The sequence below is a fragment of the Physella acuta genome, unplaced genomic scaffold, assembly GCF_028476545.2.
Source record: "Physella acuta isolate Inbredline_101_S28 unplaced genomic scaffold, ASM2847654v3 ptg001440l, whole genome shotgun sequence".
Classification (NCBI taxonomy): domain Eukaryota; kingdom Metazoa; phylum Mollusca; class Gastropoda; family Physidae; genus Physella; species Physella acuta.
Window position 1 is genome coordinate 1 of NW_026732955.1, and position 257500 is coordinate 257500.

The 257500-nt window shown below is 35.6% G+C and overlaps 20 protein-coding genes across 30 annotated transcripts in view; 10 read left to right on the plus strand and 10 right to left on the minus strand.

Moving 5' to 3' along the window:
* Window positions 1-6106: 6106 nt before the first annotated feature.
* Window positions 6107-30413, plus strand: LOC131927766 (guanine nucleotide-binding protein G(s) subunit alpha; the record flags this gene model as incomplete). Its single annotated transcript, XM_059283566.1, is given in 10 exon segments — window positions 6107-6616; window positions 6755-6827; window positions 7051-7105; window positions 8882-9001; window positions 10801-10898; window positions 21585-21713; window positions 23363-23542; window positions 23646-23776; window positions 24065-24132; window positions 24223-30413. Coding segments are annotated over 10 exon segments (1131 nt in total). The 3' UTR covers window positions 24370-30413.
* Window positions 30414-31303: 890 nt separating this feature from the next.
* On the minus strand, window positions 31304-39470 carry LOC131927765 (nucleoporin SEH1-A). Its single transcript, XM_059283565.1, has 11 exons — window positions 39363-39470; window positions 36951-37084; window positions 36086-36133; window positions 35173-35403; window positions 34538-34668; window positions 34218-34310; window positions 33841-33981; window positions 33662-33743; window positions 33471-33549; window positions 33063-33186; window positions 31304-31878 (listed from the first exon to the last, which is right to left on the minus strand). Exons 2-11 carry the CDS (start codon window positions 37059-37061, stop codon window positions 31785-31787), a joined length of 1134 nt encoding a protein of 377 aa, XP_059139548.1. The 5' UTR covers window positions 37062-37084; window positions 39363-39470; the 3' UTR covers window positions 31304-31784.
* Window positions 39471-41922: 2452 nt separating this feature from the next.
* Window positions 41923-48481, plus strand: LOC131927768 (GEL complex subunit OPTI). The gene is made up of 4 exons (XM_059283570.1): window positions 41923-42170; window positions 46488-46591; window positions 46792-46921; window positions 47188-48481. Exons 1-4 carry the CDS (start codon window positions 42063-42065, stop codon window positions 47236-47238), a joined length of 393 nt encoding a protein of 130 aa, XP_059139553.1. The 5' UTR covers window positions 41923-42062; the 3' UTR covers window positions 47239-48481.
* An 81-nt stretch (window positions 48482-48562) lies between these two features.
* Window positions 48563-54498, minus strand: LOC131927767 (uncharacterized protein C20orf96). 3 transcript variants are annotated; one of them, XM_059283567.1, is made up of 12 exons: window positions 54412-54498; window positions 52531-52684; window positions 52172-52323; window positions 51711-51769; window positions 51461-51560; window positions 51122-51221; window positions 50907-50986; window positions 50196-50273; window positions 49959-50060; window positions 49695-49760; window positions 48961-49103; window positions 48563-48843 (listed from the first exon to the last, which is right to left on the minus strand). In XM_059283567.1, the coding sequence occupies exons 1-12, from the start codon at window positions 54442-54444 to the stop codon at window positions 48783-48785; spliced, it is 1128 nt and encodes a 375-aa protein (XP_059139550.1). In that variant the 5' UTR covers window positions 54445-54498; the 3' UTR covers window positions 48563-48782. The 3 variants fall into 3 exon arrangements, with proteins under 3 accessions (XP_059139550.1, XP_059139551.1, XP_059139552.1); XM_059283568.1 differs by having other exon boundaries at window positions 54425-54492; XM_059283569.1 differs by having other exon boundaries at window positions 54393-54469.
* A 242-nt stretch (window positions 54499-54740) lies between these two features.
* On the plus strand, window positions 54741-69927 carry LOC131927769 (uncharacterized). The gene is made up of 22 exons (XM_059283571.1): window positions 54741-54824; window positions 58259-58368; window positions 58575-58660; window positions 58791-58867; window positions 59044-59110; window positions 59320-59521; window positions 59773-59889; window positions 60188-60315; window positions 60496-60553; window positions 61486-61612; window positions 61738-61982; window positions 65494-65560; window positions 65694-65849; window positions 66257-66400; window positions 66509-66597; window positions 67114-67202; window positions 67555-67761; window positions 67921-68360; window positions 68571-68737; window positions 69217-69330; window positions 69475-69540; window positions 69716-69927. Exons 1-22 carry the CDS (start codon window positions 54788-54790, stop codon window positions 69755-69757), a joined length of 2835 nt encoding a protein of 944 aa, XP_059139554.1. The 5' UTR covers window positions 54741-54787; the 3' UTR covers window positions 69758-69927.
* A 48-nt stretch (window positions 69928-69975) lies between these two features.
* Window positions 69976-73564, minus strand: LOC131927770 (mediator of RNA polymerase II transcription subunit 10). Its single transcript, XM_059283572.1, has 4 exons — window positions 73392-73564; window positions 70574-70657; window positions 70384-70486; window positions 69976-70244 (listed from the first exon to the last, which is right to left on the minus strand). The coding sequence occupies exons 1-4, from the start codon at window positions 73511-73513 to the stop codon at window positions 70149-70151; spliced, it is 405 nt and encodes a 134-aa protein (XP_059139555.1). The 5' UTR covers window positions 73514-73564; the 3' UTR covers window positions 69976-70148.
* A 281-nt stretch (window positions 73565-73845) lies between these two features.
* On the plus strand, window positions 73846-94281 carry LOC131927772 (sodium/hydrogen exchanger 8). 2 transcript variants are annotated; one of them, XM_059283573.1, is made up of 17 exons: window positions 73846-74022; window positions 76872-77391; window positions 84805-84962; window positions 85898-85978; window positions 86091-86140; window positions 86406-86489; window positions 86644-86745; window positions 87064-87242; window positions 87731-87869; window positions 88093-88198; window positions 88729-88845; window positions 90066-90148; window positions 90353-90464; window positions 90696-90838; window positions 91256-91336; window positions 91523-91663; window positions 91916-94281. In XM_059283573.1, the coding sequence occupies exons 2-17, from the start codon at window positions 76967-76969 to the stop codon at window positions 92099-92101; spliced, it is 2187 nt and encodes a 728-aa protein (XP_059139556.1). In that variant the 5' UTR covers window positions 73846-74022; window positions 76872-76966; the 3' UTR covers window positions 92102-94281. The 2 variants fall into 2 exon arrangements, with proteins under 2 accessions (XP_059139556.1, XP_059139557.1); XM_059283574.1 differs by having other exon boundaries at window positions 73859-73945.
* Window positions 94282-95607: 1326 nt separating this feature from the next.
* Window positions 95608-101860, minus strand: LOC131927787 (neutral cholesterol ester hydrolase 1). The gene is made up of 6 exons (XM_059283607.1): window positions 101536-101860; window positions 100094-100249; window positions 98778-98903; window positions 97643-97775; window positions 97227-97290; window positions 95608-96601 (listed from the first exon to the last, which is right to left on the minus strand). The coding sequence occupies exons 1-6, from the start codon at window positions 101539-101541 to the stop codon at window positions 95809-95811; spliced, it is 1278 nt and encodes a 425-aa protein (XP_059139590.1). The 5' UTR covers window positions 101542-101860; the 3' UTR covers window positions 95608-95808.
* Window positions 101861-118656: 16796 nt separating this feature from the next.
* LOC131927786 (enhancer of mRNA-decapping protein 4) lies at window positions 118657-134341 on the minus strand. The gene is made up of 29 exons (XM_059283606.1): window positions 134075-134341; window positions 133808-133847; window positions 133531-133614; window positions 133169-133271; window positions 132963-133068; window positions 132501-132684; window positions 132236-132395; window positions 131658-131768; window positions 131368-131480; window positions 131091-131174; window positions 130832-130927; window positions 130614-130713; window positions 130269-130440; window positions 129240-129354; window positions 129054-129148; window positions 128820-128946; window positions 127502-127667; window positions 126586-126840; window positions 126153-126355; window positions 125609-125752; window positions 124344-124383; window positions 123970-124216; window positions 123462-123617; window positions 123262-123377; window positions 122848-123013; window positions 122499-122682; window positions 121287-121503; window positions 120827-120990; window positions 118657-119183 (listed from the first exon to the last, which is right to left on the minus strand). Exons 1-29 carry the CDS (start codon window positions 134175-134177, stop codon window positions 119003-119005), a joined length of 4032 nt encoding a protein of 1343 aa, XP_059139589.1. The 5' UTR covers window positions 134178-134341; the 3' UTR covers window positions 118657-119002.
* Window positions 134342-134640: 299 nt separating this feature from the next.
* Window positions 134641-142177, plus strand: LOC131927763 (uncharacterized). The gene is made up of 6 exons (XM_059283562.1): window positions 134641-134743; window positions 136969-137143; window positions 137251-137416; window positions 139603-139726; window positions 140061-140189; window positions 141104-142177. Exons 1-6 carry the CDS (start codon window positions 134715-134717, stop codon window positions 141444-141446), a joined length of 966 nt encoding a protein of 321 aa, XP_059139545.1. The 5' UTR covers window positions 134641-134714; the 3' UTR covers window positions 141447-142177.
* A 382-nt stretch (window positions 142178-142559) lies between these two features.
* Window positions 142560-153879, minus strand: LOC131927773 (uncharacterized). Its single transcript, XM_059283575.1, has 18 exons — window positions 152072-153879; window positions 151788-151982; window positions 151194-151400; window positions 150844-151104; window positions 150090-150185; window positions 149761-149885; window positions 148885-149488; window positions 148624-148739; window positions 148280-148444; window positions 148060-148152; window positions 147362-147590; window positions 146065-146214; window positions 145645-145815; window positions 145154-145270; window positions 144817-145047; window positions 144431-144675; window positions 144191-144315; window positions 142560-144092 (listed from the first exon to the last, which is right to left on the minus strand). Exons 1-18 carry the CDS (start codon window positions 153755-153757, stop codon window positions 143056-143058), a joined length of 5853 nt encoding a protein of 1950 aa, XP_059139558.1. The 5' UTR covers window positions 153758-153879; the 3' UTR covers window positions 142560-143055.
* A 3276-nt stretch (window positions 153880-157155) lies between these two features.
* On the plus strand, window positions 157156-164779 carry LOC131927783 (uncharacterized). 7 transcript variants are annotated; one of them, XM_059283598.1, is made up of 11 exons: window positions 157156-157205; window positions 158078-158216; window positions 158860-158936; window positions 159805-159862; window positions 160001-160089; window positions 160209-160262; window positions 160467-160609; window positions 160752-160829; window positions 161712-161789; window positions 162434-162613; window positions 163112-164779. In XM_059283598.1, exons 2-11 carry the CDS (start codon window positions 158079-158081, stop codon window positions 164230-164232), a joined length of 2016 nt encoding a protein of 671 aa, XP_059139581.1. In that variant the 5' UTR covers window positions 157156-157205; window position 158078; the 3' UTR covers window positions 164233-164779. The 7 variants fall into 7 exon arrangements, with proteins under 7 accessions (XP_059139581.1, XP_059139584.1, XP_059139580.1 ...); XM_059283601.1 differs by having other exon boundaries at window positions 158078-158211; XM_059283597.1 differs by lacking the exon at window positions 157156-157205 and adding an exon at window positions 157282-157420.
* A 4435-nt stretch (window positions 164780-169214) lies between these two features.
* On the minus strand, window positions 169215-169980 carry LOC131927764 (lysophosphatidic acid receptor 2-like). Its single transcript, XM_059283563.1, has 2 exons — window positions 169736-169980; window positions 169215-169422 (listed from the first exon to the last, which is right to left on the minus strand). The coding sequence occupies exons 1-2, from the start codon at window positions 169937-169939 to the stop codon at window positions 169285-169287; spliced, it is 342 nt and encodes a 113-aa protein (XP_059139546.1). The 5' UTR covers window positions 169940-169980; the 3' UTR covers window positions 169215-169284.
* LOC131927776 (cannabinoid receptor type 1B-like) lies at window positions 169953-171958 on the minus strand. Its single transcript, XM_059283579.1, has 4 exons — window positions 171737-171958; window positions 171103-171318; window positions 170023-170719; window positions 169953-169957 (listed from the first exon to the last, which is right to left on the minus strand). The coding sequence occupies exons 1-4, from the start codon at window positions 171956-171958 to the stop codon at window positions 169953-169955; spliced, it is 1140 nt and encodes a 379-aa protein (XP_059139562.1).
* A 3363-nt stretch (window positions 171959-175321) lies between these two features.
* LOC131927785 (trypsin-1) lies at window positions 175322-192123 on the minus strand. 2 transcript variants are annotated; one of them, XM_059283604.1, is made up of 9 exons: window positions 191981-192123; window positions 186214-186308; window positions 185432-185542; window positions 184249-184389; window positions 183161-183326; window positions 182488-182615; window positions 177551-177688; window positions 176471-176622; window positions 175322-175737 (listed from the first exon to the last, which is right to left on the minus strand). In XM_059283604.1, the coding sequence occupies exons 1-9, from the start codon at window positions 191986-191988 to the stop codon at window positions 175573-175575; spliced, it is 1104 nt and encodes a 367-aa protein (XP_059139587.1). In that variant the 5' UTR covers window positions 191989-192123; the 3' UTR covers window positions 175322-175572. The 2 variants fall into 2 exon arrangements, with proteins under 2 accessions (XP_059139587.1, XP_059139588.1); XM_059283605.1 differs by lacking the exon at window positions 191981-192123 and adding an exon at window positions 187947-188141.
* Window positions 192124-195605: 3482 nt separating this feature from the next.
* Window positions 195606-196340, plus strand: LOC131927777 (uncharacterized; the record flags this gene model as incomplete). Its single annotated transcript, XM_059283580.1, has 2 exons — window positions 195606-195679; window positions 196256-196340. Coding segments are annotated over 2 exons (159 nt in total), but the record flags the coding sequence as incomplete, so codon positions are not given.
* Window positions 196341-201374: 5034 nt separating this feature from the next.
* LOC131927774 (chymotrypsinogen A) lies at window positions 201375-210104 on the minus strand. Its single transcript, XM_059283577.1, has 9 exons — window positions 209969-210104; window positions 208787-208891; window positions 207853-207969; window positions 207365-207433; window positions 206215-206386; window positions 205533-205660; window positions 204322-204459; window positions 202390-202538; window positions 201375-201705 (listed from the first exon to the last, which is right to left on the minus strand). The coding sequence occupies exons 2-9, from the start codon at window positions 208881-208883 to the stop codon at window positions 201541-201543; spliced, it is 1035 nt and encodes a 344-aa protein (XP_059139560.1). The 5' UTR covers window positions 208884-208891; window positions 209969-210104; the 3' UTR covers window positions 201375-201540.
* A 3763-nt stretch (window positions 210105-213867) lies between these two features.
* On the plus strand, window positions 213868-225412 carry LOC131927775 (endosome-associated-trafficking regulator 1). The gene is made up of 7 exons (XM_059283578.1): window positions 213868-214094; window positions 222059-222552; window positions 222668-222741; window positions 222976-223087; window positions 223306-223368; window positions 224825-224961; window positions 225076-225412. The coding sequence occupies exons 1-7, from the start codon at window positions 213872-213874 to the stop codon at window positions 225188-225190; spliced, it is 1218 nt and encodes a 405-aa protein (XP_059139561.1). The 5' UTR covers window positions 213868-213871; the 3' UTR covers window positions 225191-225412.
* Window positions 225413-233903: 8491 nt separating this feature from the next.
* On the plus strand, window positions 233904-243471 carry LOC131927778 (uncharacterized). The gene is made up of 8 exons (XM_059283581.1): window positions 233904-233998; window positions 235710-235924; window positions 236508-236622; window positions 237859-237943; window positions 238267-238459; window positions 239645-239795; window positions 239969-240196; window positions 240668-243471. The coding sequence occupies exons 2-8, from the start codon at window positions 235894-235896 to the stop codon at window positions 243327-243329; spliced, it is 3465 nt and encodes a 1154-aa protein (XP_059139564.1). The 5' UTR covers window positions 233904-233998; window positions 235710-235893; the 3' UTR covers window positions 243330-243471.
* A 2574-nt stretch (window positions 243472-246045) lies between these two features.
* LOC131927782 (glioma pathogenesis-related protein 1) overlaps window positions 246046-257500 on the plus strand; it is a 14974-nt gene continuing 3519 nt past the window's right edge. The window contains exons 1-4 of the mRNA XM_059283595.1: window positions 246046-246398; window positions 250553-250774; window positions 254549-254672; window positions 255766-255878. Coding sequence (XP_059139578.1) covers window positions 250583-250774; window positions 254549-254672; window positions 255766-255878 — 429 coding nt within the window. The 5' untranslated portion in view covers window positions 246046-246398; window positions 250553-250582. The remainder of the gene's footprint in view (window positions 246399-250552; window positions 250775-254548; window positions 254673-255765; window positions 255879-257500) is intronic.

Sequence of the window (257500 nt, forward strand, 5' to 3'; positions counted from 1 at the left end):
TTATATACTTTTTCCAGTGTCCGCCCCCTCCCAGAAAATTCTACCCCCGCCCCCGAAAAATTTCAATTACCCCCACCCCTCTCCGGGGAGGAAAAACTCTGAAAGAAACACTGAAACCAACCCACCCCCACCCCCCACCCCCCACACCCCCCACCCCCCACACACACACCACCCCCCCCACCCCTCCACACCCCCCCCAAAAAAAAACATGTCTACCGTCCCATTCAACGAAATATAATTATATACTTTTTCCAGTGTCCGCCCCCTCCCAGAAAATTCTACCCCCGCCCCCGAAAATTTCAAGTACCCCCACCCCTCTCCGGGGAGGAAAAAGTCTGAAAGAAACACTGAAACCAACCCCCCCCCACCCCCCCCCACACACACCACCCCCCCCCCCGCCCCTCCACCCCCCCCCCCCACACACACACCACCCCCCCCCCCCCCCCCCACCCCTCCACCCCCCCCCCCCCCAAAAAAAAACAACATGTCTACCGTCCCATTGCAAGAAAACCACTTTTAAGATTAGACACATTAATTAGGCGGTAATTTTATTATAGAGTATCGATGAGGAAATTTCTTTTGAGTTGGGGAGGGGGGGGGGGGGGGCTCAGACGTTCTTACGCGGGGGTGGGGCTTCGCCCCTACCCGAAGAATTGTATGAAAGAAACTCTTCACGCAAACCACTTAGATTAGACCAAATTGCCTTTGTATTGAATATCGATAATCAATGACGTCATATCAATGTGTGCACTATCCGGCTTGAGATTATTTTCTACTCTGTGCGCTAAATGTGTCGACGTCATACTTCGTTTTTCGAATTACTATGCATGTTTTTATTTTCCTTGTGTTTTCTCTAGAGCGTTCTTGTCAGACAGATAGATAGATAGATAGATAGATAGATAGAGAGACAGCGAAACTATTATTATAGACGAGAAAAATGGCCCGTTGAGGAAGGGTACAACGGGCGCTAGGCTGATAGTGCTGTCTCTTTTCTCTAAACTAAAACCAACCCACCACCCCACACACCACCCCCACCCCCACACACCACCCCCACCCCCACCCCCCACCACCCCTCACCCCCACACACCACCCCCTCCACACACCGCCCCCCAACCCCCCACCCCCCCCAAAAAAAAAACATGTCTACCGTCCCATTCAACGAAATATAATTATATACTTTTTCCAGTGTCCGCCCCCTCCCAGAAAATTCTATCCCCGCCCCCAAAAATTTCAAGTACCCCCACCCCTCTCCGGGGAGGAAAAAGTCTGAAAGAAACACTGAAACCAACCCACCCCCACCCCCCACCCCCCCACCCCACCCCCCACACACCACCCCCACCCCCACCCCTCCACCACCCCCCCACCCCCAAAAAAAACATGTCTACCGTCCCATTCAACGAAATATAATTATATACTTTTTCCAGTGTCCGCCCCCTCCCAGAAAATTCTACCCCCCGCCCCCGAAAATTTCAAGTACCCCCACCCCTCTCCGGGGAGGAAAAAGTCTGAAAGAAACACTGAAACCAACCCACCCCCCCACACCCCCCCCCCACCCACACACACCACCCCCCCACACACCCCCCCCCCAACCCCCTCCACCCCCCCCCCCCCCCCAAAAAAAAAAATCATGTCTACCGTCCCATTGCAAGAAAACCACTTTTTAGATTAGACACATTAATTAGGCGGTAATTTTATTATAGAGTATCGATGAGGAAATTTCTTTTGAGTTGGGGAGGGGGAGGGGCTCAGACGTTCTTACGCGGGGGGTGGGGCTTCGCCCCTACCCGAAGAATTGTATGCAAGAAACTCTTCACGCAAACCACTTAGATTAGACAACATTTCCTCTTTATTCAATATTTACGCCAGAATCAATGACGTCATTATATTACTGTGAGATTATTTTCTACTCTGTGCGCTAAATGTGTCGACGTCATACTTCGTTTTTCGAATTACTATGCATGTTTTTAAATTGCTTGTCTTTTCTCTAGAGCGTTCTTGTCAGACAGAGCGTTCTTGACAGACAGCGAAACTATTATTATAGACGAGAAAAATGGCCCGTTGAGGAAGGATACACCGGGCGCTAGGTTGATAGTGCTGTCTCTTTTCTCTAAACTAAAACCAACCCACCCCCCCACACACCACCCCCACTACACCCCCACACCCCACCCCCACCCCCACCCCCCACCACACACCACCCCCCACCCCCACCCCTCACCCCCACACACCACCCCCCTCCACACACCGGCCCCCACCCCCCACCCCCCCCCCCCCCAAAAAAAACATGTCTACCGTCCCATTCAACGAAATATAATTATATACTTTTTCCAGTGTCCGCCCCCTCCCAGAAAATTCTACCCCCGCCCCCGAAAATTTCAAGTACCCCCACCCATCTCCGGGGAGGAAAAAGTCTGAAAGAAACACTGAAACCAACCCACCCCCCCCACACACCACCCCCCACCCCCCCCCCACACCCCCCCCACCCCAACCCCCCCACCCCACACCACCACCCCCCACCCACCCCTCCACCACCCCCACCCCCCAAAAAAACATGTCTACCGTCCCATTCAACGAAATATAATTATATACTTTTTCCAGTGTCCGCCCCCTCCCAGAAAATTCTACCCCCGCCCCCGAAAATTTCAAGTACCCCCACCCCTCTCCGGGGAGGAAAAAGTCCCCCCCCCCACCCCCACACACCACCCCTCCACCCCCCCCCCCCCCCCCAAAAAAAAAAACATGTCTACCGTCCCATTGCAAGAAAACCACTTTTTAGATTAGACACATTAATTAAGCGGTAATTTTATTATAGAGTATCGATGAGGAAATTTCTTTTGAGTTGGGGAGGGGGGGGGGGGGGCTCAGACGTTCTTACGCGGGGGGTGGGGCTTCGCCCCTACCCGAAGAATTGTATGCAAGAAACTCTTCACGCAAACCATTTAGATTAGACAACATTTCCTTTTTTTCAATGTTTACGCGATAATCAATGACGTCATTACATTACTGTGTGCACTCTCTGGTTTGAGATTATGTTCTACTCTACGCTAAATGTGTCGACGTCATATTTCGTTTTTCGAATTACTGTGCATGTTTTTAAATTGCTTGTGTTTTCTCTAGAGCGTTCTTGTCAGACAGAGCGTTCTTGTCAGATAGACAGACAGCGAAACTATTAGTATTAACTAGATAAATGGCCCGTTGAGGAAGGGTACAACGGGCGCTAGGCTGATAGTGCTGTCTCTTTTCTCTAAACTAAAACCAACCCACCCCCCCACACACCACCCCCACCCCACCCCCACACACCACCCCCACCCCCCACCACACACCACCCCCACCCCAACCCCTCACCCCCACACACCACCCCCTCCACACACCGCCCCCCCACCCCCCACCCCCCCCCCCAAAAAAAAACATGTCTACCGTCCCATTCAACGAAATATAATTATATACTTTTTCCAGTGTCCGCCCCCTCCCAGAATATTCTACCCCCGCCCCCGAAAATTTCAAGTACCCCCCACCCCTCTCCGGGGAGGAAAAAGTCTGAAAGAAACACTGAAACCAACCCACCCCCCCCACACACCACCCCCCACCCCTACACACCACCCCCCCCCCCACCCCTCCCCCCCCCAACCCCCCCAAAAAAAAAAACATGTCTACCTTCCCATTGCAAGAAAACCACTTTTTAGATTAGACACATTAATTAGGCTGTAATTTTATTATAGAGTATCGATGAGGAAATTTCTTTTGAGTTGGGGAGGGGGGGGGGGGGGCTCAGACGTTCTTACGCGGGGGGTGGGGCTTCGCCCCTACCCGAAGAATTGTATGCAAGAAACTCTTCACGCAAACCATTTAGATTAGACAACATTTCCTTTTTTTCAATGTTTACGCGATAATCAATGACGTCATATTACTGTGTGCACTCTCTGGTTTGAGATTATGTTCTACTCTACGCTGAATGTGTCGACGTCATATTTCGTTTTTCGAATTACTGTGCATGTTTTTATTTTGCTTGTGTTTTCTCTAGAGCGTTCTTGTCAGACAGAGCGTTCTTGACAGACAGCGAAACTATTATTATAGATTAGATTTCTAGTAGTTGTGTGTCAATGTTATTTGCTACTCGTTTTTCTTTTATATTCATTCAACTTTTAAGACGTCATTCGAAAAGTGGTTTTTTTTTTCATCTACGCGCGATTCCTCTGGACATAGATCTTGTGCTGAACACACCAACCTTTCGTATGCCGAGGTCAAGAAATATGAACTCTACTTCATCTGCTCTTTGGGTAGTTTGGTCTGAAATAGGAATTTTACTTTTACACAATTCGACACAATTAGATAAACAAGCGACTCGAGCGACTTACTGAATCTCTAACTTTAACGCATCATATAGGCATAACAGTCATCGCAATCACGTGTACACACACAGACGCACACACACACAAGGCTAGATGGTGTGGGTAGTGTGTGCTTTAAATTTGTAAGGCTCTAAGGTGTAAATGGTTTCAGAAAACAACGTACACTCGAGAATGACAGAAACAAACAATGATTGCTTTGAATTAGCATAAAAGTCACGACAGAGAAAATCTGTGATTGGCGGCAAATCCTGGCCAGCATCTATTTATAGATCTAAAGTGCTTGTGCTCACCAAACTGACAATGCAATCTATAAAGTACCACACAATATTATTGAATCAACGAATACAATAAAACTAAATAATATTTTTCCGTACGGTACAATGGCCAAACTTCACTCGTCGTTTGTCATTTTATAATCAGATTCAGGAACAAATGGTGGGCGGGACTCTCCGTCGTCTCCGATATGAGCTATTCTACATCTTTTTAAAGCATAAAAACATCTTGTCTTATACAAAGTTGCTAAAATTATAAACAAAATCACAAACCCCGCCCTCTGGACTAATAACCCAGAACTTGCGCATTAAAATATAGACCCTACAAAGATATTAATTTGAAAAAAAAAAGTTCAAGCTAGTCTATCTATTTTTAAAGTGTCCAAATTGCACACCAATATACCAGTACAAATATATACATTTCTGCACCGTCTTATACTGTTTAGGCTGGCGCACAAGTTTACTAGCGATAAACCTACGATGCACACCACAATTTAAAATATTATTAGGTCGTTTTATAATGTAATTCAAAACACAAGAGGCTTATGTTAGATTTATCCATATTTTATAACACTCCTGTCAGGCTTTACTTTAGTAACAGGGAGTAGACCAATGAATCCAGAAAAGTGCCCATTCGATTGATATTATAGAAATCTACTAAAGTTATAATTTAAAATCTAAATGATTAGAAAAAGATTATCACAATTACCAGGATAGCAATTCAAAGTTTTGGCGGTAAAACACGAATATTATTATTTAATTATTTACGCATGTGTTAACAAAAAAAAAAAAAAAAAAAAAAAGAAATAAATCAAGATTTTAGATCTAGATCTAGATCTCCAGATCATTAACGTAATTAAATTCTATGTCCGATATTTAAAAACGAAAAACTGACAGGCCGCTTTTTGTTTGTTTGTAGAAGTTTGCATAGGTCCAGTATTTATTACAAATTTGTAAAAGAAAATCAACTAACATTTTAAAGATTTAAGTACTCTAGTAATAATAGATCTGTATATAGCATCTGGTAGCTGATTGACACTAAGAATTAGTAGAGTCTATATCTATTTAGCGCAAAATAGAGTCTATATTCTAATAATAATTAGCCGCTAGCTAGATCAAGGCATTTCAAAATGTAGTTATTTAACTTACTTTTAAAAATAGGCTCATCAAGAATGTTATTGATCAAAAACAATTGGAAAGTAATTATATAGATCTAGATCTATGTAGATCTAGATATTGATAAAGACAATTAATTTAGACCTAGAATCTAGGTCTAGATCTAGATCTAGATATATTAGAAAAAATACACAATAAGTATAGGTCTAGTATAAGTCCGCTTTTTGTCTAGATTTCTAAATCTTTTATAAGAAGGCCCACTTAATGTTTTCATTTTTAGAAAAATCTAGTCTATACTATTTTATTGTGTATCAACATATTGTCTAGTATTTATTCGATTAGGTAAAGGTTTTAGATCTAGATCTAGATCTATCCGAAGATGTATTCTAATATCAGGATAAAAATGTATTGAACAATTTAGATTTCATTCGTCACCATTTTTAGTGTGTGACGTCACAGTTTCTTGCCCTGGAATATTATTGTGCGAATTTCCCGGCATGCCCCGATAACCCCACCCAGCGTCAGATTTGTGTGTGCTAGCACTGTGTCTAATGTCGGCACCAACACCGAATCCGACTTCATGTTTTGTCGTGTGAATTTATCGAAAGGGCAGCCTTTCTGCGCCCTATAGCCCTTACTAGGGGCTGGAGTCGGCAGAAAGATTTGCTTATTATTCGTTTTGATGTTGGATATATCGTTTGTGGTTGAATTTTTGCTTCAAACTGGCAAAATTAGCGACGGTTGTTGACAGCATGGGGTGCTTTCGACAGACCAGAGACGATGAAGATGACAAACTAAGAAAAGAAGCCAACAAGAAAATTGAAAAACAACTAGCTAAAGATAAATTGACATACAGGGGAACTCATAGGTTGTTATTGTTAGGTAAGTATCAACATTTCCCTTTAAAATATGTATGTCATAGCCAAGTCTTAACCAGCCGTGCCATGTATCAGTATGAGTATGAGACTCGTTTCTGTTTCCATTTCCTAATGAGCTTCCGTTCTGATATCTTTTCTGAAGGTGCCGGAGAATCAGGGAAATCTACAATTGTAAAACAGATGCGAATTTTGCATGTCGATGGATTTGGTCCCGAGTAAGTTGTTGAATTTATTTATTGATTTCACTCGGGACGTTTTGTTGCTAATATCACCAAACACTGCAAAGTATTGACAGTATTATGTATGCGTGAATGATTCCAACTGGAGACCGAAAGGGGGAGTGGCTTCGGTTGTGCTCGGTTTGAAATTGCTACGCCTCTTAAATATTTCGATTAAGCATAGATTGTTTTAGTATTATCTCTTATATTTCTTTTACAGAGAAAGAAAACAAAAAATAGAAGACATTAAACGAAATGTGAGAGATGCCATTTTGGTAAGTGTAAATTTTTAGTGACCTTTTCCCCCTCGGGAGCAGTCCATTATTTCAAAATGGCGGTTGGCATAGTTTTGCGATACAAGAATTTAGATCTAAGTAATGAATCGTATTAGATCTACTTAGTCTATGTAGTTTTATTTAATCAGAACACTTGTTATATCTTTCTTCAGTCATGTACATTTAAAATATCGAAATTGATATAAAAGTATTAGCATTTGTTAATATAATCAGCCTCATATAAATACTCACCCAAGCTAGGCTACTCACTTCAAATGATTGACTTGATCACTTTTATTTCCCTCCCACCCCACTAGATATTACTAGTCCAAATAGTCTAGATCTAGAATCTAGATAAGATCAAGAAATCTAGGTTTTTAGACTAGATCTTAAGATCTTCTATGACTTTTGTTTATCCCCGTGCTTATTAAGTATAAATTATTAAAAATAGGCCTAAATATTACTAAATAAATAATGATAATTTTCAAACTACTATCTAGACTCTACTATAGTCTATAGCTAGAAAGATCAAGATATCTTCTAGATCCAGGTTTTCTGATATATTTACATCAAGGCTTAATTTTTTTTTTCTTGGAAAAAAAATGCATTTTAACCACTTTTTACAAAATGAATTGCAATGAAGATTGACTACAACACAATTAGCTTTTTTTTTTACATATCAAGTAATTATAAAATTAAAAATGTAGACTCTATTTTTCCTGATTTTAAAGATTTTTACACTGAAGTCTCATTAACTTTGCAATTTATTTATTTTTAAGTAAAAAAAAAACAGTTTTATTGGTCATGGGTTAAAATTACACTACCAGTGAAAATACTGGAGGGATTATATCAATAATGTTTTTAAAAAGTTATATAAATTTTCCATCAGTTGCATGTTGCAACTAGTTAATAGTTGCAACTAGTTAATAGTTATTAAAAACCTAACACGCCTTTGTCTGAAACTGATATGTAGAATATTAGTCTCCAGTCTTTATTGTAAGTAGACTTTTCTACATTACATTTACTGCAACGAAAACTTGGGGATTAGTAAAATACACATTCATATTGCTAGAATTGTCAATATTACTTCAGTTAAAACACACTAATTTCAAGTCTGTATCAGCAATAATCTGTTTAAAGCTTAAAAACAGCCTCAACATAATGAAATACTTGTACATATTTGTTCAAATTTTAGGGGGATAAAAATTTTATTTAAAATAATACAGAAGATGGGTGTATTTTAAAGCTTAACCTTCATGCTAAAAAATCTTCCCCCTCAATTATCTTTCTATCATTCTAATGGTCATTCCACATACAATGTTCTTTAACAATTAACTGTGTATTATGACTTAAGAATAAATATTAATAAATATACATTAAAATAAATAAAACTTTATGGAGGCCCATAAATAAAAGGTAAAGAAATTTTTTAAAAATTACAATTAGATCAATGTTATGTACAACCAAGAAGGGCATTACTGTAGCTCTGCTAGAGGTTCTCTTAACCAGATTTATTCTAAAACCAGAAGTTGCCAGAAAATGTGATTTAAGATTTATTTAGGTTTATATCTATTTTTTTATTATCTTGTTTTGTTAAAGTTAGATAATACTTTTTTATTGCTAAAATATATTTTTTTATATGCATAGTATATAGTTTGTGAAATATGAAGCTTCAGTGACCAGGGAGTTGTAATTATTATTTAAAATCCAATTTAATAATAGTCTTTTTTTTGTGTTAAATGTAGATTTAACTGTGATTTATAATTATATCATCAGACAATAACAGGTGCAATGCCCTCATTGAACCCTCCTGTACAATTGGAGCATCCTCAGAATAAAGCAAAAGTGGATTACATTCAGGATAAAGCCAGTGGTCCTGAATATGATTACCCAACGGTAAATTTCCTAATCTCCTTTAGCATCATAAGCATATATTTTTGTGTCATTATAGATTTAATACTAGTAAAAATACATGCATCTAGCTTTTTAAATCTCCAGTGCTCAAGATATTTTTAGAAGGATCTGATAAAAATGACAAATTAGTCAACCGTTGAGTTTGGTCTGACTAGATAACCATTTAGAGATGACCATAATTTTACATCACTTTAAATGAGAAAAATAAATATCAAAACAACTCTTTCATTTTGAACATTTATTTTTCTGATTCAAAAATTAGTTTGTATAATAGGGGTAGTAAATAGAAATGAAACATAAACATTGAAAACATTTAGCACTGAATTATCTGTATCGGCGATAGCATTCTTTAGTAAAAACTAAAATGTTTAGCTAAAAGCTATATTTAGATTTTTTTTTGTTTGTTTAGCAAGTTCATATTTTCAGTAATAATTTGATTTGATATCTTCTACTCTGTATCTCATTTTGCTCTGTTTTGTTGCGGTTGTTTGGTTTGTCTGAAATTTGATTTTTCCACCAAAAATATTCTTTAAATATAAGTATTCCTTTTCATACAATGCATATTTATATTGGACCAAGTTTTAAATTTCTTGATAAGTAATTGTTTTAATTATAATTTAAAGATGTGAAAATTGAATTAAGTTTTTACTAACTAGCTAATTTAACAAGTGATAAGTGAAGTGCTATTGAAGATATTTGTACACCAATTGCTCTTTATAAACATTAAAGTTTGCATAAAATGCTGAAAATGTTGTAAACATTGAAATAAGAAATAATTATATAATTGTAATATTAGTAGATAAGAGCAACTTGTAACAAAAAATTATTGTTGTCCTTGTGGGGTATTGCTGTTCATTTGTACACTGAATGATTTACTGCAGTTCAGATCTTTTATGTTATTTTACAAACGCTATGAATATTATTTTTATCTCTTCTCATTGTCCTTTTTTTTTAAATTTTTTTTTAATGCACACATTGTCATATGTGGTGCAGGGGGATGATTGGTTGGTTATATTTTTATGACTATTTACAAATAAAATGACACAGTTCAAAGTAGATTTGGGGGGGGGGGGGGTCTCTTAGATTACTAGTTAGCCTACATTAAAAAAATGTAAGCTGACATAATCATTTTTCAGATGCAGCCCAGATACTAGCTATATAAAACTATAGGCTTACTATACAAATACTGTGTTTAATGTCATAAGACTAGCTTTAAGTATTTATTTATGTCTTAGCAAAGTAGCATAAGTGTGTATGTTCTTCCTTTTGGCTTCAAATTCCTCTTTTTTTGGTATGACTGTTCCTATTTTTGGTCACTAGGGGTAGGCATGTCTGCTACACTTTACTTCCACTATCTCTTAGTTCTAAGGATATCTATGTTCAAATGCTTTCTAACACTCAACTAACCACCTCGTAAAACGCAAGACCTATCAGCACAGCTATCTTTGACCAAATGCACTCACTCTCACTCTTGCTAACACCTGACACGGTCGGCTGACTGTCAAATGTTACAGTTCAGTTTGCATCTCACTTCTCATCGGATCCTACCTATTCTAGCTAATTTACTTAACTCGTTTGCTTGACCTCTGGCTGTTGAACATTTTCTTCTTTCTGCTTGACCTATGGCTAGTGTACATTTTCTCCTTTCTGCTTGACCTATTTCTGTAACTATCCTAACTTGTGTCATCACATAATGAAGAAAATACCTTATTTTGGGTTTAACACAAGTATTATAAATAATTTCAAATGTCTACATCGAGGCATTGTTTTTATATATGCAGATATTCTATGAATATACTGAAATATTATGGAAGGATAAAGGAGTACAACAAGCTTTTGAAAGATCCAATGAATACCAACTGATTGATTGTGCACAGTAGTAAGTATTATATTATTACATTCTTTTGCTATACTTTTCTTTCACTTGTCAGTCACTACTGTGTAAACATATGTAGTTACAATTACTCTACACTAAAAATGTTTGCTTTACACCTCTATCCAGCAGTCCTTTGCCTCTTGTTCCTGAAACAATTTTAGAGACAATTACGCTACCAATATTATCTGCTAGTGACAGTACTGTTTTTTACTATGGTTAAAATATAACGAGATTCTGTAACAACCAGGTTGATGTGAATTTCTGAGTTTAGAAATTCATATCTTACAATTGAGGTTAAATATTTTGCTTTTTAATTGTTTCTAATTCTAGACACCCCTGTTAAACATAAACATAAAAGAACTATCATACAAGATTTTAATTTCTATCTTGCTTATATACACATAATTTACATCGCCTTCACAGAACCCGATTGTTTTAACTCCACTTTTTTTTTCCTAAATTTATACACCCTTCTGTTTTAAGTGTACTAAGGTATCATATAAAATTTGTTGCTTACTGTTTTTTCACAATAACTCAATTTCTCTAAATGCTTAGTTTAGAAATGTTAAGGAAAACAATTTTAAAATACAGCTAGTACAATATTTACTAGCATTGAATCAACTGTTAATAATCTATTATAATAAACCTCCAGGTGACGTACTTTGTTGGGGAACCTGAACATAAAATTTTTAAATTCTGTTTAGGGAGGCTTAAATAATAATAGTTAACATCCTAAATTTTGTATTTGATTGCACTAAATGTTTATCAATTTTGACTTAACTGCTAATGTTACAATAAATTTACTTTAATACTCCTGTCCTGCATCTCTCTGTGGCACCAACCAATTATTACTTGGCCTTTCTTGTCACCTTGCAGTGGTAGTTTGCTATGTAGCTATGTTCTAAATCCACTAAAGTACCATGGTAAAAATAAGTGTATAGTCATAGCTCTTATTACATAATTCCTTTCCTCCAATTACTTATATTTATATATATTTATATATATATATATATATATATATATATATATATATATAGTTACCCTTTCTCACCTGGTGGGGCAGACATTATAGAGTTTTTTCCTGTATCTGTTACCTCTGCATAAGGAGGGGTAGTGTGGCCAGCTCTATTCACAGATGCCAATACTTACCCTAAAGCCTAAAGTGGGTCAGGTACCCATCTGAAGTCATGCAGTCCCATACATGTATGGACAAATATACATAAATGTATATGGTTGCTCTCTGCATTAAATCAAAGTTGTAATAAATAACTATAAATAAGTGTGCATTCAAATCATGTTTGTTGGCCATACTTGAAACCTATATATATGTTATAAATGTATTGTGTGTTAACAGTGGTAAACCTGTTTATTTTCGTCTGGTATGCAGAACCATGCAATTAATATATTTCTCAGCTCTAACCATGTTAGGCAATTTCTTTTTCCAGAAGTTATGACAGGATTGAACTGACAATTTCATATTATTTTTGTAATTTGTGTGAATCAAATATTATAAAAATAGTCCTTCACATAGCTAGTATTCAGACTGGATTAGTACTTGAAGGATCTTGACATTGGTTCAAGGCAGTGGTTATGATAAGATGACAGATTTCAGAACACACTGCCGGGCTCTCATCCTAGGCTAGTTACTTTATGGTAATCATGATGACCTGGTTTTACTAACTGGGTGTGTTAATGATGCTTGTACAATCTAGTCATAGTGTAGTTGTTCTTTTTTAATCTTGTCAATTTTTAAAGAAACCTGTATGGCTGACTTATTTAGGCTTTTCAGTAATTGGTAAAGTTTTAAGAATGGACATGCTTTTTTTCGTTAATCACAACATTACAGTGCTGTTGTAATGTCTGTATTCTTAGCTAAATTTAATTCTATTTTTAAATTACCTATAGTGGTATGAGAAACTTATTTAATGTGAGCAATTATTATCACTATTACAACCAAAATCAATAGCATTGCACTGACATGTGTTCCTTGTAGTTGAATAACATGCTCTCAGATTGTTAATTATACACAGTGCTTTTTATCATGTAATTCAGTTCTTGTAGCACTTATTCTTAGATTTGTTTATCCAGAAGTTAACCAGTAGACACAATTTTTCATTGACTTTGACTGAACATTGTTGCAATTTTTAAATCATATAGGTTTTCCTCAAGTTTATTCTCTCTTGCACTGTGCATGACATGACATTGTTAGACCTGCTTGTTTACTGTTGCATTAGGAAGAAACCATGAGCGGTATATTAAAATACACATACTGCTTCACTTGGCACTTTGTGGAGTCATCAGGGGTCGTCCATAAATTATGTCAAGGTCTGGGTGTGGGGTGCAGACTTAATGACTTTGCTATGGGGAGGGGGTAAATTTATTTTTCAATTGCTCTTTTGCAAGGTGGGGTGCTGTCATTTTTTTAGGAAAGAAGTAAAAAGGTTAAGTGCTTAAATTCAGTATGGACAGTCTGTAACATTAGGTTACTACATCCCAAGTCGGATATACAAATTTGGGCTTAAAGAACCCTGGTTCTTATAAACTATTTTAATTAAGATTGTAATTTACATAAACTTCTGCTAAATATAAACCGTGTTTACAGAGCACAGTTGAATTTCGTGTTTGTTAATTTTTTCTCACTTCTTGTTTTCAGTTAATCAATTAGGCTTATAGAAATCAAGGAGCTAAATAGTATTATAAATCAATCACATTCTAAAATGTTTCTAAATATACCATAACCTATTGTCGACCTTAGTTAATCTGACGCCAGCTTGTAGGGTGTTTGATATATGCATCACTATATCGTTAGTTGTTAGTTCATAATCTTACAAAGTATAAAAGTTCGCACCGTCTACAAAATTATCCTTTGTTGTTTAAAAAAAATACAAATCGCAAGTAGCCCAGCTCATTATTTATTAACTATTTCTCTGTCCCAAAAATGTCAAGAACATGAAGTATGACTTCTCACTTTAAACCATTGGCTTTAAGGAAACAATGCAACTGACCAGCACAAGGCTATGTTCGCTATGGTAAAAACAACCAACAATTTGTGCCAACGCGTGTGTGCCGCAAAGCTATAGTGCCAAGGCTAAACTAGGCACTGGTTGGATTCATTACTTTTTGTCTCTTGGCTTTCTAAAAATAGACTGCATAGCAAACCGAAGGCGTATTTTTAGCCCAGCTTGTCAAATGGAGCTGTAAAGCAGGCCAAAAATAAAAAGAACAGACTAGAGCCTAAGGGGGTTCTAGTTGTGTCTGGTATTAATCTTCTGTACCGCCTATCTGTCCGACCACTTGTATGGGGTTTTTTCAAAACTTCACAAGTGTTAGTGGGGGCGGGAGAAATTTACTGTTGTAACAGATTTTTTTTACCTGTATGTGTATAACACAGTCTTTTAACACACGTTGTCTCTTGTAGTAAATGTTAAGCTTCTTATTTTAGTTTAAGGGGCTTTCTTTTCATTGTTATTATAGACAAAAATATGATTTGTTGTTAGTTTGCCTGCCATGTAATTCTGTTTTATTTATTTCTAATGTTTAATAAAGACTAGTAATAGGCTACACATGCACCACGTCACTGTTTACTTTGTTGAATTTCTGTGTAGCTCCATAGGTATATAATCATAAATTACGGCGTTTTACAAGTAATTAATTTACTTAGCGGAAGCTTTGTTCAGTTATACATAGATCTATTATCTTAGAAAATAAAAGCACGTAGCTCGCAGTTTTTTTTTAACACACGCCATGTGATCAAACTTTATTTTAGAAATCGGGCCTCATTACCTCTCCCCGTCCAACGGCTGTAGATGTGCTAAAAATTCGATTTAAATTAAAAATACATTTAATGGTAGCTTATAGTTTAGAAATAGTTTAGAAACAGCTTGGACCCCGTGCTACAGAAAAGCTATAGCTCAGTGACCGAGATATTTTTAAATGAGTCAGATTTTTTTTTTTTTTGTATAATAACGCTTTGAAGTAATGCTGCACACTCTACAGCTGTATACTCTATCCAAATAATAAATGTCATGCGTATTCGTTAGCCCTTCCAGAGATTATAACTTACACGATCTGGTGTTAAAATATACTATAGGGGGTAAGGAATGCTTACTTTTTATACCCAATTTTACCTAAGTTGAATGTTGCAAAACACAGCCCCCTATTTAAGAAACAGTGAAAACAATATTTTTAAATAAAAGGAAAGAATAGACAGTAATGAAAAAAAGGGCCAAGATCAATAGTTAACTTTTTATTGATTGCCACTATTGTAGAACAGACACAATAGTAAATATGCTCTAACTAATGAGTGTTTGATTGCCTATTTTTTAATTTAAGTTTTGTTTTAGTGAATAGCAAATCTATTATAGGACATAAATGCATAGTTTATAGTATCGACAGTAAAAAAATGCAACTGTTAAACTATGTAGTTTAAGATATAATGGGGTTCTGTTTAAAGCCAACGTTTGCTCTCAGCACAGCCTGTTAATCTAGTCTTGACTCAGCAGGGACTCGATGTTCGTGCTCTTATTTATTTGACAACAGTAAATAAAAATAATAGTTAAGGCTCAGCGTACTATACTGAATGGTTATGATACACTTCTTTTCATATCACTTTACCACCGGTTATGATCAGTAAGATTTGCAGAGGAGTCTTAACATGTCCCTAAACTGGGCCTAAACGTAATGGAATTAAGTCAAGGCTCAAGATGTGCATTTCTCGGGTGATATGTCAAATGTCTTTTGTAGAATTTTCAGGCATATTTTATTTTAAAAATAAACACTCGGTCTATCTAATTTAGTGGCAATTGTCTGGACTCATCACTGGATATTTTGAATAGTTTCCTTTGATATCATTCGTCATAACGTGTTTATTCTTTTTTATTCGCTTCTTTGATTCGCATCGCTACTAACCTGCTTCCCGCCTGCTGTGATAGGGTTTTCTCTAGTCCCATCACAAGCACAACATACCGTAACAGCCACTCTACAAACAAAAGCTCGTATCAAACCCAGTGTGCGGCTTGGTTCCGCTAGGCCTTGGGAACGCTCTCCGGCTATATTTAACTCAGCTGTGAGTCATTGTTTCCCGATATATAATAACCCTACTCCCTTCTCACTAAGAGGTCTTGTGAACTCAGCTGACCTTTGCCAGTTTTATCTCTGTGTTGGCTTTCCGTGTTTCTGTAACATACCCAGTGTGGTTGACTAATGGGTCGAGCAAGTAGTTTACTGTACTGTTGGTCATTCTTTGAGCATAGCGCCCGCAACATAACATCGCCTTGCCCCACTTAAATTGACGTGTATATTTTACGCTTTTTTTTTTCCTTACCGGCGGTGTCTTATTTTCAAGAGACTGAATTACCTCGGAGCTACAAGTCGCCATCATATCTTGACTCCCAAGTAAATTATATAGCGGGGACTTATTGTTTACATTTAAATGGAAATAATGATGTAAAAGTGTTATGAGAGAAAAAGAAACAGCATCGATTAGCTGAGACTAAGGTTGAAGGGTCTGTATTGCTCGTTTGAGATTATTTTTTTCTCTCGCAAGAACACGACGAGAACATGCCAGGGTGATTTATTAATATAACGCATTGATACGTAAATCTTCCAACACCGTGTGGTGGCACTACACACTAATTATCCACAGCCAGCAGGTTTCTGGGAAAGGGAAGAGGGGATGTAATCGATGTCTATAGACTGAATGCCAGCCACTGGATGTTCATTTACCCCGTTTTCAAGTACGTGTAGTGATGCAAATTTTTGCTCAGCAACATTTTACTCCTATTTAAAGCTTTTAGTCTCTCGCTAAAGCCTTTCGCTAAGAATATGCCGCCGTAACTACAGTTTTCCAAATAATTCCCCCCCCCCCCACTAAATGCTGATAGATGTCGTTTTCTTTCGTCTTTCACTTAGATCCCCCCTCCCCCCCACACACACACACACTTCCATGCGCGCTTGTAATTCAGTTCTTAGTGTGTGCAAGGGTAACATTTGATGTTTGTTAGTAATGTTGGGGGGGGGGGGGGGAAAGAGAGAGACAGCCAATGCTTATGACATTAATTTTAATTACTTCTAGCCAACCGCGTCTAGTTTACACTGGTCATTGGTTCAAGGTCATCTGACTAGTGTATGGGCGTTTATTCTAGAAATGTTCCGAGTGATTAGTGGCTTACCGTGTCTATTTTTAGGTTTTATCTCTTAGTCATTTGCTAGCTCAATCGGCCGAAAAATATTACATTTGATCATCGTTTTGTTTGCAAGACCAAATAGCTTTTATAATTGATTGAAATTTTGAAGCCTTTAGTTTCCATATTTTAGTTTTTGTTAACATTTAGTTTCCATATCGTTTAACTACTTTTATGTAGCGGCTAGTAATTGAACGTTTGTGCTTATTTTTCTAAAATTCTTCTACATTGTTACATGAATACAGAAATACATTGACAAATTCCTTATCTAGCGTATTCTTAGCACATTACCGAGTGTCTCTCTTGCCTCCCACACCATTTTAAGCCTCGAATGCTACAATAAGGCCCTGCTGTATAAGAAGAAAAATTTTAAAAGCTACATCGCCCATTCATCAAAAAGTTTGGATAAAATAAATATATGATATTAATGTTGAGCGTTAGATATCAACACATTTGCTCGGTTGTCTTTATCTTTTACCATTCCAGAATTTAAACCGAAATTTTAAACTCATTTGGGGGGGGGGGGGGTTGGACAATGGGATATGGTTGTATGTTTTTAATGTACATAGACTGTTAAAAATAGTCATACCGTCTCTCAATAACACTTAATTGTATGCATAATTGTCCTGAAATTAAAATATTGAAAATTTTTTCAGTGTATATATTAGGTTAGTCATGCAGGTTCACGTTTTCTGTTGGTTAAAAATTAGAAACAGATTGACACAGATTTCAAGTGTTTGTATAATTCTAGCAACGCTTAACTGGCAAATATACTTTATGAGTAAAACTTGTGATTGAATCTGGATCTCTTCCACTCGTGTATTGCTTCTAGCACGCCTTTTCTTCGTGGCTGGCCGGTTTTACCGTTAGTCTGCTATTATACACAAAAACAACCCTGTTACTTTAGTGCTAGAGGTGGGGTGGGGAGATTCAGCTTGAACGTACAGTACCAAAGAATTCAAGCTATTTTCAAGGTAATAGTAGTCACTGATTCTCAAACGGTTCACCAACAGGGAATGCAATTGTACTTTAGTTTCGAATAATCAATGAATGTCTTGTGACATTAAACTGTGGCCGTATAGGAAGGTTTGAGAATAGGTGATTTCTATCGCCAACCAATGTTTGTTATGCGTATAATGGTAACATTACACTTCTTTTATGTTACACTGGAGTTGAAGCTTCAATGAAGGCATTCAATAGACAGATCGGGATCTATACAAGAGATATTGGCAAAAACCAGTTCCTTCTTTCATTCTCAGACTGGCGGAGTTTGGTATTTATTAGCGAATTCAAATGTGATTTCATGTCTTTAAGCTTAGGTACATGTACGGACATGTTTCTTCAGAAACTTAAAATTGTTTTGGTTTTAGGGGTTCTCGTGTTGTCTTGCTATAGAAAGGTTCAAAGGTCGATTGAAAATTTCAAAATTACGTAGAGCTGCTTTTGTCCGTAATTTTACGATCGATTTCAGCACCCAGGTAACGGAATTAGGATTATGCCATTTATGTGTTTTAGATGTGCGAGAAAAGTTTTAAACTGAACAACTAGTCCACCTTGATCACTAACGGGTGTTTTTTTTTTTTAAATCTTTCTTTCTAGATTTAAACAAAAAAAATATTAACAAATAAGCAAATTCTAAAAATCGCTGTGAGAGGGGGGGGGGGGGGAAACACGTTAAAGGGGTCACCGTGAGTTCACGTTGGTTTAGATTTCAGTAGAGCAGGGGTCTCCAAACTTTTCAGCCCGAGGGCCGCATTAACTATCAAATTTCAGTTCGGGGGCCAGTTTCTTCCAGGCATGTCTTTGATTTTTCTGGGCAAAGTTCCTCAGCTATCACCAACAAATGATTTTCCCTTGGACAAAAAGATCGCCGCGGGCCGGATGAGAGGACTTCGAGGGCCGCATCCGGCCCGCGGGCCGTAGTTTGGAGACCCCTGCAGTAGAGTATGCCTAATAGCACACGACCACGTCACAGCATGAAATATTCCGATTTGAGATAGTCGCCTTACGTTCTGAATTTCGCTGTTGTTTTTACATTCTACAAGGATCTAGATTCAAATCGCAATTAGTCGATTTCTTTAATTAAAAATAAACAACGTAGTATGAGTAATCATTGTGCTGAAAAGTTTTGTGATTATTAAAATTGGTCTTATTTACCATGTATTTTCTAAAAATGCTCTTGATACTGAAAAAGAAAGTTGGGGTACGCAGACTTGCAATAGAGTGCAACTTATTTATAAGAGATAGGCGGTATACGAAGGTTTTCAGAGCAGCGAATGTTCATTAGACTTATTAAACCATTGTATAACAGTATGTCTTTTTTAAAAAAAAATTGCTAATGGTTACTCCTAGTACGAAGTTTAATCGCAAGACAGATACCTAACCTAACATACTGGGTCACTTTATTTCTCTTTTTCTTTTTTTGCTGAGAAATACGCGTGCCTAACGCAATGTGTCTAATGTCTTCTTACTAAATCAAAATATTTTAATATACGTTTGTACTGACTTAGTTGATTTTCTACTAAAATATGTAGTCGAATAAGGGATTGCCTATTAAGCGAACACGTTGTTCTAAATATAGTATCTTGTTAACTGGTATTTATTAGACACCCTGCTTAATATATCGCTTATCCTTTCACAACTTTCAGTAAGTTGAACGTGTCTCTGTTGTTGATCTACTACTGTCACGTTTACAGGACACCAGCTCATTTGCTTGTTTGTTCTTTTTAATAGCATTACCCAATCGTGTCTATGAGTTGGTCAATTGGGGGATTGAATGCACTTAGTAGTAAACAGTGCCTAATCTATTTGACTGGCATCTGCTGTGTAGCATACCGGGTCTTCTCGTTTACCTTACCGCAGCTCTTGTATTCCTACCCTTACCTCTAGTACTTTTTTCTCTCCTAGCTTCTCGGTGCTATTTTTAGTTAAGGTAATTCATAGATATTGATTGTCGGGAATGATACGGTGTAATGGGAAGGGACAGTAGGGTGGGTTTTTTTTTCTCTTTGGTTACTAACCAAGCTGCCTCTGAATATGCGTTAAACGTACTTATAATTAAAAATGTCTGCTAAAGTTGAGTGTTCAAATGAAGAGGAAAAACAAGAGAGAATAAATTACCAATGATTAAGTTGAAGATGATAGTAGACCTGAAACAACATAAGCGTATTGCATGGTTTAGAGCTTTAACACGCCTAGAATTGGCGTCGATATGCCCTCCTTCTTCTGGCCACACACGTGGACTTGTAGGCTTTATAGTAAACAGCCTCGCTGACATGGATTCATGGACCGGTAGGGTAATAACTGTATTAGTAAGGCATTGATTGAAAACGAAGCAGTGTGCTTCCACACAAAAAGTAGGGTCGTACTGACCCACAATTATGTACGGTTGGACCATTTCATATTGATTATCTGGTGCCCTAGTGTCCTAGTTAGTGGGGTTGTGTAAGCCAGTTACAGCTGCTGATTCCACTTAAATGCCAAGAATATCTACGTTCTTCAAAGTTAAACAAATTAAGGAATTTATAGATAAAAATTTTTTTGAGTGAAAACAGCAGTATGTTGCCAAATACTGGCTTAATGTATTCCATTAATACTTGTTGGTTCCATTAAGCAGAAAACATTGTTGTGTTTCTATATTTCAAATGAAATACCACATCAATAAATGGCATAATAGATTTTCAGAGCTGAAGAATTAAAAGCAATTTCAAGTGAATTTAATTCTGTGCAGCTAGCTGCTTACATAGTTTTTTTTCTTCAAATATTTTGTAAACATTTGAAACATTTTAAGTAATGAAAAAAGTTTCCACCTCTTAGAGAATGTATAAAACAAGAACAAAAGTAGCCTCACTCAGGGGTTAAAGAGTGGTGATATTGAATAGATGGGGCACTATAAATTGGTTTCAAAACTAAAAGCTTTTATAGAACTAATGCTTTGGCTTTGGAGATTTTTCTTTTTATGTCTTTATCAAATGTCTTGAAGCTGAAGATGTATTACAACACCTTTAGCTTTAGTAAATGATGCACTCAAAGTTAATCTTGTTAATGTTAGTTTTGTATGAAATCTTACTAAGGTTAATTACACTTGTTTTTTAAATTGACTAAGATATAGTGAAAGGCGGAAATTTAGAATGGCTGTTTGTTAATTTTTTGGTTTCCTTTCCAGCTGATATAAATGTTCTCTATTTGCTAGCCAAGTAGCCTATATAGGTCAAGAAATAAATAATGATAAAAATAAATTTTCATTTTACTAGCTTTGCTTATGTCATAGTTTTTAACTATTATTAACTGCTAGTTGATGCTTTCATCAATGGTTGTTTTTTTAGTCTAATTAAAAACCAATCAAATAATTAGCTTAAAAGTCAAAGATTTCACATGAAGGTGGGGATTAACTATGATGTGTTAGATCTCTTTTAGCTTATCTTGAGTGAATGTGGTTTTATTACTATCATGTATTTTATAATGACATGTATTTATTTTAAAATATTTGGCTTTGTGGTATCCTCAGTTTTTTAGACAGAGTTCACATCATCAGACAACCAGAGTATACACCATCAGAGCAAGATATACTCAGGTGTCGTGTGTTAACATCAGGGATATTTGAAACTAAATTCAGTGTTGATAAAGTCAATTTTCAGTGAGTAGTTTTCTAATTCTTGTATAGATCTATTTAATATACATTCTTTAGTTAGAAATTTTTTTTTTTAGAAAATGTATTTTCCTTTTTTGTACCTGAAGGAATGTGAGCAAAAGTTAATCTATTAAATTGTTATTTGTTGAGGATTTATGTGTTTATTCTCATTTAGAAAGACTAAAATAATTCAGAGCAATGCATTAAATTTTTAAAACCTAATAATTGATTTGTATAATGTGATATCATACTAACAAACATATAGTGCTAGTTTTAAAACTTAATTTTAAGTTTTCAGCTTATTTGAAGGTCATATAACAAAGAATTGTAAAAACATTTTCTCTTCAACTGGGGAGTAGTAAAGGCTCTGAAAAGAAAGCATTAGTTTCAAAATTAGAAATAATTAATGGAGTTTTTCATTTCTGTTGATAGCTGCATAGTAGCAAGCTTGTACATTTTTTAAACTCCCTAATGTGTCCTTTAAGGTGTGGTTTTCTGAAGGTTGTAACAATCTTTTTAATTAATTTCAACTTTAAAAGAAAAGTTCAACTGTGCTATCAAAACTATAGTTTAAAAATTCTTGTTTCTGTGTTAATTCACCAAATTTATTTTTTTAATAAAACACCTAGTAATATGATTTTTTTTTTATGCAGACATTAGATATAGGTAGTTAAAATAAATTTTAAATTTAGTTATTCAAATAATCTGTAGGAACAAATGATACAAAAAAAATTGTACTATTAACCAGTTTTAATATTTTATCTTTGATTCCACCATTTAACTTAGAGGAAGAATAAAAATTACTTTCTTTTTTTACAGTGTTTAGCGGAAGTATTGTAATCATGCACAAAATTTAAATGAGTTTTAGCAGATTACACCTTAATACTTTCTCCTATTTATCCTATACAGAATATAAAAAGATGTATTGTAATCATGCAAAATTCTAGATTGAGATTTTAACAAATTTTGTAGTTTAACAACATTCTGGAGCCAGAAAAACTGAGTTTTATAATTCTATCTGTCAGGTTGACAAAATTTTATATAAAGTGGTACTTTGTGATACAAGTTTAATTCCATTCTGTAAAATTGCTCGTAAGTCTAAGTTGCTCATATCTCAAAGCAATTTTCTTCACTGAAGTAAATTGAAATGATAAATTAATCCTGTCCAAGGAGATTTTCTTCCTCCCTTTCAGAAATGAGTTAGATAAGGGTCATTAAGTAGCATGGATGAACAATCAGTTGTAAAGATTTCGAGAAGTTTCTTTGTAAAATAATATAAAAGTTAAGGGGAGATCACTCCCACTTGTTTTAAATGTTCCAGGTTGGAATATCAATTTCTCTAATTTTTACAGAGTTTTGATAAATACTTTGCAAACTTTTCTTTTAAACCTTACTTATACTCTTTTGTAATGAAGTCCTCTTGCTGTTTTTTTTTTTTTTCGACCTGTTGCATTTTAATACTTCTAATTCTGAAAGGCAATTTAAATTTAGTTTAAAAAACGCTTATAGTATAAGCAATTTCTCTTTTCAAGTGAAAGTCTTTTCGTAAAATGAATATCCTGTTTTACTGTTTGTTTTAATTAGTATTTGAATATGCTATTAGTAAGAATTTTAAAAATCGAATTTTAGTGGTTTATGTTTTCTTTATTTCTTAGCATGTTTGATGTAGGAGGACAGAGAGATGAAAGACGCAAATGGATCCAATGTTTCAATGATGTGACTGCTATCATTTTTGTCACAGCCTGCAGTGGCTACAACATGGTTTTACGAGAAGACGCTACTCAAAATCGGCTGCGAGAATCCTTAGATCTTTTTAAAAGTATTTGGAACAATAGGTAATTTTAATTAGGTTTAAGGAAGGATAATAGACTCAAGTAAGTTTAATATTCTAACTATAGTTTATAATGTTTATTTTTTTGTTAAAAATTTAATTCTTAGGTGGCTGAGAACAATATCAGTGATTTTGTTCTTAAACAAACAAGATCTTTTAGCAGAAAAAGTTAAAGCTGGCAAATCAAAGATAGAAGATTATTTTCCTGAATATACCAGATATCAGGTGCCACCTGATGGTAAGAATTGAAAATAATTCATTTTAAAGTAAAATTACTTCAAAAGAAGTGTTATGAATATTAGGATAATATAAACAAATAATTAAACTTACAAATCTGCAGTTACCCATTCAACTAACACAATTCATTTATTGAAATATTGCCAACATTGTTTCAATTTAATTTTTTTTTCTTTGTGGTTATTATTTTTACTATAAGAAAAATTAAGGGCTTAGAGCTTTATTTTTTTTTTTGCAAGCTTTACTTTTTGTAGTTGATGTTTTATTCAGTGTATATTTCGACTTTCAGCTGCTACAGAACCTGGGGATGATCCAGAGGTAGTAAGAGCAAAGTACTTTATTAGGGATGAGTTTTTGGTGAGTATGTAAGAGATTTAAGGCATTTAGAAATTACTTTTTGAATGCACTTTCAAGTTTAAATAAGTGAAAATTTGTTTTATCTAACAGAGAATTAGCACAGCAAGTGGTGATGGGCGGCATTATTGCTACCCTCATTTTACATGTGCGGTTGACACAGAAAATATCCGTCGAGTGTTTGACGACTGTAGAGATATCATCCAGCGAATGCACCTACGACAATATGAGCTTCTGTGATTTTTTGCCAGCTCAATGGCTGAACTACTATTTTGTGATGCATCTCTGCTTTTTGTTGGCCGTATGTGTGGTCCTGTATGTGTGATTTCTTGGATTGTACGCCGCCGTCTTGGAGGATGGAAGCAGAAGGGCTGGCTGTGAAAGAAGCTCGGCGCTTCCTGTGACTCTCTTCCGTCCCTCTCCTTTGCCTTGCCAAACAGCTGGAAACCTCATGTAGTATATTAAGATTAAGAAGCAGCTCTGGGGTCTTTCATGGCTACCAGTGTTAATGGCAAGGCTGAGGGCTAATTCTATTAACTGACAATATTGCCACTGCAATAGCGGTGAGGCATTGCGAAACATGATGTGATATATGTGATAGTATGGCAGTAATGAGCTGTCAAGAACTGTGCTATCAAAGAAGGCACAAAAATCAACATACAACAATCCCTATCAGAGCTAGTGCTCTCTTCACATTGAGACAGGAGGTGCGAGAGTACAAGGCAACGTTTTGTGCAGCTTTCAGTTAATGTTATCTTGTTCATTGTGGGGATCTGAAAAAGTGTCTGGTTTATGGATGGTTAGGTCAATGCTCAATCTACTTAGAACTAAAGATTTGAAAGACAGCCAGCCAATAGGACCTTTTTGTTTAAGTTTTCATTGTCTGTGAATTTGTGGACAGTATAGCCTAACACAAAAGTTAATTCTTTAAATGCATCCACATTTTAAAAAATCTTTGAAAATTATGTACATAATAATGTATTTGGTCATCAAAATAATTATCTATTTAGAGAATTTTTTTAATGCATGCTAAAACACCAGCCAGCACAATCAAATGACAGTTACTCCTCACTCATCTCATTTCTAATACCCTTTTGTATTATCCTTGGGCTTGATTCAGCATGAGCAATAATAAAGACTACAAGTTGAGTATCTATAAGCCAGCTTATAACTTACATATTACTCAGTAGTCCCTACCACAAATATATATTCATAAATAATTTTCCTGAAATTTTAACAATCTAAAAAAAAAAGTTATCTTTAAACTTTTCAGATATTGATCTACTTACCACATCCACATTGCATACCTTTTAAAAAACCTATTATAATATATTAAAACTAATTTTGCAAGGAAAACTTTCAAAAAGAGCTTCCATTAAGCTTGGCTTGTGTATTTATTCTTATTAGAGTATTTTCCCCCACTTAATATCTTAAAATAATTGCCTATTACCAAGTTGAGACTTTCAGAATCTGACCTAAATAAAATAGTTGCAAAGACCTCAGTAGTAAATAAATAATTGAGAGGGTTTCATGCAGAAAGTAAAATTATGGTGGGATTTGTTTTCTATTTCTTCATGCCTACATTTCCACAAGGAATTTTTGGGCTAAATTACCAAATGACCAGTGTAGGTATTCTTGTAGTTTCTGTAAAATATTTGCTCTTGTTGTTTCCAGTTTATTGTTTGTTTTCTCTTGGTTTTGTTTTTGGTTTAAATTAGTATTGATTCTTTTGGAATCTTAAAAAAGACAAATGTAATATATATATTAAAAATATATATATATACAGTTGATGCATGTTAGGTGATTGTCTGGGCTTTACAGAATTAATGATAATTTGTCAATGTGGTGTGACTGCTGTTCAAATATTTAGCCAGTGGAGAGTTCACAGCACTTGTGATTTTGTTTTAAACTGTCTGTTCCAAGAATAGGATCTTTTTTAAAATTCTGTTTGATGGTTTCATTGTTTGCATCATATAAATAATGACGAATGCCTGCCAAATAGCTGGTATGTGTGTATCATTTTAAACTGTCATTTTTCAAATTATCATAATTTTTTTGTAAACTGGAAAAAAAATGATTTAAAAAAAATTAAAATAACCAACCTTCCTCTGGACATTCAGTTTGTCCACATGAAACTGCTCAGCTGGATTTTATCATATTATATGTTTGCTGTTTGTTTGATTGTTATCGTTACATTGGTTTACGATTGTTAAAATTTGGATTAACTTTAAATATTTTAAATAAATGCATTTTTAGAATTGGAAAAAAAAATTGCTGGTTTTTAAACATTGAAGTTAAGATTTTATTTAAAGAATACATAGAGCATGATATATTTATAAAAGTTTAGGTTTGCCCTATTGTCTCTCAGCAAACAAAGGACATATGGTGCAATCACATTTTGTTTGCTTTAGTAAATCGAAAAAGAATGATAAAATGTGATGTACATATTTCTAGATCTTAAATTAGTGAACAACATGGCACCAATCAATTTCTTATAAGATTTAGAATGTTTCTTTAGTGCCTGCCTTTGTATAAGGAACATTTTGTTTTTGTTTCCTAAATATACCAGGAATATAATCAATTGTAATGTGTAGCCAGCTATTTAATGTGGCCCATTCTGCAAATTGTTGATATGACTACCATGTATACAAAATTCAAATAAAGTTTTATTTTAGGATTAACAATACCTATGTAAGGACCAATGCAATGCTATCTTTCGCACAAGTAAAACTATGATCCTTAGATTTAACAAGAAGTCATTTAATTTTCATTTTGGGGGAAATACTACCATTTCAGTTAAACTGAACTTTCCCCAAGTGAAATTTGTAAACTATAGAACAAAACTATTTTTTAAGTTTTAGTCTAAATATTCCAGAAATAGGCCAAATCTAATACTTTTCTTTGAAATTTGTATTATAATTATTTTTAGCATATCATGTACAGCAGTGACCACAACAGCCAATAGTAGTGATAATGATGGACTGTCATGTTTTAATGTCAGCTAGTTCATAAAATAAGGTGTCTACTTTTGACCCTTAGTTGAATGACCATGTTACTTTTGTATTACAGACTGCATGTACACTACTTGATACTGTCAGTGCATATAGCTATGCTGATGTTGTGGAAGTAGATTATATTTTTCTTAAAATATTTGTATGATTGAATTATCTAAGATTTTTGGAAGAAATGGTCTAGCAATTTTTTAATAGAATGACTGCAAAGTGTAAATACTACACTTTAATGAATGTTAACATTTGTATAGCTAGATCATTTTAACAGTGGTTACTTTGATGAAAATAAAATACAATAGTGGCCTGTTAATAGTGGAGTATGTCACCAATGGTAGTGCTGTTACCTCACATTCACTGTGAAAAATGTATGTAATAAAACTGTATTTTTTTTAAATGAGTGCTTTGCAGATTTAAATATGTTATAGAAATTTCCACTAACCGCTGATTTGTCGTAATGTTTCAGCAGAGAGATAGATGCCTTTGACCATGTTTAATTTAAGAACATTTGTGTTATGTAATATTAAGTTAAGTGTGTACATTGCTACCACTGGTTTAGTTTGTTTTGTGTAGTTTGAAATTATTAGTATTTTTTATTACAATATAATCAACAATTGTACTGAGTTATTTTCTTTTTAGATATGTGACAAGTCTTTGACTGTTAGTGTTAACTTTTAAAACCATTCTTTAAATGTTCACTTTTATAAGAAAAGAAAAATAATTGGTGAAAAAGCCAGTTACTTTTTGGTTTTGTTTTATTTGATACTTTCTTGATTTTTCTTTGGTTTTTAAATTAGGACTTGATTACAAGTCAGTAGTTAATTTATTTATTTTTTTTTGTTACCTAATGTCCATGTTTTATTTGAATTTCTAACAAAATGAAATTTTTTTTTAATTTGAACATTTAACAAAACGTTTCTTTAAATCAAATTTTCTGTGATACTGCCTAGAGGTGTCACATGTTAAACACCATGCTGATAATCCTGTTCAAAACAGAAAATCAATTGTAGCCACTTCAGCTTTCTTACCTTCATAAGTTTTACAAGTTAGTGGACATATGATTTTAATTGTTTAAAATAAGATACTGCCACTATCTAATCAGGCAGTGTGCATGAATTTTCAGTTTACGGAACCTCCTAATTTATAGAAAATTCTCTGTTAGCTGAAAACCCAATAAAACAAAATACAAATAGCTAACTAATTCCAAAATGTGTACATTTAAAGGGGAAAGGGGCACTTGGCTATTTTTTTTTACAGAATAATTTATTGAGAAATTTTTATTGATTAGTAGTTTAAAAAGAGATTACCATAACAATAACATACTGCTATTCTTGTATTTAAAAAAAAAATTAGTTTCCCGGTGTGTATGAAAAAACTGGCGCACAATCATTACTGTAACATTTCTGTTTGAGGTTTTCATTTGGTTGAGTTTTTTTTATGGTTTTCTTAGCTGCTGTTCAAAGTTCATTTGTGATGCCTGTTGTGGCTTGTTGATTAAACTTATTGGGTTGTTCTTTACCATTCTATTATATTTCATCAGTGTTTCTCAACAGGTTCCATTAAATATAGAAGTTGTTTTTATACTGAGTACTGTAATATGAAATAATTATATAGAAATGCTGCCAATGCTCATCAGGTCTAAGTTGAGAAATACTGTCTTCCTTTCTCTGTTTTAATAGGGGTTACATTTTTTAAGACTAGACTTTACTAACTTTAAAAGTGCCACACTAGTTTTTAGTATTAAAAAAAAAATTGCCAGATATTTTAGAGCTTTAAGTTATTATCCAGTTTCGGTAATAGCTTTTTTTTTCTTTTTTTTTTTTGTTAACTTAGTAATATGATAAAATCAATAGTATTTTCAGTATTGCTATTTTGCGTTGTGATTTAGTGAAAAATTTTAGTACATGAGATGAGGTTGTTCTACAATTGATTTATCTTCACTACAAAGCAGTGATTATTTTCTATATTTTCTTTAGTCTAAAGGTTGTAATTTTAAAAAATTTGTTTGTTGTTGTTTTTTTATTCTTACCATTGACTTCCATAGTCTTTTATATGTTATGAGATGCATGAAGTTGGCACTTGTATCAGCTCTATACATGAACATCACCATTGAATATGGGTTGTAAAGATATTCTGATCAAAGTTTTAGTTTTGTTCAATCAGCATTCAATAACTTAATAAACACAGTATATATTTCTCTTTGTTTGAAAATTTCAGGATAAGAAATGCTAGTTTTAAAAAATTTATTACTTGTCTGACAATGTTATTTTACACAAACCTTTTTGGAAATATCCTTACAATATTATATGGTTAAATTATCTCAACAAAAATTGTCTTGAAGAAAAATTAGATTAAAATTACAACTTTGTAGAATTTGCAGGTGAAGAAAACCCATAGGTAAAATTCTCTAATGATGTAGTAGAAGTAAATCAAAGCAGAGAATTAAAAAAAAATTTTTTTTTTAAATCTTATTCTTACAGTGCAAATTATTTCCTATTACTCTTTTGTATACATGGTCAAAAGGATATTTCCTTAAGTTTAATATCAATATTGTCTCAAGTGTAACACTCAACTAACCTACAAATTACTGACATTTCTAGAAATAATTTATACAATATGTACCCACAACTGTGAATGTAACTTACATAGAAGTGCTCATGTAAAATTGCTTCTTTCCATGGCCCCTTTCCTCTCCTTTAATTCCACCCAGATTTTTTAAAAATGATATAGATGTTTCACACTTATACATTTTAATAGAAGGTTCTTTAAAAAAAGAAGTAAAATGTTTTCCCCTTCTGTTTACTAAATAATCTTGATATGGTTTTTAGAGACTGAAGCCTCACTTAAAATCAGTTAATTCAGTAATTTGCTTTGTTTCAAGCAAGATGTTTTTCTCATGCAGTTTCATTTTTGGTGTCAGAGTGAGAGAAGTGTTTGATTATAACATTATATAAGACATTTGCTTTTATAATCATACAAAAATAGTGGGTTTTTTTAATATTAGCTAGAGTGATCTAGGCCTAGAATGCTTGTCAAGTATTTGGAAAAAAAATCTTATAATTTTGATAAAAGGTGATTTTCATGGCTGTCAAGTTGTCCTGTTTTATCTCCCTTTTAATTTAATATATATACATAATAATATATTAATCTGCATTATTAGAATGTTTTAAAACAACTACCGTTCATGCTCATGCATAATTCAACCTACAGTATGTATTGTATGTAATTAACCTTTGTTTGACCTGTGAATTACGAATGAAAGAACTATGTACTGCAGAGCAAGGTGTTATATTTTACTATTACATGGCTGTGCTGTTTGTGGTGAGAGTAGTGCAAAGAAAATATTGGGAAATATCTAACATAAATACATTAAAAAAGTAGAGCATGTGTAGGGGGAACAAAAGACACAATAAGAATGTAGGACAACATTTGGAGGATGGAAGTGTATTAATCAACCCAAGGTATGCGGATCATGTCAATCTAATTAGCTGTTACTTAACCCTGTCAACAGGTTACAATTTTTAAAAATGGACTTACAGTTAAAATGAAATATCATTTAAACATCACAAAGGGCTTTAGTGAAAAAGTTTGACTAAAAAGTTAGCTTTGTTTTCTTCAAATAATTTAATTATTTTTTTAAATATTTATAAATATTGTTAATGACAATTTCCATGTAGGGGCATTGGTAAAAGAAATGGTATATTTATAGTCATTTAACATTTAGATCACATTATAGTGAGGTTTTCTTTTGTCGCTATTGCTGGAAATGATCAATTGGTGCTGTCTTACAACAAAATAATTTTGTTAAGGTTAGTGGTAAGTAACTAAGAAACCATTCAGAATGGTTCAGGTCAAGTTTAAGATATTTGCTCCACCAAAACCAATTTCTTCCTTCTTAAAAACTGACAAGAAACTTTGGTCATAAAATCTGAAGCCAACATCTACTGAGTATAGTATAGCATACCACAATATCTATACTACAATCCTTAAACTAAGGATAGCATTTTGAAATTTGATCTAGAAACCGAAATGAGGGCAATCAAAACTGATCATAAAAGGAGCTCCATAAAGAAGACCAAATGTTTCAACATTTCTAGTTGTAAAACTAAAATAAAAATTCCATCCATGAAATATTAACTAAATTGAGCAGTACAATAAATCAGCTGGTAGGTTTTAGTGAGGTGTTTTAATAGTTTTTTAAAACTGCCCAACAAGTGAATTAAATTATTCATCACAAAATATTTTTAAAACCTCAATATTGTTAATCATTGGATTCCATTATGCACAACTTTACAGTAAATAAAACTATACATTTGTCTATAAAAATTAGAGGAATTAATTTCTAGTTGTACACATCTAAATAGTCTAATTCTAGTAAGGTCATGAATAAGTTGATTTTAATGACGTGAATAGTTTGTTTTAGAAGGTGCGCTCTACCTTGGCCTAAAGTTAAAGATGCAGTTACCACTCTTGACAAAGATGAAAATATTTAATTGTGTAAAACAAAAATTACTCCCAGTAACATCTAATAAATATTGTTCAGATAATATAAACAGTGATTGGTATTATAATTCCCACCATGCATGAGAAACAAAAACAATAAAACATACATTTAAATCAAAGTCAAAGAATTATCATTGTCCGGTATTAGTAAAACACCTTTCCATGGTCAACGTTAATGTTCATGTAAGGCCATCCTGAGGATCTTTTGATATTCATGGTCCCAGGTGGAGGAGGTGGTCTACAAACAGAACAAAGTGTTGTTAATTTTTTTTCTTTCCCATCACTAATTTTAAAACGCTTATTTTTAGTTTAAAACCCTGCATTTTTTAAACTGTTTAGGTGGGAGTAGTATCCTTTTCCCTATCGTTTGATAATTAAAGTAATGTGTAGGTTTTTTAAGCAATGATAAACATCTAAAACTAGCAGAGGCCTGCCATTACAATAACTTAGTACAAACATTGCTAGTAATGTAATTGAAATGTCCTGGTTATTTTACACATTTTTTTTTAAATCAAAGACAACAGAGGTTTACATTTAATTTTTTTTAGCAACACATGCTTTTTATTTTCAATTTTTCTGTTCACAAGATAAACTAATATTTAGCAACAGCAACACATATTTTTTTATATTTAAAAAAAATTGAAGACCATCTTACTCAAGTAACCATCTTTGGCCTTTGTATGAAAAATATACAGATGACATACATGTCCAAACTCTAATATAAAAAGGGAATGAAAAACAACTTGTAGCTCCTATTAGTTTTACGTCTGTGTACATACATTTCCACTGAATTACAAAACTTCCTTAATAAGTTAACATTGTTCAAAAGAAAACTCAAGTGATTTTTACAAGAACACACTAAATTTTGTAAACAATTAACAATGAATTATATCATTCCTTTAAAACTTCAGATATATCATCTTACAGTATGTACTTAGTACTTTTTTTTTATCAAGTTGAAAAAAATCGTTTTAAGTTACAACAAAAAAAATTCTATAAGCATTAAATTACAAATGGCTACTCAACATATCCAAAAACAGGAATAATATTTTTAAACCTGATGAGGGATACTGATAATGGCAGATACCTATGTTTGACATAGCTCAGAAAGTCATTCAAGTGTATGTATATGAATAAACAGAAATCAATGCTCTCAGATATCTTTTGAAAATAATATTGCATTTATCTGTTAAAGAATGCAGAAAAGTGACACGTAATTTATTAAATGACTTGAAAAAGCAAGTACAAATTAGTTTGCATACTTAAATTCTAACTAATTTGGAACAACTTCATTTTTTAACAATGCTGCATGAAATTTTATGAATAAATGAATTAAATGGTATTTGCTGAAGCACCAACAAAGATTTCTTATCCTTGCTTTACAACCAGAAAATCTCCAGTGATTCTAAATGGTTGTTTTACCTGAACATGTTAGCACTATGTGTGGTTGATACACTGGGGATGTGTGAAAATGACTTCTCAATTTCTGTAGAATTGCTGTCTGCTTTCAGAACAGAGATACACTGCCAGTTGTCTAGGTAGTTAGCTGAAATAAATGAACCAATTTCTTTATAACTTCATTTCTATCAAATCTTTAAAATTTATTATTCTACATCAAATTTTTATGTTAACCTTATTATGTATCAAAATTCTACATTTTAGGCTGTATCAAATCTGATTTTTGTAACTTTCTATAACAGATTTTTACTTTTAAACATTATAAAATGTGTTAGACATGAACATCACAATATATTCTATAATATTAAAATTTAATGTAAAAACAAAAAAAATATCTAAAATAAATGATGCAAACAGTTTCCCAACTCTAACCTTTCCATAATCTCACACAGCCATCATCGCCTGAAGATGCTAAAATTGTACCCGTGATATTCCACGACACTCGCCATACCTTAAAAGATAGATAGACTAGATATAAAGATTTAACAATTATCATTACAAATTACAACAAACAAAAATTAACATAGGCGTAACAAAAGTAACCTTAAAATTTGTAAACTTACAACTGATCCATGGTCTTCAAAACTTCCGGACTGTCGAATTTCAAATTTACTCACACCTCCAGCATTAGATCCACCATCTTTTCTACAAAAATTAAAAATAGAAAAATTTATATTCATTAAACCATTACTTATATATAAAAATTTGTAACAATATTTTAACATTTGAAATGCTGCTGTACCTGACATTTTTTAAAGATAAAATTGTGAGGTCCCTTGATGCAATAGCTAGAAGGTGATAGGATCTGCCTAAATTTGGAGCAAATCTAACATCATGGACAGGCTCTGTCACCATGTAGATAGTTTCTACTTTCTGCCATTTCCTGAGATATATAGAGGGGGAAAAAATTGCTTGAACTGGTAAAAATATCAGTTGTTTATGAAGTAGACTTGATAAACATTTGATGTAATCACACTAAACACATTTTAACATTTTAAAGAAATTACCAGAAAAAATGTTAATTTTTGAAGTTTAAATTGTCTTAAATTGTTTTAACAGCCAAAATAAAATAAAAAAAACTTAGAGGATTAATGTAATATAAAAAATCTACATGAATACCTAACTATATCTGAGTATTCGTATATTTGCACTTTACCGCCAGCTGATTGGTTAGCATCATCACTGCCTACAGCAATCATTGGTGGGTGTAATCTGGGAAAAAAAAAACTTCATTTGATTTTTCATGTGAATGTGCTATACTGATAGCAACAAAATCTCTGTTTATTTTTACTTTTGGTAAGAAAATAGCAACACAAAAAACATTTAAAATAATGCTTTACTTCATAACGTATCCTTAAAAGAAATTGTAACATTATTTAGAAATGATACACAAATTAAGACAACAACTAATAATTTTTTTACAAAGACAAATGACTCACCTGGATGTGTTCCATGAAAGACAACTGAGGCTAAGATTACAATTAAATTCAAACTGAAGCTGCCAATTGCTCAAGTTCATCACATCTACAGCTTCATAGATTCGTACTATACCATCTGCTGAGCATGTGGCCTGGTCAAATAAAACAATTGTAAAAATAACATCTGGGCCTGATCAAATTTTATTATTATCACTGAAGGAAAATGAAAATATATATCAATAAAATAAAAGTAGAAAATGTTACTTTAACCCCACAACTTTTCATTGCAGGTAGACCAAACCAAGGGGTAGAACTCTTGTGCTTAGAATTAATTAATTAGTTAACAAAAGTCAGTGTGCATTTAAAAAAAAAAGATTTTTAAATAACAGTTATTTTACAGAGGAATATGTATGCAATTTATTATGAATTACTTTTAATTACAATGCAATTAACATTATATTTAAAAATGCAATGTCATTATCAAACTTAATAATAGTAATAGTGTCCAAAATATGGCATTTGCAAAAAAGTACTTCGACTACTTAGGTCTGTACCATATATAAAAAATCTCGGCTGCTTAGGGTAGTAGAAGATTAATATAAAATTAGCTAAAAAATAAATAAGCATATTTTTTTATTTACAAAGCTTCTACTCACAAGCTGTAATCCTAGATGTTTAGGTGCAAAGCCTACATCAGTAACAGAAGTTCTGCTGTCCACCAAAGATGTTCTCTTCAGCCAGGTGTTTGTAACTAATCCCCCTTTGCTGCCAATATCACTACTAAGCTCTTCCCATACAGCCGCAGTGCGATCAAAAGAACAGGTGGCAAGTACCTGACCAAACTCTGGGTGTGCCCATGTAACACGCCAAACAGAGCCACTGTGAGTCTGAAACACAATTTATTAGCACAGTATATTTGGTAACTTACAATGAATTGACATATATTTCATTAAGGGCTCAACTGTTTACTAGTAGTAGGCTAAAGTAATAAATGCAAATGATCAGCATGTATACTGTAATACAAATTTATATTAATTGTGAAATAGCTATGAACCAAATATTTGTATTCTCTTAAAATAATAATCCTAAGAAGTTTCTACTCACAGCAGTTGTGTGAAGAGACAACAGATCATGCCCCACACAAAACAGATAAATAAATTGTACTTTATGCACTGCTAGAAAATTGAACCACAAGAGCCTTACAGACTGAATGCATATATAAACAAGCAATGTTTTGAGGTAAATGACCACACAGACAAACATTGTCTATCATTGGAGTATGGCATGACACACTGGCAGATATCAATTCAACCTTGAATGCTGATTATGATGATACTCCATTAATGTGAAGTCATATTAGCTCTAAAACATATCTATGTAAAATTAGAATTAGACCATAGCCTATAAAACAGTAAAAATATCTTGAAAATATGGTGATTTTTTAATTATGCTGATCAAGGTAGCAACCAGGAATCGTTTTGTGAAAATTCACTAGAGCCATTTATTTTATTAAGAATATTAAGAAGCACAGATTACATATATGTGAAAAGTTTTCTAGTATAAACTAACCTTCCAGCTTGCAGTGCAGCGCCAATTTCCATCTTCTAAATCCCAAACCTGATAAAAACAATATTTTTAGAATAACTTATTGTATTTAGTAAAGTAAAGCTCCCCTTTCAAACCTAAAGTTCCATAGTGCAGATAAAGTAGAGTTCATGTTTCTTGACCTTGGCATTTGAAAGGATGGTGTGGTCAGCACCATGCTCAGCTCCTCTACTTTCCTCTACATACGGTACCCATCAGAGCTGGGTGCCTTCAGGGTCATCCTAAGGTCCTGAGTCCAAACTGAGATCTAGACTCAAGACCTTTGGGATAGTAGCTGAATGCTACCATTTGACTGACTAGTTTGTACACAGCTATTGTACTTGAAAAAAAAATACATTGTTCTTTTCTGCTTTAGTTAAAAAAAGATACGTTGTTCTTTTCTATGATTCTGTGATTAGGGTATGAGAGTATGTTTGCTTTGAAAGAGTTTTGTGTAAATAAAGATGGTGAGTTTGTGATGCCATAAGCAAGGACGTTTGCTATAGTATCTTTACTGTTAGGGAAGAAGGTTGCTAGCAGTCTGCGTCTTGTGTGAGGAAGGATGTGGTCATTGTCTATGAAGTGGATGTCATGTGCAATAAACAATGGAATGAAACTATGCGATTATGTCCTTTGTTTATGTTGATGTCGTACCATAGGTCAAAACACTGAAAAATTTAGAAATGGTTAGGAAAGAAAATGGTAGTAGAATCCCTCTCACTGCATAACTGAGGGATATACATGGTCCCCAGCTACAACAGTTCTATATAATAAAACAGTGATTTCTATTGTTAAGTTAAAGCAGTTGCAGCATAACCCTGACCTACTCAAACATCACATTTTAAAGTACCTTGACAGTATGATCACTAGAGCATGTGGCCATTCTTCTACCATGGTAGTCAAAGGAAACATCATGAATTAGGTCCTTATGCTCTGATGCTATGGACCTTGCTACGAACATGTTGATTTAATATTAAAACAAAACTGAAATAAAAAGAACATATATATTAAAATCTGATAATAAGTTTCAGTTGTAAGAAATTATTCTGAAACCAAATAAACCGGGAGTGATCTCCCCTAAACTTTCTCGAATATTCTTATATAACACTACGGGGATGGCAACTCGGGATATATACATGATTTTTAATCCATTTTAATTACTTAAACTTTTTAAAATAGAATAGAATCTCGTAGAAAAAAGAATTGCACACCAAGTGAACGCCAAAGAAAATGTGTATAATAGTGCGAAATATTATTAGTACTTTATAAATTCACATGTTTTTTGAGAAATCGGAAATAGCCTAAATTACTACTAACTTTCGGTCAACGGAAGTTACTCAAAATTTGAACGAAGGTAGAGAATTGTATCTTTTACTTATATGTGAAACTTCATGTATCTACCTGAAATAGTACTCAAGTTATAGGCTTTTGCAAAATTGAAAGTAGAAAAAGTTCCACTTCCGGTTATCAGAAATTGCTGAAAAGTTTATACCAATCTACAAATTTGATATAATACTTAAATTTTAAATTTCATCAACCTAGCTGTAACGGTACTCAAATTACAGTGTTTACAGACACACATACACACGAACAAGATTGCAAAATTATGTTTTTCCGACTCAGGGAGGTGTAAAACGTTGAGATTTGCAAAAATCTCAAAAAAAAAAATTCTGCACGATTACAACACTTTCTCTATACTCTGTATACGAGAAAGTAAAAAGGCATGAAGAAAACTGACCCAAGAAGCATGATGACGTATGGATTTTTTTCTTCTAAAGTATACATTATGCCCTATTTACAATACAGAAAAAAATCTCACAAACTAGATAATGGTTATTTTAGAAATAGAAGTATAGGCCTCAGTTAACTCTCTTTTTGCTGTGTTTGATGAGTAAGTCTTCAAATAACTCATTTCCCCATGGGTGCATGCTAAGTATCGTAATGCTGTAATGAGGTATAATGCTTATTGGAATAATTGGAATAAAACATTATCACTACAAAAACCATCTGTCAGATAAAAATGTACTATCAGAAAGATAAATTTTGTTTTTCTTGATGTCATACATCAAAGTAAACTGATTAGTTCAACGTTGAATAATCTGAAAATTAGAGAGGTTGAGTTTGCTGTAAAAATTGCTTGTCACTAAAAAATTTAAGAAATCGAATTTTTTTGCCTTAGAAAAGCTATTCCAACTTAATTCCAAGGAAAATGTTGGGGCATAAAATATTGCAAAAACCAAATTTTGCAAAAATTTTCACAATTAAGCTTTCAAAAACAGTTTGAGTTTGATCTATTAATAAAATAACGAATTCATCAATGACGTCTGGTTGAGAAGATTAAAACGGCAATGATAGACGTTAGCATTTGTGGTAAAAAATCTGATTCCCTAATTAAGTTGCTTTTAAACATGGGTGATACCCTTTTACACCTTTGTATATCTAGCAGAAGGAACAATCTGCATGGCCTCAACCAACCAGTGGGCTTGTTGAATTTGCAAACAGAGTTAATTTCTGGCCTATATAAAAATTGGGTAATCTATCGTTTTAGGTACGTAAAATCGACCGCGACAAGTAATATGAAAAACAGGTGACTCCTTAAATTTTAATAATAATTTCACATTTTGAGGAGGATTTGTGTTTTGAAAAATACAAAAATGTTTCCTTGTTTCATTTATGTATATGTTTTTAAACAACTGAATATTAACTTTTCAGTAATAAATGAAGACTAGCGATGTTTCCAACAGATGCAACCATGCTCATTTACTATAGAATCTAGCAGCCATCTTGTTTATTTTTTTTTTTGTAAACTTATAGCACAAGATTCAGAGGAAGCCACTCTAACATACAGATGGTCGCGTTTTATATATATATTATAATTATATATATAGATATAGGCTAGCAAATTCTGCTCGCAAACACTGCTGTTTAAAGATAATTTCTTGCCTATAAAATTGATAGGCCTATATTAAAATTGATTTAGGTTTATTATTCATTTAGGCCCCCTAATTTATTTATCTCTATATTATCTATAATATTTGACTCAAATATATCACAATATTATATAGATCTAGTATATACTTTTATTTAAATCACATGTATTAATTAAAGTAGTAGTAGTAGGAGTAGGGTTTGTACTTTGTAGGTATCGGCCGAGATCGCGGTAAAAACATGACCCGAAATCTCCCATATAAATAAACAGTAACGATATATTTTCTAGATATAGTCTAGAGTCTACATTTAATACATAACCAATCATGTTAACCTATTTAGTATTTTAATATAGAAAGTATAGATCTAGACAAGAAATCATAGATTCTAGATCGAGATCTTGATAGACCATTTGAAATAGTGTAAAAAAGAAAAGTAACAAGTCGTACCATTTGCCGAAATGAACTGAATATGACTGTAATGTAGAGACAAATTCTCGTTTTTATTCGATTGAAAACAAAGATATACAATTTTAAAAAGAGAACTTTTTAATTAGGTCCTAATGATAATTTATATTACTAAAGACAAGAGACATTCATGTTTCTACAGTTGCACTAACGGCCATTACTAAACAATTTGAAATAAGTAGCCTAGTTTTAATTAGTTAATTAATATTTTATTAATTTTAGCGTTAATTAAATTAGGCCTATAAAAAATTATTTAATATTTGTAATAGGCATACGCTGACACATGTTAACATGCATTAATTAGAGTTTTGAAATTGTAGAATTAATAATGTGAGGGGAATGTACATATTCTTTTAAAAGTAAAAAAAAAAACTGCATATTTTAATTTGATTTGTTTTTACTTGTCGGTGTTTGGTACTATCTATATTTTAAACAGCAAAGTGCCTTCTCTAGTTACCAAAACTAACTCAACAAATTCTGTTTAGTAAAACCGGTCACTAAAAACAGATAACGCTTCTAAGTTATGTTCCCAAAGAAATATTCTGCAAACATAAAAAATGCAAAACGAAAATTACAACGCCGAAACTGCGCAAACGGAGCGTGAGTAAACACTAATCAGAGCACAGCCAGAGACATAGTGGGCAACTAAAATCGATGACAAATTCTAACAAAGGGCGTCATTCAGCATTCTGGCAGTACGTACCGTTGGGCACCCGTGTTCCCAAGCGTCTACCTATGTACAAGGGATCAGTTGGTTGTGTTTCCTGACCAGGGTCAGGCGAAATACTCGATTCAACTGTCAAATGCCTCTTGCGCTCCGTCTATCGGGTGACCAAGAGCACCCCTGACTACACAGTAAGCATTATGGCTCCTGCTTCGTTTTAAAGAACGACCTACATAGAAACACTTCATTAGATGATTGAACTGAACAATGGGTCACACCCGGCTGTAACATGTCGCCGACAACAGGGCAGTCGCAGATAGGTGATTTACTTTATTATTACGAAGGGCGATTAACGCACATTCATGATTTTTACATAACACGTAATGAGTTTTCTGGACGGTAGAGTGGACAAATACACACACTAAAATCTAAGATATAGAAATATAGAGCTAACATTGTTTACATTTAAATAGTAGAAAACTGTTTGATGAAATCCTCAAAAAATGTTGCGCCACTTTGGTATTTACGACTAGATCTCAGCAACGCGCACCGGTACGCTAGTGTGTTAAAAAAATTATCATACTATTACAACCTACTTACAAATATCTAAAACGTCTCAGTTAATTTTAATTAAACGTACGCTGGTGTGTACTTTCATAGTAGGCCTACCTATATACATACATTTTTTTTAAGAAATTCAAATTTGTTATACTTTTTTCCTCTTACTTTATTTCTGTGACTTTGTATTGTAACTTTACTTACTACTGTGGCTTTTGTCCTATTCAGTTTTTTTCCTACAATCATATTTTATGTTGAAAGCGTAAATTGGCAACGTCAATGGTAAAAATTCGTTGAATATTTAATAATTCGGCATATACTACAAAAAATAACGCAGATACACTTTAATATCTACGCTGTTTATTGGATGTGGCAAAAGCAGTGTTCCTTTCAGAATTTTTTCTCCAAGGGGGAGGGCACTTGATACACACCTCCCAACACACTATACCTTGCGGTACATCAGTACGAAGTGGACCAAACCATACACCCCCCGCCCCAAATCACACCTATCCCGCACCACACATACACAAAACTGTATATATATATATATATATATATATATATATATATATATATATATATATATATATATATATATATATATATATATATACGAGCCGGCCCGCGGCATAACATACGCCGCTATTTAGTTGTTTCTAATTTTCAATAATTCATAATTTGTGAATTCGACAGTACCAACGCTGACACTGAAAATATTTCTTTAAAACACTATAAGTAGCTCGTTAAGGACCATAACCCCCCCCCCTTCCTTCCCCCCCCCCTACGTTTAAAATCGTTGGCTCTGCTTGTAAACATTTAGAGTGAACACAGCTCACTAAAACCATGTAGGGGTGGGGAGGTAGGGAGAGCGTTTGCAGCTTGTTTTCTAACGGCTCGAAGAGGAGAATTATATATATATATATATATATATATATATATATATATATATATATATATATATATATATATATATATATATATATATATATATATATATATTGTGAATGAATTAGATAAATATTAAACACGAGTTTAATTGAAAAAAATAATTAAGGGAATTAAGAATTTAATATTTTAAGTGTAACGAGTTTAGACAAATATGTGGATCATTCTAGACCTACTCTACATGCATTTCGGTTAATTTCTGTTTGAACATACTTCTGTTGATAGTTGGAGCAAAAGACTACCCTGCAACTAAAGGTCTTAAAATTGACTATACAAACAACATGGTGGACACGTTTAGGAAATAGTTTCATTTAAATAATTTGTATTTTTCAATATTTCTTGATTTTAAAGTGTAAATAATATACATAATACAAAATTAATAGTTTTAGACGAACAAACAATGACAATTTCAAGCAAAAAGTCCTCTAAATCAAACATTGACGATGCGCATGCAAATCAATCTTTGTTGTCAAAGGCTCTGACCCCGGAGTTTCATTGGGGCGATAAGGTAGGCGGCTATACAAGTCCATATGCGTCCACAAAAGTCAGTTTTTTTCGGACCCCCCCCCCCCGTGTGGACGTCATAAATGGATGACACCTTACCGCGATCTCGGCCGATACCGACAACCCTAATTTTACGTACCTAATTAATAACTAATTATCCTAATACGATAGATTACCGAAAAATCTTCTTCCGAGTAGTCACTTCGTATATTTTTATATTATCTTGATTTGTAAAAGTGTAAATTCTAGAACTACGTCTCAAACTCAAGTCTAACTGATAACCGTAACTGTACACTAAACTAGGCCTAAACTAATAACTCAACTTAAAATTAGGCTTACTACTAATAATGTATAAGGATAAAAAGTGGATTTTTGTGGGGGGGGGGGGGGGGGGGGGGGTCCCAAAATCCAAAAAAATTGTGGACGTCATAAATGGATGACCCCTAAAAATATGACCCGAAATCTCCCATTACTTTCTGATACCTGGCGCACGAGATTTGGTTTTGCATACTAGAATCTAATAAGTTTTTAATTTATGGTAATTAATTAAGTTTAAAAGGTCATTTCCTAATGTTAAATGAAAAGTAGAATGGTTTTCCCATTGTTTTGATGGCTTAGCTATCTGATTGCACGCTGTCTCTGCTTTGGTCTTCCCCCTGTATGAAGGCTAGTTTCAAATAAGTTGGAATCACGATTTTTTAAAAGGTTATTCTAGATGAGAGAAGATTACTGAGCAGACATATCTTATGTATGTGGAAATGATATTTGTTTTTGGATATTTTGACTCCGACATTAGATATACTCATCTAGAGGTGGTCACTGTATGTAGGTCGCATTGCCACCATTGTTATATTTTTTCATCCCGATCTTCCGGCCTTTAAGTTTGATCAACTAACAACAGCATTCTTATGGAATGTGCAAACAAATCTCCTAATTTTTGTTTTCAAAATATATTTACATACCCATCTTTATTTTTTTCAGCTCTAGTTCTAGTTTTGCAGAATATGTTTTTCCTAAAATCCAATTTTGTCAGACTAGACTGACAAGAGTCAGACCTAGGTTACCTGTGTGTAGTCTGTTGCTATACACTAGCTGCTAGCATTGTGCTAACTGTAATTTTAAGTATTCAAGTTCTACTTACCCTTAGATATAGTTATATGTTGAAAATCAGAATCCATACACAATTCACACATAAAAACATTGATCTGATAACTTTATTTCACTTATTACAAAATGGCTAATATGGACTCTACTTCACCTGCCCAAAATAACAAGGCAGTTATATACACATTACAGTGTTCAAGTCATTTAGATTTCTGACTATGTAGTTCTTTCATTCACTGTATTTATATAAAATATTGCTTTAGAAACATTTTCATATTTGCGCAGCAGTTTTATAACAAAATGGCTTAAAGATGGACTCTACTTCACCTGCCCAAAATAATGAGGCAATTATAATATTATATGCACATAACAGTGTTCAAGTAATTTACTTATATATACTTTTATATGATGATTAGTGTTTTTTTACCAAAATCCCTAATTTAAAATCACCCGCGGCTAGTAATGTACGAAAAAGTTACCTCATTGTCAAGGCTTTAATAGAAGTATATTGTGATATATTTGTGTCAAATATTATAGATAAATGAATAATAAACCTAAATCAATGGCTAAATATATCAATATTTATTATCGAAGTGACTACTCGGAAGAAAATTTTTCTCCACGTCTCCACTTAGTCGGCAAAAGATAGCTCTGCGCATGCGCAGTGACCTATGGCTAGGGTTAGGGCTAGAATTAGGGTTAGGGATAGGATTAGGGTTCTGCGGTTTTAAACACACGCATGCGCAGTACCATCGAAAACATCACCGGGATGGCAAGTCGTAGTTTCTCTCCATTGCGCATGCGCATCTTTTTCCGGCTAGCATCGGCCATTTATTATAGTATAGACAAGAAATAAACTTTAAACAGCAGTGTTTGCGAGCAGAATTTGTTATATAAAAAGTCGCCATCTGTAAGTTAGAGTGGCTTCCCCTGAATCTTGCGCTATTTAGTTGTTTAAAACCAGGTATATAAATGAAACAAAGAAACATTTTTGTATTTTTCAAAACATAAATCCTCCTCAAAATGTGAAATAATTATTAAAATTTAAGGAGTCACCTGTTTTTCACATTACTAGTCACGGGCGATTTTACGCACCTAAAACGATAGATTACCGATTTTTCTCCCCAACGTCTCCACTTTGGCACTTAGTCGGCAAAAGATAGCTCTGTGCATGCGCAGGGTTAGGGATAGGTTTGGGGCTAAGGATAGGATTAGGGTTGGTGTTAGGGGTTCTGCGGTTGTAAATACACGCATGCGCAGTACCATTGGCAAGTCGTAGTTTCTCTCCATTGCACATGCGCATCTTATTCCGGCTAGCATCGGCCAAAAATTTAATTGATGTAAAGTAAGTGTGAGTGGGAGTAAAACTTAAGTAGTAGATCTAGTAAGTTGGTAATGTATCATTTTAGGTACGTATAATCACCCGCGGCTTTAAGAGAAGTATATTGTGATATATTTGTGTCAAATATAATAGATAAATGAATAATAGACCTAAATCAATGGGTAAATATATCAATATAAATAATATAATATACCTCAATATATAGGCCTATAGGCAAGAAATTAACTTTAAACAGCAGTGTTTGCGAGCAGGATTTGCTATATAATATATTACTATATAAAAAGCGGCCGTCTGTAAGTTAGGGTGGCTCCCCATGAATCTCGCGCTATAAGTTTACAATTGAAAAAATTAAACAAAACAGCTACTATAGTAAATGAGCATGGTTACATCTGTTGGAAACATCGCTAGTCTTCATTTATTACTAAAAAGTTTTAATTCAATTGTTTAAAAACAGGTACATAAATCAAACAACGAAACATTTTTGTATTTTTCAAACCATAAATCCTCCTCAAAATATGAAATAATTATTAAAATTTATTAATTTAAGGAGTCACCTGTTTTTCACATTACTAGTCTCAAGCGATTTTACAGACCTAAACGATAGATTGCCGTTAAGTTCCCCTTCCAAACTCCCGGTCTATGGCTATGGGGCAAATGAAGTACTAAAGTAGAGTTTAGTAGAGTTCACTTGTTTCTGGGACCTTGGCATATGAAAGGATAGTAATAGTTTGCGGTCAGCACTTTGCCCAACCGCCTTTACTTTCCCTAATGCCCTAAGCCAAACTAATGTCACCAATTGAGTTAGGTACCCATCACAGCTGGGTGGACTAAAGTGTGGTCTACTAAGTGACTTGAACCCGGATTTGAACTCAATACTTATTACTTAAGGGTAGGAGTCCAGCTCTCTACCGCCAGGCCACTCTGTCCCCATGAAAGGCTTAGGGAGTACTGCATGCATACACTCTGCTTGTTTTCAGCCTTTAGTTACTGCCTTTTACTACTTGTTATTTAATTTGGCCTATTTGGCTGGTTTTTATGCAAAACGACAGCATTTGGCACATCGTGGTTATGAACACTTCTGTAAGGCCTTTCACTTTTGGGATGATTTAGGATACAGATGTTCAATAATAGACTGAAAATAGGTCACAAAGGTGTGTCAGATTGTTAGTAGTATTGTAATCTCAATTAGTTTTATGGTTTAAAATTAGTGTTAAGCAGTATGGTAGAGATAGGATTAGTATTGACATTATCAGGTCATATGTGTGTATTTAGTTAACTACCAGTAACACAACACCCCTTTTTAAAGATTTTATTATTGGACACTGGTATAAAAAGTCCACCCAATTTTGTTTTCAGGAAATGTAAATTTTCTCTTTTTACACGACCCCAAAAAAGTGACCTAGTATTGGATTAGTGACAAAACTTGAAGCAATCAATGGTTAGCTTTAACTTTAAGGTTGGGCTAAACATATCTTTTATATATATATATTTTTTTTCCTAATAGTCTTACATTTTTCTGGCACAAATAGTAACATCAACAATAACTTGTTCTATTATTAATATAAAGACAAGCCATTTTTAGGCTCATCTTAGAAATGTTTAAATAGTAAAACAATTTGAGTTAGTGAATCCATTTGGTTGTCAAGATGGCACACAACAAATAAAAGTTTCTAAAAGTCATAAGTATCTAAATCAAAGGGATCCATTATATTGGAAAAGAGTGCTTTGGCAGTATTCAGAACCGTGAGAACCAGTTTGTGTAGGGCACTGGCATCTCTTCACATCCACCCACCCCAAATTCAAATGTTATACATTTCTAATAATATTAGTATATTAGTAATATACTTGAGCTAGGTTTTAAATGTTTGGTTTCAGGATGAATTTTTGGATGTGATTTATTGGATGAGACAAATACTGGGTGTTCTGCTAGGTCTTGTATGGGGCGTTATTCCCCTTAAAGGATTTATTGGTCTTGCTTTGTAAGTTCTTAATTTTGTGTAAAGATTTAAGTTGTTTTTTTTTAATGGTATGGATTGAAGCTAGATCTACTTGTTGGCTATCATTTTGTCTTTGAATATTTTATGGTAGTTAAACTATTTCCTCAGAAGGAAATTTATTGTTACAATTAAAATGTATGAAAATCCATCTTGCTTGAATTATGAATAATTTTTTTTTGCAGGTTTATATTAGTGAATGTGGCAATTGTGTACATTTATTACAATAGTTTTCAAAAGATTGATGAAGAAGAATATGGTGGTGCCTCAGAAATTCTTAAAGAAGGTCTTATGACATCATTTTCATCATTTTTAGTAAGTTTACCTTAATTGATTATATTGTCTTGATTCACCCATAGCTTTCTCTAATTTTCTTTAAAAGTTGGCTGATGTTATACAGTTGAAATGAGTTGTATTGATTTAGAATGTTTTTTTATATCTATATTTCACATGTAAGTAAACTTTCAGAATTGATTATGCATTGTTATAGCCTATTTTATTTATAACTTAGGTATAACAAAAATGATATGCTCCTTTAAGACAGGTTTCACAAAACATAAAAAATTCATTTTTCCTTTCAGGTTGCATGGATCATTTTGTACTCTGCACTGCATTCTGAATCAGGTTCTTAGCCATTGTTCCCTACTGTAGAAGAATTACAGTGATATTTTAACTGCTATGTTATTATATTTCCTTAAATTTAATGAACATTTGGCTCTTAATTAATCAGTTAATATTTATCTTAAGATTGATATTTGTGATAGTAATTATTTAAAAGGCAATATTCAAGATACCTTATGATGATCGGTAATAAACATTTTCTTTTGTTATTTGTAATTTATAAAATCAATAGCAAAAGTATTGCCATGTTGGTAATCATTTCAGCTCTATAATGGTGAGAGTAATCATGGCATTTTTTGTCAATTATTTAAAAATTCATTTGTTAATCATCTTTCATCTCAAGTTTTCACAGAAAAAAATTGTTTAAGTTGAAACATTTGTACTTTGATTTTTTTTCCAAGTATGATTAAATGCCTTGTATTGCTTGATATTTGTTGTAAACATTGAATGTATGCATTAAATAGTCATGTTTTAGCTATAGCACTAGAGTGAAAGCTGCATTGTTTAAATGAATTTCTTCTTTCTTTTAAACATGCAGTTTTTTTCTGAAAGCTGAATACACCTGGATAACACAATATTCTGTTATTTCAATAAGAACTTTAACCACATAACAGTACAGTAATGATAACAGCTTCTTCAAGTACTTTAGCGGTTACTGTGTAGTTTAGCTTTTCAATCAATGAGTCAGTTAATAGAGGTTAACAGGATAATTTTTTAAAAAGGCCATGTATAGCGACAAGTAGTAAATAATGCATTCCATTTTGATACTCATAAATTAGTTTTATTAATAGACAATGTCTGTGCGACTTCATGTGGTATAGTATTAAAATTTTTTTTATCTTAATTGAAATAGAAATTACATTAGCTTATTTAGTTATACTAGTCATGATTTATTTCCTCTAAATATAAACAGTACATTCACTAGCTGCATACAAAACAATGCATGTTGATATATTAGTTGGATAAATGAATTTGTGGTTTTATAAGTAAGTTTTAACTAATGTTGTTTTAAGATATTTAGAAAACATTTTTTTTAAATAGTGACATGCAATTTAAGTTTTTAACAGGGACTTTTAACTTTCCATGAGTCTTGAAAAGAAACTTATTTTCAATAAAGGTGCTGAAACTATGTACCACCTTATAGTATTTTGATAAATCAATTATTGTGATTTCATGTTATGATAAATGTTTCTTTTGCAATAAAAATCTAGTGAGAGCTACCTTTTATGTCAACACTGTCACTTTAAAAAAATCAATAAAAATTTGATGGAAGATAAGTTTTTCTTTTTTTTTAATAATCTTTTTTTTTTTATTAACCATCACTTTTTAAAACTAATTTCAAAATGCTCATTCAGTTGTCAAGAAAAATTTGAGATGTTGGAATAACAAGTAAAACTAATATTCATAAGTAGTCTCGTAATCAATAGATGAGGTTAATCTGACAGAAAAATTGTTTCTGCATTTAGTTCTGATGAAATTTCAAAATTTTATGGAGCAAGTTACACAAAACCAGCAATAAAGTGTACATCAACAAACCTCACAAGTAACATGCACATTAAATCGGCAACCATTCTTGTTTTGGGATATCCAAAACCACATCCATATCTGGGGTACACCTGATTAAAAAAAATATGCTATTATAATAAAATTATCATTGTGAAGCAGGACAGTAAAAATATATGGCATTTTTTTATGTATGTAAAATATGTGATTCATTAAATATGTTTACTTACTTTGAAGTTTTTGGGAAGAATTCAGGAAACAACTGAAGCCTGAGATTTGATAAAGGATTTTTGAGCAGCCTCTCAACTTCTTCTTGTAGTTGTTGATTGGTAGCCCTCAGTTCTTCTTGTTCTTTTTTATGAAACTCTATTTCCTGTAATTCCAGCACTATTTAATTGATTGTATGCTTCTAAACAAGACTGAACTTGCTTATGAAAATGTATTCTCTTCAAGTCAAATGCAGAAAAACACACTAAATCACACTTAATATACTTTGCTAAGCATATCCTGACTCCCATTCTCCACAGCCACTTCATACCCCCTCCCTAGACCATGTCACCCATCCCCACCCCAGCTGCATGAATCCCACCCCTTCATATGCACACCAAACAGCTTTCTTTCTCAAGTAGAAGTGTCACTGCTCATACCCTAATACAAACTAGCCAAGGAAAGTTTAGCATTGGAACTTCTAGTTCTATCTTATGTCATATAAACTGTGTGTCTCTTCAAAAACAATTTTTTGTGAGTCTGATCATTCTTAGATTTAAGTCCCTTATTGTTCCAAGCACTGATTCTCCTCGGGCATTTTATTTTTTTAATTGTATGAATCTGAATACAGACCTGAGATTATATAATATAAATACAGACAGTATATTTTTTATCATCTTCAGTGTAATACAAATAAAATGCATCACTACATCACAATTTAATTTTTAAATACATTAAAAATATAAGCACAACTTACCTTTTTCATTACCAAATTTTGCAAAGCCATATCTTTAAGGCTGGGATGCATCAAAGCTATAGATTCCTTAACATAAATAATTAAAACACTTTAACTGTAAGAATTGGTCTATTTTTAGGATTTGAATGACATACTATGTTAATACTGGTGATACCTAATTCTATCAATTATATTATAACATCTTTAATTCAAAATTTTCTCTATTTGCAGTTATTGGTAAATCCTGTCCTTTGTAAGTAATGGAGACTGAGATTAAACTTTTACATTTGTGACTCTCCGTGTAATTTCATTGCAACGGCGTACACTATCTTTTTCATACTTTCCTAGCTCAGTGTTGATAATGTGCTCTAACTCTTGTAGATCTTCCTTAAAATAGATTACAAAAACTCATTAATGGAGAGGGAAATGTTAACAGCTCTATAAATGCTAAAATCTTGTATTTTAGACAATATAGAAACATATAAAATAACATTTTGAATCATTGATGGAAACTTGTGGCACCTGATTAGAATTTTTCAATGCTTCCAACTCTGCCTGAAGATTAACAATTATCATGGCCTTCACTGGATATTCTTTGTCCTAGGATAGAAAAGTTATAATTTCTTACAAAACAAAATTAATATTTATATTCTACAGATACCCAAACACAGCGTGGTTTGTGGAAATAAGTCTAAATTAAAATCATTTCAAGTTATTTTCAAATGTTAAAACATTTGTAACTCTATAAAATGTATTATATTTAACTTAAATGTTTCATGTTTTCTTATTTGAAGAAAACCTTTTACGAATTCACAAAATTGAGCTTTGAATTAAAAAATATAGTACAACTTCTAATTCACAAACACATGACTGTACACTGTTGGAAATTACAAAACTCATGTCAAAGTAATTAATGTAGTTCAGATTTGCCTACATATACGAGCAGTTACTATTCAAAATTAAATTCATTAGATATTTGCTGGGCAGATGAGGCTCTTTAGCTGGAGACGGCTACTCATCTAAGAAAGAGAACTCCAAAATCAAAAGTTGTGACCTAACAGATTGTTCTAGGGTGGACTAGATAATGGAATCAAATCCAGAAAGAAAAGTAGGCTGAAATTGTAGTCAAGAGGCTATGTGGCATATAAAATTAAGAACAAAGAGGAAGAAATTAGATATTTGTCATGTCTTCTGATCTATAGACTGTAATATCTATTTTTTTAAACAACTTACTTTATAACTTTGTAGCACACTGAGATGGTTTTGTTTACTTTTAAGTCTCTTGTCCATTTCATCCACCTGATGTTCTAGTGCTAAGGGATTTTTTAAAAATAGTTGAGAGGTGGGTACCAAGACATAAATCAAAAATACCTGTTTCAATCTACATGGTTTCATTGGATCTGTGTTAAAAAGGAACTAGTGGATGTTATGTAATACATTTTATATACCTTCCAATTTAAGTTTAATATTCATTTTTGAAGCATCCAGCTCCATTTGCCCCTCTGTAAGTTCTTTTGCAAAATTTGTATTCAAAAAGTTAATACCTCCCTGAAAGTGATGATACTTAGGTTAGGGTTCAAGCTAAAGAATTTTTTAACGTTAAGCAGTGATTTTGCTTTTATTCAAAGCAATTTTTTCAGTAGCCTACAGGTACAAATTAAATTTCTAGAAGTAGGATTGTAGTTTCAGATTAATTATCCCAAAACCAATTCAACAGGCTATAAATAAGGCTAAAAAGGGAACTAAAAACTACACAAATTAAAATTCAAACAAGATCCATGTCTTACCCTAAATTTTTCATATTTCCGCAATAATCTCTTCACCTCAGCATGTGTTTCAGCTTCCTTACTTTCAATTTCCTTGGCTATTTGAATATTTATTTCTATTCTGTTATTTAATTTTCAAGAAAAATAACGAAAATCATAAAACATCACAGTGAGCCTAACATTTAATAAAAGTATGTCACATCAAGATCATAAATAGCCACTGAATTTTAATTTCACGAATCAGATGTTTGCATTTAACCATAAAGGATACAATTCTTTTTCTCTTTTTATGTACATATCTGTTGTTTGCTGTGCATGCCTAATTTTACTCTGTAATATTGGAGTAAAACAAAATATAAATATGTCTAAACACTAAGTATTAAGCATTCTTTAAAAACCTAATACCTAATACAGTTTTTATTTACAAAAAATCCTATCAATACGAGTGTTAGTACTCTAGATCTATAGATCTGTGCCCGCGCTTCTACCCATTGAGATAAAGTTAACATTAGCCATAAAGCATGACCCACACTAAGGATTTTTAAGTTGTACTAGTTGCAGGCTTAATATTTAAAACCAACATCATGATTTTCATATTTTTTAACACATATTCTAGCATTTAAAAATACAGGGTCCAATGCAGGGCATAATGGAGCAAAGTGTAATGTACAAATTTCAGATTTCATTCCTTAATAAATTATACTAAACATTTTTTTTAATAACTATACAAACCATTAAAACATCACATCTAGCTTCTTGTTGCTGCCTTTCTTCTTCAAGACTAGCTTGGACTCTTCGAGTTCGAGGAAATTGTTTTGAAGGTCCTTCGTGGTTAACATTTGTATTTTTTACTGTACCAACAGTGAATACTTTTTGGCTGTTTGCTATTAAAAAACACCATTCAAATTTAAGATATTTAATAATTGAATTACAAAAACTATATGATTCAAATAATTGTGAGGCTTTATTTGTCTTAATAGAATACTATTTAGATTTAGACAGATTTATAAATAAAGAGAAAACTTCATAAAAATCAACAGATAGATTTTAAAGTGTATTATTAATTCTACTTCTACATTAAAAAAAAATACCTTGAGGGATTTTCTTTTCTTTTCTTTGCCATTGATTATAATTTAAAAAATCTATGTCATGTTCAATAGTTCTTAAAAGCTCATCATTTGCTAAATGTTTTTGAGTGTGACTTGCACATTGATTCCCTTTTGCAGAAGCCATTTTAAGGGTACACTGGTTAAAATATAAAATAAAAACATTTGCTTGACACTTCTTTGATAAGAAACTAAAATTCACAACTGTATATAATTTTATTGTAGATATGTTTAATATAAAAATGTTAAAACAATACTATGTTGCATTTGGAATTTTCATGCATTTACATTTATCATCACTATTACTATTTGCTGTATCTTAAAGCCAAGTAAGAATAAATTTCAGACATTTTGACACAAATGCAGATAAATTTCCCAGCTCTATTTTTATTCTGGTACCATGAATCATGATATTAAAAGCACAAAAGTAAAAAAACACAGATGGCATATCTTTGTCTTGCTTGTCACATTTGTATCTCCCTTTTCAACTTACATTACATCACTTTAAAAAGTTAGTACTTGGACTGAAAGGTGTGGGCTTGGACTCAAGTGGACTAATTTTTTTGTTTGTTGTTTTTAACACTGATTTAAGTGATCATTCAAATTTCATTTGCATTTTTTTTGCACCAGGTGCAACCCTAGTTTGGTTTAATCGTCAGATGTAGCAGCCCACCATGTTCATAGTGCTTGCTGCAGTTTGACTGTTGAATTAAGTAGTACATTGACCTCATGTGCTCAGGTAACTTGACACACCCAATAGTACTCTAATTCCCTGGTTTGATTTCATCATCAATATTAGTAGCCAACCATATCTATGGTGAATGGCTCTCTTTGGTGGAGCATGGGTTGCACTGGGGTGCCAGAGGCCATCCCTGTTGCAGTTGGACAGTTGAATCAAGTAGTAACCCAGACCCCCTATGCAGGCCTTTAACCAACAGACTTCATGTGCTCAGGCAGCAGATGAGAAATTCAGGGTGCCAAACTGCACCATAAGACACAGGGATTTAAAAAATCTGAATTATTTCATGCCCTAAATAAATTTGGCTTCAACTTGATTTTTTATTAGCTAATATAGGATATATTTTGCAATGACTAATAAATAAATAATTTAATTTGAAACTCATGATAATGAGACAGTCTAAACTTAGAAAAAAATGACTTTTTTTTAAACACCATTTTGCTGTCTTGGCCAGATCCACACTATTTTATGCAGCCAATGAAATTCATCATTTTGTGGGACCTTCATTAACAAATGTCTCTGACCAGTTCTGAGATTGAGGTTCCAGGACTAAGTGCTTTTAATCCTTATTCTCCACAAGGAGTAAGAGGACTAAATTAATATGGTTTTTAATCTGATCTCATTATGTAAATTAGTAAATCATTCAAAAAAGGTTGGTACTTGAGCATAGTTATAAGAAGTCAATATAAGTAGATACGAATTCATGGCAACCGATAGCCCATGAATTGTCAGTAATTTAGTGTTGCTGAGATGCTGTCAGCACACTTTTCAATATTTGAATATGTAAAAATTATTAATTATTAAGATTTAGATTTTTAGATCTATGGGTAGATACAATTCTAATGTAATACTGATAAAAATAAAGTAAATTACGATTATTACTTAACTACTTATTTTAGATTTACTTTTATTTTGTAATTTTTATCCTAAAAACTAGTAAAAACTACTACTTACTACTAGATACTAGACTAGAATCTACTACTAAACTACTTCACTAAATTAGTTAGAACTAATATGTTGCCCTAAACAAAACAAAAATAAACAAGATAGCATGGACCTTTTTAAATTTATAATTTTACTGTAATTCTAATTATTTAGATTAACTAACTCAGAGTTTATGCGATTACATATTTAAAATACTTAATAATAAAGTTTCTCATGCGTCGCCATTTTCAAGCCATATTGTTTCCTCGGTGATATAAAATGGTTAAATGGATTAGATCTAAATTGTAAATCTAGACTTAATATTTTAGAGATATTTATAAGAAAATAATTATTAAAAAATGTTTATCCAGCGTATAAAGTTAAAATATGATTTTTTACTTATAGGTTTAGTAAAAGAATTTAAGCTTTAAAATATAACTTTAAATAGAATCTACATTCCAGTCCATCTTAGTGCTTGGCGCTTTGTTTTTGTCACTTTCGTTTTTACAAAGTGAAAAGAAAGCAATCGAGATCTAGATTCTAGATCTAGATTCTAGATCTACTTAATAGATATAAATAATGAAAAGATTGTTAATGGTTATTGAAAAATATAAAGGTAGCCTAATCTATCGTCATTTTAAGTATTTCTAGATCTTAAGAATCTAGTTGTTTAGAAATAGCAGATTTAGAATTTAGTATTTAGATAAATACAGATATCTTCTTCTTGCGGCTCGTCTGATCGGTAATCTTAGAGTAAAATCTATTCTATCGTTTTAGTTAGGTTCTACGTAAAATCGCCCGCGACTAGTAATGTGAAAAACAGGTGACTCCTTACATTTTAATAATTATTTCACATTTTGAGGAGGATTTATTTATGTTTTGAAAAATACAAAAATGTTTCCTTGTTTCATTTATGTACCTGTAATTTTAAGCAATTGAATTAAAACTTTTCAGTAATAAGTCAAGTGAACACCAGCGATGTTTCCAACAGATGCAACCATGCTCACTTACTATAGCAGCCATCTTGTTAAAGTTTTATTTTTATAGACTTATAGTGCGAGATTCAGTCGGAAGTCACTCTATTTTACAAATGGCTGCGGGTGTGGGGAAATTGCGAGACGCGAAATGGCGAGGCGGGAAAATGCGAGAAGGGCGCGAAAACGGTCGGTCACGTGACTTTTTTGTCTCGCATTTTACCACAAGCCGACACTTACGCTGCGAAAAATTTACCGCATCTGATTTTCAGTGGTATTTGGTCCAGACTTCACAGACGTTTCGTTTACATTGTTAAAACTTCCGATTTTTCCGTCGCTAGACATACTGATGATTTGTCAACTCCCCCCATCTTTCGTGTTGACTTAGAATACCACCTTTTTCGAAACCAACGGAAATACCGCAGACGATAGATCAACTTCTGTCTTTTGTGTGGAACGCCGAGGCCGCCTGATTTACTGTCCTTGAAGATCGCCGTGCCCGGATCCGCTGCCGCCGCAAACATATTTTCTATTGTTGCATAGAAATTTTGTATTATAGCCGCCGCCTACGATTTTTTTCTAGCTTTTTTTTACCATATAAATCTAAGCACAAGGAAATGCCTACATCATTTGGATACAACTATTCTGGAGGTAAGAACTATGACATCGTGGCGGCCAGACAGGCAGTTGGATTATCAACAGTTAGCAAAAAGAAATCAATAAATCTAACACAACTAAGAAAAGCTGCAAGGAAGAGACAGGATAAAACTTCAGGGCGTAAACGTCCACGCCCCGCTGACGTTGATCCGGCTGGTGACAACAATGAGCAAGACATTGCCAAAATTACAGAAATGATAAAAAATACAAATTATAAAAAACGGAAAACAGATGTTGAGCGTGCGGATGATGATGATGAGAACATGGGTGCCAGTGTTGTTTGTGGGATGAACGAGGAGGTCAACTGTGATGAGAATGTGAAATGTTGTGAATGTGGATTGGAAGAAGTAGCAAAAGAAAAATGTATAAATGGGAGTCTAATAAACTGGGTTGGGTGTACTATGTGTGAAAGATGGTGTCACGAGGTGTGTTTGAGGACTGTTTCAGAAGATTTTGTTTGTAAATTTTGTTTGTAATTAAAATTACTTAATAAAAAAATAAATTGTACTTTTTAGAATTGTTTATACTTTTACACTTTTTGCAAGTACAAAAATCCATAAATAGATGTTGCAAAATATCTCTCTTGCTGACAAGATTATACCAATTCACAATGACACAGCTCACGTTTGTATAAACATGAGCGGGCTAGATTTTTAAATCAATGCCGACTGAGACAGGATTTTCCTCTCGCTAACAATAGCGGGCGATGACAGTAGCACAGCAACAATGTTAGGATTTTTAAATAGATAGATCTAGATATAGATCTATCTATCTTCTTAGTATCTAGATAAAAAATATCAACATACAACACTCGTGTTAAAGGGTATGGCTAAATGCTTGTTTATTTTAAAACAAAAAAAAATAATTTAAATAAATAAAGATGGAAAAAAAAGAAAAAGAACTTTTTTCGCAAAAAGTGTCTTGCTATTTACTCTTAATTCCACAGGTATGTCTCGCATTACCTTCTCGCATTTTCCCGCCTCGCCATTTCGCTTTTCGCGTCTCGCAATTTCCCCACACCCAATGGCTGCTGTTTATATAGCAAATCTTGCTTGCAGACACTGCTGTTTAAAGTTAATTTCTGGCCTACATTGATATATTTAGCCATTGATTTAGGTTTATTATTCATTTATCTATAATATTTGACACAAACATATCACAATATACTTCTATTACAGCCTTGACAATGAGGTAACGTTTTTGTACATTAATAGCCGCGGGCGATTTTACGTACCCAAAACGATAGATTACCGTCTGATCTAAACTAAAAAATAAAAATCTAAACTAAAACTTTAAAAAAATCTAAAGATTCGTAAAGAAATCAGGATTCTAGTATTTAGTATGTAGTAGTAAGTAATATAATTCTATTATCATCATCTAGACTAGCTGAATGCTAGATTATCTTGCATTCGACCTCTAGCCTAAGTTCTAGCTCTAGTGTTTTGGTGAGTCAGTGTCAAAGTTTTGGTAGGTCAAGAATCACATCGGACTCACGTGATTTCATTTGCGATTGGATTTTTGTCGTTGCTGATGATACTGTTCAATCTAGTATCTAGATCTTAGAACTATGGGCCGCGGTTGATGACATTTCAGATGTGACAGCACACATTTGTAATAAAGTGGGCCAGAGTGAGATAACAAATATTGGTATTGTGATATTTCTATTTTTGGACGATATTTCTATTCGACCCTTTACTTTGTACCACTATCAGAACGAATCCCCGGTGTGGTCTCAACCAACCAGCTAGCAGCCTAGCTTGTTGCATTGAGTTAAATATAAACTGAAAACAACAATATAAACTATCTCATTTTGTGCACATATGCCTATACCTATGTTTTGAATTTAAAAGAAATCATATTTATTTTCCTTATTAAGAAATGTTTGGAAAATGTGCATATGAAGCTGGTAGGGTTCTTTACCTTTCTAAAAGATAAAAAAAAACCCACTGATCTAGATATAGTAAGGGTAGGCCCAACTACGGCCACAGAACAGATCTTAACTTACTAGTTTTGAGCGGTTTATTGAACAAAATGTTTTGCTTTGAAACATGAGCAATATTTGAAATGGAAGCAACCAGATCAGCGGGTTTTACACTCCTGACAAGTGGTGGAAAACAATCTGAAAAAGATGCAAGTAGTTGTGCATCATTAATATCACTTAACTTATCTCTGCAACATTCTAAATAGGAGGAAGAAACAAACCTCCTTTGTCGGGTTTTTTAAAAACAGTAAGCTGGTGAAAGCGAGGAAAATGCAGCAAAAAAGGCAAACACTTGTAAAGCAGTAAGAAAATTAAGTGAAAGTACCAAAAATTGTACAGTAGCATTTATGTTCAATTATGTTCAGCGCACTTGATAGTTATTTCTACCAATATTTTTTAAAACATTTATGATTGATCAAAATGAAACGTCTTTTACAGACAATGAAACAAAGGATGCAGCAGCTAAGTGTGCTAAAAAAATTATTTCCAAGATATCAGCTGAAGATGCACAAATCAGAATAATATCAACTGGACCACTTTTGGAGCAGGTTAAAATAAATTACTTATCAAGATTAGTCACAATTAATATATATTTTTGTGTCATTGTCAGTGAGAAAATTTAAACTTAATTGGGACAGAACTAGTTAAAACTGAAAATAAAAAGAATAAAACTTTGTTACTCTGAAGATCTAATGAATTCTAATAGATACATTTTATTTTGTTAATATTATTAACATTGAAATTTTTTTTTTAGCCTATTACAGTTATACACCAAAGTGAATGGATATCTTTGGATGAAGCACACAGATTGTTGGACTTGAATTTAGGAAATGAAGAAAGGTGAACTTTTGTTTGTAACAATTGTATTAGTAAATTTAGTAACTGGTGAATATAGACAACACTTATAATTAGCTCTAGGTTATCCTTTTAAAAAAAATAACAAGTTAACCTTTTTTTTTTTTGCTGAAAGAATTTCCTCTCCAATGGGCAAATCATCTGACTTGGCCATTATGCTTCATGAAGCTGCCGACACATTGCCATATCTAGGTTTGTATGTTATTTCCACTTTCATTGTTGTGACATGAAGACATGACTGTCGACTTGTATCATTTCCCTTATTTTATCAATTCCCCCACCCATTTAAAATGCATTTTGGTGAGAATTATATTTAGCCAAGTATCAGTTTTCTTTTAGTATTTACACTGAGGATTTGTTTGTTTCAGGATACAGCCTGGACCTGATTTTTATCATGGGCTGTTTAGACAACTGCAACTTAACCACATCTACAAGGTAATCATGCTCAAAGTTTGTTTAGTCTAGCACTTTTTGTTAGATGCATATAAAAGATTTAGGCATTCATCACTATAACTTATTATCAGTATAATACTGAGGCTTTAGCTCTAATAAAATCTGCTTTAAAATTTTCTTGCATGTATGGTAACTGTAATTCACTTTTTTAAAAATGTCTTCCTAAAATTGTCTCATTTTTGTTGCTCTAGTTTTATACCCATAGCAGGAGCATTAAAACGTCTTATTGAATGGCATAATGGACATGCAGTTTTTGTCAAGTTGAAGCCAGAGCTTTCTGCTATAGGGAAACAGTTAGCTGAGTTTGGCCATTGTCAAATAGTCGACAGTTGTGAAGAGTTGGTCCTTAAAGACATTAGGTGGACTGGGAAAATTTCTATGAATGAACCTGTGGTAGGTTTTTAATTATTATTTTTTTCAAAATTTAGTTTAATTTTTTTACTTTAGTGTTGTAGTTATAACTAGTTTTTAATGTATGAGTTGTGGGTGAAATTAATTAGATCAAACTAAAATGTTATAAATGTGTAATAACTGTTACCTGAACAAGTATTTAATATAGTAGTAGAAAACTTTTTTTAAATTTGAAAAGGTTAGTTAAACAATGGACAAATCAACAAATATCAATAACAATTTTTTTTAAACAGGAAAACACAACTCATGTTTTTTCTGGTTACTTCCTGCACTGTGATGATTGGGACACATTTTTCCTGCATAAGCTCCCACCCATCAAGATGGAAAATAACAAAAGAAGCAGAAATACAGTCAGTGATATACTTATTTCTTTATTGGACATACTTAGTTTTATTTTAAACTTTTGTTCTATACATGCATACACAAATCTACTATTTATCAGCAAATTTTAATTCTAACCTTAACAAATACATTTGTGTTAATAGTAAAACTACTAGATCTTCTAGTGTTAGTGGATGTAATTTTTTTCTTCTTTGATCTCTTATAAAAGCTAGATTGTTTTTACATCTTTGTTTACATATTGTATGTTAACTAGTTGGTTTATTTTTTCTTTAGTGCTGCATTGAGAACCCATATTTGTCCTTTCAGAAAAAACATGGAGAGTTATCTCAGCCTGAACTCAAACAGCCCTTGCTGGGCAGAACTATTGAAGTTTTGCAAGAGGTTGATCTTAGAACATTTCCACTTTTCTTGGTGGATTCCTGGACTTTGCAATTGTAATTTTTTTGTGCATTTCTTTTTTCTAATAAGATTCCATAATCATAATTATTTTCAGTTTAAACAGCAGATTTCTTAATTAAAAAAAAAATTAGAATATGTCAGTTTTTTGCTTGTGATCTTACTTAATCTAATTATAAGTATATAACTAATCATAGCTGTACATTTATGCGATCTAGGGGTGTAAGGGATGATTCTTCAAAAGATCTTTTTGATTATATACAAAATATGGAACAGGTAATCTTTATAATTTCATTAATAAAAATGTATATTTTAAAAATATTTTAACACGTTTTTATTAACTCAGCTTCGCGTGTGTTTGTTGTTAAAATTGACATCGAAAATTAGCCCACTTCTGATTGCTCTATAAATCTGAAATTTGGCATGCAGGCTACTTTCGCCTAACAATTTCAGATGCAATCATAAAAACTAGCAATTAGAGACCGTAATTAGCTTAATTTAATTACGCCCTAAGGACCATAAAATTGAGGACATGATTTCTAAAGATACCGACAAGACTGAAGGCCTATTGACACAGTTACTTCGGCCCCAATCGATGTGAGCGCGCTGGCCGTGATCGTATAGTGGTTAGTACTTCGCGTTGTGGCCGCGACAACCCAGGTTCGAATCCTGGTCGCTCAAGATTTTTAGTCCGTGTATTTATAAACACTTAGTCAAGTCATACTTAATCAAGTCATTGGATAAAGTAGAAAATAAACTATATAAAAAACTTTTTTTAAAAACCACGTTTTTCATGTGTAGCAACGGACTAAAAAGGAGAAAATAAAATACTTAAAAAAAACTTTTTAAAAAAACACGTTTTTCTTGTGGACTAAAAAGTAGAAAATAACTATTTACATACATTTGATGACAAAAAACGTGGGTCGGGCAGATGGGTCGGGAAATTTGATGGTGAACGCACCCACGTTTTTTGTCATCAAATGTATGTAAATAGTTATTTTCTACTTTTTAGTCCACAAGAAAAACGTGTTTTTTTAAAAAGTTTTTTTTAAGTATTTTATTTGTTGTTGTTTTTAAATACACTTGACAAACAATGATAACTTATTTATGATTATTATTTTGTTTTTATTTTAAATCAAAATGAAATCCCTATTACAGTATTCTAATATAGAAATGCAATAACAATATAATTTTTTGTCTGATTTTAGACTGGTCTCTTGGTACGCCTCAGGGTATATCCTGATGGTAACAATATTTTAACTTGCGGAGAGTTGTTTAACATGAACACTAGAGCATGGAAAGAGAGGATTATTGCAAATTACCAGGATGTGTCAGGTGAGCCCAATAATAGACTTAGGACAATCTTAAATAGAAGCTTGTGATGTGTCTACAAGAATCAGTCAATATTTCATAAACAGTGCTAAGTCTGGTTCTGACTGATATAAACTTTCATATTCCAGAACCTGAAGAAATTCCATTGGCACATGGAGTCAAGTTTATATATTTTTTGTTGCTCCCAAACCATGAACCATCCACTAGTATACCAACCTATGTGCTTGCTAAGTCTGTGTTGTCCCCACATGAAGTAAACAGAAATCTACACACTATCCTAGAGGATCATATGAAAATAGGGACATCAAACAGTACTTTGTCACAGCTAAACCCAAACAGCAGCTTTTTGTCTGATACCCCAGTCATGGAACAGGTACTAAAATACTCAGTGGTTTTACTATATTCATTTTTACAATAAAAATTATATGGTATTACTGTTATAATTTATATCAGTCACACTTTACACCAATTCTTTGAATTTGTTGATGTAACACATATGGTTACCAGCCAAAAGGGGGATAAAACTATGAAGTTTTTATTCATTGGGTTGCGGCCCCTGTGGGACTGCAACTGAACTGTTGACGTTTTTTTATGCTTTTGTGAGCGAAATTACCTGTGTTCCATGTCATGTGACATGTGCCTAGTCGTGTCGCACACGCAAGGCTGCTGTCTGTGGACCAAGATGTAGACCTAATGAAGGTAGTGTAGATATTTAAATTATGTTTGTTAAAGTACTTACTTATGTATTCCTGCTAGTGCTGCATGTGCACACTAGTTAGGGTGATGTATTAAATTAAGTATTTATTTTGTAGTACTACTTATTGGTACTTGTTGGCAGTACTGTGTACTGGCCGAAAACATAATTTATTGTACCCGTGTATATTGTAGCTTTCACGTGGTGTTGTCCTGAATGTAACTTTTTTATTTTACATTTGTTTTAGGGCTACAGTTTCTGTTTCTGTTTCTATTTTGATCTTTTGATCTTTTGATCTTTTGGTCTTTTGGATTGTTTGGATCTTTTGGTCTATCTTGGCTAGTTCGTTTTGTGTTGCATCGCCGTCATGGCTCGATGCTATAAATAAACGAGTACTTGACAACAACTGTCGGCGTCGGTGTGTACTTAATCTCAGGGTCAGCCCGTCTTAACCACAACACCTCAGTGGGTAAAAGCATCCCCACTGAGTGAGGGTTACATTTGGCGCCCAACGTGGGGCTTGACCTTGGGAGGTAGGATGGAACACAGCGACCCGACGTTGGAGAAGTTGACGGAGGAGCTGGCCAAGTTGACGGCTAAGATGGCGGCGATGCAGGCAGATGCGCAGCGGCCCGTGAAGGTGGAGGTGTGTGCTCCAGCACACAACAGCAAGCTGAGTGTGTTCACCGGCCTTCCACCCACTGGAGGAGGGGAGGTGAATTTCCCGGAATGGGAAACCCAAGTTCAATGCTTGCTGCGGAACACCAGCGTTCCGAACCCGTTGCCACCCGTTTTAGGCAGCCTGAGAGGGATTGCCTATGAGCGGGTGAAGCAAGCTGCGAGTCCAGAGGAAGTGCTATGCCTCCTACAAAGCACTTTTGGCGACACCAGATGTGCCGAAGACAGGTATCTGCAGTTCAGCCGACTCACTCCACATCCAAGGGAGTCAGCGTCGGAATTTCTCTGCCGACTGTGGTCAGAGATGACGAAGCTAAACCAGCAGCGTATCTTTACTGAGGCCGATGCCCAGAAGAAGGTGTATCACACTTTCTGCAAGGGGGTTTCACCTCTTCTGGCGCTCGAACTTCGCGGCACATTTGGTTTCGCAGGGGAAGCCAGTCCGAAGGTGGAGGACGTTCTGAAAGCTGTTAAAAGGCTGGACGGGACAGCTGAGTCCCCAGTCGTAGCCACGGCAGCAGCTAACAGGACTATCCAGGTCGACGCAGTAACGGCAGCTGTTCACCAAGAGACGACGCCGCCGCTGATGCTCACGGAGGAGCAACTCGACCGTCTGGCGCAGAAGGTCGACGCAGTAACGGTAGCTGGTCGCCAGGAGACTACGCCGCTGATGCTCACGGAGGAACAACTCGACCGTCTGGCGGAGAAGGTGGCAGATATCCTAGCCCGGAAACAACAGCCCTCCAGAGGAGCTTGTTACGGGTGCGGGTCCACGAAGCACTTCGTCCGCGACTGTCCGAGAAAAGCAGCTAGGCAACGGGGTCAGCAGCAGGGAAACGCCAGTCCATCAGCGTCGGGGAGCGGATGCTGATGCGTGTTCTGCCAAGCTCCCAGCCCAAGTTTACGCCACCGAGATCATCACAGTGTCGAGCAACCACAGCTCAGGTTACCTCGCCTAGCAGCTGGAGGTACGGCTGTCGGGTGTTCCGCCGTGGAGGAGGGTTGCAGCCGGAGGGTGCGCGTGAGAAGGGTAGACAGCCACACTATGCATGTCAGTCTCAGCGCGAGCAAGATCGTCGCTTGGGAGACAGACATGACACAAGCAGAGGTCGGAGACGCCGCCGGAGGAGAGGCCGACGACGTGGTGGACGCCGCCGTGGTTGGCAGCGACCCGACTATACAATGTCGAGTGCTGAACCCACTGTGGCGGAGGGGGAGCGACGGAGAGAGATCGTCCCAACCAGTGAGGCAGATGAAGGTGAGGAACTGACAATCAAGGTAGTGGTCCCAACCAGACTTCGGCCGGAGGCAACGCCTTTCGTGCCCGAGGTGGTCGCCCGGGACGGACAAGAAAAGGAGATGGTCAGGCCAGCCCCACATCTGAATGAGGTGAATGCGAGGGACGAGGCATCGGACGAGGATGACTCTTGGATCAACCCAGAACCACCAGCGGAGCTGCGGAGGTCAACCCGTCAACGACGACCCGTCGAGCGACTCAACCTGGCGCATCAAGTGGTGACCAGTACCTGCACTGGAGCCTCTACCGGTTTGCCGGGAATAATCTATTTAAGTTGAAAGGACTTAATGTCTGTGTACTAGTGTACTGAACTTTTTTTTTTAAGTACTATTATGTATGAGTGTAAATGTAAATGTAAATGTAACATTGTACATTTATTTGTGAGGGGGGCTGTGTAACACATATGGTTACCAGCCAAAAGGGGGATAAAACTATGAAGTTTTTATTCATTGGGTTGCGGCCCCTGTGGGACTGCAACTGAACTGTTGACGTTTTTTTATGCTTTTGTGAGCGAAATTACCTGTGTTCCATGTCATGTGACATGTGCCTAGTCGTGTCGCACACGCAAGGCTGCTGTCTGTGGACCAAGATGTAGACCTAATGAAGGTAGTGTAGATATTTAAATTATGTTTGTTAAAGTACTTACTTATGTATTCCTGCTAGTGCTGCATGTGCACACTAGTTAGGGTGATGTATTAAATTAAGTATTTATTTTGTAGTACTACTTATTGGTACTTGTTGGCAGTACTGTGTACTGGCCGAAAACATAATTTATTGTACCCGTGTATATTGTAGCTTTCACGTGGTGTTGTCCTGAATGTAACTTTTTTATTTTACATTTGTTTTAGGGCTACAGTTTCTGTTTCTGTTTCTATTTTGATCTTTTGATCTTTTGATCTTTTGGTCTTTTGGATTGTTTGGATCTTTTGGTCTATCTTGGCTAGTTCGTTTTGTGTTGCATCGCCGTCATGGCTCGATGCTATAAATAAACGAGTACTTGACAACAACTGTCGGCGTCGGTGTGTACTTAATCTCAGGGTCAGCCCGTCTTAACCACAACACCTCAGTGGGTAAAAGCATCCCCACTGAGTGAGGGTTACATTGAATTGTTCTCTAAGAATGAAGCAAAGAAAGGAAGTTCAATTATTTGTTGTAGGAATTTAAAAAGTAAAGTTAGTGTTTCTGGCATAATGTTATAATTTTATACTGTTTTAGAGAGAAAAATTAACAACCATGTTGAACTTGCTGCAGAGAAGTCAGGAGTTGCTTAAAGATACTGAAGGTAGGTTTAATTTTATTCACTTGTCAAGTTTAAGTTTGTAGGGTGGCCTTTTACTTGGGTAATTTAATTGAGAAACCTTAGGATGATCAACTTCACATTGAAATGAATGTATTTCTATTTTCTTGTACACAAGAGCTAGCCATTGCTGAAAGAACACAAGTGCTGGAGACTGTGGCAAAAGTACAAGATAATATATTGACTGCTGCTTTCAGTAACTGTCGCACACTTAAAGACTACATGACAGATAACACCCGCCCAAAATCAACACAGTACATTCACTGGATCCCAGGTATAAGAAATGATTATTTATTAACCTTTTTCCAAAATCTGAACCTTAACAAATGTAACTGTTAAAATTCATGCTATATGTGTAGAAGAAATTTTTTTATTAAACCTAAGCTCTGTCATGTAAATCATTTTTATAATTTTACTTTAAAATATTGATACATATTTTTTTTTAAATAATAGGTATGGATATTAATTAACAAAATTTGGTTGAAATGTTGAAAATATGTTAATAGATATACTTTCAACTCATACTTTATATTACTTAATTGTACTTTTATGTGATTAATACATAAATTATACGGTGTCATGTAAGTCCTTGTTTTTTTTAACAGAATGAATATTAGAAATGGAGAAATTATAGGACAAGCCATAGATACTAATTACAGTCTTTTTAAAATTATTATTTAGAATCACACCTAGATAGTTCAAAATTTCCTGAAAAGTTAACTTTACAAGCAAAAGATTCAACAAGGAAGTCACTGCACAGTTATCCCTCCATGGACAGTGTGGTCTCCTCTCCCTTGTCTTTGGCTGATTTGGAAAAGAAAAAAAGTAGGCCATTTTATTTGTTGTCTAACTTTTTGGTGTGACTTGCTGAAACAAAGTATTTAAAACTTGGTAACAATGTATTTTTGGTTTTTTTTTTTTTTTTTTTGTAAGATTCAACAGACTTTGATATTAATGATGTGCTGCAGATTTTTAAACCTGATGGAAGTCACATAACTCTACCAAAAACTCCTGTTAAACTTGTGAGTCCAAGAAAAGCTTTTTGGAAAACTTTTTATTTTTATTTACATGTATATGAAATTGTTTAAATTAATGTGCTACTTTTTAATTTATCCAAAAGCTAGTGTTGGCATTATTTTATAAGTGGAAAATTTTGATGAGTGAAGAAAAAATGACGTTTCTACATTTTTAAAACTGAAATGGAAGACAAAGATTGCCTTCTTTTAGACATAGGAAATTGTCCCAAATCAACCCATGACAAAATGAGGTCTTGTCAAACTGCTTAGAAAGTTGCCAGAGACCAGCAAAAATTGAAACAACTTTCTGTGATAACCTGACTACTGCATGTGTTCTGGGAACTAATGAGAATCATATATATATATATATGTATTTGTGCGTATATATGTATATGTGTGTGTATATCTGTGTATACATATGTTATTTATCATTACACTTTTTAAATTACCAGTTCATTTGATGAATATTCATAGAATAGAGTTTTTTTGTTAAGTTAATAACTTGCGCATTTTATTCTTTAGAAAGGACGAGGCCTGTGTCGTGTAGAAAGTCAGCAAGATATAAATGTTAATTGGCCAGACAGTCAACAGATTAGATATCATGATATTTAGTAAGTAATGATTCAGTAAATAATGATTCAATTTCCAGTCTTTCAATTTTTGTATATAAGTGATTTTTTTTTTCAATTATCAACCAATGATTTATGATGGCTGAGTCACAAATTGTGCTTGGTTCTATCGTAATACAGTGAGTCAATTTGTTTTTCTGACCCAGCATAATAATTGATTGAGTGGTCAGCCAATGCCCAGCTGTCTTTACTTTCTCAGACTCAGATGAGGAACTCATCAGAGCTGGATGTACTCAAAGATGTCCTACAGACTCTTGAGTCAGAAATAGAGCTCAAAATTTTTTGTTTAGTACGTAACAAGGATTAAAAATATTTCTTTAATACACATTTACAGCTACTATACAGATGAAAATGATCTACACCTTGAAAAAATACACACAAAGATTCGTGACCAAGGAAACTTCCAAGACACCTGTTGTTCTTTTTTGTCTCCAATAAAAAAGAGGCAGAAACCCCGGCTATCACCTGTTAGGTCATCACCCAGAAGAGCAACAGTAATGCAGCGGTTGATGTCCAGGGAAAAGTTTAACAACTTAAATGGGTAAGATATTAATACATGAGCTGAAATATTCAATATGGTGATGTCTCAAAAATCAAATACACTATTTAAAAAACATTAATTTTTAACTTTTCTCAACATTTTCAAATGCATTTATAGCTAACAAATTAATGTAAATCTTTATTTTTTTCTTTGTTCCAGTAAATCCCACCAATCAAGTTCATCTGATAACTCATTCAAAAAACCATCTTCAGGGCGACTAAGTAGTCCTTTAAAAACATCAACCCAGATCATTCCAACCTCGTGCTCCTCATGTGAAACTACAAGTCGCAAAAGAAAGAGATCTTCAAACCCCATCCAAATACCACCAGAGCCCACAAGAAAAAGTCCAAGAAAGCGTCTATCTTGCCTCTTTACACATGAGGTTATATCTAAGGCTGAGCCTACCAGTCTGAAGAGAGAAAATTTAAATCAAAATACGCCAGGATCATCTAAGTTGGATTCTTCTAAAAGTCTAAAGAAAAATGTATTTGCCACCTCTTGTGAATTAGGCAAATCAGATGCATCAGTTCCTGTACCCTGGGCTCTTACCTCGCTAGACCCTCCAGTCAGGAGATCACCTAGAAAATCTACACAATCAGGTCAGACAATAGCCAATTTACAGTTTAACTATTTTAAAATTAGTTTTATGTGTTTAAAAGTCATAAAAAAATCAAGTCTTACATTGGTCTTAAAATGAACTGTATCTATGGCAAGGTAATAGTTTTTTGATTCATGTTGCATTATCTATAAGTAAGGTAAAAAAAATATGATTCTTCTTCTATTGATTATTTGAAATGTATTTTTTTTAGCTGCTGGAACATTTCCACTTAATTTTAGCAAATTAAACAATAGTTCTTCAAGTGAAATAGACTTGATGAAAAATTTCCCAACTAAAGAAACTCCAAAATGTAATCAGGAAAGTTCTTCTGAGAAACAAAAGTCTGAAAAGTTAAAAAGATCAGAAAGGCATAAAATGGTAAGACCAAATACTTCTTTAAATAAATAAGTAATTTAATTCTTTGTCAATAAACAAATACTTGGAGTATCGCTTAGAATTACATATAAATCTGACCATATTTAAATGTCTTTTCTATGATCCAAAACAAGTTACCAATATGAAAAGTAAGTTTTTTGCATAAGCAAGAAACGCTCCATAAAATCTATTAAAGAATCTGTATTCTATGTGGAAAGTGTAACAAATAAATTAGAAACATGGAAAAATCAACACCCCTTAAATTGCTCATAAACGTTTTTATAAGAAATTAAATTTACCTAAAGTTATAGTTTATCCATAATCTAAAACAATTCATGGTGGGCCCCTGCCTTGCTTTAAAGCTTTGTACATATATCAAAACATTTTTGCAAATGGCTCTTCAGTGTGCTTATAGAAAGTCCTTTTGTTGTTTTAGAGTATACTGACAGAAATTAAAAAGATTTTTTTTTTAATCCAACCAGAAACTTAAAAAGATTATAGAGAATGTATTGGCAGAAAAGAATGTGAAGCCATGTGATACAATTTATGCAGCCTGCTGTAGAAACTTATTCAATGTCAGTATGGTACTGCTAAAGGTATGTAGCTACGCCAATTGGGGGGTGGGGGATGTTGAGACAAGATTTTTTCACCACCAACAATTATGCTTTGTCACAGTTCAATTATAAAGATTGCTCTAAATTTTTGAACATAAATACTGTTATACTTTTATATTTTTATAGACACTGACCACATCTCACAACCTCACAGAAGAAATGAAGACAGTTGTTCATACCCAAGTCACACAGGTAATTTTTTTAAACTGCCTAGTGTATATTTTAAAGAATTCCTACATGCACTGAATAGGGTGTTAAATACAAAGTATGAGCACTAAAAATGTATGTATTCTAGATATTTAGAGTACTAAATATGTTAATCAAATAATCTAGTTGAATTTTGATATAATTTTGCTTGAATCTTCAGATAATCAACCTTGAGAAACGAAGGTGCGGAATAACAGTTTAATACCAATTAATAACTCAAGGACAAGAGATATTCATAACATTTTATATTTATTTTCAATTGTACAGTCATTCAACCAAATATGAAATGTATATGACAATTCACTAAAACAATTTTTATTTGGTCTTTACAAACATTCATTAAATATCAAATTACAGGACTGACTGAGTCTTGAGTCACACATTGGTGTGAACAAGCAATGTAAATATTTGACAATAAGAAAAGAATGCATGGGACATGAGTAGAAATAACCATACCAGAGTCCATATTGTGTTTATTAGGGAGTGAATGTTCACTCAAACCTTCTGGTCAAGTAACTTCACTGAATTCTCCAAAGGTTGTCAGGAAATATCAAGTTTTATAAACATGAGTATAATTTCTGAATGCTTGAAAGTTATGTTGGGCCCCTGCCTTGCTTTAAAGCTCTGTACATATCCATTTCAGATGGAAACACTTTAGACAATTCAAGCAGCAGCATAGCTTTAAACCTCTGGTAGAAAAATATATTTCAGTTTTAATTTTGGCAGAAAAGTAAACAAAATAAATTGTTTGAAGATGATTTTGTAATTTGATAATGTTCTAAAATGCCTAGTTGTCTCAAAGATAATTTTTAAAAATCCTGCTAATACCTTCAAATTATCAGTTTTTCCCTTTACTTGCTCATTTTTGGCCAAAGCTTTTTCTAAGCAGTCTTTGGTGTAAAGGTTAGGATTTCTACCCTGATCAATATAGCTGAAACAGAAATGAAAATAAAGTATCATCATGCTTTAATGTGCAGTAATTTTTTTAAAACATTTTAAGATGTAGTTGTAAACATACTCAAATACTTCAAGGGGTACTTGTACATCCAGAATTTGAGTACGAAGTTTGTCAATCTCATTCATTTCTGTTACCATGGTTTGTCTATATAAAGGTTAAAAAAAAACAAGAAAAAAAACAAGCAATGATAGCAAATTATTATATATATATATATATTGAAAACTACCCAATAAATACTAAAATAATGTGGAAGAGAATAACTTGAAACAACTATCATAAGAACATGCACATACAATCATTTCTAGTTTTATACAAATTTAATCAATCATTGTGAACAGATTTTTATTAATAGTTAATAATGACAGTATCCGTTTAGTTTCAGCGCAATTTCCATTCTGGAGAATTGCGTTTATTAACTCGTCTTTTCTGGGAATGGATGGATGTGTGTCCGCAGCTTTAAGTCGTATCTCCTCCTCAACGAAGTAATATCGAGGACTAGTTCCAAAAGCAAATATGTTAAGCAAGTTACCAGGATGAACATAGGCTAAAAAATTCCGGGTTTCTTTCATGGATTTCCCGGAAAAGCCAAAAAAACTCGACAAAATGCAGTTTTTGGCCCATATCTCGGCAACCAGACCACTTAGCGACTTGAAACATGTACCAATCGATTCCTGCCATAATTTAGAACAATATTGCCGAAGAAAGTTTTCAAAAATATCCTTTCGTTCGGTCACAAAAACTTTTTTAATTAATTAAAATTTGGACCGAATTAGTAGGCATTTTATCCAACCACCCCACACGCGTCATCATGTTCAATAACTGCGCCATCACGTTCAATGGCTGCAACATCACGTTCGGTAGCTAGGCACGCAATGGTTTTTAGTCATGTTACTCTATCTATATATATAATTCTCTTCTGGGAGCCGTTAGAAAACAAGCTGCAAGCGAGCGCCTTGCAGTCCCCTCTCTTCCTCTCTATCGCTACCATCCCCCCCGACCCCCACCCCCCTCACATGGTTAGGTGAGCTGTGGTTCACGCTGTTTACATTTTACAATCGGAGACCGGGTTTGGTGACGGCTATTAGGGGCAGAGTCGGGTTTCTATTAGGGGCAGATAATTTAGTTCGATTTTAAACTTACAGGAGGTAACTAAGAAATAACTAAGAGGAGGCTGCTTTCACGGGGGGGGGGGGGGGGGGGGGGTAGGGTTAGGGGAAAGGGGGGTTAGTGTTTTAAAGCAAATATTTTCAGTGGCAGCATTGGTACTGTTGAATTCACAAATTATGAATTACTGAAAAGTAGAAAATAAAACAACTAAATAGCGACGTATGATACGCTGCGGGTCGGCTCGTTGTAAATAAAACATGTAAAATACTGAAATTTTTTAAAATAAAAAACGTTTTAATAACTAACCAATGGTTTTACTAACCCTGCTCTTGATTTACGCTACGACAGAGCTATTTTTAGATAACATAAGGAAATTGCGCTTAAATGTCACTAGACTTTTTAATTAACTTGTTTTGTTAATTTTTTCAAAGGCCTTTAGTGTTTTTATAAATTGTGATGTTGGCTATTAACTACTATTAAGCTAATTAACTATAATTGGTCAATAGACTCAGCCATGAATAGACTTGAATCGTTCATTAAACATATTAAAATTTAAAATAAATGTGGTTAGGCCAAAAAACTTGGGTCTGACTTAAACTAAAGACTGGATGCAGTCTATTTGATATTTTTAGTAGCCTATTTTCCATAGTAGGCCTTACTTTAATTTTAATAAAGCCAAAATAATTTTTTTCTCTTCATTTTATCACTGAAATTGAAAATGTAAATATTAAATAATCAAGAGAACTAGATTCTAGGTTATGTAGTTTTAAATTTTAAAATTTTAATCAGCTAAGTTTTGAGCACAGATTATAAGTTCAAGAACAAAGTGGGGTTTAAAGAACATTGATCATGAAGTTCCTATACAGCAAATCAATGTTTAACTTTTAGTAAAAGTTAGTCTTGATGAAAATAAATAGAAATGTAGCCTTGAACTCAAAAAAAAATTTTTTTTAAGTACTCTGGATTTGCAACTTTTATAACATTGATTCTAACAACAAAATTTCTGAATTATTTTTAGGCTTAAGTTTTTATTATTTTTATGGTCGCTTTGATTGCAAAATCTAAAAAAAAAAAAACGTTTTTAATCCAAATCCAAGTCAACAATATCATGCGGGACAAAGTGGTCTAGCGGTAGAGAGCTGGACTACTAACAGGTAAGTCTCGAGTTCGAATTCAGGTTCAAGTCAGTACATCGTCCCTGAGTCCACCCAACTCTGATGGGTCAAAACTTGAGAAAAATCCAAATTTGGAATATTGAATGAATGCTATAAATAAACTTTTATGAACTCACCTATGAACTGTCCTAGTTTTTTATGTTGTTTTTTTGTTTAGGCCCTACTTTTTCTAATTAAAACTCACATTCATATAATTATAATAATATAATATTTAATAATATTTATTATTTAACATCTAGAAAATAAATAGATTCTAGTTCTAAGTCTAATCTTAGTGTTTTCCTAACGTTTTTGTGTGTTTCGGTTATGTTTATAATAAAATACGCTTGACTGGAAGTGAACGTGAATCGACGAATAAAATATAAATAATATTAAATAATATATAGGCCTATACATATAGATCTAGCCCCCCAATATAGGTCTATAGTCTATAGGCTACGCTGGCTAAAATAAAATGGAGTTTTACCAGATCTAACATTCTAAATTAATCTAAATCGTACTACTTTAGACTTTAGATCCAGATCTAGATTCTAGACTACTCTAACTCTAGTACTTTTTACTTTTTAGTATTATTTATTATTAAAATTCCAGCTTACATTTTTTGATTTAAAACAGTCTGCCCTTGTGGTTGAAAGTCACCAACCATTATACCCATTTGCCGTGTATTTTCAATAAACAATTCAAGTTGCTGTTCTAAAGCTTCGAACTTTTCAGCCATTTTATTTTGTCTTGCATCTGTTTTTGTTAAAATCCAGCTTTTAGATTTAGATTCTAGGTCCTAGGTTATACTAAATTACAAATAAATCGAGAATCACCAAAATAGCACCTGTTCAGTCGATTGTATTTTTTAACACGTAAGCACACTTTTACGCTTAAAAATAGCATGCAATACATGTTTTAAAACGATGTTTCTTATGTTCTTTAATATAATATTCATTAAAAATTAGACTAGATCTAGAAAAAAGAATCCTTGAAGTTTATTAGTTTATTATTAAAATTACGAAATGTTTTTCTTTTGTACTTCCGGGTCAAAAGTAGTTATGTATGTTTACGTGCAATATTATTTTAGTATTTTTAGGCTAAATCATAATCAGGATCATTCAGCATTCATTATTAAATCAGTTGGATGCACCACAATACTCTACAGACAGTGCGTAGGCGAGATCAAATTAATCGGGAGTATTGGTACTGTTACTAAGTACTAGATCTAGATCTAGATTCTAAGGAGTGAGTATTTAAATTTATTTACTATTTACTATTTACTTAGTTAGGCCTACTACTAGTAGTAGTACTACTACTACTGAGTAAGTAGTAAGTTACTAAGTATACTTAAGTAAATAATAAATAAGTATACTAAGTAGGCCTACTAAGTAACTAATAAAAATAAAAGTAAAGTAAGGCCAGTCAGGGTAATCTATCTATGTTTTTGGTACGTAAAATCGTCCGAGACTACTCTAATTAGTAATTACTAATGTGAAAAAAAAGTGGCTCATTAAATTTTAGTAATGTGAAAAAAAGGTGGCTCATTAAATTTTAGTAATTATTTGACATTTTAAGGAGGATTTATGTTTTAAAATTTACAAAACTTATCAAAGTTTCACTTAATCATTTAGGTATCATTAAAATTTAAAATTAAACATAATGTAGTAAATGTAGGCCTACCTGTTTTTAAACAATTGTATTAAAACTTAAAACTTTTCAGTAAAAAATAATGACTAGCAATTTTTTCATCAGATGCAGCCAAGATCATTTACTTTTAGCCTTTAGCAGCCATCCTGTTTTTTTGTGTGGTAAAACTACAGTTTGAGATTCAGGGGAAACTACTTACTTACAGATGGCAGATGTTTATATAGCAAATCTTGCTCGCACACACTGCGAGTTTAAAGTTAATTTCTGGCCTATATTGATATATTTAGCCATTGATTTTAGTTTATTATTCAGTTATCTGTATCTCTAATATTTGACACAAATATATCACAATATACTTCTATTTGAAGCATTAACAATGAGGCAACTGTTTCGCACATTACTAGCCTTGGCCGATTTTACGCACCTTAAACGATAGATTACCAATTTTAGTAATTATTTCACATTTTTATGACTATGAGGATTTATGATTTGAAAGTTACAAAAATATTTGGATGATATTTCGAGTTGTCCCTTTGAATCCCGGTCAGAAGTCCCCCTGTCATGGCCATCTTGTTTGTATTTTGTATTTTTTTGTTAATTATAGTTTGAGATTCAGGGGAAACCACTCTAACTTACAGATGGCTGCATTTTATATAGGAAATCTTGCTCGCAAACACTGCTGTTTAAAGTTAATTTCTGGCCTATCTATATATATTTCTCTTCTTGGAGACGTTAGAAAACACCAAGCTGTAAGCGCACCTAGCAGCCCCCTCTATCCTCTCTAGGAAGTCTGGTGAGCTGTGGTTCACGCTAAATGTTTACAATCGTAGAGTCGGGTTTAGTGACGGCTATTAGGGGCAGATAATTTAGTTCGAAACGATTTTAAACTTAGGGGAGGTAGCTAAGAGGAGGCTGCTTTCACGGGGGGGGGGAAGGAGGGTTTTAGTGTTTTAAAGCAAATATTTTCAGTGACAGCATTGGTACTGTCGAATTCACAAATTATGAATTACTTAAAAGTAGAAAATAAAATTAAATAGCGGCGTGTGATACGCCGCGGGTCGGCTAGTATTGATATATTTAACCATTGATTTTGGTTTATTATTCCGTTATCTATAATATTTGACACAAATATATCACAATACTATACTTAATTAAAGCCTTAACAATGAGGCAACTTTTTCGCACATTACTAGCCTCGGCAGATTTAATGCATAGATTACCATATTATCACTATCATTTCAATGTGCTACAATACAAATACTATAACTGTAATAAATAATACTAATAATAAAATATTATTTTACCTAGCTAAGTAGCTAGGCCTACACATTACTAGAGTCTGGTACTTTGCAGTGGCTGTAGCACTGTAAGGTCAATGAGTTTATTATTTTTTTTTATCTATTTCATTAGGGGACTAGGTTAGTCGGGACTAGGTTAGTCCCCTGTGTCCACAGACAGCATGTTGCTGATAGAAATATTAAATTAAATCTTTAGGGCCTAAATATTTTAAAAACATTTGTTTCATTGTTTATATTTGTACTAAGGGCTATATTAATATTATTACAAGATGTACATTTTAATTAAAAGTACTAATTTTAATTTACAAACCAAATTAATTAGCCTAGATTTTACTAAACTTTTCTGCCTAAATATGGCACTCTGTACTCTTTGTCCATATGATTATAAATTCTTGGACATATTAGATCTGTTTTATAAGCTCTAACATTGTCTTATAACAAAACTAATTTAACTCTAATTTGAAAACAGAAAAGCTAAATCCATTGGCAAACATTAAACTTCTTATGTTTACAAACAACATATTGCTACTACCAAACATGATGAACATCAGGGAAACATAATATCTCTATCAAACTTCCAGTGATCTGTATGAAAGTATTATGTCAGTATTTATTTTGTATAACTTAAACATGAAAGAACATAAGCTTAAAATTACAACATTCACTTTGCTTTTTATGGGGTCGGCGTGGAGTTGGTAAAGCTCATGGCTGCTAAACCGAAAAGTCTCGAGTTCGAACCCCCGGGCAGATGAGGCTCGTTAACTGGGGACAGCCACTCTTCTAGGAGAGACAACTCAAAAATTAAACAACTGCTGCCTTGTAGTTTGTTCTTGGTTGGACAAAGGCTATGGAAGCAAATCCAAAAAGAAAAGCAGGCTGAAATCGAAGTCAATGGCCTCAATGGCGCATAACTAGTTGACACGTAACGCTTAATTGTGTTGGAGGCGTGGTCGAGTCGGCAAAAAGCTCATGGTTGATAAATCCGAACAAAGTCTCGAGTTCAAACGCACTGGCAGATAAATCTCGATCCCCTTCAACACTAATAATTAAGAACGAAGAAGAAGAAGACTTTGCTTTTTAAAGATTTTTTTAAATATATACATCTTATTGTTTTGACCTAATGTAAACTTTTTTCAATTTTTTTTGCAGTGCAAAATTAGAGATTTCAACATAGACAAGAGAATATAATTTACAGTAAAATTGAATGTGTTTAAAAAATAACACTTTAATGGTTCAGTGGGACAATGCAAATTCTATTTATAATATTTGTCTCAATTTATTACATACAACTTGTCGTGTCATCTCATCCGAGACAAGATGGGTTAGATGATTATAGTGTTTCTTATTTAAGAAACCAGCCATTTTATGTGGAGATACATAAACAAAACACACAGAAACCCTATAAATCTCATCTAAAAAACAATCACAATCTGCAAGTCTTTTCTTTTCAAAATGGATTAAAGCAATTTAAAGAAAACAACTTGAATGACTTTGGTGTTAAAGAGGAAAGGAATTCAATTGAACATCTCAAGAATTGGGTACATGAAGGTGTGTTGACACATCATCAAGTCAAGAGGAGGTCTAATGAGGATTCAAAGGACAACAACAATAAACCTGAGCAAGAGAAACCTGTTGATCCTGTTGTGACAGCTGCTGTCAATGATACAAGGTATGTGTTGTTCTAGTGAGTGATACAAGGTATGTGTTGGTCTAGTGAGTGATACAAGGTATGTGTTGGTCTCGTGAATGATACTGTCTATGATACAAGGTATGTGTTGGTCTAGTGAGTGATACAAGGTATGTGTTGGTCTAGTGAATGATACAAGGTATGTGTTGGTCTTGTGAATGATACAAGGTATGTGTTGTCCTAGTGAATGATACAAAGTATGTGTTGGTCTAGTGAATGATACAGTCTAAGGTACAAGGTATGTGTTGGTCTAGTGAATGATACAAGGTATGTGTTGGTCTAGTGAATGATACAAGGTATGTGTTGGTCTAGTGAATGATACAGTCTAAGGTACAAGGTATGTGTTGGTCTAGTGAATGATACAAGGTATGTGTTGGTCTAGTGAATGATACAAGGTATGTGTTGGTCTAGTGAATGATACTGTCTATGGTACAAGGTATGTGTTGGTCTAGTGAGTGATACAGGTTTGTGTTGGTCTAGTGAATGATACAGTCTATGGTACAAGGTATGTGTTGGTCTAGTGAATGATACTGTCTATGATACAAGGTATGTGTTGGTCTAGTGAATGATACAGTCTATGGTACAAGGTATGTGTTGGTCTAGTGAATGATACTGTCTATGGTACAAGGTATGTGTTGGTCTAGTGAGTGATACAGGTTTGTGTTGGTCTAGTGAATGATACAGTCTATGGTACAAGGTATGTGTTGGTCTAGTGAGTGATACTGTCTATGATACAAGGTATGTGTTGGTGTAGTGAATGATACTGTCTATGATACAAGGTATGTGCTGGTCTAGTGAATGATACAAGGTATGTATTGGTCTAGTGAGTGCTACAAGGTATGTGTTGGTCTAGTGAATGACACTGTCTATGATACAAGGTATGTGTTGGTCTAGTGAATGATACAAGGTATGTATTGGTCTAGTGAGTGCTACAAGGTATGTGTTGGTCTAGTGAATGACACTGTCTATGATACTCTGTACGATGCCACTGTGGTTCACGTTGTGGTAGTGCCACTCTGTATGTTGCTACAGTGTATAGACTTAAAGATACAGAATTTAGAAATCCTTTACGGGGACGTGTAAAAAAAACAACACATGTCTGCATGTGGATCAAACAAAATACCAATTGTTGATTTTTTCAATCAATAAATGTTTCTTAAGCCATATATGTAAGCTGCCCATTGTTGCACACCCTGCCGTATTGAATGTTTGTTGATGTAACAGATTCTCAAATGTGTTTTAGCTCATACATACATACAGCTGGTAGATTGTCAATGGAACACATTCTCAAATGTGTTTTAGTTCATACATACGTACAGCTGGTAGATTGTTGATGGAACACATTCTCAAATGTGTTTTAGCTCATACATACATACAGCTGGTAGATTGTCGATGGAACACATTCTCAAATGTGTTTAACTTACACATAAGTACAGCTAGAAAATGTTGATGAAACAGATCACATGTACATAATATTATATACCTAAGTTGATTTCTGGCCTCTAGACAAACAGTGTAAAATTCTATCTAAAAACTACTTTGTTTTACTATAATGTCATTTACTAATTCCAAGAAAGACTGTAAGAAAAGATACACCATATTATTTGCGAGTATATTTTATTAATTATAAATATAAAGCTTGTTTCAATCTTTGAAATTCTTGTATTACTTTAATGATGTTTTATGCTTACTGTGTAGATGTCCAAAAATAGATTGACTTTCTGTATCGTGTGCACATCATCTAGTTCTTCTGTGTGCTAGACAGTTTCCTGTGTGCTAGACAGTCTCCTGTGTGCTAGACAGTCTCCTGTGTGCTAGACAGTCTCCTGTGTGCTAGACAGTCTACTGTGTGCTAGACAGTCTCCTGCTAGACAGTCTACTGTGTGCTAGACAGTCTCCTGCTAGACAGTCTACTGTGTGCTAGACAGTCTACTGTGTGCTAGACAGTCTCCTGTGTGCTAGACAGTCTCCTGTGTGCTAGACAGTCTCCTGCTAGACAGTCTACTGTGTGCTAGACAGTTTCCTGTGTGCTAGACAGTCTCCTGTGTGCTAGACAGTCTCCTGCTAGACAGTCTACTGTGTGCTAGACAGTCTACTGTGTGCTAGACAGTCTCCTGTGTGCTAGACAGTCTACTGTGTGCTAGACAGTCTCCTGTGTGCTAGACAGTCTCCTGTGTGCTAGACAGTCTCCTGTGTGCTAGACAGTCTACTGTGTGCTAGACAGTCTCCTGTGTGCTAGACAGTCTCCTGCTAGACAGTCTACTGTGTGCTAGACAGTCTACTGTGTGCTAGACAGTCTACTGTGTGCTAGACAGTCTCCTGTGTGCTAGACAGTCTCCTGTGTGCTAGACAGTCTCCTGCTAGACAGTCTACTGTGTGCTAGACAGTCTACTGTGTGCTAGACAGTCTACTGTGTGCTAGACAGTCTCCTGTGTGCTAGACAGTCTCCTGCTAGACAGTCTACTGTGTGCTAGACAGTCTACTGTGTGCTAGACAATCTCCTGTGTGCTAGACAGTCTCCTGTGTGCTAGACAGTCTACTGTGTGCTAGACAGTCTACTGTGTGCTAGACAATCTCCTGTGTGCTAGACAGTCTCCTGTGTGCTAGACAGTCTACTGTGTGCTAGACAGTCTCCTGTGTGCTAGACAGTCTACTGTGTGCTAGACAGTCTCCTGCTAGACAGTCTACTGTGTGCTAGACAGTCTACTGTGTGCTAGACAGTCTCCTGTGTGCTAGACAGTCTCCTGTGTGCTAGACAGTCTACTGTGTGCTAGACAGTCTCCTGTGTGCTAGACAGTCTTCTGTGTGCTAGACAGTCTCCTGTGTGCTAGACAGTCTCCTGTGTGCTAGACAGTCTACTGTGTGCTAGACAGTCTCCTGTGTGCTAGACAGTCTCCTGTGTGCTAGACAGTCTCCTGCTAGACAGTCTACTGTGTGCTAGACAGTCTACTGTGTGCTAGACAATCTCCTGTGTGCTAGACAGTCTCCTGTGTGCTAGACAGTCTACTGTGTGCTAGACAGTCTACTGTGTGCTAGACAATCTCCTGTGTGCTAGACAGTCTCCTGTGTGCTAGACAGTCTACTGTGTGCTAGACAGTCTCCTGTGTGCTAGACAGTCTACTGTGTGCTAGACAGTCTCCTGTGTGCTAGACAGTCTACTGTGTGCTAGACAGTCTACTGTGTGCTAGACAGTCTCCTGTGTGCTAGACAGTCTCCTGTGTGCTAGACAGTCTACTGTGTGCTAGACAGTTTCCTGTGTGCTAGACAGTCTCCTGTATGCTAGACAGTCTCCTGTATGCTAGACAGTCTCCTGTGTGCTAGACAGTCTCCTGCACATCATCTAGTTCTTCTGTGTGCTAGACAGTTTCCTGTGTGCTAGACAGTCTCTTGAGTGCTAGAAAGTCGTTTTGAACTTTCCAGTGCTGTGAAATGTAACCATGATATTTTTGTGTAGTTTAGTGCCGCATTGTATCATACATACCACCGTATGTGCTTCATAGTTTATCACTTCCACCCCAACTCCTCATGTCGCATGTTGGACAACTTAACCTAAAGCCAACCATGTCATGACGTTGTGTAACTTATTCTTTCAAAGACATGTTTTTTTCATTTATTGTTCTGCCTTTTTAAGAGCCATGCATGGTAAATAATGGTGCGTTAGAGCAGAGCTTATCATTCACCCTAGTGCGGAAGTCAATTTTATAGAGCCTTTATTTTATGTTTGTATGTGCACTGCTCAGACCCGACTCACTAAAACACAATAATATCTAGTCTAGCCTAAGTAAAGCATTTTAAAATATCTATGTGCGGTAACACATTTTAAGGGGCGGTCACTCTGACTGATCGATACACACACGATTATGGTGTCAGTGTTTCAGTGTGTTACAGTCGATGTGTGGACCATATTGGCCGCCTGCTCGGCTAGCCGGCTGAAGTTAGTGACGTCATTCGTTTTCTGATCGCATCAGTGTCAACATCACCACTTTACATACTTTACAACGCTTCACGTTTTATCCGCCTCTACAGGCCGTGCTTACACACCCACCCCCTTCCGGCTAAAATTGTGAAAAAGTATACTTTTGCAAAAGTGTAACGTCACACTCTCTGACCCCCCCCCCCCCCACTTGTCACACACCGCCATCAGTCCGAAGACCCCTCCCCTCCCCTCAGTGGCGTAGGCAGGGGGGGCTAGGGTCATAACCCCCCCCCCCCCCCATAGACCCCTCGGTATATATATATAAAGTATGAGGGGGGTGCAAATCGAAAGTTTGAGGGGGGGGGGTGCAAATCGAAAGTTTGGTCCCGGGTAAAAATTGGAACCCCCCCCCTTTGAGACGATCCTGGCTACGCCACTGCCTCCCCTACCCCTACGAGTGTGGCGTCGTTTATGGACGACTCGTTGTTTTTACCCCTCCCTTATTCTACCCCAGTCGGTTTGTGGCCATCTTAATGATGATGTTAACTCTAATCCGTTTTAAGTACCGGGTGCAGTTAAGTTGCTTTAGCGGTTCAACGGTGTGGTCACAGAAGGACACGATCCAACTGTATGACAGCTGTACACCACAATTAACGCACCATTGTAGTCAGATTTATGTTTGATGTAGCGTTGATATCTGGGCTATCTTGTGTACTGATCAACGCGTGCAACAGTTGGCCGTCTAGGTTGTTGCGTTGTAAGCAGAAAATAAAAATATTCGGTAATCGAACTTGTCATTAGAGGTTCTCATTCTTGTCAATAGAGGTTCTCACTCTTGTAATTAGAGGTTCTCACCCTTGTCATTAGAGGTTCTCACTCTTGTCATTAGAGGTTCTCACCCTTGTCATTAGGTTCTCACCCTTGTCATTAGAGGTTCTCACTCTTGTCATTAGAGGTTCTCACTCTTGTCATTAGAGGTTCTCACTCTTGTAATTAGAGGTTCTCACCCTTGTCATTAGGTTCTCACCCTTGTCATTAGAGGTTCTCACTCTTGTCATTAGAGGTTCTCATTCATGTCATTAGGTTCTCACCCTTGTCATTAGAGGTTCTCACTCTTGTCATTAGAGTTAGAGGTTCTCACTCTTGTCATTAGAGGTTCTCATTCTTGTCATTAGAGGTTCTCACCATTGTCATTAGAGGTTCTCATTCTTGTCATTAGAGGTTCTCACTCTTGTCATTAGAGGTTCTCACTCTTGTCATTAGAGGTTCTCATTCTAGTAATTAAAGATTCTCATTCTTGTCATTAGAGGCTCTTACTTTTGTAATTAGGGGTTCTCACAGTTGTATTTAAAGGTTCTCATTCTTGTCATTAGGTTCTCATTCTTGTCATTAGAGGTTCTCACTCTAGTCATTAGAGGTTCTCACACTTGTCATTAGAGGTTCTCATTCTTGTCAGTAGAGGTTCTCATTCTTGTCATTAAAGTTAGAGGTTCTCACTCTTGTCATTAGAGGTTCTCACTCTTGTCATTAGAGGTTCTTAATCTTGTCATTAGAGGTTCTCACACTTGTCATTAGAGGTTCTCACACTTGTCATTAGAGGTTCTCACACTTGTCATTAGAGGTTCTCATTCTAGTAATTAAAGATTCTCATTCTTGTCATTAGAGGTTCTCATTCTAGTAATTAAAGATTCTCATTCTTGTCATTAGAGGTTCTCATTCTTGTCATTAGAGGTTCTCATTCTTGTATTTAAAGGTTCTCACTCTTGTCATTAGAGTTTCTCATTCTTGTAATTAGATTTTCCCAATCTTGTTAGGGTTCTCACCTTGTTGGTTGGGGTTCTTTATTCCCTAGGCAACAGCTGTAGCAAATTGTATATGCCAAAACCCAGAGCTGTGTTGTAGATAGATTAGTTGTTATATAGTTCGACTATTTTATATATCAGCTTTGTTATAGTGTAGTTGTGTTATAGATTAGTTGTAGTATATATTAGCTGTGGTATAGATTAGCTGTGGTATAGATTAGATTAGCTGTGGTATAGATTAGCTGTGGTATAGATTAGCTGTGGTATAGATTAGATTAGCTGTGGTATAGATTAGCTGTGGTGTAGATTAGATTAGCTGTGGTATAGATTAGCTGTGGTATAGATTAGCTGTGGTGTAGATTAGATTAGCTGTGGTATAGATTAGCTGTGGTATAGATTAGATTAGCTGTGGTATAGATTAGCTGTGGTATAGATTAGATTAGCTGTGGTATAGATTAGCTGTGGTATAGATTAGATTAGCTGTGGTATAGATTAGCTGTGGTATAGATTAGATTAGCTGTGGTATAGATTAGATTAGCTGTGGTATAGATTAGATTAGCTGTGGTATAGATTAGATTAGCTGTGGTATAGATTAGCTGTGGTATAGATTAGATTAGCTGTGGTATAGATTAGATTAGCTGTGGTATAGATTAGCTGTGGTATAGATTAGATTAGCTGTGGTATAGATTAGATTAGCTGTGGTATAGATTAGCTGTGGTATAGATTAGATTAGCTGTGGTATAGATTAGATTAGCTGTGGTATAGATTAGATTAGCTGTGGTATAGATTAGATTAGCTGTGGTATAGATTAGCTGTGGTATAGATTAGCTGTGGTATAGATTAGATTAGCTGTGGTATAGATTAGATTAGCTGTGGTATAGATTAGATTAGCTGTGGTATAGATTAGATTAGCTGTGGTATAGATTAGATTAGCTGTGGTATAGATTAGATTAGCTGTGGTATAGATTAGCTGTGGTATAGATTAGATTAGCTGTGGTATAGATTAGATTAGCTGTGGTATAGATTAGATTAGCTGTGGTATAGATTAGCTGTGGTATAGATTAGATTAGCTGTGGTATAGATTAGCTTTGGTATAGATTAGCTGTGGTATAGATTAGCTGTGGTATAGATTAGCTATAGTATAGATTAGCTGTGGTATAGATTAGCTATAGATTTTGCGCCGAAACATAAGCTGTGTACTCAAGCAATCTTAAAGCATTATATATAGGTGTGCGTTGTCCTTTTTAAAAACATCGATTGAATTGTTAAAAGTTTTAAGTAGGCCTAACCTACATCTACATCGCACTAAATACATTCGTTTTTTTTTATTGAACAGGGCAACCTTTCTTTTGAAATACTTCTCTAACCGTGTGTTTGTTATAATCATGAATAATAAATGTTCAACGCTGTCGCAGTTGACGCGTTCTATCTGTGTTATCACCGTTACAAGATGTTACGTTAACCGTCTCAACGAACTCTGTTGCCATATTTCCTCCCTGCTTTCTGTAAACCGGAAATGCTTGTAAGCTTTGTTGACATTCTAGTGGAGGTTTTGCTGAGCGCATTCAACTCCCGCCAGTGCAGGATTTATGTTCGTTATCTTTATATCAGACGGAAGAAACTCAAGTTTGTCTCGTTTGTCTCCATTGCGATACTCCTTGTTTTCTATTTAAACAGCCACGCCAATCAAACAACTGCCAATGTTACAGAAACGGAAGTAGTTCTGCTGACGACACCCGCGCCCCATGTTGAGAAACCGGAACTGCCCCCTAAAGGCGCAGCTGAGGAGGAGCACCATAGTAGTTTGACAATCTTTTTTATATTGCTTGTTGTGGGTAAGTACAAGTACTAATTTAGCTGTAGTCATTAGCAGAGCTTTTTCCAGGCATCTCTTCCCCCCCCCCTCCGCCGGCTGCCCCTGGAGAAAAAAGTCTGAAAGAAACACTGGTCATCAGTGAAGGGGCAGGCAATACTGCTATACTTATAAAGAATGGGTCCTGAGTCATCCGTAAATGTAATTACAATATATATATTAATTAGTTAATAATTAAAGTTCTTTTGTGGGGGAGGTAGGAGAGAGAGGGTTGAAACTAAGACATTTATTTTATTTCTACCAAGTTGGAAGACCCAGAAAGTATGAAGTTGGCTTTTTTTAACTTGTATTACCTCCCAAGTTGGAAGAAATAAAATAAATGTCTTAGTGGCCCAAACATACTTCTACTTGGGATAAATGTTTTGTTTGTTTTAATTAAAGTACACTTAAAGTATACAAAATGAAACAGCCAATCTTTAATTCATTTATTTGTCTTTCGTTCACCCCCCCCCCCCTCCCACACACACACACACACACACATGCACAATTATCTCACATTGTAACAGATTTCAGATGTTACTCTTTAGCCTCCTACCCATACCCCTACATCTGCATTTTTTCTTTTTCAAAAAAAATAGCAATTTTGTTCTTTCCTTTAATAAAATAATATAACTCAATAAAAATAAATTTAAATGTTTTGTAGATAGGCTGATTTTGTCTCAAAGGTTGCAAATCACAAAATCAAATTATAATTTAATAATTTAGGCCTAACAAAAAACATTTAAATTTATCTTTTTAATTCTAAAAGCTTGTTTACACTCTCCTTATGTGTCCCACTCTACCCCCTCCCCCCCTCCCAAAAAAAAGGAGCGGGAAGTAATTTAAGAAGACCCCTATTTTTAATTAATAATTTCTCTAAAAAGATGGATTAGAAATTCTTTTTTGTTTTACTTACAGCTATATCCATTTTGGTGGTTCATCTTTTAATTCAGACCAAGTTTCATTATTTACCTGATAGCATAGCTATTGTTCTAATTGGTGAGTTTAAAAAAAAAACATTATGTAGAAAGTTTACTTAATTTCACAATTTTTTTGATAGTATTTTTTTAAAAACTCCCAACATGCCAAACTTATCTCCCTTCTTTTCTAGGTGCATGTATTGGTCTCCTCCTGAAGCTGTTTAAATTTGGCAACTGGAAGGTGAGAATTTTTAAACTCTTGTCAATTTAATCTATACTATCCTCAGATCTAATCTTTACTTAAAGTAATGTTAAAGAAAAAACTTCTGTTGATGGAACTTTGAACTTTAAATCTTACAAAAAATTAACATTTGGATAACCCACTGATAGAGTGATAAATTACAATTATTTACTTTTATTATAGAAACTAGATAATAAAAAGCCTACATAAAATGATCTGTAAAATGTTATTGTTATGATTAATGTGTGTAAAAAAATGTTTCCAGAATGAGGAGGCTTTCCCACCCACAGTGTTCTTCATTGTCTTGCTGCCACCCATTATATTTGAGGGAGGTTATAACTTGCATAAGGTACCCGAGACTAAACATTTTGGATTCACTATAGCATTTTTTATATTCTAACTCCCAATTTAACGAGCCATCATTTTTTTTTAAAACTAGACACAAAACAATAATAAATATATTGCTTTTATTTTTTGTCACCATCATCCGCTTTCTTTTTCAGGGAAATTTTTTCCATAACATTGGTTCCATTCTTGTGTTTGCTGTGTTTGGTACTGTCATATCTGCTGTGGTTGTGGGGGGAGGGGTCTATCTTCTGGGTCAGGTATGTAACTATATTTAGTATCTTCAGGGTCAGGTATGTGACTATATTAAGTATATTCTTGGTCAGGTATGTGAATATATTTAGTATATTCTGGGTCAGGTATGTGAATATATTTAGTATATTCTGGGTCAGGTATGTGACTTTATTTAGTATATTCTGGGTCAGGTATGTGACTATATTTAGTATATTCTGGGTCAGGTATGTGACTATATTTAGTATATTCTGGGTCAGGTATGTGACTATATTAAGTATATTCTGGGTCAGGTATGTGAGTATATTTAGTATATGAATGTAAATGGCTTAACCTTTTGTTCTCAGGCTGAGGTAGCCTACAAGCTTGATGTGGTTGAAAGTTTTGCTTTTGGGTCCCTGGTGTCTGCTGTGGACCCAGTTGCCACGTTGGCAATCTTCCAGGCCCTGGATGTTGATCCAATCTTGTACATGTTGGTGTTTGGAGAGTCCATGCTGAATGATGCTGTCTCCATTGTACTCACCACGTAGGTACATTTTTTTTCTTGTTAAAGCTGTTATTTTTCTCCACATTTAAAGAAAAATCAGATTCCATCAAGTTTTTGTTGAACTGGTCTGCAACATCTCGTGTATCTTGATATATATTTCTTATATCCTAAATGAAAATAGAACCATCTGTCAAGACTAATCATTGTACCATAATTTGTGAACGACATGCCCTAAACTTTTTCTAAAATTTGTCCAGGACTCTCCTTGAGTTTTCCCTAAATGTTTTCTAAAATTTGTCCAGGACTCTCCTTGAGTTTTCCCTAAATGTTTTCTAAAATTTGTCCAGGACACTCCTTGAGTTTTCCCTAAATGTTTTCTAAAATTTGTCCACGACTCTCCTTGAGTTTGCCCTAAATGTTTTCTAAAATTTGTCCAGGACGCTACTTGAGTTTGCCCTAAATGTTTTCTAAAATTTGTCCAGGACACTCCTTGAGTTTGCCCTAAATGTTTTCTAAAATTTGTCCAGGACACTCCTTGAGTTTGCCTCTCCATCAACTGTGATAACCAGTGGCACGGCTGCCTTCTTCCAAGCTGTTGGACGCTTCTGTCTCATGTTCTTTGCCTCAGCTGCCATTGGTGTAGCTTTTGGCCTTGTCAGTGCTATGGTAAGTCCTGACTAACTTTTAATTATGTGTTGAGTTTTAATCATTCATAAAGCCTGTTTAATATTTATATAGATCTGGTCAAAATGAAGACAATATGTCAGACTTAACTGTTAGCTAGTTTTTTTAACCTTAAATTATTTTATATTTTGTGTTATGTATTCAATTGGTTTATTTAAAAATGTATTATCAGCAACATTTAAACAATATTTCTATTTGCCCACAGATAACCAAGTTCCTGAACTTACACAAAACACCATCTCTAGAGGTGGGAATGGTGTTCTGTTTCTCATACTTGCCATATGCTCTAGCTGAAGGGATTCACTTATCTGGTACTTGCATTTTCTATCAACTTCATTGTTTTAAAGGTTGTTTGTTTGGTACTTGATTCTACATCCTAGGGGTAAATTCAGCATTTTTAATTTTTCTTTCTGTGTTAGTCTTTAGAAACATGTAGAATTGCTTTCTGCTCTTTAACTAGGGTACACAAAGTTGGTTAAGTTTCTAGTATAATTACAATAAAAAAAAAATGATTGATATTTGCTTAGTCATCATAATTTTTAGATTTTTATTAATAAATGTCATCCTCTGAGATGGTGTGGTAGAGCGTTTGTCTTCTAACCTGAAGTCTCTAGTTCAGAACTCAGACCAGACTCAAGTCTGCAAGTAGTCCCTGAGTCCACCCAGCTCTGATGGGTACCTGATTCACATTAGGGAAAGTAAAGACAGTTGGGCATAGTGCTGCCACATATATATATATGCTAAATACAAATGTCTCAAAACACGACAGTCATTTCTGGTTGTTTGAAAGTATGAAGTTGGCTTTTTAAACTTATATTAACTTGAAATTTTACCCTTGAAGGTATTATGGCCATCCTGTTCTGTGGGATTGTGATGTCACACTACACCCATTTCAACCTGTCTCCTGTCTCTCAAATAACAGTGCAGCAAACCTTCAGATCTATAGCCTTCATAGCAGGTTGGTATAGCCTTCATAACAGGTTGGTATAGCCTTCATAGCAGGTTGGTACAGCCTTCATAGCAGGTTGGTATAGCCTTCATAGCAGGTTGGTATAGCCTTCATAGCAGGTTGGTATAGCCTTCATAGCAGGTTGGTACAGCCTTCATAGCAGGTTGGTACAGCCTTCATAGCAGGTTGGTATAGCCTTCATAGCAGGTTGGTATAGCCTTCATAGCAGGTTTGTATAGCCTTCATAGCAGGTTGGTATAGCCTTCATAGCAGGTTGGTATAGCCTTCATAGCAGGTTGTTATAGCCTTCATAGCAGGTTGGTATAGCCTTCATAGCAGGTTGGTATAGCCTTCATAGCAGGTTGGTATAGCCTTCATAGCAGGTTGGTATAGCCTTCATAGCAGGTTGGTATAGCCTTCATAGCAGGTTTGTATAGCCTTCATAGCAGGTTGGTATAGCCTTCATAGCAGGTTGGTATAGCCTTCATAGCAGGTTGTTATAGCCTTCATAGCAGGTTGGTATAGCCTTCATAGCAGGTTGGTATAGCCTTCATAGCAGGTTGGTATAGCCTTCATAGCAGGTTGGTACAGCCTTCATAGCAGGTTGGTATAGCCTTCATAGCAGGTTGGTATAGCCTTCATAGCAGGTTGGTATAGCCTTCATAGCAGGTTGGTATAGCCTTCATAGCAGGTTGGTATAGCCTTCATAGCAGGTTGGTATAGCCTTCATAGCAGGTTGTTATAGCCTTCATAGCAGGTTGGTATAGCCTTCATAGCAGGTTGGTACAGCCTTCATAGCAGGTTGCTATATCCTTCATAGCAGGTTGGTATAGCCTTCATAACAGGTTGGTATAGCCTTCATAGCAGGTTGGTATAGCCTTCATAGCAGGTTGGTATAGCCTTCATGGCAGGTTGGTATAGCCTTCATAGCAGGTTGGTGTGTGGGACTTGACACCAAAGACTATATGCTCTAAGCTCATCACCATTACCTTCTAGTTCCTTTAGGAATGCAGGCCCTCCATCAAAACTCTCCATTCACCATGGCCTCCTGTCATCCTATTATTCCTCCCCAGCTCTCTCCTGTTTTTCTAGCATCATGTTCTCTAGGTTATCCTCTATGTTGTTTGACCTGAGGGTTCCACTCTAAACTACAACCCAGTCATAAATTGTGTTAATTTAATAGATTTCAACCATAATGCTATTTTAAATAGTTCTTTTTTATTTTGCAGAAACATGTGTTTTTGCTTATCTTGGTTTGGCTATTTTTAGCTTTAAAGTCAATGTCAAACCAGCCTTTACTATATGGAGCATAGTAAGTAGCCATTCATTGTCAACACTTGTTTTATAATTTTTAAAAATATTTTTAGGCTGATTTTAAGATAGTCTAATTTACATTTGGTTTTATTTTAAAGAATTTTTAAAAATCTTTGTAAACTTAAGGCTATTTTATTACTATTTAAAAAATGAATGCAATCCAGCCTGTTACACTTCAAAATCTAAATGTTTGTATTTACAGGTGCTCATTTTAATAGGTCGGGCTTTCAACATTTTCCCTCTGTCTTTCTTAATGAACTTCTTCAGAGAACACAAAATCACAAAGAAGAATCAGTTTATCATGTGGTTCAGTGGTCAGTTTCTACTTTATATATTTCTTTAACTTTTATAAATAGAAAAAAAAATGTTCTAAGCAAAAATAATTTGCATTTTAATTCTTTTTATAAAGTAGGCTACAAACCAATACACTTAATACTGAAAATTCTATTAACATTTTCTTACTTTTGGACAGTTGAAGACGTCATCAATATTAACAACAAAAAAAACTTTAAACATTTGAATGTTTATTTTTATCATTTCCCTAGGTCTGAGAGGTGCGGTAGCTTTTGCCCTAAGTCTTCACATGGAGCTGGAAGAAGAGAAGCACTACGTACTGGTTACAACTACACTTATTATGGTGTTGTTTACTGTTGTCTTTCTAGGGGGATCAACCATGCCTTTGTTGAAGGTAAACCTTATATTTAGTAGAAGCTTAATGCAGGGTGGGTTGGTACAGCTTAACTTAAGATATTCTATTAGCTTTTTGCTGTGTCATTTCTACAAAATTGGTTTGTGTACTAACTTGTTTTTAGCCAATAAGTTTAATTTAGCCCTCATTTGATTTTCTCCAAAACGTTTAGTGCCAGAAATTTGTTTTGGTATAATTTAAAGCTGGTTTAAATTATTTTTTACATTTGTGTTATTTTCTGTTTTAAATCTTTGAACAAAAAAACTACTAAAGATTAGTTGTCAGGCAAAATATTTCTTGGCCTTGTTGTATACAGCAGCTCATAGTAATAGTTACATATAAAAATTAAACTCTGAAAGTTTTACATCTTTAAAAAACACTATGTTAATTGAAAAATATTATTTGTGTATTTTTTAGTTTCTGCAGAAAACGGACAAAAAATTTAAAAAGAAGAAAAAGTTTGAGGGTGAAGTATCAATGAGCAAAACCAAAGAAATGGTGAGTGAATGGATGTTTCATCTCAGTTTTGGTGACACAAGTTGCTTGTTTCAAGTAGGCTTTATCTGTTGATGTGCAGGCACTATCACACAATAAAAATCCATTGTGTTTTTTATTTAAATTGATTGTCTCTGCTATTGAGTAAAGCCTTACAGTTCTAGTTAAGCCAATATAATTCTCTCTTAGGGTGATGCCATTGATTCTGAGCACTTATCTGAGCTAACAGAGGAAGATGAAACTCATGTTGTGCGGCCACATCTGAAAGGTTTTCTTAAGCTAGACGTTCGATATCTTATTCCATTCTTTACTAAAAGATTTACCCAACAGGTAAGTGGAGTGTCTAAAAAAATATTTGTTGATCATTGCACTCATCTTCCTGACTTCTAATTACTGAAAAAACTTTCAGCTTTAGTTGAAAATACAAGTAAAAGAAAATTATAGTAATTGTAATTATTATTTGGACAAATTAAAAAAAGAATTTATATAAGTAAATTTTCTTGTAAATCACAGATAATCGTCATACAAAAAATAATAGATGCCATGATATTTTTCACCTGCAATATTTAAATTCCCCCACAGGAAATGAGAGAGGGGCGTAGCCAGGTGGATGTGCTGACCAATCAGTGGGAGATGGAAGTGCGTGCTGCACCATCAGAGTCAGAAGATGAGGAGGAAACACACTTTGATACTTCACTGGTGCCGTTAACTAGCAATAATGGAAGCATTTTGAAGAATGGAAACTCAAGCCCTAAAAACAGAGTTTAATTCATTGAAAATATTGTTTTATAATTCATAACATTTGTGCATAAGTTATTTATGAATATAAACAGTAAACCAAAAGAAAACATCTGAACAAGCTAGTTTTAAATTTAGATAATTGAGGTTCTTTGACTGGTATGACGCTCCTAGTGGTGATGACATTTTTTCCTTTACTATGCAGAATCCAAGCTTTTAATCATATATCTAGGTCATTTTTTCAGGTGTGTTTAGTTCAGTTCTTCCTTGTAGTGGTTGATTTTTATTTTTTATCAATTATTTTTGTAACAGCACTCACAAAAACATTTTTAACACTGTGGAACCTCATTCAGTGGCTGCCTCTAAACAGTTACGGTGATGCAGAAAAAAATTTATCAAAATTTGTAATTCTAATACTCTTCTTATTCATGATTAAATTTTTAAAAATAAATGCATTTTAATTTTTTATGATTAACAAACCTACAAAAAATCTACATTAAATTGATCATTCTTTAAAAAAATAATAATAGTGTATAGAGTAACCCACATACATGGGTTTAAATTAATGAGGACAAAGATTTTACTCTTTTTTTCCCGCTGAGTTACAACAAAAATCTCTGGCAAAATAATTCTGTTTGAATTTCATTAAAAAAGGCATGTTTTTAAAATTTATTTTAGCAAACAGGTTGTGTTCACCAGCTCACTTGTCATATTTATGTATCTGTTGCAGAAGCTTCAGGTTACTAAAAATAGCTGTTAACATTTTTTTTAGTAAATGTAATCTTTTATATAGGTATTATTAATTCAGAAAGTGGATACAAAATTTTGTTGGTATTGTGAGTAATAACTTGAATGTATTAAGTAACACATTTTTTTTTCTTTAAGATGTGAAAATGTTACTTGTATTCTCTGAAATAAAAAAAAACCTAATAAATCCAGGGTAGGCCTAATGCATTTTTCTTAATGTGAACCCTATTAAGGACTAAACGAGAAATACTTCACAAAGATAATTGTGCTATTTTATTTCATAAAAAGTGCCTCAGATTTCTGCTGATATATTTGCTAATGTAGAGACTGTATAAAGCCAAACTACGTGGTGTCCCAAACATTATGTTAAAATAGAAGGGTTGGTACTTTGCTATTTCATTTTGTGACCATATCAAATAACTGCTAGAATAATAGTATTTTTCTGGAAAGTGTACATTACTGTGTACAAGTTATATTGGTTGTTTTTAAAATATCTCTTTACATTTTATTATTATGTAGTGCGATTCATTTAGTTTTTGTATATTATTATTTTTAAAGATGGGTTTTGTTTTAAAGGTTTATTTTGTCCCTTAATGGGCTTCAGATATGTTATTTAAAATATCAGCAAATTGAATCAATTCTAGTTTCATTACAACTGTGTAGTCACTTAGCTTTAGATAGTTATGGACTGGGTTTTTCAGCTTAATTGAGAATTGACCTGTCATGCATTAGACAAGAAGTAAGAGGATCTCTCAAATATTCATGTTAAAGTATGAGAATTTTTATTTCTGGCATTCAGTGGATGTGGCACTGTTGAAATATTTCAACCTATCACATCTCCATTGTAAGTTTGTGATGGGGACATGTCACTGTATAAAATGCGTTCAACAGACAGAAAGACTAACCAGAACTTGAACATTGTTGTAATAAATTGTGTTTTGTCCCATGCTTCAGTGGAACATTCCTCTATTTCTTCTATGAAGAATAAGTATTTATATTGCATATTTCTTTACATTTTATGTTCTCTGAAAATATTTTTATTTATCAAATTATTTATTTTGAAAAAACTTGGAAGTTTATTTTTGTGTTGATAAATTTAGGTTGTAGGATGAACCAATTTTGATTTCTTCATTGTTTATGTTTTGTTGATTATTTCAGTGTGCTGTAGATAGAAACAAGCATAATCAGCTAGAGTTATCCTTAAACCACAAGTTGTCTAGAGTTATCCCTAGACCACACATGAACTAGAGTTAACCCTAGACCACACATGGACTAGTGTTATTTCCGGTGATAAAGCATGTGTTCATATTATTTGATAAACAAATTTATATTCTGTTTCTTATTAGGTATAAATTAAATTTAACTTACATTCGTATTTTTTTTTTACCAAATTGAATTCCAATAATATATTTCTGCTCAACATTTCATATACCCCCCTCTCTATATTATATATATATATATATATATATCAGTAGCGTACGCAGGGGGGGGAGCGGCCGCTCCCCCTCTGGCCATTTTCAGCCAAGTGGCGCCTTTTTGGAAACTTTATATGTATATATATATATATATATATATATATATATATATATATATATATATATATATATATATAATACATGTATATAGAACATGCTAAAAATTCGGCGCCTTTTTTTGCTCATTTCGCTCCCCCTACAACAAAAACCTGGATACGCCTCTGATATGTATATATATATCTTTAATTAGAAATATTTGTTCACTTTTCAATTAATGTTCACACCAAAGTATTAGACTTGCTGAAGATAAATTAACATGGACAGAGCACTATGAACCATGTCAACCATATGAACATAGTTAGTAGCATCAAACCTTGTACAGATCTCATCTTTATTTTATTGCTCATGTTTCTGTATCCTGATGGGTTCATGTTGGGAGAGTACATTCTGTGGGTTTTATCCTTGTGATAACAATAAACTATTTACAGTTTTTTACGTTCATTTGTTACGGTGCTTAATTTGACGTATGTGTTTGTATGTATATAAAGTGCAGACAATTATTTTTTTTACATGCCAGGATACCCTTATATTTGAACAGAAATGAGACAAAGCACACGAAATTGTGGTGTAACTATGCAGGTTATGTGTACATTGCTAGCATAGACATTAGGTTAACGTTGGAGTCTGTTATCAAATTATTTATTAAATTTGATTCAGAGTTCAGAAATGGTTTGGAAAAAAAGTCTGAGTTAATAGAGAAGTATTAAGTAAGTATGCTTACATAATTTAAGTCTTAATACATGTTTAAATCATTAGGAACTTAGTGGGTTTCTTTTAAATTAATTTCAATTGGGACATCTGAAATTACTTTTTGTGCAATGTTTTAATTTTTTCCTTAGGCATGATACCCCCAACCCACCAGTATTGCTTCTTACAACAGTCATAGAATGACTATACATTTTAAAAAAATGGGGGATCTTGTCCAGATAAGCCACGCCAAAACGTAACCCCAGCCACTCAAAAAAAAGTATTAAAAAAGATGACTTTGTTCTCTTAGTATTAACCTAACCCTGACCTTAATCATAACTCTAAAGGCGGATAAGGAGTTGTTTTTATGGCGTGCGTTTAAATATTCATATGTCTAGACATCAGACATAGATCAAGGTTGTGAGCGTAATGGCTTAAACTTTTCTCCCGTGCACTTTTTGCATTTGTGGCGGGGCTTATCTGAACAAGCTCCAAAATTGCTCTCTACTAGTTGACGTTTGTTACGGTTGGTTATTTTAAAAAAACAGAACAACAAAACCCAGTGAATTGATTAAATCTTTTGTTTCTTATACAATAAATGTGTCTACCGTCTCAAAGCGACAGATCTGAGAAAGTTTACCGCGTATGTTGGAGATTGACCTATTTCAAATTTCTGGAGGATTGTATCATAGGCCTTCACGCGGAAATAATTATTAATAATTAATATCAGTAAATAATACCCGCATACACGACTTTAAATTAGGCTATTCAATTAGTTTTTAACCTTAGAATTTCTTTGTTTAAATAATTAACTAATTGTTCCATTGCTTTTTGACTTTCTTTCAGTTCGATCCAACCACCGCCAGCGAATAAGAAAAATCCGTGAAAGCCATGGTAGTAGTGGTGTAATTCAACTTTGACTCCATTTTCTAGCAGTCTGTGTCCAAACATGAGTGCTTCGTCACGCAGCACATCAAACTGTGACGTAATGATGTATGTGTCTGCTACAAAACTTACATCTTGTGTAAACATTGGATTGAAACGAGAGTCTAATATTAGATTATCGATAAAAGGCGATACCGTATCGTTGCTCTCAGAGTTGTGGATCGTGGATTTATTTGATACTTTTAAAGGGCTGGGGAGTCTTTTGGAACTGTTCAAAAAGTCTGAAAACGCGGCATAACTTTCTAAAGAAACATGTCGATTCCCCTGGAGTAAATGTTTAAAGCTAAGATTGATGTTCCCGTATCGCATCCAATTGGTAATCTCTTTTTCTGGCGATGTAATGCCGGGCAGCATTTCCATGTCGGAGAAATCCTGGTACGACGGTGTGGCAAAGTTGAGCATTTGTAGGGCGGGGTTAATCAAGATTTGCAGACGAACAAAGCTGGAGAGCTCAATGGCCACCGCGGCAGCAAGATTTCCACCCGCGCCGTCTCCCGCCACTACGATCAGATCTTTGCAGACGTTGAGCTCTTTCGAATGCTGCACAATGTACTTGGTGACAGCCAGACAATCGTCGTAGGCCGCGGGGAATGGATCTTGGGGCGCTGTCCTGTACCTGTACAACAATTTAGTATAGGATGTTGTGAGGTTTGTATGAGCTAATGATATAAGAAGTATATTGAAACACCCGAATATATAAATTGTATTGCCCCATCAACACAACAAACTCTGCTTTTTTTACTGCTAGGTCAACTGTAAAAAAAATGTCACTTACTCTATTTTAGCTAATTTTTAACAACCGTCTCAAAAAAGCCAGAAAAACCCAACTCCCCTCCCCACCTTATAACGTAATAAAGATGTAATTCCCTGTACAACATGACCACAATTATAACGAAAAGTAATGTTTTTATTCTCATTTTATAGAGAAAAATTGCGTGTATGCTTCTTATATTTCTTTCATCCCCATTCCCCCTATCGCATCTTATCGTCAATCGTCATTGATTCTAAACCAATCCCTCCTACACCCCCCCTCCATAAAAAATAGGTGAGTGACATCAGTTGTGGGTGACGTACAGAAAAAATTCAGTTAAAAGCAACTGAAACAATAAACCACCACAACCCCCTCAGACTCTATTGTAATGACCTGAGTTTAGCTGGTCGGATTGTTATTCAATACTCTTGTTAAGCTAAAGATAATCAATAATTTTAAAAAATCAATTCAGTATTTCAAAGCAACATACTCAACGGCCACAACCTTGAACTTGGTTTTGTTTGCCAGATTTTTTAGTGGACCGTCATATACACCTGTCAATAATAAGAGTTAACAAATTAAACAAATCGAAATGTAGAACAGGCAATACGAAAAGAGGTAAAACAGGCAAGATAAGACAATTTAAAACAAGCAAAATTAGAAGATTTAAAACAAGCAATATGATATCTAAAACAGCGGGTAGTACGAAAAAAAACACACACATAAAGAACGCACCTACATACAAGAACATAAAGACCACACCTACATGCAATAACATAAAGAAATAAAAGAACACACCTACAGACAAGAACACGAAGAACGCAGACAAGAACACGAAGAACGCACCTACAGACAAGTAGGCCTACATAAAGAACACACCTACAGACAAGAACATAAAGAACGCACCTACAGAGAGCCACGTCCATCCCCCACCATGGAAGTAAACAATAGTAGGGTAGCCCTGACAGTTGGGTGGAGAGCTGTTCTTCACAGGCGTGTATGTGCTCACAGTCACGCCATCATACACGTCTTGGTTGACCTGAGAAACAAATGGTTGTTGAGGATTGAAAACGTTATTTACCATCTAGTTTTGGTATTTCAGTTCGTGATTGTGCTTGTATACAATTAACAAAACTGTTGGAGGTTTAGTGATAATCAAATTGGAGCAGAATAAAATGAGTCCCCATAATTGGTTCGATGTCTATAACCTGCTATAAGGTCTTTTATAGGGCGTTTTTTTAAAATGAAAGTGGTTGTATCTACAACAGCAAGAATTAGTTTGCATGCACAAAATATAAACATCATAGCTATGATACTATTGAGAAAGAGGAGGTTCGAATATGAAAATACTATAAGCTTAATCAAGAAATAAATTATAGACTACTATTTAAATAACTATAAAGAAAAGCGTGGGTCACTTTAGTATCTATTGGATACCTTTACTAATGTTAAGGAAGACACCCACGCTTTTCTTTATAGCTATTTAAATAGTAGTCTATAATTTATTTTCTACTTTTTAGTGCATCATTACATAAAAGCTTGTTATTAAAACGTTTTTTATGAATTTTTTTTCAGTACTTTACATGTTTTATTTACAATAGAGTTACATGACTAAAAACCATTGCGCGCCTTCTGAACATCACGTTCAGTAGGCGCGCAATGGTTTTTGAACGCAGCCATTACGTGATGGCGCAGCTAGTGAAGGTGATGACGCGTGTGGTGTGGTTGGCTAGACATGCCTACTAATTCGGTCCAAATTTTAATTAATTCATAAAAAATTAATTAGGCATCCAATTAAGTCAAATTTAGTTTCAGATTGCATTGTCTTCATGTCTTGACCCACGTGCCAAGTGTGAATCGTATCGGTCAAGTAGAAGTTTCCGAATTTTCACTCCTGCGTTTCCGTCTAGACAGACTGTCGACAGACTGTCGACAGAGGAAGTGAGTTAAATAAAAGCTTGTAATAAAAAAAGGAAAGAAATAGCAATTTTTTACGTCATTTTCTTAGGAAAAACGAATGTTTAATAAATAAATCTCATACCCTTATATTTCTGTAAACAACGCGTTGCCATGGTAGCGGATTGAACAAAATGGAGAAGGCCGTGTTAATAAAGATTTTCATTGGCTGAATGCCTATGTTGATACCAACGTCATGCATGAGACCACTCTATGGAACAAATCAAATACGTTATTCAATCAATTATTTATAACAGACATCTGTGTAGCAAATCAAATACGTTGTTAAATAAATTATTTGTAACAGACATCTGTGTAACGGAACAAATATATTAAATCAATTAATTATACAAACATGTATGAAACAGAACAAATACGTTATTAAATAAATTATTTGTAACAGACTTAGCTAATTCCTAAATTGTTATCGATAACCGGGCGTGGGGGGGGGGGGGGGGGGGGGAGTCTGCCCAACATGCCTGTTATATATAATCTTGTGTGGATGTTGTATAAAATCTCGATTGGATGTTGTATAAAATCCTGTGTGGGTGTTGCATAAAATCCTGTGTGAGTGTTGTATAAATCTCGTTTGGATGGTGTATAAAATATCGTGTGGATGTTGTATAAAATCTTGTGTGGATGTTGCATAAAATCCTGTGTGGGTGTTGTAAAAAATCTTGTGGGGATGTATAAAATCTTGTGTGGATGTTGTATAAAATCTTGTGTGGATGGTGTATAAAATATCGTGTGGATGTTGTATAAAATCTTGTGTGGATGTTGCATAAAATCCTGTGTGGGTGTTGTAAAAAATCTTGTGGGGATGTATAAAATCGTGTGTGGATGTTGTATAAAATCTTGTGTGGATGGTGTATAAAATATCGTGTGGATGTTGTATAAAATCTTGTGTGGATGTTGTATAAAATCTTGTGTGGATGTTGCATAAAATCCTGTGTGGGTGTTGTATATAATCTTGTGGGCATGTTGAATATAATCTCGGGTGGATGTATATAATCTTGTGGATATGAAGTATATAATTATCAGTGTTTCTTCCAGACTTTTTTCTCCGGGGGGGGGGGCACTTGAAATCTTCGGGGGGGGGGGGGCGGTAAACTTTCTTCGGGGGGGGGGGGCGGACACTGTTAAAAGTATATATTTTCTATATAAATTATATAAATTTCATTTCGTTCGGGGGGGGGGGGGTAAAAAATTTTCGGGGGGGGGGGGGGCTTAGCCCCCCCCCCCCCCGAAGAGATGCCTGGAAGAAACTCTGATAATTATAATCATAGGGTAATGTTTTGTATAATCTGGTGTGGATATTGTATAAGTTAATGTTGTATATAATCCTTTATGGATGTTGTTCCATTGGAATTCACCCCTCTACGGGCTAACAGACCAACTCACCCCTCTACGGGCTAGCCTTCCTAGCTCATCGAACCAACGTATTTTCTCAGCCTCCGCTAGACCAGGGGGCATTGCGCGGTGTAGCACTGTGTACACGTGAAACGAGAGGCAGACGATCAAACCAACAAACACACAGATCACCGCGCCAAGAGTGCGCTGCAACAGTAAAAAAAATAATTCTTCACAAATTTCAATTTGAATACAATTTATTTACAACCGTCAAATTAGACGCTTTATGAGAGGAGAGAAGGAAATTTATGAGAGGAGAGAAGGAAAGGGCGGTAAGCATTGGGAGGGGACGTAACACAGTAATAGTTTTTGTTCTCTTTAAAAAATAAAGTGAGTGTCAATATTAATTTTTCTCTCTAAATTATTACTCAAACACTACATGCATGTGTGTTCCGATTAAAGAAAATTTTAAATAATAACACATTTTTTAAATGTTAGATAAAAAGTATAATTTTAAAGCAAACTTATTATTAAAACGAATCATTTTCTTAAAACTATTAAAGCGATTCAATGACAACAAATCTGGAACAAAATTACAAATTAAACTTGTTATATTAGCAAATTGGTTCCTGTGCCTCATGTATGCTATCGTATCAGAAACTGCTCCCATCTAGGTGATATTTCTAGCGCTACAAGCGATCTTTCTAGAATTCTAATATACCTATGTCCACCAAGTTACTACATAAGTAAATGAGTCCAACAAGTGACGCCCCTGATACAAAAGCTTTGCACTGAGAAATTACATGAACACACCGGCCAACTGAATCAACTCGGCAAACAAATAAAAGTTACCAAATACAAAACACTAGATACCGTCTAGTTCAAACCTACAGGAATACACATCAGTATATTAGTACAATCATGATTGTATTTTTTAATCTCTAAAAAAATTGATTGACAACTGATAGTGTGTGCCTACTTTATTATACTGCTATATTACATCCAATCTGCGCTCTGCTTACATTTGTCTAGTAAACAGATATTTTGTTCTCTGTTTACACAGGCTGTAGATAAGTTGTTGTAGTAAGATGATGAGCTCCGTGTTGGAGGCGAGGAAAAGGGGGAGGGGTGTAAATATTTACAACAAACGCGCGTGATGATCGTTGTTCTATTTTTGTTTGTAATTTTCTGGATTTTAGTTTCGTACACATAGTCTGTAACGATTGAATTTAATCTTGTAGCCTTTTATCACATATGGATACATTAATTAAGTGGAAAGTAAAAATATGGAAATATGGAAATATAAAAGCTCTATATATCACGCATATATGCATAGGCATAAACATATCTAGGTCTATATACACACATATATATAAAAATAGGATATATATATATATATATATATATATATATATATATATATATATATATATATATATATATATATATATATATGTATGTATGTATGTATGTATATATAAGTAAATACCCACCCCCATCACTGACTCCTTCCAGCTAGTATCCAGCTACTTTTGACCACTGCCATTGAAAATTCTCAACTGCTCTCAGCTGATTGAATTTTGGTATGACGTCTGCATGTACCAGGCAGGCTAATTCAAATTAGGTGAAAGTGATAAACTGGCTTTTAATCAACGGTTGATAAACTTTTAGTTCAACTGATAACGCTATTGTCCTTACAATGTATCTAGATAACCAATGTAAAAAAAACGACTCAATAGATGAGATTGAAAGTGAAATGAACATCTCAAGTTGTCCGAAAACAAAGAACGTTGCACAAGTCAGCTGGATTTGTAGAGAAACTTTTATTAACGAGCTCGTAAAACAAGAGTTAAAGTGTAAACAATTGAAAGTAAACCAGTTCATTGTTGTACTGTCTAAAGGTCGAGTGGTGTTTTGTTTTTGTCTATATCCTCAGCAACATATCTCTTGGTCTTTGTTACACGCGTTATACTTTTTAAAATCATAACCTAACAATCCATACAACTATCTCGTCGGTCTATATTATAACTTTCAAACACACACATATATATATATATAGTCTCTCTCTCTCTCTCTCTCTCTCTCTCTCTCTCTCTCTTTATATATATATATATATATATATATATATATATATATATATATATATATATATATATATATATATATATATATATAAAGACTATATAGTGACTCGAGAGATATCAGACAAGGTCTCTGACCTAAGCTGAACCTACCTAATTCATTTGGGTCACTGATTACATAAGATTACATTTCTCAGGCCATGTTATCAATGCATCTAAAGTTTCCATATAATGGAATTCCCCAAGTTTCCGTGTTACTACCATACGCGGTGCTGGTGTTACTGTAGACAACTTGAGACAACATGTTGAGTTACCGAGCGTTCTGTGCAATCCAGTGTATTTTAAATTTATTAAAATAATGCCTGATGTGCGTTCATAACCCCCCCCCCCCCCCGAAACACGGAGGGTGATTTAACAGTGACTGTCACCATCTAGTGATTGTGTTGCTATGGTGTTCATGTGTTGGCGTTGAATGTGCTTGTGACTATCTCGTGCGTGTGGTAACATATATCTCATTCGTCACCTGGTTTAGTGACCTGAGTTACATCACACAAAAAATTGTTTCTATGCTGTCAATGCATAGGTCTATATGCCTAAACAACCAGTTGCATTTTCAATAACATATAATTATAATACCATGATGTTCTGATGGGTGTGCTTATAATACCATGATGTTATGATGGGTGTGCTTATTATGATCTAAAAAAAATCAGCTCCTGATCAGTTATTGGCCTCTGTCAACAACCAATTAAAAAAATAATTTTCCCATTTTCATAACGATTTTTACATTTCCTGCAAATAAAATGAAGTTATAATAATTATTTTAAAAAACACACACAATCAGATCAAAGCTGTACGGACGTCAAAAATAACCGTTGTACTAGTTAATATTTGACAAATCGTTTTAATTTTTAAAAAGTACCCGAGTCCTTGGCCATTTCCTATAGTCCTATAGGCTGTTATTTTTAAAAAAGTAACTAGTTATAACGTACTACAGCTCTAATGGTCTATATTGTTAGCTCCACACTTTTACCTCAGATTTTGTACCAGGTAAAAGTTTCCTGTAGTATTCTTTTTCAAATTTTACCCGATTACAAAACTGTAAAGTAGACAAAAATATTTTGTAGGACATTTCCCCGGTGTTTGTTTTTTCTCAATAAGAAGCTGTTGACCCCCCCCCCCCCCCCCTTAAATGTATTAATCTGACCCAAGGGCTGAGCTTATGCACTATCGGGTGCTAATCACGCAGTAAGCCAGTGCTAGTAGCTCAAGTAGTGGAGCAAGTATCAAGTAGAATCAGCTGATTTACAAGTGAAACTAAATTGACCTCTTGTCGTTACTTGAACTTGTTGTCAGTGACAAGTGGCTGAGAAACTCTTATCACATCAGCAATCTGGTTTTTAAATTGGTGCACTAGAGGACTTCATCACAATCTGGTTTTTAAACTGGTGCACTAGAGGACTTTAGGCTAATCTGGTTTTTAAATTGGTTCACTAGAGGACTTTAGGCTAATCTGGTTTTTAAATTGGTGCACTAGAGGACTTTAGGCCAATCTAGTTTTTAAACTGGTGCACTAGAGGACTTTAGGCTAATCTGGTTTTTAAATTGGTGCACTAGAGGACTTTAGGCTAATCTGGTTTTAAAATTGGTGCACTAGAGGACTTTATCACAATCTGGTTTTTAAATTGGTGCACTAGAGGACTTTATCACAATCTGGTTTTTAAACTGGTGCACTAGAGGACTTCATCACAATCTAGTTTTTAAACTGGTGCACTAGAGGACTTTAGGCTAATCTGGTTTTTAAATTGGTGCACTAGAGGACTTTAGGCTAATCTGGTTTTAAAATTGGTGCACTAGAGGACTTTATCACAATCTGGTTTTTAAATTGGTGCACTAGAGGACTTCATCACAATCTGGTTTTTAAATTGGTGCACTAGAGGACTTTAGGCCAATCTAGTTTTTAAACTGGTGCACTAGAGGACTTTAGGCCAATCTGGTTTTTAAATTGGTGCACAAGAGGACTTTATCACAATCTGGTTTTTAAATTGGTGCACTAGAGGACTTTAGGCCAATCTGGTTTTTAAATTGGTGCACTACAGGACTTTAGGCCAATCTGGTTTTTTAATTGGTGCACTAGAGGAATTTGGGCCATTATGGCCATGGAACTAGGTTACAACTAACAAGTAGGACATTAATATTACAACTAACATGAAGCTGTTACAGCTAACCAGTAAGACATGAGTGTTACAACTAACCAGTAGGACATGAATGTTACAACTAACCAGTAGGACATGAATGTTACAACTAACCAGTAGGACATGAAACTGTTACAACCAGTAGGACACGAATGTTACAACTAACCAGTAGGACATGAATGTTACAACTAACCAGTAGGACATGAAACTGTTACAGCCAGTAGGACACGAATGTTACAACTAACCAGTAGGACATGAATGTTACAACTAACCAGTAGGACATGAGTGTTACAACTAACCAGTAGGACATGAATGTTACAACTAACCAGTAGGACATGAATGTTACAACTAACCAGTAGGACTTGAAACTGTTACAACCAGTAGGACACGAATGTTACAACTAACCAGTAGGACATGAATGTTACAACTAACCAGTAGGACATGAAGCTGTTACAGCTAACCAGTAGGACATGTTACAACTAACCAGTAGGACATGAGTGTTACAACTAACCAGTAGGACATGAATGTTACAACTAACCAGTAGGACATGAATGTTACAACTAACCAGTAGGACATGAAGCTGTTACAGCTAACCAGTAGGACATGAATGTTACAACTAACCAGTAGGACATAAATGTTACAACTAACCAGTAGGACATGAATGTTACAACTACCCAGTAGGACATGAATGTTACAACTAACCAGTAGGACATGAATGTTACAACTAACCAGTAGGACATGAATGTTACAACTAACCAGTAGGACATGAAACTGTTACAGCCAGTAGGACATGAAACTGTTACAGCCAGTAGGACATGAACATTACAATTAACCAGTAGGACATGAATGTTACAACTAACCAGTAGGACATGAATGTTACAACTAACCAGTAGGACATGAATGTTACAACTACCCAGTAGGACATGAATGTTACAACTACCCAGTAGGACATGAATGTTACAACTAACCAGTAGGACATGAAGCTGTTACAGCTAACAAGTAGGACATAAATGTTACAACTAACCAGTAGGACATGAATGTTACAACTACCCAGTAGGACATGAATGTTACAACTAACCAGTAGGACATGAATGTTACAACTAACCAGTAGGACATGAATGTTACAACTAACCAGTAGGACATGAATGTTACAACTAACCAGTAGGACATGAATGTTACAACTAACCAGTAGGACATGAAGCTGTTACAACTACCCAGTAGGACATGAATGTTACAACTAACCAGTAGGAAATGAATGTTACAACTAACCAGTAGGACATGAATGTTAAAACTACCCAGTAGGACATGAATGTTACAACTAACCAGTAGGACATGAAACTGTTACAACTAACCAGTAGGACATGAAACTGTTACAACTACCCAGTATGACATGAATGTTACAACTAACCAGTAGGACATGAATGTTACAACCAACCAGTAGGACATGAATGTTACAACTAACCAGTAGGACATGAAGCTGTTACAACTACCCAGTAGGACATGAATGTTACAACTAACCAGTAGGAAATGAATGTTACAACTAACCAGTAGGACATGAATGTTAAAACTACCCAGTAGGACATGAATGTTACAACTAACCAGTAGGACATGAAACTGTTACAACTAACCAGTAGGACATGAAACTGTTACAACTACCCAGTATGACATGAATGTTACAACTAACCAGTAGGACATGAATGTTACAACTAACCAGTAGGACATGAGTGTTACAACTAACCAGTAGGACATGAATGTTACAACTAACCAGTAGGACATGAACATTACAACTAACCAGTAGGACATGAATGTTACAACTAACCAGTAGGACATGAATGTTACAACTAACCAGTAGGACATGAATGTTACAACTAACCAGTAGGACATGAATGTTACAACTAACCAGTAGGACATGAAACTGTTACAGCCAGTAGGACATGAAACTGTTACAGCCAGTAGGACATGAACATTACAACTAACCAGTAGGACATGAATGTTACAACTAACCAGTAGGACATGAATGTTACAACTAACCAGTAGGACATGAAACTGTTACAGCCAGTAGGACATGAAACTGTTACAGCCAGTAGGACATGAACATTACAACTAACCAGTAGGACATGAAACTGTTACAGCCAGTAGGACATGAAACTGTTACAGCCAGTAGGACATGAACATTACAACTAACCAGTAGGACATGAATGTTACAACTAACCAGTAGGACATGAAACTGTTACAACTAACCAGTAGGACATGAATGTTACAACTAACCAGTAGGACATGAACATAACTAACCAGTAGGACATGAAACTGTTACAACTACCCAGTATGACATGAATGTTACAACTAACCAGTAGGACATGAATGTTACAACTAACCAGTAGGACATGAGTGTTACAACTAACCAGTAGGACATGAATGTTACAACTAACCAGTAGGACATGAACATTACAACTAACCAGTAGGACATGAATGTTACAACTAACCAGTAGGACATGAATGTTACAACTAACCAGTAGGACATGAATGTTACAACTAACCAGTAGGACATGAATGTTACAACTAACCAGTAGGACATGAAACTGTTACAGCCAGTAGGACATGAAACTGTTACAGCCAGTAGGACATGAACATTACAACTAACCAGTAGGACATGAATGTTACAACTAACCAGTAGGACATGAATGTTACAACTAACCAGTAGGACATGAAACTGTTACAGCCAGTAGGACATGAAACTGTTACAGCCAGTAGGACATGAACATTACAACTAACCAGTAGGACATGAATGTTACAACTAACCAGTAGGACATGAAACTGTTACAGCCAGTAGGACATGAAACTGTTACAGCCAGTAGGACATGAACATTACAACTAACCAGTAGGACATGAATGTTACAACTAACCAGTAGGACATGAATGTTACAACTAACCAGTAGGACATGAATGTTACAACTAACCAGTAGGACATGAATGTTACAACTAACCAGTAGGACATGAATGTTACAACTAACCAGTAGGACATGAATGTTACAACTAACCAGTAGGACATGAATGTTACAACTAACCAGTAGGACATGAAACTGTTACAGCCAGTAGGACATGAAACTGTTACAGCCAGTAGGACATGAACATTACAACTAACCAGTAGGACATGAATGTTACAACTAACCAGTAGGACATGAAACTGTTACAACTAACCAGTAGGACATGAATGTTACAACTAACCAGTAGGACATGAACATAACTAACCAGTAGGACATGAAACTGTTACAACTACCCAGTATGACATGAATGTTACAACTAACCAGTAGGACATGAGTGTTACAACTAACCAGTAGGACATGAATGTTATAACTAACCAGTAGGACATGAATGTTACAACTACCCAGTAGGACATGAATGTTACAACTACCCAGTAGGACATGAATGTTACAACTAACCAGTAGGACATGAAGCTGTTACAGCTAACCAGTAGGACATAAATGTTACAACTAACCAGTAGGACATGAATGTTACAACTACCCAGTAGGACATGAATGTTACAACTAACCAGTAGGACATGAATGTTACAACTAACCAGTAGGACATGAATGTTACAACTAACCAGTAGGACATGAATGTTACAACTAACCAGTAGGACATGAATGTTACAACTAACCAGTAGGACATGAAGCTGTTACAACTACCCAGTAGGACATGAATGTTACAACTAACCAGTAGGAAATGAATGTTACAACTAACCAGTAGGACATGAATGTTAAAACTACCCAGTAGGACATGAATGTTACAACTAACCAGTAGGACATGAAACTGTTACAACTAACCAGTAGGACATGAAACTGTTACAACTACCCAGTATGACATGAATGTTACAACTAACCAGTAGGACATGAATGTTACAACCAACCAGTAGGACATGAATGTTACAACTAACCAGTAGGACATGAAGCTGTTACAACTACCCAGTAGGACATGAATGTTACAACTAACCAGTAGGAAATGAATGTTACAACTAACCAGTAGGACATGAATGTTAAAACTACCCAGTAGGACATGAATGTTACAACTAACCAGTAGGACATGAAACTGTTACAACTAACCAGTAGGACATGAAACTGTTACAACTACCCAGTATGACATGAATGTTACAACTAACCAGTAGGACATGAATGTTACAACTAACCAGTAGGACATGAGTGTTACAACTAACCAGTAGGACATGAATGTTACAACTAACCAGTAGGACATGAAACTGTTACAGCCAGTAGGACATGAAACTGTTACAGCCAGTAGGACATGAACATTACAACTAACCAGTAGGACATGAATGTTACAACTAACCAGTAGGACATGAATGTTACATTTAACCAGTAGGACATGAAACTGTTACAGCCAGTAGGACATGAAACTGTTACAGCCAGTAGGACATGAACATTACAACTAACCAGTAGGACATGAATGTTACAACTAACCAGTAGGACATGAAACTGTTACAACTAACCAGTAGGACATGAATGTTACAACTAACCAGTAGGACATGAACATAACTAACCAGTAGGACATGAAACTGTTACAACTACCCAGTATGACATGAATGTTACAACTAACCAGTAGGACATGAGTGTTACAACTAACCAGTAGGACATGAATGTTACAACTAACCAGTAGGACATGAACATTACAACTAACCAGTAGGACATGAATGTTACAACTAACCAGTAGGACATGAATGTTACAACTAACCAGTAGGACATGAATGTTACAACTAACCAGTAGGACATGAATGTTACAACTAACCAGTAGGACATGAAACTGTTACAGCCAGTAGGACATGAAACTGTTACAGCCAGTAGGACATGAACATTACAACTAACCAGTAGGACATGAATGTTACAACTTACCAGTAGGACATGAATGTTACAACTAACCAGTAGGACATGAAACTGTTACAGCCAGTAGGACATGAAACTGTTACAGCCAGTAGGACATGAACATTACAACTAACCAGTAGGACATGAATGTTACAACTAACCAGTAGGACATGAATGTTACAACTAACCAGTAGGACATGAAACTGTTACAGCCAGTAGGACATGAAACTGTTACAGCCAGTAGGACATGAACATTACAACTAACCAGTAGGACATGAATGTTACAACTAACCAGTAGGACATGAAACTGTTACAACTAACCAGTAGGACATGAATGTTACAACTAACCAGTAGGACATGAACATAACTAACCAGTAGGACATGAAACTGTTACAACTACCCAGTATGACATGAATGTTACAACTAACCAGTAGGACATGAATGTTACAACTAACCAGTAGGACATGAGTGTTACAGCTAACCAGTAGGACATGAATGTTACAACTAACCAGTAGGACATGAACATTACAACTAACCAGTAGGACATGAATGTTACAACTAACCAGTAGGACATGAATGTTACAACTAACCAGTAGGACATGAAACTGTTACAGCCAGTAGGACATGAAACTGTTACAGCCAGTAGGACATGAACATTACAACTAACCAGTAGGACATGAATGTTACAACTAACCAGTAGGACATGAATGTTACAACTAACCAGTAGGACATGAAACTGTTACAGCCAGTAGGACATGAAACTGTTACAGCCAGTAGGACATGAACATTACAACTAACCAGTAGGACATGAATGTTACAACTAACCAGTAGGACATGAAACTGTTACAACTAACCAGTAGGACATGAATGTTACAACTAACCAGTAGGACATGAACATAACTAACCAGTAGGACATGAAACTGTTACAACTACCCAGTATGACATGAATGTTACAACTAACCAGTAGGACATGAATGTTACAACTAACCAGTAGGACATGAGTGTTACAACTAACCAGTAGGACATGAATGTTACAACTAACCAGTAGGACATGAACATTACAACTAACCAGTAGGACATGAATGTTACAACTAACCAGTAGGACATGAATGTTACAACTAACCAGTAGGACATGAATGTTACAACTAACCAGTAGGACATGAATGTTACAACTAACCAGTAGGACATGAAACTGTTACAGCCAGTAGGACATGAAACTGTTACAGCCAGTAGGACATGAACATTACAACTAACCAGTAGGACATGAATGTTACAACTAACCAGTAGGACATGAATGTTACAACTAACCAGTAGGACATGAAACTGTTACAGCCAGTAGGACATGAAACTGTTACAGCCAGTAGGACATGAACATTACAACTAACCAGTAGGACATGAATGTTACAACTAACCAGTAGGACATGAAACTGTTACAACTAACCAGTAGGACATGAATGTTACAACTAACCAGTAGGACATGAACATAACTAACCAGTAGGACATGAAACTGTTACAACTACCCAGTATGACATGAATGTTACAACTAACCAGTAGGACATGAATGTTACAACTAACCAGTAGGACATGAGTGTTACAACTAACCAGTAGGACATGAATGTTACAACTAACCAGTAGGACATGAACATTACAACTAACCAGTAGGACATGAATGTTACAACTAACCAGTAGGACATGAATGTTACAACTAACCAGTAGGACATGAATGTTACAACTAACCAGTAGGACATGAATGTTACAACTAACCAGTAGGACATGAAACTGTTACAGCCAGTAGGACATGAAACTGTTACAGCCAGTAGGACATGAACATTACAACTAACCAGTAGGACATGAATGTTACAACTAACCAGTAGGACATGAATGTTACAACTAACCAGTAGGACATGAAACTGTTACAGCCAGTAGGACATGAAACTGTTACAGCCAGTAGGACATGAACATTACAACTAACCAGTAGGACATGAATGTTACAACTAACCAGTAGGACATGAATGTTACAACTAACCAGTAGGACATGAAACTGTTACAGCCAGTAGGACATGAACATTACAACTAACCAGTAGGACATGAATGTTACAACTAACCAGTAGGACATGAAACTGTTACAACTAACCAGTAGGACATGAATGTTACAACTAACCAGTAGGACATGAACATAACTAACCAGTAGGACATGAAACTGTTACAACTACCCAGTATGACATGAATGTTACAACTAACCAGTAGGACATGAATGTTACAACTAACCAGTAGGACATGAGTGTTACAACTAACCAGTAGGACATGAATGTTACAACTAACCAGTAGGACATGAACATTACAACTAACCAGTAGGACATGAATGTTACAACTAACCAGTAGGACATGAATGTTACAACTAACCAGTAGGACATGAATGTTACAACTAACCAGTAGGACATGAATGTTACAACTAACCAGTAGGACATGAAACTGTTACAGCCAGTAGGACATGAAACTGTTACAGCCAGTAGGACATGAACATTACAACTAACCAGTAGGACATGAATGTTACAACTAACCAGTAGGACATGAATGTTACAACTAACCAGTAGGACATGAATGTTACAACTAACCAGTAGGACATGAATGTTACAACTAACCAGTAGGACATGAAACTGTTACAGCCAGTAGGACATGAAACTGTTACAGCCAGTAGGACATGAACATTACAACTAACCAGTAGGACATGAATGTTACAACTAACCAGTAGGACATTAATGTTACAACTAACCAGTAGGACATGAAACTGTTACAGCCAGTAGGACATGAAACTGTTACAGCCAGTAGGACATGAACATTACAACTAACCAGTAGGACATGAATGTTACAACTAACCAGTAGGACATGAATGTTACAACTAACCAGTAGGACATGAATGTTACAACTAACCAGTAGGACATGAATGTTACAACTAACCAGTAGGACATGAATGTTACAACTAACCAGTAGGACATGAATGTTACAACTAACCAGTAGGACATGAATGTTACAACTAACCAGTAGGACATGATACTGTTACAGCCAGTAGGACATGAAACTGTTACAGCCAGTAGGACATGAACATTACAACTAACCAGTAGGACATGAATGTTACAACTAACCAGTAGGACATGAAACTGTTACAACTAACCAGTAGGACATGAATGTTACAACTAACCAGTAGGACATGAACATAACTAACCAGTAGGACATGAAACTGTTACAACTACCCAGTATGACATGAATGTTACAACTAACCAGTAGGACATGAGTGTTACAACTAACCAGTAGGACATGAATGTTACAACTAACCAGTAGGACATGAACATTACAACTAACCAGTAGGACATGAATGTTACAACTAACCAGTAGGACATGAATGTTACAACTAACCAGTAGGACATGAATGTTACAACTAACCAGTAGGACATGAAACTGTTACAGCCAGTAGGACATGAAACTGTTACAGCCAGTAGGACATGAACATTACAACTAACCAGTAGGACATGAATGTTACAACTAACCAGTAGGACATGAAACTGTTACAGCCAGTAGGACATGAAACTGTTACAGCCAGTAGGACATGAACATTACAACTAACCAGTAGGACATGAATGTTACAACTAACCAGTAGGACATGAATGTTACAACTAACCAGTAGGACATGAATGTTACAACTAACCAGTAGGACATGAATGTTACAACTAACCAGTAGGACATGAATGTTACAACTAACCAGTAGGACATGAATGTTACAACTAACCAGTAGGACATGAATGTTACAACTAACCAGTAGGACATGATACTGTTACACCCAGTAGGACATGAAACTGTTACAGCCAGTAGGACATGAACATTACAACTAACCAGTAGGACATGAATGTTACAACTAACCAGTAGGACATGAAACTGTTACAACTAACCAGTAGGACATGAATGTTACAACTAACCAGTAGGACATGAACATAACTAACCAGTAGGACATGAAACTGTTACAACTACCCAGTATGACATGAATGTTACAACTAACCAGTAGGACATGAGTGTTACAACTAACCAGTAGGACATGAATGTTACAACTAACCAGTAGGACATGAACATTACAACTAACCAGTAGGACATGAATGTTACAACTAACCAGTAGGACATGAATGTTACAACTAACCAGTAGGACATGAATGTTACAACTAACCAGTAGGACATGAATGTTACAACTAACCAGTAGGACATGAAACTGTTACAGCCAGTAGGACATGAAACTGTTACAGCCAGTAGGACATGAACATTACAACTAACCAGTAGGACATGAATGTTACAACTAACCAGTAGGACATGAAACTGTTACAACTAACCAGTAGGACATGAATGTTACAACTAACCAGTAGGACATGAACATAACTAACCAGTAGGACATGAAACTGTTACAACTACCCAGTATGACATGAATGTTACAACTAACCAGTAGGACATGAATGTTACAACTAATCAGTAGGACATGAGTGTTACAACTAACCAGTAGGACATGAATGTTACAACTAACCAGTAAGACATGAACATTACAACTAACCAGTAGGACATGAATGTTACAACTAACCAGTAGGACATGAATGTTACAACTAACCAGTAGGACATGAATGTTACAACTAACCAGTAGGACATGAATGTTACAACTAACCAGTAGGACATGAAACTGTTACAGCCAGTAGGACATGAAACTGTTACAGCCAGTAGGACATGAACATTACAACTAACCAGTAGGACATGAATGTTACAACTAACCAGTAGGACATGAATGTTACAACTAACCAGTAGGACATGAAACTGTTACAGCCAGTAGGACATGAAACTGTTACAGCCAGTAGGACATGAACATTACAACTAACCAGTAGGACATGAATGTTACAACTAACCAGTAGGACATGAATGTTACAACTAACCAGTAGGACATGAAACTGTTACAGCCAGTAGGACATGAACATTACAACTAACCAGTAGGACATGAATGTTACAACTAACCAGTAGGACATGAAACTGTTACAACTAACCAGTAGGACATGAATGTTACAACTAACCAGTAGGACATGAATGTTACAACTAACCAGTAGGACATGAATGTTACAACTAACCAGTAGGACATGAATGTTACAACTAACCAGTAGGACATGAAACTGTTACAGCCAGTAGGACATGAAACTGTTACAGCCAGTAGGACATGAACATTACAACTAACCAGTAGGACATGAATGTTACAACTAACCAGTAGGACATGAATGTTACAACTAACCAGTAGGACATGAAACTGTTACAGCCAGTAGGACATGAAACTGTTACAGCCAGTAGGACATGAACATTACAACTAACCAGTAGGACATGAATGTTACAACTAACCAGTAGGACATGAATGTTACAACTAACCAGTAGGACATGAAACTGTTACAGCCAGTAGGACATGAAACTGTTACAGCCAGTAGGACATGAACATTACAACTAACCAGTAGGACATGAATGTTACAACTAACCAGTAGGACATGAATGTTACAACTAACCAGTAGGACATGAAACTGTTACAGCCAGTAGGACATGAAACTGTTACAGCCAGTAGGACATGAACATTACAACTAACCAGTAGGACATGAATGTTACAACTAACCAGTAGGACATGAAACTGTTACAACTAACCAGTAGGACATGAATGTTACAACTAACCAGTAGGACATGAACATAACTAACCAGTAGGACATGAAACTGTTACAACTACCCAGTATGACATGAATGTTACAACTAACCAGTAGGACATGAATGTTACAACTAACCAGTAGGACATGAGTGTTACAACTAACCAGTAGGACATGAATGTTACAACTAACCAGTAGGACATGAACATTACAACTAACCAGTAGGACATGAATGTTACAACTAACCAGTAGGACATGAATGTTACAACTAACCAGTAGGACATGAATGTTACAACTAACCAGTAGGACATGAATGTTACAACTAACCAGTAGGACATGAAACTGTTACAGCCAGTAGGACATGAAACTGTTACAGCCAGTAGGACATGAACATTACAACTAACCAGTAGGACATGAATGTTACAACTAACCAGTAGGACATGAATGTTACAACTAACCAGTAGGACATGAAACTGTTACAGCCAGTAGGACATGAAACTGTTACAGCCAGTAGGACATGAACATTACAACTAACCAGTAGGACATGAATGTTACAACTAACCAGTAGGACATGAATGTTACAACTAACCAGTAGGACATGAAACTGTTACAGCCAGTAGGACATGAAACTGTTACAGCCAGTAGGACATGAACATTACAACTAACCAGTAGGACATGAATGTTACAACTAACCAGTAGGACATGAAACTGTTACAACTAACCAGTAGGACATGAATGTTACAACTAACCAGTAGGACATGAACATAACTAACCAGTAGGACATGAAACTGTTACAACTACCCAGTATGACATGAATGTTACAACTAACCAGTAGGACATGAATGTTACAACTAACCAGTAGGACATGAGTGTTACAACTAACCAGTAGGACATGAATGTTACAACTAACCAGTAGGACATGAACATTACAACTAACCAGTAGGACATGAATGTTACAACTAACCAGTAGGACATGAATGTTACAACTAACCAGTAGGACATGAATGTTACAACTAACCAGTAGGACATGAAACTGTTACAGCCAGTAGGACATGAAACTGTTACAGCCAGTAGGACATGAACATTACAACTAACCAGTAGGACATGAATGTTACAACTAACCAGTAGGACATGAATGTTACAACTAACCAGTAGGACATGAAACTGTTACAGCCAGTAGGACATGAAACTGTTACAGCCAGTAGGACATGAACATTACAACTAACCAGTAGGACATGAATGTTACAACTAACCAGTAGGACATGAAACTGTTACAGCCAGTAGGACATGAAACTGTTACAGCCAGTAGGACATGAACATTACAACTAACCAGTAGGACATGAATGTTACAACTAACCAGTAGGACATGAATGTTACAACTAACCAGTAGGACATGAATGTTACAACTAACCAGTAGGACATGAATGTTACAACTAACCAGTAGGACATGAATGTTACAACTAACCAGTAGGACATGAATGTTACAACTAACCAGTAAGACATGAAACTATTAGAGACAGCAAATATGCTAAATAAAAAAATTAAATGTCTTTAATTTTATGATTCCAAATCATTTTCCTGATTGTAATGTTTTCTTATGTAGTGATGTTGGTTATGTTTCTTCTACATTCACTTACCTACACTGCTGTTGGTTATAACTTGCTGGGAAATTAATAATTACATACAGGTACAATTTTTAACACCAATTTTTTAGTCACTGAAGGTTAAAACTCTGATTAGGTGTAATAATAAAAATAAAATTAATAAACAGAGCATAAAAAAACAACATGTATTTTGTTTTATTTTTTATGACATCCTTGTGGTAACAGGTAAAAAAATAGATGAAATGTATATACAAGATAACAACAAGTGGCATGTTCTGATACACCAAACTACATACAAAACACTTGTAAAACTTCTGTAAACACTGTCATTCTATGTTTGGGTCAACTAACTTATTTACTCAAGTACAAAGTTTGAACATGGTTTTCTTTGGTGACCTTTGAACCCCAAAGTACAAAGTTAAACTCTATACACTGGGGCTTTACATGATACAGACAAGGGAAGTAATTGAAGTGGACAGAGGGAGCACAATCCCAGACACAATAACTGGGATATTTTCAGTCAGATAAACCACTTGTAATTAAAACTAAGACCTCAGCACACAAGCTCCCCAAACATAGATTTATTTATACGCCAGTTCTAGCAGTTTAGCTTCATTTTACAAAGGCACAGAAGAAAAATGTCTTGTTTTTAAAGGCAATTTGTTATTGTCAAAGCCAAAATTTTACTTTATAAACTCATCAACCTTTTAGATGATTTACAGAACCATCTTGAGTTAGAAGGTTGAGAGGAAGTTTATTTAGTGACTGCTATTACAAAGACACACAAAACTAGTTAGGGATTCTAATGTTGCTACAAATACAAGGTCAATATAGTAGTGATTGTACAAAGAATGTTTTATCATATGAGATACATTATTATATAGCCAGCAGGTACATTTACAATCTATCATACAGCAACACAAACATAACAAATGAACTATCATACAGCAACACAAACATAATAAATGAACTATCATACAGCAACACAAACATAATAAATGAACTATCATACAGCAACAAACATAATAAATGAACTATCATACAGCAACACAAACATAATAAATGAACTATCATACAGCAACACAAACATATTGGATGAACTATCATTAAGCAACAAACTTACAATAATAACATAAAGAATTCTAAGGAAAGTTTCAGACTATTTTCCAGCCTAGTAGTAGTTATATTAATTTTTAAAGGCATAACAAAGAGGGTTAGGTTTACCCAACAGAAACAAAGTGTACATTCAATAAAGCTGTGAATTGTAAAAATTGGCTGGACTGTTTTGAAAGCAAAAGAACTCTAAAATATCTTGAGCACTATGAAAATAAAACTTAAAACAAAAACAGTGCGTAGTAGAACAAATATTCAGCCTTCTTAAAATAAAATAAGGTTCTATGCATTTTTCCTACCATCATTTGCTTTTGGACCAATTATTCAAGAACAAAATGAAGTTTTAAACTACCTAAAATTCAGTAATATAATCTATATCATGATAAGAATGGACGAATTTCTGTATAAAAATGTACAACTAAATTGTATCGGTTTTTAGAGTCTTAAAGAGTGAAAAATAACACAACTTATTAACACCCTGAAATACTGGGACAAAAGGGCTAAAAGCTCTTGACAGATCAAAGTTCCTTGAAATCTTTTAAAACTTTAATGTTATTTTGTCATACCACAAATGTAACAATAGAATGTAACAATTTCATGTTTAGGAAAAAAATTAATAATAAAATTTTGACTCTCATTATTTTTGTTTAAAAAAATACAAATCTAAACCAAATATACATGCTAAGATACAATTATTTCAAATTATTCTAAATTGTTTTTTTTTTGTGTGATTTGGTTTGATAAGTCATTAAAAAAATGTAAGATTACATCAAGATTTACATGCATACAATTTTCATAACAATTAAATTATTATTAGAATAATAACTAAATTATAATATATATATAACAATTAAGTTATCATCTGTATAACAACTTCAGTATATTTATAACTACTAAAGTATCGTATTTATAACTAATAAAGTATTATATTTATAACAACTTAATCATCATATTTATAACAACTAAATTATCACATTTATAACAACTAAATTATCATATTTATAACAACTAAATCTTTAAGTTTTTAAACAAAAATATTTTTTTTAAATCCAGCTTCAACACTGAAGATTAATGTAAGAAATGCAACAAAAATAATTAAATAATGAATTTTTATATTGGTACCTCATGTATCAAATGTGTTTAACTGAACTGAAGAGAAAGCTTTGCCATAAACATTTTACTATTAATTAATGATGACTGTTATGTGTCAAGAATAGCTATGTCATGATGCTAGATGTTAAAACAAAATTTTAATCTATCAAATACAATTTTTAATGTATAAAGGGCAGATAATACAACACCAAGAAGAATAACTTTCAGCAGCAGTACAAGACACTAAATTTAAAACCAGATCAATGAATCTTCAAATTGTTTAAAAAACTAAATTAGTATCAGCTCTATCAAGTGGTCAGAGACTTGGCAGCCATTATAAGAAATTTGACAGCCTTGATTTTTTTAGCATCTCCCCCATGGGCATCTGTTGTCTGGAGGCGCTGGACTAGCCCAGCCAGAACATGAGGTATGTGTTCCGAGGTAGTTGGCTGATCTGCGTCTAGGCTTAAAACAGCTCCTTTTAAATACCTGAAACGGTAAAGTATGAAAATTTAAGATATGGACAATTTAATTCATTTTAAAATAAAAATTCTTTTCTAAATTGGCAGACTTGAAACTTACTTTAATTTCAAATCAAAATTCTTTTCTAGATTGGCAGACTTGAAACTTACTTTAATTTCAAATCAAAATTCTTTTCTAGATTGGCAGACTTGAAACTTACTTTAATTTCAAATCAAAATTCTTTTCTAAATTGGCAGACTTGAAACTTATTTTAATTTCAAATCAAAATTCTTTTCTAGATTGGCAGACTTGAAACTTACTTTAATTTCAAATCAAAATTCCTTTCTAAATTGGCAGACTTGAAACTTACTTTAATTTCAAATCAAAATTCTTTTCTAGATTGGCAGACTTGAAACTTACTTTAATTTCAAATCAAAATTCTTTTCTAAATTGGCAGACTTGAAACTTACTTTAATTTCAAATCAAAATTCTTTTCTAGATTGGCAGACTTGAAACTTACTTTAATTTCAAATCAAAATTCTTTTCTAGATTGGCAGACTTGAAACTTACTTTAATTTCAAATCAAAATTCTTTTCTAGATTGGCAGACTTGAAACTTACTTTAATTTCAAATCAAAATTCTTTTCTAGATTGGCAGACTTGAAACTTACTTTAATTTCAAATCAAAATTCTTTTCTAAATTGGCAGACTTGAAACTTACTTTAATTTCAAATCAAAATTCTTTTCTAGATTGGCAGACTTGAAACTTACTTTAATTTCAAATCAAAATTCTTTTCTAGATTGGCAGACTTGAAACTTACTTTAATTTCAAATCAAAATTCTTTTCTAGATTGGCAGACTTGAAACTTACTTTAATTTCAAATCAAAATTCTTTTCTAGATTGGCAGACTTGAAACTTACTTTAATTTCAAATCAAAATTCCTTTCTAAATTGGCAGACTTGAAACTTACTTTAATTTCAAATCAAAATTCTTTTCTAGATTGGCAGACTTGAAACTTACTTTAATTTCAAATCAAAATTCTTTTCTAAATTGGCAGACTTGAAACTTACTTTAATTTCAAATCAAAATTCTTTTCTAGATTGGCAGACTTGAAACTTACTTTAATTTCAAATCAAAATTCTTTTCTAAATTGGCAGACTTGAAACTTACTTTAATTTCAAATCAAAATTCTTTTCTAGATTGGCAGACTTGAAACTTACTTTAATTTCAAATCAAAATTCTTTTCTAGATTGGCAGACTTGAAACTTACTTTAATTTCAAATCAAAATTCTTTTCTAGATTGGCAGACTTGAAACTTACTTTAATTTCAAATCAAAATTCTTTTCTAGATTGGCAGACTTGAAACTTACTTTAATTTCAAATCAAAATTCTTTTCTAGATTGGCAGACTTGAAACTTACTTTAATTTCAAATCAAAATTCTTTTCTAGATTGGCAGACTTGAAACTTACTTTAATTTCAAATCAAAATTCTTTTCTAGATTGGCAGACTTGAAACTTACTTTAATTTCAAATCAAAATTCTTTTCTAGATTGGCAGACTTGAAACTTACTTTAATTTCAAATCAAAATTCTTTTCTAGATTGGCAGACTTGAAACTTACTTTAATTTCAAATCAAAATTCTTTTCTAGATTGGCAGACTTGAAACTTACTTTAATTTCAAATCAAAATTCTTTTCTAGATTGGCAGACAGTTGGCTGATGAGTGAGAGGAGTACTGGCTGGGTGAGAGGGCATTTCTTCTGTGAAAATATCTCCAGAGGTTTGGCTACCTCACATGTATACACCACAAGTTCAAGGTTACTGGCTGACAATGCCTGGTAGAAAAGGAAGTTTGGTTAACATAGGAAGGGAAACAAAAGGCTCACTTCATATGATTATTCCTTGCATTGTTTATGGTAAAATTGAAAAAATAAATTGCAACTAAATTTGGTCTTTGTTCATATAAATGGACTTTGAAATGAAGAGTCAAGTATTGTGTGTTCTTATAACTTTTACACATATGACTGCAAGTAAACTATTTGATATTTTACTAAGCTTGTATTAGCCAGTGCCTTTTAAGGATGAAGAAGAACTGTTTTGTATGGTTGTCTGAAATAATAGAAACTCTTACACATTGAAAAGCTTCATTGACTCTACCAGCACGCAGCTCCCTCATGATCTTATCCTTGCTACTTTCTTCTTCAACAGTTAACGGCACAGGTGTCGCTGCTGTAGATCTCAGATAGGAAGAAAGTTGATTGCTTATTGTAGCTCCATGTTCACGCAGTGATGAACCCACTTCCTCTTTCACTATCTTTTTAACTTCCTTCAGGATATCATCCTTGAAGCTGGAGAAAAAAATGTTTTCACATTGTACCAATATTAACCTTTTATAGATGACATGATCAATGCCAAAAGAGTTTCTTACATCTCAGACACTAACAGTAGATCATTGTCTATTTATTTGTTCAGGGCCCTTAAGAGAACTGATGGTTAATTTGTGCACATTGAGAACAACTATTTCTATAGCATTAGAAGTGTGTGGGTGATACAAACCAATCACACAATTTTTTACAACCAATATTTAATCAACCATATAAGTTTTAAACCCAACTATATAAAAAAAAATGGGCTCCTAGCAGAAGGATATAAAATATCTACACTAAGCCCAATTTTAAAGTATATAATTTTCCTAACCTGCTTCAGTCCACTAGTAGTATTATAAATCCATCTTACCCACTTGAGTACAGATATAAAATCCATCTTACCCACTTGAGTACAAATATAAAATCCATCTTACCCACTTGAGTACAGATATAAAATCCATCTTACCCACTTGAGTACAGATATAAAATCCATCTTACCCACTTGAGTACAAATATAAAATCCATCTTACCCACTTGAGCACAGATATAAAATCCATCTTACCCACTTGAGTACAAATATAAAATCAATCTTACCCACTTGAGTACAAATATAAAATCCATCTTACCCACTTGAGTACAGATATAAAATCCATCTTACCCACTTGAGTACAGATATAAAATCCATCTTACCCACTTGAGTACAAATATAAAATCCATCTTACCCACTTGAGTACAGATATAAAATCCATCTTACCCACTTGAGTACAGATATAAAATCCATCTTACCCACTTGAGTACAAATATAAAATCAATCTTACCCACTTGAGTACAAATATAAAATCCATCTTACCCACTTGAGTACAGATATAAAATCCATCTTACCCACTTGAGTACAAATATAAAATCCATCTTACCCACTTGAGTACAGATATAAAATCCATCTAACCCACTGAGTACAGATATAAAATCCATCTTACCCACTTAATGCATCATTGACCTGGCCGCCCAGTTCATTCCTTACACTGGTCACAACTAAATTCTTCATCTGGTCAATGCTCTGCACAAATCTTTGTTCAGCCCCTTCCATCCTGCTAACAATATCTTGTGCAGCCACACGTTCCTTCAGCATCTGATCTACATTTTGACGCATGTACAGCTGGTCTATAAAATGGACACAATACTATAAGTAAACAATATGAAAATTTTCAAGTTTAATTAATGAGATAATAAGGAATAAATAATAATAACAAGAACAATAATAATAAATAAACTGCAATTTGTTAAATATTTACAAATTAGATTGTCAGAATCTAAAAAAAAACTTACATTCTTTGGTGCCCTGCTGAAATATCCCATGTACATCCCTGACTGTTTTTTCCATGGTGGCTTTAAATGCAGGTAACATGGAGACCTTGAATGTGTCAGTGTAGGCCTGTTGCATCTGTTGGTAGATGGCGTCTCCCACAGAGGTGGCTAGTACATCCATGGTGGACTGGTGGGTGAAGGCAAATATAATAGAGGTCAATGGGGAGCAGAGGGCAAAGGTCATACAGGTCAATGGGGAGCAGAGGGCAAAGGTCATGCATACAGGTCAATGGTGAATATAGGGCAAAGGTCATGCACACAGGTCAATGGGGAGCAGAGGGCAAACTTTATACACACAGGTCAATGGGCAGTAGAAGGTAAATGTCATACTGGTCAATAGGAGAGCAATCCTATTTCTCAAATGAAAATATCTACCTTTGATTTGACTGCTTTAGCTATGTTGTCTTTGAGCAGGGAGTCACATGCAGTAAGTCTGTGGGCAACTTCCTGATGGATCTTCTCTTTCATTGGCTCAATGAACCTGTGTAAAGCTAATAGTAACAAAAAATTAGAGTATTAATGCAACATTATGGTGTAATGATGACAACTCTGTACTTCTGGTACAATCAACCTACCTGGGTTGACAGTTTGTTTAATTTCAGATCTTAAAACAGAAGCAACGTTGTCCTTAACACTGCGAGACATTTGCTCAATGACAGCAGTTTGTAGTGCATCATCTCTCTGTTTACGTACAACATCACTTTGTTTTAAGGAGTCCTGCAATCTCTGAGGTAATCTAGTTAAGAAAAACTTCTAGTTATTCAAACTGAGAAATAATTTTTTTTTTAAAAACAAAGCACAAACTGTCATTTCTGATATCCCTTAAAACAAAGGGAATACATCAAAGTTGTCGCAAAAACAAAAGGCTTATTGTGTCCTACTGAGGAGTCAAGTTTTTAAGACACGACCTCCGCCATAGGCTAGAGCCTACAACTCATGAAATGGGTGGTATTATTTTTGCCTCCAGTACATACACAAATAAATGTTTTAGGAAACAAAATATCTTATCTAAATAAACAAGTTTGTTCATCTACAATTAAATAAAATATAATTTAAGACTAAACTTGAATAGATAAAGGATATTTTCTCTCTGCATATGTTGGGCCAGAGAATGTTCCATGCGTGTGACAAGAATGTCTTCCAACTTGCTGATATCTTTCTCTAAAGATGGCTGCTGGGCTGCCATCTGCTGTATCTGCTGCTGCTCCATCTGGTGGCGGTGCAGCTGTAGCTGAATCTCTCTCTGCCTGTTCAGCTCTGACTGCATATCCTGCATTAGCTTCTGCTGCTGGCGGAGTTGGGATGCTAAGTTGGCTATACTGGAATCTATCTGTAACAACATCATCAAGATGATTCTTAGGTTGGCTTCATTTTACATTTTGTAAGCAGAAAAAGGTATAACATTTATTTTAGGAGAAGCTACACATTTTAAGATAGATTTAAAAATAAAAACTTACACTTGTTAAGACATTGACTGGGGTCTCAAAATGATTTCGTCTGCAATAAAAAAAATTATTCTGACTTATGAACAAGGCTTAATTTTATATTACGTACTATGCTTAAAATCTACCAGCAAAAATTCACCAGTAAAATGTGTTTGTTATTTCTATATTTAAAAAAAAAATTGGCTATCTTAATTCTTCAACATAAATGGCCAGCAAATAGATATGTGTTACATCATAGACTTACCTGTGTCATCTCTAGATAAGTGTTACACCCATGTTAGACTTACCTGTGTGATCTCTAGATAATTGTTACATCTATCTTAGACTTACCTATGTGACCTCTAGATAAGTGTTACATCCATCTTAGACTTACCTGTGTGATCTCTAGATAATTGTTACATCTATCTTAGACTTACCTATGTGACCTCTAGATAAGTGTTACATCCATCTTAGACTTACCTGTGTGATCTCTAGATAATTGTTACATCCATCTTAGACTTACCTGTGTGATCTCTAGATAAGTGTTACATCCATCTTAGACTTACCTATGTGATCTCTAGATAATTGTTACATCCATCTTAGACTTACCTGTGTGATCTCTAGATAATTGTTACATCCATCTTAGACTTACCTATGTGATCTCTAGATAATTGTTACATCCATCTTAGACTTACCTGTGTGATCTCTAGACAAATATTACACCCATCTTAGACTTACCTGTGTGATCTCTAGATAATTGTTACATCCATCTTAGACTTACCTGTGTGATCTCTAGATAATTGTTACATCCATCTTAGACTTACCTATGTGATCTCTAGATAATTGTTACATCCATCTTAGACTTACCTGTGTGATCTCTAGACAAATATTACACCCATCTTAGACTTACCTGTGTGATCTCTAGATAATTGTTACATCCATCTTAGACTTACCTGTGTGATCTCTAGACAAATATTACACCCATCTTAGACTTACCTGTGTGATCTCTTGACAAATATTACACCCATCTTAGACTTACCTGTGTGATCTCTAGACAAATATTACACCCATCTTAGACTTACCTGTGTGATCTCTAGATAAGTGTTACATCCATCTTAGACTTACCTGTGTGATCTCTAGACAAATATTACACCCATCTTAGACTTACCTGTGTGATCTCTAGACAAATATTACACCCATCTTAGACTTACATGTGTGATCTCTAGATAAGTGTTACATCCATCTTAGACTTACCTGTGTGATCTCTAGATAACTGTTACATCTATCTTAAGACTTACCTGTGTGATCTCTTGTTGTAGCCAACCTCCAGTGCTGTGTTGTTTTCATCTGTTTCTTCATCTACATGTCTCTGGATAATTTCCTCTACTTCCGCTTCATCATTTTCATCATCAAAAAAATCTTTCTCATCCTCCTCTTGAGTGCTGTGTGATTCAAATTACATTTCTCTTACAGTTGTACCAATTTTGAATCACAGTGTGTGGTAGTGTGTGGGGTTAGGGAAGTATATAATCATTAGTATTTTGCTAGATACCCTTCCCATTGAAATGCAGTATCCCTCAAAGCATAACCACCCCTAAAGACAACTCTTGGTTGTTTTCACATTTTATTAGTTATTGTCCATATTAAATATTTTACATGATTCTTGTAAAAGATAAGACAAACAATTTTACATCTAATCCCAGTAGGTTGAAATTTTTTTTTAAACAGGTTAGTTTTTATCCCGCCTCTTACAGAACATTAGAATATATTACTGTTGTAAATATATTTAAGAATACAACATTGTATCTTATAAATGTCTCTGTAATTCAAAAGAATGCTAACCTTTGTTCAATGGCAGCACTGACAAGCCTTTTAGCTTCTGTGGAGACATCAGGAGGTTCAGGCCATAAAACTTCTTTTTTCTCTTCATGTTCTTCTAGGCCTATTGTTTCTATCTCCTCCTCAACATCTTCCTGCAAGCCAAGAGCTTCAGCCACTTCTTTATCATTTTCATCATAGCCATCTTCTTCCTTACCATGGTTACTCTGAAAGAATAGTGTATCATGAACCATAAAATGTGAGACAGTAAAGACTAAACTATGAAAAATTGTGCAATAGCACAGAATCATCTCATCAATATGGACCATAAAATGTAGGACAGTAAAGACTAAACTATGTGACATGGTTTACCAGCACAGAATCACCTCACTAACAAAAACAACAGCTACTGTAATAAACACTAATTATTAAAAAAATTATTAAAAATTTATTTTACCATTAAACAGCTGACAGGAAACTGTCCAGTGCTGAATTCTGGTTCTTTAGAACTGGCAAGCGCTTGTGTGCCAGAGAACAACTCATCCAGGATGTCCTGGTTAGAGCGGGTCGAGGCATTAAGGGACTGATTGGCAGAGCCTGGGATTCTGGGATTTCTTGGGGTGGCCAGCTCATCTTCTTCCACTGATGTCACAGGTGGTAGTGGAACATCTGACAGACTCACATGACCAGGGGATGGCTTGCTAGTCGGGGTCTACAATAGGAAAACAATGAGTTTACAATAAGCTTGAAAAGTCTATGTCATTATACTAAATTTAAAAAAAATATCATTTAAAAAATACGACAAGCAATAAAGTTATAATTTATAATGATTTTTAATTTTAGAAAATTAAAGCAGTTTGGGAACCATACTTTGATTTTCATACTTGTACATTGAAGATAAGCAGTTGAAAAGAATTTTAGAACTATTTTATCAATTCAAATATTTTTAACCCCCCCCCCCCCCTCCTCAACCTCTCCTTGAAGTAAACCAGTGGCCAGGGAAAGTAAAACAATGAAAGTCACAACAATTGTTTTCTATTATAAATATGCAATGGCGGTCATTGGGTATAGCCTAGTAGTTTATGTAGAATAATCTAACATCCCCTATTACCACAACACCCTGACTCTACTAATCCAAATAAAAAATAAAAGTGTTAGCTAAATTGCTATTATATTACTAGTTATTATTTGTTTGACTATTTCTGAAACCGAAAGTGTTTTTGCACTTATTTCTCAAATGTTATGAAATATTCAATTTTGGTTGAAAAATATACTTTCTAGCAACAACTATTTGGAACAATTTATTTGACCTGTATGAGGATGCTATTTGGTGTCATGATTGATGAAGGATCAAAAGAAACAATTTATTTGACCTGTATGAGGATGCTATTTGGTGTCATGATTGATGAAGGATCAAAAGAACTGCGGGGTGAATGCAGGCCTAAAATGTCATCATTCATGGCTGTCACGTTGGTAAAGCTACTTGTGCTGGACATGCTGACCTGGCTCACATCCATCTGAGGGTTGCCTTTAACAGCACTGAAAAGATAAAAATTACACAAGGGTTGCCTTTAACAGCACTGAAAAGATAAAAATTACATGAGGGTTGCCTTTAACAGCACTGAAAAGATAAAAATTACACGAGGGTTGCCTTTAACAGCACTGAAAAGATAAAAATTACACAAGGGTTGCCTTTAACAGCACTGAAAAGATAAAAATTACACGAGGGTTGCCTTTAACAGCACTGAAAAGATAAAAATTACACAAGGGTTGCCTTTAACAGCACTGAAAAGATAAAAATTACACAAGGGTTGCCTTTAACAGCACTGAAAAGATAAAAATTACATGAGGGTTGCCTTTAACAGCACTGAAAAGATAAAAATTACACGAGGGTTGCCTTTAACAGCACTAAAAGATAAAAATTACATGAGGGTTGCCTTTAACAGCACTGAAAAGATAAAAATTACACGAGGGTTGCCTTTAACAGCACTGAAAAGATAAAAATTACACGAGGGTTGCCTTTAACAGCACAGAAAAGATAAAAATTACACGAGGGTTGCCTTTAACAGCACTAAAAGATAAAAATTACATGAGGGTTGCCTTTAACAGCACTGAAAAGAAAAATTACACGAGGATTGCCTTTAACAGCACTGAAAAGATAAAAATTACACAAGGGTTGCCTTTAACAGTACTGAAAAAATAAAAATTACACTTGCAAACACATCTAGTAATCTGATCTATAGACTAAAAAATTTGATCCACTAAAGCTCACCAAACAATTGAATATTTATAAAAAAGGTTCTGCACCTGTGAGAGGTAATAGAAGAATTATCTATCGTAGTTTTAAACAGGTCATGAAAATGTAAATGCCAGGACAGTGCTGTAGTCTACTGCATTAATTAGTCAACAGTGTAAAATATTGGCATATTTTTCAATGCGCTCTATTTGTGAACAATTCTCACAATATAATAAAGAATCCTAATCTATTCTTAACATCAGTTTGTTTAAAATTTTGATCTTTAAAGATACATGTTGAAAAACACTTTTGGAACTATAAATGGTGTCTATAAGTTAGTTTTTTCAAGAAAATCCATCAGAATTTTTTTTTTCTTTCTAATCTTTGTTTAAGCATTCTCTAAAATAAATATTTTACTAAACAAAATATCCTATCTAAATAAACTGCTAACATACCTAGGACTTGAGACAGCAAATGCTTGAGGGGTCATGAGAACAGGCTGAGAATTGATTTGGTTACTGGATACATCATTGCTAACTTCACTCTGGTCAATGCTCAGGTCAGAAAGCATGTCTCGCAAGCCTCAACAAAAACATATAAATCCAATTAGATAACAGCAAACAAGGGTCAAAACAATACATGCTAAAGGCAACAAACTACAGCAGCATAAATAGAAATAAAATGTCTACCTATCTCTTCCTGAGAAATGGAGCTTATACTTTGAGTGTAGAGATGTTGTACACTGGTTTCTGGGCGGTAGCGAATCAACAGTTCCTGCAAGGTCCTGTGAGAATTGACCATTTATCATGTAATATAGTTAATCTTGAAGGGAAATATGTTACCATTGAAAAATGTGTGGTACAGCTTCAACCTACTTTGTGTGTATCCCATACATCTTGATCTGTACACCTGTGGTGACTTTCCCTTCCATGTCAGCTACATTTCTGCCTTCTTGGACATCTTCATCCCCATCATTTTCATCTAGCTCTCCTGAAATAATTTTTTTATAATTACAATAAGTTAAAATGGAAAATTACATTTAAAAAAAAATAATTGTAAAAAGAAGAAGTGCAATAAGGGAAGTAAGTAAATCTTTACAATTGTGGATTCTAGTTACACAATGTCATTTGTAATTTAGTTGTAGTTACTTTAGCAGGGTTCATGTACCTTAGTTGTTAACAAATTTCAGGAGTTTATTTAAGGAGAAAAAAGATAAAAGTGCAGGACTTTTCAAAGCTTAGTTGATAAGACTTCACTTGCTGATAAATTGTTAACTGGCATACTAATGTAATTTTCCTTGGTACAATAAAACAATCAGGCTCTATGACTGTGTTTTACCATTTTTTAAACTAGTTTTTCAGGTTTCTGGGTCTGCTATATAAGGAATGTAGGTATTAAATAGACTACATCACCTCAATGTTAATCAACATAGGGCAAGCCTTGCAGTTTATAAGGCCTTACAGAAAGAAAGTTAATACATTATTGCCCATTCTAAAAATTATGTCCCTATTTTGCCTAAAAAGAGATACAATTTTTTTTCTCAATTTAAAATTGGAATTGTTTAAATTTCAGGAAATTTGTTTAAATTTCAGAAGATTTTAAGTTACTCCAGGAGAACCACAGGAGGGTGCATGATCCATGAATAACTACATTTGCAATTTACATCTCCATTTACAATATATCTAGAGATGTATGGTACATATTAAAATATAAAATGACAAATACTATAATAATATGAAATACTATATGTCAGCCACCTGCACTGGCACATTTCCAATCCCTTATACAATCATGTTTTACAATCATAGTAGTGTGAGCCAGGGGACATATAACAATCTCAAGCAAGAACTGCACTTGATAAACTGTGCCAACCCATATCTTTTACCAAACTTAAACTAAGTTACCTGTTGTGATTTCATCCAAATGGGAATCATTTGCAGAATGTTTGAACTTTTTCATGCCGGCCTCAAAAATGGCAAAGCTAAGACAAGACTGAGCTAAAGTGAACTGAGATATGGAGCTAACATGGGAAGTGCTATTGCTGTAGTTTTGATAGATCTGAAGGATGTACAGTTTCTGGAATGATGGCAAACAATTATAAATAAGTTTCAGTGTCACTGAAAAACAATACTGATATAAAAAGAAAGTAAATTTAATACACAATGAAAAATCTAACCAATATAAAAAAAAAGCCTTGATATTCTATGTGGAATACAGTGTCCAGTAAAGGAATAAAACCACTCTCTTACCTGAGCATTTATGTCTGATAAAGCCAGGTATTTTGAAGTTAAGTCAATTTCTGACTTCAAATGAAGAACTTGATCAGGATCACCAAGAGGGGAATGGAATCTATCCCAACAAAGGAGAAATGTAAAACAATATTAAAACAGCAAGTACTACTCGTTTTGTTTTTAAAAGAACATATTAAGAAGTAGCTTAAATATGAATTGATTGAAGCCAAACTGACGTGATTGTCTGAACACAAGCCCAGGTCTCACAGCTCCAAAGTTTAATCTCTGTGTTATGACGGGCTCCAGTAAGAGCAAACTTCCACAGCTGTAAGCTGTAACACAAAGATGAATAGAAATCAAATACAAATATGAAGTAATCTTATTTTAAAAATTAAAATTTAAACAAAATACATAATTCTTAAATTTCTTACAAGTTTTTTTTTGTTAGTGTTTAATTTAAATCAATTCTAATCCGATCACATTGCTAATACTCACTCTGAAACAGGATGCTTGTGGTCATCTAGAAAATAGAGACTTGTGACAGGCTGTCCATCATGTGGGTTCCAGTCATACATGCACCTGTTGTATTTGAAACATTCAACAGCATTAAGAATGGTTCTAACAAGACTTTTAATTAAGTTCTATGGAAAGGACAATTTAAATGTTATTAAAATAGAAGACTTCTACACATCTGAATCCTTATGCTATTTTTACAAAGTTACATCTACAAGACAAACAATACTAAACATAAGAAAAAAAATTCTCTACTCACTCTGTCTCAGAGCTTTCCCCTTCTAAATCAACCAAGAAGAACTTTACTATCCCAGAAAGGTATGCCACTGCAATAGCGGACCCATCTGGTGCAAATGCTGCATTTACTACAGGCTGCAGATGGAGACAAAGTAATGGGATATATCTAGGTGACTTAGCTTTAACATTAAAATTTTTAAAATATCTTTGTAAAATTTCCACGTTATATTTATTAATAGCATAACTCAGTTTTAAAAACAAGATTACTGTTTCTATATTTACTAATCAGAATGACATGAACTAGCCACTTACCATCATCTTTTCAAATGGTTCCACACACATAACACCTGATGCCACTTTCTTGGATGACAAAGGTCCAGGGCCATATTGTCTAGCTACAAGATCCACATTCCAGACTTCAGCCTGAAACATGATCATCCTTTTACATTGGGTATTATACATTTATGCAGTAGAAGCGATGTGTTCTTTCTTTATCAGTTTGTTTGTTTTTTATTTAGTCAGTGGTATTGTAATTATAAAGCAATTTCAATTATATATGCATATATATTTTTAATATTTATTCTTCAGTAAAATATCTAAAACTTATTTTCAAAAGATTTTAAAAATTATTTTATAACTTTTTACATAAATGCTTATAAGCGTAACCCCTTTAAATTAAAACTTCAAAGGAAATAAATTCATATAGAATAGCTGAAATACTGTAATATCATTCTAAAATTGTCCTCTGAGAGGAAATATCATATTTTTATATACATGTATTTAAAGCTGTAGATTTTCATTTATACGATCTCACATTTCTAGTCTATGCCTCAACAAAGTTTGAAAATGTGATTCATAAAAAAAAAATGTATGCAAAAATTATGCCTTACCTCTGTTCCATGTAAGAAGACTAACATTTTAGCAGGGTCAATAGAATCAGTGTCAGCTTCATCTTCTGGCATATATGGACACCAAATGACCCGCGTCAACAGGCGATACTTTGATTCAATACCATAAATCTCTTTCTCAACATGGAGTATTAAAGTATGACTTAATTGGTTAAGGAATTTTTTTTTTTGTTTTTAATTTTCATTCATCAATAATTAGTAAAACATAATTAAGTGGGTCTAAATACAGAGGGAAAAATAAGGATACGAAATTTTGTCCCCCTCCTCAGTGAGGGAGTAAACAAACAAATTTCCACCCTCATCAGCAGCAGCCAGGTATACATCGTCAGACAATGCAAATGAGATGTCCATAACTGTACCACTGAAAAACTTTAACAGGACTCTGTCAGCAGACTTCCTGGATATTACTCGAACATTACCACTTTCTTTTCCTATGTATGAAATAAAGTTCATAATAAAACTCAAAACAATATTTTTAAAATCCGAAATGGATGTAAAAGAATTTCTAAAAAACGTTTTTCGCTAATGTACAGATGAAATTAATTAGCAACCACATTTTAATAAAACTTAGGGAACTCTATCTTGTGTGATATATGACTGAATAAGGTGATTTGTTATGAAAAAATTAGAGAAACTAAATCAGCCAATCAAATACAAGAAAACAATCTTAAAGTAACACAAGCCAATAAAAATACACTATAAAACAAACCTTTTATAACAAAAGCTACAAAAACCAAATCTCTGTGAACAGCAACGAGATTACCATGGTAATACTTTGATTCCCAGCTAAAGTTTACAATTGGTGTCACCTTAACCTGAAAAGAAATTATCATTTTAAAAAAGTGAAATTTAAAATTTAATAAATAGGCCTATATGAAAATAAACCTAAATGATTACAAAATTTAAATCAAATACCTTATTGCTAGCTGAAGATGCAGCTGTAGAGGGTGCAACATAAATATCTACATCTGGACTGTAAACACTAGCTCCACTTTCATCAATATTTTCAGCAAGATCACTAAACAAATTAAACAACAAAATCTTTGCAGTTTTAAATAAGAAGTGAGTGTAGGTTTGGGTTTTTAAAACAAAAACTTAAAAGACAAATCAGGGATGGGTAGGGTATGTAATCTAAGTATTAATTTACAAACAAAAATATAATAAATTCTGCCCCTACAAAATCAATCTTAAAAATCAATTAATAATCTATTAGGCCTACATAAAAAGGAGAAAATTTTAAAGAAATTATTTTTCTTAATGAACAACTATTCTCCTACATAATTTGTGGTGGCCTGTTTCCAATTAAAGTTTTCATTGCTTGAGTTAAGGTCCGAGATTCTCCATCATCTCCTGAGGCAGTTCTAAAATAACACAGCATAATTATAATGTTTAAGCCTATTAGTTATATATAAAATAATAATAGGCCTATATAGGGCATAGGCCTATTTAATTTATGAATTTATTAAATTCAACGAAACAATTGTCAAGACACAAACAACAACGGAAGAGCTCAAAATAACTTTTTTTCAACAAAACAAAAAATATGTTACTTACACTGTGTCAGATAGTAAACTTTGTCTTTCTTGATTAAGGCCTAAAGATAAAATTGGAATTGATTAAATTATCTTAAAATTATTTAGGCCTACATACTACATACTATTTAGTTTACGAAACAAGTGTCACAGTCACAGTGATAGGCCTCGGTCTAAATTAATTTTAAATAGGCCTATGCCTAATGGCTAATAATTCCCTAAACAAAATGCTCAGTATTAGACTAAAAAATGACCAAAACTAGATTCTAGATCAAATCTACTAATCTACCTGTATTATTTCCTTCAGTGTTTAATGCTTGAAGCTCACGAATAAACATGCTCGTGTCAGTGCTTGCTGTTCCAATTGTTGATAACCCATCGTCGCTCTCCATAATTTAATTTTAATCCCAAATTCGCCGAAAAACACAAATGTGTCACCTTAGTTTAATGTATTTATTATTACTGTTACCACAGTATTGATTCCAACCATTAGACTTCCTTAGAACTTTACGTATAAATTAAAAAAATAAACAAAACGGTAGGATACTGCAAGAAAATGTGTACTGTTATTCAGTGAATAGAGTAACTCTTTTTTATTATGGCATTAGGAAAATCAGTTTTATAGCATCTACTTGTAGCAAACAGCGGCAGTTCAGTAGAAAAAGTTTTGTTTCAAAAATTAGCATTCGAAACCACTTTACTTTTTAACATTATTTTTGTTTAAAGTATATTAACAAATCAAATATATTTTTTTGAATTTTGAAATATATATTCAATATTCTAAATAAGTTTTTCAAGTTTTAATATTTCAGAATTTTAAAAAGTACAACTGGCATTAGAAGGATTTTTGCGGTAACGACGATTGCCGTATAAAACAGTAAAGCGTTCATAGAAACCACCGTATTCATTTTTTTTCTTCTCCAGGCACAATGAAGAAGAAAAAGGGCTCAAAGAAAAAGTTTCTATCTTTTACAATTTTCAATAGATTTTATTTAAGAAATAGATCTAGATCTAGATCTAGTACATTTAAGTATATTATTGAGTTTATAGAGTTATTTAAATGTGTTTGGGGAATTATATTAAAATTAAATACTAAAATTAAAATAGTATAGGCCAGTATTGAGTATAGGCCCTACTAGCCTAAGGCCTAAATATAATTTAAATATACTAAATAAAATACATAGTAAATACGTAAATAGTAAATAATAGTAATAATTGGTAAATATAGTAAAAGTAAATATCATAAATTTTAATTTAGGCCTATTATTTATTGTAAATTGTAGATGACAAGAAATACCAGGTAATGGTAGAGTAGAGCTATTCACATACACATCTTTTTCCAGCTAGAATCAGCCTAAATAAAATTTAATAGCCTAGGCCTAAATGAATAATAGGCCTAAGTATTATGATTATTAATTATTTTAGGCCTAAACTAAAACTAAATATTAGGACTAAGTTAAATTAGTAAATTTATTAAATAAGCCTACCTCTCCATAGGGTACAGGCCTTTAGTATTTTAGCTAAGCTAATAACCCCAATTAGTAATAAGTAGCCTAATTAATGTTAATGAAATTAAAGATTTAAAAAAAGTATCTATATAGATCTATATAATTCTCTTCTGGGAGACGCTAGAAAACAAGCTGTAAGCGCGCTCCCTACCACCCCACCTCTACATGGTCTGGTGAGCTGTGGTTCACATTATGTTTACATTCATGGAGCCGGGTTTAGTGACGGCTATTAGGGGCAGATAATTTAGTTTGAAACGATTTTAAACTTAGAGGAGGTAACTAAGAGGAGGCTGCTTTCACGGGGGGGGGGGGGGGGGTTAGTGTTTTAAAGCAAATATTTTCAGTGGCAGCATTGGTACTGTCGAATTCACAAATTATGAATTACTGAAAAGTAGAAAAAAAAACAATTAAATAGTGGCGTATGATACACAGCGGGTCGGCTCGTTAATTATAATTAACTAAATAGTAGGCCTAATCTATTACTTTAGAAAGTAAGTAAAAACGAGTCTAATCAATTCAATCATTGTAATATCTTTCTTTATTGAGTCAGACTGTTGGATGCTTAATCGCTGTGTAATGTATGCATATCTCTCTTGTCATTTTGAGTTGTTGTGTAAGTGCAATTAATTTGTCTGGGACACTATTCTTCTTTCTTCTTAATTTTAGTGTTGGAGGAGATTCCCTTCAATACAATTAAGTATATATCAACTCGTTAAGCGCCATGGGACTCTATTAATATTAGAATTATCATCTATAGCACTTAACGTATAATAGTTATACTGTCCTGTCTACAAACCCCCCACCCCCCACCCTGTAAATTGATTCACATAAAAACACACAGACACATTTAATATTGGGGTCACTAAATTGAAAGTACATATCTGTATTTAGTCCGTATAGTATCTGTATTATTACTTTTAAGTAATCTTGATGGCAGTGTTTCTTCCAGATTTTTTTTCTCCAGGGGGGAAGGCACTTCAATTTTGGTAAAAGTATGTCGTTTAGGGGGCGTTAGATTTTTTTTTTTTGGGGGGGGGGGGAGAGATGCCTGGGAGAAACTCTGATTGATGGCAGATCTGATATACATCTTCTACTATTTTAGATCTAATAAATTACTAATAATTTAATAATATATTACAAATAAAAAATTACTAAATAAAAAATACTAACTAACTTATAAAAATAACAAAACTTAATTTATATTAGTATTTAGTACTGTAGTAACTGGATGTACTAAGAATTTGTAAACTACACACTTTAAGGAATAACTTATTTAATAGTTATGGCCATAGTAGTAGGCTACTTCAAATATGAATAGATTTAACATTATTTACATTTTTTAGATCAAGATCAAATTAAAGTAATATTACTTTTATAATACTCTGCTTCATTTATGCAGTGATCAATTTTTTAAAAATGTATGAAAAAGTTACTTTTCTAAATAAAAACTGTCACACATTTTGTGACAACTGACCTTAAGATAGTTTTCTCAGCACTGGTTTTATTGTGTCATTAGTCACATCAAATATTCTTGATGCCCCACATGAGTAGGGCAAGCCATGGTTTAGAAAATCATGTTTACTTTTTAAAAACCAAAATATCAAAATGATAATAAATTTTTTTTTAATCTAAAAGAAACAAAAAACCTTAAAAATTTCCTTTTTTCCATGAATAGAAAAAAATCGTCTAAAGTAACAAGTAAACTTTCATCTGAAATAGAGGATGAAAGTAATGTTGGGGACAGTCCTGAAACTACAACACTTATGTCTGGAGATACACAACCAAGTGGAAAGAAAAAGAAAAAGAAAGGAGGAAAGAAGAAAAAACTTTCAAAATCAGAAAAAGCTTTGGTAATTGATAATAAATCAAAAACTTTATGCTTTTTAAAGCTATACTTGCTACTTCTGTTTATTTTATTTTGTTAATTTAGAATTAAAAGAAAAACAATTTCTTTCAGCAAACTCTAGAAAAAAAAGGTGAAAAATTGAAAGGAAATGCTGCTCATTATGATGCCTTTATTAATCGAATGCATCAGTGGATGCTGGACAACACAAGATTGGCTCTAGAAATGTTCAAACAATTTGATTCAGATGGATTAATTTCATATGATCAGTTTAAAGCAGGTAAATTTGTTAATGAAAAAAAAGAAAGATCATCACTTAGTCATAACCACTAAGTTTAGTTTACATCAGTGAATATTTTTAGGGTTTGACTAAAATTCCCTTTCTGAAATGGTAAATGGTATTTGACTGTGTGTGCATATATATATATATATATATATATATATATATATATATATATATATATATATATATATATATATATATATATATATATATATATATATATATATATATATATATATATATATATATATATATATATATATATATATATATATATATATATATATATATATATATATATGCATACATATATATACATACATATATATACATACATATATATACATACATATATATATACATACATATATATACATACATATATATACATACATATATATACATACATATATATACATACATATATATACATACATATATATACATACATATATATACATACATATATATACATATATATATATATATATATATATATATATATATATATATGTATATATATATATATACTCAGCACTAAGAGCTTATTGTGTACATTGGCCGGCCAATGCGCGCACTGGCCGGGGCGTACTGGCCAAAGTCTGAAGCGCTTAAACTTTACAGCGTATTTTGTGCACTGGCCGGGATGACCTGGCCAATGTTCTATCTAGACTAATTTGTGATAGCGTTTTCATTATTCTGGGTGCGGTTTCATTGTGAGTAATGTGGTGTTTAGCTCTTACTAGCATGCAAACTCAAGGTGCTAAGATGCTTAAAACATCAAATGCAAAATTTAAACAAGCTGAAGTGGGTGACAATGTACGCATCCATATACCAGATGTTGACAGAGGTCGCGGTGATACCCATAGCGTCATTTCACTTGTCATGAGCGTCGAGGACGCTTTCTAAAACAAATGTATGCTAGCAGTGAGTTTTCAATTCTTCACGAAAAACTGCTCTTATTGTCGTCAGTTGGCACTGAGGAAAAATCATTAAGAACCATCACATCTTCACAATCATTGATCGGCGGCCAAGGCTACAGTCGCTGCAATTGCACAACCAAGTGCACAACAAATCGCTGCAAGTTTAAAAATAACAAACTATTAATTCTAAATTCTTAATTCTAAATGCCATAAAAGTTCAACTTGTTGTTACAAGTGATAATATTGTTTGATTGAGACTATAGTACAATAAAAAATTTGAATGTTTCTGTCATTTACTTTAATGAATAATCAATAAAGCCTTAATTTCATGATCCTTACGGTATAAAAAAAACAAAATCTGCTCATGATAATCTAATTCAGACCGGCCATTCCACAATGCGCACATTGGCCGACTTTGGGCTTTGACCGTAACATATATATATATATATATATATATATATATATATATATATATATATATATATATATATATTTCAATATATATATTCGCTGAATACCCGTGCTCCGCCACGGTAAATCTTTTTAAAATGTACCAACTTGGGAACAGAACAAAACAAAGAAAAATACAACACAACCACAACACAACCACATCACATATGCTATAATTCTAAAATTTCACCATCGGTTAACACCGAAAAACAAAAACAAAAAATAGTGATTTTGAGAGATCATAGACTGATTAGAAAATAATATAAATAATCTTATCATTTTTCTATTTTAATTATGAACCTAAATATATGATAATTAATGCGGTAGTAATAAAAAAAAAATTAACTTCAATTATTGATGAGTTAAATTTATTTTTAAATTACCTCCCTCGCAAAAATTACAAAAAAAAAAAGTTGAATTAATTAGTTTTTTTCGACCTTCTGTTAAGAAAAATGTATCCACTTTTTCTAGGAATATAAACGAAAATGATATTTGACATTGAACCTTTTAATATGTTTTAGGAATGTGCGTGTATTTAATATTTTCTTTACGTTATGCAAAAGAGTAAAAACAGTGGCAACTATTAAATAACTTTATGTCGTTATATAAACATTATATAAACAAACCCTACTCTATTACTTATAGTAAGACACTGCGATGCACTGAAAAGCACTGGATGGTGCGATGATTACTTTTATGGTTCCAAAATCTATAGCGATGACGGAAGGAAGGAAGGACTGACACACTACCAGCCCTCTTATATTATAGACATAGTTAGTTATTTTATGTTTTAAACTTCTTTTCTGACAGCCATGTTTGACCTTAATGCTCCAGTGAACAAAGTGGAGCTACATCTTATGTGTAAACTTTTAGACAAAGAAGATGCTGGTGAAATTGATTACAAAGAGTTTGCTAATGGTTTGCAGTTTATAAAGTTAGTATAATTGTTTATTTATTTCTTCATTTTAAAAGTGTTCTTTGCTTAAAAGCATATCTAAGCCTGCTAGATGCACAATTTTTTTTTTACCTAGTGACAAATATTTTTATTTTTTTACAAGTAACCAAGAGCTGTAATCTAATGTTTTCTTCATTTGGTCATAGATTTAAAACACATATATTTTTAAACACTTTCAACAAATACCATGTATTGACAATAGAGTACAATAGAGTAATAACCTAAACTATAGAATGACTACTTGTAAAAAGTAAATGTTTTGTATTTTTGATAATTTCAACTTAATTTGAATATATTCATATTCTTATAATAGAGAATTACGAGAAATAGATCGTCAAAGAGTCCATGATGAAACTCAATTACTGTTGACACAACGCAAGTTCCCAGCATGCCCATGCTGTAAAATGCTTATAGTTGAACCTTGGCGAGAGACATTACCAAGGTAGGCCAACTTAGTAGTATTAAATTTCAGACTAAAACTTCAACACATTCAAGTCCCTTTTTAGGTTTTCTTTCTTTTTAAAGATTCTTACTAAAATTTTAACAACTTATTTTACTAATGTTCAAGTAGCAATACATGCTATCTTGACTCCCGTTAGTGGTATAGGAAAAGTGGAGTTAGCCCCTCATTATGGAAGTTGTCTCCCTTTAAATTACAGCTTTTGGCAATGGTTTGCTTGTTGCTTTATGGTTGCCATTTTAAATGTCATTAAAAACATTACATTCTTAAAACTGTATACAATATATAAAAATACACAATCACAATCATCATATAGGAGGCCTATATATATATATATATATATATATATATATATATATATATATATATATATATATATATATATATATATATATATATATATATATATATATATATATATATATATATATATATGTGTGTGTGTGTGTGTGATAAACCTAACTGCTTTCCACTTTCAAGCAAATTTTAAACAGGAACCCATGCATTTAAAGCTGGGTTAACTTCAGGGATGATTTATGGACTCGATTCAGGAATTCGAACCTTTTTGAGTCAGCAGTCATGTGCTCTACAATCTGACCATGCCATCCCATAATTTTAATTTGATTAATAGTATAAAAGTGTTTTTTTTTCTTCTGTTGAACATACATGTAGAAGAATGGCTAAAAGTAGTAAAAGATAATTATGTTTAAGATCCTAACACTCCAAAGGATTCTTTAATTTTAATTACAAACCTTTTTTAAAATTTATCTTTTCACCTAGTGACCATCTGTATTTATATTTTTAATTTCATGTCTGGAGAATTAAAAACTTTCAATACTGTGGATGTTATTACATATAGTTATAATAATGTACTACTATTGCTTTGTTGTTTTTAGATTCATTTTACTTGAACTAAGATGTGTGACCTTTGACATGATTGGGAAGTATCCAGGACATCTTAAGTTGCTGGTACACAGCCACCTGCCAGTTTGTGGCTTGATTCAGATGATTATTGCAGAGACAGACATCAGCTCAAGTAAAATAGCAGTTTTCCGTGATACCTCTAGAAGTCCAGAATCTGTTTTACCTCCAACAATGACCCTAGAAGAATGTGGCTTTGTAGGAGAGGTTTTGACCAGTTGTGAGGAGCGTGTCTTGTACTATGACTACACTGTAGAGTTTACAGACTGCCCAATCTTAATGTGTGATCATTATTTTGGACAAAAAGTAAAAATATAGAATTTTCCAGCTGCAGTAATATTTTTTGGAATCATGAAATTTGATCTTTTTGATGTCGCTATTTTTACAGTACTGATTACTCATTAAATGAGAATTCTAACTAGTAATAATAAATGCATAGCATTCTCCCTGTAATGTATTTACAACACTGTAACAAACAGAAAGTTCTTGTTAATATTTGTATTTATTTTAGAATGTCACTGTTATAATTTATGCACAAACTATTTATCTGAAAGTTTTATTTTGTCTTGCACAATCTGTCTCAGAAATTTTATTTTATATTAAAAGAATGTGAATAGTTTACTATTAACAACAGACAAATTCAAATTAATCATTAGAAATACAAATCCTATTGTTCCTTTTCAAAAATATAAACCATCAATGTGTTTAAATTACTGTGAGGCAAAAATGTTTTTGCCATTTTTCACTAATACTAAGAGCCATATAAATTTCAAATGGTTTACTTAAAAAAAAATAATTTATAGAAAAGTTGTCTTGGGACATTTTCAGAAACTATTTACCTAAAATTTTTGTGAGGAGCAGTTTTCTCAATTTAGAGTAAATTTTTATTAAATATATTTTGTCACTATTAAGTAGTTTTATTTTAAATATATTGTATTGATGTTTTGTTGTCCCTTCTCTAGCCTCAGAAGTGTTAAGTTTCAATCATAACATTTTTAGAATTGATCCTTCATTAACTTTACCACAGTAAAGAGAATATTTTAGAATAACACATTACGACCAGAATACTGATGGACTGTCGTATATTTCTCAATCATAACAACCCAGTAAGACCAAATGTATTTTAACCTCCAGAGTTTATGGTATTTCTCCAATGAAAACAAAACTCAACAAAAAGGCCAGTGACAATGAGACTTGTATGAATAACAAACATATAAATCACAGACAGTTATAGCTAAAAACACAACAGATCAATAGAAATTTTTTTAAATTTAATTGTCAACAACATGAACCAAGCAAAAAAAAAAATCCCTTACAGCTTATAGGATTTAAATGTTGAGGGACAAGCAATGGGAAGAAACCACCTCCCAACACAATTGAAAAGGCCAAAGGTTTAGATTTTTAGAACTCTCACCATTTGTCAAAGGCCAGGACATAAAATCACCGGGCTCGAAGGCAATTCCTGTGACGTCTCCCAACCATAAAGACGTACTACAATCTGAGTGGATGGGATCCATTATGTCATGAGCCTGTTCTTGAAAGAATCACTTGGCCAGTAACATTGTAACAGAAGTAATAATTAGCAAAAATTTTATGGAATAATCAAGTACATTTTCTAAATGAAGTTAATAATAATACTTTTAAAAAACTCTTAACAAAAGCTGCTTGTTCAAATTATAAAAAATATCTTTAAGCAAAATAAAAACAAAAATATAAGTTAACACCTTAAGGAATGCTTAATTAATCTTAAATTCTAAAGATCAATAATCCCTTTAGTTAACAATGGTTTTTAATAAATTATTGTTTTGTCAAAAAATATTCTGAAATAAATTTGAATACTGATGAAAGTTAAATGTTATTTACACCTGGTGAAAATTTAAAAAAAAACAAATTTTAAAGCAATAAGCTTTAGAAAAAAAAACATCAATCAATCAACTTCAGAATAATTCTTATCACTAGGCTGTTCTCTTTTCAAAATCTGCTTTGGGGTGAACAGTCCCAAATTGGTTTCTACCAATCTTTTTCCAACAGGTTCTTTGTTGTTTTCTGTTGTCTTCAAATTGTTAGAGGAACCCTCATTTCTACTGTTTGTTAGGCTGTTAGTTGCATCATCATCTGTCTCTTCCTCTTCTGTTGTCCAAGCATCATCATCTTCACCACTAGCAGTTACATCCCCAACAACTTCTAGATTTAATGATTCCTTTACTGCCATCTTTTCTAGTTTCCTAGATGGAGTAACATCAGAGCTGATTACAGAGCTTGGACTATCTAAGTTACCAGGTGTTTTTAGGTGACTTTTAACCTTTTGAGGTGAATCCTTCAATTTAGAACTAATTACTTTCCTTGCTAGAAAATTTACCATCTCTTTGCGTTGGTCTTCCGTAAGTAGTGATTCATACCCTACTGTCCAGAAAGGCTTTTCTTGCCCCACTTTGGCTAAATTTTCTTTCAATAATGTTGGATTGGAAACAAGCATTTCGATCTCCTCTACTTCTGCTTCTGTTAGACGACATTCAATATCACCAACTTGAAACATCTTTTCTGTCAGCAGCTCCTCGTTATCAGACACAACATCATTCTGAAGATCTGCTGGCTGAGCCAAGCCTTCTTGAAACATCTTCTTCAGGACCTCCTCTCCTGTGTCATCTTCAAACAACTCTACGGTGCGTGGCTTTAGCTTGATCATTCTAACAATAACTTCTTTTCCCATGAGCAGATTACTTATAGCTAGTTGCAGCTGATTTGTCCATTTGCCACCAAGATTTTTTGGGGGAAGAATTGCAAGATGACACCTCCATGCCATGATTGGGAATTTTTTACTGTCATCATGCAGAGGTCTCATGCGATTTAGAGGTAATATTTCAGTTGTTCCAAAATCAAAGTAGGTAACAAGACAAAGATTATTGCTTGGATATGGCATGACTACCACAGCTCTGTACCATCTATCGTCCACTGTGTATTGGCCTGTAAGAATATGAAATAGTAAGATTGTATGTCTAGACCGTTTAATTTTTTTACAAAAGTAATTGAACCAAAAAGAACTTTCAGAGAAAAATTCTAACCTTCTACTAGCGTGCCCTGGATTGGCAAACTATCCAATACACCAGAATTTGAAGAATTGAGATTCTCCATGAGTACTTCAAACTCTTTTATCCTTTGATTCCATTCATCTTTAGCCCCAGCAGGCCTAAAATCACCAAACAAGATAAACAAGTACAGAATCCAGGGCAATCAACATCAAACACTTTTTTCTTAAATTTTTCTGGTATAAAACTTAAGCAATAATTAGAATCCATATTTACTTATTCATCAATGAGCGCTGCAGGTAGATAACATCTGGCCTCTCTACATGGGTGATCAAACCCCTGAATGTTGTGTGCAGGTTGCCCATCTTTAGCTTGGGACACTCTTGGATGTTCAGCACAATCTGACCTATAATGCTGCTGTGGGTGTAGATGTGTCTGTCATCATTCTTGCATAAAGCCACACATTTAGAAACCAAGTAGTCTTTCAAGTTAAGGCCATCTGCCACCCGGATAAGGTCCACCTATAAATAGGATTAACAAAAAGTATAGTAGAACCTTTTTTAACTGTGGCTCTACGCTCAAAGGATAATGACGGCTGCAGCATATTATCAATAAGAATTTTGATACCAATTTCAATATGAAAACTAGAGTAAGTTGATTACCATAATCAAGTTGTTCTCATCCACTGCCCGCACAGTTGCAGCACACTCATAAGGAATAACAAGCCTATGTATGTCCTCCAGAGCTGACCTCTCCCACACAGATGGGAATGGTTCAAGGTCATGTATATAAAAACAATAGCTTAGAACGGGAATGTTGTAGAGGTCAGGGTGTATCTCACACAAGTCCCAGACATTAACCAGAGAGGAATTGCCAAAATCAATGTAGAATACCTGAAAAACAAACAACTCCACCAAATAAGTATGAAATGCATTTGCATGACTTTGTAAAGAGGATGAAATATAAAAATGTGTGTAAGTATCAGGGATAAGGAGGTACCTCAGCCTTGTTGGAGCTAATATTTTTTATTACAGCTCTATACCACAGCTTGTCTTCATCAAATGGCGCTACACATGTGTCTCCAGTTTTCCATTTTTTCACTGGCTTTTCATCAACCTTGAGCAAAAACATTTTTTTTAAATTTATTCTCAGCAGTTTTAAAATGTTAAAGACAATTAATCAATATAGTTCAGGCAACTTCTGTTTTTTAAACCTATAAATGTAAAAAGCATTTTTTTAAAAAATCAACTTGATTAGTGAAGTTTTATTTATGCCTTTCAATTATGTATAAAGTGCAGTTTTTCAAGTTTTTGTGTGAGTAATGCACCTTTATCTAAGGGTGAGGAATTGGATCATAAGATGATGTGAAAAGTAAACTGTGACATTTTCACTAGTGATACTTTAACAAAGACCTAAATGAAATTTCATACATACCTCAGGCTAATTGCACATTTGTTTTTAATGCTAGCTTAGATTTTGTTTGTATCTACCTTAGGTTCCCAAGTACCATAAATTTGTACAAGTTTTTTCTCCAGATCAACAATAGTTTCTGTCCATGTCACTGGTTGTGAACAGATAGCACCAGATGAGCTGATAAATGTGGGCACAACTCTTAACATAGTACCAACTTCTGGAACTGGTGAGGCTGGAATGCTCATCACCTGTACATTGTTGTTTGTTTTAAATATAGTAGGGATTACATTTTGTAATTACAACTTTAAAAGAAGTATATAATCATATACATATACTATGTGCAAATAATCCTTTATCATTTTCTACTTTGTGTTTTATTACAAATCATAACATAAAATAGTTTTTTTTTCAGTTTAGTAAAGCAGAACTTTGCAGAGAAAAAAAATTGGCATATTTATTAAAGAATTAAATCATTCTAAATTCAATGCCTGACTTACATTTATCAAGTCACTACACCTGTCCTCACTATCAGGAACAAAAGATAAGGGTTTTAAAGGTTCCGGCTGTACATCACAATCTTCCTCTGGTTTCACTGCCTCTTTAATTAACACTGCTTCTGTTTCTTCACTTGAAACTTTCATGTTTTCCTATATAGATAGAAATATACCAAGTAGAGTATTATCCAAATTTTAGACATGAGTTGGGGTCGGTGTGGTCGAGTCAATAAAACTCATGGTTGCTAAACTGAAAGTCTCAGCCACTCTTCTAGGAGAGACAACTCAAAAATCCAAAAACTGCTGCCTTGTAGTTTGTTCTTGGTTGGACAAAGGCTATGGAAGCAAATCCGAAAAGAAAAGCAGTCTGCAATCTGAGTCAACGGCCTATATGGCGCATAACAAGTTGACATGTATAGGCTACTTAATTGTGTTGGAGGGAATCCCTTCCAACACTAGAATTAAGAATGCAGAAGAAAAAAAAGACATGAGTTAGTTATTTCATAGTGACTAACATAATGGAAAAATGACTTGTACATCTTCTTCTTTCTTCTTCTTCGTTCTTAATTATTAGTGTTGAAGGGGATCGAGATTTATCTGCCAGTGGGGTTGAACTCGAGACTGTTCGAATTTATCAACCATGAGCTTTTTGCCGACTCGACCACGCCTGCAACACAATTAAGCGTTACGTGTCAACTGGTTATGCGCCATTGAGGCCATTGACTCCGATTTCAGCCTGCTTTTCTTTTTGGATTTGCTTCCATAGCCTTTGTTCAACCAAGAACAAACTACAAGGCAGCAGTTGTTTAATTTTGGAGTTGTCTCTCCTAGAAGAGTGGCTGTCCCCAGCTAATGAGCCTCATCTGCCCGAGGGTTCGAACTCGAGACTTTTCGGTTTAGCAACCATGAGCTTTACCGACTCGACCACGCCGACCCCATGTACATGTACTTGTACATGACATGTGCAACAGAAATGTTATAACAATAACTTGTGTTCTTGAAGTAGATTCCTTTTCAAACCTTCAGTCCATGCGGCAAGGGAAGTAGAGTTCACCTGTTCCTGTGACCTTGGCATATAAAGGAATAGTGTTGTTATTACTATGCCTAGCTGCGTTTACATTCCCTAATGTGAGTTAGATACCCATTAGTGCTGAGAGGACTCAAGAATGTTCTACCGACTTGAACCCAGATTCAAACTCGAGACTTTTAGGTAAGCAGTCTAGCGCAATACCACTAGGCCACGCTGTCCCTGTTCTTGAAGTGTGAATTGAATACCACAAAATAAGAGAACACAACCTACCTCAAATATCAGCTTATGGAACGGAGCCACGCCACCTTCTGTTGCACTTGCAATTTGACTACCCCTCTTCATAGGCATTGCAAGACCATTATCAATGATGCTCTGTCTTAAGGAGTGGTATGTTCTTATGACAGGGTCAAAGGCAGTTTCTGGTATTACTTCTTCATAAATGATGTCTATTGGGAGACTGTTGTCTTTCAGTTCACCTTCTTGCTTAATATACAGCTTCCTTTAAGTGGATATAATAGAAGAAAGTAGAAAAAAATTTTAATCTCAAGAAAATCATAAGACTTATTAAGGCAGTAACTGCACAATGATATAACACAAGTAAATTTAGCAATAGCTGGTCAGAGTAAAGTCCTGGTCTGTACAAACTAAAAACATTCTTGCAAGTTTGATGATGTGCTGTATATTTATATCTCATTATTATGTTTAAAATGTTCTATCCCCAATGTAAGCTCATGGCTAATTATATTATTTAATATTTTCCTGGACTATTTTTCTGTTGATTTTATTTACTATTATTATAACAACCTCTTCACTCTGTTACCATACCATAACAATTATTAATAGTAGTATATTTAAAATGTATGATCTGAAAATGGGAGTTATTTTTATCCATAAGCTATTTTCTAACAAAGCCCTGACATCTTTAAATGTGTTAAAATCTAAGATCTAGATCTGAATACACAACCTACTTGGCTTGTATTATGCTCATCATAAAGTCAGTGGCAGTATGTGGCCACTTGGTCCCATCAGATCCTGAAGGAACTAAATCTGCCAAGTGGCATCTGTACAAAATACAATAGTGTGTATAGGAGTAATAAAAAGAATAGCTACCTACACAAATGTTATGTTAAAAGAAATCATTATATGGTATAAAAATGAATTAATATAAATTTTAAAAATGTCTTCTACCTTACAGCTGCTACCTCTAGTCGAGTCCCAAGTTCACGATTAAGGCAACGCAGGTCACAACATTTCACCAGATCACTGTAGCCATAATCTACCATGTCAACCTGACAGTTTTCATTTTCTATAGTTTTTATGTTGCATCTGTACCATAGCTCATCAACAGAGTATCTAAGGAATGGTTGAAGAAATTACTATTGTAAATATATTCATGCCATAATAGCTCGGATTTAAAAAATAATTATTTCAACATTTAAAAAGTAAACTTATTCACTTTCTTCAAACTTTTACTAAACAGACAGTTAATAATATTAATGCTATGAAAAAATGCATTCAGATTGTTTAATTACTTAGCAGCACAATATTCTTCTTGTTTCCATTGGTGAGTTGTGGGGGAAACTGAGTTAGTGTAAAACTTCTGCATGTCTTCCATAAGTTTACTGAGTTCTTCTTCTTTTTCTTGAATCTGTTTTATACACAATTTTCATCAAATGGATCATGTCAAATAGATAGAGTTACTTGAAAAAATAAAGTTTTTTGAAGGCAGATAAAAAATTTTTTTTTAGAGGAAATCCCACATAACATTATCAACAAAATGTATAGATACTTACCCTTATAAAAAAGTCTGAAGGACTCTTATAGTTACTAACAACCACCTCTATGTAGACTGCATTCTGGATGGATTGCCCTTCATCATCACTGTTGACACTCATTGCTCGTTGAATATCTCGCTGAATTTTCTCTTTTTCTGATGATTGCTTTTGAATATTTACATCCAAAGTCTTGCTCTGTTGTTTTACCCTTGATGGGCCTGTTTTTTGTGTGTCCTGTTTTCCAGCACTTCTGGCTGATAATTTGGTGTTACTAGTGCTTTCTTGCATTGGGGAAGTATATGGAGATGTTGATTTTTTTCTGTCTCTCCTGTTTTTAGTATGAACATGTGAGGCTTCTTTGTCACTGAAGGTTCCCCTTACCCTCATCACTTTAGCTTTTGAGGATGCCTCTGGATAAGAGCCTTCACATCTGCTGGCTTTAGTCTCACCTGAGTCACGTTCATCCAAGCCTATAGCATAAGATTCTTGGACTGCACTCACTGATGCCAAGCCTGTGCTCTGAGCCAAACCCATTTCCACCAGTTTGCAGTTGACAGATTGTAAACTCTTAATGCTACTTTTGTTCCCTAACCACAGAACCATTTCTGTGACTTCAGCCCACCTGATACAAAAATTTAATTTTGGATAATTAGAAAATATTACAATATATTATTGAAGTTTTTTTTAAAGGGTACATCAAAGTACTATATAATATTTAAATACATTTTCTGGGGTATTCTATAAATTCAATAAAATAAAAAGAGCGTTAGATTAAAATGAAATAAAAAAAACAACTGCAATTAGATCCAATAGATGAAATTATCTGAGCAAGTTGTACCTTACAACTGCAATTAGATCCAATAGATGAAATAATTATATGTGAGCAAGTTGTACCTTACAACTTTAACACATCCTCTTGTTCCAGACAAGACATTTTGAAACCAAATTTCTGCTTCATCTGACCAGGCAGCATCTAGCCCACCAACAGGGCAAACATCTGCCAACTTACAACAAACAGCCTGCAATGGAGACTTCATTTTGTCAAGTCATGATATTAAGCAACTTCAAATAATAATTTTAAATAAAAAATTTTGGAGAAAATATTATATTTATGTAGAAAATTATAATGGCAAAAGTACTCATGAAAAGTAGTACTGGCAGGTATGTGTGTGGATTAAGTTGTGTTTAATAATGAATATTACCTATAAATTGGAATTTTTTACCTGTATTGGTAGCTTAAAAAATTCTGAGTGTAACTTCTTCAGCTGCTCATATTGAACTATTTCAACTGCTCCAACATCAACAAATTTTACTTTTACCTAAATGAAATTGAGTTAATTAGTGCTGGTATTTTTTAACACAATTTATAACAGATTAATAAGCTGAAGTGACAAAAAAGTTGTCACATTGTGCCAAAATGTTAACCGTGAGTGACATATTTGTGACTAGTTTCAGAAGAAATCATGTCACTCAAAATGTTACCTTTCATCTCAGAGCTCACACAAAATCAACTCACATTGATGCTTTGATATAAAATAGAATTTGTTTGTTTTTGGCCTGATGTGTGTGTGGCATTGTCTGCACAAATATGTGACCTTAAAATACCTTAAACCTAAACCAAGTTTTTATATATATATATATATATATATATATAGATATATATACACATATATAAAATTCATTTTAAGGAAGCTCTTAAATACAAGTTTATAATTTCTAGTATAACATACTTTTAACTATACAGTTTTAAACATAGTTTAACTAGGAAATTAGTGATTTTTTTTCAAAAGTGTTACCCCCACCAATTGTAGCTAAAGTGTAAGATAAATTATAAATATTTAATAAAATTAATAGTTAGGGACAGGAAAAAAAGACACACACTTGTTAATGCCTCTTATAGCAATGGTTGTTGAGTGGTGATGATTGATAGTGCATAGCATGAAGGCAGGTGTCTTAATTTTAACACTCAAAACTGACCTGTCTATGCTCTGATGGAGCAAGGACCTCTCCTCTGTACCATTTACTGTTTTCATCTTTAACAGCACAGACCATACCAGGTCGGGGGTAGAAAAGAGAATATAAGTTGGTGGCATCTTTACTATAAGTTTCCTGCATTTTTTCAAACATTATCTGATAGTAATCTTTCTCCACACCATCACGCACTAAGTAAAAGTCCAAAGGTGAATTGACGCAAGTTACTGTGACATCAACAATTTTCCCACTCATTAAAGATGTTGGCTAAATCAGAATAAATTACATTCATGTTACAATAACATATATTTCAATAAAAATATAATTCTATCCTAAACACAAAGAAAAGTGCTTACCTTAATATACTTAATTTTTGGATATGCTGGTGGTGATGGAACTTTTCCAGCAGCATCACTGAAAGTCCTGAAACGTCCAAGCTCTAAGAAGACCATAATATCTCTTAAAGAAATAAAACCATCATCAGTAACATTTTCCGCTGGTAAGACGATAAGATCAACTTCATAAATCTCATCTTGTCTGTTCAGGGCTGAGAGCAGAAAAGCCTGAAACATGACGAGTTTAGTTGCAGCTTACATTAATAGGGTCAAAACTTTATTCTTTGATTGAACATTGTACTAAACTGTTAAACTTAAGGTAAAAATTGTACAACTACCTATACAATTTACATGTAACTAGCTTGCATATGGCATTAACATAAAATAAAATTGAGTTTATTTTATACATAAATCAGCTCTGAGTAGAAAATTAGATTAAGATTAGTTATATTGCTCATTCTTAGATATAAACTTATAAGTTACAGTAAGAAAAAAACACCAAAATATAATTATAAATCTAATGTGAATTTTTATGGTATTTCACAAACTGTTGTAATAATTAGCTCATTAATTTCTCTGGTTGGTATATTTTAAGTATCAAAGCAATTGTAATACCTTATTTTGAGTCATCTGATGGAACTCTTGAATAGCTTTAACTGACCATAAAGTGTCCTCCTCATAAGGGGCAAAGTCATATAAAGAGCAACGTATTGCAAAAGGAGGATACTTTAAAAATCTCTTCTCCATCAGCCTTAAATCTTTCGAGGTAACATTTTCTTCATTGCCAAAGTCTATGTACATGACACGAATCTGTGGGGGGGGAAAAACAACATACATTTGAAAGCGCATATTTGACATTTGCTTAGTATTTAGTCTATAGATAAAAATATATTACATACTTTGAAACCTTCTTGTTTTGTCTGGTCTGCTGGTACTTCAACATTCAGAACCTTTGCTCTATACCAGAGCTTGTCCACTGAGTAGCGAGCAAGTACATTCATATGTTTTTCAAGTATTATTGGTGCATGCTTGAGGGATGCATTTTTACGGCACCATGTGTTTATATTGTGAGACAAAGTATCAAGTTTATTTTTATTATTGGTCAACTGTACATAGAAATCATTTGGGGAGCGTATGTGAGTTACTATTGAATGATGAAGCGGCCCTTTAACAACAGGCTTAACAAGTTCTTCATGAAGAAACTCAGTTTTTTGTAGCTCAATAGGGTCTGTATCTTGAATTTCCCTTTTCTCCATGAATTCATCAAACACATCTGCAGATCCGTGTTCAATGTCACTAACCAATGATGAGCCAAAAGATGAAATGCTTGCTCTGTCATCCTCTTCAACTTCTTCAGGTGCTTCTTCAATTGTCTTGAAATCAATTTTTTGTTGTACTTTTCCAGAAATCCTCCCAAAAGAGTTAACAGCTTTAATCAATTCCTTAATGTTATTTTCTTCCCAATTAATATTTTCACAGGATGATACATCTTTCTTCACAACAATACAAGGAATAGATCTAGCACCTTTAAGTGCATCCAACAAAGAATTCCCATCTATTACTAATGCACTGTTGTCAATCAACTTTTTTGCATCTGATATAGCTTCATCTAGATTTAAACGTTGTTGCTTAAAAAACTGCTTTTGGTTTTTCAGCTCAACACAACTTTCTTTGAACATGTTACTAAGAGAATCAAGTAGTTCCATTTCTCGAATCTGTAGCATAGAATGCAATGTTAAAAAACTTTGATTTATATGATCAATGATAGACTTTGCTTCAGCTTTAACATTTGGAAAAGCTGATGATATTTTTTTGTCAACCTTCCTTAAGTTGTTCAAAACCAAAGATGCATTGGGCAGTTCATTTTCAATATCTGGTAATAACTGTTTATTCTTTTCTTCAAAAGAAACAATGGGATGGTTTTTGTGACTACCAAGAATATAGCAACGTGAGCATATTGCAGACGAATCTTCCTCACAATAGTATTCAATCGGACGGTTATGTTCACCACAGGTGGATTCAAAAACAATTTTACTAGAAACATTAGCTTTTAGTGGGACTGGTTTATGCTGTTTGATGGATGCAGATATTTTGTGAACTTTATCAAAACATGAAAAACAAAGAACACTTTCACATTCAATACATTTACAAGTACTATCTTTTACATGACACATGTTACATTTTTCTGTAACTTTATTATTAGCATTATTATCTTCAACAGCATCTAGTGTCTTTTGAAGCAAAACAGAAGGGGTAAAAGTGCCAAGCTGATGGTCTAGTTTAGCTCTCTGACTGATTCCAATATATGCAGTGAGGTAAACATTCACTGGTAGGTCTTTTATACCATTCTCTAAGGAGGTGACATGCTGGCAGGTTGAACAAGCCACATGAAATGGTGATGTGTGTTCTTGCAGTGATTCTGTAGGGACAACTGTTTCTGTCTTTTTGGTCCTGTGTGCAAGACATACTTCACAAAATGTATGTCCGCATCTCAAAATAAGAGGTTGCCTAGATTGTACTTTGTTCAACGATATGTTTAAAAGTGTAAAATTTTCTTTACAACTTGGGCAACAAGTCAGTTTCATTTTTAATATTCTTGATTTTTAGATTACAAAGAGAATCTAGAAAAATCTAGAACTAGAGCAGAGATTCTATGAATGAATTTTAAAAAGCATAACTTTTCATTTGAGACAGCCGCTTGTTTGTGTTTAAGTATACTAAATACCGCTTTTTAACGCTATTTTAAAAGCACACCTTAAACCAGACAGCGAAAGTATGCACGATCTTATATATTAATGCTTTATTATTAATTTTTATTAATTAGAACTGATAACTATCTGAATAAAATAAACTCAAGGAAACTCACTAATAACCATACTTTTTAATAAAAATTAGCCTATTAAAACAGGGTAAAACTCCATTTTAACGTATTTTATTCGCCGCTTCACGTTCACCTCCGATTGAGCGTATTTTTATTATATACATATAGACCTAGATCTACACCACCAAAGCAAAAAAATCTTAGGAAAACACTAGGATTAGATTCTAGTAGGTGATAGATATGGATCTACTTATGTTTTTTTTTTAGAAAAGGTAAAAAAAATATTATAAATAAGCATTAGTTTCAATTAAATAGCGTGTGATCGTCGGCGGTAAGAAAATCCCTACATGGTCAAGGGTTCACCGTGAGTTCACATTGACTTTAATTATTAGCATACGGATAATAGCTTAGGGTCATTGTTAGTTCATGTAATCATGGCTTGCAATTATGCGTTTCTACTTTACCCATTGCCATGAAAATCTTAACTGACGCGAACATATTTTCAAAAAAAAAGAAAGTTTAATCTAGATCTAGATCTAGATCTAAATAGATCTAAATAAAGAGGTAAAACTGAATGCTAGGAAGGATAAAAGAAACTATGTAGATACAATGGCCACAGAAGCACAGGCTGCAGCTGTTAAGGGAGATAGCAGAACAGTCTACAAGATTATCAGGACTCTTACAGGCGGAATAGCAAAAAGATCATCTACTATCAAGGACAAAAACGGGAAAATTCTCACAACGGAGAAACATCAATTGAAAAGATGGGCTGAATACTTCGAAGAGACCCTACACATACCAGATCCAGAAGAAACTGCTGACTTCACTGACATAAACCTACATTTTGAAATGTATAGAGGGCCCATCCTAGAACAAGAAATAATAGAAACTATAGAAAAAACAAAAAACAATAAGGCTCCAGGAGAGGACAGAATCACTGCGGAGACGCTAAAGGCAGACCCAAAAATTGGTGCAGAAACTCTATCAGGGATCTTCAATAAAGTATGGAATGAAGAAAAGTCCCAGATTCTTGGAAACGGGGAATCATTATCAAATTACCCAAAAAGCGCGACCTTAATGTTTGTGAGAACTGGAGCTGCATTAATCTTCTGTCGGTACCAGGAAAAATCTTCTGCAGAGTCTTTTTACAAAAAATAGAGCAAATTGCTAAAAGCGTTGGGCTAAAGATAAACTCCGGAAAAACCAAGCTAATGAAAATAAAAACCAAAAGTGCTCTCAAGACCTTTGCGAATGGAACAGAGCTAGAAGAGGTCGATCTGTCGAAGTACACCAGCAGCTATATATCAGCAAATGACAGCATGGAGAAAGAAATGGCCACCAGAATAGCAATGGCAGCACAAGCTTTCAACAGACTCGCTAAGATCTGGAAATCATCCTCACTACAGCAAAGAACTAAAATAAGGATCTACAAGTCTAATGTACGTTCTGTACTCCTCTATGCTGCAGAATCATAGAAACCAGAGGCGTAGCGAGGGGGGGGGGGCGGGGGGTGCGGACCGCACCGGGTGACACCATTTAGGGGGTGACACCAAGGCAAAAAATAGTAAAATATATAGAGAAAAATTTGAGGGTGGGGGGTGCAAATCGAAAGTTTGAGGGGGGGGGGGGGGTGCAAATCGAAAATTGAAAGTTTGTCCCCGGGAAGAGTCGCTACGCCTCTGAGGGGTGTCACCATTAAGTGCCGCACCGGGTGACACCCGACCTCGCTACGCCACTGATGGAAACTAAACAAGAAAGGAGAGAGCCGACTCAGAGGATTTGAAAGAAGATCCCTCCAACGCATCCTCAGAAAAAAGTGGGACGACAAAGTCCCGAACAAGAAATATGTCAAAGGACAGGATTAAACGACATTGTTTCAGAAGTTCGAATGAGGAGATGGAGATGGCTGGGCTATGTCCTACGCGTGAGCAAAAGAAGACTCCCCAACATGGCGCTGAAGTGGACTCCGCCTGAAAAGCGAAAGAGAGGAAGACCACTGGGAACATGGAGGAGAGAGATGGAAGAAGAAGTGCAGGCTACTGGCAAGACTTTGCATGAACTAAAGTGGCTCGCCCAAGACAGAGTGGAATGGCGGACATTTGTTGTTGCCCTATACTCCACAGGGAGTGATGAGTATTAAGTAGTAAGTTAAGTAAATAGATCTAAATAGTAGGCTACACATTAAATATTCCAAATTTTAGATTTTTCTCAATTATCGACAAAATATATTTAAAAAACTAAACCAAAAATTAAAAAAGAATTCAAAGGCCGTGTGATTTCCTAACGTTTTTGTGTGTGTTTCGGTTGTGTTTATAATAAAATACGCCCAACTGGAGGTGAACGTGAAGCGGGGAATAAAATATCAGTGTTTCTTCCAGACTTTTTCCTCCGGGGGGGGGGGGGGCACTTGAAATTTCGGGGGGGGGGGGGGCGGACACTTTTAAAAGTATATATTTTCTATATAAATTATATAAATTTAATTTCGTTCGGGGGGGGGGGGGGGGAGCCCGCCGAAGAGATGCCTGGAAGAAACTTTGTAAAATATGCTACCCCCCTCGCCCGTCACGAAAATGAATGTCTACCTGCCCCCCCCCCCCCCCCGGAGAGTCACATCATTTACACACGACCACTTTAGGAATGACCCATTCTCCACATTTCTCAACCTTTTACTCTCATAGACATAGCACACCTGCACCAATGCTAGGAAGTCACTTCTTTGAAACTTGACTTCATTCCTGGACGACCTGTAAGTCACGATGTGACTATAACTTATAGCATAAGATTCTATTGAGCATTCTTGTTTAGGTAAGCAAAAACTAAACAAAATTCTCCATATATCGCTGAAGATTCTTATGTAATACCCATCGAAAATATTTTGCGGACAGAGAGAGAGAGAGAGAGAAGTGCGCACATAATCTTTTATATATTAGGATATATATATATATATATATATATATATATATATATATATATATATATATATATATATATATATATATATTTATATATATATATATATATATATATATATATATATATATATATATATATATATATATATATATATATATATATATATATATATATATATATATATATATATATATATTGCTCAAAACTAGACTATTTATATTGGTAATAAAAATAACAAAATGTGTAAATGAATAAATACAAGTCTAGGCCAATCTGGCAGCCAACTGTATCGTATTTAGGTAGGCCTACTAATAGTAGTACTATCGTGATTTTTACTCTAGTTTTTGAGTTTTTTATCTGGCAGTAGATCTAACCTCTTGGCACGGGAAATTTAAATCCTAGAACTAGAACTAGATTTCTAGTTCTAGAATCTAGAATTCTAGTTCTAGACATAGAATCTAGATCTAGATTCCTACTATATCTAGATCTACTACTAGAGCTAGATCTAGCTAGGGTAAAACTCCATTTTAGCGTATTTTATTCCCCGCTTCACGTTCACCTCCAGTTGAGCGTATTTTTTTATACAACCAAAACACACACAAACGTTAGATTATTATATATATTAATATATATAATCAATTATATTATAATATTATAATTGATTATAATCTAAAGTTTATAATCCTTATAAATTATAAGACATTAGTGTTAGTAAAAATAATTAAATCACTTGGCCTACCTATTTCTTTATGAATTTTTGGTTTAGTCTTTTAAATTGATTTTGTCAAAACTTGAGAAAGATTCAAAATTTGTAATGTTGAATGTGTACTAATTAAGTAATTAATCTAGGATCCAGATGTAGATTAAAATTTTTTTTCTTCTTGAAAATATGTTCGTGTCAGTTAAGATTTTCATGGCGATGGGTGAAGTAGAAATGCATAATTGCTAGGCATGATACTAGATCTATAATTTACTTACATGAACTCATAATGACCCTAAGCTATGACGTATGCTGATAATTATAATTAAAGTCAATGTTAACTCATGGTGAACCCTTGACCATGTAGGGATTTTTTCCCCGCCAACCTCACACGCAATTTAATACAACTTCTACTATAAACTATAATAAGCTAATGTTATCATTGTTTCATTCATACATTTTTTTTATTAGCATGGTCTCAGTTAAAGAAAAGATGCTGTTGGATATGGATGAATCTTGGATATTAAATGACATAAAATTTCATTACTATGAGTCACAGCAGTTTAAACATCCTGAATTTGAGCGGACAGGCAAAGTTTTACAATGTAAAGTATGTACAATCTTTGATAAGGTCCCAGAGTTTTCCCTTATGGTCAAATGCTAGAAGGGTCAGTTACTGAGAGACAGTTGTTTTAAAGAACTGTAGAAATTCCAATTTACTTGGTACAATTTATTTAAATAAATTGAATGAAAGTTTTTGAGCAGTTGGTTCTTTGGACAATGACCCTCATGGTATTTGCTCTTTGGCAAAAGGCTTTTGGGCAATGCACCAGGCCCCTCCAGTATAGTGTGCACCAGGACTGGGAGTCTTCTCAACTTAATTTTTTACAAACATATTTTACCTTGACACTGGTGGTACATTAGTTTCTAATTAGGTTGTCCTGTTGTTTTTCTGTGGATTACATAGCATTGATGTTGGGGTGGAGTAATTTGGTTTTGGTTGGGGCACCAAAGTAGCAAACTGATGTCATTAGGGTTTTCAGCAATCTACTTTCCCAGCAATCTCCATGAAACACACAATTTTTGAAAGTTTTGTTAAATATAGCATGTTTATCTAAGTCATTATTATAAGTGATAATTATATCACTTTAAATTTTTTTTTATATACATGTACAATGTATTCCTCACAACATACCAGTTATATGGTTATTTCTGCTAATTTTATATTGCTTGTTCCATTATTTTACCCACAGAATGTAACATATTTGACTGATGGTGTCTATAAAATAAATGTAAAATTTTTAGACCCAATTACTAGAAACAGCCAAGGGTAAGTTGCCAATTATTTTCAGATTTTTGTAATGAGTTCAGTTTTGTTAAGTTTGATTTTCTAATTTTATAAGTGTAATTTTTCTTCCCTTTCACTCCATGGCACTTTAGGTACATGTCTCCGTAATCTTTGCTATCAGGATGTGACTTTTTATGAACCTGTATACACATGTGTATATTGACTTAGTCTTCAGTTTATCAGCTGTTTTTTTAATACCAATATATATATTTTTAATGCTTATTTTGAGTTTTTATTTCTGTTATAAAAAGAAATCCCATATTTTTTTAGGGCTAAAATGATAATCTAACAGAATTACAATTGACACTCAAAATCAACTTATATTCACTAATGTGAATAATTTTGTTATGAATAATTTTTTTCAATATTGTCTGTTATTGAATATGAAAAGTAGAATTTATTTCAAGGTAGGTGAAAACAATAAAAAAAGAAATCTAGAACTATGACAATCGGTTGTTAAGTTCTAGTTCAGATACAATTGTTTCAATATATTAAAAAAGTAATTCACAGTTGAATGGATAGGTCATATGGTTGTCACCAAGGTTATAATTAGTTTTGAGGAATAATCAAATTTATGATCAGATTCATGACCCGAATTTCTGTTTTCATTAACAGTTCATTGCAGTAAAAGTACTATTTTTTATAAATATAAATCCTGTAAATCATCTATTATGCTGTTTTTTTTTCTAACATTTTTATACATTTGTGCATTTTGTTTGCAGGATCAATATAGTTTCTTCTATAACCCTTAAGTTCGTTGATGTTTTAATATCTGGATGTTCAAATGTTGGCGTCATAAATGGATTTACAGCTTCATTAATAATTGCCTTTATTCAATTTATTTTATCAGATGCCCACAAGCTACATACATCAAAATCCTGAATCACTGCTACTGTATACAAAATCAAGTATGCTTTACATTTTCCTTTTTCCATGTGTAAAAAATATGAACATTTTACTTTTTTTTTTACAAGGTTTAAGTTAGAAATGTTAACTTTATACAACACATGAGCAGATGCTTTTTGTTTTCTTATATTTTTTTACAGGACGAGAAATCAAGAATTTGTATTCAGATAGAGGAATGGGAGGAATGTGAATTGAAATCTTTTTACTTTAGTAAAGAACCTTTGGATATGTAAGTTTTGAAAAGAAACATTTTCCACAATTAAAAAATACAAAAATACAGTACCTTAAGAGGTTTGCCTAAATATATATTGTTGATTGTTTTTAATTTTATTCAATACAATTCTACAGAAATTCCCTAGATTTTGTCAAGCAATGCTGCCAAGCATATTTATGTAGTATCACGTAAGTTATTTAAAACATTGATGATATTACAAGATTATTTAAAATGCTTTAGTCTTTAGACATGTACATATGCATCTTTAAAATTTGAATTATTTTCTTATATTCCGTTAAAAATCCTAGAAAGTTCGTACTACATAGACATAAGTTAAAATTGAATGCCAAATTAAAAAGAAAATAGACTGCAGGCTTTAAAATATATTTCAGTGAAGAAAATGACAGGTGGGATGTTGTAGACAGCCAAAGCAGTTTCAATCTTCATGAATTCCTTGACAATTCACAAAGTTCGCAAGATTTAATTGTCGAAAAACGGAAGACTCAGGGAATTACAACCCCAACACCCACAGCTGGTATGCTGTGATATTCCCAAAAACTCAGTCTCAATAAGAAATTTGTATATTCTTTAATTTATGTATTGAAAAGCTTGTTATTATAAGATTTGTATACATTTTTAATTATATTATGCAGATCACACATTGTTTTTACTTTTAGATCAGAAGTCAAAGAAAAAAACATCTGACTATAGTTACCTGTTTGAGCCTGAATTAAAAAACGTACAATTTCCACAAGGTCAGTAATTTATTTATTTGATAAAGCTGAGTTGCAATTAGGAATTTTTTATCATCAACAAAATTTTTTACAGAAACTAATATTTTACTAAATAATAAATTGAACTTGAACTTCTTACATTGCACTAATTAGCTTTCTAGAGATGTATTAAACTTCAACAGGGCACATCTACAAAATTTTCTGCTTGGGGCCCTATTGAATGGGTTGGCAATGTTAATTAACACTTAATGTTGTGGCCACACTCCACTTCTATTTAAGCACCCCTGCCCTTTTGTCTAGCTTGACTTGAGCACCAAATGCGTCAATCATTTTTTATGCTCCATATATATATATATGTATATATATATATATATATATATATATATATATATATATGTATATATATATATATATATATATATATATATATATATATATATATATATATATATATATATATATATATATATATATATATTGAATATATATTAGTATTCAAAGTAAAAAAGACAACTAGAAAAAATAAAATTTGATATTTTGTTGAACTTTATAAGCTGCTTAATTAGGAATTCAATATATGAAGTATTCAACACTAAAGCAAAAGGACTGTTACTATATCTGCGCACCTCTGATGGTCTTGCCTTTACATCGCTTCTCATCAACTGGGTGTTTTCGATTTTAAAGACCTCACCTACCTAATGGCCCATCCTATGATTGCTTGTAATTGTTGGCCTTGAAAAATCAAACTAAGGACTTTTTTGTGCCCTGATGCTTAACTATAAACTTAAAAAGTATCTGCTGGTCCAGGGCCCTAACAGGACCTAATGTAGGGACATCATATAGAACACACTCGACATTATTGTCGTCATTTTTATAATGCAATCAAGTTGCTTTCATATTTAGATCAGAGAAAAAAGAAAAAGCTGTCCGACTATAGTTTTCTGTATGTGCCTGAAGTTATAAAGAGTCATTTCCCTCCAGGTTAGAATTTTATCATTCAAAACTTAAAAGTTTTGTAAAATTTTAGGTATATTTTTGCTGGTTCTTATTTTCATAGTATTAGTTTTGCTGCAATGTTAGGCTGAAGTTATTGAATGGATCTGACGATAATTAAGTTAATGTACTGTATCTTGTTCAAAATAAATTGTCCCAAAATTAAATATAATTTAACAAATTCATAGCCAAATAGAAGTATATCTAATTTAATTTGATGATCTCTAGTACTTAATCTTATCTCCCCTATTGAATTTAGCAATCTTTAAATAATTTAATATCTATTAAGACTACAAAAAATATTTCTTAAAAGTTTAGAAAAAAATGGTTGCATTAGTGGGGTGAAATTGAGGTATAAGTTTTGCCTCTAACCCACAGACAGACAGACTTTAAAACTAAATAAAACCTTATTAGAAAGACCTTATATTATTTATCACTTTTCCAACCATTATGTTGTTTGTTATAAATTTCCACCAATTGTTTTATTTAAGTTACTTGAAAGCAGAGATCCATATGTTTTCTTATATTATAATGTCTTATTATATGTAATGTAAACATACATGTGTACTACAATACTGCTACTACTCTATAAAATCTAGTACATTTTATTTTAAAAATACTAATCTTTGCAGTTTGGCAACCAAATTTTGAACCATCCCCATTATCCAACTCAGCTGAGAGCTTAGGATATTGTGCACTTGCAGAAAATAATTTAGAATATTGTCGACAAACATTAAAAAAAACAGGCTCTGCTGATAGCATTTTATTGGGAACAAGATCTGCACAGAGTGCTCGTCGTTCTTGTTTGGGTGGTAGGAAAAGTTATTTTTATCGATATAACCACCATATAATAGAATCATAAACAGCCCTAGTTAAAAATAAGAGAAACAAAAACCTCAAAAACAAGCACACATTATACAGTAAAAATTGTAGTAAAATAAGAGACTAAATGAAAACATTAATTTATTAAATCAAAACATCCACTAATACTTTCACTCAACCTACAATAATGGCATTTATTGGTGTAAAGTGCTGCAGTAAGCTCTAATTAAAAATGCCACATTTGTCCTCTCATTTATATTGGCTCAAATCACTATTATAGAAAAACTTGGTTATGAGTTATCTGTTCTAGCTAGGGCCTTAGAGATCTGACACACCAAGACATTTTTAGCTTGAACATAAGGTAGAGAAATGGGTAGGGCTTCTCATATAGTTTGATATGTTTCAGACTGGTCACTAAAGCATGACAGACACCTGAAAGACACAAAAACCTATGATATTAATTAGCTGTAACAATTCTTTTTCAACAGATAAAAACAGCCATCATAAAAACATAGATTCTGCAGCCAATATCAGACTTCATAAAGACACAAGCTCCTCAGCCAATATCAGACTTCATAAAGACACAAGCTCCTCAGCCAATATCAGACTTCATAAAGACACAAGCTCCTCAGCCAATATCAGACTTCATAAAGACACAAGCTCCTCAGCCAATATCAGACTTCATAAAGACACAAGCTCCTCTGCCAATATCAGACTTCATAAAGACACAAGCTCCTCAGACAATATCAGACTTCATAAAGGCACAAGCAACATAGACAACCTTCTTAATAAAGACACAAATGCAGTAGAAAGGTTTCATAAAGACACAGGTCACATTGTTGACTGTCTTAAAGACACAGGTCAAATAGAAGGCTCTCATAAGAAATTAGGTCCTGTAGAAAGCTCTCCTAAAGAAGCAGGTCGTATAGACGACTCTAATAAAGACTCTGATTTGACTGAGGTAAAGATGACTTCAGAAGAAAGTTCTGGTCTGACAAATGTAATAGGGGGCTCAGATAGTTTGTTCTCTGACTCTGATGCTTTGCTAAGTAGCAATTCTTCTTGCGGGGAAGCCTCTATTGAATCATTTGTTCAGCTCTGTACAGAAAGCAACACATCCGCTACAACTTCACCCCCATCTTACACGCGTATAAGAGGCAATGAGCAGCCTATGCCCAGAGAGAGTATGAGGCAAAGTGCACCATCCTCTGGTAGGAAATCTACCAGTATAGTGGTGGTCCCACAGAGGGATTCAAATGTCCAGATTATTCAAACTTTAGCTAGTACAGATCTTTTGCCCCCTTTTAGGAAATGTTCAAGAACTCCAGTAAGAAGACAATCACCACCACCGAGTCAACATGTAAAAAGCTCAAAAGAACCCAGCATACAACCAAAGCCTGTACCTGAAAACTGTGCACAAACCCTAGAGGCGAGTCTTGGGTTTATTCCATCAAGTCAAGCAGTGGATCCACCAGACAGTGAGACATATGATGCCATCACACACAGCTCTTTGGTGAATTCTCCAAGAGACATTCAGTACCAGCAGTTAAAAATCAAAGCTCTGCTTGATTTTGTTTGTTTTGGTGATAAAAAAGGATTCCTTAAGTGAAGTAGTAAATGTTTTTAGCAAGTTAAAACTGAACTGACTAGAGCTGATTATTAAATAGGCAGGTAGCATACAAAATTTGGTTGACAGATTTTTAATACAAGTTAAAATTTGATTGGGTGATTCTTTATCCATATGGCTATTATTTATTAGGTGTTGCTTGGAAAAAGTACACTTTTACCTATTGACAGTAATATATTTTTGAATCTTATATACAGACTTCACAAATAGATCTGTAAAGCAGTTCTGATTTTTTAAACCGTAATTAAAATAACATTTCTTGTACACATTGTATTACTATAATTGAACAAAAACAAATCTTAAGGTTTGAGTAATCATTTTATATTAATGCACTGAGATGTCTGTGATGTAAACTTTGTTAAGCACATAAACATTCTTAAAGTTGGTAATGAAAGTTTTATTTGCTAGTCTAAAAATTAATATATATGGAAGTTTTAAGTACATGTTTTTAAGTTCCAAATTTTTTGTCTTTCATCTTAAAATTGAAAGAACATGTAAATGTTCTGTTTCATTTATTTTTAGGGGAGTGGGGGGGGGGGGGGGGGGTGTACCATGCATTGTTTAATGCTACTAATTGCAAATTTCCCATTACGCATCAATTAATTTGGTCTATTTTGTAATTTCTGTTTTGATGCTATAGTTTTCTAGTTTCAAATGTAATTTACAAAAGTGAATACAAAATTTAAAAATTGAAATAAAATAAAACAAGTAACATTTTAAAAAAACTATGTTTTTAGGAAGTGTTAATTTTAAAATGTGGCCAGCTGTAAAGGCAGGTTTTTTAGATGGAAAGTTAATGATAATAAGATCAGTGTTCCTGCACCTAATTACCAATCAACTGTGTCTACTTCAAATAGGGCTTAAGATTAGGCATTTATAAATTTGTGGGCATTATGAGACACCATCCCTACTTTTTATAGATTTTAATGTGTTCAATTTTTGCAATGTTTTTGTGGGTTAATTTAAAGGGTTAAATAATTTGCCATTTCTTCTTATTTAACAAATTTTGTTAAAGTAAGGTTACTTCTTTTTCTATTGGAAAACTATTCATGTATATTTATAGCCCTCTCAATTTGAAATTATTTTTCAGCTGAGGCTGAAGGAATATTAAATTTTATTTTTTCAAATTTTATTTTACATGGGTTTTATCTGTAACATTTTTCAACAAAGCTTTTGCTGTTGCAAGAACTCACTGGGCAGTGCTATCGTCTTAGTATTCTTTGACATTTTTTTCAGTGTCAAAAAACAATTAGCTGTATTATTTTTAGTTATTTTTATTGTTGGTGGGAATTCAAGGTTTGATTTAATCAAATGAAAATGTTTTTCTCTATTTGAAAAGCTAATAAAATCTACATAAGATACTAAAAATGCTTTGATGTTAAATTTTGGTTTTTACCAGTAAAAATATATTACACTGAAACTTTTATGCCTAAACTTTCTCTAATTTTCTTATACTTATATAACACTGCGGGGGATGGCTACTCGGGATATAGACATGATTTTTAATCCATTTTTAATTACTTTTTAAAATAGAATAGAATCTTGTAGAAAAAGAATTGCGCACCAAGTGAATGGCAAACAATACGTGTTTAATAGTACGGAATATTATTAGTACTTTATAAATTCATATGCTTTTTTTGAAAAATCGGAAATAGCGTAAATTACTATTTCCAGTCAACGGAAATTACTGAGTTTGACAGAAGGCAGAAAATTAGATCTTTTACCAATATGTGAAATTTCGTGTATTTATCTGAAACAGTACTCAAGTTATAGGCTATTGAAAAACTAAAAGTAGAATAAGTTCCACTTCCGGTTATCGGAAATCGCTGAAAAGTTTATACAGAACACATTTGATATAATACTTTATATGAAATTTCATCAACCTAGCTGTAACAATTTACAATACTCAAGTTATCGTGTTGACAGACATACACACACATTCACAAACGAACACAATAGCAGAACTGTGTTTTTCCGATTCAAGAACGCGTAAAACGTCGCGATTTGTGAAAATCTTGATTTTGATTTTTTGCACAATAACAATACTTCTATACGTCGTATACGAGAAAGTAAAAATGACAGTATTTATGCTAATAAGAATGATACATGCAAGAGTAGCTATGATAGTAAACAGATGTGGGCACTAGGTGTTCAGACACCCAGTACAGCAATGATGTGTTGTCAGAGTTACAGCTTGGTCACGTGATTACATGTGAGAACTTTTTTTTGTATTCGAAAATCTTTGTTGTAAACAACCATGGTATCACTTTAATTTTATATTTGCTTTTTTTGCAAAACCATTTTAGCTCAGCCTAAAAATGAGAAGTAATATATACCTGCCGTACAGTACTTCTTCTCTTTTGTTACATTTAATAACTTCAGAGTAAGATATTTGTCAGTACAAAATGGTGTGCCCGTATTTTTAAGTAACAGTCACTGTTGGTATGTTTAATACTTCTTTTATTTCTGTCTTATGGTATAATTCACAAATTATTTGGCATATACTCTAATGGTAAGACCTCTAGGCCGGGTCCTCTACTTATGATGACATTAAAGGTGACATTTTAGCCTCCACCCCTCCCAGTTCGCTTCTTTAATCTAGTTGCTTGCAGTTTTAAAATACACATTTTCATTAAGTGACAAGAACAAGAGACATTTTTAAATATATGTTAACTGCACCACTCAGCTAACTCCTTTCACTCTGACATTATCAGGACACGTAATTCTGACATTACTAGGACACGTAACTCTGACATTATCAGGACACGTAACTCTGACTTTATCAGGACACGTAACTCTGACATTATCAGGACACGTAACTCTGACTTTATCAGGACACGTAACTCTGACTTTATCAGGACACGTAACTCTGACATTATCAGGACACGTAACTCTGACTTTATCAGGACACGTAACTCTGACTTTATCAGGACACGTAACTCTGACATTATCAGGACACGTAATTCTGACATTACTAGGACACGTAGCTCTGACATTATCAGGACACGTAACTCCGACATTACTAGGACACGTAACTCTTACTATATATTTCTTTATAAGGACACGTATCTCTGACATTATCAGGAAATGTAACTCTGACATTATTAAGACACGTACTGACATTACCAGGAAATGTAACTCTGACATTATTAAGACACGTACTGACATTACCAGGAAATGTAACTCTGACATTATTAAGACACGTACTGATATTACCAGGACACGTAACTCAGGACAAGTAGCTCTTACGCCCTGTTTGGCTACATCTATAAACTATTATTTATTTGAATTTTGCAAATCTAAGTAAACAGACAGATTTACTGTGTTGTTGCAAGTCCTAAACTGAAAATATGATATACCACGAAATCAGCGATTAGCAAAAAAAAAACAAAACAAAACAAAACAAAAAAAAAACAAAAAAGAACAAACAAGCAACAACAATAACAATTGATGCTTACTTTTCAATGTTGAGGTTACATGAATTATATGAATAATGGTTTGTATGTTATCTTTTTAGCATTCTCAATGTGTTAAAATCAATAATGTTTACTTAAGTTACAAAATGATTTTTTTGTACCATTGTAAAAAAAAAACATAAAAAATAAAATAAAATGCATTTTCTTTCACAATTTTTTATATTCAGTGATTATTTTTTAAAATAAAGACAATAAAAATAATCATACACAAAAACAGATAATATTGAGGCTGATGATATTCTGTGTAAAGCTGATGCAATTGTCTTTGTGAAGTTGATGATATTGTCTGTGTGAAGCTGATTGTCTGTGTGAAGTTGATGTTATTGTCTGTGTGAAGTTGATGATATTGTCTGTGTGAAGTTGATGATATTGTCTGTGTGAAGTTGATGTTATTGTCTGTGTGAAGCTGATGATATTGTCTGCATGAAGCTGATGTTATTGTCTGTGTGAAGTTGATGATAGTGTCTGTGTGAAGTTGATGATAGTGTCTGTGTGAAGCTGATGATATTATCTGCATGAAGCTGATGTTATTGTCTGTGTGAAGTTGATGATAGTGTCTGTGTGAAGTTGATGATAGTGTCTGTGTGAAGCTGATGATATTATCTGCATGAAGCTGATGTTATTGTCTGTGTGAAGTTGATTGTCTGTGTGAAGTTGATGTTATTGTTTGTGTGAAGTTGATGATATTGTCTGCATGAAGCTGATGCAATTGTCTTTGTGAAGCTGATTGTCTGTGTGAAGTTGATTAAATTGTCACCATGAAGCTGATGATATTATCTGTGTGAAGTTGATGTTATTGTCTGTGTGAAGTTGATGATAGTGTCTGTGTGAAGTTGATGATATTGTCTGTATGAAGTTGATGATATTGTCTGTATGAAGTTGATGATATTGTCTGTGTGAAGCTGATGATATTGTCTGCATGAAGCTGATGTTATTGTCTGTGTGAAGTTGATGATAGTGTCTGTGTGAAGTTGATGATAGTGTCTGTGTGAAGCTGATGATATTATCTGCATGAAGCTGATGTTATTGTCTGTGTGAAGTTGATGATAGTGTCTGTGTGAAGTTGATGATAGTGTCTGTGTGAAGCTGATGATATTATCTGCATGAAGCTGATGTTATTGTCTGTGTGAAGTTGATTGTCTGTGTGAAGTTGATGTTATTGTTTGTGTGAAGTTGATGGTATTGTCTGCATGAAGCTGATGCAATTGTCTTTGTGAAGCTGATTTTCTGTGTGAAGTTGATTAAATTGTCACCATGAAGCTGATGATATTATCTGTGTGAAGTTGATGTTATTGTCTGTGTGAAGCTGATGATATTGTCTGCATGAAGCTGATGATATTGTCTGTGTGAAGTTGATGATATTGTCTGTGTGAAGTTGATTGTCTGTGTGAAGTTGATGATATTGTCTGTGTGAAGCTGATGTTATTGTCCGTGTGAAGCTGATTGTCTGTGTGAGGCTATTGATGTTATTGATTGTAAGTTTTGTAATCAAACCACTATGTAAATACAACAGAAGTATTCATTAAGGTCGTCGATGTCTCACACATATTTCAGTCCACTAATGAGCGAACACGTTGCACATAATTTTCCGTATAGCTCTGCGCAGCTCCGCCTTCCGTAGTGGGTACACAGCAAAGTTCCAGAGAGAGTTGGAGGCTCCCACAATCCATGCCGTGTAGAACCATTTCTTGTCTATCTGTGATGGATTAGAAGCACATGACTAATGATAAGTTTTTGTTTTAAAAAAAAAACAAACTTTTTCACTGCAACAGTGACGGCTTGAATTATACAATTCTTTCTTGCTAAATATACAAACCATATATATATATATATATATATATATATATATATATATATATATATATATATATATATATATATATATATATATATATATATATATATATATATATATATATCTTTAATATATGATAACCCTTATTATTGTTCTCTATTGATAATTAAAATGAATGAATCGAAGGTCTGAACTTCAAATAAGACTGACTTACATCTACCATCAAGAGATGGAAGGCAAACTTGCAGGCCATGATGGGACTCCAGCAGATGAAGTAGATGACGAACATCAGCATCAACGTCTTGATGGTCCGCAGGTCACGGAGATGTTGACATTTCAAAAAACGGACTTTTCTAGTTTTGCGCTTCTTAAGTTTGGCTGGATGTGCCTGGATATCAGCCTCAGGAGCTACATTCATCCTGTCTATGTTGTCATCCTGGTCTAGAGTAGTCCTGTCTATGTTGTCATCCTGGTTTACAGTCGTCCTGTCTATGTTGTCACCCTGGTCTAGAGTCGTCCTGTCTATGTTGTCATCCTGGTCTAGAGTCGACCTGTCTATGTTGTCATGATGGTCTACATTGGCCCTGTCTATGTTGTCATCCTGGTCTACATTTGCCCTGTCCTCTGGCGAGGGGACGTGGAAACTGACAAATGTTGACTCTCTCGATATGGAGGCGTTGTCTCGTTTTAATCGTCGTCTGTAGAGGCCGCAGGACTGGACTTTGATCCAACTCCACAAGGTAGCTTTAGCAGCAGACGTACAGTCTTCCCGCTCATCTTTCGTGACCTTTGTCTGGTCAGGAGAGTCCAAACTCAATGAAAATTTAACGCTCTGGTCTATTCCATTCAGTGTCGTGAGGGGTGCAGGTCTCGTTTCACACTTTGCCATCAGACTTGTTCTAGAATCTTCTGTATCAAACGTTTCACTCCGCGTGTAACTTAGCGACGACGGCAACGACACCTGCTGGAAATGACACTCTCCCAGACGAGATTTGATCCGGCAGGCTTGTTTCTTGCAGTCGTGCGTGCGACAGTGGGCCCGCGCGTGAGTCTCCAGCACGTGATTGTGTTGTCTAATTATAAAAAATAATTTTCCGTACAGACAAACGGAGATAACTCCTGTCGTTAGAAACAGGGAGACAATTAAAATACCCTGCAAGCACAGGGCTTTAGTTGCTGGGTGTATACAGGCATCCGTCTGTGAAGGCAAACAGATATATGTCAGCTAGTTGATGTGGTTAATATGTTAATTAATATAACAAGAAGATGTTTATCTGTTTTGAAACTTTAAAATCAAAAATTTTTTTAATGTAAAGAAACACAATAGGGCTCCGAATCCTGATAGACCATTGGAAATCCAAGCACACAGCCTGATCCCTAAGTTGAGAAGAGCCAGATGTTGCCCATGTATCATGCCCCCTATCTCCACACAACTGATGGATCCAAGGGTAAAATAAAATTTAACAAAACTTATACTCTATATGGTTTCACATGGTAGCATTTCGCTCTCTAAATCTATTGATTTTATCCTTCTCATTTTCGTATTCATCTTAAAATGTATACAACACTTTAAGAACGTACCTTAGTCAGATCTCCTAAGAGAGGAATTAATCCGTTTACAAGGGAGACGATCCATATTACTGCAACTGTCTTGAGTACTCTCCCTTGCGTGACAATGATGTTGTAAGTGATAGCTTTGTGAATAAACAGAAATCTGTCCACGGCGATGGCGAAGCTGGACAGTAGAGACGCCATCACCATGGTACCAAATGCCACAATGGAAATGACGCAAGCAGTCTGCGGATACAATAATTGTGTCACATCGTGAGTACCACATAATGTTTCCTCACACCACACTTTGTTTAAATACATTTTTTTCCCGCACGTAGTACATATTTTCTGAATCACTTACACTATATTTTGTCTCATACTAATATCACATAACACAATTTATCTAAATCAATTAAGGCATAGATTTTGTCCTATTTTGACGATTTGCCTTCAAAACAGCTTTCTATTTTATTTGTTTCATTTGTTTAAAAAATCGAATATAAAATTAATGACAATACTATTCATTAGTAAAAGTATATTAAGCATTTTTATGCGTATCCTACTTCCTATTCCATCATATTTATCGAAACTGCAACCCATTGTTTGTGTTTATTAAAGGATTAATCTGAGGATTGTTTCGTCCTCTTCTGGAATTTAGACTGACCTGATTATCTCTCACGTCCAACAGTGCAAACACGTTGAAGGCTATGACCAGCACCATGAGCAGCATGTCGACCAACCCCAGGTTGAGCAGGAAGAGGTTGGAGTGGTTGTGTCTCAGACTTGGAGTTTTTAAAATGGCCAGGCATGTGATGGGACTTAGGATGAAGACACACGTGGCTATCAGCACGGCTGCTACCAGCAGGATCACCGGACCAGACTCCATGTATGGGCTCTACTGAGATACATGGAGCAAGAGCTTCATGCAACAAGCCGAGACAAAGAACACATTGCATTCTTTTTATCTTCTTGCAAAATGTGAATGTGAAACACCACATTCATTTGGTCTACACACAAATGTGAAACACCACATTCATTTGGTCTACACACAAATTTGAATGTTAAACACCACATTCATTTGGTCTACACACAAATGTGAATGTTAAACACCACATTCATTTGGTCTACACACAAATGTGAATGTGAACTATGTTGCACTGGATTCTTGGACTATACCCCCCCCCCCCCCCCCACAATCAATTATCCCTTGTCCATTACCCCTGGGTAATTTTCCGTCCACCGCTTATTATACATTATATCATACCTATCTAAATCCATCTCCATATCAGATCCAAATCTATATTACTTTACTACCCTTATTGATACCACTAATCCTGATCCTAAACCCATTCTTTACTTATCCATATCCGTATCTGTCTCTAAATTGATCGCGGCTAATATCCAGTTTCTGGTCGGCGGTGGGATGGGTGTGGGTGAGGGGGTGGGTGGGCAATGTCCAGTGGGTGTGGTAAAGTCCTGACCCAGATACAGCGCCAACAAAACTCTCAAATGTTATCTTTTTAAAATTTCAAGAGCAACCCAGGCTTTTCTATATACAATGCCGACAATGCCGGGTATATACTGATTACTAAACACACATGTCATGGTCCTTTACAGATAGGTTTTTACAGAGACCAGTGCAGGGCCTGGTCGGGACGGCAAGTATACATTATTAGTCAAACAACACCATATTAAATGCGCACACTGATTAAGAGACTTAAATGATTCCGTTAAAAACCCGGCTGTTCAATGGTATTTATGTTGTTTTTTTAAAAATTGTATTACTTTTGGCCGAGAAAATTGACTACATTTCATAGCGTACGTCTTAATAAGATCGATATATCTAAATCAAATTTGAATGAAATAGTTCATTTCTTTATATTCTAAAATTAGAAGATGACGCCATTAGTGTTGCGTACTTTCATTGGTTAAACGTGTGACATGTGACAAACACTTTTCGTGTTGGGTAATTAAAAATGTGCTTCTACATTGGAATATGCATTTATTTTTATTTTTCTTCTTTAAATAAAATTTAGTTTATACATATAATATATCAAACATATTATTTTCAACAAAAGCCCGTATGTTTAAGTTCTCGTTATATCGCTGAAGATACTAATCTACTAGCCTCAGTAAATGTTGCGGACATTATATATTAGTATGTAACTAAATAAATAGCTACGGATAAATATATTTAAAGCAAATCATTATACTTTTAATTTTTAATGCACACAAAAACTTGATACTATAAAATATATTTCTTTAAAAACATTTGTATTGTATTAAGAAAATCCCACGACTAAAAAGCATCAACTGAATAGACTTAATGGGTTTCAAAGCGCCATGTCAGAGACACTTTTTTTCCCTGGGGGGGGGGGGGGGGGGGAGGGGGGGGGGGATAAGGTGTAGATTTTTTGGAGGGGAGTGGGTTGAAACTAGCTAGATGCACTTACAATTTCCAGAAGGGGGCGGACATTGGTTAAAGTAAATATTTTCTGTATATATTACCTACATAGAAATGTGTTCTATGTATGAATTGTAATAATGTCAAATTGAATGACACAGTAGTGACACAGGAGGTAAACACAGTGGAACCTCTTCATCAGATAATAGTAGGATAGTATAACCTGGATTATTTTTTAATACCTTTAGCTTTATCAAACCAGTTTATTTTGACAAATTCATTTTTGTTAATTTAACATTAGTAACTCCACCAGTATGACCATTCTGCTTTTAGTTTTATACAAATATTAATGATTACAGTCTATTGAGAAGACACCACATAAATAAGAGTTTAAAGAAAACCCCAAAAATAAAAAGAAAGAAATAGACGTGTATGTAATGCAAACAAGTTGTGTCAATAGCGACTATAGAAAACAAACCTGAAGTTGAACACGCGCGAACTTGACCGTGTGCCTGCAACACTTCCGTCCTCTCAGGACTGTCCCAGACTGTAGCAGTGTAGCATGAGCTATGCTTGACTTGATGAGAGACTGCATTAGCGAGTGTTTGGGTTTAAAATCATGTCCTGCCTTCACCATTCGTTCAATAAGAGACAGCCAACATTAGCCACTGTTTGGATGTGGAATGGTGGCCTTCATTGTGCTATTGATCACCACTAGTCCATTAGTTGCACTCAATAATGCTCTGATCGTCACTTAATTAATTTGATGACGTAAGAGATTGTTATAGCCTATTGGTTGTGTTTGTCATCACATTATCTCCATATCTAGTTCCATAGCAACACAATTAGTGGATTTAAAATTTATAGTTGATAAGCATGACGTGGTTACAATCATGAGGTGTAGGCTGTACAATCGTGATCAGGCTGGTTCTACAATCATGACGTGTGGTTCTACAATCATGACGTGTGGTCTCTACAATAATGACGTGTGACTTCACAATCATGACGTGTATAGTTTTTTTTTCCAGACATCTTTATCCGGAAGGGGATTGGGGCACTTGAACTTTCGGGGAGGGGGGGGGGGAAGTTGCGGGGGCGCAGTTAAATTTTTTGGACGTGTTACTGTGGCAGCTACAAGCATTGGACTTAACATACAATCACAAGTCCAATACATACAATCACAAGTCCAATACATACAATCACAAGTCCAATACATACAATCACAAGTCCAATTCATACAATCACAAGTCCAATACATACAATCACAAGTCCAATACATACAATCACAAGTCCAATACATACAATCACAAGTCCAATACATACAATCACAAGTCCAATACATACAATCACAAGTCCAATACATACAATCACAAGTCCATATGATTCCACACATTTACAAACAACTACACACATAACTGGGAAGGGGAGACCCACCCATCTAACAGGTGTGACAACACGATGGACTGGTCCAATAGAAACAAGTCAGTAGCTAGTTCCCTTGATAAAACCCTGAAGTTGGCAGGTATTTGTTAAAGGTAACCCAAGGATTTCCTGCCAGTTTCATCCTTGTTCTTTGTACTTGCAGCAAGTCATGTAGACGTCAGCATTCGTTTTGGGATGTAACAAGGATGTGTAGAGTTTAGTGGAGATGTCAGATGTCTAGACAGGTTGTTGTGATGTCTAGAGAGGTTGTTGTGATGTCTAGACAGGTTGCTATAATGTCTAGACAGGTTGCTATGATGTTTGATGTTCTAATCTGGTTATACGTAAGACACCAAGCTGCTACTTCAACAAAGTTTTAACAAACTTAACACACAGGACTAAAAAAACACTTCTTAAATCGGTTGAAATTTTTTTTATTTTTTGTTTGGGATATTTTGGATTTTCATTCAAGAATAATTTTTTGATTAAAAATGACAGCCTTATTTCTTTCTTGGAGATTCAGATAAAACTCTTCCATTTTTAAAAATCTTTGGTTTTAAAAGTGTCAAACTACTTGATAAATCTCCATCTTATAAAGGAAGTAGATTAGCTTTAGGGACAACATCCTGGGTAATACTTGAACAGATCAGACCGCCATGGTGGTGGTGACGTCATTAGTTGAGGAGCGACGTCACGATAAAGTCCCGGATGTAAGGGTGAGTGACCCGGGTGTAGATGCCGGGAAACTGTGGGCGGGCACAGCCAGAGCCAAACGACACGATGCCATAGACGTAAAACCTTCCGCCTGACAGACACATCAGCGGACCTCCAGAGTCGCCCTGCAACATAGGTGAGGTCGTTATGGGCATGGTAGGCACAGGGATGGGATATCGGGCATAGGGCATTATAGTACAGGGGCATGGACGTCTAAGACATAGGTATATATTTTACCGGTGCAAAAAAACAAAATGAACCGCGTGTATCAACATGTTTAAAGAACAAAACCAATAAAAATGACTATCACAAAAACATATAGAACATATAGAACATTTACTGCAAATCAGTTTGATTTCTGCTGTTGCCTTTCAGACACCAGTTCAGAAATGTGCAGCTTCACATTGAATTCAGCGGGTGTTGTGTTCTTTTCTATCTCCATGTAGCTTATGGAAGTTTATTCTTAGTTATGCCGGTGCTAGACTAGAATTGCTCAACATAAAATCACATCAAACACACGATCAACACGCGCCTGTATAGGTGGCGTTGACACGATGCGTGTGACGTATGTGTGTCGTGACGTTAATGGGTTCCATGATACAGAACTATCACGATACTAATACGTGTTATCTCGCTCAGGCTCACTTTGTTACCATGTCGTGCCGTCACGCTGTCGTATTTAAACTGTCATCGGCCGCTAGTTCTATGGTCCACACTGACAAAATCCAATCGAAAATCACATGAGTCAGGTGTATGTCTTGACCTCCCACAAGAATGACTCGCTAAAACCCTGGGGTTCGATCGAACCCAGGTTAAGAACCACTGGCTTATATATACTGACATCACATAGTGACTCACTTGACAAGAATCGATTCCTCCATTGTAATAATCGCCGGCACAAAGTTTGAGATCATTAACATATAGAGTGCCATAGGAAGATATGCATTTAGCCTGGTCAACTATGGGCAGAGTGACCTTTTGTAGGTCGTAGCTCAAGGACGGGGAAGTAACTGGAAAAGAGAAGACAGTTACAATCAATTCTGCAAGCAAAGTTGGGCAGCTAAGGGAAAGGGGCATTGGAGGTGGAAGGTGATCTTATCGGCCTAGATCTGCACTGTTAAAACAAAATTAAATACAAAGGGGTAAAAGGCAATTCCGGAGTGCTTGGTAAATACTGTATTGTGTTGGATTTGCCGTCATATGTAATGTAATACTTACCCGGGAAACCCCAGCAACACAGAGGTAAACTGTGATGTAATACTTACACAGAGATCAACTGATGTAATACTTACACAGAGATCAACTGATGTAATACTTACACAGAGATCAACTGTGATGTAATAATTACACAGAGGTCAATGTAATACTTACACAGAGATCAACGAATGTAATACTTACACAGAGATCAACGGATGTAATACTTACACAGAGATCAACGGATGTAATACTTACACAGAGATCAACTGATGTAATACTTACACAGAGATCAACTGATGTAATACTTACACAGAGATCAACTGATGTAATACTTACACAGAGATCAACTGATGTAATACTTACACAGAGATCAACTGATGTAATACTTACACAGAGATCAACTGATGTAATACTTACACAGAGATCAACTGATGTAATACTTACACAGAGATCAACGGATGTAATACTTACACACAGGTCAACTGATGTAATACTTACACACAGGTCAACTGATGTAATACTTACACAGAGATCAACTGATGTAATACTTACACAGAGATCAACTGATGTGATACTTACACACAGGTCAACTGATGTAATACTTACACATAGGTCAACTGATGTAATACTTACACACAGGTCAACTGATGTAATACTTACACACAGGTCAACTGATGTAATACTTACACACAGGTCAACTGATGTAATACTTACACAGAGGTCAACTGATGTAATACTTACAACCCAGGATACCCCAACCAGCGGTGATACAGTAGTCAGTTTTAGCGGCGTCACTGTAAACATCTGGTAGACATATTGGCGAGACACATTCACTGAACACCAGACTCTCAGCAAGCGTCAACACAGCTACGTCGTAATCTAGACACAACAATCATCAAGTGTAAACAATCTAGACCAAACACAACAATCATCAAGTGTAAACAATCTAGACCAGGCCACACAACAATCATCAAGTGTAAACAATCTAGACCAAACACAACAGGCATCAAGTGTAAACAATCTAGACCAGGCCACACAACAATCATCAAGTGTAAACAATCTAGACTAGACACAAAAATCATCAAGTGTCAACAATCTAGACTAGACACAACAATCATCAAGTGTAAACAATCTAGACCAGACACAACAAGCATCAAGTGTAAATAATCTAGACCAGACACAACAATCATCAAGTGTAAACAATCTAGACCAGGCCACACAACAATCATCAAGTGTAAACAATCTAGACCAGGCCACACAACAATCATCAAGTGTAAACAATCTAGACCAGACACAACAAGCATCAAGTGTAAATAATCTAGACCAGACACAACAAGCATCAAGTGTAAACAATCTAGACTAGACACAACAATCATCAAGTGTCAACAAGCTAGACCAGACACAACAATCATCAAGTGTAAACAATCTAGACTAGACACAACAATCATCAAGTGTAAACAATCTAGACTAGACACAACAATCATCAAGTGTAAACAATCTAGACTAGACACAACAAGCATCAAGTGTAAACAATCTAGACCAGACACAACAATCATCAAGTGTAAACAATCTAGACCAGATTACACAACAATCATCAAGTGTAAACAATCTAGACTAGACCACACAACAATCATCAAGTGTAAACAATCTAGACCAGACACAACAATCATCAAGTGTAAACAATCTAGACTAGACACAACAATCATCAAGTGTAAACAATCTAGACCAGATTACACAACAATCATCAAGTGTAAACAATCTAGACTAGACCACACAACAATCATCAAGTGTAAACAATCTAGACTAGACACAACAAGCATCAAGTGTAAACAATCTAGACCAGGCCACACAACAATCATCAAGTGTAAACAATCTAGACCAAACACAACAATCATCAAGTGTAAACAATCTAGACCAGGCCACACAACAATCATCAAGTGTAAACAATCTAGACCAGGCCACTCAACAATCATAAAGTGTAAACAATCTAGACCAGGCCACACAACAATCATCAAGTGTAAACAATCTAGACCAGGCCACACAACAATCATCAAGTCTAAACAATCTAGACCAGGCCACACAACAATCATCAAGTGTAAACAATCTAGACCAGGCCACACAACAAGCATCAAGTGTAAACAATCTAGACTAGACACAACAATCATCAAGTGTAAACAATCTAGACCAGACACAACAATCATCAAGTGTAAACAATCTAGACCAGATCACACAACAAGCATCAAGTGTAAACAATCTAGACCAGACACAACAATCATCAAGTGTAAACAATCTAGACCAGACACAACAATCATCAAGTGTAAACAATCTAGACCAGATCACACAACAAGCATCAAGTGTAAACAATCTAGACCAGACACAACAATCTTCAAGTGTAAACAATCTAGACCAGACACAACAATCATCAAGTGTAAACAATCTAGACCAGGCCACACAATAATCATCAAGTGTAAACAATCTAGACCAGGCCACACAACAATCATCAAGTGTAAACAATCTAGACCAGACACAACAATCATCAAGTGTAAACAATCTAGACCAGACACAACAATCATCAAGTGTAAACAATCTAGACTAGACACAACAATCATAAAGTGTAAACAATCTAGACCAGATCACACAACAAGCATCAAGTGTAAACAATCTAGACCAGACACAACAATCATCAAGTGTAAACAATCTAGACTAGACACAACAATCATCAAGTGTAAACAATCTAGACCAGGCCACTCAACAATCATCAAGTGTAAACAATCTAGACCAGACACAACAATCATCAAGTGTAAACAATCTAGACTAGACACAACAATCATCAAGTGTAAACAATCTAGACCAGACACAACAAGCATCAAGTGTAAACAATCTAGACCAGACACAACAATCATCAAGTGTAAACAATCTAGACTAGACACAACAATCATCAAGTGTAAACAATCTAGACCAGGCCACTCAACAATCATCAAGTGTAAACAATCTAGACCAGATCACACAACAAGCATCAAGTGTAAACAATCTAGACTAGACACAACAACCATCAAGTGTAAACAATCTAGACCAGACACAACAATCATCAAGTGTAAACAATCTAGACCAGATCACACAACAAGCATCAAGTGTAAACAATCTAGACTAGACACAACAATCATCAAGTGTAAACAATCTAGACCAGACACAACAATCATCAAGTGTAAACAATCTAGACCAGGCCACACAACAATCATCAAGTGTAAACAATCTAGACCAGATCACACAACAATCATCAAGTGTAAACAATCTAGACTAGACACAACAATCATCAAGTGTAAACAATCTAGACTAGACACAACAATCATAAAGTGTAAACAATCTAGACCAGACACAACAATCATCAAGTGTAAACAATCTAGACCAGACACAACAATCATCAAGTGTAAACAATCTAGACCAGATCACACAACAAGCATCAAGTGTAAACAATCTAGACCAGGCCACACAACAATCATCAAGTGTAAACAATCTAGACCAGACACAACAATCATCAAGTGTAAACAATCTAGACCAGACACAACAATCATCAAGTGTAAACAATCTAGACCAGATCACACAACAAGCATCAAGTGTAAACAATCTAGACCAGGCCACACAACAATCATCAAGTGTAAACAATCTAGACCAGACACAACAAGCATCAAGTGTAAATAATCTAGACCAGACACAACAAGCATCAAGTGTAAACAATCTAGACTAGACACAACAATCATCAAGTGTCAACAAGCTAGACCAGACACAACAATCATCAAGTGTAAACAATCTAGACTAGACACAACAATCATCAAGTGTAAACAATCTAGACTAGACACAACAATCATCAAGTGTAAACAATCTAGACTAGACACAACAAGCATCAAGTGTAAACAATCTAGACCAGACACAACAATCATCAAGTGTAAACAATCTAGACCAGATTACACAACAATCATCAAGTGTAAACAATCTAGACTAGACCACACAACAATCATCAAGTGTAAACAATCTAGACCAGACACAACAATCATCAAGTGTAAACAATCTAGACTAGACACAACAATCATCAAGTGTAAACAATCTAGACCAGATTACACAACAATCATCAAGTGTAAACAATCTAGACCAGATCACACAACAATCATCAAGTGTAAACAATCTAGACCAGACACAACAATCATCAAGTGTAAACAATCTAGACCAGACACAACAATCATAAAGTGTAAACAATCTAGACCAGATCACACAACAATCATCAAGTGTAAACAATCTAGACTAGACACAACAATCATCAAGTGTAAACAATCTAGACTAGACACAACAATCATAAAGTGTAAACAATCTAGACCAGACACAACAATCATCAAGTGTAAACAATCTAGACCAGACACAACAATCATCAAGTGTAAACAATCTAGACCAGACACAACAATCATCAAGTGTAAACAATCTAGACCAGATCACACAACAAGCATCAAGTGTAAACAATCTAGACCAGACACAACAATCATCAAGTGTAAACAATCTAGACCAGACACAACAATCATAAAGTGTAAACAATCTAGACCAGACACAACAATCATCAAGTGTAAACAATCTAGACCAGATCACACAACAAGCATCAAGTGTAAACAATCTAGACTAGACACAACAATCATAAAGTGTAAACAATCTAGACCAGATCACACAACAAGCATCAAGTGTAAACAATCTAGACTAGACACAACAATCATAAAGTGTAAACAATCTAGACCAGACACAACAATCATCAAGTGTAAACAATCTAGACCAGACACAACAATCATCAAGTGTAAACAATCTAGACCAGACACAACAATCATCAAGTGTAAACAATCTAGACTAGACACAACCGTGCCACAGGAGATGCGTGAATACCAGCTGTTAGCTCTAATGTTTGCTCCAGCCATACCAGCTGTTAGCTCTAATGTTTGCACCAGCCATACCAGCTGTTAGCTCTAATGTTTGCTCCAGCCATACCAGATGTTAGCTCTAATGTTTGCTCCAGCCATACCAGATGTTAGCTCTAATGTTTGCTCCAGTCATACCAGCTGTTAGCTCTAATGTTTGCTACAGCCATACCAGCTGTTAGCTCTGTTTGCTACAGCCATACCAGCTGTTAGCTCTAATGTTTGCTCCAGCCATACCAGCTGTTAGCTCTAATGTTTGCTCCAGCCATACCAGCTGTTAGCTCTAATGTTTGCTCCAGCCATACCAGCTGTTAGCTCTAATGTTTGCTCCAGCCATACCAGCTGTTAGCTCTAATGTTTTCTCCAGCCATACCAGCTGTTAGCTCTAATGTTTTCTCCAGCCATACCAGCTGTTAGCTCTAATGTTTGCTCCAGCCATACCAGCTGTTAGCTCTAATGTTTGCTCCAGCCATACCAGCTGTTAGCTCTAATGTTTGCTCCAGCCATACCAGCTGTTAGCTCTAATGTTTGCTACAGTCATACCAGCTGTTAGCTCTAATGTTTGCTCCAGCCATACCAGCTGTTAGCTCTAATGTTTGCTCCAGCCATACCAGCTGTTAGCTCTAATGTTTGCTCCAGCCATACCAGCTGTTAGCTCTAATGTTTGCTCCAGCCATACCAGCTGTTAGCTCTAATGTTTGCTCCAGTCATGAGCTCAACTCTACTCACCGTTGATGTTCGGGATGTGCCTGGGGTCCACTGTAATGCTGCTCACCTGGACACGGGTCAGTTTGTTCAGGTTAGACGAGCCGTACCTGACCGTCACCTGGCTGGGCTGGACCACCGCACGTGTGTACCTGCAATGACGTAACAGCCCAGGTGTTTCTGCTCACTGTATCATGTAATGCCATTATTTTTAACCGTCGTATTCAGTGTTTATTCAGTGTTTATTCTGTCGTCTTCATGTTAACAAAGTAAATCGTTGGATGTGTTCAACCTAATCCTCCCCTGACCAACACAACCACATCACTAACTTCCCTGACCAACACAACCACATCACTAACTTCCCTGACCAACACAACCACATCACTAACTCCCCTGACCAACACAACCACATCACTAACTTCCCTGACCAACACAACCACATCACTAACTCCCCTGACCAACACAACCACATCACTAACTTCCCTGACCAACACAACCACATCACTAACTTCCCTGACCAACACAACCACATCACTAACTCCCCTGACCAACACAACCACATCACTAACACTTATTTCGTAGAATGTAAATAATTATGGTTTTTTATATCTGGTGGTTGAAATTGTACTGACATTATGAAGAGCCTCACCGGTCTTTCACACAGTGAGCAGTGTGATTATCAAATGATTAATCTCACCTGTCTTTCACACAGTGAGCAGCGGTAAGCACATGTCGGCTGTCGAGGATGGTCCCCCCACAGAAGTTGGAGTCGATGGTAACGGCCACGACCCAGGGGAACTCACACTCAGCTGCCGTGGTCCCGCCCACAATTTTGTACCGGTTGTAGGTCTGTAAGCCACAGGCTGAGAGAAAGACGGAGTTGGGAGAACATCAACTTTGTTGTAAGTGATCAAGTGAACTTTGTTGTAAGTGAACTAATGAACTTTGTTGTAACTGAACAATTGAACTTTGTTGTAACTGAACTACTGAACTTTGTTGTAACTGAACAAGTGAACTTTGTTGTAACTGAACTACTGAACTTTGTTGTAACTGAACAATTGAACTTTGTTGTAACTGAACTACCGAACTTTGTTGTAACTGAACAATTGAACTTTGTTGTAAGTGAACTACTGAACTTTGTTGTAACTGAACAATTGAACTTTGTTGTAACTGAACTACTGAACTTTGTTGTAACTGAACAAGTGAACTTTGTTGTAACTGAACTACTGAACTTTGTTGTAACTGAACAATTGAACTTTGTTGTAAGTGAACTACTGAACTTTGTTGTAACTGAATTACTGAACTTTGTTGTAAGTAAACTACTGAACTTTGTTGTAAGTGAACTACTGAACTTTGTTGTAACTGAACTACTGAACTTTGTAACTTAACAAGTGAACTTTGTTGTAACTGAACTACTGAACTTTGTTGTAACTGAACTACTGAACTTTGTTGTAACTAAACAAGTGAACGTTGTTGTAACTGAACAAGTGAACTTTGTTGTAAGTGAACTACTGAACTTTGTTGTAACTGAACTACTGAACTTTGTTGTAAGTAAACTACTGAACTTTGTTGTAAGTAAACTACTGAACTTTGTTGTAAGTGAACTACTGAACTTTTTTTGTAACTGAACTAGTGAACTTTGTTGTAACTGAACTACTGAGCTTTGTTGTAACTGAACTAGTGAACATTATCTGGAACAAAAATTGTGTTTTAAAACTTGTTTATATCTTCACGTTATGACAAGATGCACACAAACCTAATGAACAAAGCTTACACTCAACTTACAGTTTGTAACTGAACCTGTTGTAGTTGTTGTTGTCGGTGTGGTTGTTGTTGTTGTTGTTGTTGGCGTGGTCGTTGTGGTCGTCGATGTTGTGGTTGTTGTCGTGCTAGTGGTTGTTGATGGCGGTAGAGTTGATTCTGATGCTGAAAGAATTCAATGTTTATTTACCAATACAAAATGCAACATACTAGCTCTTTACTACCTTGCTGTGAGTGGTCCAAATAGCAGTGGTTTACAAATATTACAGTCATATTAACAATTATAATCATGAAATAAAGAACACAAAAAATTCATAAAAAACGTTTTAATAACAAGCTTTTATGTAATGATGCACTAAAAAGTAGAAAATAAATTATAGACTACTATTTAAATAACTATAAAGAAAAGCGTGGGTCACTTTAGTATCTATTGGATACCTTTACTAATGTTAAGGAAGACACCCACGCTTTTCTTTATAGTTATTTAAATAGTAGTCTATAATTTATTTTCTACTTTTTAGTGCATCATTACATAAAAGCTTGTTATTAAAACGTTTTTTATGAATTTTTTTTTCAGTACTTTACATGTTTTATTTACAATAGAGTTACATGACTAAAAACCATTGCGCGCCTACTGAACATCACGTTCAGTAGGCGCGCAATGGTTTTTGAACGCAGCCATTACGTGATGGCGCAGCTATTGAAGGTGATGACGCGTGTGGTGTGGTTGGCTAGACATGCCTACTAATTCGGTCCAAATTTTAATTAATTCATAAAAAATTAATTAGGCATACAATTAAGTCAAATTTAGTTTCATATTGCATTGTCTTCATGTCTTGACCCACGTGCCATCTGTGAATCGTATCGGTCAAGTAGAACTGTCCGAATTTTCACTCCTACGTTTCTATCTAGACTGACGACAGACTGTCGACAGACAGAGGAAGTGAGTTAAATAAAAGCTTGTAATAAATAGAAGGTATTTTAAGTTAGTTTTTGTTGCTATATGTTGGACGGTCATTTAATGTAATCATAATAGTTTTTTTTAGATATAACAAAAACTAATTTTGAAAATCCTGAAGGATCTACTCTCCGTAATCTCATATCTTTTGTTATCTCTATTGCCATTCAACTTTGCATGAATATTTGCTGTACCAAATAGACAGGTAGAAAATACAAACCTACCCTGGGCCAAAAGTGAGCTACTAACCTGGACACTTGCTGTAACATATGGGCAGGTATGAAGCTAAAAAAGTTGTGGACATCATGAAGCGCTTGTAGAAGTCGTATGCTCCCTGACACTGTCGTCTGCAGGCATCGCCTGTCGGAAATATGAAAATATAACACGTGACATGTGTTGGCTGATGTCACGTGACATGTGTTGGCTGATGTCATGTGACATGTGTTAGCTGATGTCATGTGACATGTGTTGGCTGATTTCATGTGACATTGGTTGGCTGATGACATGTGACATGTGTTGGCTGATGTCATGTGACATTGGTAGCTGATGTCATGTGACATTGGTTGGCTGATATCATGTGATATGTGTTGGCTGATGTCATGTGACATTGGTTGGCTGATGTCATGTGACATTGGTTGGCTGATGTCATGTGACATTGGTTGGCTGATGTCATGTGACATTGGTTGACTGATATCATGTGATATGTGTTGGCTGATGTCATGTGACATTGGTTGGCTGATGTCATGTGACATTGGTTGACTGATGTCATGTGACATTGGTTGGCTAATATCATGTGATATGTGTTGGCTGATGTCATGTGACATTGGTTGGCTGATGTCATGTGATATCTGTTGACTGATGCCATTAAACTGATGCAACAATTAAACCCCCTCACAATGTAACAAATTACCCCCATCCCCACGATGTAATAATTTAATCCCTCATGATGCAACATTTTAACCCCTTATGATGCAACCATTTAACTCCTCACGATGCAACAATTAACCCCCTCACACCCGTGTGAGACTCACCATCAGTGTAGGTCTGTGTGTGCACGAGGGACAGAGTGCACGAGAGAGCAATGAGCAGGCAGCCGTACTGTCTTACACACATCCTGACTCTTGGCCTGTGGTCAGACAAGTTAGCTGGGTTAGTGTTGTGGTCAGACAAGTTAGCTGGGTTAGTGTTGTGGTCAGACAAGTTAGCTGGGTTAGTGTTGTGGTCAGACAAGTTAGCTGGGTTAGTGTTGTGGTCAGACAAGTTAGCTGGGTTAGTGTTGTGGTCAGACAAGTTAGCTGGGTTATGAAGTGATTCTGCTAGCTGAAGGATATCAGCTAAAGTAGACTTACATATTTTCTAAATAGCTAATATGTTAAGCGTTGAATATGCGGCGGTTACCAGTTTGCACATTAAAACACCAGTTTACCAGCTCCTTATATACATCCCAGCTCTTTATATACATCCCAGCTCTTTATATACATCCCAGCTCCTTATATACATCCCAGCTCCTTATATACATCCTAACACGAGGAAGAAGAGCCGTTGAATGGCATTGTTTAAACGGGTGTCTGTCTGTTTGATGTCTACCCACAAGCTTTCATCAGACGTGATACACCTCTCAGCCTGTGTACATTGAGGGGGTCACGGCGCAGAAGCCCCACGGATTTACACCTATTCATTGCCCTCATTCCTATTTTCTTTACAGCACTCAAATATTCAAGAGCCAGCCTCATTAAATCAACACGATGACGTCATCAAACGGAGCGCCCCAGCTTTGATATAAACTGTTTCTTTAGGCCGGAAATAATATCCTGTTAGACTGGCTGACGGACGCCTCCAGCTTGTTCGTAATCAAAAGATTCACGTTTAAAATGTTTATAAAAAATATTAATGACGTTTAACACATAATCAATGTAGGGCATTTTTATATTGATGATAATTAAGGTAGTTGGAAATTGTATCAAAATAATTTTTGCCAGCTTTTCCATGCGATAACCCAAACAAACAAAAGGTCTGGAATTAAATTTAAAATAAAACACACGCAAACCAGAACCGACATATCACTTTTGAAATGTTTTCTTATTTTGACACGACATTGACAAATCTATGGTTACAATCAGCCGCTCCCCCCCCCTATGCATATATTCACCCAAAGTTTAATGCATCGAAAGGTTTAGATCCATCGATACTATTTGTAATTTAAAAAAGCCCAACGCAAACAGTGTTAGACTATTAAATGTGAGTTAGTGCGCCTTATATCTGACCCAGCTCACTCATCAAATATCTACAGATGTCATAGATCTCGGTCTGAACACACAATCCTTAAAGTCAAATCTTCACTTATTTCATTAGGGTTTTGACGCGTTCATTGAAGTTCATGCTTTTAAAAATAAATAAAAATATACAATTTTTAAGGATGTTCACGTTTCTGAGTTTATAGCCAAACAAAATTTATCTTTAAAATGAATACAGCTATGATTGCAATGTACCTTTTCTTGATACTAAAATTTCGATTCAAAATACAACAAAATATTCTCATATTCTGAACTATGACAAATTATTTTAATTCTTAAAATGGTATTCTAAAACAAATTTCCTTCAATATTGCCATTCAAGGAACACACACACAAACAGACATATATATATATATATATATATATATATATATATATATATATATATATATATATATATATGCATTAAGACAGTACTTAGTTATTAATGAAAAAAGCAATTGAAAACCGTGAAATAAATAATTACTTACTTAGTTCTTTAATTACTGTTATTACCGTCTTACTATAAAAAAAAGCTTTCTATATTATTGTTTCTGTAGTTCCCTAGTTAGAAAAAAAGTTGTGCCTATAGTCTGCCAAGAACTAGCCAGAGTCCCCACTGACAAATGTTTGCCTTCAGTTAACCAAGATCTACCTACAGTCCCACTTATATCTCGTCGGAAGCCATTCAATACAAAGATGTTTAAAATACGTTTGACAAATTTCCAAAGTTCCTTGTAGACACGGCTGTTGACAGGGTGTGGGATATTGACTCTTCTTGGACGCCCGCTTTCAGGGGCGGATGCACTCGCTACTAGCTACAGGGTCGCGGACACCATTGGCTACTCCAGGTGCGAGAGAAAATATTTGATGTAAAACATTCCTGACGCATGATAAGGCCTTCACATGTAATGTAAAAAATAATTGAAGAGATTGTCGACTGACCCAAAACTGGTCTTGTGTTGATAGTTGGCTGATTTTGTTGTGTTAGTTATTTAGTAGGCTTTTTATACACGGCCTTAACTGTTAGTTTTATTATACTGTTTACCCTCGCAAAGCTAATATTTAGATTTTGAAAAGAGAACTATTTTAAAGCATTGTACACACTACATTTGAAAATGTAAACAAAAAATGACATAATTTTCTAGCTTCATATTTTTACATTTTTCAAAGTCACGCCCATACCTGACAATAGTCCGCCATTTTGACACTTATGGTAAATATGAAAATAAAATGACGTTTTATACATTAAAAAAAATCTATTTATATCCAGATCAGAAAAGTGGGCGGGGCCCAACACGGAGAACAGTAATTCAATCAGATTTAATAAACGTGTCTCTAGCTTTATGTTTGCGTTGGTTTTTATTAAGCTGGGTGTATTAGATCTTCGGTGAACAGCTAGGATGGGGGGGGGGGGGGGGGGGGGTTGGAGTGATGTTTGGACGAGATTTTGGCCACCAATTTATCAACTGCGCGTATAAAGTGTTTGATTAATGTTGCTGGGTAAACTGTTCACGTGAAGATTTGGATAAAAAAAAAAACATTTTCTGATTGAACACCAACACACCAGGTATCGTCTGCTGAGAATGCTGGTCGGGAGTTGAAACAGCAAAGGATGATCTGATCAAAGAGTTTTCTAGTTGGTTCCTGATAATCAGACAGTTCTTCAAGAAAATGTATTGAACTGGACCTTTTCAAATGATAATGTTGACCTCACACTCATCAGTCTTATCTACGGATTAGTTGCTCGGGCACGCGCGGATTAATAGGAAAGGCGTTAAAGAGTGCTAGGGGTTAACCGGATTAAGGTGACGGGAATCGCGGACTAGTGTGTGTGTGGGGGGGGGGGGGGGGGGACAAAAAAGTTTCACAGAAATGTAGAATACATTAAGTGTTATGGTTATAGTGATAGCTTATATTATATACATATAATAGAACATATTTATGTAGTGGCAGGGGTAAGGAAGGTTTAAAGACTTGATGGGTTTATTGTAGGGGAGGCACAGTATACAATGTTTGTCAATCACATCTTAATTAATTCGATTAATTATTTATTTGATAATTTAATAAAATATGTACTATAAATGCGAGTCGATTGTCTGACGATTCTGTTTGGTCTGTTGTAAAATCTAACACGAAACACTGAACGTGACCTGAAACTAACGCTCACACAGGAAGGAAAATAATAATCATTAAGAAAGTTTAAAAAAACCCACGTTTTCTGATTGAACTAAAAGTAGAAAATAAATGCTATACATCACAATAATGCAAGCGATCACTCTGCTATAAGCGATGAAAAACGTGGGGCGCCGAAGTAAAAGTTTTTTATCGGTCATTGTTAATATAAGATGTAAAAGTTATATTACTATTGATTAGATAATATTATTGAGTTTTATTAGGGAGCTTGTAGAGAGTCAACAGTATTAGAAACTGTAAGAAAATCACGGCGTGAATACGTTACTGACTAGAACACATAGATTTGAACCCGTGTCGAGTGGGTTAGCAATCGTGTGCCCAACCACTCGACCATATCGTCTCCCCCATACTGGCCACCAGTTGTTACGTTCCGGTTTTTTGTACACAAACACCGTGTGACCACTACTCAGTAAGCCAAAAGAGGGAGAGTACCGAACCTTGTTTTCATCAAATTACAATTACTGGGTTATGTCCCTTTTTCCCCACGTTTTTTGTACAAATATATAGGGGTCTAAAATGATCAATAAAATGTTTCCATGGATCAATTTAGTAATAATAACCATTGGATATTTTATTGTCATCGGAAACAAAGCTTCCCTGAAAATTTCAGCGCGCTAGCTAACTGGGAAGTGCCCGAAATTTCGATCGCAAGATTTGATTGGAGAACCAAACAAACAAACAAACAGACGCGAAAGCAAGTTAAAGAAAACGTGGGGAAAATGTTTAAAAACATTATCGGGGTAATTCTATTTGGTCGCAATCAATAAAAAAATCTGGAGTTATAATTTCTCACTGTTTTGAGAGAGTTGTTAAGATCACGTTGATAGAGCCAGTGGTCAGACAGGGAGTGGTATCTTGTGAAAACAAGGAACATGCGCACTTGTTCTAATCAGAGCACGCGTTCCTCACCTGTAACAATGTCACAAACTACACACAGATATGTCCGTGTTGTCAACTACACAGGGAGTGTTGACTGTGTTGTGGAACTACACTCTGATATGTCCGTATTGTCGAACTACATACAGATATGTCCGTATGGTTGAACTACACACAGATATGTCCGTATTGTCCAACTACACACGAACATGTCCGTATTGTCGAACTACACACAGATATGTCCATATTGTCCAACTACACACAGATATGTCCGTATTGTCGAACTACACACAGATATGTCCATATTGTCGAACTACACATGAACATGTCCGTATTGTCGAACTACACACGAACATATCCGTATTGTTGAACTACACACGAATATGTCCGTATTGTTGAACTACACACGAATATGTCCGTATTGTCGAACTACACACGAATATGTCCGTATTGTTGAACTACACACGAATATGTCCGTATTGTCGAACTACACACGAATATGTCCGTATTGTTGAACTACACACGAATATGTCCGTATTGTCGAACTACACACGAATATGTCCGTATTGTCGAACTACAAACAGATATGTCCGTATTGTCGAACTACACACGAATATGTCCGTATTGTCGAACTACAAACAGATATGTCCGTATTGTCGAACTACACACGAATATGTCCGTATTGTCCAACTACACACGAATATGTCCGTATTGTTGAACTACACACAAATATGTCCGTATTGTCGAACTACACACGAACATGTATTGTCGAACTACAAGCAGATAAGTCAATGCTGTTGAAACGGTAATACACATGTACACATTAATGTGGTCAAGACCATACACAAATATGTTTACATTAGCACATACAGACAACTGTGGTCAAGACCCTACACAAATATGTTTACATTAGCACATACAGACAACTGTGGTCAAGACCCTACACACATATGTTTACATTAGCACATACAGACAACTGTGGTCAAGACCCTACACAAATATGTTTACATTAGCACATACAGACAACTGTGGTCAAGACCCTTCACAAATATGTTTACATTAGCACATACAGACAACTGTGGTCAAGACCCTACACAAATATGTTTACATTAGCACATACAGACAACTGTGGTCAAGACCCTACACAAATATGTTTACATTAGCACATACAGACAACTGTGGTCAAGACCCTACACAAATATGTTTACATTAGCACATACAGACAACTGTGGTCAAGACCCTACACAAATATGTTTACATTAGCACATACAGACAACTGTGGTCAAGACCCTACACAAATATGTTTACATTAGCACATACAGACAACTGTGGTCAAGACATTATACAAATATGTTTACATTAGCACATACAAACAACTGTGGTCAAGACCCTACACAAATATGTTTACATTAGAACATACAGACAACAGTGGCCAAGACACCAATATGTTTACCTGGTCATGTTGTTCCCAGCTTCCTTGAGTTGACCAGAGGTAACAGAGCAGACGCCAGTCAGATGTGGTCAGAACGTCTCTCTCCACCCAGACCAGACGTGTGCAGGTAAGAAGCTCTGGGTAGCCTGTCCTACCTGTAATATGTGGCTAGACTCTCCTAATATGGGCTAAGAAAACATGGGACATGTAAAGAGCTGAGCATGTCAGTGTCTGCTTGACTTACAATTCACATCATGTATGATCTACATCAACCCAATGGAGGTTACATATGTTTTTATACAATTCAATATTCACTTTATTTCTCACCACAAACTATATATATATATATATATATATATATATATATATATATATATATATATATATATATATATATATATATATATATATATATATATATATATATATATATATATATATATATATATATATATATATATATATATATGCATACATACCTATGTACTTCATACAAACTAAAGGTTTATATGTCAGCTTATTGGCTATAGAGTATGACTAATTCGGCAACATGTATTTAAGTTTCACACAACATAATGTATGATTCATACAGCATAATGTACATATAATGTACATATAATATAGTAAAATATATAAACTAGCCTATTTATCAAACAATAAAATGTATTTAGTGTTTCTTTATCAAATAAAATGCATTTCGTATTACTATATCAAATAAAATGTATTTAGTTTTACTTCATCAAATATACGGTGTAGGCCTATTTATTATTATTTTATGAGACAAACATATTTAGTATTACTTTATCAAACAATAAATTATATTTAGTATTGTAATCGTGCACACAAATCACATGACATTTTGAGTTTTCGCGTACATTAATACTTTTTAACTTCACCGGAAATTACTCAAAATATGACATAAAACAAAAAATAAGATCGTTTTGTCTGTTAGCGACAGTGCTCAAATTATAGATTTCTTGAAAACCGAAGGTAGAATAAGTTCTACTTCCGCTAAAAAGTTGATAAAGAACTACACATTTTATATAATACTTATTTATGAAATTTCATCAACGTAGCTGTAACAGTACTCAAGTTAGGGGGTCATCAATAAATGACGTCACGCTTTTTTGGACGAATTTTACCCCCCCCCCCTCCGTCACACATTGTCACAAAAAGCCAGACCCACCCCCACCCTAAAATGACGTCAAACTTCAGCTTACGACCCCCCTCAAAATTGCAGTTGAATTTTTCTTAAAACATCGATATTTTTCCAAAATTTTGCCTGAACTATCTCAAAATAGAGTATTTTAATCAATTGCTATTGCAATTTATTAAAACTGTTTTCTAAAACGCGTAATAACGTCTAAAATTCGTTTTCTAACATTGCTTTTTTATAATGCAAAAGTGTGACATCGCACAATCTGACCCCCCCCCTCCCCTCATCACACACCAGAGGCGTAGCGACCCTTCCCGGCGCCCGGGGACAAACAATTGTCAATTTGCACCCCCCCTCAAGATTTTGATTTGCACCCCCCTCAAACTTTTGATTTTCACCCCCTCGACCTTTCAATTTATTTTTCCAACCCATTTTGGCGCCCCCTAAGGTCGGCGCCCGGGGACATATGGCCCCCCCGCCCCCCCCCCCCCTCCTCGGTACGCTACTGTCACACACCGTCACAAAATTACTGACCCCCCCCCCCCCTCCGCCCTTCGAGTGTGACGTCATTTATGGACGACCACTTATCGTGTTCGCAGACAGACAAAAAAACAAACACACACATACATACGGACTCAGGGAGGTGTAAAACGTCAAGATTTGTGAAAAATTCAATTTCGATTCTTTGCACGATTACAATACTTGCTCGTATACGAGAAAGTAAAAATGAATTTATATTCACCGAAGGGTCCGACCACATTTTTTATTAGCTGTGTGACTCAGCAACGTTCTGATGATGTCAGCCAATACAATTCCTATTGAACTGAGGAACATTTAAAGTCCCAGTGTTTGATAAGCTAACATCTAATGTTCTTATGATAAAAGCGAGTTAGCAACAAAGGTAAATCTTCAGTCAACAGCAGCTACAAATACCGCATGGTTTAAAAATAAAATTTGGAGTTAACTTTGACAAGATTCTCCGTGACGCTTCAGTCAATATTTGAATAGATTTGGTCCAAGAAATCCACTCAACTATTTCACCACAAGAGAAATCATTTTTTTAACAGTTGACCTTCATATACCCCACCTATGCCCACGGCATACAGTTCAACTTCTGTTAAACCTAGACAAATGTCTTTTATTTGGCCTTGATGCGGTCAATGTCAGTTAAAACCTAGACGTCTTAAACTGGCTTTGATTTTGGCAATGTCGGTTTAAGCAGATTTTTGTGGTGTTTATTTAGTTTATTTTATTTTGAGCCTCGAGTTTTAAGCGTTTAAAATTTATTTGCGTTATTGTTGAGAACATTTAAAATGGAGATTTTGGAGGACAGAGAAGAAAGGCACAAAACAAAACGAACCTAACCCCACAGCCCCGATATGAACTAGATGTCCACATATGAACCGGGCAAGTTCACCTGGAGATATTAGTATACTACCACCATATTATGATATGGTGTTCATATATAAACCAGTTTAGTATAGATGGAGATAAAATATTAATACTTAGAATACAATGTGCGAATAATAGTGCGGTAAATAGTACTTTATATAATACTTTATATAGGAAAATTTAATTTATTCTTAAAACTTAAATAAGCATCCTGTTTTTTAATCTAATTTGAGGTCACACTGCATTGTGATTTGGCTATTGATCCACGTGCCAAGTTTCAGAGAAATAGGTCTCTTAGATGTAGTATAAATTTTGCTCGCTAGTTTCGATCCATGACGGACGAAGCACGAAACACGACAAAAGCATTAAAAGCAATTACGAGGAAGAAAGTTAAAAAAATGCATACACCGGGTGTATTTTAATAGAACTTCAAAAAACCAAGCGACATAAAAACAGGTGATTATCTAGGATTATATGTGGTAAACCCTTCAAGTGTGACGTCAGTCATCCGGTTTCCGTCAGTCTGACCCAACCAGCGCCACCTATCGGTAGTTTTTGACCTACGATATTCGAACCACTTGTTTTCGTATTATTTTCAATTTTCTTACTGTATGTTCAGTGAACTTATGGGCTTGTTTACCATAATTTTGTACAGGTACAATATGTCTTATTTACAACAAAAATGTTTACTAGCAGTAGGTAGGTAGAAATGTTGATACTCATATCACAAAATATTTGTAAAGATATTTGTTCAAATAAGGAGAGAAGATTTCACATTAGAGTTTTGGCGTTAAATTGTGTTTCAAATATTTTTGAGAACCATTGTTCTAGAAATGCATTATGTTGTATAACAGGAGAACCATTGTTCTAAAAAAAGCATTATTTTACATAACATGATGCATTGTCAAACAAGGGCGTTATTTAATATCCTCTATTATCTTCCAATGTCTATTTAATATCCTCTATTATCAACCAATGTCTATTTAATATCCTCTATTATCTTCCAATGTCTATTTAATATCCTCTATTAATACTATTATCTTCCAATGTCTATTTAATATCCTCTATTATCTTCCAATGTCTATTTAATATCCTCTATTATCTTCCAATGTCTATTTAATATCCTCTATTATCAACCAATGTCTATTTAATATCCTCTATTATCAACCAATGTCTATTTAATATCCTCTCTTATCTTCCAATGTCTATTTAATATCTTCTATTATCTTCCAATATCTATTTAATATCCTCTATTATCTTCCAATGTCTATTTAATAACCTCTATTATCTTCCAATGTCTATTTAATATCCTCTATTATCAACCAATGTCTATTTAATATCCTCTATTATCAACCAATGTCTATTTAATATCCTCTATTATCTTCCAATGTCTATTTAATATCTTCTATTATCTTCCAATGTCTATTTAATATCCTCTATTATCAACCAATGTCTATTTAATATCCTCTATTATCTTCCAATGTCTATTTAATATCCTCTATTATCTTCCAATGTCTATTTAATATCCTCTATTATCAACCAATGTGTATTTAATATCCTCTATTATCTTCCAATGTCTATTTAATATCCTCTATTATCTTCCAATGTCTATTTAATCTCCTCTATTATCTTCCAATGTCTATTTAATATCCTCTATTATCAACCAATGTCTATTTAATATCCTCTATTATCAACCAATGTCTATTTAATATCCTCTATTATCTTCCAATGTCTATTTAATATCCTCTTTTATCTTCCAATGTCTATTTAATATCCTCTATTATCAACCAATGTCTATTTAATATCCTCTATTATCTTCCAATGTCTATTTAATATCCTCTATTATCTTCCAATGTCTATTTAATATCCTCTATTATCTTCTAATGTCTATTTAATATCCTCTATTATCTTCCAATGTCTATTTAATATCCTCTATTATCTTCCAATGTCTATTTAATATCCTCTATTATCAACCAATGTCTATTTAATATCCTCTATTATCTTCCAATGTCTATTTAATATCCTCTATTATCTTCCAATGTCTATTTAATATCCTCTATTATCTTCTAATGTCTATGTAATATCCTCTATTATCTTCCAATGTCTATTTAATATCCTCTATTATCTTCTAATGTCTATTTAATATCCTCTATTATCAACCAATGTCTATTTAATATCCTCTATTATCTTCCAATGTCTATTTAATATCCTCTATTATCTTCTAATGTCTATTTAATATCCTCTATTATCTTCTAATGTCTATTTAATATCCTCTATTATCTTCCAATGTCTATTTAATATCCTCTATTATCTTCCAATGTCTATTTAATATCCTCTATTATCAACCAATGTCTATTTAATATCCTCTATTATCAACCAATGTCTATTTAATATCCTCTATTATCTTCCAATGTCTATTTAATATCCTCTATTATCTTCCAATGTCTATTTAATATCCTCTATTATCTTCTAATGTCTATTTAATATCCTCTATTATCTTCTAATGTCTATTTAATATCCTCTATTATCTTCCAATGTCTATTTAATATCCTCTATTATCTTCTAATGTCTATTTAATATCCTCTATTATCAACCAATGTCTATTTAATATCCTCTATTATCTTCCAATGTCTATTTAATATCCTCTATTATCTTCCAATGTCTATTTAATATCCTCTATTATCAACCAATGTCTATTTAATATCCTCTATTATCTTCCAATGTCTATTTAATATCCTCTATTATCTTCCAATGTCTATTTAATATCCTCTATTATCTTCCAATGTCTATTTAATATCCTCTATTATCAACCAATGTCTATTTAATATCCTCTATTATCAACCAATGTCTATTTCTATTTAGTCCTTGTAGTGTGAGTTAAGGAATCTGATTCCCATCAGCAGGACACAGGAACCTCAGGGCGCTGCTTACTTCCTGATACCCACCAACTCCATGTGCTTTACAGTTGGGGACCGGAGCGGCAACCGCTGGATAAAGTAAACGTAAGTAGTTTCCCTTGCTCATTGTAAGCAGCTACGGGAGTTACCATATCAATATGTAGGTAATATAATCTACTGGCTGTCAGTGTAATTCTGACTAAACCAATGGTCAATAACTTATAATGGCAAAAACAGTACACTAACTAAATTACCAATTAGGAAAAGTCATAAGCAACCATATTACATATGACCTAAACCACGGGTCAACAGATCCAATGAATAATATTTAAGCAATTCATTTATTATATACAGGAAATATTTATAAAAAGAAAAAAATATCTCCAGAATAAATTAGCAGACACCCAATAAAAATAATAAAAAGCTTTTAAATTCACTAAAAATTAGAAAATAAAACAAACTTTAAAAAAAATAATACATGTTTTATTTTCTATCTTTTAAAGTAATTTGTTTGAAATGAAGTTGCTACAACAATCTATATATATAATTCTCTTCTTGGAGACGTTAGAAAACACCGAGCTGTAAGCGCGCCTTGCAGTCCCCTTTCTTCCTCTCTAGGCATATCACATGGTCTGGTGAGCTGTGGTTCACGCTAAGTGTTTACAATCGTAGAGCCGGGTTTAGTGACAGCTATTAGGTGCAGATAATTTAGTTTGAAACGATTTTAAACTTAGGGGAGGTAACTAAGAGGCGGCTGCTTACAGGGGGGGGGGGTAGGGGTTGGTGGAAAGGAGGGTGGGGGGGGTGGGTGGTGGAAAGGAGGGTGGGGGGGTGGTGGAAAGGAGGATGGGGGGGGGATTATCGTCCTTAACGAGCTACTGATAGTGTTTTAAAGCAAATATTTTCAGTGGCAGCAGTGGTACTGTCGAGTTCACAAATTATGAATTACTGAAAAGTAGAAAATAAAACAACTAAATAGCGGCGTATGATACGCCGCGGGTCGGCTCGTGTATTTTAAAACTTGTGTGCAGTGTTACAAGTAACTCTCTCACTGTAAACTGTGGGGGCAACAGAACCGGCTGATGTGGGTTAAAGGAGATTTTTTAAGGGAGATTTTAGCTACAGGGAATCAAGAAATTTCGAAATAATTATGCTCAACTTACTTTCGTTTGCTTTATTGTTTGTGTTTTTTGTGTGTTTGCGTTTGTGGTTGGGATGGTGTTTGCGTTTCTATTTGTTTTTGTGTTTGCGTTTGTGTGTGTGTGTGTTTTGGTTTTGGTTGGTTGTGGTTAGGGTGGGCAATGCCGGGTATATGCTGTTTACTAAACACACATGTCATAGTGCTTTACAGAGTTTAGTTTTTCACAGAGGCCAGTGCACGGCCTGGCCGGGACGGCTAGTATACTGTAAAAATAACTCAAAATTGAGCAAGCTGTTCAGTTTTAAAATGGAGACCCCAAAAGTCTTCCAAATAACCTGTTAAAAATAATTGTTACTTAATTGTTAAAAATTCCCCCTCATTAATTATTAAAATAAGTTTAATGACATCCATTTGGCTAAATTAAAAAAGCGTTCATGGTCCTTATTCGAATACTTAATGGAGTGTTATAGCCCTCCCCTCCTCCCCCCCCCCCATTAGACAATTTAAAAGTGTTAAGACCCGCAATTCAATTTTTTTTTTCAAGGAGTGGTACGGGTCCCCTATCTGAACAATTCATAATACGAAAATTTGGCCCACTTATTCGACTGTTTTAAGTACCTCCGCCCCCACCCCATTCAGTTATTTGAGTAAATATTTTGCGTCCGTAATTAAATGAGAATTATGTGCCCCTAATTACTGTGTTAAAGAAGAGCAATAAAACATGCTTGTAGTTTTGAATGTTTGCCTATCTTTCACACTAATGTTCGTATAGTGTTATATATATATATATATATATATATATATATATATATATATATATATATATATATATATATATATATATATATATATATATATATATATATATATATAGGCCAAGACATGAGATATATCTATTTAATAACATATATAACGGTATTGACGTAAGTTGTTTGGCACTGCCAAAGATGTGACAATATTTCGTAATTTCGTATTTTTCGCTTACAGATTTTTAAATCTTACAAGTAAATTACCAACCAAATCGTACAACATGAAAAATAGACTAAGTATAGCTTAACTTAAATCGATGTAGAAATAAGGCGACAATATTTTAACCTAAATATGCCTTTAAAAAAATATTTAAAAAACTCCTTTCTAACTAACTAAAATATGTGAAAGATCACATGAGAGACCAACGCTTTCATCGAAGAAAGTAAATTAGTTATATTTTCTTATTTTCTTAGCATTTAAAAATCTTGTTGCTATAAAGATTTTAAAAATTTATTTTATTTTCTACTTTTTAGAGATTACTAATTTATGAAGTCGATACGACTAAAACTATTTGCTTTAGAACACTATCAGTAGCTCGCGATATCTCTAAGACGATTGTCTGCCCCGTGAAATGGCAGCCGTCCGTGACCACAATGTACAGACAACAGCAAGTTGATAAAGCGGATAATAGTTCTAAATCTTTCAAATCGTTTAAAACTTTTATTATCAGCGCCTAATAGCTTTCACTAGATCGACAAGCTCTACGATTGTAAACATTTTGTGAACACAGCTCACCTGACTTTTAGGGTGTTCGCGTCTAGCTAGTTATCTCCCCTTCTCTTGTGGAATATAGGAATCTATCGAGTGATTTAATTTTATTTCCACCTAGTTTAGAAACAGTTTAATTAATGTGTAATGACTAATTAAACATCTAATTGAATTAAAAAATAAATAGACTTGTATTGTCATCGAAGTGGAACGTATCTGGAGAGACGTGGGTCAAAATTGGGTTACAAGATTTGTCACAAACCCTCAAACAAACAGACGTTGCGAACTAAATAAAAGCTTGTAAAAATTACTCAATGATTTTAAAAAAAAAACGCAATAGGAACACTTATTTTATTTTTTAAAAAATGCACAATTTGCAGATACAAATACTGTAACTAATGATTATAACAGTAGATCCACCTTATTCTAAGTGTTGAAGCCGATAGTATGTTGGAATAGAGATCTTGGTGGTTGAAACATGCTATATTTTTAAATTGCTAAATCCATATTTCAGAATATACACAATATGTTTAAGGCAACTAGAGCTCAAATACTGTTGTCACTTAGATAAACTAAACGTATATTGTTATTAAAAATGGTTATAAATTGAAAATAGGATTAGAAAAAAAAATATGTTAGAATTATTTTTAGAATATTTTACTTATTCTTACTATTTTTTTTACTTAAGTAATGGTTCACATATAAAAAAAGGTAAAAAAAAAAATCTAAAAAAATCCAAGTATTTAATTTTTTTCCTGCGCAGTTCGGTTTGAAACGTGTATAAAGGTGTTAAGTAGGCCTAAATGTTTGTTTTTTATCATTTGGAATAAACAGGGAACTTCTTGGAGATTAAATTTCATGTTTTATTCTCTATACACCACAGCTCTAATCACTTATCTTGTCTCCAGCTTCCGTCTCAGACAACTCACATAAGGGGTCGTCCATAAATGACGTCACACTCGTAGGGGGGAGGGGGGGGACGTAATTTTATAACGGTGTGTGATAAGGGGGAGGGGGGGAGTTCATATGGGGTGACGTCACTTTTTGGCATTATAAAAAAGCAATGTAAGAAAACGAGTTTTAGCCGTTATTTCGCGTTTTAGAAAACGGTTTTAATAAATTGTAATAGGAATTGATCAAAATACTCTATGTTGACGGAGTTCTGACAAGAATTTGGAAAAATATCAATGTTTAAAAAAAATAATTCAAAATAAATCAAGGGACATTACCAATATAAATACAATGCAAGGGACGTAACAATAGCAAACAAAACACAACAAAAGTACCTGACACTATATGTAAAAACGCAAGCCAAAAATATTTCTTTTTATTCTCGAACAAAATTAACAATAAATATATTCCTGTTTTAAAACAATAGATATCACATTTTCTTTTTACAATTAAACGTTTCTATTGACATTTTGAGAATGCTGTTATGATAGTACTGGCGTGCGGTGTCCACCACGGGGTCGGCAGGCTAGAACTGAAGTGCTGTGGTGATAAAGTCCGAGATCTGACGGTTGGCCACCCGAGTGTAGATCCCTGGGTAGTAGGGCCGTGCACAACCCGAGCCGAACGACACGATGCCGTGGACCACCCAGCGGCCGTTGGTCAAGCACATCAGAGGTCCACCCGAGTCGCCCTGTAACAGAACATACACGGCATGTAGGGTTTCTTTCAGACAATTAGCTACAGGTACGGGGGGGGGGGAATTTGAATCTTCAGTTACAAGAATGGTTAAAATGTATTTTTCTATTTCGATTTAGTTTTTTATTTCAGTTTCGCCGAGAAGATGCCTGAAAGAACACTGGTTGGGTGGCGCATAATACAACAATCATACAGACAGTGGCGCATAATACAACAGTCATACAGACAGTGACGCATTATACAATAGTCATACAGAGAATGGCGCATAATACGACAGTCATACAGAGAATGGCGCATAATACGACAGTCATACAGACAGTGGCGCATAATACTACAGTCATACAGACAGTGACGCATAATACAACAGTCATACAGAGAATGGCGCATAATACGACAGTCATACAGACAGTGGCGCATAATACAACAGTCATACAGACAGTGACGCATAATACAACAGTCATACAGAGAATGGCGCATAATACGACAGTCATACAGACAGTGGCGCATAATACAACAGTCATACAGACAGTGGCGCATAATACAACAGTCATACAGACAGTGGCGCATAATACAACAGTCATACAGACAGTGGCGCATAATACAACAGTCATACAGAATACATCTTCAGCAAGTATTAACCCCCCCCCCCCCCCACACACACCCCCATCTACTCCATTACCTGACAGGTATCTATCCCGCCCTCCTTAAAGTTGCCGGCACAGAACTTGAGGTCGTTGATGTAACTGCCATACGACGTCTGACACAAGGCCGACTCTACAATAGGCAGCTCAATTTTACCCAGGTCGTAGAACAGGCGGCTAGAATAGACTGAAATCAAAAGTTTATCAAGGTCATACAACAGACGGCTAGAATAGACTGAAATCAAAAGTTTATCAAGGTCATACAACAGACGCATATAGACTGAAATCAAAAGTTTATCAAGGTCATACAACAGACGGCTATAGACTGAAATCAAAAGTTTATCAAGGTCATACAACAGACGGCTATAGACTAAAATCAAAAGTTTATCAAGGTCATACAACAGACGGCTAAAGACTGAAATCAAAAGTTTATCAAGGTCATACAACAGACGGCTAGAATAGACTGAAATCAAAACTTTATCAAGGTCATACAACAGACGGCTAAAGACTGAAATCAAAAGTTTATCAAGGTCATACAACAGACGGCTATAGACTGAAATCAAAAGTTTATCAAGGTCATACAACAGATGGCTATAGACTGAAATCAAAAGTTTATCAAGGTCATACAACAGACGGCTATAGACTGAAATCAAAAGTTTATCAAGGTCATACAACAGACGGCTAGAATAGACTGAAATCAAAAGTTTATCAAGGTCATACAACAGACGGCTAGAATAGACTGAAATCAAAAGTTTATCAAGGTCATACAACAGACGGCTAGAAAAGACTGAAATCAAAAGTTTATCAAGGTCATTCAACAGACGACTAGAATAGACTGAAATCAAAAGTTTATCAAGGTCATACAACAGACGGCTATAGACTGAAATCAAAAGTTTATCAAGGTCATACAACAGACGGCTATAGACTGAAATCAAAAGTGTATCAAGGTCATACAACAGACGGCTATAGACTGAAATTAAAAGTTTATCAAGGTCATACAACAGACGGCTATAGACTGAAATCAAAAGTTTATCAAGGTCATACAACAAACGGCTATAGACTGAAATCAAAAGTTTATCAAGGTCATACAACAGACGGCTGTAAGCTAAAATCAAAAGTTTATCAAGGTCATACAACAGACGGCTATAGACTGAAATCAAAAGTTTATCAAGGTCATACAACAGACGGCTATAGACTGAAATCAAAAGTTTATCAAGGTCATACAACAGACGGCTATAGACTGAAATCAAAAGTTTATCAAGGTCATACAACAGACGGCTATAGACTGAAATCAAAAGTTTATCAAGGTCATACAACAGACGGCTATAGACTGAAATCAAAAGTTTATCAAGGTCATACAACAGACGGCTATAGACTGAAATCAAAAGTTTATCAAGGTCATACAACAGACGGCTATAGACTGAAATCAAAAGTTTATCAAGGTCATACAACAGACGGCTAGAATAGACTGAAATCAAAAGTTTATCAAGGTCATACAACAGACGGCTATAGACTGAAATCAAAAGTTTATCAAGGTCATACAACAGACGGCTAGAATAGACTGAAATCAAAAGTTTATCAAGGTCATACAACAGGCGGCTAGAATAGACTGAAATCAAAAGTTTATCAAGGTCATACAACAGACGGCTGGAGTGGACCGGCTAATCACGTGATCTCAGTATATTTACGTAATGACTCCCTTTTTACTAACACTGGCCCCTTTTTAAAGTTACAAACTCACATGTTTCAATTGAACAATTACATTGTAATCCGGCCAAAAATTTATTGGAAAATGTTACTTGTATTGACAGGATTATTTCATAACTATCTTTTTAAAAATCCGAATTGCATCAAACTAATAATATAGCTTTTTTCTGATATCTATATATCTATCTCTCTATCAACAAACACGAACGTTTAACTTATCAACATGCTGGAACTTGAACATCTTTAAACAACAGCCAACTTACAACTGTCCACGCCCCATCCGGCAGCTACACAGTACTCAGCATTTCTTGGGTCATCATTGACGTTAGGCAGACATACAGGTGATACACAGTAGGAGTATGTCAGTGGTTTCGCTAAGGTGAGCACCGCTACGTCATAATCTGCAACATACAGTGGTTATAGCATTAGGTAGGCCTACACAAACATTAGCTTTAATTGAACATACTGTGGTTATAGCATTAGGTAGGTCTACACAAACTTTAGCTTTAATTCAACATACTGTGGTTATAGCATTATGTAGGCCTACACAAACATTAGCTTTAATTGAACATACTGTGGTTATAGCATTATGTAGGCCTACACAAACATTAGCTTTAATTGAACATACTGTGGTTATAGCATTAGGTAGGCCTACACAAACATTAGCTTTAATTCAACATACTGTGGTTATAGCATTATGTAGGCCTACACAAACATTAGCTTTAATTCAACATACAGTGGTTATAGCATTAGGTAGGCCTACACAAACATTAGCTTTAATTCAACATACTGTGGTTATAGCATTATGTAGGCCTACACAAACTTTAGCTTTAATTCAACATACAGTGGTTATAGCATTAGGTAGGTCTACACAAACATTAGCTTTAATTCAACATACAGTGGTTATAGCATTATGTAGGCCTACACAAACTTTAGCTTTAATTCAACATACAGTGGTTATAGCATTAGGTAGGCCTACACAAACTTTAGCTTTAATTCAACATACTGTGGTTATAGCATTATGTAGGTCTACACAAACTATAGCATGTAATACAACATGAAGGGGATATAATATTTCTACAAACAGTACAATGTTAAATACACACGGCCACAAGCCCACCAAACACACCATGTGGTAAATAATGGCCATAAGCCCACCAAACACACCATGTGGTAAATAATGGCCATAAGCCCACCAAACACACCATGTGGTAAATCATGGCCATAAGCCCACCAAACACACCATGTGGTAAATCATGGCCATAAGCCCACCAAACACACCATGTGGTAAATCACAGCCACAAGCCCACCAAACACACCATACACTCATGTGGTAAATATGGCCATAAGCCCACCAAACACACCATGTGGTAAATCACAGCCACAAGCCCACCAAACACACCATACACTCATGTGGTAAATCACGACCAGAAGCCCACCAAACACACCATGTGGTAAATTATGACAAACCTACCGTTGATGTTAGCCACGTGCCTGCGGTCCACATTGACCCTAGTGACGTAATAGCTCTGAAGTTTCTTGACATTGGATGAGCCAACACCGACAATGACACTGGATGCCGGCAGAACAGCGCCTGTTTGCCTGCAAGATAACAACTCTTTGACAACAACTCTTTGACAACAACTCTTTGATAACAACTCTTTGACAACAACTCCTTGATAACAACTCTTTGACAACAACTCCTTGATAACAACTCTTTGACAACAACTCCTTGATAACAACTCTTTGATAACAACTGTTTGATAACAGAGGCGTAGCGACCCTTCCCGGTGCCCGGGGACAAACTTTTCGATTTGCACCCCCCCTCAAACTTTCGATTTATTTTTCCAACCCATTTTGGCGCCCCCTAAGGTCGGCGCCCGGGGACATATGTCCCCCCCCCCCCTCCTCGCTACGCTACTACAACTCTTTGATATCAACTCTTTGATAACAACTGATATTCCATAGGGGTAGCTGAGACTCGTGCCATTGAGGTAAAGAAGAATATCTGCATAAATCTCTGTATATCCATGGACTAAGACATCTACGTATGTAGGTCTATCTGGTTGTACATTTGTAAGCCATTGTATCCTTATGGTAACTATGACACAAGTGTGTATAAACCGTGTATAAGACGCGTGAGTATGTAAACCTACCTGTCCTTCAGACAATGCGCTGCCGTCAGGATGTGCCTCGAATCCAAGATTGTCCCGCCACAGAAGAGGGACCCAGCGTTGACGGCCACGACCCAGGGGAACTCACACTCGCTGGCGTTCTCGTGGGGGACGGTTTTATATCTGGAGTGGTTGGGGCCACATTCGTAGGTGGCTGGACACGGGTCAAAACAAGACATTAAATACATACAGGTCAAAACTAGACATTTAATGTACACAGGTCAAAACAAGACATTTAATGTACACAGGTCAAAACAAGACATTCAATGTACGCAAGTCAAAACAAGACATTCAATGTACACAGGTCAAAACAAGACATTTAATGTACACAGGTCAAAATAAGACTTTTAATGTACACAGTCTACAACATATATGTCACAGGATTTAAGAAGTTATATATGAAGTCAGTGTAACATGCTCAGGAGAAACTGGCTAAAGACAAGTTTAAGACGACAAAGGTAAGTTGAAAAACATTGCATTAAAAAACGTTTTAATATCAACTGATAATACACTAAAAACGAGAAAATAAATGCTTTTCATTAATTATATAATCATACACTAAACTATTTGAATAACTATAAAGAAAAGCACAGGTCACTGTATTATCTATTGGATACCTTTACTAAAATTTAGGAAGAGACCCCACCCACGCTTTTCTTTTATATTTTATATATTTAAACAATATATTTTTCTCCTTTGTAGTGCATTATTATATAAACTATTTTGATTACAATACAAGGTTTTTTTATGCAGCTTTTTTTTTCAACGGGCCTACTTTAAATTTTTTAATTTACTACAGAGTTACATGACTAAAAGTTATTGCACACCAATTGAGCATGATAACGCGCGTATATTGTGGTGCGGAAAGAGTAGTAGAACAACCTACTAATTTAAGACAATTTTTTTAAATTCATTAACAATTAATTAGGAATCAAATTAAGTCATATTTAATGTCATATTACATTGTCTTTAAGTCTTGACCAATGTGCCAACTTTAAAACGAATTTGTCAGTTAGAAGTTCCCGAAATTTCGCTCGCTCGTTTCGATATATGATGACAGATAGATAGACTGACGACTGACGAAGCAAGTTAAATAAAAGCTTGTAAAAAGTAAAGGATGGGAGTCACCTACCATCAACAGGTGTCCTTAAGGTAGTTCGTGTACTGGTTGGTAGTGTTGGACTCACTGTAGTCTGCGGGACTGTAATTTAACAACAGTTTTAGTGACATCAATCATGCCACAACCATTTTAGGTGACATCAAAAACAACAGTTTTAGTGACATCAATCATGCCACAACCATTTTAGGTGACATCAAAAACAACAGTTTTAGTGACATCAATCATGCCACAACCATTTTAGGTGACATCAAAAACAACAGTTTTAGTGACACCAATCATGCCACAACTATTTTAAATGACATAAAAAACAACAGTTTTTGTGACACCAATCATGCCACAACCATTTTAAGTGACATCAAAAACAACAATTTTAGTGACATCAAATATATAACAACAATTTTAGTGACATGAAATATCCGAATATATTCTTAAAATAAATATTAAAAACTTTCTTTGTTAGTTGAATGGCTCTAGTTCTATGACGTGAGATTTGTGATTACCTCCCCCTGGGCAGTTCTTGGCACACTGTGTCATGTAGTTCTGTATAAAGTAAGTGGAGCTGACGAACGACGCGTACAGGTTGTATGTAGCCAAACACTGTCTGTAGCATAGTGAAGCTGTAGGACAGCAGAATATCTTTAGCATAGAGGCATGTTGGGGCATAGGGGAGGGTGGCCATTTAGAGGTGGAGGTGGATTACAGCTCCAAAAGGAGGGTGGATTACATGTAACAGCTCTAAAGATGATATGTTATGTGATTGAAAACGAAAGATGCACCCAATAACAACTATAAATATAATATGTTGTGTGATTGAGAATGAAAGATGCACCCAATACAGCTCTAAAGATGATATGTTATGTGATTGAAAACGAAAGATGCACCCAATACAGCTCTAAAGATGATATGTTGTGTGATTGAAAACGAAAGATGCACCCAATACAGCTCTAAAGATGATATGTTATGTGATTGAAAACGAAAGATGCACCGAATACAGCTCTAAAGATGATATGTTGTGTGATTGAGAAGGAAAGATGCACCCAATAACAACTCAAAAGATGATATGTTATGTGATTGAAAACGAAAGATGCACCGAATACAGCTCTAAAGATGATATGTTGTGTGATTGAGAAGGAAAGATGCACCCAATAACAACTCAAAAGATGATATGTTGTGTGATTGAGAACGAAAGATGCACCGAATACAGCTCTAAAGATGATATGTTGTGTGATTGAGAAGGAAAGATGCACCCAATAACAACTCAAAAGATGATATGTTGTATGATTGAGAACGAAAGATGCACCGAATACAGCTCTAAAGATGATATGTTGTGTGATTGAGAAGGAAAGATGCACCCAATAACAACTCAAAAGATGATATGTTGTATGATTGAGAACGAAAGATGAACCCAATAAAACCCCAGCACAAGTTACTCACCATCTGACGTCTGACCTTGAGCACCCGGCAGGTTTAGACAAGAGTGGATGAGTACAGCCAAAAAAAAATCGGTGGTTAAGGACCTTTTCATGGACATTTTTGTTTCTGAAACAAAAGATTTTTTAAAGATATTTGTATGACTCTCACTTAGTATCGCTTCTAATGGTTCGTATCTGTACATCCATCTCACACTGAGGCTTACATGCGCTCTATAACATTTGTCAATAAGATCAAACGCAGTTGTAATCTACTAACAAACCTAAGTTTGACTGGGTTATCCCCCATTGAGTCACCTCCCTGTGTAATGTTGACCTTGTTGACCTACAGAACTAACGTAGATTTACACCCATAATGCCCATTCCTTTTTTTTTAACCGATGTACAATACAAGCATGAGGGATTTAAGGGAAACGTTTAATCTTTTGATCTTATTACATATGTAGGCCAGTTACAGAACTTTAGTTATATGTCATTTGTACCCACTTATAGCAATCGACTGTTCTTGTTGACAAAAATGTAGCCTCGTATAAATTAAATTACTGTTGCAACGTTTTATCGTTAAATTGTCACAATCTAAAATAACTATCTCTCAAATCTTTATTTAACAGTATAGTTTTTGTACATATTAACAAGTAAATCACTTCTAGTTAAAGTAAAATTGCCTTGCTTTCAAACACACAAGTCAGGAGTATCGATAAACTTTTAGTTTTTAAAAAGTAATGTCACAAATTAACTTACATTTATTATTTCGCGTTTTATAAAATTATTTTGTAAACAGTAATAATAATTGATTAATAACTCAATGTTAACCAAGGTCTGTTAACATTAGAGATAGGAAATCGTCGTTAAAAAAACAACAAAAAAACCCCCACAAGTTTGAGGGGTTAGGATGAAATGTTACGTCACATTCAGACTTTTTAATGACATAGTGAGAATATCCGCATCGGGGGAGGTAAAACGCGTTTTTAAAAATGCGTTTCGTCATTTATAGATGTCCACTTACTAGAATGAAGTTCCACCAAATAGAATATACAACATTTGTTATCCAAAGACGGAAATATATCTTTTACCTTAAATAAAAAATGCTTTGATATAAGGTAAGACTAGCAAACAATACAAGATGACCTTGATATTGCGGCAAGTTTTAACACCTACAGAAACAAGGGTTCATTGAAGCACTTACCTGCTGATATTTCTCGGTGTAAGAACAAACCCTGGACCCCAGACGTTTAAAAACTTGAAACCCCTTTTATACCCTGACAAAGCCTTCTGTCTTTCAGGGAACAAACAACAGACTTGCGTTAAACGGCACATGTTTCAAGAAAGCATTGTAAAACTTCGTAAAACAACTCATTTAAACGAATGTTGCTTTAAGCCAGTTTTACAGCTGATGGTATTTAGATTTTCTTTAGTAAAGATTGGTTTCATTGTCATTCCGGACATGCACCCACATTATAAAGGAAATGGACATTTTTCCCCCATGACGTCACACAACAATCGGAAGTTTAGTGTGTTTGAAGAAGAGCCCATTGAATGGACGTCTTCGTAGTGTTGTTTCGCTTTGATTTTTAAATCCGGTTCAAAGACAGCGCTATCTAGCTTTGTTTCTACATCCGATTCAAATATTTCGTCAGCTTTGATGGTACGTGACAGCAACAGACAGGATTGGTGAGGCAGGTCTGTCTTTAATTGGACCAGAAGGCACTGCCTGTTTTTCGTAAAAGTGCAATTAAGATAAAATGCCACACAAAACCTAGCTCCCAGCCACACAAAACCTAGTTCTCTGCCACACCAAAACCTAGTTCCCTGCCACACCAAAACCTAGTCCCCTACCACACCAAAACCTAGTCCCCTGCCACACCAAAACCTAGTCCCCTGCCACACCAAAACCTAATTCCCAGCCACACCAAAACCTAGCTCCCAGCCACACCAAAACCTAGCTCCCAGCCACACCAAAACCTAGTCCCCTGCCACACCAAAACCTAGTCCCCTGCCACACCAAAACCTAGTTCCCTGCCACACCAAAACCTAGTACCCTGCCACACCAAAACCTAGTCCCCCGCCACACCAAAACCTAGTCCCCTGCCACACCAAAACCTAATCCCCTGCCACACCAAAACCTAGTCCCCTGCCACACCAAAACCTAGTTCCCAGCCACTCCAAAACCTAGTCCCCAGCTACACCAAAACCTAGTCCCCAGCCACACCAAAACCTAGTCCCCTGCCACACAAAACCTACCCCTGCCACACCAAAACCTAGTCCCCTGCCACACAAAACCTAGTCCCCTGCCACACCAAAACCTAGTCCCCTGCCACACCAAAACCTAGTCCCCTGCCACACCAAAACCTAGTCCCCTGCCACACCAAAACCTAGTCCCCTGCCACACCAAAACCTAGTCCCCTGCCACACCAAAACCTAGTCCCCTGCCACACCAAAACCTAGTTCCCAGCCACACCAAAACCTAGTCCCCTGCCACACCAAAACCTACCCCTGCCACACCAAAACCCTGTCCCCAGCCGCACCAAAACCTAGTTCCCTGCCACACCAAAACCTAGTCCCCTGCCACACCAAAACCTAGTTCCCAGCCACACCAAAACCTAGTCCCCTGCCACACCAAAACCTAGTCCCCTGCCACACCAAAACCTAGTCCCCTGCCACACCAAAACCTAGTTCCCAGCCACACCAAAACCTAGTCCCCAGCCACACCAAAACCTAGTCCCCAGCCACACCAAAACCTAGTCCCCTGCCACACAAAACCTAGTTCCCAGCCACGCCAAAACCTAGCTCCCAGCCACACCAAAACCTAGTCCCCTGCCACACCAAAACCTAGTCCCCTGCCACACCAAAACCTAGTCCCCAGCCACACCAAAACCTAGTTCCCTGCCACACCAAAACCTAGTCCCCTGCCACACAAAACCAACCCCTGCCACACAAAAATCAACCCCAGCCACACCAAAACCTAGTTCCCTGCCACACCAAAACCTAGTCCCCTGCCACACCAAAACCAACCCCTGCCACACAAAAATCAACCCCAGCCACTCCAAAACCTAGTTCCCAGCCACACCAAAATCTAGCCCCTGTTACCAGAGTTTCTTCCAGGCATCTCTTCGGGGGGTCGAAGCCGCCCTGAAAATTTTTTACCCCCCCCCCGAAAGGAATGAAATTTATATAATTTATATAGAAAATATATACTTTTAACAGTGTACGCCCCCCCCCCCCCCCCCGAAGAAAGTTTACCGCCCCCCCCGAAGATATCAAGTGCCCCCCCCCCCCCCGGAGAAAAAAATCTGGAAGAAACACTGCCTGTTACACCAACAAAATCTATCCCCTGTTACACCAACAACAAAAAAAACCCCACAATTATCAATAATATTTTCAATAATAGATCTGCATAGTTTCCTCAGGAAGAAGCAAACTACATGACTAACTGACCTTTGACCTTGCCAGAACTCACCAATGACACATCTTTGTCCGGGACAAGAACACGATTACCGTCCTACAAAAATCCCCTTTCGTTGCTCTATCTCATTTAGTATTCAAGGCAGCCACCAGCCCAATGTTGACGGATTCTCCCTCCTCGCATAACCCTTTTCTTGAACATAGGGCATCTTGCAGCTATTGAAGCTGTGTGTTTGCACGACGCTTATCTGGTCAACACTTAAATTAAACAAAGTGCTACAAGCACATTTGAAAGATAAATGTTATTACTTTACTGCGCATTGGGTCTATGATAAATTTCTTGAGAATTTTTCAACGAAACAATTTGACTTTTTACTTTCTCGTTTACAGAGCGTAGAGAAAGAAGAAAAAAAGACAAATCTCGACGTTTGAAACCACCGCGATTCGGAAAACCCCATCTTGTCTGTGTCTCTATTTCTCTAATTCTCTCTCTCTCTCTCTCTCTCTCTCTCTCTCTCTCTCTCTCTGTGTGTATGTGTGTGTGTGTGTGTGTGTGTGTGTGTGTGTGTGAATCCACGATAACTTGATTACCGGTAGAAGTTTTATATATAAGACGCATTAGGCAAATGAAGTAGAGTTCATCTGTTTCAATGACCTTGGGTCACAGGGGTTAGCACTATGTTCAGCCGCTTTGTTTCCATAAGGTGATGGGTGAGTCAGGTACCCAACAGAGCTGGATGGTCTCAATGACGCCTGACAGACTCCAGCTTAGGATCCGAACTCGAGACTTTTCAGATTAGCAGTCGTTTGCTCCACCTACACTTTGAAGTTTTTATCATCATTTGATCAATTTCCGGTAACCGGAACTCGTATTTGCTCTGTTTCCGGTTTGGACGTTTTTTTAATGAGACAGTATTCTTTATATGAATTATTTATGTTACAACTACACTGGGCAAACATGGGCTTAAAATATTCATACATTTCTTAAGGCATTTGCTTGAATGAATGCAGTTTATCCAAAGGTTGTTTTCCTGACTTTTTGACAAAAGCACGAGCGGACGTGGACCAACCCCGGAGAAAAAAGTCTGGAAGAAACACTGGACGTGGTCAAACCCTCACTGTGGACAAACAACATGTGTGCTAGGCACAGTCAAAGCACCTGCGGCCAAAGCATCTATGTATGTGTAATCGGAAAATCTTAGCAATGTATGTTTCCGTGGATTTTAGAATAAGAGGCGGATTTTATTCTTTTACTAAAATATGCAGATATCTGTGTGAAATATATCTTTCTACCTATAAACACAGACACATACAAATTCAAATACGCATGCATAAACACACACGCATAGCGATAACTCTCATTATTGATTTATGTGTTTGTGGAATCTCGTATGTGCGAAATCGTTTCACTTGAGCTTTTTGCTGCTTCGCATTTTTCTGAGTATGCATTTTACAGTGTGCCGAAATTTCTCCTTATGTAGTTTTCATTTTTTTTTTCTAGAGATCTAGATCTAGATCTACAAGTCTACATGAGAACTTCTCTTCGTGCATTTTCGGTGTGCATTCTAGCTTCGCTTTTTTCTACATATGTGTTTGTGCTTTTGCTATGTGTGGCTGTGCTACAATATGACTAAATAATATTTCGGTAAATGGTTATACCGTTGATAGTTTTAAAAAGTAAATAAAAATGGCCGAAAGGGGAGTAAATGATGTTAACCCGTTTTCATTTAAAACATTTGTCGGGAAAGACAAAAAGGTTTCGACGCAAAGAAATGTAAAAAAATCAGAAATAGACACCGATGATATTTTTGGAGTTGATAAAGCATCAGACGTGCTTCAGATAAAAGAAAACGTCAATTTAGAGAAGTCTAGTTTTTCACTTGTGGTGGAAGTAGATGAGGGCGGTGGAGGTAAAAAAGTAAACAGTAAAATAAAAACATGCCTAGACCTAGATCTAGGCCTATTAACTAATAATTAAATTAGAACCTGGGGAAATCGGTAATCTATCGCTTTAGCGTAATCAATTCGGCCGTCACTAGTAATGTAGGGATAAGGTAACTAATAAATATGGCTTAAATATGGATATATTTTTGCATATTTTACTAAAATACTAAAGATAATTAAATATTAAACCACATTTAAGGTTTAAATCAATAAAAATGTCAGGAAATTAAAGTTTAACAACGATGTTACAGATACTAAATTTGCTATTAAAAACAGCGGCCATCTTAAGAAAATATTATTTTGAGTCATTTCCCTTTAATTTCTATTTGTATGGAAATGTATTGATGTTTGCTATTAAATAGGTTAGTCTTGTGTTTAAATACAAAGCATGCGTTTTTTTTTTTTTAATTCTGCCCTTTAAACAATTTAATTGACGACAATAAACATCAGTTCTAGAATTATTATTATGAGATGCAATTTTTATACATTAAGATACTCCCTATTTTTATAGAGCTACCACTACATATCTAATGTTTATTTAAATATTAGTTTGAGTTCATTCTTATTGTTTGTGTTATTGTTTGTTTCCTATTTTCATTTAATATTTTCAAGCTTTTTTCCTTTAATTAGTGATTTAATCATAAATGACGTCCCGTTTTTTGACCTCTCTTCTGCTTAACCTCCCCCCCCCCCCCACCCATTTTCGCCGTCACGAAATAGTTGTAATGTCGAAAATTACCTTTTTGCCCTGTCTGTTAAAGTCAAGCCATAATTCTAATGAAAAATATTTTTATCATTTTTGTATTAGGCGAAATACATAACGTTTCACGTTTCTTACCCCTCCCACTTCCCGCGTAAAACGTCGTCTCAAAACCAGTTACTCCACCCCTTAAGTGTGCGATGTCATTTAGGGTAGATGTCAAGTCCTATATACATTTTGAATAACCTTTGTTGTCAAAATGTTGATACCAAATACCCAAAATGAGTTATATGGGGTTGCCCATAAACGATGTCACATATGCAATGCTAATGTGACGTCAACTTACGCAGGGTGGTCGGGGGGGGGGGGATGCGTGACGTCTATTTTGGAATCTTCTATAAAGCTGTGCTCAATGAAAATGAGGAACATAAAGCGTTCGTTTTCATGCATACATTTGTTCATAACTATTGCATGCCTGTTGTACTAAGCGGTGTTAAACAACCTCAGCACACCATCCCCGCCAAAAAGGGCCTGCCACTAAATGCCTACCGACGAAATTAGGCCGCACTATATTGACTCCAAATGAAATAACTTCTGACAACAAGGCTCAAACCAAGTAGCTCCTGTCCACAATATTCGACAAGTATTGACTAGCAGGTAAAATGGGACAAATCGAAAGTTGAAAGTTTGTCGCCTCTGGGGGGTGACACCATTAAGTGCCGCACCGGGTGACACTCGACCTCGCTACGCCACTGAGCTAATGTAAAGCCACAGATCAGTATAGCCTTGAATTTAACATAAAATAGTGTTAGCAGTGGACAGCCTCTAAGACTGTGCATTAGGAGTACGGCCGTCGGCAAAACGCCAGAGTCCGACGATATCTGAACATCAGTTTTGTCTTTTATGAAGTGCGGAGCACCTTTAAGACCTGAGCTTGGCCCCTGTTGACACCACCACTAGCGCCGCTTATGTCCACATAATAATCACACGTTTTGCGTGGAGCTTAATGGACAGACGTTTACAGGTGGGACCGGGAGCCTAAATGCATTTACCGAAGCCGCTGTGTCACGGGCATTTTAGAGCCGAACGTCTCAGGGCAGCAGGTTGCAGAAATTAAAAGCACGTGAATTTGTATAGTAGAGGGAGAACATCATGCCACTGTAATAAATTAAACACCAATATAATTCACCGAACTAAAGTTATTTAGATCTATTAGTCAGGCTAAACGTCGTTAAAGTCTCATCGCCATAGTGATTTAGTGCCTGTTTTGATTTTCTTTTAATTACGCGGTATCTTTCTTAAACATTAGCCTAATGACAAATGACGTCACGCGCGCCGCGAACTTTGTGACGTTGTGCTTAGTGGGGGATGAAACGGCGTGGTTGTGAAAAATGACGTATTTCTTTTTTTTTTAACAGACGAATAAGTGATAGATTCTAATTTTCCTACGAACTATACGTTGATCTAGTTTTTTTTTTCTAGAGGGGGATATCACTATATTGTGATGGGCGGTTTATATATAATCTCAATATATTCTGATCTACTACTATTCATACGGCAACTATTATACTCGTGAGGAGGACGGGAATCACTCTTATGTTCCGCAGACACTAATTAACAATGTCAACAACTTAGTTTATGAAATAACATGAACTTAATTAACACACACTTATAGATCATTTTCACAATATCAAATAATACGTCCGTTTTCTACTATATCTAACCCCCAACTAACTTCACTGTTGCGTCTTACGTCATCGGTACATTGTCGCACCATGCTCACGTCACACTCACGCCACAAATATTTTGTTGAACACGCGCACAATACTCTCGCACCAAATCGTCTACCGTCCTTAGTAACCTCTACTCGTCTAGTCTAATTCTATATATCTACGCTATGACACATATAGTGGGTGTTTTTTTTTTTTTGGTGTGGTAATAATGGATGGTGGGGAGGGGTAAAGATTGACTACTGAAGAAATCAAAAATTGATGACAGCAGAAGGCAAAGAAAAAAAAACCATGTGGTATTCAAATGTAACAAATTAAAATTTGAACCTATTTTAAAAAACACAATAATCTTAATTCAGAAAAAGTGTAGGCCTAAGACTAATGTCTACAGACAAAACAACTAGGCTTAATTAAATGGATCGCCCATAAATGACGTCATACTTTTCCCGACAATTTCCCTCTCACCCAATAGTTACTAAAAGCAAGATGATGATTTAATATCATTTCGCAGTTCTACTATACCCGAACCCTTAATCACAATTTCTAACGAAAACGAATATATTCTTCATCATTTTTGAAATAATATTTTACACCGTCCCATATTTTGAGTCCAACGTCATTTATGAGGAATATGGACGACCTAATAATTGGCAAGTTAAGGGGTCATCCATAAATGACGTCACGCTTTTTTTACGATTTTTACCTCCCCCCCTCCCCTCCGTCACACGTTGTCACAAAAAGTCAGACCCCCCCCCCTAAAATGACGTCACACATCAGCCTACAACCCCCCCCCCCCAAAAAAAAAATTGCAGTTGATTTTTTTTTAAAACATCGATATTTTTCCAAAATCTTGTCTGAAATATGTCAAAATATAGTATTTTAATCAATTCCTATTATAATTTATTAAAACTGTTTTTTAAAAAGCTAAATAATGTCTAAAATTCGTTTTCTAACATTTCTTATCTATAAAGCAAAAGTGTGACGTAGCACCATCTGAACCCCCCCCCCCCCCCTCTCCCCCTCATCACACATCGTCACAAAATTACCGACCCCCCCCCCCCCCCCCCCCCTCCCCCCTACGATTGTGACGTCATTTATGGACGACCCATAATCAGTACAAAAGGGTTTAGTAAATGTTGGACCTCCCAAAATTTTTTGAGATCTTGGATGTACATACATACATAGCCTTCATTCACTTGAAAATGAAATTAAAGATAAGAAGACGGCCCTCTGTCTTACTTATATTAAACAAGACAGGTATGTATATTAAACAACAAAGTCAACACAATATACATACGAATAGACATTTTTATCCAGGGAAACTACTCTAAATTTTATTTGGAAAGATGGCCGCTGTTTTTTTTCTACTAATATTTATCTCAAACACCTAGTTTAAAGTTAGTTTCATGTTATTTAAATTGTTTTGGTCACTGTTTGTTATTTTAAATCAATTATCTGTGATATTTTGTAAAATTTGACTTAAATAAACTTATTTAAACAAATATATTCATCAGCTACCTCTACCGCACATTACTACTGCAGCCGAATTGATTACGCTAAAACGATAGATTACCGGGAAATCTATCATATTATATTAGGTACGAAAAATCGGCCAAGGCTAGTATTGTAATGTGAAAGAAAGGTGACTCATCACAAAAATGAAGTAAACCAGTTAGGTAGCATCTGATGAAAACAGTAAAAAACATAGCTGTCACTGTCAGCTGATCTTTAGCGTCTTTAGGTTAGGCCTAGATCTATATTATATTTATTTAGTATTTAGAGAGTCTAGGCCGGTAAAACTCCATTTTAGCTTATTTTATTCCCCGGTTCACGTTCACCTCCAGTTGAGTGGATTTTATTATAAACACAACCGAACCACACAAAAACGTTTGGAAATCACTCAGCCTATTTTTTTTTTGAATCTTTGGTTTAGTTTTTTAAATTAATTTTGTCAAAACTTGAGAAAAATCCATAATTTTTACTATTGAATGAATGTGTACTATTTATTTAGATCTAGATTTAACTTTTTAGCGCAATTTCCATACTGGCAATTGCGTTTAATAATGCGTCATTTCTGGATGGATGGATGGATGTGTGTCCGCAGCTTTAAGTCGTATCTCCTCCTCAACGAAGCAATATCGAGGACTAGTTCCAAAAGCAAATATGTTAAGCAAGTTCCAAGGGTGATTGTGGGCCAAAAAAATTCCCGGAATTCCTTCCTGGATTTCCCGGAAAAGCCAAAAAACCTCAAACAAATGCAGTTTTTGCTCCATATCTCGGCAATCAGACCACTTAGCGACTTGAAACATTTACCAATCGATTCCTGCCATAATTTAGAACAATATTGCAGAAGAAAGTTTTCAAAAATATCCATTCGTTCGGTCACAAAAAATTAATTAAGAACATTTAAACTGAGCATCGTGTAGGCCTAAGATGATATTTACTACTTTTTTAAACTGAGCATCTTGTAGGCCTACTCGTTAAAATAAAACTATTTCCGTTGATATAGGTTAATATAGTTGTCTTTTTTTTTACTTATTAATTCAAACGTTATTTTTGTACCCTATTAATTTATTTATAATTTATATGAGAGTGATAGGGAGTTACAATTACAAGGTTTAGTTTCGCTAGGCCTAATCATTTTTTCACATTTAAAAAAAAATTAATTAAGGAAATTGCGCTTACATTTTCACTAGACTTTTTATTAACTTGTTTTTTCTTGAAAATGTGTTTGTGTCAGTTAAGATTTTCATGGCAATGCGTAAAGTAGAAACGCATAATTGCAAGACATGACTGGATACTATAAATTAACTTAATGAACTCACAGTCACTGTAAGCTATGACGTATGCTGATAATTAAAGTCAAAGTGAACTCACGTTGAACCCTTGATCTTGTAGGGATTTTTCTCACGCCAACAATCACATGCTATTTAGGCTAATTGGAACTGTAATGATAATTAATAATATTTTTAACTTTTTCTAATTAAAACTTATTCAGAAAAAATAATTAGATTTATATCTATCAACTAATGATTCTAAACCTAGTGTTTTCCTTACATTTTTGTGTGTTTTGGTTTTGTTTGTAATAAAATACGCTCAACCGGAGGTGAACGTGAAGCGGCGAATAAAATACTCTAAAATGGAGTTTTACAGTCTAGGCCTAATACTGAAATTTTTAATATAATTGTATAAAAAAAAACAGGTACATGAAATATTTTTATCAATTTTAAAACACAAATCCTCATTAAAATGTAAAATTATTACCAAAATTTAATGAGTCACCTTTCATTCACCTTACTAGTACTAGCCACAGCTGATTTTATGTACCTAAAACAATAAATTACCAAATCTGGATTTAGGCTACTGTTTTTATTAGGCCTACTGTTATTATTATTATAATTATGTTACATTGATAGCTAAATGACCTCAATTGTGTACTACTTGATACAGGCCTAGGCCTAGAATTAGAATCTAGATCTCTTTCTAATTCTATTCTCTGAGTTAGTAGGCCTTATAATCTTATATTAGTATATAAAAGTATATAGACAGGCCTATTAACTATTATTAGTATTATTTACTTTAGGTCTAGGCCTATCTAATTTCTATTCTCGAGTAATGAGTGCCGTGAAGTAAAATCGCCCTATGGACATGGTTTATTAGCATAATTAGCATTAGGCTAGCCCAATCTAGATTTCTAGCTTAAATAAAATTATGATGATTTTAAATGGAAACATTTAACAACAGGCCTACTAACTTTGATTATTGTAGGGCCCAAAAAAACTCTCCTGAAAAAAATCAGCCAAGTATTTGGGACTGATATAATATTAAATCACATTAAAATGAATATTAGAAGAAAATAATGAAATACATTTTATGATACAGTAACAAATTTTAAGTATATCAGGCTGTTTCTAACTAGGTGGTATTCAGTCTACACAATATAAAAGATGTTCAATCATTTACACAATAAAAATAGGTTGTTCAGTCATCGACAAATTTTGGACGCTGTAAAAATTGGAACATCAGATTCACTGTACTTGAAATAAGATTGTGTGGGTATTGGTGCATTAAAACTATACAAACTATTTAAAAATTTAATTTCTGCATCCAAGTTCTTGTTGGAATTCAGGTGCATACATTTTTTGCAGATATCAGCCCTTTTTCCCTCAACAAGCCTACCTATTGGATGAGGGTAAAATGCAAGACTAAAACGTCACGTAATCTGCCGTTTTCAAACCACTCTTGCATTTCATTGCCTTGCCATTTTATGTTTTGGGCCTCGCGTTTTACCAAGACCCTTTTGCACCCTTCTTTCATTTTATCTGCCACTCCATACATTTTTAGGTCTAATGAGAATCTAACTACCTTTTTTGCTAATATTTTGTTTCTTTTGTATTACTAACTCAACTAACGCTGATTATTTTTCATGCAATTCAAATTGAAAATTTCTAATTTTTAACCAAACTACCTATAGTCAAACTAAGAGTTTGGCGGCTAATCCCAAAATTATTTTTGTTCAAAGTGCATATGCCTTGGGTCTTTACAACCAATTCATACTTGTCATGACACCATTCAATTCATACTTGTCATGACACCATTCAATTCATAATTGTCATGACACCATTCAATTCATAATTGTCATGACACCATTCAATTCATACTTGTCATGACACCATTCAATTCATACTTGTCATGACACCATTCAATTCATAATTGTCATGACACCATTCAATTCATACTTGCCATGACACCATTCAATTCATACTTGTCATGACACCATTCAATTCATACTTGTCATGACACCACTTCCAAATAGATCAGGCAGACTAAATTTTATTAGTCATACATGGTATAAAAAAGTATAAGTTGTGGCAGGATAAAAGAAGTCACATTTTAATCAGAAGTGTGTGATCCATGTGTACAGAGGGGACTATGCTAGTCCTAATGGACTAAAATAGATTTGTCAATATGTTAAAAGTGTTTTAGTTCTAGAAGTTTTTTAAAAAGCACTGGTAAAAAATGCGTTTTGCCTTTTTTTACTAGTCACTATCCTTATTATCAGTCATTATCACTTTTTCATTTGCTGTTGATGAATAGAATTTCCTCTACTCACTAGATCAAATGGTCAAGTAATAAGAAACTGTGCTGTTGTTCTATGGCTGCAGGCTGCACTAGACATGTTATAGTGTTAGAGCTATGTTGTCCCTTGTACAAAGTTTTTAGAACGTTAACTTGTGCAGTCACCTTGCGATATAAAATATAAAAAGTTGACTTAAATATGTGATGGGACAGGTAGATGGCTTGAATTGACATCTATCCCATCAGTTACGGGTTCAAAACTGTGCATGTATTTGACCATAATGGCTTTATCAGCAACATGTGAGCATGTTTTGGTTTGCTTGTTTGTTACTTTAAAATTATTATAAATCATAATTTATTCATAGCTTGCGTGTAATACTATTTTTTTAGGAGATTTAATATTTTCTTACTGTTTTCTTAGGTTCTTCAAAGAAAGAGAAACAAAAAGACAACCCATTTTCATTCAAAAAGTTTTTGTCTTCCACCTCTAGCCAAAGCAAAGGGGGAGCAGATTCATTATTTCCCCTAGTCCCTGACTCAGTCAGTGATCTCCCCTTGGCTGGCACAGACATTCCTCCCTCCAGCATTATTCCAACAGCTCAACTATTAGAACCAAAGTTGAATACAAGCTTACCAACAGTAGACTGTGATCTGATAGCAGATTCTTTCTTACAGTTGCCTAACCACAGCACCAGTTCAAGCCATGAGCTTGTTTTAAAGCAGAGTTCTTTCAATGACATTGAGTATGAAGATGAAATTGACAACAGTATATTGACTGACAATGGCAGAAAGAAGTTAGCACTTCCAGATTTTTTGTCAGATGGAGCAGCTCTCAGTGGCCACAAGTCCTCTTCAAATACTATAGAGAAAAACCTGTTGTGTGGACATGAAGATCTGTTGGAAGAAATTAGAATAGTAAGTTAGGTATGCTTGTCATTTGCCTAAGTTAATATATCAACTAGTTTGGAGGGTCCAATAATACCTGATGTGGTACACATTTCATACAAGTGTTCAAACATTTTAATTTCAGCTTAAAGAGGAAAACATAAAGCTGCAGGGTGAGCTGATGATAGAAAGACAGTCTAGTAGTGAGAAAAATCAAAAGTCAGTACCAACAGATACATTGTGAAATCTTTGTTGACATTTTATCTCAACAGATATATAATTACATCATTGTTTACCAAAAGTATCATCACATCGCTTGTTAGATCATTACATTCTTCTAGTTTAGTTGTAGATACCCTTTCGAATTGTTTTAGTGTTAAAATTTGATTTTTTTTTCAACCAATAAATTCATAGATAAAAAGCAAAAACACGAGTTTGATTTCTATTGGCCAGACTTCTGCAGCTGAAAATAGATTTAGAGCGTCAGAAAAAGAAAGAACTAGAAGAAACAGCTGTTCTGGAACGTGCTGTGCAGCAAGTGGAAGAAAATCTGGTCACAACCACTGTAAGTCTTGCCATATTGGACCTGTTCTAGATCTTTCATTTATTGGAATACATACTTTTATAACAAAATAATTCCAAACCAAATTTACAATTGCCAAAACAGCTGAATTTTTCACCACACGTCCTGATTATCAAATGCCATAAGTCCTGATTATCTAATGCTTCAAGTCCTGATTGCATATTTTTCCTGATAATACTTTGTCCATGTTATACTTGCAGAATTGTGCAGTTCAGGCAGAATCTACTGTAGCAATGCTGAAAAAAGAGATCAAAGTGTTGAATGTGAGTTTGACACTAAAATGTTTACTGCTTCATTTATATTTATCAACATCTAAGCTAAAAAGCACTAATAGTTTTATTAAAGCTGTTATTAAAGTTGTATTGTGTAAAGATATCTCCATGTACAAGATGTATTGTGTAAAGATATCTCCATGTACAAGATGTATTGTGTAAAGATATCCCCATGTACAAGATGTATTGTGTAAAGATATCCCCATTTACAAGATGTATTGTGTAAGGATATCTCCATGTACAAGATGTATTGTGTAAAGATATCCCCATATACAAGATGTATTGTGTAAAGATATCCCCATGTACAAGATGTATTGTGTAAAGATATCCCCATGTACAAGATGTATTGTGTAAAGATATCCCCATGTACATGATATATTGTGTAAAGATATCTCTGTGTACAAGATGTATTGTGTAAAGATATCCCCATGTACAAGATGTGTAAAGATATCCCCATGTACAAGATGTATTGTGTAAAGATATCCCCATGTACAAGATGTATTATGTAAAGATATCTCTGTGTACAAGATGTATTGTGTAAAGATATCCCCATGTACATGATGTATTGTGTAAAGATATCCCCATGTACAAGATGTGTTGTGTAAAGATATCCCCATGTACAAGATGTGTAAAGATATCCCCATGTACAAGATGTATTGTGTAAAGATATCTCCATGTACAAGATGTATTGTGTAAAGATATCCCCATGTACAAGATGTATTGTGTAAAGATATCTCTGTGTACAAGATGTGTAAAGATATCCCCATGTACAAGATGTATTGTGTAAAGATATCCCCATGTACATGATGTATTGTGTAAAGATATCCCATGTACAAGATGTGTAAAGATATCCCCATGTACAAGATGTATTGTGTAAAGATATCTCTGTGTACAAGATGTATTGTGTAAAGATATCCCCATGTACAAGATGTATTGTGTAAAGATATCTCCATGTACAAGATGTGTTGTGTAAAGATATCCCCGTGTACATGATATATTGTGTAAAGATATCCCCATGTACAAGATGTGTAAAGATATCCCCATGTACAAGATGTATTGTGTAAAGATATCCCCATGTACAACATGTATTGTGTAAAGATATCCCCATGTACATGATGTATTGTGTAAAGATATCCCCATGTACAAGATGTATTGTGTAAAGATATCTCCATGTACAAGATGTTTTGTGTAAAGATATCCCCATGTACAAGATGTAGTATTGCATAAAGATATCTCTGTGTACAAGATGCATTGTGTAAAGATATCCCATGTACAAGATGTATTGTGTAAAGATATCCCCATGTGCAACATGTAATGTGTAAAGATATCCCCATGTACAAGATGTGTAAAGATATCCCCATGTACAAGATGTAGTATTGTGTAAAGATATCTGTGTACAAGATGTGTAAAGATATCCCCATGTAAAGTTGTGCCCTCTGACCTTTAGAGCCAGATCAAAAGTTTGCTGCTGGAGAACGAAGCTTACAAGTCAGGAGACGGCGGTCTGTCAGATATCAGAGAGAGGACCAAGTACACAGCTGACCAGCTACACACAGCTGCAGCTGGGGCAGAAAAAAACATCAAGTGAGTCCCAGCTTGCTTTCTAATGGAATCTCCTTCTAGATGTCAACCTTTCATGTAGCCCCACTTTCCTCCTGGTACATTCTCTCATCAGCCACCATTTTGTTTCTTCCTCAGAGAACTTCTGACAGGGGTAGATAAGCTCAGGCTGCTGTCTCAAGTTTTGGCATCTTTAGAAAAAGTATCAGAGGTGAAACCAGACAGTCCAGAACATGACACCAAACCCTCATGAGAGCACTCAGCTCTCTTGGACTTGCTTTATTTATTTACAATTCTTTTAGTGTATTATGGATTTTTACATTTCTAGTTTTTATCATGTTACGTACTACATATGCAATGTGGTATTGTCAATCTAATATTTACTGTTCCATATGTTTATTTCCTGCATAAAATTGTCAGAATGTCTTTCAATATTTGTGATTAAACTGGTGTATTGCACACCTATGGTACATTACAAGAAACTTTTTTTTCTTATTTTTAACTGTACAATGTTAGGAAATTTTGTCAATCCATAGCAATCATCAGTTTTCTATTCTCTTGCATATTGACTAATTAGGGTACCTATTCCGCGTCAGCTACCTCTGAAGGAAGGAGATTTAAGTACACTACTGATGATAACAATAAATTTTCTTTGTGTCATTTTTATTAAAACTTTTCAATATTCTTTCAAATATGGAAAACATTTTAAAGTTGGGTTTTACTTTTTATATTCAAGTGCTTGTGGAACTCTTATGGCCAGTTGGTCAGGGTAGAACTAATGGCTTACACTAATGGCCACTGGTCAGGGTAGAACTAATGGCTTACACTAATGGCCACTGGTCAGTGTAGAACTAATGGCTTACACTAATGGCCACTGGTCAGTGTAGAACTAATGGCTTACACTTAATGGCCACTGGTCAGGGTAGAACTAATGGCCTCTGGTCAGGGTAGAACTAATGGCCAATGGTCAGGGTAGAACTAATGGCTTACACTTAATGGCCACTGGTCAGGGTAGAACTAATGGCTTACACTTAATGGCCACTGGTCAGGGTAGAACTAATGGCTTACAGTAATGGCCACTAGACAGGGTAGAACTAATGGCTTACACTTAATGGCCACTGGTCAGGGTAGAACTAATGGCCACTGGTCAGGTTAGAACTAATGGCTTACACTTAATGGTACTGGTCAGGTTAGAACTAATGGCCAATGGTCAGGGTAGAACTAATGGCTTACACTTAATGGCCACTGGTCAGGGTAGAACTAATGGCTTACACTTAATGGCCACTGGTCAGGGTAGAACTAATGGCTTACACTAATGGCCACTGGACAGGGTAGAACTAATGGCTTACACTTAATGGCCACTGGTCAGGGTAGAACTAATGGCCACTGGTCAGGTTAGAACTAATGGCTTACACAATGGTACTGGTCAGGTTAGAACTAATGGCCACTGGTCAGGGTAGAACTAATGGCCACTGGTCAGGGTAGAACTAATGGCTTACACTAATGGTCAGGTTAGAACTAATGGCCACTGGTCAGGTTAGAACTAATGGCCACTGGTCAGGGTAGAACTAATGGCTTACACTAATGGCCACTGGTCAGGGTAGAACTGATGGCTTACACTAATGGCCACTGGGTAGGGTAGAACTAATGGCCACTGGTCAGGTTAGAACTAATGGCCACTGGTCAGGGTAGAACTAATGGCCACTGGTCAGTGTAGAACTAATGGCCACTGGTCAGGGTAGAACTAATGGCCACTGGTCAGGGTAGAACTAATGGCTTACACTTAATGGCCAATGGTCAGGTTAGAACTAATGGCCACTGGTCAGGGTAGAACTAATGGATTACACTAATGGCCACTGGTCAGGTTAGAACTAATGGCCACTGGTCAGGTTAGAACTAATGGCTTACACTAATGGCCAATGGTCAGTGTAGAACTAATGGCTTACACTAATGGCCAATGGTCAGTGTAGAACTAATGGCTTACACTAATGGCCACTGGTCAGGTTAGAACTAATGGCCACTGGTCAGGTTAGAACTAATGGCCACTGGTCAGGGTAGAACTAATGGCCACTGGTCAGTGTAGAACTAATGGCCACTGGTCAGGGTAGAACTAATGGCCACTGGTCAGGGTAGAACTAATGGCTTACACTTAATGGCCAATGGTCAGGTTAGAACTAATGGCCACTGGTCAGGGTAGAACTAATGGATTACACTAATGGCCACTGGTCAGGTTAGAACTAATGGCCACTGGTCAGGTTAGAACTAATGGCTTACACTAATGGCCAATGGTCAGTGTAGAACTAATGGCTTACACTAATGGCCAATGGTCAGTGTAGAACTAATGGCTTACACTAATGGCCACTGGTCAGGTTAGAACTAATGGCCACTGGTCAGGTTAGAACTAATGGCCACTGGTCAGGGTAGAACTAATGGCCACTGGTCAGGGTAGAACTAATGGCTTACACTAATGGCCACTGGTCAGATTAGAACTAATGGCTTACACTAATGGCCAATGGTCAGGGTAGAACTAATGGCTTACACTAATGGCCACTGGTCAGGGTAGAACTAATGGCCACTGGTCAGTGTAGAACTAATGGCCACTGGTCAGGGTAGAACTAATGGCTTACACTAATGGCCACTGGTCAGTGTAGAACTAATGGCTTACACTAATGGCCACTGGTCAGGTTAGAACTAATGGCCACTGGTCAGTGTAGAACTAATGGCCACTGGTCAGGGTAGAACTAATGGCTTACACTTAATGGCCACTGGTCAGGGTAGAACTAATGGCTTACAGTAATGGCCACTAGACAGGGTAGAACTAATGGCTTACACTTAATGGCCACTGGTCAGGGTAGAACTAATGGCCACTGGTCAGGTTAGAACTAATGGCTTACACTTAATGGTACTGGTCAGGTTAGAACTAATGGCCAATGGTCAGGGTAGAACTAATGGCTTACACTTAATGGCCACTGGTCAGGGTAGAACTAATGGCTTACACTTAATGGCCACTGGTCAGGGTAGAACTAATGGCTTACACTAATGGCCACTGGACAGGGTAGAACTAATGGCTTACACTTAATGGCCACTGGTCAGGGTAGAACTAATGGCCACTGGTCAGGTTAGAACTAATGGCTTACACAATGGTACTGGTCAGGTTAGAACTAATGGCCACTGGTCAGGGTAGAACTAATGGCCACTGGTCAGGGTAGAACTAATGGCTTACACTAATGGTCAGGTTAGAACTAATGGCCACTGGTCAGGTTAGAACTAATGGCCACTGGTCAGGGTAGAACTAATGGCTTACACTAATGGCCACTGGTCAGGGTAGAACTGATGGCTTACACTAATGGCCACTGGGTAGGGTAGAACTAATGGCCACTGGTCAGGTTAGAACTAATGGCCACTGGTCAGGGTAGAACTAATGGCCACTGGTCAGTGTAGAACTAATGGCCACTGGTCAGGGTAGAACTAATGGCCACTGGTCAGGGTAGAACTAATGGCTTACACTTAATGGCCAATGGTCAGGTTAGAACTAATGGCCACTGGTCAGGGTAGAACTAATGGATTACACTAATGGCCACTGGTCAGGTTAGAACTAATGGCCACTGGTCAGGTTAGAACTAATGGCTTACACTAATGGCCAATGGTCAGTGTAGAACTAATGGCTTACACTAATGGCCACTGGTCAGGGTAGAACTGATGGCTTACACTAATGGCCACTGGGTAGGGTAGAACTAATGGCCACTGGTCAGGTTAGAACTAATGGCCACTGGTCAGGGTAGAACTAATGGCCACTGGTCAGTGTAGAACTAATGGCCACTGGTCAGGGTAGAACTAATGGCCACTGGTCAGGGTAGAACTAATGGCTTACACTTAATGGCCAATGGTCAGGTTAGAACTAATGGCCACTGGTCAGGGTAGAACTAATGGATTACACTAATGGCCACTGGTCAGGTTAGAACTAATGGCCACTGGTCAGGTTAGAACTAATGGCTTACACTAATGGCCAATGGTCAGTGTAGAACTAATGGCTTACACTAATGGCCAATGGTCAGTGTAGAACTAATGGCTTACACTAATGGCCACTGGTCAGGTTAGAACTAATGGCCACTGGTCAGGTTAGAACTAATGGCCACTGGTCAGGGTAGAACTAATGGCCACTGGTCAGTGTAGAACTAATGGCCACTGGTCAGGGTAGAACTAATGGCCACTGGTCAGGGTAGAACTAATGGCTTACACTTAATGGCCAATGGTCAGGTTAGAACTAATGGCCACTGGTCAGGGTAGAACTAATGGATTACACTAATGGCCACTGGTCAGGTTAGAACTAATGGCCACTGGTCAGGTTAGAACTAATGGCTTACACTAATGGCCAATGGTCAGTGTAGAACTAATGGCTTACACTAATGGCCAATGGTCAGTGTAGAACTAATGGCTTACACTAATGGCCACTGGTCAGGTTAGAACTAATGGCCACTGGTCAGGTTAGAACTAATGGCCACTGGTCAGGGTAGAACTAATGGCCACTGGTCAGGGTAGAACTAATGGCTTACACTAATGGCCACTGGTCAGATTAGAACTAATGGCTTACACTAATGGCCAATGGTCAGGGTAGAACTAATGGCTTACACTAATGGCCACTGGTCAGGGTAGAACTAATGGCCACTGGTCAGTGTAGAACTAATGGCCACTGGTCAGGGTAGAACTAATGGCTTACACTAATGGCCACTGGTCAGTGTAGAACTAATGGCTTACACTAATGGCCACTGGTCAGGTTAGAACTAATGGCCACTGGTCAGTGTAGAACTAATGGCCACTGGTCAGGGTAGAACTAATGGCTTACACTTAATGGCCACTGGTCAGGGTAGAACTAATGGCTTACAGTAATGGCCACTAGACAGGGTAGAACTAATGGCTTACACTTAATGGCCACTGGTCAGGGTAGAACTAATGGCCACTGGTCAGGTTAGAACTAATGGCTTACACTTAATGGTACTGGTCAGGTTAGAACTAATGGCCAATGGTCAGGGTAGAACTAATGGCTTACACTTAATGGCCACTGGTCAGGGTAGAACTAATGGCTTACACTTAATGGCCACTGGTCAGGGTAGAACTAATGGCTTACACTAATGGCCACTGGACAGGGTAGAACTAATGGCTTACACTTAATGGCCACTGGTCAGGGTAGAACTAATGGCCACTGGTCAGGTTAGAACTAATGGCTTACACAATGGTACTGGTCAGGTTAGAACTAATGGCCACTGGTCAGGGTAGAACTAATGGCCACTGGTCAGGGTAGAACTAATGGCTTACACTAATGGTCAGGTTAGAACTAATGGCCACTGGTCAGGTTAGAACTAATGGCCACTGGTCAGGTTAGAACTAATGGCTTACACTAATGGCCACTGGTCAGGGTAGAACTGATGGCTTACACTAATGGCCACTGGGTAGGGTAGAACTAATGGCCACTGGTCAGGTTAGAACTAATGGCCACTGGTCAGGGTAGAACTAATGGCCACTGGTCAGTGTAGAACTAATGGCCACTGGTCAGGGTAGAACTAATGGCCACTGGTCAGGGTAGAACTAATGGCTTACACTTAATGGCCAATGGTCAGGTTAGAACTAATGGCCACTGGTCAGGGTAGAACTAATGGATTACACTAATGGCCACTGGTCAGGTTAGAACTAATGGCCACTGGTCAGGTTAGAACTAATGGCTTACACTAATGGCCAATGGTCAGTGTAGAACTAATGGCTTACACTAATGGCCAATGGTCAGTGTAGAACTAATGGCTTACACTAATGGCCACTGGTCAGGTTAGAACTAATGGCCACTGGTCAGGTTAGAACTAATGGCCACTGGTCAGGGTAGAACTAATGGCCACTGGTCAGTGTAGAACTAATGGCCACTGGTCAGGGTAGAACTAATGGCCATTGGTCAGGGTAGAACTAATGGCTTACACTTAATGGCCAATGGTCAGGTTAGAACTAATGGCCACTGGTCAGGGTAGAACTAATGGATTACACTAATGGCCACTGGTCAGGTTAGAACTAATGGCCACTGGTCAGGTTAGAACTAATGGCTTACACTAATGGCCAATGGTCAGTGTAGAACTAATGGCTTACACTAATGGCCAATGGTCAGTGTAGAACTAATGGCTTACACTAATGGCCACTGGTCAGGTTAGAACTAATGGCCACTGGTCAGGTTAGAACTAATGGCCACTGGTCAGGGTAGAACTAATGGCCACTGGTCAGGGTAGAACTAATGGCTTACACTAATGGCCACTGGTCAGATTAGAACTAATGGCTTACACTAATGGCCAATGGTCAGGGTAGAACTAATGGCTTACACTAATGGCCACTGGTCAGGGTAGAACTAATGGCCACTGGTCAGTGTAGAACTAATGGCCACTGGTCAGGGTAGAACTAATGGCTTACACTAATGGCCACTGGTCAGTGTAGAACTAATGGCTTACACTAATGGCCACTGGTCAGGTTAGAACTAATGGCCACTGGTCAGTGTAGAACTAATGGCCACTGGTCAGGGTAGAACTAATGGCCACTGGTCAGGGTAGAACTAATGGCTTACACTTAATGGCCAATGGTCAGGTTAGAACTAATGGCCACTGGTCAGGGTAGAACTAATGGATTACACTAATGGCCACTGGTCAGGTTAGAACTAATGGCCACTGGTCAGGTTAGAACTAATGGCTTACACTAATGGCCAATGGTCAGTGTAGAACTAATGGCTTACACTAATGGCCAATGGTCAGTGTAGAACTAATGGCTTACACTAATGGCCACTGGTCAGGTTAGAACTAATGGCCACTGGTCAGGTTAGAACTAATGGCCACTGGTCAGGGTAGAACTAATGGCCACTGGTCAGGGTAGAACTAATGGCTTACACTAATGGCCACTGGTCAGATTAGAACTAATGGCTTACACTAATGGCCAATGGTCAGGGTAGAACTAATGGCTTACACTAATGGCCACTGGTCAGGGTAGAACTAATGGCCACTGGTCAGTGTAGAACTAATGGCCACTGGTCAGGGTAGAACTAATGGCTTACACTAATGGCCACTGGTCAGTGTAGAACTAATGGCTTACACTAATGGCCACTGGTCAGGTTAGAACTAATGGCCACTGGTCAGTGTAGAACTAATGGCCACTGGTCAGGGTAGAACTAATGGCTTACACTTAATGGCCACTGGTCAGGGTAGAACTAATGGCCTCTGGTCAGGGTAGAACTAATGGCTTACACCAGGGGTCTCCAAACGTTTCAGTCCGAGGGCCGCATCAACTATCAATTTTCAGTTCGGGGCCAGTTTCTTCCAGGCATGTCGTGATTTTTCTGGGCAAAGTTCCTCAGCCATCACCAACAAACGTTTTTTCCGTGGACAAAAAGATCTCCGCGGGCCGGATGAGAGGACATCGCGGGCCGCATCCGGCCCGCGGGCCGTAGTTTGGAGACCCCTGGCTTACACGAATGGCCACTGGTCAGGTTAGAACTAATGGCTTACACTAATGGCCACTGGTCAGGGTAGAACTAATGGCCACTGGTCAGTGTAGAACTAATGGCCACTGGTCAGGGTAGAACAAATGGCTTACACTAATGGCCACTTCGTAATAGATCCGTTGAAAAACCCACTTTTGTAGTTATTTTAACTCAAAACTTTGCCGATAAATTTCTAAATATAAAATTACACTTAAAAAACAACCACGTAGTAGTTATGCCATGTTTATTGTTTATGTAGGCCTATATTTTCAGTGACAAAATGTAAACAACCAAATAGTTTTTTACTTTTTAAAATATTTTGTTTAGTTCCCGAATTACTAATAACACTAAATATATCCACCCTTTAGTAAGTACAACAAAAACCTAACAGTCACATTGTTATAACCATATTGATTTTAATAATAACGCAAATGATTCTTAAAATAGTTAATGGCCTTTCTGACAATTTCGAGACTACGAGCCGACCCGCGGCGTATCATACGCCGCTATTTTAGTTGTTTTATTTTCTACTTTGAGTAATTCATAATTTGTGAATTCGACAGTACCACTGCTGTCACTGAAAATATTTGCTTTAAAACACTATCAGTAAGTCGTTTAGGACCATAACCACCCCCTCCTTTCCCCCAACCCCTAACCCCCCCTACCCCGTGAAAGCAGCCTCCTCTTAGCTACCTCCCCCTTAGTTTAAAATCGTTTCAAACTAAATTATCTGCCCCTAATAGCCGTCACTAAACCCGGCTCTACGATTGTAAACATTTAGCGTGAACCACAGCTCACCAGACTTCCTAGAGAGGAAGAGAGGGGACTGCAAGTCGCGCTTACAGCTTGTTTTCTAACGTCTCCAAGAAGAGAATTATATATACAGATTCTCGGTTGGGTTCATTTACTTTTTAAAAATAAATAGGCCTAATTGTCTTCTTTTTAAAGTAGGCCTACGTTTACTGATTTTCCGCTCTATTACACACAGTTTTTTCAGGCATCCCTTTGCATTTTACGCGTCATCGAGTCGGAAAAACTAAATTTTGCAATCTTGTTTATGTGGATGGTTGTCTGTGAACACGATGACTTAAGTACCGTTACAACTAGGTTGATGAAATTTCATAGATAAGCATTACATCAAATTTGTAGTTACATATCAACATTTCAGCTATTTCCGGTAACCGGAAGTGGAATTTATTAAAGTAAATACAGAGAGGCTGAGACTTTGAGCTTTGTTTATAAAAGGGAAGCGGTTGACGAGCAGGCTAGTAAGTAACGTGATTACACGTGTATTTCTAGAGAGGCTACTCTAGACATACTCTAGACTACAGAGGCTCTACTCAAGACATACTCTAGAGGCTCTACGCAAGTCATACTCTAGAGAGGCTCTACTCAAGACATACTCTAGAGAGGCTCTACTCAAGACATACTCTAGAGAGGATCCAGACCTAGTATAGTCGCGGAGAACTGCGCATTCAACAGGGAAATCCATTAGAAACCTAAGTGCACAAAGATTGGCATCAGTTTATGGATGGTCTCATAGTTCCAGAGTTTTGGTCTGCGGTAGGAATCGTTTCACTATTGTCTATGTGTGGTCATAGGTCAATCTTTACTTGTTCTCCCTATGTAGCTTTACATCAGTAACAACATACTGAATGCTTTATTCTTCTATAACAAACATATAGGCTACTGCATGTCATATTGTTCTACAATAATGACATGTTGCTACTGCATGTCATATTGTTTTATAATAATGACATGTTGCTGTTCTATCTAGATCTATAGCAAGCTACATATTCCCTACGTGTCCTTTATAAAAAGATTTATAACCCGAGGACTTAACTCTAAAGCTTTAGCTGATGTAGGACTACTTAGCTGTGTAGCTACCAAATTAGACTGGTGCTGGTACCAAGGTTTTGGTCCTATTGAACCTACATGTGTAGAATGTCTTAACATCGATACACTAACCGTGGCCTTATCGTTGGATCTAGCCAACACCATCACCTTAACCATAGCCGTGACACTATGAAAGATATCGGTACAACTATCCTAGATACTGTAGCCTACTGGTGTCAAGACGACCTTGTACATCAGCAGAAGCCGGGGAAAATATTATTGTAACAGACAAATAAACGTAGATTGGACAAGGGAAAACCCTAACAATTAGCTATACCAGCACAACACACTTGTGGCCCCGCGGAAGAAAGCCAGTCATTTACATACATAAGTAGCATTCTCTGCTACATGCGGATGTTAAAGCGAGTACAGGCAAAGCAAAAGCTGCCTTCACACAATGAGGAAGATCTGGCTCCCAGTGAGCTCTCAGTGACTCTCAAGGTGCGCCTTCTAAACCCCAAGGTATAATCAATGTTGTTGTATGGGGCGGAGACTTGGAGGACGACAAAGACAACCATTGATAAAGTCCAGATCTCTATAAACAGCAGCTTCAGAAAAATGCTCAGGATCCGCTGGCCCAACACCACCAGCAATACAAAGATATGGGAGAACTGTCTGCTGATGAAACTAGGAAAAGATGAGGATTATTAGGGCAGACATTGCGCAGACCGCTAACAAGTATCTCTAAACAGTCCTTGCGGTGGAACCAACAATGAGGTCCACCAAAAAGCACACGGAGACGGGACATTGTGGCTGAAACCACAAAGAAGGGCTTCATCATTCTGGAACCATGTTGTGTATTTCAGCCGGATAGATGACTGGAGATCTTTGGTTGGCGGCCCATACCCCAGCAGGACAGATGACTGGAGATCTTTGGTTGGCGGCCCATACCCCAGCAGGACAGAGGACTGGAGATCTTTGGTTGGCGGCCCATACCCCAGCAGGACAGATGACTGGAGATCTTAGGTTGGCGTCCCATACCCCAGCAGGACAGAGGACTGGAGATCTTTGGTTGGCGGCCCATACCCCAGCAGGACAGAGGACTGGAGATCTTTGGTTGGCGGCCCATACCTCAGCAGGACAGAGGACTGGAGATCTTTGGTTGGCGGCCCATACCCCAGTAGGGGTGACGGGCAGTGACGTGATGATACAGTTGTCACGCCATCTTCTCCTCATATGAGTTTACTTTTTTTTTGTTAGATGTGTATCGCAATCAATCCGTTAATTCTTTCACCGAATTTTTCATTACCATTGTAAATAAAAAATATTTTTAAAAAAATTTGAAAGCCTCTAACGCAGCAAGTATTTATTTATCTAAACACTTTGATATGTTGGCATTGAAGCGAACTAATTCAAATTTCTTTGACTCTATTAGCAGACCCACTCTGAAGTTGATCAACACCGGTTGACACCTGATGTCCTGAACACTTGAAATCATGCAGAACGGGACAAGTGGCCCAGCAGGTCGACAACAAACTGATCCCTAGGTGTATTTCTACTTGAAGCCAGACAGCCTGATCCCTAGGTGTATTTCTACTTGAAGCCAGACGCTCTTTGAAAAGATGGGTCCTAAAAAATCTCAAGAAGATTCGGGTGATTCAATTAACTTACATGAATAGCTAATAATTTTTATGTACTTTATAACACGCTCTTTCCATTGTTGACATTCACGGTTTTTTAAATAGGGTGTACGTGGCGTGTTGTAGGGGGGGGGGGGGGGGTTGAGGGGGTTGATTGTGGAAGTAGGGAGAAGAGACGTAAGAAATGTGACGGCAAATGTTTTGGAAAGTATATTTTATAAATAAAACATGGCTGTCAAATACTTGGAAGTACTTTTCAAATGTAGAGGCCAAAAAAATTATTAATCATTTATTACATATTAGGCAATATATATATATATATATATATATATATATATATATATATATATATATATATATATATATATATATATATATATATATATATATATACATGAAAATATATATATATATATATATATATATATATATATATATATATATATATATATATATATATATATATATATATATATACATGAAAATATAAGGCCCTATGTCATCAAGCGAACCCATTAGGCCATCAGGCTAGAAAATTATGTCATATGTCATTTGGTTCTGTCATCAAACTAACACACCTTTACCATACCTCTCAGCACAAAAGTTTACCAAGATTTTGACCCGAGCAATCATCAGGATCTCCCAGTCCATCAACAAATACTACCAGATTTTTCATTTCGTCTCACTAGTGGGGGTCATCGTAGCCTTCAGGTGAGATTCACATTTTTCATTAGTTTGGGTCATTGTGGCCTTCAGGTGAGATTCACATTTTTTATTAGTTTGGGTCATTGTAGCCTTCAGGTGAGATTCACATTTTTCATTACTTTGGGTCATTGTAGCCTTCAGGTGAGATTCACATTTTACATTTGTTTGGGTCATTGTAGCCTTCAGGTGAGATTCACATTTTTTATTAGTTTGGGTCATTGTAGCCTTCAGGTGTGATTAACATTTTTTATTAGTTTGGGTCATTGTAGCATTCAGGTGAGATTCACATTTTTTTTATTAGTTTGGGTCATTGTAGCCTTCAGGTGAGATTCACATTTTTAAAATTAGTTTGGGTCATTGTAGCCTTCAGGTGAGATTCAATTTTTTAAATTAGTTTGGGTCATTGTAGCCTCCAGGCGAGATTCACATTTTTCATTAGTTTTGGTCATTGTAGCCTTCAGGTGAGATTCACATTTTTCATTAGTTTGGGTCATTGTAGCCTTCAGGTGAGATTCACATTTTTAGTTAGTTTGGGTCATTGTACCCTTCGGGTGAGATTCACATTTTTACAGCTAGGTTGATGAAAATTTCACATTTTTACAGCTAGGTTGATGAAATTTCATATATAAGTATTTTATCAAAATCGTAGAACCGTATCAACTTTTGAGCGATTTCCAATAACCTGAAGTGGTACTTTTTTTTACTTTGAATTTTTCAAAAGCCTTTAACTTGAGTAGTATTTCAGATAGATAAATTAAATTTCACATGTAAGTAAAATATCCAATTCTCTACCTTCTTTCAAATTTTGACTAATTTCCGTTGACCGGAAGTACTTATTTACGCTATTTCCGATTTCTCAAAAAACTAATGTAAATTTATTAAGTACTAATAAGTACTAATAATATTTCGCACTATTATGCACATTTTATTTGGCGTTCACTGGTGTGCAATTCTTTTTTCTACGAGATTTTATTCTATTTTTAAAAGTTTAAGTATTTAAAATGAATTAAAATTAAAATTCATGTCTATATCCCGAGTTCCCATCCCCTGTTTTTTAATATAAGAATATTCGAGAAAGTTTAGGGGAGATCACTCCCGGTTTATTTTTACACGAAATCAGTTTATTCTTTCAATACACGTTTGTTTCGTTTTTTATTAATCCGATTGGAAACGTTTAATGTATGATATTGCTACAATACAAAGATTTAAAAAGAAACTTATGGCGTGACTACTTGTTTTCAGCGTCATTGGAGGCTTTGTATTCGAACAGATTGAGTCACCACCAGAAAACAGAGTCATTGATAATATCATGAGACAACGTAGCTCGGTAGGTTAACCAATCATTAATCTACCATGTTTTTACATTGCCGCTCTTTAACACTTCATATATATATATATATATATATATATATATATATATATATATATATATATATATATATATATATATATATATATATATATATATATATATATACATATATATATATATATATATATATATATATATATATATATATATATATATATATATATATACACCCTGTTTTTTTAACCTAATAATTGATTGACTGACGACACAATCTACATATAATCTATATATAAGTGAGTCGGGTAGACTATCCGTACATACATGCTCTCTACTGACAGACACTGGACCAGCTGGAGAATAAGATTGTCAGGAGAGAGACGGTCTCCGATGTGACGCTGTTTCTACAGCTCTACGAGGGACATTACATCGGCGCCATACGAAACGGCACGGTCATCGAGAACGGCAAGGCCAGTCGCTTGTGGACCTTCCGGGGATCTGTGTATTACTGCGTCACCACATTCACCTTGCTTGGTACAGTGACGACGGTGTCCATTAATCCAATGTGTAACCCATTGAATCTAGTAATCCACAGTGTCCATTAATCCAGTGTGTACATTAATCCAGTGTGTACAGTAATCCAGTATTTCCATTAATCCAGTATATGCAATCATCCAGTATGTCCTTTAATCCACTATGCACATTCTAGTATGTCCAGTAATCCCATGTGTCCAGTAATCCCATATGTCCAGTAATCCCGTGTGTCCAGTAATCCCATGTGTCCAGTAATCCCGTGTGTCCAGTAATCCCGTGTGTCCAGTAATCCCGTGTGTCCAGTAATCCCGTGTGTCCAGTAATCCCGTGTGTCCAGTAATCCCGTGTGTCCAGTAATCCCGTGTGTCCAGTAATCCCGTGTGTCCAGTAATCCCGTGTGTCCAGTAATCCCGTGTGTCCAGTAATCCCGTGTGTCCAGTAATCCCGTGTGTCCAGTAATCCCGTGTGTCCAGTAATCCCGTGTGTCCAGTAATCCCGTGTGTCCAGTAATCCCGTGTGTCCAGTAATCCCGTATGTCCAATAATCCCGTGTGTCCAGTAATCCCGTGTGTCCAGTAATCCCATGTGTCCAGTAATCCCGTGTGTTCAGTGTGTCCAGTAATCCCGTGTGTCCAGTAATCTCGTGTGTCTAGTAATCCCGTGTGTCCAGTAATCCCGTGTGTCCAGTAATCCCGTGTGTCCAGTAATCCCGTGTGTCCAGTAATCCCGTGTGTCCAGTAATCCCGTGTGTCCAGTAATCCCGTGTGTCCAGTAATCCAGTGTGTCCAGTGTGTCCAGTAATGCCGTGTGTCCAGTAATCCAGTGTGTCCAGTGTGTCCAGTAATGCCGTGTGTCCAGTAATGCCGTGTGTCCAGTAATCCCGTGTGTCCAGTAATGCCGTGTGTCCAGTAATCCCGTGTGTCCAGTAATCCCTTGTGTCCAGTGTGTCCAGTAATCCCGTGTGTCCAGTAATCCAGTGTGTCCAGTAATGCCGTGTGTCCAGTAATGCCGTGTGTCCAGTAATCCCGTGTGTCCAGTAATGCCGTGTGTCCAGTAATCCCGTGTGTCCAGTAATCCCTTGTGTCCAGTAATGCCGTGTGTCCAGTAATCCCGTGTGTCTAGTAATCCCGTGTGTCCAGTAATCCCGTGTGTCCAGTGTGTCCAGTAATGTGTCCCCTCTGTGCAGGCTATGGTAACCTGGCCCCTAAGAGTAACCTGGGACGTGTCATCGCCATCATCTACAGCGGCTTCTGTGTCCCTATCTGCTCGCTCATCATCTCCCATTTTGGTGACATCATTCTACGCCTCGTCGATACCACCTGGAAGAAAATGTCCAGGTATGGAATATTTGAGTAACATCATTGTTCGGGTGTTGTAGACGGGCGACAAGTCTGGGAATCTTGACACAAACTTCAACAATTTCAAGCTTTGTTCCCATGTTGTTAGATTGATTGCTCTGGCATAGTTTGTAAATGTGAGGTAATTGTCTTTTATTTTTATCTTTTTCTAGCCACAAACAGGGTACAGATGCACAAAAGACCAATGAGAACATTAGCTGCCTCCCATGGCTTAGTGACAATGGTTACTCGAAGCAAGTCATCATATTCTCTGATAAACCCCACCCAATTGTATATGGTGATACACCCCACACATTAGTACATGGTGATACACCCCACACATTAGTACATGGTGATACACCCCACACATTAGTACATGGTGATACACCCCACACATTGGTGCATGGTGATACACCCCACACATTAGTACATGGTGATACACCCCACACATTAGTACATGGTGATACACTCCACACATTGGTACATGGTGATACACCCCACACACTGGTACATGGTGATACACTCCACACATTGGTACATGGTGATACACCCCACACACTGGTACATGGTGATACACCCCACACACTGGTACATGGTGATACACCCCACACATTGGTACATGGTGATACACCCCACACATTGGTACATGGTGATACTACCCACTCATTGGTACATGGTGATACTACCCACTCATTGGTACATGGTGATACACCCCACACACTGGTACACGGTGATACACCCCACACATTGGTACATGGTGATACACCCCACACACTGGTACATGATGATACACTCCACACATTGGTACATGGTGATACACCCCACACACTGGTACATGGTGATACACCCCACACACTGGTACATGGTGATAGACCCCACACATTGGTACATGGTGATACACCCCACACATTGGTACATGGTGATACTACCCACTCATTGGTACATGGTGATACTACCCACTCATTGGTACATGGTGATACACCCCACACACTGGTACACGGTGATACACCCCACACATTGGTACATGGTGATACACCCCACACACTGGTACATGATGATACACTCCACACATTGGTACATGGTGATACACCCCACACACTGGTACATGGTGATACACCCCACACATTGGTACATGGTGATACACCCCACACATTGGTACATGGTGATACACCCCACACATTGGTACATGGTGATACACCCCACACACTGGTACATGGTGATACACCCCACACATTGGTACATGGTGATACACCCCACACATTGGTACATGGTGATACACCCCACACATTGGTACATGGTGATACACCCCACACATTGGTACATGGTGATACTACCCACTCATTGGTACATGGTGATACACCCCACACACTGGTACACGGTGATACACCCCACACATTGGTACATGGTGATACACCCCACACACTGGTACATGATGATACACTCCACACATTGGTACATGGTGATACACCCCACACACTGGTACATGGTGATACACCCCACACATTGGTACATGGTGATACACCCCACACAAAACCCACCAGCATCACGACAACTGGCACCAGTCATCCCATGTTGCCGACCTCGGAAACTTTCGATTGGAATCTTCCTTTGCCTGATGATGTCAGAACATTACGAGTTAAATCTCAATCTACTAACCTTTTGATATGGACTAACCAGTCGGAGATTGTAACTTATCTCAAACAACGTTTACATTCAACCATAGAGTTGGAAGAAACTGATTTGCTACGGGCGCTGATGAAGGCTAGTTGCATGACTTATTTGACACGAGTTCTGATGAAGGAAGATAGAGTTGAACATAGATGCTCTCCGATAGCTAACATTGGTTGTGAGAACGTTGTTAGTACTGCTGGGAGTAAGAGCAAGGTGGTTGATTTGATTTCAAAACAAATATTGATGATTCATTTTAACAAACTTAAGAAAATAGAATTTATGGGCGACTCTAAAAGAAGAGCAATTGACAATACTAATGGTTCTAAGGAGGAAGAAAATGAAAGTAGGACGTGTCCTAAGAAAGAAGAAAATGAAAGTAGGACGTGTCCTAAGAAAGAAGAAAATGAAAGTAGGACGTGTCCTAAGAAAGAAGAAAATGAAAGTAGGACGTGTCCTAAGAAAGAAGAAAATGAAAGTAGGACGTGTCCTAAGAAAGAAGAAAATGAAAGTTTGACTTATCCTAAGAAAGAAGAAAATGAAAGTAGGACGTGTCCTAAGAAAGAAGAAAATGAAAGTAGGACGTGTCCTAAGAAAGAAGAAAATGAAAGTAGGACGTGTCCTAAGAAAGAAGAAAATGAAAGTTTGACTTATCCTAAGAAAGAAGAAAATGAAAGTAGGACGTGTCCTAAGAAAGAAGAAAATGAAAGTAGGACGTGTCCTAAGAAAGAAGAAAATGAAAGTTTGACTTATCCTAAGAAAGAAGAAAATGAAAGTAGGACGTGTCCTAAGGAAGAAAAGAATGAAAATATCAAACAACGTTGCAAAAACAACTTCGGAAATTCTGGAACGTGGACTAGAGTACCAATCGTAAAACGACCAACCTACAATAAGAAGTTAATGAAGTACTGTCTATGCTCTCCGTTCAAATGGTTTTTTGTCGGCATGTGTGTACTGGATAAGCTGAAAGCTATGCGGCTCCAGCATGTGAGGTCTAAGGAAAAGAACAGGAACAACAACCAGGAGTATTTGTTTACATCTGTGGGATCAGACAGCGAGAGCGTCGACTCCAGGAAAGCTGAGGCTGAGAAAGACGCACCCGACGCCGTAGACGAGTCGTCTCCAGTTCCTATCCTAATGACCCTAAGCAGTTCATTTGTCTTTGTCGGTCTGGGATCTGTCTTTGTATCGCACGTGTCACTTCACCTTAGCTTCTTTGATTCCTTCTGGTTCATCTTTATCTCCATGCTGACCATCGGCTATGGGGATGTCGTGCCATCCGATCAGGAGCTTTTTATTTTCATACTCGGCTACATTTTTATTGGCTTGAGCATCTTGAGCAACGTCATCAACGAGAGTTCCCAGTTCTTTAGCTCCAGCGTCTCCAAGACCAAAAGCATAGGACAAGACGCGTTCATCATCGTCTCGGCGAAGAAAGAGATCGTCACGCGACTGGAGACCGGCGACCGTGCGCGCCGGCGTTGGCGTCTGGTGCGGGACCGCATCAAGAAACGCCGCATCCCGAGAAAGCTGATCGAGGAGTCGCGGAAGTACAAGACGACGCTCTTGGCCGAGGAGAGAGAAAACGTCCGGCTGGCCTACAAGATCTACTTCTCCGACACAAAAAGGATTCCGATCATTCTGGAACAAGCCAAATCTTCCTACGGGATTTTCCCCACCAAAGCCCGCCCCCAGCGAGAACACGGGGAGCTGATGAAATTTACTCCCCCTACCAAACTGTCACTATGGCGACGGATTGTCCGAGCAGTGACCGGGTTTGTCCGGCGAACTGTGCAGTTTGTGGCTAATTTAGTCAAACGGAAAAAAGTCGTCGAGCCAGAAAAAAAGCCTTTCCATTTTGCCTGAATACATTCATCTATTGTTAGGACTCAACATAACATTGCAATACAAATAAAACACGTCAACACATTTTGTTGGAGTTGTATTTTTTAAAAAGTTGTATGTTTTGTTTTCCTCTAGGGTATTTGATTTTAGTAGTTGGTTAATTAGACTTTATTAGACGGTTGCTTGTTCAGTTAATGTTATATTTTATATTAGATTTGTAGATTCATTGCTTGTTTTGTTAAAACAATCCTATTGATTTACAGAGTACCACATCCATCACGTAAATCAAGGCAGTCACTCAATCATGGTATCCATATGGGAATGTCTGGTGGTCACACACTATGTTAGAAATTATGTTTCTCACACACTACGTTACATATGTTTGTATTTATAATTTTATAAAACTATTATATATATATATATATATATATATATATATATATATATATATATATATATATATATATATATATATATATATATTTATATATATATATATATGTTTTCAAAAGCCTCCCACGGCAAAATGCTTTAGACGCCAATGGATGTAAAATTCAAATTGGCAAATCTATTAATAGCGCTTGCAGCTTTATGAATATTAAATGATTTACATGTTTGTAATTAAGATCTGTAGATCTGTACTTGTTACTTCTTGAACCAATAGGGACACATATATTGATTTGGTTTGAATGAGTCTTTGGTCGGCTGGTTCACACCCATTGATAAAACCACTAGGCGCAAACTTAAAATGTCTTTGAAGTTTTTTTGTCTATTGTATGAGCGCAAATATCCGAGCATACACAGAAGAACAAGGGGCCAACAGCGTCTGTTGATCAGCTGTTAGTGAAAGAATCTGTACAAGTACTTTAGCCCAGATCTTTTAAAATGTGTTACAGGGTACACAAATATGCTAGCTCGTTTTACGGTCTCTTAATTCTCAACCTCTGGTAGTCCTTACGTACTTTATGTCTGACGCTGTCTTTAGATGAGACCACTCACCTTAGTTGACCATTATAGGGAAACCACTCTATCGAGACCGCAAACTTTAGTTGAGACCACGCTAGTGAGACCACTCTAGTGAGACCACTCTAGTGAGACCACAATAGTGAGACCACTCTAGTGAGACCACTCTAGTGAGACCACAATAGTGAGACCACTCTAGTGAGACCACAATAGTGAGACCACTCTCGCGAGACCACAATAGTGAGACCACTCTAGTGAGACCACTCTAGTGAGACCACAATAGTGAGACCACTCTAGTGAGACCACAATAGTGAGACCACTCTAGTGAGACCACTCTAGTGAGACCACAATAGTGAGACCACTCTAGTGAGACCACAATAGTGAGACCACAATAGTGAGACCACTCTAGTGAGACCACGCTAGTGAGACCACTCTAGTGAGACCACTCTAGTGAGACCACTCTAGTGAGACCACAATAGTGAGACCACTCTAGTGAGACCACTCTAGTGAGACCACAATAGTGAGACCACAATAGTGAGACCACTCTAGTGAGACCACGCTAGTGAGACCACTCTAGTGAGACCACTCTAGTGAGACCACTCTAGTGAGACCACAATAGTGAGACCACTCTAGTGAGACCACTCTAGTGAGACTACTCTAGTGAGACCACTCTAGTGAGACTACTCTAGTGAGACCACTCTAGTGAGACCACTCTAGTGAGACCACTCTAGTGAGACCACTCTAGTGAGACTACTCTAGTGAGACCACAATAGTGAGACCACTCTAGTGAGACCACTCTAGTGAGACCACTCTAGTGAGACCACAATAGTGAGACCACTCTAGTGAGACCACTCTAGTGAGACCACAATAGTGAGACCACTCTAGTGAGACCACTCTAGTGAGACCACAATAGTGAGACCACTCTAGTGAGACCACAATAGTGAGACGACAATAGTGAGACCACAAACTTTAGTTGAGACCACTCTAATGAGACCACTCTAATGAGACCACTCTAGTGAGACCACTCTCTTGAGACCACTATAGTGAGACCACTCTAGTGAGACCACTCTAGTGAGACTGAGCTTCCCTCTCGCATTTCTTAAGATTCGTCGACCTAAATCTAATAAATATTATAATGTAATTTATTTCACATTCATTGCTTTGTGTATGCGACATGGTTTCTAATTATAGCAACATGAATGGCTGCCCTATAGCAACAGACGCGACTCCTGCAGACGACTGTTGATTATTTTGTCGTCTCGTCTGTATGAACTCTTTCAAGTTTCTACACATAATAATACGGGTATGTTCAACAATTAACAGGAATTGATTAAATTCTTTGTTTGAATACACCGCCTTGGGCAAAGTGGCAATTCGACAATAATCGAATCATTGATTTTTCTCCCAAGACAATTTGTCAACAAAAAAAAAATAAAAAAATAAAAATAAAAAAAAGGAATCGACCTTGTTAGCTAACGGACAAAACAGTGAAATATATTGTGTTTGTTTTTCTCCGTAATTTGGTCAGAGGGAACGTCAGAGGGAGTCCGTTCAAATACGTCATAAGGCAGCCCCCTTCAAATACGTCATAAAGCAGCCCCTTGAAATACGTCATAAGACAGCCCATTTAAAAACGTCTTAAGCCCTTCGCCGTTGTAATTAACTGGAATCAATTTAGTCAGCAGGGGGTGTCAAGTGTCACGCTGACCTCTCAAATGGCATCGACTAGACAGAATTTGAAAACAACCGTCCAGGTACAAAAGACCGAACCAGAGCATGACCTAGACCTTCAGGATCCAATTACTGGATTAAGCGCTGTGCACATTTTTTTCTTTCAAGGGAGAAAAAGTATCACAAATGGAACATCGCGGGCTCCGTAGATTCAATCGACCGTGAACATCTTTTGTACAGTTCGTTGTGTTTACAGAGGCGTGACGCTATGGGTGTGGTCACCTAGAACTGTGAGAAAAGTGTGGCAGACGTAAAGATGGGGATTAAGCTTTAGGCAGTAGCAGGTTAAACAATCGAGCCGACGCTTGTAATTTTTTTCCTGCTCTCTGCTGGTGCGTATCGCTAGCTGGGTGTTTGATTTCCTACAGCCCTTCAAATCATCAGCGCCACCTTCAGGTGAGTACTTTCTCTCATTGTGTCCGGTATAATGTTTTGCTCTTGTTGATGCAGACTAGCGGAAAAAAAAAACATCAACTTATCCTAGTTTCTTCCACTTAGTTTACCTTTTTTTTTTATAAAATCATTTTTATTGACAATGTAACAATTCAAACAGTGAACTTAACCTTTCTCTCACTAGCCCGTACACAAGTTAACTTGCTGATACATGGCTGATACCTTCAGTCATGACACTGTCAACTCAGTGACACCAAATCTCAAAGCACTTTTGTATAAACATCCTACAAAAAAAAAAACAACTAAATTATAATCCATCTTTAAAAATGTATGTTATGCACTCACTTATCCTGTGCAGAATAAGCTGATCAAAAGCAAACGATCACTATTCTTGGCCAGTTCTAACACATTACTTTAACTTTGAAATAAACCTGGAGTGATCTCCCCTAAACTTTCTCGAATATTCTTATATAAAACAACGGGGATGGCAGCTCGGTAAATAGAATTGATTTTTAATTCATTTTTACTTACTTAAACTTTTTAGAATAGAATAGAATCTCGTAGGAAAAAGAATTGCGCACCAAGCGAACGCCAAAGCAATCTGTGTATAATAGTGCAGATTATTATTAGTACTTTATAAATTCACATGTGTTTTTTGAGAACTTGGAAATAGCGTAAATTACTGCTTCCGGTCAGCTGAAATTACTCAAAATTTGACAGAAGACAGAGAATTAGATATTTTACTTACGTGTGAAATTTCATTTATCCATCTGAAATAGTATTCGAGGTTATAGGCTTTTGAAAAATTGAAAGTAGAAAGTTCCAGTTCCGGTTATCGGAAATCACTCAAAAGTTGATACGGATCTAGGATTTTGATATAATTTCATCAACCTAGCTGTAACGGTACTCAAGTTATCGTGTTTACAGACACACACGCAGACAAAAAGACACACACACATACACAGACATACGGACAAGATTGCAAAACTATGTTTTTCCAACTTAGGGAGGTGTAAAACCTCGAGATTTGCAAAAATCTCGATTTTTTGTGTGTGTGCATGATTACAAGATTTTCTCTATACTTCGTATATACGAGAAAGTAAAAAGGGTCTTTGATGCACAATGTTCTAGACAATGCATACAATCTATTAGTTCTTCTACACAGGTTTCTGAAGTTTGACTTTTGCTATCCACACGCGCACTACAGCTGTCCAGGTTTTCCTTTAATTTACTGCATTCTTCCTTTTCAGCGCATGATTTCCTAAAATCTTCCTTTTCAGCGCATGATTTCCTAAGATCTTCCTTTTCAGCGCATGATTTCCTAAAATCTTCCTTTTCAGCGCATGATTTCCTAAGATCTTCCTTTTCAGCGCATGATTTCCTAAGATCTTCCTTTTCAGCGCATGATTTCCTAAGATCTTCCTTTTCAGCGCATGATTTCCTAAGATCTTCCTTTTCAGCGCATGATTTCCTAAGATCTTCCTTTTCAGCGCATGATTTCCTAAGATCTTCCTTTTCAGCGCATGATTTCCTAAGATCTTCCTTTTCAGCGCATGATTTCCTAAGATCTTTTAAAGAATCAACGAGCTCCTCTGGTTCCTCTTCTTTAGGATTGGAAGCAGCGAAAACCTCATCAACAAGTCCCATTTTGTTTAGCTTCCACTTAGTGTTCCAGGCTTGTGATATTTCTGACTTGTTTTTTTTTTAAATCTATTTTCAAAATCAATATGAGCTTTGTTGAAAAAATTAATATTAATGAATTTAATTTATGACCATTAGAATGTAGCAAGTATTTTACTAAAACATTTCTGTTCAGTTTGTACAACTTTTCTTGGCGAATGTTCTGATATACACCTGAATCCAGTAGGGTTGGATATTTGTGTTTTCTTAAATTTTATTTTTTCCAGAAAGTCAACATTAATGTACAAAACATACTTAACATTTGTTATTGGTTTTTATAATACCAGCGTGTAGCCTAATTTGCATATATACTCCTTTACCGCAGCCCACAATTCTCATGTTACATATCGTTGAGATTTTATCGTCTGGCTGTCAGAAAACTAAACCTAGCAACCAAAGAGAGCGCTTGTAATACGAGCTTTTGGTAGGGCAGTCGTTACAATAAAGAACTGATATATCTTTCACAGCTTAGATATTGTGAACAGACTAGGATATAGAACATGAACTGCTTTTAATGAATTTATATTTTGCCAATGGGGAACACAAATACTGGAGATACTCCCCACCCCACCTGGTATTAACGCTGGGGAAAGTCCAGAAACCACCACCTGCACAGTATGGAAAACTGGAACTTGTTTGAAGGATTTTTATTTATCAACTGTAGTAACGTGTGTTACTGCACTCGAAATACTTCAGTAACTGTGCACATTCCCTTCAAGTCTTGGTACGCACAGTCTATGCAAGCAGTAGAAAAAAGGCTCCATACAGACACACACACACACACATTATATATATATATATATATATATATATATATATATATATATATATATATATATATATATATATATATATATATATATATATATATATATATATATATATATATATATATATATATATATATATATATATATATATAATGTGTGTGTGTGTGTGTGTCCATCTGATGCCTCTCGCTCTGTCTGTAGATTGTGTCGCCAGCCAATCAATTAATAGGTTAGAAAAACAGGGGGACAAGACGCACCCTTGTTTGACTCCTGTCTTACCCATGAATGGCTTTCGAATACTCTCAAAATAGCCAATATTTTGTAAACAATTTTTTTTGGTCCTTAGAATCCTCCCCTATTAAAATGACCAAAATAGGTCCTATGTAATGGCCATAATAGGACCTACATGAAGGGTCTTGCCCTGTGTTAGACTAAAAAACAACTTTACCCCCCCCCCCCCCCCACACACACACCCACCTTTTCTTTTTGTGTCCATACTACTTAAAAAGAGCGATAAGTAAATGAAAAATGTTGAATTCATTCTCGTGTCAAGTAATTAGTGCCGGGAACTAACGCTGTACTTGAAGTCTACCGTCAACACTTCATGTACACATACAGAGCTCTTCAAAATCTAACTGTAAGGTCATTTATAATATCATTCAATGTGGACAAAGTGACATTATTGCTACATGAACAGTACATCGGTGACAAACGTATTTTCATTGATTTATCGAACTCAAGTACTTGATTACTGTATTAGAATGTTGAAGCAAAAGTGCGTGTTTAAGTAACAGAAGAATTCTATCAAATACCGTAAAATGCCTTGTTGTGGCACGGTCTTTGAAGACTAAATAAAATATTTCACAGTAACTGTCAAATATTATTGTTAATGTTATCAAGCCTATAAATGGTATCAAGCCTATAAATGGTATCAAGCCTATAAATGGTATCCAGCCCATTAATGGTATCGAGCCCATTAGTGTTATGAAGCGCAACACATAATGGTATCAAGCCTATAAATGGTATCGAGCCCATTAATGGTATCGAGCCCATTAGTGTTATGAAGCGCAACACATAATGGTATCAAGCCTATAAATGGTATCGAGCCCATTAATGGTATCGAACCCATTAGTGTTATCAAGCGCAACACATAATGGTATCAAGCCTATAAATGGTATCAAGCCTATAAATGGTATCGAGCCCATTAATGGTATCGAGCCCATTAGTGTTATCAAGCGCAACACATAATGGTATCAAGCCTATAAATGGTATCAAGCCTATAAATGGTATCGAGCCCATTAATGGTATCGAGCCCATTAGTGTTATCAAGCCTATAAATGGTATCGCGCCCATTAATGGTATCGAGCCCATTAGTGTTATCAAGCGCAACACATAATGGTATCAAGCCTATAAATGGTATCAAGCCTATAAATGGTATCGAGCCCATTAATGGTATCGAGCCCATTAGTGTTATCAAGCGCAACACATAATGGTATCAAGCCTATAAATGGTATCAAGCCTATAAATGGTATCGAGCCCATTAATGGTATCGAGCCCATTAGTGTTATCAAGCGCAACACAAATTTTGTATCAAAAGTTGCGATCTGTAGGATCAAACCTTTGCAGAAAAAAAAAAAAAAATACAACCCGTTGCCTTAAGGGTGTAAAAACATGTTTATTACTTGTCAAACAATTTCGATGTTGCAGAGCTACCAAAAACCCCTGGGTATATTTAGGATGGACTTGCTGTATGTGATGACCCTTGTGGCCGCATGTGTGACCATGGGGTCAGCTCTGACTGAACGGGTCCCGTACAAGGACGGTACATCCAAGACATCCTTCACGACCGAGGAGATCACAAATTTGGTGTACATTCACAACGCCTACAGGAGCGTCGTACAACCAACGGCCGGCTTCATGGCGGAAGTGGTCAGTTGTAACATGTGCGTGTGTGTGTGTGGGGGGGGGTCATGGCGGAAGTGGTCAGTTTATCCCTCTTAGCCAGTTGTAACGTGTGTGTGTGTGTGTGGCGGGGGGTCATTACGGAAGTGGTCAGTTTATCCCTCTTAGCCAGTTGTAACATGTGTGTGTGTGGGGGGGGGGGGGGTCATGGCGGAAGTGGTCAGTTTATCTCTCTTAGCCAGTTGTAACATGTGTGTGTGTGTGGGGGGGGGGTCATGGCGGAAGTGGTCAGTTTATCCCTCTTAGCCAGTTGTAACATGTGTGTGTGTGTGGGGGGGGGGGGTCATGGCGGAAGTGGTCAGTTTATCCCTCTTAGCCAGTTGTAACATGTGTGTGTGTGTGTGGGGGGGGGGTCATGGCGGAAGTGGTCAGTTTATCCCTCTTAGCCAGTTGTAACATGTGTGTGTTTGGGGGGCGGGTCATGGCGGAAGTGGTCAGTTTATCCCTCTTAGCCAGTTGTAACATGTGTGTGTGTGTGTGTGGGGGGGGGGGGGTCATGGCGGAAGTGGTCAGTTTATCCCTCTTAGCCAGTTGTAACAACGCGAGTGGGATTTTATTAACACGTTTTTATTAACTCAGCTTCGCGTTTTTTTGCTGTTAAAATTGACAACGAAAATTAGCCCACTTCTGATTGCTCTAGAGATCTGAAATTCTGCATGCAGGCTATTTTCGCCTAACAATTGCCCCATAGACCGTCAGGTTTGAAAGAGAAACTTTTCACTTGGTGTGCAATTCTTTTTTTTTATTACCACGTTTTTTTAAAATGTTTTACAGTGTAATGCTTAAGGTGGGTGGAGAATCGACAGTTAATCTGTTCGAGGAGGGATGGACGGTGGGCCAACTACCTAAAAGCATTCAAAAACCTTTTGATCCTTTTTATTTTGATAAAAAATCCTCTAAATTTTTATGTATTTAAAAACACTTAGTCAAGTCATACTTAATCAAGTCATTAGATAAAGTAGAAAATAAACTATATAAAAAACTTGTTTAAAAACCACGTTTTTCATGTGTAGCAACGGACTAAAAAGGAGAAAATAAAATACTTAAAAAAAACTTTAAAAAAAACCACGTTTTTCTTGTGGACTAAAAAGTAGAAAATAAATTTTTCTTCCGACCCTAGGGGATCTACCAATGACTGCTCGTAGATTTTGTGCTTCCTCGAGCTGTGCAGGTTCTTGTGATGACTGTTCATACATTTGATGACAAAAAACGTGGGTCGGGCAGATTTATGATTAAAGCGAAAACGTACACACGTTTTTTGTCATCAAATGTATTAACGGTCATCACAAAAACCTGCACAGCTCGAGGAAGCACAAAATCTACGAGGAGTCATTGGTAGATCCCCTAGGGTCGGAGGAAAAATTTATTTTCTACTTTTTAGTCCACAAGAAAAACGTGGTTTTTTAAAAAGTTTTTTTTAAGTATTTTTTTTAAAACTCATTTTAAAAATGACCACATGTAAAATATAGCGTAATAAAATCTATATATATAATTCTCCTCTTCGAGCCGTTAGAAAACAAGCTGCAAACGCTCTCCCTACCTCCCCACCCCTACATGGTTTTAGTGAGCTGTGTTCACTCTAAATGTTTACAAGCAGAGCCAACGATTTTAAACGTAGGAGGGGGGGAGAGGGGGGGGGGGGAAGGAAGGGGGGGGGGTTATGGTCCTTAACGAGCTACTTATAGTGTTTTAAAGAAATATTTTCAGTGTCAGTGTTGGTACTGTCGAATTCACAAATTATGAATTATTGAAAATTAGAAACAACTAAATAGCGGCGTATGTTATGCCGCGGGCCGGCTCGTAAATTTAATAATAGCGATGAAAATAGTACTTTACATAAGTAAAGTTCCCTTTTAAAACCTGATGGTCTATGGGGCAAGTGAATTAGAGTTCACTTGTTTCTGTGACCTCGGCATATGAAGAGATAGTGTGGTCAGCACTATGCCCAACCGCATTTACTTTCCCTAACGTGAGTTAAGTACCCATCAGAGTTGGGTAGACGACTGTCTACTGACTTGAACCCGGATTCGAACTCGAGACTTACGGGGTGGCAGTCCATCTCTCAACCGCTAGACCACTCCGTAGTACTTTACAAATGAAACTTCAATTAATTCTTTAAAAATTAATTAGTTAAATCAAATTTGATGTCAGATTGCACGTCAACTGGTCGGCCTGTAGTACACTCGCCGTGGCAGCCCTAGATCCGCCATTGTCAACACATACAGCACATTGTATGATGTCGAACCAATTGTCAACACATACAGCACATTGTATGATGTCGAACCAATTGTCAACACATACAGCACATTGTATGATGTCGAACCAATTGTCAACACATACAGCACATTGTATGATGTCGAACCAATTGTCAACACATACAGCACATTGTATGATGTCGAACCAATTGTCAACACATACAGCACATTGTATGATGTCGAACCAATTGTCAACACATACAGCACATTGTATGATGTCGAACCAATTGTCAACACATACAGCACATTGTATGATGTCGAACCAATTGTCAACACATACAGCACATTGTATGATGTCGAACCAATTGTCAACACATACAGCACATTGTATGATGTCGAACCAATTGTCAACACATACAGCACATTGTATGATGTCGAACCAATTGTCAACACATACAGCACATTGTATGATGTCGAACCAATTGTCAACACATACAGCACATTGTATGATGTCGAACCAATTGTCAACACATACAGCACATTGTATGATGTCGAACCAATTGTCAACACATACAGCACATTGTATGATGTCGAACCAATTGTCAACACATACAGCACATTGTATGATGTCGAACCAATTGTCAACACATACAGCACATTGTATGATGTCGAACCAATTGTCAACACATACAGCACATTGTATGATGTCGAACCAATTGTCAACACATACAGCACATTGTATGATGTCGAACCAATTGTCAACACATACAGCACATTGTATGATGTCGAACCAATTGTCAACACATACAGCACATTGTATGATGTCGAACCAATTGTCAACACATACAGCACATTGTATGATGTCGAACCAATTGTCAACACATACAGCACATTGTATGATGTCGAACCAATTGTCAACACATACAGCACATTGTATGATGTCGAACCAATTGTCAACACATACAGCACATTGTATGATGTCGAACCAATTGTCAACACATACAGCACATTGTATGATGTCGAACCAATTGTCAACACATACAGCACATTGTATGATGTCGAACCAATTGTCAACACATACAGCACATTGTATGATGTCGAACCAATTGTCAACACATACAGCACATTGTATGATGTCGAACCAATTGTCAACACATACAGCACATTGTATGATGTCGAACCAATTGTCAACACATACAGCACATTGTATGATGTCGAACCAATTGTCAACACATACAGCACATTGTATGATGTCGAACCAATTGTCAACACATACAGCACATTGTATGATGTCGAACCAATTGTCAACACATACAGCACATTGTATGATGTCGAACCAATTGTCAACACATACAGCACATTGTATGATGTCGAACCAATTGTCAACACATACAGCACATTGTATGATGTCGAACCAATTGTCAACACATACAGCACATTGTATGATGTCGAACCAATTGTCAACACATACAGCACATTGTATGATGTCGAACCAATGTCGTACCTGCATTAAAATGTTGTACCTGATGCATATTTTGTCGTGCAGGAATGGGACGCAGACATAGCGGCTCTGGCACAAGAATGGGCCAACAACTGCTCAGGGGCTCACCGGCCCAACCCCTCAGTCGGCAACTGGACAGGGATGGGAGAGGCTCTCTACACTTTCTTCGGTATTTATGTTTGATAAAGTAGATTGTTGTGGTACTTTCTGTTTTATAAAGTAGAATCGTTGAGGTATGAGTTTGATAAAGTAGTATCGTTGTGGTACTTTATGTTTGAGTTTGATAAAGTAGATTTCTGTGGTACTTTATGTTTGAGTTTGATAAAGTAAAATCGTTGTGGTACTTTATGTTTGAGTTTGATAAAGTAGAATTGTTCTGGTACTTTCTGTTTATCGATGACCCCAATGTAGGCCTACCTGTCAAATGCTTTAACATCATAACTATTTGCTTTTAACAGTATAATATCGCTCTGTCACATACAGTTTTATTGATACACGCTAGTGAATATCGACTTAAGAATTTGTAAGCAAAAAAAGACTGCAGTAGTCAAATTTTCTGAGCAAATGACCAGCATAAGAAATGTAATCTTGAGCAGCAATAGCTGAGCGGGAATATCAAAGTAGAAATAGTTGACCAACATGCATTGGGGGTAGTCCATATCAAAGTAGAAATATTTGACCAACATACATTGGAGGTAGTCCATATCAAAGTAGAAATATTTGACCAACATACATTGGGGGTAGTCCATAAACGACGCTGCAATGGGAGGAAGGGGTTCGGACTTTGGCGACGATATGTGACTAGCTAGAGAGGAGGGAGGGGTTCAGGAAGGTGACTCTTTTGGGTAAGGGGGGGGGGTGGTGGGAAGGTCAGGAAGCTAGAGAACATACTTTTAGAGGGGGGGGGGGGGGGTAGAGAACATACATTTGGGAGGGGGGGTTAGGCTGAAGTCTGATGTCATTTTGGGAGGGGGAATTGCGCTTTGTGACGAATCGATTAACACAAAGATGAGCCATACGAATCGAATTAACACCTAGATGAGCCATGCAAGCTAATCTTAGTATCAAATGTTATTCTACTAATAAAGTGTAACCAATGACTTGCGTTCACCTGTACTGAATCAATTACTTTTTTTTAATGAATTAATGAATTCGTGAATGTGGAGATAATGATCACAATACGTTTGTTAATATGTAGATAAATATTACATTCAATGTGTAGATTCTACGATTGTGTATTTTTTCATCTCGCCACTGTACAGGTAATAGTTACAATGAATTGGTCGCCGTTGAAGCATTTTACAACGAGTCACGAGACTACAACTATGATACTGGGGTGTGCACCGCAGGGAAAGTTTGTGGACACTACTTTACGGTAAGTCTCTGTAATACGTCTGTACATTAGGTCTCTACAGTAGGTCAGTACAGTAGGTCTCTACATTAGGTCTGTACATTAGGTCAGTACATTAGGTCAGTACATTAGGTCTGTACATTAGGTCTGTACATTAGGTCTGTACAGTAGGTCTGTACAGTAGGTCAGTACAGTAGGTCAGTACATTAGGTCAGTACATTAGGTCAGTACATTAGGTCAGTATAGTAGGTCTGTACAGTAGGTCTCTACATTAGGTCAGTACATTAGGTCAGTACATTAGGTCAGTACATTAGGTCTCTACATTAGGTCAGTACAGTAGGTCAGTACATTAGGTCAGTACATTAGGTCTCTACATTAGGTCAGTACAGTAGGTCAGTACATTAGGTCTGTACATTAGGTCTGTACATTAGGTCAGTACAGTAGGTCAGTACATTAGGTCTGTACAGTAGGTCAGTACATTAGGTCAGTACAGTAGGTCTGTACAGTAGGTCTCTACATTAGGTCAGTACATTAGGTCAGTACATTAGGTCAGTACATTAGGTCAGTACATTAAGTCTGTACATTAGGTCAGTACAGTAGGTCAGTACATTAGGTCAGTACATTAAGTCAGTACATTAGGTCAGTACATTAGGTCTGTACAGTAGGTCAGTACATTAGGTCTGTACAGTAGGTCTGTACATTAGGTCAGTACATTAGGTCTCTACATTAGGTCAGTACAGTAGGTCAGTACATTAGGTCTGTACATTAGGTCAGTACATTACGTCTGTACATTAGGTCTGTACATTAGGTCAGTACAGTAGGTCAGTACATTAAGTCAGTGGGAATGTTACGTCCAGCTAGATCTATTTCTTGCACACTGCATCTAGTATTGTCCTTGCTTCTCTCGCACCGTGTTGCATTGATTGTATGACGGGCCGAATCAGGCCCAATAGCGGGGGCTTTAACCCTATGGGCGCCATTATTATAGACTATAGACAGCTTGTTAAGTTCTTCTACAGGGTTTGTTCCGTGTGCGGTCTGAAGGTTGTTGTCATTAAATAATTTGACCCGGGGCAATTCAAATTATCACAACCCGGGTTGAATCAATAGACGCGAAATGAATTTTCTAATGCTGTCTTTACAAAAATTGTAAGGATACTATTCCTATTTTTTTTTATTTTTTGCACTCGTTTCTATTTAAATTTTAAATAAAGGGGTTATGAGTGCTGTTGAAGGTCATTATGTCGTGTGGGGGATTGGGGTGGTGTTGACGGGGATTGGTGGGGGGTATTGACAGGGATTGGGGTGGTAGTGACGGGGATTGGGGTGGTAGTGAGGGGGATTGGGGTGGTAGTGCGGGGATTGGGGTGGTAGTGACGGGGATTGGGGTGGTAGTGACGGGGATTGGGATGGTAGTGACGGGGATTGGGGTGGTAGTGACGGGGATTGGGGTGGTAGTGACGGGAATCGGGGTGGTATTGACAGGGATTGGGGTGGTAGTGACGGGGATTGGGGTGGTAGTGACGGGGATGGGGGTGGTAGTGACGGGGATTGGGGTGGTAGTGACGGGGATTGGGGTGGTAGTGACGGGGATTGGGGTGGTAGTTACGGTCATTTTGTCGTGTTGCTGACGGGAATTGGGGTGT

What these genes read in the sequence shown, in the direction of transcription:
- LOC131927765 (XM_059283565.1), bottom strand. Translation starts at nt 37,061, where the DNA reads ATGTTCGTAGCAAGGTCCATAGCATCAGAGCATAAGGACCTAATTCAT. An exon ending in AACATCTAGGATTACAGCTT is followed by an intron (nt 34,669 to 35,172) that starts GTGAGTAGAAGC and finishes TTATTTGACCAG; the next exon opens with GCCACATGCTCAGCAGATGG. An exon ending in TTGAAGACCATGGATCAGTT is followed by an intron (nt 33,550 to 33,661) that starts GTAAGTTTACAA and finishes CTATCTTTTAAG; the next exon opens with GTATGGCGAGTGTCGTGGAA.
- LOC131927768 (XM_059283570.1), top strand. Translation starts at nt 42,063, where the DNA reads ATGACAATTTCAAGCAAAAAGTCCTCTAAATCAAACATTGACGATGCG. An exon ending in AGTTTCATTGGGGCGATAAG is followed by an intron (nt 42,171 to 46,487) that starts GTAGGCGGCTAT and finishes GTTTGGTTTCAG; the next exon opens with GATGAATTTTTGGATGTGAT. An exon ending in CATCATTTTCATCATTTTTA is followed by an intron (nt 46,922 to 47,187) that starts GTAAGTTTACCT and finishes TTTTCCTTTCAG; the next exon opens with GTTGCATGGATCATTTTGTA.
- LOC131927767 (XM_059283567.1), bottom strand. Translation starts at nt 54,444, where the DNA reads ATGAGAAACTTTATTATTAAGTATTTTAAATAT. An exon ending in AGAAAAGAAAATCCCTCAAG is followed by an intron (nt 52,324 to 52,530) that starts GTATTTTTTTTT and finishes GTTTTTTAATAG; the next exon opens with CAAACAGCCAAAAAGTATTC. An exon ending in CATTGAAAAATTCTAATCAG is followed by an intron (nt 50,061 to 50,195) that starts GTGCCACAAGTT and finishes ATCTATTTTAAG; the next exon opens with GAAGATCTACAAGAGTTAGA.
- LOC131927769 (XM_059283571.1), top strand. Translation starts at nt 54,788, where the DNA reads ATGAAAAGATTGTTAATGGTTATTGAAAAATATAAAG. An exon ending in AATTTAGGAAATGAAGAAAG is followed by an intron (nt 58,661 to 58,790) that starts GTGAACTTTTGT and finishes TTTTGCTGAAAG; the next exon opens with AATTTCCTCTCCAATGGGCA. An exon ending in AACTTAACCACATCTACAAG is followed by an intron (nt 59,111 to 59,319) that starts GTAATCATGCTC and finishes TTGTTGCTCTAG; the next exon opens with TTTTATACCCATAGCAGGAG.
- LOC131927770 (XM_059283572.1), bottom strand. Translation starts at nt 73,513, where the DNA reads ATGGCTGAAAAGTTCGAAGCTTTAGAACAGCAACTTGAATTGTTTATT. An exon ending in GTACCCCTTGAAGTATTTGA is followed by an intron (nt 70,487 to 70,573) that starts GTATGTTTACAA and finishes TTTCTGTTTCAG; the next exon opens with CTATATTGATCAGGGTAGAA. An exon ending in GAAAAACTGATAATTTGAAG is followed by an intron (nt 70,245 to 70,383) that starts GTATTAGCAGGA and finishes TTTTTCTACCAG; the next exon opens with AGGTTTAAAGCTATGCTGCT.
- LOC131927772 (XM_059283573.1), top strand. Translation starts at nt 76,967, where the DNA reads ATGCAAATTCTATTTATAATATTTGTCTCAATTTATTACATACAACTT. An exon ending in TTAAATTTGGCAACTGGAAG is followed by an intron (nt 86,141 to 86,405) that starts GTGAGAATTTTT and finishes AAATGTTTCCAG; the next exon opens with AATGAGGAGGCTTTCCCACC. An exon ending in ATCTATAGCCTTCATAGCAG is followed by an intron (nt 88,846 to 90,065) that starts GTTGGTATAGCC and finishes TTTATTTTGCAG; the next exon opens with AAACATGTGTTTTTGCTTAT.
- LOC131927787 (XM_059283607.1), bottom strand. An exon ending in GAAGGCTAGCCCGTAGAGGG is followed by an intron (nt 98,904 to 100,093) that starts GTGAGTTGGTCT and finishes TTTGTTCCATAG; the next exon opens with AGTGGTCTCATGCATGACGT. An exon ending in ATGGACGTGGCTCTCTGTAG is followed by an intron (nt 97,291 to 97,642) that starts GTGCGTTCTTTA and finishes TATTATTGACAG; the next exon opens with GTGTATATGACGGTCCACTA.
- LOC131927786 (XM_059283606.1), bottom strand. Translation starts at nt 134,177, where the DNA reads ATGGAGAGCGACGATGGGTTATCAACAATTGGAACAGCAAGCACTGAC. An exon ending in TACAACAAGAGATCACACAG is followed by an intron (nt 124,384 to 125,608) that starts GTAAGTCTTAAG and finishes TTTTTATTGCAG; the next exon opens with ACGAAATCATTTTGAGACCC. An exon ending in TAAACAAACTGTCAACCCAG is followed by an intron (nt 123,378 to 123,461) that starts GTAGGTTGATTG and finishes TGTTACTATTAG; the next exon opens with CTTTACACAGGTTCATTGAG.
- LOC131927763 (XM_059283562.1), top strand. Translation starts at nt 134,715, where the DNA reads ATGAAGAAGAAAAAGGGCTCAAAGAAAAA. An exon ending in AAAAAGGGCTCAAAGAAAAA is followed by an intron (nt 134,744 to 136,968) that starts GTTTCTATCTTT and finishes TTCCATGAATAG; the next exon opens with AAAAAAATCGTCTAAAGTAA. An exon ending in TGGCGAGAGACATTACCAAG is followed by an intron (nt 140,190 to 141,103) that starts GTAGGCCAACTT and finishes TGTTGTTTTTAG; the next exon opens with ATTCATTTTACTTGAACTAA.
- LOC131927773 (XM_059283575.1), bottom strand. Translation starts at nt 153,757, where the DNA reads ATGAAACTGACTTGTTGCCCAAGTTGTAAAGAAAATTTTACACTTTTA. An exon ending in ATGAGCATAATACAAGCCAA is followed by an intron (nt 147,591 to 148,059) that starts GTAGGTTGTGTA and finishes ATCCACTTAAAG; the next exon opens with GAAGCTGTATATTAAGCAAG. An exon ending in TCCATAAGCTGATATTTGAG is followed by an intron (nt 146,215 to 147,361) that starts GTAGGTTGTGTT and finishes CTATCTATATAG; the next exon opens with GAAAACATGAAAGTTTCAAG.
- LOC131927783 (XM_059283596.1), top strand. Translation starts at nt 157,941, where the DNA reads ATGTTAACTCATGGTGAACCCTTGACCAT. An exon ending in GCTACTGTATACAAAATCAA is followed by an intron (nt 159,863 to 160,000) that starts GTATGCTTTACA and finishes ATTTTTTTACAG; the next exon opens with GACGAGAAATCAAGAATTTG. An exon ending in AAACGTACAATTTCCACAAG is followed by an intron (nt 160,830 to 161,711) that starts GTCAGTAATTTA and finishes TTTCATATTTAG; the next exon opens with ATCAGAGAAAAAAGAAAAAG.
- LOC131927764 (XM_059283563.1), bottom strand. Translation starts at nt 169,939, where the DNA reads ATGAATGTAGCTCCTGAGGCTGATATCCAGGCACATCCAGCCAAACTT. An exon ending in TCCATCTCTTGATGGTAGAT is followed by an intron (nt 169,423 to 169,735) that starts GTAAGTCAGTCT and finishes AATCCATCACAG; the next exon opens with ATAGACAAGAAATGGTTCTA.
- LOC131927776 (XM_059283579.1), bottom strand. Translation starts at nt 171,958, where the DNA reads ATGGAGTCTGGTCCGGTGATCCTGCTGGTAGCAGCCGTGCTGATAGCC. An exon ending in TGGACGTGAGAGATAATCAG is followed by an intron (nt 171,319 to 171,736) that starts GTCAGTCTAAAT and finishes TTGTATCCGCAG; the next exon opens with ACTGCTTGCGTCATTTCCAT. An exon ending in TCTTAGGAGATCTGACTAAG is followed by an intron (nt 170,720 to 171,102) that starts GTACGTTCTTAA and finishes TTGCCTTCACAG; the next exon opens with ACGGATGCCTGTATACACCC.
- LOC131927785 (XM_059283604.1), bottom strand. An exon ending in CACACAGACCTACACTGATG is followed by an intron (nt 185,543 to 186,213) that starts GTGAGTCTCACA and finishes TATTTCCGACAG; the next exon opens with GCGATGCCTGCAGACGACAG. An exon ending in GCTCACTGTGTGAAAGACAG is followed by an intron (nt 182,616 to 183,160) that starts GTGAGATTAATC and finishes ACGTCATTGCAG; the next exon opens with GTACACACGTGCGGTGGTCC.
- LOC131927774 (XM_059283577.1), bottom strand. Translation starts at nt 208,883, where the DNA reads ATGTCCATGAAAAGGTCCTTAACCACCGATTTTTTTTTGGCTGTACTC. An exon ending in GCGCATTGTCTGAAGGACAG is followed by an intron (nt 205,661 to 206,214) that starts GTAGGTTTACAT and finishes GTTATCTTGCAG; the next exon opens with GCAAACAGGCGCTGTTCTGC. An exon ending in GCGGGATAGATACCTGTCAG is followed by an intron (nt 201,706 to 202,389) that starts GTAATGGAGTAG and finishes GTTCTGTTACAG; the next exon opens with GGCGACTCGGGTGGACCTCT.
- LOC131927775 (XM_059283578.1), top strand. Translation starts at nt 213,872, where the DNA reads ATGGCCGAAAGGGGAGTAAATGATGTTAACCCGTTTTCATTTAAAACA. An exon ending in TGTTGGAAGAAATTAGAATA is followed by an intron (nt 222,553 to 222,667) that starts GTAAGTTAGGTA and finishes TTTTAATTTCAG; the next exon opens with CTTAAAGAGGAAAACATAAA. An exon ending in GGGGCAGAAAAAAACATCAA is followed by an intron (nt 224,962 to 225,075) that starts GTGAGTCCCAGC and finishes TTTCTTCCTCAG; the next exon opens with AGAACTTCTGACAGGGGTAG.
- LOC131927778 (XM_059283581.1), top strand. Translation starts at nt 235,894, where the DNA reads ATGGGTCCTAAAAAATCTCAAGAAGATTCGG. An exon ending in GGGGTCATCGTAGCCTTCAG is followed by an intron (nt 236,623 to 237,858) that starts GTGAGATTCACA and finishes ACTTGTTTTCAG; the next exon opens with CGTCATTGGAGGCTTTGTAT. An exon ending in CACCACATTCACCTTGCTTG is followed by an intron (nt 238,460 to 239,644) that starts GTACAGTGACGA and finishes CCCTCTGTGCAG; the next exon opens with GCTATGGTAACCTGGCCCCT.